This window comes from Aedes albopictus, chromosome 1, assembly GCF_035046485.1.
Source record: "Aedes albopictus strain Foshan chromosome 1, AalbF5, whole genome shotgun sequence".
Lineage (NCBI taxonomy): Eukaryota > Metazoa > Arthropoda > Insecta > Diptera > Culicidae > Aedes > Aedes albopictus.
In genome coordinates, this window is record NC_085136.1 from 187,881,669 (window position 1) to 188,154,053 (window position 272,385).

The window sequence follows — 272,385 nt, forward strand, 5'->3', positions numbered from 1 at the left end:
GATAGTGGTCGGAGTTGATGTTGGCGCCACGATACACAGTGGGATCATTCTGAAAAAAGACGATCAAAACCTCTAAGAGCCGTTAGATGACATTTTAGCATATAGGTGTCTTTGGAAGATGTGTTCAGAAATGTCGTCTCTATTTTTTTGCATATTCACTGTATGGTAAAACTGTAGGGTGAACCCGAGCAAAAAAATATTTTTTCAAAATATTTTTTTAGAGGGTAGATGTCTTCAGCAAAGTTGGAGAACAAGTAATTTCAAGTAACTTTGCTGAAGACACCATATAGTTTGGAGTTCATTTTTAGGGAGAAAATATGAAAGTTTAAAAAACAACCTTAAAATCAGTTTTTTGAACTTTTCCATGATTATATCGTAAAATTTCAACGTGATGTGTTCTACAAGTTTGTAGATACTACTGGAATACACTATCTTGCCGAAGATACCAACTCTGTAAAATTGAAAATTGCTCCAGTAAACCAATTTTTTTGATTTTTTTTCACTATTTTCACTATTGAATATTTTTTGAATAGGCACTTTTTGGCAACCGTGCTATCAAAATTTCAATGATTTATCATGTCCAGAATAGACCAAAAGTGACTTAACAATCGGGTCTGATAAGGCACTTTGATTTCTGATGCTATTTTAATAGTCATTTTTCGAAGAACATATTCACAAATTTCATACAAATTAATTAATACAAACTGAAAACTCACGAAAACTTTTCGACATTAATATTTGTTAATCCAAATAGTATTCTTGTTGAAATAGTCTACATTTCTAACACTGTGGTTGACTTTACATTGAATATACGACAAAAAATATCGCTTTTTATATTTTTAGATGAGTTTTTAATACCAATTAAAAACTGTGTTTTTTATCTATATTTTTATTATAATTCCCAATGCATTTGTTTATGTTAAAATACATACATTAATCAATCAACTAAAACAATGATAACATTTTTTTTTTTCATTTGCTATGTTGACATTATAACTTTGGTTAAAAAACTAAAAAGGCGAAAATATAATGAATGCCTCTACAAGTTTTGTGTTGAAAATATAAAAATAAAATAAAACGAGTGAAACATTGTTACATCACATTGAAATAGCCAGTATCTGTTAGAGATATTCTAGGTAAATCTTACGCCATGATGAAAATTCTTCACAGATATTTTATTGAAATTGGTTATGCTGTTTGATACTCTTAAAAATTATTTTTTTTTTCCAGTTTTCAAGAAATGCGTCCGTTAGGTCGATTCCTGTCCATGATTTTCAAAATTCCTTCGTCGTAGACATATTACCTTGGTTCATCCCTTGACAAATCCGCATCAAGATCACGGCTCGATTATGAATACTCTTCCGGAGGAGCCTTTAGTTTTAAGTTTATATTATAACGATTTTTTGAAAAGATAAAAACGTTTTGTGCCTTTTTGAGAAAGATTTCGTAGATGAGGAAATCACTCAAAGAGCCTTTTCCCTCTTTCAAAATTTGTAGTTCAAAATAAATGACACTAACAATTGAAATAGTCTGCGTTTATTTAACTTGTTTTTTTTTTATTCAGAATTACTACTTGGATGAGCTAAAAATAATATCGAAAGGTTGTATGAGATTTGTGAATATTTTCTTTGAAAATTACACTTAAAATAGCTTCAGATATCAAAGTGCCTTATCAGACCCGATTGTTAAGTCAATTTTGGTCTATTCTGGACATAATGTACCATAGAAATTTTGACAGCACGGCTGCCAAAAAGTGCCTACTCAAAAAATATTCAATAGTGAGTTTTTAACTCATCTAAACATTAAAAAAGCGATATTTTTTGTCGGGTATTCAATGTAAAGTCAACCACAGTGTTAGAAATGTTGACTATTTCAACAAGAATACTATTTTGATTAACAAATATTAATGCCGAAAAGTTTTCGTGAGTTTTCAGTTTGTATTAAATGATTTGTATGAAATTTGTGAATAATTTCTTTGAAAAATGACTATTGAAATAGCATCAGAAATCAAAGTGCCATATCAGACCCGATTGTTAAGTCACTTTTGGTCTATTCTGGACATGATAAATCATTGAAATTTTGATAGCACGGCTGCCAAAAAGTGCCTATTCGAAAAATATTCAATAGTGAAAATAGTGAAATTTTTTCCAAAAAATTGGTTTACTGGAGCAATTTTCAATTTTACAGAGTTGGTGTCTTCAGCAAGATAGTGTATTCCAGTAGTATCTACAAACTTGTAGAACATATCACGTTGAAATTTTACGATATAATCATGGAAAAGTTCAAAAAACTGATTTTAAGGTTGTTTTTTAAACTTTCATATTTTCTCCCTAAAAATGAAGTCCAAGCTATATGGTGTATTCAGCAAAGTTACTTGAAATTACTTGTTCTACAACTTTGCTGAAGACATCTACCCTCTAAAAAATTATTTTGAAAAAATATTTTTTTGCTCGGGTTCACCCTACAGTTTTACCATACAGTGAATATGCATAAAAATAGATAAGATTTTTCTGAACATATCTTCCAAAGACACCTATGTGCTAAAATGTCATCTAACGGCTCTTAGAGGTTTCGATCGTCTTTTTTAAGAATGATCCCACTGTGCGATAGGTCCTGACGTCGATAATGTCGGAGAAGTGCCGTCTGTCAATCAGAACGTGGTCGATTTGAGATTCCGTCTGCAGTGGTGATCTCCAGGTGTAACGATAAGGGAAGCTGTGTTGGGAAAAGGTGCTACGAATGGCCATATTTTTGGAGGCGGCGAAATCAATGAGTCGTAGGCCGGTTTTGTTCATTTGCTGATGGGCGCTGAACTTACCAATCGTCGGTCTGAATTCCTCCTCCTGGCCAACCTGAGCGTTTCAATCTCCTATGATGATCTTGACGTCGTGACTTGAGCAGCGATCGTACTCGCGTTCGAGCTGCGCGTAAAATGCGTCCTTGGCATCATCAGTGCTTCCGGAGTGTGGGCTGTGCACGTTTATTATGCTGAAGTTAAAGAATCGGCCCTTGATCCTCAACCTGCACATTCTTTCGTTAATCGGCCACCAACCGATCACGTGCCTCTGCATATCACCCATCACGATGAAGGCTGCTTGAGTAATTACTAATTGAATCTTTTGATACAAACCGTGAGGATTTTTTTTTAACTCGCCTAAGCGAATTTGTGCAGGACCTTCTGGAAGTATTTCTATGGAACCATTGGAAGAGTATTTGCAAGACACTTTTCCAATGGTTGATCGTTCTTTAATTATTTTTTAACAAATTTCTTGAAAGGAATGGTTGATAATACTTTTGGATAATAAGGTGGTTGAACCCATGAGGAGTTTCGCAGAAGCAGTTTTATATAATAGTTTAAATGTTTTTTTTAATATATTTTTTAAATATTGATTTATGGAACACTCTAAGCATATCTTGGAAGACATTTCTGTATAGACTTCGAATATTTTTTGGAATCAGACTTGCTAAGGTTTTTTTTTTCAAGAATGTCGTCAGTAAAAAAATGTATGCAGTTTCTAATGAAATATTGCAAAAAGTTCATTATTTCATTTTGTAATTTTTTGTGACATTTCCTGAGGAGAATAGGATCCTAAAGCACTATCTAGATGCTTGGTTTAAACCACAAAATATAAACCAAGAGTGCATATTTACTAATTTTTTGACATTTTTGTAGGCCGTGGTTAAAAATATATACTTTTTAATTTTCAAATCTTTTGTCCCGCCGCTTGCTTATAACACTTATTTTGAGTGATATTATTCCACCGTATATATCAGATAGGAACATATTTGAAACCCCAGTACAAAAAATGTCGAGTTCCATCACGTCCAGGTCTACCTCAAATATCAAGTTAGAACTATTTACCATTTTACTTATTTCGAATTTTCTAATCATTCCTTCATTTTTTGAGTATATACAAGTACAATTCCGATTAGAATACCGTGCTTGATCGTATCATTTCATGAAAGCGAGATTTCGTCTTTAATTTCAGGACCCTATTGATTACAAAATATGTTTCTACAATACATTATCATCTTATGCTATCATAAATTCATACAATTTATTTGTCGAAATTTCTTGAAGACTCTCACCTAGCTCTTAATGAATTAAACATAATCTAAAAAATTTCCCATTGATTGATAAATATTTCATTTAACTTTTGCATTAAATTTAAATTGAAATCCTATAATTACATGCCTCGAAAATCCGCTTAAAATTGTCTGAGCTGCTTCATTTCTGCCGGAAGTTCAACCAGAAATAAACCTGCTAATGTCGCCACAATTTTTTTTAACAAAATTCAGCAAATTCTATTCTGGTGGTTCGTTCGATTTACTTCTTTTAGTTTTTATTTCTGAACCTGGAATAATTTTCTCAGATCTGGAAAAACCTGAAAAAATCAGGGAAATTTATTATTGTAAACGAGTAGACACCCTGTTTTGTTTTCATGATATCTTTAATTAGATTCACTAGAGCTCATTTGGAATAAGGAAAGAACACATTTAGTATATTTTGTGTAGTGTTGTAAATATTCCTCTATATGGGTAAGAACGTTAAACCGGTATAATTCATTGTAAGAATATGTTATATTTTATAACGTCGTATCAAGTATCAATATAACAATATATAAATGCTCAAAATTTCATTAAATTAGATTAACTGGTTTCAGAGACATGACGGTTCAAAAATTGGTTGTCTAAAAACAGTGTCTTACGAGAACGGTTCTAGCTTCGCGAAATTTTAATCAATCGAGCTCAAATTTGTACCAATGATGCACATATAATTTGTTGAAAAATAGTCAAAATTCCAGAATTTTTGACGCAGTCTATTAAAAGTTACAGCTTGTTGAACTTATTTTTAACTGTTTTTTGAATGGCAGTAACACAACACCCATCAACTAATTTAAAAAAAGTATGTTTCTTTAGAAATATGGAATCATTTTTTGTTTTTATTTTCGTAAAATGAATTAAATAGCTTTATTTTTACAGATTTCGAAAATTTTGGATTTTGATAGGAATGGACATTGGCTGACGGCCTTGAAGAGGTGAAACTACCTGATAGTAAAAGAACAATGGAATTTTCTATTTGTTTTTTTTTGTTTGCGTTTATATCTCCATATTATCCGATATTATCCATATCTCAACGAAGGAACTATTCATAAGTTTTGGAGGGTTCATGTACTTTAGAAACTATCATAGAAACCAATGTGATTACTTTTTTGGATTGATGCTCAGATTCAGCGCTAGATACAGTATGTTATTTGTTATAGTTAAAAAAAAAATACATTTTTTTAAATATTTAACTCGATGTAATGCGAAATTTGCTATGTACATAAATCTATCTGGTAATTGCATACTTATAGGCGTTTCAGAGTGATAAAAGACATTAATTTAGTTAGTTTTGAGTAAAACATTACAATTGATTTAAGACCCTAGAAAAATCCATATCATTTATAATCTCTCCTATAAGTACATTGACAAACTTACAATGCAGCCTGATCAATCGTTTGCTGCCATGAACACAACGTTTTTCCATTCCTATTTCAAGCTGACCCTATGTAATGAATGAAAGCCCACCGCATGACAAAGTGCTGTCTGGACCGAGCTGTCGAATCCCACGCTTTTACTGCCACGGCCTTCCTATGTTCCTATATACAACCGAGTGACAATTACCAAGGTCGGCGAAATGATAATACGATTTGACGATAGTTTTTTTTCCTACACGAGAGAAGATGATACCATCGCCGTGCTTATCTGCTCTGTATGAGTGCGAATGCAATTTTACAATATTCGTTGTTGTGTGCAACGTCATCATCGGATCGGAATAGTCTCCGTCTTGAGGGGGGCTCCTGGGAAACGTGTGATATGTGCTGCTATGTTTGTACACACAGCCCGCTCGGTCACATGTACCCAAGTGAAACGAAGCTGCCCATGAGAAGATGGTCTTTGAATGCTCACTGTGACGGTGAGAGCGAAAAAAGGGGGAAGTGCTCTGCAAAGTGATGACGAAGATGATACCAGAGCGGTGGAACAGGTGGGTGGTTGGGAGGAAAAGTTTTTCTTTTTTGAATTTATCAGCACCGATAACAGAGCGACGGCAGAGGTGAAATCGAAGAAGCGACGGCACCGGCCACATGAGAGTTTGTGTTCACGCGCACTGATAGCGGCGGCCTGTGGGAGCGCTCAGTGCTCCAACGTTGTTCAACGGCGGCGTTATGTGATAGAATGTGGTGCGGGCCTACCGAACCGACGACCAAGAAAAACAGGAGAAGATACACAATCACAATAACCGCGAGAGGAGAGCCGGTGCCGTGAGCGCGTCCCCCAATGATTGCGGAGAGTAATCTTCCACATGACCGTGTGTATAACCGTGCAGCAACAGCTGAAAGGCACGACGACGACCGCCGTGGACGACGGAAAGCGACGAGATTTGGACACGACGACGAGCGTTGAGCGAAATTCGATTCGCATCCACCGTTTAGTAGTATGCCCACATCCGGCTCGTAAGCATCTGCTACGTTGGGGACTGTATCGCATGGTTTCCTATGATCGCCACGAGGTCGCGCCACATTTCTAGCCAGAAAAGTGTACAATTTTATTTTTGTGTGTTTATTGCGCGAGGATTTTGAGTTCGAAATCGTTTCTTTTGTGTTTTGGAAAATCCTGTCGTGATCGCGAAGGAATCGCATGAAAGCATGCAGATAGCGCCCCGAGCGTGTTACCGATCGTACCGTGCGTTAAAGTTCTTCTAGATGCTAATTGCTGAATTAGCTGACCATATTTGTGCGATAATTTTTTTTCTCTTCACTCGAAATATCAAATGCCAACCTGAAGGAGGAAAAAACGAAGTGGTATGATAGTACACATTCTCAGTGGCAGAAAATAATAGCAACAGAAAGAAGATAAACTAGTGCGATGATTCGCTGTTCGTGTGTTGGTGTTTTTGCCATTCGCGTGCGCCTGTGTGTTGTTTTTAAGTCATGTTACTTAAGCGCCGCGAATGCGAAAAATACAGTGTTTGCGTAAAGTTTTTACAGTGAGTCTTGGAGCTGTGTTTGGGTGGAAAAATACACGCAAACCAAACCCGTCTATGGTCGTTTTTTATGTGTGACGTTTCCCTACCGTCCTGAAAATAATTACTTTCTGAAGAGCAAAAGTGCCAACCGAGTGAATCCACAATACCGAAAAGAAGCCCGACGACCATCAGACAGCTTGATGATAATAAATGTGTCGATAAGCCTTTCGATTTCGGTGTGTTTGTTATCCACGGCGTTCGGTTATCAGCTTTCCATTCCAATGTTTGCGTTATGGAGGATTTTGATCGGGATATACCGGTTGTAGGCGAGCGCCTGCCGCACATACGCGAGAAATAATACGCAATTCGTTGCCGCAGAAGTTCCCCAGAATCACAATCTCGGCCACGATGACCCAGAGACCTCCCCTCTAGGGTCCCCATTCGTGACTATTCTGAGTAGACACCATCCTTGCGTCTCGCCACGACTTCCAGCTGGTGTTGTTGTTAAAAGAGATAACGGTGTGGAAATCTGTTACACTCTGCCTGGCCTGGCAATCAGTATTCGACGGTGTCGCCAGTAGTAGGTACGAGTTGGTCAATATTGCAGGGGAGCCTTTAAAGTGACGATCCGCCGAGCCAGAGATAGCGCGCAATCACCACCACATGAGCAAGTGAATTAATTTTCATCAGCTTCTGCTTCAACCCGCCGCATGTTCCGCTCCCGTCGAGGGAACCTGAGGCCGTAGAGAGCGCGCTAAGGTTCCCAAATGATTGATTGGCGTTCCATAGATCCGTAGGTTGGGTGATAGATATCGTGATTTCTGGTGAAATTGATCAGTGGGGTGAAATGATCGACGTGAGAGCAGTTTTATTTGTCAAATATTGTTTTAGTCTTCAAACAAAATGTGAAAAGTGATAGTCATTTGCCTCAATGGCTGTTGAATGATTAAAAAACAAATGTAATAAATTTCACTTACATGACAGTAAAAATTTAATTTGATTACCACTTTGAATTCAACATAATGCTGTATGAAGGTCCAAAGGGGGTGTGGCGGACCCGTAAGTAGAAACACTTACGCGAAACCCACTGGTTTAAGAGAATCTCCTTCTTAAAATTTACATATTTATCAAAAAAAATGAACTAAATGGTAACATTGACAAATAATATTTTGAGTAATTTTGGGAAATTCCGGGAATTTTGAAGGCTGTAATATAAGTCTATATCGGTATTTTAATACTGATGGATGGCCGGTGGGACATTTATTTTCGTTTACAACGCTGCTATATTGAACCGTGTTACCATGTGTTACAGTGGGCCATGTTATCGTTTTCACAAAATGTGAGAGCAATCTGTTGCGTCTACGTTTTGTGTATTGCAATTAAATTTTTATAAATCTGTGTATGATAGATTATGTTTTTGCCTTTTTTTAAATATTACGATTATTCTTAATCACTTAACCTTATTTACAGCTCTATTGTCCACTGGGGCACTACGTGAGAAATTTCAATTGACAGCTGCACTTACATTTTTGTACAGCGCCTAGATTCTATTCTACTTTATCGAACTGGTTGCCTTTCTGCTGCTTTTGCTTTTTCTACTTTATACCTAGTAGAATGATGAGCACAAGGATGATGATGGATGGCCGTTGTTCCTTTCCAGTCCGATTGGGGGTCCATTCTTCATTACACCAACGAACCTAACCTCAAAATGACTGACAAGTCTCAAGTCATTTTGACAGGTGAAACATGAGCATGAAAAAGATGGCAACATGATCGATAAAGTAGCTGATCCGATTTTTTCGTGCATGTGTATGGTCTGTCAAAATGACCTGAGAATTGTCAAACATTTTCATGGTTAGCTTTGTTGGTGTAATGAAGAATTATGAGTAGCAGTTCGCCGATGTCCAGGTATCCGGGTCCGTTTGAGCCATGGGGCTCAGAAGAGGGTTAGTGTCAGTTGCTCTCGGGCAAAAAGCAACTGACGAAAAATTGCAAGTGCAAGTGCCGGGGCTGGGAATCAAACCCATGACCATCCGCATATGAAGCGAACGTGTGACCAACTACGCCACGGGCCCCGGCACACTGTTTTTGCCCTTTTCTTGTTTGTAATTTATCTAAATCAACACTCAGCACAATAATTGTTAGGTATACATCAAAACGCATTGTGAAATTTAGCCATAACTTTCTAAATGTTCTCTTTTGATATCAAATAAAACCCTGAAACCATAATGTGGATTGATGAATTCATCTAAGCTTGATTATGATTTCATAATGTAGTTTTACCTTTCGTAAATTGTGCAGACCTCATTTTTGGATTCTGAAATAGTACAAAAAGCACATTCAGAATAACGGATTAACGAAGCATGAGAAAGTTAGATCAGATTGTTGAAAATTTACACGATCATTACGAAAATCATAATGGCCCTATGATTTCTTTATCATTTCTTTCGCAGTTTCATAATGTTTTAAATTCGTCTGTTCAGTTGTTATTTGAACCATATTCCATATAAAACTAAAAATAAAACACTTTTGGTTTTATCAGGCCCGGATTAAGGATTGTGGGGGCCCGGGGCCCGAGCGGCTGTGGGGGCCCCTCGGAGAGATGACCAAAAATGTTTTTCCTTATTTTCGAACAGTACTTGAGCAATATGCAAAATAAAGCTGATGTTAGCAACCAAAAAAGGTTTTTGTGGGGCCCCTAAAATGTGGGGGCCCGGGCCCCCCCCCGGCCCCCCCTTAGATCCGGCCCTGGGTTTTATATATCTCGGCTTTCAAAACCAAGTTTCTTGCATTGGACCGTATTTGATGAACCACAGTTGTACAGGGGATAGACAAAATGATCGGAACAGGTAAATTTTTCACTTTTCAAAAAATGTTCAAGTAGCTGTAACTTTTCGAAAAGTGCATCGAATATTCTCAAATTTTTACTGTAAGTTCATCAACTAGTTGTGCATCAGTAGTCCAAATTTGGAAAAGATCGGACCATTTTCCACGAAGTTATAGAGATTCTTGAAAAAGGTAAAATTATCCGAAAGCCAACTTTGAGCTGTTATATCTCCGGATTTAATAAACCGATTGCAATGAAATTTTGACCATTCACGACTTATTTAATGAACTCTGGAAAATATTTGACCTAAATTGAAATTTTTAACAAGAGAAAAAGTTATAGCGATTTTATTTTTTTTACGACTTTTTAGCAAATTGGACTATTTTTAATATGTATTCCATTAATTTTCCAACTTATTGGAGGCTATGTTGTTACTTTCCTTTAAAACACATTTATATATGAGTCAATAAGAGGGAAATTAAATGAACTATAATTTGCATCTTGAATATTGAAATGATGTTGAAGTGTTGGATAAATGGGTGTTTTATTAGAAAAAAAATATAATCGTTATAATTTTCTTCCGTGTTAAAAATTTCAAGTTCTGTCCACGGGTTTTCATAGCTTATTATATAAGTCACAAATGGTCCAAATTTCATTGCATTCGGTTTATTGAATCCGGAGATATAACAGCTCAAAGTTGGCAATCCATTAATTTTACCTTTTCCAAGAATCTTTATAACTTCGTGGAGAATGGCCCGATCTTTTCCAAATTAGGACCACTGATAAACAACTAGTTGATAAACTTACAGTAAAAATTTGAGAATATTTGATGCACTTTTCGAAAAGTTGCAGCTAGTAGAACAATTTTTGAAAAGTGAAAATTTTGCCTGTCCCGATCATTTTGTCTATCCCCCGTATATTGTAATGGTTGTCACTATCAACCAGTTAGCTGCGATCGGGACACTGTAGAAGGTAAAGTTCATTACATAGTGGGCGGTCCGTTTGGGAATCAGTGGTCGGTTCAGCGGTATACACACCCATACGATCAGATAGCACAAGGCGCACGGGCTCACCGCACCAGAAGTCGTTGGAGAGAACGGAGGGGATCAGAATAATATGAACATTCGAGACATTTATTTGATATTATAATTTGAACTATTCAAACCCCGAGGAAACTTACTTGGTCTCGACTTCTGGCTGCTTGAATATTCTGATCAGTGTGTGGCGAGGTATCTGTAAAAAAATGCGAATAGATAATTACTAAGCTAACAGCAGCGCTGTGGCGCTAGCTATGGCTATATCCCACAGCTGCTTCGAATGGTGATGATGATGATGCTGTTGGTGTTGTTGGTGTTCCCACTGAACTGACTGGTCGAACTGCCAAAGCTGAGTGAGTGCATTTAAATCGATCGCGTTTGGGTCGCTAATATGGTCACCGCTGCTCTGGGATGGGAACAGCACATGCATACCTATCTGGTCGGATTGATTGGAATCCGGCTCGAACCGATTCTAATCCCGATTTCTGGAATCAAGCTCTGCTTTGGTTTTTATTGCCTGAATGCTTGTTTTCTTTAAGGCAAACCCCATTGTTGACTTGTTGCCTTCGCAAATATCATCTGATCTGCATTGGAATCGAGAATGGAAACGTATAGCATGATGGAAATCTATGCTATGGAGGAGTGCTGTTTTGCTTTCGGCCTAACAACTAGCTACACAGACGTCAGAGAATTTGATAAGCCTCAATCTACACCCGTTTGTCGATTAGTAGTGAGTGTGTGCTTATCGCAAGGCCATTTCTACCGAAAGACAACAGAAGGTGAATCATGAGTTAGGGATGGTTGTTGCTAGTTTAGATGTGCGCTGCTCTTCGTACGGTGCTTTATCAGTTACATTTAAAATGCCAAGTTGTAATAAATGGGTGTTTCTATTGTCTCAACTTGATTAAGAGGGATGTTACAAAAGTCGTTGACAAATATGTTCAGACTACTGCAAACATCAAGTTCTGAGACCTCAGTTGTGTATTGTCAATCAATCAATCAAACGCGGTTAGATATTTTGTTCTTACAATTTGCCGTGTAGTAAACTTTTGAATGATTATACAATCAATTGTGAAGCAGACGTCCACAAAAACAAGTAACTCTACGATTTTTCAATAAATTGTCCGGAGTGAGCTGTATTGCAAAACATATGTCTTCATTTTTTGGATTTAAGATTTGATATTTCTCTCTTGGGATTAGACGTAGGAAGTTTTTTTGTTGTTGTTGTGAAAGTTTGAAAATTGTGGCTGTGCAATGAGTTGAATCATATTTGCAACGCCTTTAAATTCGAATCGATTCTCGGTAGGGTCATGGACTTTATGTAAAGGAAATGTCTTTGATTTACTTGGGCATAGGGAATCTTCGTGCCTGCTACCCGATATACAATCACATGCAAAATGTACATTGGCAGTTGGTAAGCTCTCAATCCCGAGAAGATGACAGATGGTTTTGTTAAAACGATCCGTTATCATTTGTGTTCATCCTCGTTGATTTTTTCGAGAATTACATCAAAAAATGTATTAGTTTTTCCAGTGTAGTTACTACATTTTTTTACTATTTTACCAGCTGTTTGTTTTTTTTTTCATAAAAAATCCTTCAAATTAGCATTTTGAAGAAAAAAACTTACTAGATCTTTCTAATTTGTAACCAAATTTTGTTTGGAAAATCAATTTGAATGTTTTTCAAAAACTTCCAAACTTTAAATTATTCGGCATTCAACAGCAGTTTCTTCAAGAAGAATCATTTTACGATTATGACCTATGGATAACAAAGGTATCCGTTTTTGTAAACTTTCTAAAATTCAATAAAATATTTATCGAATACCGATAAGAAAACTATTCTCATTTTTATTTGATTATCTTATTATCGTCCCTTGCGCTTTTTTGGAATTCACACTAAAAACAGCCCTCTACATTATACTTTATGTTGAACTAGCTGTACTGCACAGGGAGTATTAAAATATAGAAGATGCCTTGATGCTCTCTGTAAATTAAGATAAGTAATTAAAGAGCTCCTCCGAAGTATACGTACAACTTGAGCAAAAACTATTCATAGTCATTGAGCAAAACCAGTGTGAACTTTACTACTGTAGAGTTGACAATTCAAAATCAAAATGACAATATCTATTTGCTTCTTCACGTTCTCAATCGTTACTATAGTCAGTACCTACCTGAAACATTCAGAAAATAACCCACTCTGCTGTTCGCAAGTCCGAGAGTCATTTTTTTCTTCTTATGTGTACATACCCGGGTAGAGGCTAATGGCAAACAAAGGACAAAATAATAACTGGTTTTGCCATCATATCTCGTTTTCCCATCCTTCTGTTATTATGAAAAACTTAAAATGGCAAATCAATAGCAAAATATACAATCATAGCAAATCTTGCCATTGATATGTTATTCATGAATAATGCTAAATAACACATCAATAACAAAAATTACTATCATGGTAAAACTTGCAATTTAGCACCTTTCCCGGGTAGAGCTTAATGGCAAAAGAATGGCAAATTTTACCATTAAAACAGAATATTTGAATGGCAAAATGTGTTATTTGTTTGTTTGAAATAAGAGTTAAAATAACAAAAATAATAACAAAATTTTGGTAGCAGAAAAACTTAAAAATAACTTATTTTGCCATTATAATAACAAAGTAATGGTAAAGCATGCGAATTAAATTGAAGAACAAAATAAGTTATTATTGAGATATTGATAACAAAATAAGACCCAAATTAACTGTTATCGGTAAATAACAAAATATGACATTCTTGAGTTATTGATAACAGAATAAGAACAAATTTAGCTGTTTATGTGGCGATCAAAATAATGGTAGGTTTAGTTGTTCAAATTCAATTTCAAAATAATGGTAGATTCAGTTATTATTTCAAAATAGCAGAAGGAAGGTAAAATGAGCTATTTCTTTTTTTTTCTTCAATAAAATTTAAGTTCATCAATCAATTTAAAACAGTATTATTTTGTGTATACTCTTTAATTGTTTGAGTTCTAAATTAACATAAATTGATGTGCATCAAATAGAATCCATTGCGAATCAAACACACAGCGGATTTGTTTACTTTTGCGAGATACGTCGAATTGAAAAGTTATGCTTGAAACACGGAAAAACAGACGTAACTATTAACTTTTACAGTTTTTGCTAACGTAAGAACTTCACGACACACACGAGACGCGAAATGAGACAAGACATAACACTTATCGTTCTTACAATCGTCAAGAAAAGATTAAAATTACCTTTACGTCGACCGGTTTCGGGCGTGATCTAGCCCATCTACAGGACAATGTCCGACTGACTGCGTTGGTTTTCGTACGTTGTTCGTACACGTCCAAAAAACGAAGAGATGCTACTGTATTGTCAGGTCAGTTAGGCCGAAGAGGCACGATACGATTGGGGGATCATCCTCATTCATCAATGGCTCTTTGCTGTTTGTGATGATCATGGACTCCCACGCATTCAAATGTGAAATCTTTTGAACGCTTTTTATCAGTTTTGCTTCTTCCCAATTTATGTTGTGGTTGTTGTTTGAGGTATGAACCGCGACGCTGGATTCGTTGGGTTTGTTTGCGTCTACAGCATTCTTGTGTTCTTTTATTCTTGTTTTTATCTTCCGGCGCGTTTGACCTATGTAGACTGCGGAGCAGTCTCGGCATGGGATCTGATAAATCCCTGACTGCTCATCTGGGGGTACTTTATCCTTTAGATTGCAGAGTAGTTCACGTAACGTATTATCGCTTCTATGTACTACGTGCAATCCATGTTGTCGAAGTCTTGTTTTTATTTGGTTGGTCACTTTGGGGTAGAACGGTAAACTGATTCTTTTGGTTTCTTCGGCTCCTGGCTCCAACGTCGTTATGTTTTGGCGGTGCTTTTTTCGCTTATGTTTTTGCGGAATTTTCTCCACAAACGTTCTACCATACCCATTAACTTCGGCCGCAGCGTAAATTCGTTCTTGCTCTTCTTTGAATTCTACGCTTTCCATCGGCACATTATAAAGCCGGAGTGCCATCGAATGGAAGGCAGCCTGCTTCTGGGCACCAAAATGATTAGAGTCGGATGTAATGTAGCGATCTGTGCTCGTTGGCTTACGATAAATACCAAATTTCAAGGAGTTGTCCTCATTTTTGGTAATCAACAGATCGAGGAAAGGCAATTTTCCCTCTACTTCCTTCTCAACCGTGAATTTTATTGTTTCATGTTGCGAAACCAAAAGAATCAGTTTACCGTTCTACCCCAAAGTGACCAACCAAATAAAAACAAGACTTCGACAACATGGATTGCACGTAGTACATAGAAGCGATAATACGTTACGTGAACTACTCTGCAATCTAAAGGATAAAGTACCCCCAGATGAGCAGTCAGGGATTTATCAGATCCCATGCCGAGACTGCTCCGCAGTCTACATAGGTCAAACGCGCCGGAAGATAAAAACAAGAATAAAAGAACACAAGAATGCTGTAGACGCAAACAAACCCAACGAATCCAGCGTCGCAGTTCATACCTCAAACAACAACCACAACATAAATTGGGAAGAAGCAAAACTGATAAAAAGCGTTCAAAAGATTTCACATTTGAATGCGTGGGAGTCCATGATCATCACAAACAGCAAAGAGCCATTGATGAATGAGGATGATCCCCCAATCGTATCGTGCCTCTTCGGCCTAACTGACCTGACAATACAGTAGCATCTCTTCGTTTTTTGGACGTGTACGAACAACGTACGAAAACCAACGCAGTCAGTCGGACATTGTCCTGTAGATGGGCTAGATCACGCCCGAAACCGGTCGACGTAAAGATAATTTTAATCTTTTCTTGACGATTGTAAGAACGATAAGTGTTATGTCTTGTCTCATTTCGCGTCTCGTGTGTGTCGTGAAGTTCTTACGTTAGCAAAAACTGTAAAAGTTAATAGTTACGTCTGTTTTTCCGTGTTTCAAGCATAACTTTTCAATTCGACGTATCTCGCAAAAGTAAACAAATCCGCTGTGTGTTTGATTCGCAATGGATTCTATTTGATGCACATCAATTCATGTTAATTTAGAACTCAAACAATTAAAGAGTATACACAAAATAATACTGTTTTAAATTGATTGATGAACTTAAATTTTATTGAAGAAAAAAAAAAAGAAATAGCTCATTTTACCTTCCTTCTGCTACTTTGAAATAATAACTGAATCTACCATTATTTTGAAATTGAATTTGAACAACTAAACCTACCATTATTTCGATCGCCACATAAACAGCTAAATTTGTTCTTATTCTGTTATCAATAACTCAAGAATGTCATATTTTGTTATTTACCGATAACAGTTAATTTGGGTCTTATTTTGTTATCAATATCTCAATAATAACTTATTTTGTTCTTCAATTTAATTCGCATGCTTTACCATTACTTTGTTATTATAATGGCAAAATAAGTTATTTTTAAGTTTTTCTGCTACCAAAATTTTGTTATTATTTTTGTTATTTTAACTCTTATTTCAAACAAACAAATAACACATTTTGCCATTCAAACATTCTGTTTTAATGGTAAAATTTGCCATTCTTTTGCCATTAAGCTCTACCCGGGTAGTGCTAACACTGACTACTCAGATGCTGCATTCCCTTCTTTCAACAGTAGAAAGAAGTGAACATTGTATATTTTACCATTTTTAAGCAATTGCTACTAGTAATTTTGTACCAACGATTACGTGACATATACTAATAGGTGTCATTTACGAGCAGATAAATACCTTAACTGATCCTAAACTGAGCATCTACTCGTGTTTTTAATGTTTTTTTTTTAGAATTTCTCATCAACCACAACACTTATTTATCAGAAAATAGGCTCTGAACATTTCAGTTTCCACGATTCCATTGTTTCAATAACATATTTTTGCCTTTCTCGTACAGCAAAGTGTACTGAAAGGCTATATGTTCTCTATAAAAAAACAATTTTCGATAGAAGGCTAGGATGGTCAAGTCACATATACCATATGTGACATACCGTATGTGTGTATTGATGTATGTCTGTGTACACAAAAGGTCACTCACTTTTAAGGCACATCCCATTGGCCGATTTTTCGGATTATAGCTCTCAAATCGAATCGGATTTTTACCGCATTGTCCGGATCAGTCAAGGCGTTGCGGAGTTATGGCCATTTCAGTGATCTGAAACAGCATCGGTGAACTGGTCATATATAAAACTGGACCAAATTCTATCACGCGACACATCAAATTGCGCCGAATTTTGTAAACTGTAGTAATGACTGCCGAATTTAATGCGGAAATCATCAATGGAAACCACAAAACCACGATGTCGACCAAAAATTTAAAATGGCGATCTATAATCCAAGATGGCGGTACACAACTTGAAGAGGCGGCTGTTTTAAGGAGTTGTAAGGAGGCTCTAAAACCATGCAATATGGGTACATTTGGTATGGGGAAGACGTCCGGAGTTCAAAAATGGGAACCAGAATATTCAAGATGGCGGCCCAAAAATCCAAGAAGGAGGTAGTTTCAAGGAGTTTTAGGCTCTTAAGCCATACTATATAGGCATATTTAGTATGGAGATGCACGGAATCCAAAATGGCGACCAGAATATACCAGATGGCGGTCTAAAATCCAAGATGGCGGCCCAAACCTCAAGATGGCGGTTGTTTTAAGAAGTTTTAGGCCTTTAAGCCATGCAATAATTGTGGGCTTCGTGGACGAGAGGTTAACGGCGTCAGTCGTTTAGGTGTCTCATTAGCCTCGGAGTGTGGGTTCGATTCCCGCTCCATTCGGAGAAACCTTTCGTTCCCGCTCCATTTGGGGAAGACTTTCGTCAATTTTCCAACGGGCCACCGGGTATAATATGTGTTGTCCGTTGTTCAATGTTAGTAATGCTCAGTCTGTACGGCCTCTGGCCGAAGACGGTGCAATTTATTTTATTTTTAATATGAGTATATTTGGTTTAAAGAAGATGCCTGGAGTCCAAAAACGGCGACCAGAATATGCAAGATGGCGGCCAAAAAATAAAGATGGCGGCCCGAAATTTCAAATGGCAGCTGTTTTACAAAGTTTAAGGTACCAAAACCATGCAATATACAGTCGGTGACAATAGTTAGTAATCGAATGCTGTTTTTACATACAAAATCCTCAAGTTTGGATTCTTGTATGTCAGCTACAGTGATCCAATTCAGCTGAACTTTCGATCACGATCAACATATACCGTGAATTTTAGTTTTACGGGATTTCATTCCTTTCCGACGGGAACAAAAAAGTTTCAGAGGGTGGTACAAAGACAAAAATAAGTAACCTAACGAATTTTCGATTTTGTTAGGTTACTCACTGTCGGCTTTGAACCACCCGCTGAAAATTTTAAATCATAATCCGAAACGCATTGAAATTCCGTCAAAATAAAATTCACTTTCTTTGTAGATCGTGGGCAAAAATTCAACAAAATTGGACCACTCTACGCTGAGAAACAAAGTTCCAAACTAGATCATTTTGTATGAAAAAAAAAACAGCATTCGATTACTAGCTTTTGTTACCGACTGTAGATATATTTGGCATAGAGGAGATGTTCGGAGACCAAAAAGGGCGACCACAATATACAAGAATGTGGCCTAAAATTAAAAATGGTGGTTGTTTTAAACGGTTTCAGGCTCTTAGCTTCCACAAAAATAATACACATTGAAAAACCCTTAAAAAACAATACAAAACTAACTTTTTCTGAAAATTTATAAGTCCTCATATCTAAGCATATATGAAATAGTTTGATGCATATATGAAATAGTTTGATACAGTGTATCAAACAATTGTCCGCACGGCAATTTATTTGTCAAAATAATTTTTCATTCAAATGTTTAGAAAATTTTTTATACGTCAATCAAAAACGCTGAAATTTTGATCAATCATGAATCATATATTAGTTCTCCATTGGTGAAATTTTGAGCGAGATCGAATAAGTTTTGTGAAAGCTATAGAACTTTTAGTTAAACTTTTGTACATATTTTTAATACATTATATCTCAATATGTACTCAATGAAACGTTTTCATTTTTTTTGTGTTACAGCTTAAACCTAAGGCTTTCATATGCAGCTGCACTACAAAAAATATGAAAAATGTGCTTATGTAGGTGACGATATTTTTAAAAAATACCATATTTTGCAAATATAATCTGCCAAACGTTTTCCACCAATAAAAGTGCATTAACTGAACGAAAAATGCATAGGACCTACTCTTCATATGTAGTTTAGTAGGTCCTGTATAAAAATATTACATTAAGAGAGTTTAAAAAAGTTGAAAACACTTGGCACTTTTATTGATCAAAATATGATAAATTTCCAAATAATACTCTGAACATATACAGATTTTCCATATTTTTTGTAGTGAATATAAAATCTCAAACGAAGCTGCATATGAAAGCCTAAGGTATAAGCTGTAACACAAAAAAAAAATGAAAAAGTTTCATTCAGTACATATTGAGATATAATGTTTTAAAAATGTGTTCAAAAATCTTTTAAGTTTTACTAAAAGTTCTATAACTTTCAGAAAACTTATTCGATCTCGCTCAAAATTTTATCAATGGAGCTTCAATATATGGTTTATGACTGGTCAAAATTTCAGCGTTTTTGATCCATTTCTTTATACGAAATGGATTATTCTGGGGGGCAGGCCACCCCCTATTTACGCCAATGGTTGTTAGAAGTAATTGAAGCTTATCTATTGTTATTGTAGTTTGCAGGAAAAATATTAAATTTGCTGATTTTATTTTTTTTAGATGAACTATTGATCTGTATTCGTAATTAGTGCCAGTATTTTCTGCACAAATTGAGCCAAAATCAATCATTGTCACATTTAAGATTTGTGTAGGAATATATAATTGCCAAACCCACCAATTACGCATTATAGAATCATTATAGGTATTATGATTGTTGATTGAGGGAAGTAATATATTCCATGGGTTTTCTAAAATTTCCAATATAGCTATGGTAAGCCTTTGAAGGGTTTCATGGAAAATCAAAGGCTTGCATAGATATTTAAGGTAAAAAAACTGTTTTTCATAAACTTTAGTCCGGCAAATACGCATACGGGAAGGAGACTACACGAATAGTATCGGTATACAAGAAACCAATGATTTGACGTAGAACGATATGAATCTTGGCTCGAAAGCTGTATGGAAAATTGCTGACGAAATTCATTGAATGTGTTTTGATGGCCTGAAATAGGGTAGTGGAAGTATATTGGCAAGGGGCAGGCATTTTGACCCACCTTAGAAATTTCATTAGTTTTATCATATAGGTTATATCTACAAATTTTAGCAAATTATTGGAACTTCCAATAAACATTTGCCAAGATTTTGAAGAGATTTAGGCCGGAACAAATCTCATTTTCTTCTTTTGTCACTTTGCTCTCTGACTCATCGAGGGGGGGGATGATAAATAATAAATGTATTTGATGAAAAATTACCCAAACAATTAGGCAAAATCATCAAACTCATCGGATTTGTTAAGAAATTTCTCGATGAATCTAATTTCACTTTGAAATTTTTAAATTTCTTAAATAATTTATTTGTGTCCCCCCTCAAAATGTCGAATTCTGACAAAAAATTTCCGAGGGGGGGGTGACATTAGAGAAAATCGAAATTTGTGTCAGCCTTATATGATAAAATTACTAAAATTCCCAAGGTAGGCCTATATGTCTGCCCCGGGCTAAAATACGTCCACTACCCTATCTAACGATTTTTTTAAAATAAAACTGAATCTACTCAGAAGTTTTTTTTTTATTTGCGATCATATAGTTACATCTATAGTTTCGTAATCTATATGGCTTAAGTGTTTCATCCATGAAAACTATATAATTTTAGGCTTGTAAGGAGGAGTTAGCCATATGACTGTTAATTTCCGACTACTGTGAGGGAAAACTGCTAATAATCCATGTTTCGATATGAATTATATTTGGCCACTTGCGTTAGGGAATTTAGATTCAAACAATAATCCCAGGAAATATGTTTTCATAAAAAAAAATATTTCGAGTAAAATTATGCTTTGAATATAGCGTGAATGGACAATAAGGCTATACGTTTATTATGGTCTTGTGAACCATAGTTGTCAAGAGTTTAATATCGTAACTGGTTTGAGCATATATTTGATGAATATAATTTTGTTTCTTGTAATTGTAATGGTAGTTGTATTTATTGATCGAACGTAAACCAGTTTATAATTATCGGGTCAGCTTCTTGTGGAAATACTAACCCGTAAGTTGTGAAATTTGCAAATGTTGACGATCATTGGTTTGTGTAGAGTAAAATGGCCTGAACAATCAGATCAAAATTTTATCTTAAAAATTGCATTGTTCATGGCTTTCCTACAAACTACAATAAATAAGCTCTATTTGCTTCTTACAACATTTTTTTCTAGGTCAAATCGTTTTTGATTTGCAGCGGGTTGATAGTGCACCGATTCTAAAGTGCGCAGGCTTTACTCTGAAGTGGTCCATGTTGGTCAAATGACAGTATTGGATCACTTTCACTATCTCCTGAGATTTTTATCACGAAATGTAATATGCTCAATCTGCTCCCAAAAACAATATTGACAAACTAGTTTATCATTGATAAATGTTTTTATTTGACAATCAAACTGATATAAATGAAACTCGGCCAATTCAAAGTAGGTAATTGCGTGTTTTATTCTGATCCTGGATTGTAGTTGATAAACTTTTATTAATTCCTCTACTTCATCGGTCTATCCCAACACAGCTCTGCTCTGTATCGCACAAAGTCACGTTACTTAAGCTCTCCAAAACATCGCGTTCCTTCTCCTCTCTCTCTTGTTTTTACACACGAGAAGAAGAGCAAGTTTTATTCGAATGACCAAACGTCTGCCCCTCTGCACCGGTTGACTTAGCTGCCTGGCCTGGCCTGGCTTGACCAACTAGCCACCTCGATTACCCGTTCCCCCCAGCCGGTCCGCAGCCCCCGCCGCCAATACTAGGCGAGGGATCCAGGAACGATCTGTGTATTGGTACCATCGCCCGCCAGCTTATCTTATGGCGTGCGCGGTTGAGGGTAGTCGTCGTCAGTCAGCCAGTCAGCGATGTGGAGCCACTTTGGCGAATGTAAATAAAAACAGCTCTCTTTACCACGCTTGTTGTGGTCGCTGCCGCCGCCGCCGCGACGTAGGTATCATCCTGAGTGCTTGAACTTGTGCGCAACAGCTCTTCTCGTCTTTGTAGTGGTAGTTTGGCGAAAAAATGCCGTTCTCGCCGCGATGTTTTATTTACGAAAAATATATTTAGCTGTGATACACTTCGTGTAATTCGCGTTCATCTTCTGCTGAACGTTTTGTCGTCATCGAAACCATCGTCAACTGAAGAGCCAGCCATTCAGTCAGTGGTGCGGAAGGACTGAAGAAAATTGGCTCAGTTGGAGGTGATCTGAGAGGCTCATAAAATTCTAATGTGTGTCGTGCGCTTGAGCTGAACAATATTCTTTACGCTACGCAAGGATAGGATGAAAAAATTGCGCAACGCAATATTCGCTCGATCGATCATTTCACACGCCTATCTCGTCTGATTCTGCGAGTGAGTGAGTGGTTCGCGCAAAATGTGAATGAGGCATTCGCTTCACATCGGTCTTCCTTTTTCGGGGTGCTCGTCGTACATCGGTCTTCTATGACGCAGTGATGGATTGGAAACTGATGATAATCCTTCGACCGTGTTGCAATGAAGTTCTTTTGGTGTTTTCAGATTAGTAGGAAAGAAAACTTGTTTTGAATGGAAGTTGTGAAGAATCAATTGTTTACGTACAGCAGTGAAGCACGTTATCAGGTTGAAAATCAGTGAACGGTGGAAAAGTAAACAAAAGCAAAAAGTCCCTCGTACGTCAAGGCAGAAGTATAAAAATCATTGAAGAAATTATAACAAGTGTGTTTTTGCCCTCCTGGGGTTGCGCCGGCGAGTTTGTGGCAAGGAAGTGTGCGTATTTGCTGAAGAGACAACGTGAAGGTAGCATACCAAAATATTTTGCGACTAGAATATTAGCACAAGTGGATTGTGAGTAAACATATAAGTGGACGATACACGTTCCAACCGTTCTACGTGAGAGAATACACACATCTGATAGCAAGAAGAACACCGTCAACCAGATCGTGCAAAAGATCGTAAACAAAGCCAGTCTCTGGTACCCTGGTACGGTAGATCAGGCTCATCGTACGGAGATGGATTCGTTCGGATCGCCCTGGCCGGCTTCGCCACGAGGTGGCCTTGAAGGTCTGTCTAACGATGGCGTTCCAATGGATGCCCTCGCCGAGCTACAAGACGGTGCGTTCGAGCCGCAGACACGTGCCCGTTCCAATACCTGGCCCCTGCCACGACCGGAGAACTTTGTCGAACCGGAAGCAGAATCCGAAAGCAATAAGTGTAGTAATCAGCAGTTGGCAAGTGCAGGCAAGTGGTTTTTCAGCGTATTTTTTTTTTTTCATTTTTCATTCTCCCCTAGCTATTATGATTCGCCTTTGGTAACCCTTTCATTTTCATACGCTCATACCTCTTCCCCAATTTTATGTTTGCGATAGTGTTGAACTAGCGAAAATCTGGATGAAGTGAACACACCACAAAAAGCTGTTCACGAATAAATGAGGATTTATTTATACGATAGGATGCTTTTGCGATATTTTTTTTTTCTTTATTTTGTCTATTTATTTACCATCCAATTTTATTTCGTTATCTACTTACTTTTATGAAAATTATGCTTTTTATTGTTTTTATTTCCTATGCTATTCAGTTTTATCGTTGGCAATGTATCGTTTTCATTTTTATGCATAACATTCTCCCCACACGGTAAAAATTCTGCACGCTCGATGTAAGGGAAAAATCCCTTAACTATTCAACATCCCAATCAACATGATCAGAAATATATTTCCTTTGAAATCGCAATGCTGTCAGTGTTGATTTCAGAACCAACTCACCGGAGAAATCAACTGAAAATCACTTCGATTTGCACTACTGTATAAAGCAGTACGATCCAAAGTGAAAAGCTATTGGTTTGGTAATGACTGTTTTGGGCACGAAAGTAAATATAGATGACAGGTGGTAGAAAGTGTTTCGCTTCGATACGCACCTCTCTAACAGCTGTGAAGTAGTGTAGTGGGAAAACAGAAGATCGTGAATCTGAAGGTTCTGGTATCGAATCTTAGTGGGATGAACGCTTTTCTATTCAATTCTAGCTTTGAAATCAAAACATTGTCAACAACGAATTGAAGTGAAGTTCCATTAAAATTGAAGAGGCATTTAATGTTCTTTTTCGAATGATAACAAACTGATTGGATAGTAGTGCGAATTCAAGTGCCAATCAGTTCATATCAGAGTGCAGATTTTTCACCGTGCATCGTTTTGTCTTCAGGGGCCGTTCATAAACCACGTAGACTTTTTGGAGGAAGGGGGTCTGGCCAAAGTCTACGCTCCATACAAATTTTCAAATTTTTGTATGGATAAATGTCTACGAGGGGGGGGGGGGGGGTTTGAGATTGCCACATTCTGGTCTACGTGGTTTATGGACAGCCCCTCATTTGACTGAATCAAATTTATGTCATGTATTGTGGGAAACAATGTGCTTCGTGTATGATTGACAACAATACACATTTGCCATAGATTACCGAATTCTATGCAAAAGAACAATGAAAAAGATCTACAAACCAAAATTTTTGAAATCCTACCTGCACAAAAAATAGCAACAGAAATGGCTGAGTTTCAGCAACATTTTTGCTGAATTTTAGCACAAAGTTGCCGATCAACTGTTAAAATTGCTGGTAAACCATCCGTGTTGAAAAATAATTGATGATAATAATAATGTAAAGGCCAAACCTGTCTAAAGGTCCTATCTGCAGAGGAAAGGCTCTCTTTGGTTTCCTTCTCTTTCGTTAATATCTCAGCTGTTTATTTGTATCATGATTGTCTTCTTGCATTGAACGATGGTCATAACCAGTGATTCAAAATTCAACCATCGCGCAACAATAACGACAATGTCGCAACCTGAATTTGTTGCGACATTCTGGCTAATGCGACATAGGCTTGTCCCAACTTGAACAGAATGGGACAAAGATCGTGCACCACGAGTTTAGAGATTTTTAAGGCTTGCATTGTGATTTTCGAGCGGCAACTTCGAGTCAGTAAACACTGCAACGCTGCTGAAGATGTATCATCAAAAAGATTCAATGTTGGGTTGGTAAATGTTGATTATTCACGAGTTGAAAAGTACGCAACAAATTCAGCTTCCGTTTTGTCTGCAACAAAAATTTTCGAGATCATGTCATTATCTGTTACCAGTTGGGATAAAGAGTAATCGCCGCGTCTTCTTTGTTGCTTGTTTTGTGCCTCTTTTGTCTGACAATTCTCTTCACTGGTCATAACAATCGTCTTTTGATTTGTACTGCAAAAGTAGTTGAAAGTGTACCATCACATTGCAATAATTGAAAGAGAAAGTGAACAAAGAGAGCCTCACAAATGCAGATAGGACCTATTGAAATGTTTGGCCTGAATTGCTAAATGTAACCAGCAAAAAAAATCAGTAAAGTTTTATGAATACCAGCAAAAAATGCAGTGTTTAGTACGTGAAGGCTAAGATTTTTTATTAAATCAATGGAGGTAATGAACACATTGTACACAATTGCAAACTAATCGATTAGTTTCACAATAAATCTTTGGAATAGTTGGAAAGAGACTTTCGAATCAAACGTTGTAATTTCCACTTGGTTTTGTTAAGCAAAATCGAGAAATTGGCATTCATATTGTACTTGAACAAGTTATATGGTACATGTATATGTACCTCGATTTAGTGGACATTTAATTTTTCGAAACGTCTATAAAATCGCATTTACCATAAAATCGAAGCAAAACTTCTTAATTTATTTTTTTAAATTGCTTACCAAAATGTTGTGTGTCATCCGAACAATCTTTCTAAACTAGCAGTGCAGGTTTGTACCGTTATCTGCTCGGTCGCTTTTTCCTTCATTAAAACTTTTAACGATGCCTTCAAAAGCTATTCCAGATTTTTTCAGAAAATGTTTCAAAAGTTCCTTCAAAAATTTGTGCTGGGGTTACTTTGGAAAATCTCTCATGGATTTCACAAAGTTGCATATGGGTTTCTGTGGAAATCCCTCCAGGACATCTTTTTTTTTAGAAAATCCTAGATTTTTTTCCAAAAAATCCTATTGAAATTTCTTCAACCATTTTCTCAAACGATCTTCCAAGGATTTATTTCAAAACACTCTCTGGGATTTGCTTTAAAAACTGCTCCAGGGATTTTGTTTTGAAAATCTGAATTTCTGTTAAATCTTCCAGAGATTTTTTAGAAATTTTGCCTAGGACGGATTCTACCATGGCTTTTGTTATAAATTCGACTAATAAATTCTTCAGAAATACAATCAAATTTTCCTCCTTGCTGAAATCCATCATAGAATTAATTTATAAAACTTTTCACGAGTTCCTGAAAAAATCCCAGGAATTGTTGAAGAAATTCTTTCAGGGACTCTTCGTCGATTTACTTTAAAAAATCAACCAGGAAATCCTAAACAAATGTCTAGAATGCTTTTACAAAATCTTCTAGGGATTTCTTTAGACTTCTGAATGATCTCCAGAGATTTCTCTAAGAACTCCTTAAGGAAGTCTTGCTCGGATGGCTTCCAAAAATGTTAGTATTCTCTAGAAAATGTTTCAAGATTTCTTCAAAAAATTTTGTCTAGATTGTTTCAAAAATTCATCTACGAATTCCTTAAGAAGCAATTTTCAATGCATTCATCTAGCAAACCTTCCATTAGTTTTCTGAAAAATACTCCATGGATTTCTTTTTAGAAAATGATTCATGGATGCATTAAGAATCAGCAATTCAGAATTCCTTCAAAATTTTATCAGAATCCTTTAAAAAATTACAAATTACAAATTCTACAAGAGATTACACAGCGTAAGAAAAATTAACTTTTGGTCTATTGCAAAAGCAAACTTATGTGTCTTTGTTAGATTTTGGGCCGCTGAATCCAAGTCGGGGCTCAGATTTGCTCCAGCACGTCAGAATTTTGAGCTATACCTCAATTTATAGGGCAAAATATGCGATTTTGGGCGTTTTTGACTGCCAGCTGTTAAGCATGGAAATATTTTTTTAAGCAATCAAAAGGGTAAATTGGCCAATTAACATCACATCTAAATTAACGACTCATGCAAAATATTTCGTTTCACTAAATCAAATTTGATAGATTTAAGCATTTTATGTTAGGAAGTAAACTTGCATGCAACTTTTGGTGGGTGACTTGTATGGGAAATATCGTACCTAATATGAATTGCGTAAAACTATCAAATTCAATGTGGTAAACCGAAAAATTTTGCATGAGTCGTTAATTTAGATGTTGATTGACCAATTTACCCTTTGATTGCTTAAAAAAAATATTTCCATGCTTTATAGCTGGCAATCAAAAAAGCCCAAAATCGCATATTTTGCCTTATAAATTGAGGTATACCTCAAAATTCTGACGTGCTGGATCAAATCTGAGCCCGGATTCGGATTCAGCGGCTCAAAATCTACCAGAGACACATAAGTTTGCTTTTTTTTTAATTTTCAATTTTTTTTTTATTTTTTTTTTCAGGTTTTTCAGGAATTTATTTAGATTATTTTTCACATTTTTTTAATTCCATCTGAAATTTTTTCAGTGATACTTTAGGAAAAATCTTTAGACCTTTTTCAATATTTCTAGAATTACTTCAGAAATTTCAACAGGGATTTCTTCAAAATTTGTTGCATGGATTTTTTCATGAGTTATTCCAGCAGATCCTTCAGGAATCGCTCAAGCGGTTCCTTCAGAGATTTCTTCAGAAATTCATCCATGGAAATCCAGTGGTAGGGCGCTGAAATCGGGGCACCTTGACCAACTAGCTCTGATTTTACCATGACAGCACTGGACATAATTTATCGCACAAATTGTCAGTAATCTGCCGAAGCATTTCAATGACCTTTTTATGGATTTTGCTACTAATTTCCATCTACCGCAAATATCAGCAATATATTTCAATTCTCGGTGACGAATTGAAAGAAGTTTGGATCGGGTAACTTAACATTTGACTAACTAAAAACGTAAGACATCCTGAATGCATCTCTCCATTTGGCAACTAAACTATTTGAAAACTAAACATCTCAATAAACTTTGGAAAACTACAAACTTACAGTCGGCTGCATTATAAAATTTTGTAGATGAAAATTATTATCTATTTTATTCTGTTGAAGAAGTTGTAGTTTTCTTACATTTTATTTTATAGTTATCTTTATACCAGTATTTTGTAAGTTCAATAAATTTTTCACGTGCTTACTATAGTTTATCGTTAAGGGACTGCAGACGAGAGAGCGAAAAAGTGGATCATCCTTATTGTTTTTCTTCAAATGATTAATTGATTCTATTGACAGGAAGTATTGACACAATTGTAAAATACCTCTAAAAACCGCGTCCACAAGTTCAGTTTTATCATAATAATTATGGAAAATATCAACAACCTTCAACTATTGTCTCAGTTTTGTCGTTCACATCCAAATACTTCAAACTATCAGCCGAGCGCCGACTGTTGCTAGAGAGAGATTTGAGTGTATCAGCTATAAAACAAGCAGAAAAATACCGGTCCCACCAGTTTCGTTTTCGACCTTCACCATAGAATTTTTGCTCCGGTGGTAATTCATTAGAGCCACACGGTGGTATTTCATTTAGCACTCGGTGTGATCATCCACCACTACCGCAACCCGTCCGGTATTGATGAAGCTTACTGATTTCATCACCTGCTTAATGATACGAAGAGTATATAGGTAGAACAACTCAAAAACTGTTCCTAATATTTATCACGGAAAAGATTGCGATCAGGAACATAACAGGGTAGATTTAGAGAGGCTGATATTTCCTGGATTTTAACGCCTCTCTACTGTTCGTTTGTTTTCAATTTAGAATTTGAATTGCCAACGCTCAAAGAGTGCCTGTTGCCATACCAATCTCGCCAAATTATCTTTTTCTAGGATACATGCTACGGTGTTCAATATCATTTCAATTACTAGTGCAATGCTAATGATAAATGCTACATTGAACTCATAAAAGAAAAAAAAAAACTGCGATGTGCTGGGTGTATTTTACCAATTATTAGCATTACTTCATTGACGTCAATCAAAATAATGTGTATGTTAATTGTGGAATACGACAGTCCCTGCTACTGGAAGAAATTAACAGCACCGAAAACAAGCCTCCAAAACATGCTTGCGACATTATTTCGATGACAGATACCTATGCAAAACGTGCAAAAAGAAGCCTTGAAATTTCCATAGCAGACCATATGGGTTTCGAACGATAACAAAGTTTTTTTTTGTGCGATTTATGGCACAAACATTGATGAAGTCGCAGCTAGTGGTAGCGACCTGAAGCTCACAAAAATCAAACATCTGTCACATGAGGGGTTGAAACTCTTATTAGTTTACTTTTACTAGCTCCACGACATTATTTTTCTAGAATTTCCATCGATTTTGCCTTTTCATTCTCTCTATTGATTCGCGAGGTAATATTTATGTACAGTTTGTCTTATGGCATTGCAGGATCTATTTTTCAAGTGTACATTGTTGGGTATAACATCTGAATATGTTTTATCAATTGCTGCATGAAAAGTAAAAGTGTTCTAGAACAGCGAGGACTACAGTTATTCTGAAAACAAAAATTACCACTATTTATTTAAAAAAAAATCTTCGGCAGGATGATACAATGTGGTACCGTAATCCGGGGTAACATTGATCAGAATTTTCGATCTTTCTTGAATAATTCTCTTGTTAACACAAATGTTACATGTTTTATATTTTTAAAACAAGTTCTGGCCCTCTGATTATGTGTTAAGCTACTCGAAGAAGTATTGTAAAACTTTCAAACATGTTTAAATAGACTTTTTAAACTAATTTTTGATTTTGTTGATTTGGGGTAACATTGATCATGTCAGTGATCGATGTTCGTTTGTGTTGAAAATACCATTTCTTACTAAATTCTGGGTCGCTGATTTCGAATATGTTGATTAAATTCTTACAAGTTATGTACTTTTTGAGTTATTTTAAGAATAAAAATCTCTAAACCGCGAATAACGCCTAAATGTAGGCAATGGCATAAGGATTTGATAGGCTACTTTTAATAAAACGTATATTTCACTAAAAAAGAGCCTTTTCATAAAAGTTTCATTCATTAAATCCAACTCTAGGATGTCATATTGAAGTAATACAGTGATTTTGAACCTCATATTGTATCTACTATTCATGCCATGCATGAATGTTTGACCATGTATCTCATTGCGTTACGAAACAAAGTTACGGAAAAACCGAACTATTTCAATGTTTTTGAATTTGAATTTTCAAGAATTACATGTCATTTAATAGCTAAATAATATCAGATTGCGATATACCATTCGATAACAGAAACTGATTCAATGTAAAATGCTTGTTTGAACATTTCATCAGGTCGGTCAAACCGATCAATGTTACCCCGCTGATCAATGATACCCCGTTTTACGGTACTATTTTTCTCAATTTTTTTTTCTTTGCGGTGATTTTTGTATCAATAGGTTGTTTATGGTATCCAGTGAGCAACTATCTGGTGACAAAAAAGCACACTGTGGTAGATAGCTTATCTTTTCGGTGAATCTGGCTGATAAAAAAGTCGAAACTTTGTATATGTATAGGATTTGTGTGAGTATGTAAACAATCAGCAAATGAAGTGAATTTTGTTTGTTTGACAAAAAAAAAACATTTTTTCAACATCATACAATTTAGCACCTACACGTTAGTTTTGGTTAGCGTCACGGTTGTGATCAACAGCTGTTTTCAATATTGTTGTTGAGAAGAATTCCTTATGGAATATTTTGGGGTACATGTGTATTGGACTGGGTAAATATTGCCAAAGATTCATGAAAAAAATCTGGAAATAAAACAATCCTGGAAATGAACTTCTTCAGAGAGTATCCCCGGAAGTTCTTGTGAATGGATTCCTATCATATATTTTCGTGTTTTCTCAACCGAAAAAAAATCGAAATGTCCAACATTTTATTAAACTTCGGAGGAAATGTCAAAAGAAATTTCTGCAGCTCTGGCTGCAGAGAAACTGTTTTTCAGAGAGGTGGTTCACGTACAGTTTTACAAATTCGTTTAAATGCACAAACTTCTTATAAAATTATCTCTAAGTTGATGCATATTAAAACTTATGATAATAGTGCAGAGAGTATCAGTAATAATAGTATAGACAGAAATGCGTATTGATATTAATAATTGTACAATAATGTGCCAACGACAATTGCGGTGAAATAGAAAAAAATGCGTTTGAACAAATTTTCCTGCAATAATTCTCTGGAAATTTCTGCTAGGATTATTTTAAGAGTTCCTACAAGGGTTCCTCGAAAAATTTCTTCAAGCATTCTTCTAAGAATTTCTCCAAAAATTCTTTCAAACCTTTCTCCAGAAATGTTAGGCATAAATATATTTTTTTCTGAGAATACGTCAAAGGATTCCCCGATACATTCCTCTAAAACTTCCTACAGAAATGTCTGAATATGATCTTAGTAGGGTTCCTCCTTAAATTATTCTAGGAAATCTTCCCAAATTATTCTGGGAAATTCTTTAAAAGATAACACTTGAAAAACTTACAAGGTTATCTTTTAAAATTTCTGTGAGCATAGCATACATTTTTTGTCAGAATAACTTCAGAAATTTATAAAAAAAATCTTTCAAAATTTCTTCGAGGAAACTTTTATAAATACCCTCGAAAAGTTCTTCAGACATTTTTACGAGATATCCTTGAAAATTGTTTCTCCAGAAGTATATACGAAGATTCCTCAAATGACTCCTCTTAAGATACTCCCAAAACTGCAACGAATCCTACAAAATTTCCTTTTCTCCGGTCCCGGTTTTTTATGTATCCTCCAGAAGTTTCTCAGAGGATTTCTCCTGATATCCCGAAGAGCCCTTGGAGCCACTTGGAATTTGTGCTATGACTTTATTAGAAGTTCTTATGTCCCGAAGAAGGTCGATGACATTTACCTTCAATATTCAATATTCAATATCTATTTATAGAGCGGGGTTTACGTGACTTTCTTGTTCGACTGATCATGCCGCACAAGTTTGTCATACATCATATTTTCTGGTTCAGTTTCTGGAATGAATATAAGTGATTGGATCTGGATAAGTCAAAATGACTGATCAGCACTTCAAATCAATCAAAATATAGAGAGATGACGTTTTCAACAAAACCGTTCAAGTACATAAAAGACAATAATCAAAAATAATTAAGTTAAGTGCTACCACAGTAGATGCCACTGATGTTATTGAGGGGGTTAGAAGCAAAGGGATGTAAGCGACAAAACCCCACTTTCGAGTAAAAAAGGTTTCAAGTTTTTCACCAATTTCAAATTTTTCCCATACAAAATGTATGAAGCTTCAAAATCGACAAAATCTTTTATTTATTTATTTGTTTTATATAGATTTGCTTTTATATGCTCAGCTCAAAATTGTCACTTACACTTCTTTGCCCCTCAATTTACATCTAAGTATACAAAGTCTGTCGCTATTTTTACCGATGATTCTCCAAGAAGTTCTCCTTGGATTAGAACCAGGTTTCATCTTGTAATTCCTCTCTCATGTAGCGATTTGTCTCAGGATTTCTATTAAGATTCCTTCATTCATTTTTTTCATTTATTTAGTTAACATCAAATTCATGATAATACTGAATCAACAATTTGCCGCCATAATACTCGATTTGCAGCTGCAGCTCTCCAACGTCGCTCACGCCCAACACTCGCCAGATCACGCTCCACCTGGTCCGCCCATCGTGCTCTCTGCGCTCCACGCCTTCTTGTATCAACCGGATGGTTAGCAAACACCAACTTTGCAGGGTTGTTGTCCGGCATTCTTGCAACATGCCCTGCCCACCGTATCCTTCCGGTTTTGGCTACCTTCTGGATGCTGGGTTCGCCATAAAGTGCAGCGAGCTCGTGGTTCATCCTTCTCCGCCACACACCGTTCTCCTGCACGCCGCCGAAGATCGTCCTTAGCACCCGTCGCTCGAAAACTCCGAGTGCTTGCATGTCCTCCTCGAGCATCGTCCACGTCTCGTGCCCGTAGAGAACCACCGGTCTTATTAACGTCTTGTACATGGTACATTTGGTGCGGGGGTGAATCTTTTTTGACCGCAGTTTCTTCTGGAGCCCATAATAGGCACGACTTCCACTGATGATGCGCCTTCGTATTTCACGGCTCACGTTATTGTCAGCCGTTAGCAAGGAACCGAGGTAGACGAATTCTTCTACCACCTCGAAAGTATCCCCGTCTATCGTAACATTGCTGCCAAGGCTTGTCCTGTCTCGCTCAGTCCCACCTACCAGCATGTACTTTGTCTTAGCCGCATTCACCACCAGTCCGACCTTTGCTGCTTCACGTTTCAGGCGGGTGTACTGTCCTGCCACCGTTCCAAATGTCCTAGCAATAATTTCCATGTCATCCGCAAAACATACAAATTGGCTGGATTTCGTGAAGATCGTACCCCGGCTGTTGAGCCCGGCTCGTCGCATAACACCTTCCAGGGCGATGTTGAATAGTAGGCAGGAAAGTCCATCACCTTGTCGTAGTCCCCGTCGAGATTCAAATGAACTGGATAGTTCACCCGAAATCCTTACGCTGTTCTACACACCGTCCATCGTTGCTCTTATCAGTCTAGTCAGCTTCCCGGGAAAGCTGTTCTCGTCCATAATTTTCCATAGCTCTGTGCGGTCGATACTGTCGTATGCCGCTTTGAAGTCGATGAACAGGTGATGCGTTGGGACCTGGTATTCACGGCATTTCTGGAGGATTTGCCGTACGGTGAAGATCTGGTCCGTTGTCGACCGGCCGTCGATGAAACCGGCTTGATAACTTCCCACGAACTCATTTACTTTAGGTGAAAGACGACGGAAGATGATCTGGGATAGCACTTTGTAGGCGGCATTCAAAATGGTGATCGTTCGAAAGTTCTCACACATTAACTTGTCGCCTTTCTTGTGGATGGGACAGATTATCCCTTCCTTCCACTCCTCCGGTAGCTGTTCGGTTTCCCAGATCTTGACTACTAACTGGTGCAGGCAGGTGGCCAACTTTTCCGAGCCCATCTTGATGCGATACCGTCCTTACCAGCCGCTTTGTTGTTTTTGAGCTGGTGGATGGCATCCTTAACATCCCTCAGCGTGGGAGTTGGTTCGTTCCCGTCCTCTGCTGCACCAACATAGTCATTTCCTCCGCTGCCTTGGTCCTCCGTGCCTACATTCTCTTCGCCATTCAGGTGCTCGTCGAAGTGCTGCTTCCACCTTTCGATCACCTCACGTTTGTCCGTCAGGAGGCTCCCGTCCTTATCCCTGCAGATTTCGGCTTGCGGCACGTAGCCTTTGCGGGATGCGTTGAGCTTCTAGTAGAACTTGTGTGTTTCCTGTGAACGGCACAGCAGTTCCATTTCCTCGCACTCCGCTTCTTCCAGGCGGCGCTTTTTCTCCCGGAAGAGACGGGTCTGCTGCTTCCGCTTCTGTCTGTATCGCTCCACATTCTGTCGGGTTCCATGCTGCAGCATTACCGCCCGCGCTGCATCCTTCTCCTCCAGAACCGCTCTGCACTCCTCGTCGAACCAATCGTTTCGTCGACTCCGTTCTACGTACCCGATAGTGCTCTCAGCTGCGTTGTTGATGGCTGCTTTGATTGTACTCCAGCAGTCCTCTAGAGAGGCCACATCGAGCACACCCTCGTCCGGCAACGCTGCCTCGAGATTCTGCGCGTATGCGGTGGCGACATTCGGTTGCTTCAGTCGCTCTAGATCGTACCGGGGCGGCCGCCGGTAATGTACGTTGTTAATAACGGAGAGTTTTGGGCGCAGTTTAACCATCACCAGGTAGTGATCGGAGTCGATATTAGCGCCACGATAGGTCCTGACGTCGATAATGTCGGAGAAGTGCCGTCCATCAATCAGAACGTGGTCGATTTGCGATTCCGTTTGTTGTGGTGATCTCTAGGTGTAACGATACGGGAGGCTGTGCTGGAAGAAGGTGCTACGAATGGCCATGTTCTTGGAGGCGGCGAAATCGATGAGGCGTAGGCCATTTTCGTTCGTCAGCTGGTGGGCGCTGAACTTTCCAATCGTCGGTCTGAATTCCTCCTCCTGGCCTACCTGAGCGTTTAGATCCCCTATGATGATCTTGACGTCGTGGTTTGGGCAGCGGTCGTACTCGCGTTCGAGCTGCGCGTAAAATGCGTCTTTGTCATCATCAGTGCTTCCGGAGTGAGGGCTGTGCACGTTTATTATGCTAATGTTGAAGAATCGGCCCTTGATCCTCAAGCTGCACATTCTTTCGTCGATCGGCCACCAACCGATCACGCGCCTCTGCATGTCGCCCATCACTATAAAAGCTGTTCCCAGCTCACGTGTGTTGCCGCAACTCTGGTAGATGGTATGATTACCTCTAAACGTTCGCACCATAGATCCTGTCCAACACACCTCCTGCAGCGCTACGATTCCGAACCCGCGGTCCTTCAGTATATCGGCGAGTATGCGGGTGCTCCCGATGAAGTTGAGAGATCTGCAGTTCCACGTACCGAGCTTCCAATCGCAAGTCCCTTTTCGTCGCTGTGGTCGTCGCCATTGGTATCGGTTCGCATTCTTCTCTTGTTGATTTTCCGGTGCTAGTCTTTTTTACGGCTGGCTCGCAGGGCCTGACACCAACCCACTAACCCAGGGAGCTGGGCTTACCTTCCCGGAAGCTACGGGTTCTGCATTGGCATTTCCTCCAACTACAGTGCTAAATAGCTAGGCTCGAGCGCCAGTCTTCGCCGGGGGTGGTGTTTTTAATGGGCGCCCAGGAGATAATATTTTACCTGAGCTTCCACCCCCATTAAGATTCCTTCCAAAATTCCATTCTGAATTCTTCCAACGATCGCATCGTTTCAAATATTTTCCAAAGGATTTCTCCTGGTTTTCTTCCGTGATGCTTTCAGAAGTTAATCCCGGTATTCCAAAGGGAAATCCCCTCGAGATTTTTCAAAGATTTTTCATGAGATTACTTCCGGGATTTGCCACGAATTTCTTAATTTGTTTATTAATCCCCTACCTCCCACGACTTTTCTCAAAGCTTTGAATACTACTAAACGCTATGAATAAAAAGTGCTTGAACAAAATTTGTTAGAACTCGCTTTAATTTATCAAAATCGGTAAAAAAGCGTTTGATTGTAAATTAATAGGTATTGACCGTTTATCAATAGTTTCACTTTTGAAACAATAAGTCGATAATGTACTCTAATAAGCTTGTCACCTCTTTCCAATAACTCTTTCACAATATTAAAGTAAACTGGTTTAGATCAGATTCGCCAAAAAGTTATGGTGCTTTACTGATACCATGAGCGTTGAAGGGTTCACAGAATTTCTTGAAAAATACATTCTTTGTTTCCGTCAAGCATTTTTTCAGAGTTCTTACATGGATTTGTGCATTGATTGCCCGCGGGGTTTTTGCAAGAATTTCTTCCAGCATTTTCTTAGTATTCTTTCAGCATGTCCCCTGTTTCTTCCGGGAATCCTTCATTGCTCTTTCCCGGCATTTTCTACATGATTTTCTTTGTGAAATTCCGTTAGAAATTCATCCAGGGATTCTTTCATTGATTCTTCCAGGGATTTCTTTAAAGATTTTTCGGGGATTCTCTCAGAAATACTTTCTGACATTCTCCCGGGATTCCTGTATGGTTCTATCGCCGATTGTCCCGAGTTTCCATCAGGATTCTTCAAGGGTTTTCTTCCGGGATTTTTTCAGAATTTTTTTCGGGCTTCATGCAAGAATATTTTTTCAGAAATATTTCCCAGGATCCTTTCATTGTTTTTTTTACAGTTTTTCTTTAGGGTTTTCTCCCAAAATTGTAAAAAAAATCCTTTGATTTTTTCGTTAATTTTCCAGGGATTCCAGGGCAGGGGTTTTCAGATCGTTTACCTTGCGGTGCACTTTTTGGTAATAAATTGCTGCGTGGTGCACTACTTCAATATTATTATTATCATTATTAATACTTCATCATATAGATATGCAGCCTTCAGCGATTATACATCGCTTGCACGAACTCAGACATACCAAAAGATTCAACTTATTAGTCAACATTTTTTCAGATTCATTTACTCATTACTTTTATCTTTTCCGCCCCGATTTAATTTTTTTTTTATTATATTATTACTGCATGTCAATCTGCAAAACTCGTATGTTGGTGTCATTCTTCGGAATTTCAAAGAAGATTTGCAAACTAATTTGAGAATTCTGGGCAAATTTATGGTAAGTTCCTGTTTTGGCATCCTTTTGGAAACTTATTGACGTATTGATCTTTACATGGCTCATAGATGTTGCCAGTACATCATATCATGTTCGTGTCTGCTATTATAAATGCGGAAATTGACTCAGGAAATAACCGCGCAGAAGATATCGAAATTATTAGGAGCAACCACTCATATCAATAACCGTTTGCGCATTACTTTACGCGATAATTTTCCTTGCAACACATAGTAACATGTGCTCCATATTTCCTCAAGTTGATTACTGAATTTATAATTATATTTTTGAAAAGCTCCAAACAAACTCCTTAGTGCATTGTTTATAGAGCTCTGTGCAGAGAAGATTAGTGATGAATTCCTCTTAGGGTTCCTAGAATGATTTCTAACTAAAACATGTACAAATATATTTTAAAAACTTTGGTGAATTCATTGGAAAACCATAGAAAATATTTTTTTAGATCGTTGAATATACTAAAACATTCTTTTTAGCAGTTTTTCAGAAAATTTCCTGACGTTGCATTTTAAATTCCTTGTAAGCGCTTTGATGAGAAATCGAATAAATCCTTTGAATATTGTTCTACTTTTATAGTCAAATCCTTAATGGAATCATTCCTCAGCGTTCGCTAATTTACTGCAGGTGAGGTCTATTTCAGATTTTCCTTTTGATTCCTTTTGATAGAGCAAAGATTGTTCCACTGTAAATTAGTAGCCAGAAGTATTCCACGAGTATATTCTTGGGGCTGTTCATAAACCACGTAGACCAAAATTTGCCCATCTCAGACCACCCCCCCCCCTCGTAGACTTTTGTCCATACAAAAATTTCAAAATTTGTATGAAGCGTAGACTTTGGTCAGACCCCCCCCCCCTCCTCCCTAAAAGTCTATGCGGTTTATGAACGGCCCCTTAGATATGCTTTGTGTTTAAAAAAAAACTTGTTTCTGTATTCGATTGTTTAGAAACAATAATATTCGTTTAAGTTACGTTGTATTCAATTTATGTGTTTAAGTATGTTTCATATAAAAAATTCTGTTGGTTGAAAGCTAAACAAGTTAAAAAAAATTAAAGGCAAAGTAATCTAATGTTTTACGGTGCACTTGGCAGGGCTTCGAGATGCACGATCTGAAAATCCTTATTTTAGGGATTTCTCCAGGGACTCTCTCCTGCATTCTTTCCGGTACTCCCCATTTACTTTCCTTTGTGGATTCCTTCTGGATTTTTTGGAGTGATTCCATCAGAGATTGCTTCCGCGATTCATTTCATAATCTCACTCGGGATTCTTTAAGGATTCTTCACGTGATTTTTTTGGTATATTCTTGTGGGTTTTCGTAAAGGATTCAATCAGGGATTTCTGCCTTGATTTATTCCGAGATTTCTCCGGGATTTATTCATAGATTTCCTTCCTAACATCGGTTTTTTTTTACGGATTACTCCTAAGATTATATCAAGGATTCTTTTACTTAGGATGTAACCACAAATCACTTATAACTAACCCAGGATCTTCATTCAATCCTGAATGGAAGGATTTCTTGATTGATTTTTCCAGGTTTCTTTTAGAAATTCCTCTCGATATTAGTTTTTCCCAGTATGTCTTTAAGGATTTCTGCTTCTGATTTCAACGTTACGTAATTAGTGTGCCATGTCATATGTACGAAGAGTAAGCGCGATTTGCTTATTGTTGAAACTGTATGAATATTGTACAGGTTTCGTTTCCCAAACGACTGTGTTGAGCGCCTTATAGCAACTGAAATGGCTCGGTAGCTTAAATGGGAAAGCATTTGTCTAGCGTATAAAGATCGTAAGTTTAAATTTCACCTGAGCAGTGGATTTCTTCCTAATTTGTGTACATACTACATAGTTATTTTAATTGAAAATCGCATTTACCTGGTAATTGAACGACTGTAGGGTTAATTTAGAATTTTTCCGGCTATGCCGTCTTTAATAAGCTAACGACGTTTGTTGTTATCCCATCGTTTCGGCGCCCTGAGGAAGACGCCCACCAAGCGTCGAATCGTTGGGATAACAACAAACGTCGTTAGCTTATTAAAGACTGCGTAGCCGGAAAAATTCTAAAAAAATCGCATTTACCTGTTATTACAATTTGTAGTCGAAATACTCGTTTCTGCCAAAGGATAAGCATAACAGGGTGGAATTAAAAGGTACAAAACTAATTACACTAATTCGAAGAGGGTTCGAAAAGTCGGAACAAAGTTTATTTTTATAGTTTATCCGATATTCAATCAATTGTACAATCAGAGCGAAAGATTATTGGGATTCTGGTGATTGAGAAGAACTTCCCAAGTGACAATTTTGATTTTATCAAAGTTTTTTTTAGCGATTCAAAAACCCTAACCATAAAACCATTGATGGCGACTTGAAAGTTCTCTCGAGTTCTTATATGCCTCCTATGGTTCACGTTCTGGCCAATTCGCCCAGTCTTATTATGATCTACAAGACTTAGTATACAAACCGGCTTAGGATTTCGGGTTGTATCATAGTTTTATCGTATCCCCGTAAAACCATCTTCTGACTTGTCAAATATTTGTTTTGCTTTTTTTTTCACTATCAATGTTCGATCGTCAGGTTGTTAATCCAGCCATCAATTGGAAAGATGCCGATCTGGAATTCAGATTTGTTTTCCTATTTAATACGAGTTAGGAGACATGCACCGGGAAATTTGTGGTGAATGTGACTGTGATAATGACAAAAAATAAGTGCGTCACACAAACTGTGCATTATGGGATGTTAAATGTATTTAATTAACTCGGTGGAATTTGGTGCAAAAATGTTTTTTAAACATAGCGGAGTTTCGAAGACATAATGTGATTTTTCTGAAAATAAAACGACGGAAACGTGTTGAATCGTTAAGTTTGATCATAAGCTGTACGTGAAATCATAAAATTAAGTAAATTCTGTATTTTACATAAATTATCCCGGCTAGGCGACATATTTTTCTGATAAAACTCGGTTTTCCTGATGATTTCTCCAATAGGGCTTAGCCTCCTGAGGTGGTCATAGCTGAGCTCATGATAGAACTAACGGTTTTATCACAACATTTCATGGTCTATGTTACGACCACGATTTTTTTTTTGTTTTTAAGCATTGCCTCACTGTCTTGTATATTTGTATACAAAAAAATCTCTTCGCAAGTGCAAATCCAAGTTTCTTTTAAAAATGGTATGTTATAATATGTGATAAAACTAATTCATGACTACTTGCATGTCTTTAATTGAAGATGTTTATAGCAGAAGTTATATGATAGTTTTATGGAATGCCAAAGGTGCAAACTGCAAAATTGCCACATCAAACTAATAGCTTTTTCACATACTCGTATAAAACCAAGATAAAACATGAATAAACCTTCAAGGCATATTGATTGTTACTTGGGTTATCTCTGTTTTTTACGTACTAATATAAGTCACATAAGCTTGGCACACACGGACCAAAGGAAAAACAAAGGATTGAAGCGCTGTTTATTTATGATTTTTTTGTTAGAAGTGAGCACCCATGAAAACAGAAATAATGGAATCAATTGGTGCCGTAATCGCTTGTTTTCGAATAGGATGAATATGGGAGCGTGAGATTACTGATGGTACACATACCCTAACTGACGAAATTGACATAGGAGAACTTACCTATTGTCAACGGTTTTGTTCTCTTCGCAATTGATTTTTGGAACCTGTTGCATTCAAAGTTGACCACAGTAGTTACGGGATTTTGGGCCACTAGAAATGAACGTAACTTGCCCGGAGAGTATTGATGAAACTCTCAAATCGTTCAGCACAACACCGATCAGAAGATCACCGCGCAATATTGAAATTAGGGCGGGTTGCATTATATTGTGCAAATTTTTACACTTTCCTGATTTATTTTTCTGGGTAACCTTTCCACTGTTGGCCAGTATATTTATGAGTTGTTTATAGCAGCCCTGCCCCAAGACAAACATATGATATACAGACTTCTGCAGAGGAGTAACACAATCCGGTTCTTAATTATACACCCTGCAAAATTTTGTGCGCTCCGGCTGGCTATTACTTGAAGGGATTATAAAAATTGACACAGTTTTACAATCAGATTAACTCACTTCACTACCGGTTCCCGCCCATTGCTATGGCAGGTACCTGCATATTTATTAGCCGGTTGCCAATCAGGCAGCAGCAGCAGCAGGGTTCGTCCGTCGCATTTTTTTGCCACTTCTCGGCACGTTCGCCTTCGCTTCGTCCATTCTTCACCGTTCCTGAACCACCTGAAAAAAAAAAAAAAAGATTGGCCGTCTCCTGCCTGGTCCGTCGCACACTCACTTATTTAGTCAGAAATTGGATTGGAGCGGTTCGATTATACACACCGTGTGGATACTGTGTGGCATATAAATATAAATGACATTACCCTCGCTCAAATTTAATAAAGTCTCCTCGTCAGGCGGCATATGGTTCAGTAAATTTTTGCACCACTCAGCTCACATCATATTTTTTGAAGGTTTTCGTTCACAGTGGCCGTGCTTCTACGGGCAAGGCCACGTTCGACCCGTAGAAATAGCTTAAAATAAAGAACAAAAACCATCCGCTGGGGCATACGCCAAATGACGACAAATATTGGTTCTTTGTACATCATTTTTTCATGCGAAACTAGTATCGATAACCTATGTATTAAAGTTGACGCACTTTTATCAACCGTGAATTGCTACACACTCAGGTTTACATAATTCACTGATCAAATTACAAATTGCAAATTGTTTTGGTGAAAACATCATTTTTTTACGAATGCAATAAAAGTACCATCAGTAATCTCACACTCTCATATTCAACCTATTAGATAACAAGCGCTTACGGCACCGATTGATTCCGTTCTTTTTGTTTTCATGCGTGCTCACTTCAAACAAAAAAAAAATAAAAATAAGCAACAAAACAAACCACGCTTTAAATTCTATGTTTTTCGTAGGATGAAAATGGGAGCCACATGCTTAATAAGGGTACTATTACCCTATAGCAGTGATCTTCAGGCCTATTTTTTCAACTGCTGGCAATGCACCTCCTGGATCCTTTTGTGAAACGATGAGCACGTTATTCTAGATTATTTTGGGAGTAGAGCAACTTCCTTAAGAAACATTGCACGAAATTCTACGGCAACATAGAGAACTCGTCATCACGTGCGGCCCGCGGGCCGCACTTTGATGACCACTGCCCTATAGCATATAGCTTGTAAGTCTTGGACGGGATTGGACGTCTTATGGCTACCGCTGATAATTCATAAACTGACGTTCCTGGGTTCCTATCTCGTCTTTTTGTACGCACCATGTAGTATACAGCGAAACGCGTAATATCTTTCTGTCTACTTTCTCCATAACCAGAATTAGAACCATGCTGAAACAATTGTTTCCATTATTTCCACCTTAACCCTCTAATACATACATTTTAGATTTTGATCTAATTATCATATTTTGTTCGGTTGAATGAAACATGTTTTTGGAAGGTGATTCTTTTTAATTCGCGATTTTATAAATTTCGGTTTTTGATATTCCTAATTTTTATTTTTGAACATCCTTACGCTATTATATTTTTACTGTGAGACTATTTGGGTTACCAAATTTTCAAATCAGAAACATTTTGAGATTTTCTGATTATTGTTAAAATATTTTTGTTTTATTATTTTTTTTTCATAGAAAATTTTATTTTCTTCTCTTTAAGGGAAATAATTGAAGGGTTTCTTCTACCCTAAATTCTTTTACTATAACAGAATGAATGAAGTAAAATTTAAAATATGCTAGTTGTTGTGATTTTAAACTAGAGAAACAATGACATCTGGAAGATGACCAAAACATCAATTTTTCAATGTTTTTTTTTTAATGTAAATATGCTTTCACAGACACAAAAAAAAACATTCTCATATATAAAGAATAGTCCCAAATATTAGCCAAAAATAGAACAGTTTTGATCTACTTCGAGATTTGAAATACGAACAAAACAAAATTTTCAAATCGGTCAACCATAGTTTTAAGATATCGTGATCACCATAACGGCACTTTTTAAAAACATCATTTCGAGATAACAGCGTTCAAAATTTCGCCTTATCCCTAAGGAGGGGAGGAGCGCGCTACAATTGCCTTGGTTATTTTGGGTCTAGTACTCCCATCTTTATGGAATTTTGAATGTATTTTGTTTAGCTAGTATACTTCTAGATTATGCAATGAAAACCGTTCGTTTTTTTTTATCCCCGTAAGATATGAAGCCCCTAAAATGGCTTCAGTATTAACATCTTCAATATTAGAGGGATTCACCTAACAGCGTAAACTGATTAAACTGATTAAACGCCGCCATCACCAAGGCAATCTTTGGTTAAATCATTCGCAAAATCATTAAAAATTTCAAATAAGCAGAAAATCATGGCTAACGCAGCAATTAAATCTGTTTAGTGAGTACCCCTATTATTCTTCTGCACCCTATAATATGATTATTAAAGATGTGAAAACCATAGAATTAGATACAAAAAATGCAAAAAAAATCCCTTAAAAATTAGCTTCCATTAGTCTATTTTGACAAGGGTGCTTCTAATTTGGCCACTCCCATACGAAATACACGTGATTGGCCTTTTGAGTATTTTTACTCAAGAAACAGAACTAGCTGAATAAGAGTTTCTTAAGCTAAAGTTTTCTTAAGAGTGCATAGTGGTACCGTCATAGGCCAAAAATCGAAAAATTGATTTTTCAATTAATGAGTTTGTATAATTTTTACAAATCAATGATGTTCCAAAGAATGCAGAAAAGTCATTTTTAGATAAGTTTCTGTTGCATATTTTGCGTGAGTGAGTGGCGCGTGGGTACTGTCATGCAATTTGACATTCTCAAAATTTGTCCGAATATTACATTACTTCTGAGTTTTACACCGCGCTTTCGTATAACAAACCAAGTGGATTTTCAAATGGTTTTTAACGCAGAGAATCAGAATAGATGTTTATCTGTCAATTTCAAAGTACCAAGAAATGGAATTGGATGTTTTTGGACCAATGGGGATATGAGTAATAGCCACATAATTTTACCCATAGAATATATGCATAATAAAAATTCATGTAACATTTCAAACATGTTCTTAACCACTTTTAATCAATCATTAGCTATCAAATGATCAGATTTGTGTAGTAGAATCAATCTGCGAAGGTTGCAGCTGTAAATATCTGCATACACGTTTGCAGGATGTATTGGAAGTTACCCGTTATTTTCATAAAAATATGTATTATAATAACCACAAGATTATATATATGTACTAGTCATTCTGTAACTGAAATTCATACCAAAATTACTGAAAATTTTACAGGATATATTTCAATGTTTTTTACATAAATTGAGGGATATTTTGTTTGAAATCAAACTTTATAAATGCTTTTTTTTAATTATGAAAAAAAAATACAAATGTGGAGGTATGCCTTGAGGTATGAGTAATTGCTTAACATCCATTCTCATTTGACCTCGTCAAACTCTACCTTTGTGTTTGCCAAATTTGATAAGAAACTTTGCATTTACTGTTAACATTGACAAAATTTCCTCAAAATCCATCCAGTACCTAAAACTGTAGTGCAGGAAGAAGGAGCATATACGTTCTTTGAGTGATATTTACTGGACATAATTCTTCTTATTCCCTACCCAAATCTAAATATTTGATCAATTTATTTATTTTAAATCATACTATTCAAATTGATGTTTTTGATACTATTGCAGGCACTCTGTCGATTATACATATCGCAATGTGGTGGAGCGATATTTATATATATGCATTTCTTTTATTTCTATCTTTGATTAAAATTCCACGTGCTTTATTACTGGATAGCATTTCCAATGCAATTACTAGAAACAAAAGCGACTGGATATACTTTTTTTTTTAAACGCAGGCTCATGAATCGTATGACATGTAACTGTATAAAGCATTAAATTTAAGGTTTTGAAATTTCCATTTACGTACGTATTGTGAAATAATCCCGTATATTTATTTAAAATTTTGCAATTTAAGTAGTAATTGTTTCTGTAATTGCGCTATTGTTCTATTGTTTCAAAATTATTACTATTGGTTGTTTGATACTAATTCAATTTGTGATGATTTTTCTGCATAACAATGAAAACTACCTTATTTCTGTTTTATATATAATAGGGGTACTCACTAAACAAAATAAATTGCTGCGTAAGCCATGATTTTCTGCTTATTTGAAATGTTTCATGATTTTGCGAATGAAATAATCAAATATTGCCTTGGTGATCGCGACGTTTAATCAGTTAAATTAGTTTTCGTTGTTTAGTGAATCCCCCTAATGGGTTATTATAGCACAAATAAAACCTACTAATGTGGAGCGGACCTGGTCTGCCGTAATTCTGCAAAGTGACGTAAGCGCCATTCAAAATGTCGATATTTTTTGGTATATTATATATAATATCTGATGTAAAAATAACACTGTGGTATGCTTGCTGTATTAGAATGCAAGATCTAGTCGTAATCTATCATCTATGGAAAGAAACTTAGAGGATAAGCAAGAGATTTATGCATAATAACCAAAACCTGGTCCAAAACTAGCAATGTCGCTTGCGTCACTTTGCAGAATTACGGCAGTGGTGTGATGGTTAGAACACTTGACTATCACGCCGAGGACCTGGGATCGAATCCCACTCCCGACAAACTCGCAAAATGTGAGTTCTTCCTTCGGAAGGGAAGTAAACCGAGGGTCCCGAGATGAACTAGCCTATGGCTAGATAAAAAAAACCTACTAACTAAATCACAATAAGATACTAATACATATTGGTAATATTCACAAAAATCTGTTATGATACTGTCGTGTGGTACATGTTTAAGTTTGTTATACTTAGCAGAAACTAATATAATTCGACCCACTCTTCATAACTATTGGATTACTGATTTTTGTTCAAAATAAAGCTTTTTTAATTCATTATCATTGAAAAAAAAATGTCCAATGTTAATATTTTTCAAGTGGCGTTCATGAAAACGTACTGGAATATCCTTTTTTTAGTCATAACAAGCCATTTCTGGTTATTAAAAATGATTCTGACCTTCAAAAACCGAAGAAAATGATTTATGACCGCTTCCCTGAACAAATGGAACCACTGTGGCATCTTTACCTCAAGCACGTTGATACACTATGCCCAGGGAGTCGAGAAAATTTTCACGACTGGAACGGGCATCGAGCCCGTCGTCTCCGGATTACCGATCCATAGCCTTAACCACTAGGATAACTGAAAACTTCATTCGTTTATTAAGTCTAAATGTAAATATGTTAATAAATATTGAACGTTTGACGATGTGGAAGAAAATACTCATGACAGAGAATTGAACGACAAAGGAGAAAATTTCAGCCGACAATGAATTCAGCAAAACACGAATGAAAAGGAGAAAATGTCATTATTCACTTTGGGTCTTCGAATTTTTTACCCCCCGAATACTATAAACAATCGTCAACGTAATTTATCGCTGTTTTGGTCGAATCACTGCATCAAGTTTTTGTGCAATATTTATTTCGACAGTGATTTTTCATTTGTGCCTATCTGGCTAAAGACTGCGTTTTTTTTCGACACTCGTGATTGACAGCTTCGTAAAGTTTCCACATATCAGTTTGTCCCGAGCAGAGGGGAATATCAAATTAATAACTACGAAATCACAAAACCTGTTTTTATATCTTGTTTTGTTATTATTGAATTATCAAGGCATTACGTTTCCATAACATATTTTGTTGGACAATCTTATTTTGTTATGACCAAGCAATTGGTATGCAGCCCTTAAATAACATTTCAATATTACATTCTGTTGTGGAACAAGTTTGGTTATTATTGTATAATTGAGAGTGCACAAATACTTTATGGTATTGCTATCTAAACTAAAACAAATTTTGAAACAAAACCTACGTCATTCTACAACGTTATTTACAGCATTTGAGGGAAAGCAACTGCATATTCACTCATCAATTTGTCTTCCTCTTCCATTTATCATTACATCCAAACTGAGACAAAGTGCATACCCCATATCACTAACTAGTATTTCGTGGGAAAAAGTTTGCATAATGCACCAGAAAAACTGTTTAACGATTTTTTGAAAAGTGCGCAAAGTTAGGCCCTAGGTGCGCAAAGTATGGTACGCTTACGGTATCACATTTGATAAGAGGTGTGATATATTACGTGACATGGAGGTGCTGTAATGTGTACAGTCCCTGCTGGGCGGCGCGAGGTTTTGCTAAATTTCTGAAATTGACTGAGTTGTAGCTGAAAAGTACCCAAAATACCAGCCACTGCCCAAGTGGCGCAGTACCCTGCATACATCTAAACGAGAACATAGCAGAACATAGCAGAAGAAGAACGATGGTGTTTTGAAAAATCCTATCCCTATCACACAGGAGAAGATTTTAAAATGCCTCTATAAAATCTAAAACAAAATTTAATTAAAAACGGTTTCATGTACGGTGTAAGACTTTGGACGGACTACATATTCAACGTATAAATTTAAATTTTACATTTTTTTCTTGGTAAGGTACTTAATTTGTACCAATCACCAAATGGGTTTTTAAATTAAGAATAATATATTGATTTTTTTATTTTATTCGAAAGAGCACCTTTTTATAAGTCAGTATGATTTTTTTTCAGATTTTTAAAACTTTATTTTGATACCTAAATTCAATTACAAAAAGATTTTTTGAAATCACCTTTTGACAGCTGGGCAACTGCTTGACAGCTCCGCCCAGTACGAAATGCGACGAGGGGTGATTCGACAAATCGCTCCCATACAAACTTTAAATCGATTTTTAAATAGGTTCTCGGGTACCAAAGTTCATGAAAATTTGGATTTCGGCTCAGTTTGGCATGTAGATTGTGAATATGGAATTATCTCAACACCACTAAAGAAGCCAATTGCAGCTGGTTTATGGAAAATTCCACGTGTATGGCAATTCAGTAACAAATTTTGAAAACGACGTATAATCAATGCTACATTATTGATTATACGTCGTTTTCAAAATTTGTTACTGAATTCAGTTTTTTTCTTAACTCACGATGACCAGATCGGTTCAGTCGGATTTGTTTTTGATGGAAAAAATAAATCTGGATCAAATGAGATCAATATTGTCAAAATCGGAGAAAATTTATCGCAGATACATATAACCATTACATAGTTTACCTGCTTTATTTTATTGTCTGCTGTTTCATATTATGAAGTAAAAAATAAAGGCATTGCAATATCTAGAAATTTCATCGGACTCTTCCGTATTTTTTATTTTATTCATTGCTATAATTTGAGTTTTGGGTAAATATAGCATCATAGGTATTGATATGTTTATCTTTGTATTAATTTCCTTCTTTCAATATCCCAGTCCCGTTACGGTGCCAAATTCCTATCACTTTTCTACGATTCCCAATTCTTATAGGTTAAGTATAATTTTAGTTTCAAAAAGTGATACATCTGCAAATGAGTTTTTTTTTATCTCAAAATTGAGTAAACTTAGTTGAATTTATATGTCATTTTAACAGTACTGCTATTCTAACCTCTAATTATAACGTCAAAAAGTACCGAACAGACTATGTATTACGAAGTAATGAATGTTAGTGAGAGTGGAGATAGCAAATATGGTACCTACTAAATAATTCTAATCAATAAAAATGTCAACTATACAGACAATTCTGCTCAATTGGTGATTGCATTTGTCTATTATAACTTTTTCCTTTCGATCTATTATTATTCGATCATATATTGTTTGACATTATGTCATAAATATCTTTTTTCATTACTAAAAATAATCCTAAACAGAATAAAACTAAACAGCATCTGCAGAAGTAATCATATCGGCATATGATATAATTACCTTTTACCTTCGCTCACGTAGTATAATCGCCGTTCTCACAACGCGAACAAAACAAAAAATAAAATAAAAATCATCTCCGTCCGGAAAGAATCTTTGTCGCCGCCAAAATACACCCCATGACGAAGCTCAATCATAAATAGTCGACTACCTAGAACTTTTTCATCGTTCTCTTTAGGGGATTCTGGGGTAATACGCACCACTTAAGGAAGATGCGTCCAAATGCATATAAAAGGGCAATAATTTATTGGTTTAATGCATGCATTCATTGCATATACTTTCATTCTAAGAGAAACCAAACAAAATTTCAGCCTTAATTCAGTTCAGCTCTTGAAAATAACGTTTTTTGTAAAGACTAACATTACGGCTTCGTATGTTTATGCGGGGCAGTATGCACCCTTGCTCGGGGTAAAATGCACTACAACAATGGGGCAGGATGCACTCAAACAAAGGGGCAAGACGCACCACAACATTGAGGCAAGATGCACCGTCGAGTTTAGAAATCTTTTTACTTCTTAGACAAAATGCATGTTTTATAAGGTTTTAAGACAAACAATAGCTCAATTTTGTTTGCGATTACTTACAGAGCACTCATAGATATGATTACAGCTTGTTTTCTATAGGTGCGTTTTGCCCCAACCAATGGAGTGCATATTGCCCCAATCAATAGCAAAAAATAAAATAGTTTAAAACATATAATTTACGTAGATTACTGTTTAAGTTATTTTTCCTATGCTTAGCATTGCCCTCAATGAACTGAATAAACACAACAGCATTAGATGTTTGGTCGATTTTCACCATCAAATCATTCGACAAACGATCGGGAAAATTACATCAGAATCGTGCTTTTCAATTTTATTCATTTTTCTCACTAATTACGTAACGCAGATATGTAAAATTTTCCAGATGCTCATTTATTAAGATGTTCTATTAGACTGATAAGGTTTTAAAGCTCTAAAACCGATTATCCCTGAAAAACAAAGGGGGTGCGTTTTGCCTCGACAGTGCGTATTACCCCAGATGCCCCTACTCCTTGGAAATAGCCGACGACGGGCCATGCCACCACTGTTATTAGTGTTTCAGTGCGCATGTCTGCGCACCGCGATAGAGCTGTTGGTAAGAGAGAGAGGTTCATTGTTTGATCTTGCATTCAAATCTCTGTCTATTTTTGTCCTGCGACTGGCAAACATGAAATGGGGGAATGGGGAAACTGGCAATACGTAGAACCAGTAAAGCTTCTATCGTCCCTCACTGCAAGTGTTGTGATAGCCTCATTGGTAAAGGCGACTGAAAATTTACGATAGCAGGATTGGAGGTTCAAATCCCGCCCATGTTTGTAAGTTTTATAATGAAATCGAAATTTTTTTTATGTGACCTATTATTTTCTAAAAATAGAATAACACACTTAAAATCATTACCCAAAAATGAGTAAAAAAAGTTAGTTTTTACCCTAATTTTGCTTTCGGAATGTTATCAATAACTCTTTAATATCAAAATTTGTTATTGAAATATTTCCCAAATTAACTGTTATTAAGTTGTTATTGCCACTAACAAAACATGTTATTAAATTGATTTTTCAGGAACAATTTTTTGTTATGTGACTTGTTATTTTGCCGCTTATGACAGACAAGTTTATAACTCAATATGTGCATTCACGATTTTCAGCCAAATGCCGCACAAAGTGAATATTACTAACAATAGACAATGGACAACATACAGAACCCTCAGTGGGTAATTTTCGGTTTAACACTCCCAACTGGAGCGGCATTCGAACCCACACTCCGAGGCATACGACATGCACCTGAAGCCACATTCAATAGCGTTTCGTAGTTTATGAACAATCTCTGAAGGAGGAAAGAGTAATAGAACAGAGCGTGATTTAGAGCTAATAAGAATGCGAGAGTAAGAAAAAAAAAAGAAACAGAGAGAAATAGACTTTATCATGCTTTGAGATATCCGTAGTAAACCATGATGTCATCTGACAGTAATTTTTTATTATTTTTGAATAGTGTACCTATCTTTCATTGATTATGCATTGTATCTATTCAGACTAGGATACAAGGAGAGTACAAAAATTGTGCTGAAATAGAGCTTGCAAAAATGAACATATGTTGACACATTGAAGATTTGTTTGGATCTATGAACTTCCCATTTTTCATGAAATCATAAAAAGAAAATCGCGTTAAGTACTGTTCCTTTGAATTCCACTAAGAATTTGCATCCTTTGACACATACGTATTTCGACCTCAACTGTAAGGTCGTCTTCAGTGTCTTGTACTTGACTCGACTCAAGACAACTGTACTTGTCGAGTCAAGTACAAGACACTGAAGACGACCTTACAGTTGAGGTCGAAATACGTATCTGTCAAAGGATGCAAATTCTTAGTGGAATTCAAAGGAACAGTACTTAACGCGATTTCCTTTTTATTTACAGATATTCCCCTTACAAGCCCAGGTTAATCATCATCATGAAATCATGTTTATTTTATTGAAACTTGACTGTTGATAACAAATTTTAATGAAGATTTAAATTGTGGGACTAAGTGTCTCGCAGGTTAAGAATTGTGAAGAAACTTACATACATTTAATGCTTTTCTTGGGGGAATAATAAATCCTTAGAGTAAATTTTGGAAAACTTTTGAAGGGAATTTTTTACCGCAGCTTTGGAATTTTCTACAAAGTTCATTGGGTTGTCTATTAAAAAACGATGGAACTCATTGAGATTTCTGGTGGATCTTATGACATTTCTGAAGTAATCTCCGCATGATTTGTAAGTAGAATTCCAGTGTTAAATATATATCCAAAATACTTTTGAAGATAATGTTGTGGAAATTCTTCTTTCGCTAGCTGCTACTTTCTCGCCTTGAAGTTCTTCTTTTTCTTTGCCCGCTGCTCGTTTTTACCTTAAAATCCTGAAGGAATGCACGACACAATAATTCCCAATAGAATGCTTCTCCAGACAATTTCATAAAAAAAAAATCTAGAAATAATTGCAGGTTTATCTTAACTGAACTTGTAGAGATCTCCCAGATATCTTTCAAATATTTCTTAAGTACGTTACTGGCAAAGTCAGTATTACTAGAGGATTTCTTTTAAGAGTATCTTGCCCAATATCTGCAATTTGGAAGAGAATTCTGAGGAGATATTTTAGCAACGCCTCACGAAATTGAATTATAAAAAGTGTTGAGCTCTGTTGGGGTCTCCAGTTAGCCTAGTGGTTAAGGCTATGGATCGCCAATCCGGAGACGGCGGGTTCGATTCCCGTTCCGGTCGGGAAAATTTTCTCGACTCCCTGGGCATAGAGTATCATTGTACTTGCCTCACAATATACAAATTCATGCAATGGCAGGCAAAGAATGTTCTTCAATTAATAACTGTGGAAGTGCTCAAAGAACACTAAGTTGAAGCGAGGCAGGCCAAGTCCCAGTGCGGACGTCGAGCCATAAAGAAGAAGAAGAAGAAGCTCTGCCAGAAATGCAAATTCCATAATAAGGGACCCTGTGTAATTGAACCTTCAGTGGTTGTTCTGGCGGAAATGCAGTTTTCTTAACTAAACTGGGTTGAGAAATGTGAATAGTCGATTGGCAATAGGACCCTGAATTAGATCAATATTTTGAGAACTGTATTAATTTCTGGAGTAGGTATTTACAGTTTTAAATGTTTTCTAAAATTTATCAACATTTTGTGCAAACTATATACATAGAAATAAGTTTGAAGTCCCTTTGAGGCAACAAAACTCATGAACGGATGAACCGATCAGCATGTGTACGGTTCGATTTGTATTGACGGTGGCTGTATTAATATGTACTAAAAATGACAAGATAACAACTAAAATGTAGAAAGTATGTAAAAATACTGAAATTTTTATGAGCGGTGAATATATGACGAAGCCACATCTGGAATTTTCAAGAGCACTAATCTGAAGAACCCATTGCACAGTGGTCTACGAACCAGATTTACTAGGAAGGATGCATTCAACGCCTTTAAATGAGTTTTTAAGCAAATATGGTTTTCCACAAAGTTGTCTCTCATAATAAGGCCCTCTTTCCAATGTACATGAAAATTAGGGTGGTCAATGTTTTCAAAGAAATTGGAAACCATTTTTTTTTTTATTTGCAAGAATAACTGTATACATTCTTCGGGAAAATTTTAGATCTATCAATTTTGAGCAAGTTTGTTAAAGACAGTTTTTATGTAGCTTTAAAATGGACCGATCTAGAGATATTTTTCCGAATAAGCTTAGGGTGGTTCACGAAAAAACGGTTTTCTGGCGTTAACTTTTCAGTTTAAATTTTTCATCAAAGTCGTCCAAGAACCACTTATAGAGCATTTGAAGACGCGTCGTTTCGTGCGCTGAGAATGTTGCTACGTCATTCCGTTCAAAAGATATTGATGATTTTCTTGAAAAAATATGTACTTTTTAAGTATGTTTTACTTGAGTTACAAAAATAACACCCCTCCAATTTTTTTATATGTTTTAGAACAACATTTCTTCTTTTGAATGCGGGCAAAAGATATTTTTTTAATTTTGCCCCAATCGGTCATATCACCTTTTCAAAAAGTTAAGATTTTTTAGGGAAAACACCTGTAACTATTGAACCAAAAGAGATAAAGACCATTTCAGCGCACGAAACGACGCCTCTTCAAATGCTCTACATTTTTCTTCAAAGGGCGACTTTGAAGAAAAATCTAAACTAAAAAGTTAATGCCAGAAAACTGTTTTTTCTTGATCCTCCCTAAGCTTAGGGTAGGTAATCAAAAATTGAACCAAATTGCAGCTTTTCGAAGTAACGCAAATTTTGAGTGATTTTTTCTCCCACATGGAAATAATTTACTACGGCAAAATTTTATGTACCTACATGAAAGCCACGAGTATAAGCTTTCTGTTAAGTGGTAAAAAGTTTGTATTTGCACCGAATTTCATTGAAAAAATCGATTATTCGTCAATAAAGATTTTAATCTAAATTTGAACCATCGTAATCATAATTTGAACCAATTTTAATCTTAATTTGAACTACTGGCGGCAGCAGCTCGAGCATCTCCCACAACAGCCAATTTCGTGCTGAACAATAGAAAAACACATGGATCTGCTAATTCCCTTAACTATTTTTCATTAGGCAGTGGAATTTCAACTAAGAATGTTTTAAACTCTTCAGGAACTTGGAAACTAAATTTAGAATTTTTCATCCCCCAAGAGTAAACAAAACAACCACTAGCGCAGTCTGTTGGCCAACACTGGAAGCTCGCCCCCGTTTACTAGTTCAAATTTAGATTACAAATGGTTCAACTTAAGATAACATTCTCCAGGTAAGAATTACTGAAATTTTATAATTTTATGACAAATAATGCGGAATATTATTCAGTTGGTCGATTCTACGATAAATAAGCTTTCATTTGACGTGTTCACATATTGCGTGTGATGCAATGCATGAGCTGGGGGGGGTTAATGGGTGAAATCACAGTGATTTTTCAATTGCCTGTTTTCCATGACAAAAACGCTTTTTTCAATGCTTTTAAAGTCCATGTTATCAGGTTATATTACGGAAAGCTGTTTAACATCTTTTTCGGAACAATATTTGCCTAAAAAGTACGTCGTTTTAATGAATTTCGAAATGGTTCAAATTAAGATTACAATTTGACTAGTTCAAAGTTTGATTTCTTACCCTATTCAAAAAAATATCTGTAGATCGGTCAATTTTAAAGCTACATAAAAACTGTCTGCAGCAAACTTGCTCAAAATTGATTGATCTACAACTTTTCCGAAGAATGCATATAGTAATTCTTGCAAATAAAAAAGTTTGGTTCCCAATTTCTTTTACAATATGGACCACCCTAATTTTCATGTATATTGAAAGAGGGCTTTATTTTTAGAAACAACTTTGTAGAAGACCATATTAATATAAAAAATCATTTAAAGGCGCTGAATGCATCTTTCCTCGTAAATCTGTTTCGTGGACCTTTGTGCAATGTCGGTTCGCGTTGAAAAGTTGATCGATTGGTCACCACTAACGAATAACCAATTGATCAACTTTTCAGCACGAACCGATATTCAGTTCTTCCGATTTGTGCTCTTGAAACATCCAGGTGTGGCTTCGTCATATCTTCACCTGAAACACGATCGCAATAAAAGCAATCTAGAGTGCGTAAAGTTGTCAAACTACCAGAAGATTGGCAATACAAAGTTTTCCGAGACTGCTAGTTTGAAATATACAGGGGATGGCCAAAATGTTTGAGATAGGCAACTTTTTTTCTCCCACAAAAAAAAAAATCAACATGCTGTAACTTTTTATAGAGTGCATCGAAAAATCTCAAATTTAGACTGTTTGTCAACCTATTATATGTGCATCATTGGTACAAATTTGAGCTCGATTGATTAATATTTCGCAAAGTTAGAACCGTTCGGGTAAAACATAGGTACTTTTTAAGGTGAAACATCAAGAAATCCCATTGCAGTTTTTCATACAACCTTTGGAGGCACAAATCTGACGAACAAAGCATCAAACCAAGCCGCACTTGTTTATCCTGGCTTTGCTCACTTGCTAAAAGAGGCAGCTTTTGCAAATCGAGCGCATTTGTTTACGAATTTTTAAGGTTGGTGCTCTTGAAAACGTGAGTAGGGGTCCAAGTCGGCCATTGTGGCAGCCATATTTGTATTCTCTGAAGTTTCTCCTTAAACGTTGAAAAAAGTTATCATGGATTGACACTTTTTGGATTTTTCTCGAAAAAATGTATTGTTTTACATCAATGTCAATAAATTTTAGTGTTGATATCCAAAGATATTCCACTTCTGTTCTCAAGTTATCTCTAATCAGATATATTATAGCCTATTTAGATTGAAGGAAGAACACATTTAGTAATTTTTGTGTGGTATTGTAAATTTGACTTATTTTCCCCTATATGGGTAAAAAATTCAATCCGGTAAAACTTAATTTGCCATGAGAAAATATTACATTTTATAACGTCGTATTAAGTATCAATATATTGTTGATAAACGTTAAAAAATTCATTCAATTCGGTTCACTGGTTTTCGAGATATGACAGTTCAGAAATTAGTTGTCTGAATAATAGTGTTTTACCCGAACGGTTCTAACTTCGCGAAAAATTAATCAATCGAGCCCAAATTTGTACCAATGATGCACATATAGTGTGCGCTTCAAATTAGACAATCTTTTTAAATGTGGAAAATCATCGTTTTCCACGCTTTTCATTCGAATATTTTTTGCATTCTTGGGCTTGTTTGGCTCAGTTTTTCGTCTAGTTTTCTTGCATCGAAAGGAACTTCACTTATGTAATGAAATAGTGTGAGGGCGTTATGCCCCGGGGGTGCGTATTACCCCAGGTTACCCTATTTTGGATTATTGAAATCTTTAAGAATTGTTATCCTCATATGAAAATCATGTGCATATAAAGATGACCAAAACTCAGTATTTCTAAAGAAATTTCCAACCTTTCGTCCGCTCTTCGTATGGGGTTTTCCTATATCTGATACATTACTTGTCACACATTTGAGAACCACCCTCTCCTCTCTAAGCGTGACGTATTTTATGTATGCCTCCTTAGGCAAGCTTTCGAATCTATTTTTTCAATATCTTCAATACATTTTAATGTGTAACACAAATACTTGCACATTATTTACTTCTAAAATTGACTAAATGAATGTTGCCTAATTGCAAACAATTTCCTCATAAATAAATAAATACAAGCAGTAAACTGCATGTGACGTGAACACTGTTGAACAGTGTGGATGATTATTTTCAAAATTATGATCACCATTCTCAACGATTTATTTCGCAAAATTTCCACTTTCACCATATTCCATGTACGATCCAGGTTTCCACCAATACTGCCCCAATAAAACTTTTTTTATCTTCATTTTTTTTTATTCGCAGGTGTCAGTGCAAACCAACCGCAATCAGCGTCATCCGCCACCAAGAAAAACTCATCGCGTCGCAACGCTTGGGGTAACCTGTCGTACGCTGATTTAATTACACAAGCAATTAGTTCAGCAGGTGATAACCGACTAACGCTCAGCCAGATCTATGAATGGATGGTGCAGAATGTGCCATATTTTAAAGATAAGGGTGACTCCAACAGCAGCGCAGGATGGAAGGTTAGTGTCACAGGTTTTTTTTTGCGATATATGTATGTATTGCTTTTCTTATAAATCGAAGTGTATGGAAAGGTTATAATCTCACCAAAATCACAAACGTTCGGCTGCTGAGCGTTCCTGTCTGATACGAATAACGTGATTCCGTGCATGATAACGCACGCATTCAGATATTCACATAGGGTAGAAGCATTAGTTTTGGCCAAATGGTTGGCCAAAGTAAAAATCAAAGTTGAGAATATGGTCAAAACTGACGCCGGGCTTTTATTTTGGCCAGAGCAACGTGTTGTGCATAAATCAAGTATTTGCTTGATTTCTGATTTTTTCTTACAAAATATACATTGAAACCTTTTATTTAACACATTGGTAGTTTTCATAGAACTGGTAATTCTTTTTTTTTTTGAAAATAAATTCCCTTCGACTGGCTAGAACCAGCGCTCGCACCCTAATTAGGCTGGAAATTCCCGGAATTCTTCTGTGATGTTCCCAACGGCCTAAATGGATGCCATCTTTGGATTCCAGGATGTTAAGCCTAACGGAAGAAAAGCCGTCCCACCATTACGTGAATCGATCAGAGTTTTGAAGTTTGCGTTTGCGATGTCAGTACAGCTAAAAGTGAATAAAAAAGAAAGTTTACTTGGTCAACTAGCTGTCCTGATATGGGTATGAGTGGGGATATCATCGACGAGTGAAAATCATGCTTCATGGATGGGGGAGAGATGATGAAGACATGATGCGTTTACCTACATGCAAGCTTGGCTGCTGGACATTGAGCAGACGACGATGGCGATGGTTGATGCCAGCAGCCAATGTAATCGATATTTTTTTTTTCCATTCGGAAACCAGTTTCTTGATTGCATTTCACTGTAATCGTTCTGGTCCTTCTGGTGGTTGGCTGACTTGTTTTATTTTTAGCTCCAACACTCGGTAACGTTATAATCTTGTATGCAATTTGTGCTCATTTGCGGATCGGCTTTTTATCGGAGCTTTAAATATTTTTGGAAGAAGGGTATGCTGTGGCGATGATGTGGCATAGATCGCAGGCTGCCGGTTTTAGGCTTAATGTGATAGGTGAATTATATTTTGGTATGAAGTTGAGATAAAGGTAAATGGTATTTCTATAATTCTTTCATCCCCAATGAAGATTAAATATAGTGTTGATATGTTGATATGTTGATTGTATAGACATTCAACATATCAATCAACATATAAATAGGAATTGCGTATAAATTTGGGAGTAAGTACAGACATAGGAAAAAAATACAATTTACTGCTATGATGGGAGGACATCACTCGTGAAACAGCACAATGCAATGGAATATTTATAGACATACATTTCCATGAGCACAGTTCTTATAATCATTGTTATCGCAAGACCTGTACACGTAGGGATTTAAACTTCGGTACTGATTAGCTATTTCAAACAAAGGCACGACATATTTGTAACGCTTGGAGTACTAAATCTCAACAGGAAATTATTCTTAGAAACAGTCTCATTATACCAACGTCAAAGCATTCTGTGCAAAGCAAAATAGTCTCTCCTGACAAACGACATGACCGGTGTTCAGCGCTTCTGAGTTCTTGCCACGAGCAGTTCCAAACGATGCAGCAATCCACCCAGCTCATTGCTACTGCTGCTGTTGCGTATATTCATGATGGTGATGATGATGATGCTCAATCAACGTAAATCGTCATCTATCGGTCGGTCGGTCGGCCGGTCGGTCGGGGTTCAACCCATAGGGCTCACTATCACGAACCCGCGCTGATAATGGGCACACGTTCCGTTTCGCGTGATGGGAAGCTAGTTGATGAAATTTATTTTCGATACGTATTTTGCTGTCCGCAATTTACACTCAATTGTGCGCGCATTTTTTCTGCATTCAATTAAACGTGCTCACCTGTCAATGAGCTGCTACCAGCTAGTTGTTCGCGACTCGCCTCGTGTGAACCCGTCCGTACGGGGTTACATCGGAACAGCATGTAGTTTTTAGCTTTTTTGCCGCTGATTCTCATACTTGTTCGCATGGTTGTTATAAATATTATATTCTGATTTTTATAATAATCTGATTATTCGAAAATCAACTATTTTAATGTATTGATTCTGGGCGTTTCATGCGTTCTGCTAGACAGTGGTGTGCCTAGTGGAGAAACAGGGGCATTATCACAACTGTTTGTGATATTCTCTTATAATAGAATTATTTTATAAAGAAGATTCATTACATTTACATCGTAACTGTTCATTATATAAATGGACAATGGCTATACATCCAAGATGCGTTGTTCAATTTTATAAGTCTTGGTTTGTCTTTGGTTCAACATATAAACAGAGAGGCAGCATAATGGTGAGTCGACAACCTGGAGCATCTAACATAGCTCTGGTCCTCACAAGTTCATACCTTATGCTTCCACGGGTAAAACGATGACAAAGACAAAGTATAGCCTGGGCACTTTTTTTTTTAATTTTTATTAACGTGTATTTAAACATAAAGCTAAATCTACACTCAGCCTGGGCACTGTTGTTCTCTGACTTCAGCTAGGTTGAGGAGGTGCGTGCCGAGCGTCTGTTCACCAAGGATGTGCGGCTCAGACTGCATTTGTCTCGGCTGTATAAGAAGCACTGTATCGCGTCAGCTATACCTGAGGTGGCAACCCCACTAACATGATGTAGGCAGTGCGATCTCGGTGAGGTAGCCTGCAGAAGTAACGAAAAATGAAGATAAGAAAAAAAAATGCGATCTATACTCTCGGGAACCGACCTAGCATCGAAATAAGGACTAGATACTCGATCGTGGAACGTCAGGACCAGTGCTAAAAATGTCATTTCGACATATCTAAATTCAACCACATCCAGCTCATTCTTGAAGCTCAACCTGAGAATATGGTATATTAAAAACTTGTGCGGCTAGACCAGCTCTGCAAGATAGTCTCAAAAAAACCGAGCTTATTTCGAATATTTGAAATAAATGTCACTGACTACCTTAGAAAAAATGCCAATGATATTCATGGTGAATATCAATTGGCATTTTTCGAAGATGTTCCGTGACATTTACCTTGAACATTAAAAGAAAGAGCGGACTTTCTTGTAGAGCTGGTCCAGTCGCACAAGTTTTTCATATACCATATTCTCAGGTTGAGCTTCTAAAATGAGCTGGTTGTGGCCGAATTTAGATATGTCGATATGACATTTTCAGCACTGGACAGAACTCCTATCGTATTAGAACGAGTGAGGCTTTTGGCTCATGGAATGCAGAAGTTGGTATGTGTGTGGCTGCTATCCCGAGCAAAGTCTGACAGCAAATTGAAAACAAATTTTGATGTTGTGATCTTACAAATTATGATAACTCAGGTTGTTGTCGTTTTGGTCGTTTTAACGGTTAAAACATCAAAAATGAGAGCAGAAAAATGTTCCCGTAACAGCAAGCTGAAAACAATTCCTGCTATCAGTGATAGCAAATTGATAACTGTTTTTGCTATCAGTACGAAAAAATGGAAAAATCGTTAAATATAGGGATTTTTCGATTGATATCAAATCCTAAATGCCATAAGATAACTACACTAATGGTATATTCCTGAAGTTATTATACAAGATTGCCTAAAAGTTATGAAATAACTTAAAAACTTAATTTTAAAAATAGTTTGAAGTGACAGCAAAACGAAATCTAAGTTTGAAATCAAATTTAGTCAAGACCAACTGATATCAAAATGTGATATCAATTTGCCATTGAATACAAATCGAGTTTTCGATTTGCTATCATTTTGTTGTCAGACTCTGCTCGGGATTCGAGGAGCACGGTGGCCCACATCTGGTGTACGTGAATTCATAGCGTCACCAAAACATCATTCAAATATAATATTTACCATAGCGGCAGCGACGAGGCAGTGTTTGGAATTTAATCGCGAATTACTAAATGGTCTCCCAAGCAGCACCTGCAACATCATCCAAAATTGACTTTCTATTCTTCGGTCTAATTGACTTGCACTGAAAACACATGCAACTTCCATCTTGTCAACTAAGTTGCATTTAAACTCCGAATTACGTAAAGTTTCAGCTTTGTTTCATAGAAATCACCAAATGCCTCGTGTTTGACATCGATTCGTGGAGGTGGAGCTTGCATATTTCTCACAAGTGATAAAACAGTCAGCTTGCATTTAATGTGCTATGTTACAGTCATGCAACATCTAACTCTGGTTTGTTTGTTCAGATTATGTTCCAAATGCGTTGCGAAAAACTTGCGCGTCTTTTCATTTTGACAGTTCTCCAACTTGTGACAAAGAAGGTGCAATGAAGTAACAAGTCACTTTAGTAGCTTTTATGGTGTGTTGAGCAGCATTTGGTGTAGCATGTAAGGTGAGTAGTTAATACTCCTGGTGTCCATGGTTCGAGTCTGGACAAAATCTTTTTTCCATTTTTTATCATTTCCTCTAACTCAAGTTGCATAACGATTCAGAATCTGCGCTTTTTGGGTTTCAAAGAAGAAGCAATTGTGTTCTATCGTCTATAATACGGACAGTCAATAAATTGCACTAAGGTTGCTGTTACTGGCTTTGAAACAAGTCGTGTTGCTTGGGCTAGAGTCAGCTTATTCTACACTCGGTGAATGAAGTGAAGCGACGTTGTCGGAAACGCTGCCCGAAATCGGGAACTCTGTTATTTTCCCATACTAGCGGCAAGCGTCACCAACGGCACCGCGGCCTGTTGAGCAAAGGTGGTTCCTACCTTTGTATAAAAGTGTAAGAATGTATTGGTGTGAGTATGAAGGTTTACCACCTTCATCCGTAGTGGCGCTGCTAACAGTGACTCCCGATTTTCAGTAGTGCTGCAAGTCTTCTTGATAAAGTGGTCTTCGCCGAAATGCTACACATTCTTTTCCCAGGTTTGATACGAGAGCGCAATCAAGAGAGGCTCGGCGACACTAATGAAAGCGAAGCATACCGCTGAAATACTTTGCCGTTGGCTGCTCGTTAGATGGACTGTCTCGATGGTTGGATGTTCACTGGTTGGGGCAAAACCTAACTAAAAAGCACTGTCAATCAGGGATGGAAAATGATGAAAGATTGCAGCTGAGCAGACACAAACCACAAAAAACATACTCGCGAACAACAGGGGCCCGAGAATACTCGCACTTCTTTATTCGTGAGTAAACGAAGCTACAAGCACTAGCATGTGATTCGCGAAGCTTCGTGAGTTTTTTTGCATTTTGACGAAAAACGCATTTTAACGACTGGCAGTGCTGCTTTTCAGGAACAATGAAGCTTAAAGCATTAGTTTATGTTGGATAATCACTAGATTTGCTATTATAACCACAATAAAATGAACTTCCCGCACGTCCACTATTTCTTCACGAATAAAAACTCATGAGTGTTTCTGTTTTTGTTTTGCTTCTTACTCACGAAGCAGGCGGGTGCGAATAAACTCACACACTGTTTACTCTCGGAATCGTGAGTAAACCTTGTGTTGGCTTTACCCTCGCAAATTGCTTCATGATGAGAGTAATTCCACCACTGCTGTCAATGTCAAAATGAGTTTGACGTCTGACCGCCGTTGCATCGCATCTCTTATATACAGGACGCTTGTGCAAGTCTGCGAGTGTTTCGTGACGTAGGTATTTCTCGTCACTTGCGTGTGTCTAGAGCATTTTGATCAGTTGTCAGTTGCCGCAACGAACGAACACAATTCGTTAATCGGGGCGCAGTCGTGATTCAACCAGCGAATCCAGGCTGTATTGCCATAACTCTTTATTTTTATGGCATTGCGATCTGCAATACAATTGAATTAAAATGTACGTAACGTTTTTAGAGCGAAAATGCGCTAAATAATGATAAAAATAACGTATATTCTCAGATGTTCCAAGACAACGATGAGAGATTATCAGAAAGTGTTGGCCGCTAATTGCTGCAGCGTATGTATATCGGAGTATTTTCTTCGCTTTCCTGCGTGAACCATGCGACTCGACGAGAGAAAATAGGCGCGCCTGGTAATGGGGCACGTTCGGTGTAGTACTAGATTTGTAGTAATGAGCTGAATTTTTGTATGGTGAGAAGGTCAATTCTCCGTTTCTGCAATGAAATGGTGCAAAAAGCGTGGGTATTATGATTCCTTGTCTAATTTGATGCTGCTTGAGCAAAACTTTGGATATCTATGTTGTTTATGTTGCAAGAAATGGAGAAAACATCAACACTGTTGCCCAAAGTTTTGCTCAAACAGCATCAAATTAGGCAAGTAATCATAATACCCACGCTTTTTGCATCATTTCATTGCAGAAATTGAGAATTGACCTTCTCACCATACTAAAATTCAGCTCATTACTACAAATCTAGTACTTCACCGATCTGTCCTATTGAAACAGAACCAACAGATGAACGAAAAACGGTTGAGTTGTTCATTTATCACTTCGGCTTCCAAATAGGGTCTGGGACCATTTGGGCAGGAGCACCTATTTTGGACACTTGCTGCTGTAGCTCAGTCAATTTTCAGCCAATAGAGCTAATTTTTGGAATACGAAAAGAAACGCACAGTATCTAATCATGTACAAAATTTCATATCAATTGGTTTGAAATTGACTGAGTAATAACAGCAAGTGCCCAAAATAGGTGCTCCTGCCCAAATGGTCCCAGACCCTACTATTAACAAATTACCAAATCACAAAAACTATTACCAAATACTAAATCGAGTGATCGGGAAAAAAAATTAAACGAGTAATCAGGTAGAAGTCGATTATCGAGCGGATCTGCGTATTGTGGATTCGAGGCAAATTCTTTAACTACAGCTTGATTATTGTATTTGCGCCGACCAACGACAAAACCGATGACGCGCTTTAAGAATGTCTTGACATTTTCTGTCTATTTGCACGCAAGGATATCGGCAAGCACACCTGGAGACACCTAAACGGCGATTTTCGGTTACCACAGCTTGTAACCAAATCGACCATGTTCTGGTGATGGCCGACACTTCTCGGACGTCATTGATGTTAGAACTTTTAGAGGTCCCAACTTCGATTCAGGTCAAAATATCGTAGTTACCCAAGCAACACACATGGTTACAAAACAGACATGGCAGCGCATGTGACTTCTGTGCAACCCTTACATGCGCTGCCGTGATTGTTTTGTAACCATGTGTGTTGTTTGGGTAGTAAGATTCAGATTCGAGTCCTGTTATCGATGCCAGATATGTTATGATACCTGAAAAACAATGGATGTTGGTTGAAACGCATCGACTGTCGGTTCTAGAATCCAACGCGGTTGATATGTATCAGGACTCGAATCTTATTAACTATGAGGTTTTGACCTTAATCGATGTTGGAACCTCTAAAAGTTCAGTGATAAGTGAGATCAACGAGCACGATGATCTCAACACTTTGTTGGAGTTTATCCGCGGAGCAATTAGTACGGTAGCGAGGGAGGAGGTGCTCAAAAATGATCTAGGATCGGATAGTTCGACGAGGAGTTCTAGACGGTAACGGATGAATGCTGCCAAAAGCCGGATGATGATGTCGAGGACCTGGCAGAACAGAGATCAATGTAGGGAAGCAAGAGTATGTAGCTGAGAACCCGAATCCTTGTCCCGACAGATAAAATGGTGGCTGGCAGGTGGAGAGAGTACTTCGAGGTATTGTTTAACGGTGGGAATAGAAGAGCGACAGTCAGAATTTTGAGATTTTTTTAGATGTTTTGGGATAAATTAGTGACGATTTGATGAAAAATTGGCAGTTTTCGAGCCCTTTGACAAGCGAGGGGTTCATCAGTTTAACCCAACTGAAATGATTTCCATCCTTTTTCAACTCTAGCGAATGAGCACGAAAAATTAAATATCCCAGACCCAATGCAAATGGCGGCCTGGTTTCAGTGAAAATTATCCATTTCTAGAACACTAAATGAATTCTAAACTTACACCATTCAAGAAATCGTCGTTGGGAGTGAGGATGGGCCAAAAAATGATACATAACAAAGGCAATACAATTCGGAAAACTGCTTTATTGGTAGATATAATCTTCTATGTGGTAATGGCAGTTTAGCAAGAAAGTACCACATATGTTTTTTTACTAAGCTACAAATGTTTGAAAATTGACCCAATCTTGCCCCTTATAGGGTGTGAGAATGGGCAAAAGTATTCGAAGTCGCTTATCTAAGAAGATGTGCAATTTCTATTGATCATAGCCAATAAACTTAGGGTGCCTGTATCGATCATGGCACTACCGATCAAAAACGATCGACGATTTTGACTATTCTTGGTTGCTCCTCCGTGATTGATTTGAACTGGTATGAATTGCACTGAGATCCAACTGAATAAGGGGCTGGGACACTCCACTTATTCTCGAAGTGCAATTTAAGCAGCTCTTACATTTTTGGATCAATACCGGCGCCTGCCAAGTCCTTATAGTCAGCTGGGGAGGGAAAGGTATTTTAGAGTACTGGTTGTTGCTACTAGAGGCCGAGAGCACCACGCGTCCCCACAACTCGCACGGACTGGGAAAGGATGAGAAATCTGGGAGTCACCATTGGTTCAGTGATGCGATCCATGGATAGTCTTCGTATAGTGATAGATTGTGTGGAGAATACTATGAAGGTCAAGCGGCTCAGTCCGCTTTGGTTGCATAACTTGTAGGCGTTATATACACTGCAACGATTATGGCACTACCTAAGAAAAACTTTTTCTTCAAAAATATGAAGAAGACCAATATGTCAAATAATAGTTTAGTTTCCATACTTCCCAGGAAAAATGTAGAAACGAAGTCAAAATTACTATAAGTAGGGTAGAAGCATCAGTTTTGGCCAGTCGGGTGTTTTGGCCATAGTGCATTATTCAGCTTTTTGCGCTCTAAATTAGAATAAATTTATATTTTACTACTAGATACTAATAGGGTATTGGTTCCCTTATTAAGTATGTGGCTTCCATTTTCATCCTACAAAAAAAAAAACAAAGGATTGAAGCGCTGTTTGTTTCGTTTCTTATTTTTGTATTTTTGTTAGAAGTGAGCACGCGTGAAACCAAAAAGAACGGAATCAATCGGTGCCGTAACCGCTTGTTTTCGAATAGGATGAATTTGGGAACGTGAGATTACTTATGGCACTCATACTTTTTAATAAAGCTGTGAAAACCATAGAATATGATAAAAAAAAATGCAAAAAAAATCCGTAAAATTAGCTCTCATTTGTCTATTTTGACAAGGGTGCTTCTAATTTGGCAACTCCCATACGAAATACACGTGATTGGCCTTTTGGGTATTTTTACCCAAGAAACAGAACTAGCTGAATAAGAGTTTCTTAAGCTAAAGTTCGCTTAAGAGTGGTATGTTCCTCTCTTGTACAGCCAAAATGTTTGTTGGGTTAAAAATAAAAGTTGAGAATATGGCCAAAACTTACGCAGTGTCACTTTTAATGGAAAAATCTTTTATGTTGTTTTTTGTATTTTTCCTACAAAATATGGATTTAAAACTTTCATTTGACGTAACGGTAACTTTCAAAGGATTATTGGTTATTTTTATAAAAAAAATGATTTCTCTTAGACTGGCATCGCTGCACGTACACTATTTATTACAGCGTGTGGCAATGATGCGAACCCTGTACCAGTTATAGACTTATTTGTTTGATTTTGGTTCCACTTATCACTATTTGCATGTATTCCTTATGGGAACAGTCATAGAGAAATAAGGTGTAAGGGAGTCGAAGTTTTAAGGAATATAATTTATCTTGTACCGGCTTTTCGAACTCTCTAAGCAGAATACCCTCTTCCTTACCTTTTAATTCCGCCCTAATATTATTGTACGTTGTATTACCATTTATAGCCACCATTAGTGATCCAGAATTAAAGTTTCTACCTCCGTAAGAGAGAGAGGAAGTGTAAATTTTTTATAAAAGGGGGAGGGATGGAATACTTTTGTATAAAAACATGATATTTTTAGTGTAATGCATAAGAAATTTTGGACTAAACCCTCCGGTATAAATTCTTACATAAATGATGGTTGACATCTATATTGGCATAGTCAATATGTAGCATTTAAAAGACTGTAGTCTTAAGCTATCGGAGAATAAATAAATAAATAAATAAATAAAAATCAATTCATCTTGAGATCGAGGATTGTTCAAATACTATGGAACACAGGATTTTTCATTTTTAAACCTTCTCACAAAAATGTTTTTAAAAGAACTTTTTTGAAAATTTTGTGTGAACCGTAGTTCTGCGGTTTTTCTCCTTTAGTGATATGTATTTTATGAATGACTCCTTTATGGAACTTTTAATTAAGACAAGTCGAGATCAATTCTCAGTAAGTAATCTTGTATGTCTTCCTATTTTTAATTTCACATGCAATCGCTTTCCGACGTAGTGCCAAGTTGCCAGCTATATCCCGGTATTTTCTGGATCCTACTTCTCTCCTTTTTTTGCGTCATATTTGTTTTATTTAAAAAAAATGCGAGAAAATGGACTGAAATTACGCAATTTAACTTATTTTGTGAGCCTACGATATTACAGTGCACTAAAAATCATTTGATGATTAGAGGAGCTGTCCAAACGCATGAGTTTGTTGTTACGAATGCTCTCGTGTACGGAATGCATGAACACACTCGCTTGATACATGAGTGAAACATTATTTAAAAACTCGTCTCTATGGTACGGTAAACATTGTACAACACAAACGATAACAAGTGATATGCTTCATTATCAAAAACAAAAATAAATTGACAGCCAGCAATTTTTGTTGTATAAACTACGTTATACCTTTAGCTTTGCGGTAAGGTACTTGTGTCAATCATTACAAAGGAGATTTTTTAGAGTGATTCACTAGTCGCTTCATCATCCAAGTTTAACCACATATTTTACAAAAAAACTGTTTATTAGCTAAAAATCTCATTCTGCAATATGTCGTGTAAAAATAAATCATCTTTGAAATAATATAACATTTTCAATAGCAATTTACGGAATTTGATGATACATGTTTAATTTTGTTTTTCACCGTTTTACCCAACCTCCTCTGTCTGGGAAATCGACGGAACATCCTTTTTCTTAAATAAATTAGTTTTGTTTATGTAATCTGGTATCTGGTATGCATTTTTTAGAAATGACGAATGTATGTTTATTTGAAGATCAAAAAGTCTTGAAAAACTAATAATAGACAGATGATAAGATCAAAAACTCTCGAAAAAGTAAGATGCAGATGATTATAGATAACGTTTGGCGAACTATTCTTCATCCCTTCTTGGCAGAACCACTCACGCCTATTAGTGTCCAGTGAACACGTGCTGCCCACCAAGCGAGCAATATACGGAAGGGAACCCATTTGATTGGGATGCATATTTCGTGCACAATTGCAATCTCCTACTCGTGCGGAGCACAGCCTATAAACAGCCGGGAGTACATCTGCTTATACCGCTCAGTGCGTGTGTGTCATGATACGGCCTTCAGAGGGCGTCAAAAATGCATATGCATATGGAACACATTTTACCGCACGTCCAGAATTGAACTGCTGCTCTCTGCCGGACAACCGAGTTCGGGGTGATCAAATTTATGAAAATAACGAATCGCATATTGTGCATACAAATACACTTATTTGAATAAAATCTATTTCTCGGATGGAGGTGAAAATTATTTTATTAAAATTTAAATTATGCCAATACAATCTAAAATGGATCCTTATTAGGTTCCGTGATGGATGAAGCCCCGGTTTAGGAATTGATTCCTGAAGTTGTGGTTCGAAGCATCATCAGCTGGTCGACGTTGTCGTGCAGCAAGTGGGTAGAAGTGATGATTGTTAGCGATGGTTTTTGCATACGTAGATTTGCTAAACTGGTGCATTCGATTTGTGAGGCACTTTTACGCGCTTGTGCTTTATGGACGACAATTCTTATCGGCCACAAACGATGAGTCTGGATAATGGTATAAAACATCTTTTCAACAAGGTCCGGATTGGACAGAATGCGACTCAAAGGGCAGCCACACCGCAGTTGAATTGCGCTATTAGTTTGCCTTATTAAATGAATGCGTACGTTTGATTTGAAGCACATTAATAGCTTATAGTCTAGGCCGTATAGGTAGTTTAGTGACTTGACCCGAGAAAGCAGATTCATACGATGGACAACGGCTTAGGATTCGTAGACCGGAAGTTCTGGGTCCAGTAACTAGTTTTATATATTCTTTTTTTATATTTATGTTTACACCTAGAGCAACAATCACAAACGGTTGAATAGCTCGTTTCTTTTCAAACTTCATAGGACACATAAGACGTAATACTGCATATGTATAAACATACACAATCACATACACGCCCAACAATCGCCATCCTGCGAATCTGTGGGGTAATAACCTTATCTTCACAATAATATTATTACATCTATCTTTCAAACTAAATTGCATGAAGTTCTCATTTTTCTCCCCTGTAAAATATATGGAAAAGTTTTCGCCAATAGAATGTTTTGCAATATTTTGCAAATAAATGTAGAGCATAAAACCCTACTGAGTTTGCATCTTATAACACATACGTATTTCGACCTCAACTGTAAGGCCGTTCCAAGTGTCTTTTACTTCATTCGGTCGGGAATTTAAATGTCTTCCCTCCTCTCCTCTTCTTGGCGTAACGTCCTCACTGGGACAAAGCCTGCTTCTCAGCTTAGTGTTCTATGAGCACTTCCACAGTTTTTAACTGAGAGCTTCCTCTGCCAATGACCATTTTGCATGTGTATATCGTGTGGCAGGCACGAAGATACTCTATGCCCAAGGAAGTCAAGGAAATTTCCTTTACGATAAGATCCTGGACCGACCGGGAATCGAACCCGTCACCCTCAGCATGGTCATGCTGAATACCCCCTCGCCTATATGGGCCCTTCCCGTCTTCCCGTCAACATAAAAAAAAATAAAATAAAATAAAGGACCTATTGTTGAATGTTATAAAACACAATGGACTTTAACTCTCAATTTTCAAACTTTTTCCCAATACGCTACAAACATTTTACACCATCAAATCCTGTAAACCTATAATTATCAATCACGTAGTCGGACTTTCATTTTGCCAAAAAATCTTTTAGAATACAACGGATCGCATCCATGAAGAAGAAAAACTGCTCCAAAAACGGCCATCAATTCATTTGAACGACCGTTTTCGGGTTTCGACACACGTAACCATTACTTTTTTTTCGTACCATCGTACCTGCCCCCAACCAGCCCACGTGGTTCAGCCGATGCTGTCCGAATACGTTGGCGCAAAGCCATCCGTCGAACGGCGAGGAAATTGTCCGAGCCGGTCGATTTTCTCGGTTCGCTGCTGACCACATGGAACACAGAGGAAGCTTTTCCACGAACTGCCCACACGATAGTTTGTCCGTCTCGGTACGGGATTGTAGGTATATTCCTCGTGAACGTCACCATCGGCCACGGTACGACGATGGCAGCGAATACGATGACGACGACGCTGGTGCGGCCTTCGCTTTCGATGTCGGTGGTGACCAAACGTCTATCTATGCTGCGCTTAATACGCGTTCCAGCAACAACGGAAGGGAAGACCGATCGAAAAAACCTACGAGCGTTTTACATGCGACCCAGTCGGGTGTCTATTAATTAAAATAAATTTATTTCAATCAAGTTTCGTACTCATCAATTTATCTCAATCACGCTGTAGAGAGTCTAATTGTTGTCTTAGCTGTCCCACTCTTTCGACTATCAGGGGCGAGAAAAGTGGGATGCAATGGCAAAATTCAAGGAACACTGCTCGAAACGGTCGTTTGACAGATTGCCACCGCTGCAAATAGGGATTAGGCGTTAAATATGATATCATTCTTTCCCTCAAAGTACCCAATTCGTACTTCCGTTGTAGCATAGGTAGGGACATTGCCATCTCCTCATCCCACGTGTACCGGGAAAGAATAACATTATCGAAAATAATACATTTCCCTCTTCACCAAGCGGAAACAATCCGTGTTATCTTCTCTATTTCCGATGTCATGATCCTTACTCCAAGTCTACTTGCTCCGCCAATTCACGCCGCCCTGGGGGAAACCAATGGCAACAGATTCTTTTGACTCAATTTAATTAGCCCATTATAGCGTCGTTAGATTACCAATCATTCAACGTTCCAATTCAATGCCATCTTGCAACCTTTACCTTTTGCCATCGGCACATTGTCGACCGTTGCATCTCCTTCCACGTATACGCTCTCAGTGTCTCGCCGGTAGCTCCCTCCGGAGAAGCTACCGATTCGGATCGGGATTTATCTCCCCCATCCCCAAGCGTGCGTCACCCCCCGTGTACTGCGACGACGACGACGGATCAACCGCATGTAGAGGACGAGAGCTGACGGGGAGCACTGGGATGGAGGAAAATAAAACAAACGAAGATTCCCGCATTTTCCTTAGGTGTTAATGGGACAGGGTGGAATTGAGGGTGCGAAGTCTTATCTAGCTTCGTTCAGTTCCGCCTACCAGCCTACATTGTATTTTCTGTATGCATTCCAGTCAGACATATATAGCTTTGCGTTTTTGAAGTGTACACAGATCTGTCACCGTTCCAAATGTTCTGCCGACGCTCTGCACGAAAGAAACATATTGGCCAGATCAGTTAATAATCGACTGTCACAACCCCGATAGCTTCCGTGTCACCTTTTTCCGCCTGCTGCCTACTGTTGCTGTAATCGATACAGCAGCGAACCGCCAGGTGATCGCTGTGACCGTTTGCCCTCCAGATCGAACTACTTGTTAGGCCAAGACTACAGAATGTAACGTCGATGACCGACTCCGGTCCGTTCCAGTTAAAGGTACCTTTTTGTATCGACGTTATAGTCGAATCGACATAGAGCATGGTCAGTGCTTCTGGCGGTCCATGAAACGGCTTCCCCATTCATTGGTCAATGCATTGAAGTCAACCACCTTTACCACCGGCCATCGCCCTGTCAGCTTTGCCATCATACAGTTCAGCATCTGCTGAAACTACTCTTTCAATCCGATTTCGGCCGATTCTTTATTCCTCCTACCCCCTGCTCATACTGTATCCCTTGTTCGTCATACGATCCAAGACTCCCCCATCCCCCTTAAATGCTTCATGGACGTTCCCTAACAGCTACAGAAATATACCTGTACACCTGAAACAAGACTCCGGCGACTACGGAATGCTCAACGAGCACACCGTTCAGCTCACCTCGAGTGCGAGCACGTATGATACTGCGTATGTCGACTCCAACTTTGCATCGTATCTCCTTGCATTGCGAGTGTCAAAGTTTTCTCTCCCGATGGTTGATTTTCATGCTTTTGTGACAGCTTCTACCAACGAACAACGATGACTCGCTTTGGAGAGTCCACCAAGATAGCATGCTGGCGCTTTGTCAGTTTCCCGAGTGGCAGTGCTTGAATTTGAGTGAATATGAATGATACGATCAGTCATCAGCGCCAACCATCACTACGAACGAACACGCACAGCGAGCAAAGAGAAACCGAACCAACCGCGATCACTATTCCTCATCGGTCGGTTGCCTGGTGAAGTATACTGACTGGCAACGATTATTTCTCGCTTGCTACGGTGAGGCTGAGGCACTGTAATAACGAGATAAAAATCAAGTATATTCATTGCCGTATACACCGGCGAAGAGAGAGATTCAGAGAGCCGCACGGCGCTGAATCGTCGTTCTTCACTCTCACTTATATTTTTTATTGCTCCCGCTCCCACTTGCTTCAGAAGTATTTTAGCTAATGAAGGCATATTGCTACCGCTTTGGGTTGAAAAGCACCGGTCAGCCACTACGTCCGCGCCCAACTGTTTTGCAAGCATCAAAAATTGATGCCTACGCGCAACACGATCTGACCTGCTGAAGACAAGGGCATCACTACCCTTCAGGCCCTATCAGCTGCACCATAAAGTTGCTCACAATAGGGCATCCTCCTGCTTCGACCCTTTCCGGAGACCTCTTTCCTATCGCGAGCTCGGATCCAACCCAGTAGATCACGGGTTCCCAACCCGTGTTAGTGTCAAATAAAAAAAACGTATCATTGATCCTGAAACGTATTGAAAATCCCTCCCACAGTAAATTTCTGGCTACGTCACTGTACCCAAAAAATTCGGATTCGTTCATCTGATTCATATTTTTACCTTAAAAATTTCATTGGGCCCCAGATGTTTTGACTGTTCTTAAAGGGGGTCGCCACTTCAAACATGTTGGGAACCCCTGCAGTAGACCGATGCCACGACAGCTATGCTACCAGGATGTTCTCTCTGCGGCCACGTAATCGCTGTAAGGGTCGATTTCGATCGCAGGGCACCGGTATGACCTACACATCCTCTGGACAAGATTATCCGAAGTTTTGTGCTCCCCGCATGTGGCAAGCATGCGATCACGCATTGTGCGCAAACGTGGGCACACGAACAAAACTTGTTCCGTCGTTTCCTCTAAACCTGCACAAATCGGACATTCTGGAGAACCCGCATGTCCGGAACGATGTTGTTACTGTCGGAAGCAGCCATGATCTGAAAGGAACTGAGTCAGGTGGAATGTTACATCCCAATGGCGCCTGTTAATCCAACTATCTACCCTCGGGATCAACCTATGGGTCCACCTTCCTTTGGTGGAACGGTCCCACGCGGGCGGCTATTTGACCATGGAGGCCATCCTGGCAGTCCTGCGTATGCCTTTTGTGTCTCACAATTCGTAGAACTCTATGTCCTCCCTGATAAGAAGGCCTATACCAGTGATGACGCAGAATGCATTGTGTGATACGGTACAGTACGCGCTCGCAACCCTCGGGCACATCAGCCTATAAGTACTTTCTAGCATACCATGGTAATTTTCGGTACTTAGCGCCATGCCCCACGCCGGGCCGCTATACCTTTGTATGGACGTAGCGACCCAGCCAGAAGCTTTCGCTTACTTTCATACATCGCAGAGCTATTTGACATCATCCGGGATCACACGCAAGTGTTTGACGGAGCCCTTCGTAGTGAATGGAATCGCCTACACTGATCACCGCTTGCTGCTCCTACTTTCGGTTTTTCCACGCCTTCACAACCTTGATCGAGCGGCTAATAAATAATCAACTACATTTATTCGATCGATTCACCGTAGATTTACACGCTTAATTGACGATCGAGCGTCTTTTAAACACCCTAGACCATTTATCTCTCGGCATGGGTCGCATGGTATCTTGATTTGGGTTTGAGTTGGCAACTATACAACAAACAACTGCCGAAGCTTTCTGAACATGTCTTCTGAACCTTTGGAAGATAGTATGAGAGTCGAATTGTTCGTTTCACTAATGCCGGAAGTTCTAAAGTCCAGAAGTTCCGGTCTGGACGCTAACAGTTCCAGACGCTGTAGGTTTCGAACGTCGAATACGCTTCGATTTGTACTTCTGCTCACTCGTTCTCCTATTTTTCCCTCTCACGTTGGAGGGTTGGTGAACCATGTTATGACGCATTGTGCGAAAACGCGGGCACACGAACAAAACGTGTTCCGCCGTTTCCTCTTAACCATTGCACACTGGGCATTCGGGAGAATCCGCATGCCCGAAACGGTGTAGATACTGTCAGAAGCAACCATGACCTGTAAGGACCTGTATCAGGTGGAAAGTAACCTCCCCATGGCGCCTATTAATCCAACTATCTACCCTCAGTATCAACCTATGGGTCCACCTTCCTATGGTGGAACTCTCCCACGCGTGGTGTCATTTGACCATAGAGGCCATCCTGGCAGTCCTGCGTATGCCTCTTGTGCCGCGCATTTCGAAGCACTTCATGTTCTCACTGATAAGAATGCTGATAGGCACCATACCAGTAATGCCGCAGAGAGCGTCGTGTGACACGGTACGTTACGCGCTCGCAACCCTCAGGCACATAAGCCTGTAAGTACTTTCCAGCTTCCGTCGGTAGCATTCAGTACTTAGCGCGGTGCCCCATGCCGGGCCGCCATACCTAAGTATGGACGTAGCAACACTAGCCAGAAGCTTGCGCTTGCTGGCGTACACCGCAGAGCTATTGGACATCATCCGGGCATAATCGACGTGGCTACCGAAGGTAAGCTTATCGTCGATCATCACGCCCAAGTGTTTGACGGAACGCTTTGACAGGATAGTGCACTCTCCTACACTGACCTCTGTCTGCTGCTCCGACTTCAGGTTGTTAACAACTGTCACATGTCGGGGCCCGTGGCGCAGTGGTCTACACGTTCGCTTCATAAGCGGATTGTCATGGGTTCGAACCCAGCCCCGGCACTTGCAATTTTTCGTCAGTTGCTCTTCCCCCCGAGAGCAGCTGGCACCTGACCCTCTTCGGAGCATATAGCTCTAACGGACCCGGAATTTGGATATCGGCGAACCGCAACTCATAATGGACAACCCCCAATTAGACTGGAAAAGGAACAGCAGCCAACCACCAGCATCGTCGTGCTCATCATTCTACCTTGGACAGGGTAGAAAAGTTGAAGCAGCACAAGGCACCAGTTCGACATAGTTGAATTAGAATAGAATACATGTAGGCGCTGTACAAAAAGTGTAAGTGCAGCGTCCAATTAGAATCGCTCACGTAGTGCCCAAGTGGACAAAAGAGCTGTAAATTAGGTTAAGTGATTAAGAATAAAAACAACTGTCACCTCTGTCTTGTGGTGAGCCAGCTCCAGTTTCCTGGACCGCATCCACGCCTCCACAACCTTGATCGAGTGGTTGGTAGTCAATTTTACCTCCTCGATCGTTTCACCGTAGACTTCAAGCGTAATGTCTTCGGCAAATCCGACAATCACCACTCCCACTGGGTACTCTAACCTCAACACCTCGTCGTACATGACATTCCTTAACACCGGACCCAGGATGGAACCTTGCGGGACTCCTGAGGTTATGTGAAAGCACTTCCGACCCACCTCCGTGTCGTAAACTAGTACACGATTCTGAAAGTAACTTCCGAGAATCTTGTACCGGTACTCCGGTATCCCCAGACGCAAGAGCGCATCGGCAATAGCAGACCAGCTGGCGCTATTAAACGCATTCCTTACATCCAGAGTCACTACCGCGCAAAAGCGAATTCCCCTCCTCTTAGGCTCGAGTGGTTTCTGGGCGACAAGATAGCGTCTACGGTGGACCTCCCCTTCCGGAAGCCGTACTGGTTGCTCGAACGACCATTTTCGCCCTCGGTGAACCTCAACATTCTATTGAGGATGATCTTTTCGAGCACCTTCCTCGCCGTGTCAATCAAGCATATTGGTCTATATGCCGACGGGTCTCCGGGTGGTTTCCCCGCCTTTGGCAATAGTACCAGGCTCTGCCTCTTCCAAGCTTCTGGGAAAACTCCCTCGGTCAGGCATTTCTGCATAGCAGACCTGAACATCTCGGGAGCCTTTGCAATAGCTCCGGTACTCCGTCCGGACCAGGGGCCTTACATACGCTAAGGGACTTAGCTATCCCCGCAAGCTCCTCATCGCCAGCCCCAGTCCCCGGCTGTCCTACGAAAGGAGGCCAAGGACTAGGATCATGACGCGGAAAAAGTCCTCCAATGATCCCCTCCAACATCTCTGGAGATTGCTTTGTAGGAGCCATCACACCTCTCGTCTTGGCCATAACGATCCTGTAGGAGACAACCACTTGTGGTGATCTGTCTGCATCTCCACTTTATTCCTTCCATAAGAAACATAATGTTCACGGCTCCTGGAAGAATAACTCAATCCGATTCGGTTGAATCGCGTTTTGTCGTATTTCGTACTTTAAAACACACTTTTCCGCTGCAATCCTGATTGCACCCCTGCAGAAGTAACAAGTGCTGCCGGCAGTAAAAGAAACATCATACCAGAAGCCGATGCGGAGCGCTCTTCTTGAACAGTACACGTCCTGTATCTCAATCGGTAGAAAGCAGCTCCTCCCGACCCCACTTCTTTAATCGAGAAGGTTGTAGGTAACACCGGGCGGCCGCCTTGCTGCGTTGTATTGTTGGTAGGTACGTGTGGTAAGGTGCCTTGCTGCAACACGCTCGCACAAGGATGAAGTTGTCGGGTGGGACTTGTTCCCGACCGTATCTAAGTACACAATTTACACGGATATAAAACCTTGATTGAGCAACGGGGAACGATATGGTTTGTACTCGCGAAACGAGCTTCAGCCGGTTATGTGGGTGGGTTTCCGTACAACATGAATGATTCATGTAAGACGATAATTCCGACACGAGTCATTAAAAGAAATGCTCCCACAGCTACCTAATTGTGAGAAATCCAGTTTATGCACTGAAAGGCCATCCAAGGTGGAGGATTAACGCGAATTATATTTGTCCATAATTATTCCATCGTTGAGCAGACGAGCTTAATTGAAATCTCTTCTGTTAGGTGAACGGAGTACGTCATCTTTAACCAAAAGTGCACTATATTTGAATTCATGCTTCCTTAAGATAGTGAGGTATGCTCATTCGCCTTGCCGGCATATGCTTTGCCAATTATATCGAGCTGATTTGATTGGCTGTAATCGTTTAAGCCTCTCCACCCTAATTATGCACTAATCCCCGTGCCAACAGCTTGCCGCAATCATTTGCCAACCTGCCAAATAATGCTTCGCTGAACTTGGTTACACAGTTGAACTCTAATTAACGTTATCTGATTAGCGTGAAAAATTATTGCTACGGATCCTGCCAGGAGACTTGAAGATTTGTCCCGGGTAGCTACAGTGAGAAATATTCTTGTCTTGACGATTCAGCCATGCAAGCGGCTGGGATTAAATTTGTGGCTAGGTATTCAAAGTCTTACATATTCAATCGTATTTCGAAGTTAATGAACTCAATGTTCAGACCTTTTGTTGGTTTAAATCAATTGCTTTGGTAATAATTCAATAGTTTTGAAAAAAAATCGGAAAAAAGAAATGCAATTTAATTTAAAATTATTAATTAGTCTGCATAGTAATGCACTTCGTTAGTAAAGAATGTGGAGTTTGAGAAACGTAGATAAATTTCTAAAAAAAAACATTGTTTAAAACTGATCGTTATTGGAGCCTCGTGGTCGTGCAATTAGCGTCACCAAGCGTATGACGGTACCATGCCATTTGTGAGGGCTCGATTCTAAGTGAGGAAACTTTTCGTAAGAAATGTTTCTTCCTCGTGTATACTGGAGCTCGTAATGTGTGTCGTGTCCGTTATCTAGTATTAGGTTCAGTCTGTACAGCCTCTGGCTGAAGACGGTGTCCGTATATTTTAAATTATACGATTTCTGATCCAATTTATATCCCTTGACTGTATGCAAACAGCCCTGTAAAGTACTGTAAAATTACGTTGTTGCGTTAAATCAGCTATACTTTGAAATTTCAAGCATTATAGATTATTCTTATGTACTTGTGTTTCCATTTGCAGTCATGAGTTTTTCTACCAACGCCTCTTCATATTAGTACCCTCATGCTTCATACTTATTCCAGCTTCAACGCATTGCAACCACTCGTTCCGTCAAATAAACATAATCAGCTCGAAAGGATCCACAGCTTTTTTTTTTTGCTAAAGTCTGCCTGTTGATGTTGTAAGACAGGCAGTAGGAAAAGACGCCGAGACGAGCTACATTGTAACGCAACAACAGAGTAACTTTCAAGTGCACTTCAAAAGAATTTCTCGTAAGGTGCCATTACCAGTTCCGCTGAGTACCACCGCACCGCGTATTCACTTGGCATTAAAAGAGGAGAAAGTCGTAAGGAAAAAGTATAACGTGGCAAAGTTGAGCCAACATCCTAATTGATACTGATACACCCGAGAGATAGAGAAAGAGGAAAGGACTAAGCATTGTGAAAGTAGGTACGATGTTTGGTTTTAACTTGGATCCACCTGTTGGCAGTACTTGGCTAACAGTTGGTAGCACGCTCCGCGAAGGAAATCATCCTGGGGTCTTGAACGTTTATGTCGTTTATAGCTACTTATCAGCTCGATTTTCTTAGTAGGTTTGCTTGGAGTGTTTTTTTTTACTGGGAAGGTAATGTTTGTCCCCAATCAACGTAGGAGACGGGAAAATATAGAACTGTTTTGAACCGGTAGCTCACGATCATTTCAATGTTTACGTTTCCCGGTCTAGTTGGTCTGTATACGGGACAACCTAGACTAGACCTCACTGGTGTGCTACCCTTCAGTCGACCAATTCGTGATTTGAACGACGCGTAAAGGTAAATGCTGGACGTCGGTGAACGGTTAGCCTTGTAGACAGTGTTGGTAAACTCACACTCAAAGCTCACTCATGAACCGCTCCTGCGTGAGCAAACTCGTGCGCGATTCTGAATCATTTTCTCACGCGCGAGATTTTCATGCAAAATCTCGCTCTCACGAGTCAAGCGCCTAAATCTCATTTGCTTGTAAAACGAATCCAAATCAATTTGTAACGAATGCTCCAGGTACGTGACCACAGCAGCTTATGCGCCACTCACCGAAGGTGAGACTGCTGAGGCTGTTAATGGCCCGGCAGAGGCTCTTTTCTAGGGCAGGTTGAATTTATCCCTCAAACACGCAACTACACCTAGCAAACCACAAAGCAGACTCAAAGAATACCAATCTAAACTAATCCAATTCAAAAAAAATCTATATAAGTGCCAAAAGGCCAATTCAAAATTATCAACAGAAGGCTCAATGAGACATTTTCATTAAGTATTTCCTGTAAATCAAATCGTATATCCGTCAACCTTCACTGTGGTGTCGGCCTATTGGTTTTCAAGTCCTGTTTATTGAAATTCAAATTCATTACAGAGGCCTATTTATCTGAAGGTGACGTCACCAATTGGTTTTTCAACTCTTACTCCTAATCTTGTATCTTAATTGCTAATAAAAAAAGAAAACTATATACAAATATACAAAAAGATCTGACCTGGTACAGGTTCCCAACCTGCTCGTTGACCGGTGATCGTGTCCTGCTCCGTCGGAATTCCGGAATCCTTGAAAAACTCCCACGCAGATTACTCCTACTCGCGTGGTCTAGGCTTCATGCGCATGCGAATTGTCGAGCCGCACATACGCTTCACTTGCAGGTGGCGTATTGACGTTGAGCTACCGACGACCACACGCAAACGGCGATACTGGAAATAATCGCCCACTCCGTCGGCGATGTTTGCGGATTCAGCCACTCGTCGACAGATGGCGGGCACGGAGCTTTAGGAATTCGTGCGTTATGCGTCGTGCGATGAATTGACAACCGCCGAGCGACGAAACGGAGGAGCTTCTATGATGCGGGTCGTGTTGCGTAGCTTGGCGATGCAAGGAAGCTTTATGGCACGGTGTGCAAGGAGGCACTAGGGTGGGTCGACCAGATGGGAGAAATTCAACACGTGCTGATCGAATTCCGTCGAGTTGAAAATTCACCCCACACAAACACCCGCGATGACCAGCGGGATTCACCTGGTCAAGCGATTCAATGAAATACTAAATTTGTCACAAATTATCGCACAAAGTATCTTCTTACCTTCTAATCACAGGGATGTCTATTCTCACCTGTCAAGGTGATTTTTTCTTAAAACCCAAATTTTTCTTCTAGGGTCTAATTTCTGGAAAAACTATTAATTTTATGTTATAATCGTGGCACTTTAGAATAACAAAGTTTATCACCTGCACTATTTGCAACAAATTAAACGGTATTATACTTGGAATAATTGTTTGTTCAACTTAATAGGTCACTTTTTTAATATAACTTTTTGGTTCTAATTTGAAACACCGAGCTATAAAAGTTGACGAATCGCACGAGAATAATAGCCCCCTAACAGGAAAATCGCTTTTATCAACTCTACAAAATTTCGTATCTATTTTGATACGAACGCAATTTAAGGCCACCCCATCTCATTCTGCCTTCCGCTAAACAGATAAAGCGATCTCATTTTGGCCAATTCTTTGATGATGGAGAAAGATCGCAGCAAAGCGGATTGAAAATACTACCAGCGGATTACATTTAAAAAGGCACTTGATCTGCATTGCGATCTAATAAATGAGATCCGTGGAGGTGCTCACGAGTATTTTCGGAGACATTTGAAATTAAACTTTATCGAAAAAGCATCAGATGTCCCAACTCATTCTGCGAGATGGCGTGTCGGTCACTGAAAGGGTCTTATGTACCAGCTTTTTATACACTGTTAATTTTAATTAACGGTGATAGATTTTGGAGCTTATTATTGGTCGTTACAAATTTAAACGACAATCTTTGTTGTTGTATGCAAGGTTTGATCTTGTTCTGTCATACAATCCTAAAAACTTCGTTATAAATAATAAGACTACCAAGAAATTAAGGAATGAGTAAAATCACGAGTCAACTCATGCATGATTTTTTCGGCGGTGAGTTTGGCGGGTCAAGAATCGCGGGTGAATCAACTCAACCATGAGATTTGAGAATTTGAGTTTTTACCAACACTGCTTGTAGATGCGCGTATTTCCTCACCACGTTCGCAATAGCTACTGTGAACTGCGAAAGCTTCAAGCCTTTTACATTTTGCGAACTTTTTTTTGGAAACTTTGAGTGGAGCCTGTTGCTGAAATGAAAAGACTTGCACGCTGTGAATCTGTCTCGATCCGGGTACCTCCGACAGTCCACGCCTCCAACCCCTAGCCGATTCACTACCCGAGTAGAGGAAAAGAGCTCAATAATAGCATATATTGATATGAAGATAAAAAAGTGATATGGGTTTGATTGACATAAGAGATAAAAGATCTAAAAATAAAATCAAAAATTTACTCCTGGAACAGCATCATCAAATCATATTTAGATTTTGTAAGATCTAACCAATAGCAGCGAGCTATTCGTATGATCTTGAAATATCAAATTTTGATATTGTTCAGATGTTCCAGGAACATTTTTCAAATATTATTTTCATATCTTTTATCTCTTATATCAATCAAACCAATATCATGTTTTGATCGTCAGTATTTTACCTCTACCCGGGTAGAGCTCTTTCGGCCAGCGTATACGACGATCTTTCATCCAGAAATGCGATAGTGTTCACCGAATACTTGTTGCAGTGCAAATTGATGGGCATAATTCGGAAAATCATGAATGGCTTTGACTGCGTGGTGTGAACGTTGCAGCTCAACCCTGTGCTTGGTCCGACGAAAAGGAGCAACGAGTTGTTGCTTTCCTTCAACTTTCGACGTTGCAACGGAAGCTTAGCTTAGCACTTGCGCAACGCTTCCTTCCCACCACTCTCCAAGCTAGACCCACCGAAAGTTCTTGCAGTTACGTATCCAGTGATCCACTCTGCCGCAAATTCGAAGCTCCTCCTCCGCTATCATAGAAAGCTCTTCCTGCGATACCGTACCTGTTCCAGCGCGGTGCCAGTCGGCAGCTTCTCTGACAGCTCATGGATCAGCTGGGGTGATCAAGTGCATAGTTAGCGTGGTTGCTGCTCAAAAATCACGAGCTGATGACCTACCACTCCAAAGCTAATATAACTCGCCAGCCGATCCACTTTTAGTGGCGCTGCGTTGCGAACCTGCTTCAACAGCATGATGTGAAGTCACTCTGGTCTGCCGCACAGCATGCACAGTGTCTTCCTGACTTTTGGGACGGTGTTCGATAGAAATCTTCAGTAGCCGTGCCAAATTCTCCACGTCGGATAAACCGCATGCCTTCGTTGAAGTCTCGTTGAAGTGCTGATGAGCATCGGCCATTCTTATAACGTACCAGTAAACTTAAACAATTTTCTGGACAAAAAAGGCCGCACGGAAATCTGAGCCTTCGTTGGTTCTCGTTGCCGATTGATCTATCATTGCCGTTTTTATTTTTCCAACGAGATTTATCTTGCTTCTACGCTTTTTCGGATCTCTCTGAACTTTCTTCCTTCTCTGTGGAGTTCTCCTCTTCGTCGCAGAGAATCTTTTCTTCTTCGTCAGCCTTTCCAGTGGACTCGTCTTCTTTCTTCTTCTTCTTCTTCTTCTTCTTCTTCTTCTTCTTCTTCTTCAGAATTCGCGCTATCCCATTTTTTAATGCACGAGGAATTCGGACAAGAAACGAGAGTAGCATTAGCATTAAGCGAGTCGCACAAATTCGTAGGTGGTACAGTCCTAGACCACTGTTATGAGGGTTGCCTCCTTCCCGTCTGAACCAAAGCACAAAGATTTGGGACTAATCTCTGACTCTTAGACAAGACTGACGCAATCCTCCAATGGTCGAGCACTGTCCTGACCACGTCCTTGCGACTGCTGAGGAATGGGAAAGGATGGTTAGTTTTGGACACCTATGAAAAATGTAGACAACTCTACGATCTCTCAGGCCTAGGTGTCACGGGAATTTGGGTGTTGTTAGTGGAAGGGTAAACTCCAAAGGATACGCTTGGGTAACGTTCAGGCACACCATTGTTAGACTGCTTCGAATCAGTTGTCTACCCAATTCATCCTGGTTTCCTCGTCATCTTGTTGGAATTTGGTTGAATTACTAGATTTTTTGGTTGATAATCTGAAATATAAAATAATATTAACATCGTACGTCAAATAAGATACATATTAGTGATACGCTCGCCACGGTAACATTTTTTTTAAATTTTATTTATATCGTACGATACATTTACCTGAATCCTGCTGAAATAAAATGTTAAGTAGCAGTACATTGAAACACAAATACTACAAAACACAAGGAAAAGAGCGTCAAACTTTGATCTTGGAATATTAAAAAATACGGTAAATATCAAGATCAAAATTTGATTTGGTAAATCTTACACCGCAACGCACCATTCTAAGGTGATCTACCCACGTTACGGGGTATTCGGACAAGAAACGAGAGTACACTACAAATTCTATCCCATTCAATAACTTCCACCACTTTCTTTACTTTCTTGATTAAAGGTTTACCTTCTCGGGTTTGGAAACCCCTGGTCGTTGCCCCCGATCAGAAAAGTCTCCGCCTCCGGTATTCTCGATGAACACACTTTGGTCCAAGCTTCCAAGGCTCTTTTGGATTTGGAATTGAATGCTTGTGATAGGCTCACTCCGATCGTTGATGTTCCCTGCCGTTGCATTGCTTTTCCAGGCTTTTCATTCCTCGACTTTAAGTAATCGATTTCTATCTCCGGTTTCGCATGCTCCGATTCCATCAACTTCTTTGATCAGTTTTTCGAGCTGTCCACTATGTCGCCTCCGACAGCTTCTTCCAGCTCCTTTTCTTCAACGACCGCTTGCGTATTCCGCTTCAGCTTCAACTGCTTGATCTTCTCTTTCATTCACATTCGCATTACCTTGAAGGTTGAAGCTCCATGCATTAGCTGCCGTGTACTACGCTGGATAACCAGCTAACTACCACGGCAACGGAGATGAACCAACACCCACGCTGAGGGAAGTTAAGGATGCCATTCACCAGCTCAAAACCAACAAAGCAGCTGGTAAGGATGGTATCGCAGCTGAACTCATCAAAATGGGCCCAGAAAAGTTGGCCACCGCTCTGCATCGGCTCATCTGGGAAACCGAACAGCTACCGGAGGAGTGGAAGGAAGGAGTAATCTGCCTCATTCACAAGAAAGACGACCATTTGGAATGTGAGAATTTCAGCCATCACTTTTTTGAATGTTGCCTACAAAGTGCTATCCCAGCTAATCGTCCGTCGTCTGTCACCTAAAACGAATGAGTTCGTAGGCAGTTAGCAAGCCGGCTTCATCGACGGCCGGTCGACTACGGACCAGATCTTCACCCTACGGCAAATCCTCCAGAAATGCCGTGAATACCAGGTCCCAACGCATCACCGGTTCATCGACTTCAAAGAGGCATACGACAGTATCGACCGCGCAGAGCAATGGAGAATCATGGACGAAAACGGCTTTCCCGGAAAGCTGACTACTTAGACTGATTAAAGCAACGATGGACGGTGTGCAAAACTGCGTAAGGGGTTCGGGTGAACTATCCAGTTCATTCGAATCTCGCCGGGGACTGATACAAGGTGATGGACTCTCATGACTACTCTTCAACATCGCTTTGGAAGATGTTATGCGACGAGCCGGGTTCAACAGCAGGAGAACGATTTTTACAAAATCCGGTCAATTTGTGTGCTTTGCGGACGACATGGGCATTATCGCTAGAACATTTGAAACGCTGACAGAGCTGTACAACCGCCTGAAACGCGAAGCAACAAAGGTTCGACTGGTGATGAATGCCTTAAAAACAAAGTACATGCTGGTAAGCGGAACTGAACACGACCGGATCCGTCTGCGCAGTAATGTTACGATAGACGGAGATATTTTCGAGGTGGTGGAGAAATTCGTCTCCCTCGGATCCTTACTGACGGCTGACAACAACGTGAGTCGTGTCATTCGGAGGCGCCTCATCAGCGGAAGTCGGACCTACTACGGGCTCCAGAAGAAGCTGCGATCTGAAAAGATTCACCCACGCACCAAATGCACCATGTAAAAACGCTAATAAGACCGGTGCTCCTCTAGGGACACGAGACATGGACCACGCTCGAGGAGGCCCTGCAAGCACTCGGAGTTTTCGAGCAACGCGTGCTAAGGACGATCTTCGGCGATGTGTGGCGGAGAAGGATGAACCACGAGCTCGCTGCACTTTACGGCGAACTCAGCATCCAGAAAGTGGCCAAAGCCGGAAGGATACAAGACGCAAGAAAGCCGGACAACAACCCTGCAAAGCGCAGAGAGCATGATGAGCGGACCAGGACCAGGATCTGGTGAGCATTGGGCGCGACCAAGGATGGAGACCGGCAGCCACAAACCGAGTATTGTGGCGTACTACTGTTGATTATGTCTCGTCTCAAATGTGATGTTGAACAAATAAATGTATGGAAGTACTACGCTGGCTTAGAATACGCTCAGCCTTCCAGTCTGGGTCATAATTCACGACTAGGGTTAATGGGTGATCATTATTTTCCATTTGCGCTTTTTTAAATTTAAGATTCATTGTTCGCTTCTTTTGTGCCATTTGCTTGCACATTTTGAAAAGTTCCTATTGTATCTTCTCCTCTTGACGCTACCGGTGCATAATCTTCTACTTCTCCATTTGCTTCTCCTTCGCTTTTTTCGCTTGGAACTCTTTCAGACCTTCTTGTAGCGTTGCAGATGTAGGTGTTCTTCCTTCCGCTTTCAATGTACTTCTGACAGCCTCAAGAACGTTCTTTACATCTGTTGTGATCCAACACAATTAAAGTTCTTGCAGTCAGTTGTCACAAAACACCATTTGTTACTTCTTGTCATCAGGATGGTCGCAAGCCATGCAGCTAAACTAGTCTCATCAGAACTTAGCATTTTTGGAATTAATCGGTATGTACTTCGTTGTAGACCCCGTTACATGGGGGTGTTTGGCCTTGCAGTCTTCGGTGCGCATTCAAATACACTAACGTTTCTCTTCTAGAATATTCTATGCTATATTATTACTTCATTATTACTATTATTATTCAAAATGATCTACGCTATTCAAATATGTAACAGTCATGGTCAATAAGTGGAGTTATATATATATATTTTTTTCTTCTCATTGCAGGTAAATTCTTAATCTCTCCTATTGCCAATGGAAAGGTACAGTAATGTGCTGCAGTAACCTGCAGGTTAGTCAGTTTGTTTGCTGATACGCGATCTCTCTTACTAAAATTTTGCCATATCTCTTGTATCAATTGTATGACTTGGACTGACTAGCTTGGTGTTTAACTGCTACCTATTTTTATTCGTATGAAGATCCTGGGTTTATTTTTCACCAGTACGTTTCTCCTACATTATTTTTTTTGCTTTTGATTCAGTGGATATACAGTCTGCAGTGGGTAAGCAGTTGCATTGACAGTCCTTTTCCTTCGCATTTTGATTATCTTTTTGACGTGACAGGAATCCTTCTGCTCTAAATTAGAACATCAACACTTGCACACTGCAAATGCCTCTAGTGAAATCGATATTTGTGTAAGCATAATTGAACCTCGGGCATAATTTTGCAGCTTAATAAATCAACCTTCAACCATCGGAATAATACTTTTGATACATTCCATAAATAAATGTATTATCATTCATTCTATGGAAAAATATATTTATACATCATAACTACGACAACAGCCATTTATTGATTTCCTTAATTCTGTTGCGACAGTTGTTTCCAGGAAAGCTTTCTGCTGGTGTAACATCCTTCCTGTCGTAGGTGCAAAAGGGCCACCTTGAGTATCATATCAAACAGATATCCAAGGTGTTGCTGCTACCCACTGGAATAACGACGACGACGACGACAACGATGACGGATATAATTATCGCCCTACGAACGACTTAAGCACAAGTGGCAGAAAAATAGGTAACTCGAGCGGAAAAAAGGGAAGAAATTCCGTTCGTTGCCCTTGCAACTGAGTGAAATTCTCCTGTTGGCAACCGTTTGCTACCGAAAATTGATGATCATCTGAATGCACGGGTCGATGATGATAAAATGCTTATTAAAAACGAAATAGGAATCACTTTGCATGAATTATCGATAAATTACAACCAGCTTCGTTTTGTTTCTACGGTTGAGCTTTAACACATGCGGTGTGTGGTAGGTACGAAAGATCGTCCAAGAGAAAAATGATAATTGTTGCTATCCGATACATGGGGCTAAATGCAGCTTGTCCGCCACAACGTCGAGCTCTCCAGCGTACCACCGTAGGACGAGCAAGTGAAAATCATCGCAAAATGCAACCGTGTACGCCTTGCATCTCCATTCAACATTTCTGGAGAAACATGAAGACATACACGAATGCGCTGCGCGCCAAAGATGATAGCCTTCCATTTGCATTTTATTAAAGGAACAATCTTCACACTTTGAAATTGTTCGCAGACGATAATTGTCCAACGGATATGACGGATGGCGCTGGATGGAAAATTACTATGGTAGTAGGATAACGTGCTACTTTAAATGTCAGACAGTCAGTGTGTCTTTGAAGAGGACATGCTCTTAAAGGACTTTTCGGGCAATTTTTGTTGCAACTTTCAATTTGTAGATAGTGTGGGGGTTACCCGGTGTCACGTTCTAAATGATCCACAAATCTTAGTCGTTGCTCTTCACGACATCTGGTTATAGTCCACGATTTTAACAACCGTGAGCGATCGAAAGCATGCCGTCTTGTAGTTGATGAACAATTGTTGCGTTCGGACCTGGTTTTCAAGTAATTTCGAGTGGATTTTCCATACGCTGCAAACCAGGTTCGTTATCGACCGGTCGTCGACGAAGCTGGCTTGACAACTTCTCACAAATTCATTCGATTATGGTTACAAACGTCGGAAGATGAGCTGGGATAGTACATTGTGTAGGCTGCATTCAAAATCGTGATCGCTCGAAGGTTCTTACATGGTCGCTTTGCAGGCAGGTGGCCTTTTTTATTCCCATCTTGATGGCCTATCGCGTTCTTCTCCTCGTCGAATGCCGTTCGTTACGTCAACTCCTTTCCACGTTACCGATGGTGCTCTTGGCTACGTCGTTGATGGCTGTTTTTACTGTACTCCAGCAACTCTCTAGAGTGGCTTCATGGAACATGCTTACAAGTTGGAGGCAGCGAAACCGATGAGTCGTAGGCCGTTTTCTTTTGTCAGCTGGTGGGCGCTGCTCTTCCCAATCGTAGTTCTGAATTCCTCCTCCTGGGCTGCCTGAGTGTTTAGGTCTTCCATGATAATCTTTACGTCGTGGTTCGGGCCATAGTGCATACATTTACATGCATGTATTTGCTCCAGAGGCACGTTCTCCTCCGGTTGGGAAATTTATGCTGCCACACACCGTTCTCCTATACGCCGCCGAAGATCGTCCTTCTCATGCATCACTCGAAAACTCCGGGTGCTTGCAGGTCCTTCTCGAGCATGGTTTATGTCTCATGTCCGTAGAGGATCACCGGTCTTATTAGCTTTTTGTACATGGTGCACTTGGTACGTGGGTGAATCTTGTTAAGACCGCAACTTCTTCTGGAGCTCATAGTAGACACGACTTCCACTGATGATGCGCCTTCGTATAGCCTTCGGCTAGCACTTTGTAGGCAACATTCAAAATGGTGATCGCTCGGAAATTCTCACATTCCAAACGGTCTCCTTTCATGTGAATAGGCCAGATTACCCCTTCCTTCCACTCCTCCGGTAGCTGTTCGGTTTCCCAGATCCTGACTATCAACCGGTGCAGACAGGTGGCCAACTTTTCTGGGCCCATCTTGATGAGTTCAGCTGCGATGCCATCCTTACCAGCTGCTTTGTTGGTTTTGAGCTGGTGAATGGCATCCTTCACTTAGCGTGGGAGTTGGCTTATTTCCGTCCTCTGCTGCATATTTCGGCTTGCAGCACGAAGCCGTTGCGGGATGCGTTGAGCTTCTCGTAGAACTTCCGTATTTCATGGGAACGACACAGCAGCTCCATTTCCTCTTACTTCGCTTCTTCCAGGCGGGTCTACTATTTCCGCGCTCCACGTTTTGCCGGGTTCCTTACAGCAGCATTACTGCTCGTGCTGCATTCTTCTTCTCCAAAATCGCTCAGCATTCCTCCATTCGTTTCGTCGACTCCTTTCCACGTATAATGCTTTAGTCTGCGTCGTTGATGGCTGCTTTTACTGGTCTCTAGCAGTCCTCTAGAGGGACCACATCGACCTCGCCCTCGTCTGGCAACGCTGCCTCGAGATTCTGCGCGTATGCTGAGATGATATCCGGTTGCTACAGTCGCTCAAGGTTGTACCGTGGCGGTCGCCGCTACCGTACATTATTGATTACGGTTTGACCATCACCAGATAGTGGTCAGAGTCGATGTTTGCGCCACGATAGGTCCATGGTGCATAGTTGAGGTTAGAGTCCTTCACTGGCTCTCGGACGATGATCAGCCGCCGCTAATATGAAGAACAAAGGCTGTTGTGAGCCGCTCCTCCTGGTGAACATACGCTCTGGCGTGTAGAATGAATTCACCCCCGCCCCCTCTTCCTTGTCAGTCTACGACCAATGTTCCTATTGGGGTTAGTTACCTAATCTTCCCTGAGCTGCCGTGAGCAGCATAGTTGTTTGTACGGTTGAGCTAATGGGAAACATGGGACAAGTATGCTGCACACGGCAGTGAGGTTGTTTGCAGCCCGGCCGGTGCCACGGGTAGTTTGGGATAGGAGTTACTTGGAAGAGGCTAATGACCTCAATGTGGCCTGCATTTTACGTTATCAAGCCTTGACCGTGTGTTTATTGATTGCATAATACCATACAATTTTTCAGTATTTATTTGTTAAACTCGTGGAATTAACCGATAGTGTCCAGCGGTTTTTTTTAACATGCCATTGCAAATAAATGTATGTTATTGAATAGATTATATTGGGAAAAGAAAAATTCCTAGTGGCCTGTGGTGATTATCTTTAAAATAAACCTAAGACTCTAGTTATCAGTAATTGTTGTAGTGAATGCTGAATATACACATAGTTTATCACTTTTACTTTTCTAAATGTACTAGTAAAATCGAGCAGTCTTGCTTCAACGTGCTTGCTTAACCGTTCTTGTGCATTAGGGTCCTTTTTGACCCAAACAGTACTCTACGTCAGCGAGCTGTTCCCAACGTTATGCATTAGGAAGGTTAAGACAACATTTTGAAAGAATTATATTTGTGAAACATACACAGGAGCGACCCTTTTAATTTTCTTAAGTGGCTCTCCTGAAAAATCTAAATATTGCAATTTGATCCGAACATGAACCCTTGTGCCTTGCCTCTTTCGAAAGGAAAACATTTTTCTCCCAATTCTTAAATGACGATATCGGACAAGGATGACAAAGGCTTGAATTCACGAATCAACGAAATGAAGACGATAGCATTAAATTTAAATAAATAGCAAAACACTGCAACCGTGCGCCTAGGGTTATTCTTTTCCGACTTGTCGTCTTTTTTCCACAAAGTTTGCACACTTCGACACGGTTGCCCGCTGTGCACGGTACAATATGTATGTGATTTGATAGCACCATGTGAGTTCGCCAAACTGTCGGTCGTCATCCGTCTTCCCCGTCTTGTGCTCCTATTATATTACACACGTGAGCTCCACGATGACGTTTGGCCTGATGGCGGTGTGGCACGTGTGCGTGTGTGGATATGTCGCCACCTGCGAGGGGCCAACAAGAGCAAATATGTACACTTTGCCACCGCCGTCGTACTTTGAGGATGTGTACACTACACTCTTCCTCGGAAAGAGTCTTCAATCATATCAAAAAGGTGCATCGGGGAGTCACTTGTAGAGTTCGCATTATTGGGAGCAATTTCTGCGACTTCCTTCCGACGACAACCACGACGACGACGTTTGCGGGAAACCACAAAACGGGCAGGGTCGGCTCTGTTTAGAAAAAAGGGAGTAGAGTTCTTATTCATACTTCATATAGGTATTAGGTATATTCATTTATGAAGATTTTTTTTATCTTCTTTAGAACCTCAGATTACGAGATAGAAATTCCACATTCTGAAGCAAAAATTCCAGATTCCGAGACAGAAACCCTATACGCTGAGATGGGATAGGAATTCCAAAATTAAACAGGAGTCCCAAAATTCTACAGGAATCCCAGTTTCCTCGAGAAGAATTCCAGATGCTGGTATAGGATTCCCAGATTCCAAGCCAGAAATCCCAGATTCTGAGACAGGAATCTCAGATTCCGAGACGGGAATCCCAGATTCTGAAACAGGCATTCCAGATTCCGAGATGAGAATCCTGATATAGAGATACTGAGGAGGAATATATGTTCCAAAGTTCGACAGGCATTCCAGATTCCTATATAAAAATCCCAGATTCTGACATAGGATTCCCAGATTCTAGGCCAGCAATACCAGATTCTGAGACAGGAATCTCAGATCCCGAGACAGGAATTCCAGATGCCGAGAGAGAAATACCAGATTCTGAGACAGGAATCTCAGATGCTGAGACAGGATTCGACCGGGATTTCAAAATTCTACAGGAATCTCAGATTCCGAGACAGGAATCCCAGATTCTGAGACGGTATATGAACTCCAAAATTCTACAGGAATCCGAGTTATACAGGCTTTCCATATTCCCAGATTCCTAGAAAAGAATCTCAGATTCCGAGACAGAAATCTCAAATTCCGAGATAGGAATCTCAGATTCCGAGACAAGAATCCCCGACTTCAAAACCGGAATCCCAGATTTTGAGACAGGAATCACTGGTTACGAGATAGAAATTCCAGATTCTGAGACAGAAAGCGAATCCCAAAATTCTACAGGAATTCCAGATTCCGAGCCGGGAATCCCAGATTCTGAGACAGGAATTCCAGATTCCGATATAAGTATCCCGAAATGCTATAAAAAAATCAGATTGCCAGATTCTAAGATTGGAATTCCAGATTCCGAGACAGGAATCTCAGAATCCTAGACAGGGATCCCAGATGCAGAGAGAGAGAAATACCAGACTCTGAGACTGGAATCCCAAGTTTGCACAATTTCTACAGGAATTCCAGATTCCGAGACAGAAACACAAGATTCCGAGACTGGAAATTCAGATTCCGAAACAGGAATTCCAGCTTCTGACAGGACTGTCTATATTGCCTTCTGCGTTTTTTAAAGAACAAATGCGTCGTGTTTGATCCAACCCTGGTCATGTGGGTATATTCTTGTGCGTGTATCCGCGAACATTCCCAATCATGGTGGTAACGTGAAGCGATGAGTTGATCTAATAAATATATATCCCGGTTTGCAGTCTTCTTCATAGAGACAGCTTTCACGTGAATTAAATGCGCCTCGAGCACGCTGCCGCTCTGTAGCTGTCACTAGTTGATTGAAGGTGTATGCGGCGGTGATATCTTTTTCTGTATTATTGGATTCTCGCCGGGTCGTCGTCATCGAAGTCGTAGCAAGTGGGTTATCTTTCTTCTCCATGACGATTCGCGCGATGTTTCACCTAGGGTTCGTCGGTGTCATATCATATGGTTGATTGCAAGCTGGATTTGGACTAGGGTGGGTCTATAGTGGATATGTAATGTAACCACGAATGACCATTTTCTGTCTTGTAAAAAGTATGTGTGGTACTCACATGAAAAGCATAATGATAAAAAATATGAAAATTAGAAGAAAAATCTGAATTTTGTCACACCCCCCATACACTCTTCAGGATTTCCATCCATCCATACATGTCGTGCCAAAAGCCCTGCAGAGAGTAAGGGCATGTCGTCGTTTCTAACGTGTGTTCAGTAGCACTAGGCCGGAGCAAATTGGAAAGATTTATCTGGCTTGCCTCGTTATAACAAGATGTATCAACGATCCGAATAAAGAAAGCCGAATCAATCTTGTTTTTCTCCACGGATATGTGCCATATAGAATCACCCAGCCATCACTGCATCCGTCGCGCCGTTCCGTCGTCGCCGGTTGCCTATTTGTGTTACTCGGCTGCAGGTATCCCGATACTACCTACAACTCACCCATATCACCCATATCACCTATCTACTGCTAGCAACGAGCTCACCTTTTCCGGAACAAACGATATCATTTAGGTACGTGCATCATCGTTGGCGTTTCGTGAGGAATGAGATTCTTGTGCCACTTTATTTGGTTTTGCGGTGATTGAATGTGTGATTCCGATGCTACGATCTGTATAAATCTTTTGAACTTATTGATATTTATTGAACTACGTTACTAGTGCTGATTTTCTCTGAATTGCGGAGTATTGGTGCTCAATAATCTAAATGAAACAGACTTAATATTGGGAGAAAATGCAACTTTGTTTCAGTTAGGTTCACTACTTCAATCAGTATTATATAAGGACTGTATCGGAAATTAACTATAAACGTTCACAACTGCCTAAAAAATAATCTATTCGAAATAAACATAACTTTATTTTTGAAGATACTATAGAAATCTTTTAAATAAAAAATGGCATTTCTGATTTTCAAAAAATAATCATTCAACTTGGATTTTCATTTCTTTTTAAAATTTTGGACACCTCCTCAAAATTTTAAATTGTGAAAATTTTGGGAAAATATTCAATTTTTTCTCTTATTTTTGTACAAACATATTCTTTTTCAGAATGTGCATGATATAGGGAAATTATTTTTATCAAAAAAAAAGTTCCTCCGCAGTTTAGCGCAATTCTTAAATATAAGAAAGGCCATTTTTTGAGGAACTCTTTTTTATGCGTCTTCAAAGAACGATTACGCAAATTAAAAATAGTTTAAGTTGAAAATTCACATTTTTTCCTATTGGGCATGCATTTAAATTTATTGAAGAAGTAGTTTTACCAGTGAACGGAATTTTATAACCTCTGAAGATATTCAAAACAAAGCGTCAAAGTTCGACCAAAAAGTAGGTGTTTTTTTGGATAGACCATTATTTACATGTTGGAGGGTTTTCTATCCAAAATATGAATTTTAAAAGTCGGTAACTACAGTACTGTACTGTAGTGTGCATAACTATTAGTAATAATTAGTAATAATCATTATTTTGCAGATTTTTCACCGTACACATTCCTTTCGCTACAAATTTTTTAAACGTCAAAAAAAAAATTGCATTATGTACAGATTGTTTTTTGTGTGGTGTACATAGAACCATATTTTCAATAATGTTAAACTTTTTCCATATTTCTTCAAGCTGTTGAAGATTTCATAGAAGAACCGGAATAAAAAGACCAACCGTGCTTCGAGATAGAGCATTTTGAACGTTTATAGTTAATTTCCGAAACAGTCCTTAGTTGGTCTGGCCGCTTTAATGCTTGTAATGCATTTCCAATGTACTGCAAACATTAAAAATGACAAGAAAAATGGTAGAATTGGTCGATTCTATCATTTTCCAGAATTCTTTCAATGAATGGCTGTGTATGTGTAGACTAGACTAGACTAGACTAGACTAGAAACAGTCCTTAGTTGGATTTTGAGAGGCTCTCTCAACACAAAACATCAAAGAAATGAAAAATATGGTGCTCCTTTGAATCTATTAATAATTCTTAAAGTAGGTTCATGATGCGTAAAATTTTGCGTGACCTAGCATAGCTTTAACACTTGCACAATTTGACGATGTAGTTGAAAAGATCCATTACCATACTCAGATAACACGCATGTCACAGAAGAGTCACGGCGGCGCAGGTTTTTGTTGCGCAGAAGTCACTGTGACTTACTTGCTGGAAGTACACTGTGGTGCATAATTAATCGGAAAAACGCCTGTGCTGTGACTATGGTTTGCTTTGATGGATTGAGTTCAATATTTGACACAGATGTACTACACGTATGCTGAATATTACGTGTACGAAGTAATGTTTTTGTTCACAGGTCTGGGTGAAGCAAGGTGTTGAAAATATTGCAAAAGTGATCGGACAGCGGCATGCGTGTAAAGCAAAGGTTTACCGCTGTCCTATCACTTTTGCAATATTTTCAACACCTTTCCACACCCAAATCTGTTAACGAAAACATTGAAGCTTACAAGAATCAAGAATAATAAGCCGCGTTGATTTACGAATTAAAAGTTCTTTAGCGAATGTCTAAATTCGGGACGCTTTGCAATGAGGGATGACTAGCTTGAATCCGGGACAGTCCCGCACAATCAGGGACGTCTGATCACTTTAGTTTACGTTGTACAACAAAATTCTGGCAAAAAATCTTACGAATCCAACCGTACACATGCCTACTGTTTGGTTTCAAGTTTCTTAAATTTGGATCGTTTGTCAATTATATAATTACATGTATGTACATCATTGGTACAAATTTGGGCACGATTGGTTAATATTTTGCGAAGCTACAACCGTTCTCGTTAAACACTATTTTTTAGACATCTAATTTTTGAAATGTCATGTCTTCGATACCAATGAACCGAATCAAATAAAATTTTGAACGTTTTTCAACAATATATGAATGCTTCGAAAGTTTTTAACAAAATAGGCACTTTTTGGACGTTGTAAAAAGCTATGAAGGATTGACACTTTTTGAGTCTTTCTCGTGAATATGTTATTTTTTACATCAATGCCATTACATTTTAGATTTGAAGTGCAAAGATTTTCTACTTCTGTTCTCAAGATAATTTCAATAGAATATATTACAGCATATTTGAATTATAGGAAGAACACATTTAGTATTTTTTGTGAGGTGTTGTAATTTAACTTATTTTCCTCTATGTAGACAAAAACATATTGTCTGAATAGATTACATATAATAACGTCATATCAAGTATCCATATATTGTTAACAAATATTCAAAATTTCATTAAATTATATTCACTGGTTTCGGAGGTTTCAGAAATGTGAAAATCAAAAAAATAGCTGTCTATAAAATATTGTTTTATGAGAACGGTTTCAGCTTTGCGAAAGATTAATGAATCGAGCCCAAATTTGTACCAATTATGCACAGATAATAGGTTGACAGTCAAAATTTGAGAATTTTTGATGCACTCTAAAGCCTATATCCGCAATAATCGGGACACAGATATACAGCTATTACTCTGCAATAGACGCATGGAAATCTTTCAAATTTGGCTTAATAACATCTTCAGATGTGTTCATTTCACCTACAAAATTTCATGTGAATTGATGCATCGCTTTTTGTTGTAGCAATGAAAGAGTAGAATGTGCGCCATTGAATTTTGTACAGCCCCTAGTTTTGCTTTTCAGCGCTGTAACTTTTGAATTTGGAAAAGAATATGGCTAAAATTTTGAACACAAACCTCTCAAACTACATTTGTTGTATGCGCAAAATTTCAAAAAAATCGATGCACTATCAACAATTTCATAGTCGAAACATGTATTGGGACTGAACGTAATTTTGGCCCCTCAGACAGCAATTAGTCAGCACCCTTTGTTGTTTCGATTATACTATTGAAAGTACTATAACAATAATCATAAAATTTTACAGGCATAATATACACGTAATCAACTAGCTTCTGTGAAAATTTCATGAAAATTGGCAGAGACATTCAAAAGTATTGAATACCATCGTTGGGGGTGAGAATGGGTCAAAAAACGATACTCAAAGATTGTTTGTTAAATAACAAATGCAATTGAAGTCGGAGTAACTTTTTATTTGGTATGTATACTCTCCTATGTGGTAATGATAGTTTAGCAAGAAAGTATCACGTTATATGAATTGCTTAGTAAACTACAAATGATTAAAAATTTACCGAATCTCACCCCTTAGAGGGGGTGAGGATGGGTCAAAGTATTCGAAATCACCTATCTAAGAATATAAATTAATTTTATTGATCATATATAGTAAACCTACTTAAAACACAATAGGGGGACTCACTAAACACTGTTTAGTGAATCCCCTTAATGTTATCATGACAAATAAAAGCTTAGGTAATTTTAAAAGATGATTAATCCACTTAAAAGGGCTAATACAACGGAAAAAATGGTCGAAATTTGATAAAATAACTTTTGTATTCTGTATCATCATTTTTAGCCATCATAATCATCCTCATTAAGAGTTTCAACCTCCATGAGAGGAGGAGAAATGACAATGAGGGAGGGGCGATGAAAGAATGAAAGATTGATTGTAAAAAAAAAAACATGGTAGTTTTTGTATACTGCATAAGAAATGTCTAACCAAACCCTCCGTTATAAACTCTTATGTACATGATCATTGGCCTCTATATTGCTAAAGCAAATCACCTTACTCAAGATAGAGGGTCGTTCAAATATTATGTTAAGTCTATTTTGTGAGCTTCCGATATTGCAGTGCACTAAAGATTAGCTGATGATTAGATGAGCTGTCCACACGCATGGGTGTATTGTTACAAATGATTTTAGGCACTAAACGTATTAACACACTCGTTTGACGCTTCTCGACATATTTTTGAAAGAAAGCGTGCTTTAGTGAAAATACGGTAAACATGGCACCACTCTAACGTCAAATGGGGACTGGATAACAAGTTGAATTTTTAGTTAAGGTTATGTGCACTCGATAACTTGCTTGACCCAATCCCACTCCCATTCTTAATATTTAGACATAGGGTCGAAAATATTAAGTTTTTAAATAAAAAGAGCAATGACAGCCCGCTTTTTTTATTACATCAACCAGGTAATACCCACAGCTAACCACTTATAAGAAAATTTATGGTTAGGTAGAGTAAGGTGGGGCAAAAGTTCGACCCTAGTTGAAAATTCATCCTATTTCAAAAAATCGAAGCAGATAAAAATAAATAAATACCGTGTGGTGATTCTACCATCCATGAGCTAAAATTTTGCTGAACAAAGTTATGCCAAATGTCTTTTCAATTTTGAGTTACAACACTTTTTGCATGTGTGTGTTTTATTCGAACTCTTGCCCCACCACTGGGGCAAAAGTTCGAATCTAGTGCTTGTGGAATTTCGCTAACCTTAGCACACTATTTTGACACTTCGGTAATAGGAATACCTGAAACCACTTAATATTTGATGTTAGAACTGGAATACACTCTTAAATTCGATCTAGATTTTACCCAAATCAAGGTTAAACTTACTACACCAAAAATTAGTAGTTTTCCGCCAAATTCAGACAAAACAACATTTTTTTACAACTTTGATCGAATTTTCTCACTAATTCCATCACGCTTAGAGATAATATGTACATTTTGCAGAATTTTAGGTTTATACCTAAAGTTGCCACATGACTCGAACTTTTGCCCCACAATTCGAACTTTTGCCCCACTATGTGTAAAATATGATTTCCAAATCTTTTTTGCAAAAAGTTATACATGCAAAAGCATCTCCAAAATATACCTAGTTACGCCCCAAAATAAAATATCGAATTCGATTTCATTACAATTCCATTCCATGCATTGGAAGGACCATCGCATGTTACAATTTTTTGATCAAAAACCAACATTTTGTCATAACTTTTCTAAATATTGCTCAATTTTCATAATTTTTGGAGTGAAAGACTCTTTTTCAAAAAGGGTTCGAACAACCTCGACACCCGAAAGAAATTATTTGAATTGACAACAAAAACTCCAAAAGAAACTCTTGCCCCACTCGAACTTTTGCCTCACTTTACTCTACTTGTATTAAACATTACGAAGGAGAATTTTTTTCAGAGTGATTTACTAGTAGTTTCATCATATAAGTTTAGCCACAAATATAACAAAAAACGATTATTGCAAAACATCTTATTCTGCATCATGACGTGTAAAAACATCTCCCCTTTGAAATAATATAAAGTTTTCAATATAAATTATCGATAGTTATTGAGCTATTTCAAATTTTGTTTCTCTGTTTTGACCCAATCTCACCCCCAGACCCATTGTCACCCCCATCGACGGTAGGCAAACATCGCACATGAAAAAACGCAAAAATTTTTCACCAACACTCACCCCTATCAACACCTGTTACTTTCAAACTAGTTGATCAAAGTTGATGAAATTTTGCAAGAAAGTGTCTCTGTAAGTATCATAACTGCTAACGAAATTTCATAATTATCTTCACAGTACTTTGCACTGTAGCGCAAAAGAACTGTCTATTATGCGAATGAAAATTGGTCAAGATTGTACAAAATGCTTAAAACTACGTCTGTTTATTTTTCATCCACAGTTAAAAGTAATGCATCGATTTTAATGAAATTTGGCACAAATAACCCGGGAGCGGTCGCGTCGTGTACTGAGTACACGCACCATGAAAAAAGCTCGCTTGTGATACACCGCGTGTGCGCGGTGTCGCTGAAGGTGGCCGAAGACGCGACGAGGGTTAATAAACATACACCAAAGAGTTCTCAGTCAAATATTTGGCCAATTTTACCGATTCATTACAGAGCTACAGCCGTACTTCTGTGTCCCGATTATTGCGGATACAGGCTTTATTTAAAGTTACAGCTTGTTGAACTTTTTCCAGAGAGAAAAAAAAATTACCTGCCCCAAATATTTTGGCCACCCACTGAAAATCTAGCATAACATGTAGGAAAAAGATTTATTTGCATTTTATTTTGAATTTCAAAACAAATATACAGTTTGTTATGGTGTCCGGCCATATATGTCTTTTGATCGAGCGCCATTAGGCTAAAGGTCATCGGGCCGGGTGATTTCTTCCGATATATACAGGGGATACTCAAAATAACTGGGACAGGTAAAATTTTCACTTTTCAAAAAAAGTTCAACTCGCTGTAACTTTTTGAATAGGGCATCAAATATGCTCAAATTTTTACTGTAAGTTCATCAACTAGTTGTGTATCAATGGTCAAAATTTGGAGAAGATCGAGCCATTCTACAGGAAGTTATAAAGGTTCTAGAAAAAGGTATAATTATCCGATAGCCAACTTTGAGCTGTTATATCTCCGGATTCAATGAACTGAATGCAATGAAATTTTGATCATTTATGACTTATATAATGAACTTTGAAAAATAGTTTACTTAATTTGAAATTATTAATAAGAAAAAAAGTTATGGCGGATAGAATAAATGTATGTTTTTTAGTAAATTTATCTATTTTTCATATGCATCCCATTACTTTTTCAGTTTAATGCCGGTTATTTTGTTACTTCCTTTCAAAACATATTCATATTGGAGTCAATTAGAGGGAATTTAAATGAACTATAATTACTATCTCGAATTTTGAAACGATGATGAAGTTTTGGATAAATTGGTGGTATATTAGAAAAATAATCCAATCGTAATAATTTTCTTTCGTGTGAAGAATTTTTAGTTTAGTCAAAAGTTCTTATTAGGTCATTATATAAGTCATAAATGATCAAAATTTCATTGCATTCGGTTCATTGAATCCGGAGATATAATAACTCAAAGTTGGCTATCGGATAATTATACCTTTTTCTAGAACCTTAATAACTTCGTGTAGAATGGCTCGATCTTCTCCAAATTTTGACCACTGATACACAACTAGTTGATGAACTTACAGTAAAAATTTGAGAATATTTGATGCCCTTTTTGAAAAGTTACAGCGAGTTGAACATTTTTTAAAAAGTGAAAACTTTACCTATCCCAGTTATTTTGAGTAACCCCTGTATATGTATTGAGAATGCAGTGGAAATGTTGTTATAATGTTGTAATACTTGAAATAGAACGAGAGAAGAGAGTATCATGTCATACCTGAATAGGTCTTATCAAGTAGTTGAACGAGAATTCGCACCCACGAAAAGGTTCAGTTGAGTGCTTTGCCTAATTAATTGGTGTTAAGGACACTATATCACTTTTATTGAAAAATCGCAAGGCACAACCCTCTCACTGCATAAGGGCAGGGCATCATGACACCGAACAATCATTCCAGTCTCTTAAAAGGATTACATCACAAACAAATCCTTTCTCCGCCAATCGTTTTTTTATGGGGCCACTTTCACCCACTCTGTTCGCTTGTGTGCGGAACGACCCCACCCGACAACCCAAACACTGACTGCTGCACGGTCGTGTCGTGGCCTTGGCGGGAATGAAAAACGATGCGGAATTAAGATCGACACTTTTTGTATCGTCGTCGTCCTCGTCCTCGTCGAAGAGTCGTGCTGCTTGGGATTTCCTCTTTTTCACAGCAGTCAGTGATGTTTGGGCGTGACTGAGAACCTGAGGTGGTCCCTACTGCTTGCTTCGGTATATTGCCATACCGAGGAACTGCCACTGGCTGATGCTGATTCCTCTGTATAATAGAATTAATCTATTTTACATGCTGGTGGCGTTTGTCTTCTGTGAAAAGGGCTTCCATCTGGGCGTGAAATATACAAGATGTTATGTCTTTTTGCGCAAAGGAATGAATGGATACTGGATCTGTTGCTTGCGACACTTGTTGCTTCGTCACATTTGAGGTTTTATGAAGTTGTCATCTTTTTCAACAGCGAAACCCAACTTAGCACCAACATATTCAAACCAGAGGAATTTAAGGGAATTTAAAGGGCAACACGGATAGAAGTTTATAAAGAAAACTATCATTCAAACTTGACATTTGCCAGATATTTCTTGGGAACGCCATAGTAGTTCCATTCTTGCGCTTAGTATCATCCGGGCGTATCCACAGTGTCGTATCCACAAGGCGTCCAAAGTCCTTTATTCTTTCAAGAACTCTTTTGGCCCTACTGAAACCCACAACCCGCCCCCACCCGCTGAATCCGGCACTGGTTAGAACGCACACACAGAGCGTACCACCAGTACCACGCACTGCGCCCTGTTTACAACAAACGCTCTCATTTTGCCCATAATGCATCATTGCTCAGAGAGACTGATTCTCGCGCAACCCGTCTAAAGCACACACCAATATTAAGGCATCACTACAAAGAGGTGAACTAGGGAAGGGTAATTCCAAAAAAAAAAACGGTTCTAATGATTGTCTCGTGATGGTCGCGATAATTCGCATGACACATCAAACACATCACCATCAATCACTGCCTCATCACTAACATAACTAGACTGGCCTAGACATGAACACTTAAGGCGAAACTGGAAGCATTTCCTCATATTTTTGGTTTTTGATTTTTTTTAATAAAATAACGAAGCAATATTTTTATAAATCGGTTGTCGTGCACATGTAGAGTATGGATCAAGATATCTCCTGAATTTTTCCAGGTGGAAAATGGTTTAAATTTTTGCAGAAACCATTTTTTTTGTGAAATTTTGTTTAAACATGATTTCTGCAAAAACTAAAAACATTTTCCATCTCGAAAAAAAAATCAGGAAATACATTGATCCATACTCTACATGTGCACGAAAACCGATTTTGAAAATATTGCTTCGTTATTTTATAAAAAATCAAAAACCAAAAAGTGGGGAAATGGATCCAGTTTCGCCTTAATTTAACAAAGCGTTAACCTTCTTCAATTAATTCAAGGCCACAAACAATTTGGGCATTTCGTCTTCAGGACGAATACGGATTCCCGGACAACTGATACGATTGATCAAGGCGACGATGGATCGAGTGATGTGCGTAGTTCGAGTATCAGGCACACTCTCGAGTCCCTTCGAATCTCGTAGAGGGTTAAGGTGAAGGTCTTTCGTGCTTGCTGTTCAACATCGCTTTAGAGGGTGGGTGTAATCAGGAGAGCGGGGATAAACACGAGTGGAACGATTTTCACGAAGTCCGTTCAGCTGCTTGGTTTCGCTGCAATATCATATTCTCTCTCTCTTCTTGGCGTAACGTCCTCATTGGGACAAAGCCTGCTTCTCAGCTTAGTGTTCTATGAGCACTTCCACAGTTATTAACTGAGAGCTTCCTCTGCCAATGACCATTTTGCATGCGTATATCGTGTGGCAGGCACGAAGATACTCTATGCCCAAGGAAGTCAAGGAAATTTTCTTTACGAAAAGATCCTGGACCGACCGGGAATCGAACCCGTCACCCTCAGCATGGTCATGCTGAATACCCGTGCGTTTACCGCCTCGGCTATATGGGCCCTTCGCATATAGTTGCAATATCATATTATAGCTCGTAAATTTGAGAGGATGGCGGAAACGTACATCCGACTAAAGAGTGAAGCCAGGCATTAATGAATCGGATTAGTAATTTATGTGTCTTACAGGGTGTCTACTCTATTATGAAAATGAAATTCCCTGATAATTCCAGGATTTTTCTAGGTTTTGGAAAATAATTCCAGGTTTCTTTAACTTTACCAAATCGACTAAACTTAACATGATTTCAGATTTCTAGAAATGCAACTTTTTGGGAAATTTTTAGTTCTAACTATAATAGGAGGATTCACTAAACAATTGTAATTGTTGTGTAACCCATGATTTTCTGCTATTTGAAATGTTTCTTGAAATTGCGATTGAAATAATCAAAGATTGCCTTGGCGATAGCCATGTATAATCAGGATAACATTGAAACAACGGTTTACGCTGTTAAGTGAATCCCCCTTATGATATTTAAGGACAATATTCGACCAGCATTTAGGACGCAAGCACGAGATAATTGTCTGTTGGAATTCTTAAAACAACCCTGGCGATACTTTAGGAGAATTTTCTGCATAATTTGATGGAAATTTTGTTTATGAATTTCTGAAGAATTCCAGCAGAAAATCTTCCGAGTAGTTCCTGAGCAAACTTTCTTAAATATTGTCGGAAATTTAAAAAAAAAATGCAGCTAACGCTTTTAAACAAATCCTCCAAGGAACCCTTCAGTTATTGCGCACCAAGACTTTCGTTGGTTTCGCAAAAGAATTACTCAAGCATGTATTTTTCTGAAATTTCGCTAGAATCTTCTTTCCAGTGATTTCTCGTCTTATAGAAATTGTTAGCAAAAATGTTAGATATGCTTATAGGACTTCAGTCAGAAAATCCTTTCAGAGTTTCAAAATAATTGACTTCAAATAATACTGTCAGTAACATTTGAAAATTTTAAAAATGTCCACATAAATTCAATTAGAGGAATTCTGAATTCCTTCAGAATATTTTAATTCTTTTCTTCACAACAAATTTGAACGATTATTTTACGTCAAAACAGCGTTTTTACCAAAAGTGTATAAATATTGTTACAGATTGACTATTTTCAAAACTAATAGAAAAAATGTTGTAAATCAATAGTTTTGGTCGTCAATAGTTTTACTCTTGAAACAAGTAGTTAACAATAAGAATATACTAATAGATACTAATAAGTTGGTAACCATGTTCTAAAACATGGAGCTCAGAAACAACTATGGGAAAGAGAGGTGAAAATTCTTAAAAACATTGTTTAGAATCATTTATGAGTTTTTCTAAAAACGTTTCAGAAATGGTCAGAAACAATATTTAAAAATTCTTCCAGAAGTCATCTAGTTAATTTCGCTAGAAATACTAACACCAAATCCACCAGGAGTTCCAATTGATCAATAGTATGCTGCAGGAGATTCAAGAACTACGCTTAAAATATATATTTTTGTTCGTTCATGTATTTTTCAACATCTACAGGCGATTGCGAATTTGTTATGCAAACCTCAATAAATTCTGCAAGAAAGTATATTTACATGAAAAGGAAGAAAAATAGCTCATACAATTTAAGTCATCAAGCCAATATTTAACACTGCAATAAATTGAAAGATTTGTGAACTCAATATCCAAAATTGCTGTGGAAAAAGTACTAGTTTCAACGTCAAGGGTAATGGTAAATAATATTCAACGAGCGGGTAATTAGTAGCGGCGCAGCCGAAATTTTTATTCGCTTTGAAGCATTTCTAACTGAAAATTTCTATTGAAATGATTATCACTGAAATTCCTTGATTGTCACCAGAATCCCCTGAGAATTTTTCCAGGTCGAGTAAAATTTCCTGATAATTCCAGGTTTTCCAGGTTTTTCCAGGTAGTAGACACCCTGTCTTAGCTTAGCTTAGACTGACTGCACATATCTATGGTTGCTACTCCGTGATTGACCCGAACCAATGACAGTTGCACAATGAATCAACTGAATAATTGACTGGGGTTGGTCAACCTTCTCACTGTGCACGCTTCAGAGGCTCTCTTTAACAGTACAATAACGGCGCCAGCCACTTCCTCGCAGTCAGGTTGGAAGAGTGAAGGAATGTTAATAGCATCCTTTGTTATGTGAAAGTTGGCGTTTACCGCACGTCTCCACCAAAGGCTGCAGGAAGGAGTGATTGTTAGTTGGGCAGGTATCGTTGGGTCAGGATTCACTTTGATAAGTAATATGACCTTTTGAAGTTGCAGTATACCGTGCAGACTGCAGTGATGTTGTTCGCTTCACGCGGAAAACAAACAACCAACCACCCTCATCAGGTGGTTGCTCAATATTTACTACAAATGAAGCAACAAAATATGCAGACGGAAGTGCTATTGTTCGCATCACGCGGAAAGCAAACAGTCGACCACCCACGTCAGGTGATCGCTTGATATTTACTATTAAAGACGCGACAACATATACAAACTTAAGCGCTATTGATCACTCCGCGCGGAAAGCAAACAATCAGTCACCCGCGTCAGGTGGACACTTAAGATTTCGGATTAGTCATTAATGTGTCGAAGACAAAGTACATGATGGCAAAGGGCTCCAGAGAGGAATTACCGCGCCCGCCACCCCGAATTCATATCGCCGGTGATGAAATCGAGGCGGTTGAAGAATTCGTGTACTTGGGCTCACTGGTGACCGCCGAAAACGACACCAGCAGAGAAATTCAGAGGCGCATTGTGGCAGGAAATCGTGCTTACTTTGGACTCCGCAAAACTCTACGATCGAATAAAGTTCGCCGTAACACGAAGTTAACTATCTACAAAACGCTGATTAGACCGGTCGTCCTCTATGGGCACGAAACATGGACCCTACGTGCAGAGGACCAACGAACGTGCCCTTGGAGTTTTCGAGCGGAAGGTGTTGCGTACCATCTACGGCGGAGTGCAGATGGAAGACGGGACTTGGAGAAGGCGAATGAATCACGAGCTGCATCAGCTGCTAAGAGAACCAACCATCGTCCATACCGCGAAAACCGGGAGGCTACGGTGGACGGGTCACGTCATCAGGATGTCGGATAGCAACCCGACTAAAATGGTTCTCGAGAGCCATCCGACCGGTACAAGAAGACGTGGAGCGCAGCGAGCTAGGTGGGTCGACCAAGTGGAGAACGATCTGCAGACCCTACGCAGAGTGCGAAACTGGAGACAAGCAGCCATGGACCGAGTGGAATGGAGACGGCTACTATGTACAGCAGAGGTCACCCCGCCCTTAGCCTGATCGGTAAGGTAAGTATGTCTGCGATCCAAACAGTTGATTATGATCTATTCAATGTAGCGCTTATCAACCACATTAGCTTCACCATAAAACCATGTCCTGACATCTACTTAGGGGCTGTCCATGAACCACGTGGTCATGAGGGGGGGGGATGGGTTCGGCCTATGAGCATTTTGTATGGACGAATAAAAAAATTTTTATGGACAAATGACCACGAGGGGGGGTTTGAGAAGTCCCAAAAAATGACCACTTGGTTTATGGACAGCCCCTTAAATTGGTTTCTCTCAACGCTGCTTCAAAATCACTAAACAAATAGTGAGTCTGCAATATATATTCCCAAAATTCGGGTATGATCATCCGCAAGTTTAACATCTGATCCGTCATTCATTGGCCCTCGCAAACACCAGTGGTCTTAGTACATTATACAGGGCGGGGTAATCCCTCTGAGATTAGCACACACTAGCATGTACCCATACTTTTAGCATGTTGGATACACCAGGCCTCATACGTAGAACTGTGAAGAACGACATTACCATAGTAACATTATTTTTTCTTGTCCAATATCACTCTTGTTTCACCAAAGGACAGCTTATAACACGACGAAGCTTCGGTGATTCCCCCCGAACAGCTTGATCCCGCTGAATTGATGCGCAATTAAAATGCAATTTGCATTCCGTCACAGTTTCTCAACCGGCCGAGCTCTTCTCTTTCATTGATGCGTAGGTTTATTTGCATAATTAATGCACCATACTCTCGAGCCAGCAGGCGTGAAGCAAGATCGCAGTGCGTATTCCTTCAGACTGCCTTATAATTGCTCACTGGTTACTGTCTGGAAGTTTTGTGAAAGATGATAATTTATTTATAACGGACAATTCTGCCGAAAAGACATACCACTTGAAAGCCGGTGCACGGGCACCACACCCGGAATGTTAGCGGAGCCGATGCACGCGCACATCAAAAAGTGTGAACAAATCCCTTGTAACAGTTTATCACTCATTAATTTTTGACAGGGCATTATCTCGTCCTCGACGTCCTAGAGAATGAGGGGTGAAATTCGACTCAAGATTAGACGTAGCCCTGACGATGATAAAAGATTTTGGTGAACGTCATACAAGTACAGCCTAGTGCTTTTAGCTTTTCGCAAAGCAGTCCTATATTTTACGTATTTGCCACCATGTAGGTCCTTTTTGTGATTAATGACGTCAGCTGCTACGAGACACTTGGCAGAGAGATGAGGAAGCAAAGAAACCCCGAAGTGTAGGCGTCAGTCAGGAGTGAGATAAAAAGAATGAATAGCGGAATCTTAAAGCCTATTACATGTCACAACATATCATTATTTCATCTGTCAATATGTGACAACAAAAGAAGTTTCACGAAGAGCAGAGGAGTCTGCCATTGACGTGCGGTTGAATAGGCCGTTGATTTATTGATGAGAAATATTATACTTTAATGATGATTTTCGTGGAAAACCTACTAAGAGTAATTTCTTGAATCATATTTGATTAGGGTAATGTGATTGATGCTGTTAGCACTATCTGTAAATCTAGATAGCTAAGCTTTTGAAATCTAGGTTTGAGTCATAGTAAATTGAAGCTGCAAGATATGACCAAAATTATCCAAATTTTATAAATCCAAATAGTTATTAACACTACGACACATAACATCAAAGTAATGCGTTGTTCTTAGAAAAATGACTCAAAATCACTCGTTCATCGAAAGCGATTTTTTCATTCCAGCCCGCGGCTCCAAATCAATACCTACCAATCTGTTCTTCTATTTTCGAATTGATCTTTCGCGGTCGACAGCGAAGGTGGTATGGTTACAATCACATTCACCCCGAAAGCCACTCAAAATCTCATTCCAGCGCGGGATTCCCGTCAATCATTCGTTTATCGTCAGATTTGTGGAAAGAATAAGCAAGAAAGCGTAACGACATTACACAATAAATTTAATGTGTTAAACTTGAGCATGAAATCGAAATAAAATTGTGATTTATTTCGATTGTGTACGCGTACATAGGCGATCCGTGGAGTTCTGGCAGAGGAATGGCTTCCCATCGTGTCGTTTGGGGTTAGGGATTCTCCCTCTTCTCCATCATCGTATCATCGGAATAATGCCCTGCGGATCTTCCAGCCTTGCCGCTAGGGGGCGAAATTTTGGACGGCTTCCGCAGAAAGTGGAAAACTTTCCTATGTGTGTAATCTAATTCAATTTTGTGTTTATTTATTTTCTCCACTTTTCTTCAGCTTTTCGCCGCTTTATCGCTTCGAGGACAGAAATGCTGGCAATCTGATATATGTAAACGCTTCCCATACACGACGGATAAGCGAAAGTGACTTCTAAACCAAAGACTGCCTTGTGCCTCTCGGTTAGGTATGAAAACGAAATCCACTCACGATCCAAGTGATGACGATGTGCAAATGTATGTAGAATCTCAATCCCCTCACTCGCGGCTCTGATTTGAATCTTTTGAAATATGTATACTGTTTATGTCTTCTTCGACTGACTTGCTTCCGGCATTCCTCGTATATTACGTCGGAAAATGGAAGGAAAGTTTCTTTTAAATTGATAACATTTTTCATACTATCAAGTTATGCAAATTGTTATTATATTGAAAGTGCACTACTCCTGACTACTCCTGCACACAGGTCTTGCAGTTCGTTTGCGAATTGAAACGGGTTTTCATTGCAAGCAAGAAATGTGAGCTGCGATGTAACTTCACTTCAAAGCCGCTCTTCCATATTCGTTAGTCTTAAGCGGCCGTTTTACGTCTACATTACCGTTTCTGACGTCACGTCCTATAACCACGCTTTACTTTCAGTCCTTTATTCCCATGAGGGTGCAAAGGATCGCCTTAACCTTCCTAATGCATCTCGCTGACGTAGTGTACGGTTTAGGACAAAAATTGACCCTAATGTACAGGGAGGGTTGAGAAATCGGCATCCTGCGTGAGTTCTAGCTGTTACCAGGTCGAATTTCCAACGACTCCTTTAATTTCTTTATTGAACTGCGCCTCCATGAGTCCTTAGGCTAGCTTCTGTTGCGACGTTACTTTCGCTCCCGAATGTCTATCGCTATTAGCTTCCGTTAACATCTACCATGGAACTCAGCATTTCTGGTGTGAGGTCACCATGTGCGGTATAGCATCTGTTGATGACGACTATTTAAATGTTTGGTGTTTAGAGACCAGCCGCCAAGAAGCGAAAAACAAGATCATCGTACTTACTCGGCATATCATAGACCAGTTGAGCTAAGAGAGCAGTGCAGTGTTGCTAACTTGTTCCGAGTAATTTAGATGATCCATGATAATGGGCTGCCACAGCAACTCTGTATAGTGTGAGGTTGGCGGAAAATCGACCTACTAAAATATCATCCTATCTCTTCCTGTCCTTCACTGGTACACCCGTTAGGTATGATTTCGAGAAAGCATGCATTAGCTTAGCACGCTCTTTAGTAAGCGTTCCATCAGCTACACCGCTTATTTGTGTTCTTTTCCCTTAGATGATTGAGTCCTGAGAGACTAAGACTAGAGAGTCCCCAGAGGTCTCTAGCTTTTGAACAGGAAGGGGATATTCTCCACAGACATCTGGATAGTCTGAGTGACCGGTATTATGGATCGCGACGTATGACGGTGTTCCCGTCTTCACGTAAGACCGCCTTCTACAAAAAAAAGTGAAAGCCAAAACTACTCTTTCCTCGGCCCACTAAACAACATTCACATGATCGCCAAACCCTTCGTCTCTCCGGAACCACCAAGAAAGCATTTCTTTTGAGAGGGGCTAAAGTACATCGCACCCTCAACGTTAGCTGTGTAGCCTGCAGCAACGAACATCGATGACGCGCTTTATGGAGTCCACCAAGATAGAATGCTGGCACTTAGCCAGTGGTTCTTATCACTCCCTTTGTCCTCGGAAGGCATGCAGGGTCGACACCACGCCTGCTTCCAGTTGCACAGTAAGTATCAATAACTGATACCGTGTGCACTGTGACCTTCCCGCAAGTAAGGCTCTATCAGCCAGCACTCAGACGGACATGCCGACATGGGGCCTCCAGCTGCCCTGACCTTGCCGAGGACCCCTTTCCAACCGTCGCACAGTGGGAAAAAAACAGTGCAAACCTACACTAAATTCTGTATCTCACGAACGCATCCAGTTTTTCTAATGAACAAAACGGTTTGAGGCGAATAAAAGTGGTTAAACAGACCGCACGGATCGTTATCCTGCTCATTTTGCCCTGATTCCCCAGTTTTTATTTACTTTTATATGAAACTAACTCTATAAAACTTATGAAACATGAATGCGGTTTGCTTTGAAGGACTTTTCTAAAGGATTAAAATGTAGAGAATCGATTGGAAGTGATTGCAGTGACCGCATGAATGTATTTATGCTTATTTTACCCTTATTCCCCACATATATTAGGTTTTGTATGAAATTAGCTGTATAACTCACAAGAAACTTATGCGTGGTATGTCAAGAAGCGTCTATTTGGAGGATTATGATACAAGGAATCAATTAGAAGTGGTTGCAGTGACCACGCGAATGTAATTATGCTCATTTTACCCCAATTCCTCACATATATTGAGTTTTGTATGCAATTAGCTATATAACTCACAAGAAACTTAATGGGGTATGTTATAAAGGGTTTCTTTAATGGATTATATAATACAAGGAATCGAATAGAAGTGATTGCAGAATGTAGTTATGCTCATTTTACCCTAATTCTCCACATATATTGAGTTTTGTATGAAATTAGCTATAAAACTCACAAGAAACATATGAAAGGTATGTTAGGACGCATTTATTTGGAGGACTATTATACAAGGAATCGATTGGAAGTGATTGCAGTGACCGCGCGAAAGTAATTATGCTCGTTTTGCCCTCATTCCCCACATATATTGAGTTATGTATAAAATTAGCTATATAGCTCACAAGGAACTTAAGAGTCGTATGCTATGAAGGGTTTCTTTAGTGGATTATGATACAAGGAATCGATTGGAAGTGATTGCAGTGACCACGCGAATGTAATTATGCTCATTTTACCCTTATTCCCCACATATATTGAGTTTTGTATGAAATTAGCTATATAACTCACAAGAAACTTAATGGGGAATGTATAAAGGGTTTCTTTAGTGGATTATATGATACAAGGAATCGATTAGAAGTGATGGCAGTGTCCACATGAATGTAGTTATGCTCATTTTACCCTTATTTCCCACATTTGTTGAGATTTGTATGAAATTAACTCCATAACTCTCAAGGAAATTATCAATGGTTTGGTAAGAAGGGTTTCCTTAGCGAGTTATGATACATGGAATCGATTAAAAATGATTGCAGTCACCGCGCGACCCAAGCAACACACATGGTTACAGTGACGGCAGCATATGCACGGGTTGCGCAGTAAGTCACAGTGACTTCTGTTCGTACAATACTCAATATATGTAGGAAATTAGGGTAAAAGACGCATAATAACATTCGTGCGGTCACTGCAATCACTTCTAATCGATTCCTTGTATCATAGATTCCACTAAAGAAACTTTTTATAACATACCCCATTATGTTTCTTGCAGAGATGGTCGGGTTTCAGATTTTTCAGACCCGAACCCGACCCGTACCCGAAAAAATTCAAATTTCAAAACCCGTACCCGACCCGAACCCGAGAAAAAAAGTTTCGTCAAACCCGGACCCGACCCGAACCCGAAAAATTTTCAGCGGTGAAACCCGAACCCGACCCGAACCCGAAAATAATATTTCTCAAAAAACCCGACCGAAACCCGAGTTCAAAAATAATTATTAAATGTAACGTGCATGACAAATAGAGCATTTCTTAAGTACCACATTATCTATACTGGTACCCAAACCCGACTTGAACCCGACGTTATTCAAACCCGACCCGACCCGTACCCGAAAGTTTTGGATTTTTTTAAACCCGGACCCGACCCGAACCCGATTTTTTTTTAATTTTCAAACCCGCACCCGACCCGTACCCGTCGGGTCTGAAAACCCGACAATCTCTAGTTTCTTGTAAGTTATATAGCTAATTTCATACATAACTCAATATATGTGGGGAATGAGGACAAAAAGAGCATAATTACTTTCGCTCGGTCACTGCAATTACTTCCAATCGATTCCTTGTATAATGATCCTCCAAATAAATGCTTTCTATCATACCACTCATATGTTTCTTGCGAGTTATAGAGCTAATTTCAAACAAAATTTAATATATGTGAGGAATTAGGGTAAAATGAGCATAATTACATTCGCGCGGTCACTGCAACCACTTCTAATTGATTCCTAGTATCATAATCCTCCAAATAGACGCTTCTTGACATACCACTCATAAGTTTCTTGTAAGTTATACAGCTAATTTCATACAAAACTTAATATATGTGGGGAATAAGGGTAAAATAAGCATAAATACATTCATGCGGTCACTGCAATCGATTCTCTACATCTTAATCCTTTAGAAAAGTCCTTCAAAGCAAACCACATTCATGTTTCATAAGTTTTATAGAGCTGGTTTCATATAAAAGTCAATAAAAACAGGGGAATCAGGGCAAAATGAGCAGGATAACGATCCGTGCGGTCTGTTTAACCACTTTTATTCGATTCTCCAGACAATTTTACGTCTAAAACCGTTTTGTTCATTAGAAAAACTGGATGCGTTCGTGAGATACAGATTTTAGTGTAGGTTTGCACTGTTTTTTTCCCACTGTGCGTCGGCTCGGATCCAATGACCATGATTTTCTCCACGCGGTTACTTAATCGCTGTAAGGGTCGATTTCGACCACAGGGCACCGGGATGACGTACGCAGCCGACTCCGAACTTCTGGATCGTCTCCTGTATAGCGTTTGCATTAGCCATTCTCCGAGTCCACGGGCCACCTCCTTTGTAGCTTCAACACGATGTGGGTGATAGCCGTTGAAACGGCATTCCAGCTAAACTCATCCCTATACAACCTCTGGACAAGATTGTCCAGAGTTGTGTCCTCACCTCATGTGGCAAGCATGTGTTCACACATTGTGCGAAAACGTGGGCACACGAACAAACGTGTTCCTGAACGGCTTTTTTGAAAACCGGGCACCTTGGACCACCCGTTGAGTGCCTGTTGTTCACGGATTTCGCGGAACAAATATAACACGTGGGTGGTCTCGTGTAGCCTTGTGCGTCATCTCCTGCCAGGGCCTTTACAGTCCCATGACTTGTGTCGTGGTTCCAGACTCCTGAAGCAAACTTCCGGTGGCTCATGCAAGGTCAGTTAGCATATTGACCAACCCACCTTCAGCGGACTTATTTGCGTCCGCCACAAGAACCTGTACCAAGGCTACCTGTGTACTACCGGGTCCTTCCGTAGCCGAAGTGCCGTGCCGATCTGAAGGTTCTTCACCTTCAGAATTGCCTTCAGAATTGAATGTAAGAGTTCTCACCTCGACCCCTTTGTCAAGGACCTCAGGCAGACTTCCGGAATTCCTAAGTGGCAATGACAATCCTGTAGGCATCAGCCCAGGGGTTCGAGTTGGTTATGTAGCAGTGACTATCGAAGTGCGTTGTACGGAAGTCTAGAGCTATGTTTGACGCTCCTTCTAGTTTGTCAATACACCTATTGCCCATGAAATTCTTCTATAGTTGAAATACCATAACTAGGTCACAGACTGACCATACCGTAATATTGATTTCTCGTATTTCTGGCTATGAATACTACGACATGCCAAAAGTTTCCTATAAAGCATATTTATGTTCTATTTATGATAATCACCCTCTTTGCTTCCGGTCAAAATTCGAAGAACTATCCAGTACTAAATTCATCATGCGAGCGGAAGCAAGAAAAATGTGCATTTCAAGCACTTATCGAACAGAGCAAGTTCTGGTTTCCTCCGCACCACACAATATGGAAGTCTAATTACGGGGAATATGATTACTCTGTATTGAATTTTGTGTCCATTTGACCGTTCATGCTTTATGTGACACAGAAGTCATGCTACTTTCTAGGATTTGGCTTTATCTATCCACCGATTGCGGCCTGTAATTATGCCACTCCAAGACTTTGGCAGCCAGGGATGCTGTACCATTCTTAACGAGTCTCTTTTCTACGCACTTCGCCGGGGAGAGGGTAACGAGAAAAAGTTCAACAATCTAGCCGGATTGAATTAGCTAGTTGTCTGTCGGGGGCTTCTTTCGTTGGTCTTGTGTAAGATGATGAACTGAACGTTCCGAAGGAGGAAAATTCCAGGATGTGTCTTAAACCATGGAATCATGATTTCGCTCCCCTCAATAGAGGCACATCGCAGAAGGGTACAGTAAGTAGAACCAATGTCTTGCTCCATCGCGGAAACTAGAAAGGAATACTTGAAGTGCTTCAATGAAAGGGTGTGGAATCATTTGGGCAGTCTGTCCTGTTTTAGACAGTTTGCGCTAAAACTTCCAACTTATTGCAATTGTTATTTTATTTCAATTGCTGAAATTGGTGAAATTAACAAAGGTTTCAATTTGAATTACACTATCGATCAAAAGTTTATCGTCACCTTCTAAAAACGTGATATAATTAGCCTTAGAGATCCCATTTAAAATTAAGTGCTTTGGAATTTTAAACATGCTTTAGGGTAACTGTTCCCTTCATTGTGGTAGTACCTAATGTTGCGGTAATGGCAATTGAGCACTTTTTCGACTGACATGTTACCAAAAGGGATTTTTAATAGATGTATTATGCTTAAATTCTGAGATTGCACCATTTGTATGCTTAAGATTTTCCCAAACACCTATTTTAAAAAATATTTTCCTCAATATTTTTGCTGCTGTGTTCCTATTGTTGCGGTAGTGTTCCTAAACATTGAGAACCAAAATTGAATTTTACCTCCATAATAGGCACAGTGTGCCTAATGTTATGGCAAGCGATTTATGATCGAAAACAGAAAGAAACGATAGTTTTCATATTTTTCCAAGCAAATTTGGATAGAAAACTACCGATTAACGTTTTAAAACTCTTCATTAGATGGTACGATCATTTTTTTTTTATTGAATTTACCTTTAAGAGGCGAATGAATTTTTATTTAAAGCCTCGATAATAAAAAAATAAATGATTTAACCTTATTACCACAACGATGGGCGCACTTACCCTACCTGAACATTCTCTATAAATTTATGTCCTCTCCTCTTCTTCTTGGCGTAACGTCTTCACTGGGACAAAGCCTGCTTCTCAGCTTAGTGTTCTATGAGCACTTCCACAGTTATCAACTGAGAGCTTCCTCTGCCAATGACCATTTTGCATGTGTATATCGTGTGGCAGGCACGAAGATACTCTATGCCCAAGGAAGTCAAGGAAGTTTCCTTTACGAAAAGATCCTGGACCGACCGGGAATCGAACCCGTCACCCTCAGCATGGTCATGCTGAATACCCGTGCGTTTACCGCATGAGTCGTTAATTTAGATGTTAATTGACCAATTAACCTTTTGATTGCTTAAAAAAATATTTCCTTGCTTAATGGCTTGCAGTCAAAAAAGCCCAAAATCGCATATTTTGCCCTATAAATTGAGGTATAGCTCAGAATTGTGACGTGTGAGAGCAAATCTGAGCCCGGATTCGGATTCAGCGGCCCAAAATCCTTCGGAGACACATAAGTTTGCTTTTGAGACAAAAAAATGTTGCGCTGTGTAATTCTTCGTATACATGTAGATAAGATAACAATTCACTTGTCCACTATTAAGGACACACTCCAAAACTCGTAATACCTTATTTGCTGTTGCTTCGAAATTATAAGAATTTTACTATATGAAAAACATATTTCAATTTCAATGATATTTTGGTTATTTTGGACCAATGTAAATGGTAGTTTTGAAAAATAGAACCATGATTTGTTCCTTTACACTTATGCATTAAAAGTTTAACTTAAAATTCAACGGTTTCAACAAAATTAGGGGTGTCCATTTCGCCCCGAGTGTCCATTATGCCCCTAATCCCACTATCGGTAAAAGTACTAGGGTGTTGACCACCGTTTTGTGGTATGCTCTAACTTTCCAAGAATTACCAAAATCATTTTCGATAGTAGCAATTATGCATTCGGATTCATCGCAGCCAGCGGCTGTGCTTCATTTCAGCTGCGTATGGCAATCCTTTCAACTGGTGGCATCAAACAGTATGACCTCATCCGTCTCTGTTCGGGAATGTTTGCATATTTGCAACCGGTCCATTTGAGTGACCAACCGAAGTCCACAAGTAAAGTTTTTCGTTTACCTTCGTTCCCCACTTGAATGTGGATAACCGTTTCGAATCAAATCCTCAGTGGATCTGCCAATGCGTTTTCACTGGAACCATTTTGTGTAAACACGTAGATTCTGAAACTTTAAAGGTAAATATTCTTTCTGGGAGCACATATCACCGGTGACCAAACAGACATCATCAGTCAGTGTGTTCCTAGGTTAGTTTTATGACGAACGAGAATCCCCTTCTCTGTCTCGGTCGATGTCGGTATGATGGTAAAACTAATGTACCGAGAAAGCATACACATAGATTTGGCAAATGCGTGTGGTAGATGTCATGTGTGCACATTGTGGATATTTTGACGGACTTTGGAGAGTAATGAGTTTGAGTTCAGTGATGATAGCCAACAGGTTGACTGGTTGTTTAAACACTCTTCAATGAAGGGGCAATGGCTTTGGTTTGGTTTGGGTAGTCAAAGGTTGTCTTGCTCACATATTAAAAAAGAACAAACTGAAGCTTTGTAGACATTTATATATTTACAAATACAGTTTGTATCAATGAGATTGAACGTTTGTGCAGCATCACATGGATTACACGTTTCTATTCAATTAAATTATACCCATCGTTGGGCACCCCGAGTACTCCAACTTGGGTGGTAAGTCCCACTCGGGACCTGTATCATCTTTCTGGCCATCCACTTCGGTAGGCTCGACACCGACCTTCCTGCTGTTGGAGTACGTCTCCATGGGTCTGTGACCATATCCATAGTAAACATCTATCTTCCATGTGGTACTTTACCGAATTTGCAAGAAAGGCTCAACAACCTCCTCGAAAGCATCCACTTATGCTGGCTGGTGACATGAACGCTCATCACCCTTTATTGGGGTTGGTAACCGTACAGATGCCAGAGGAACTTCTTTACTGCATTTTTTCGAAGAACACGACCTCATCGATCTCAACGATGGATCGAACACCTTCTTCAACAAGCACTCTTCATCGGCCATATATGTGACAGCGGTGAGTCGGTCGCACGTTAACCGTTAAAGCTAGACGGAAAGCGTGCCGTTAAGCGCATCCCTTCGGGACACCCGAACAGAGATTAAGCTCTGCGTGTATACCGACTTTCGCATCTTGAATGCAAGAAAATAATTGCAGACGCAAAATATAATAGTTGGGAGATGTTTCTTGAAAGTATGAACGCTTCACAGACCTCAGCTGATCTCTGGAGGCGAATAAACTCTTTTAGTGGGAAACGGCAGACAAAACCCCTGACCCTTTGTCTTCAAAACACGCCAATCTCTTTTTTTTTTTTTTTTTTTTTTTTTCCAATTCGTTTATTTTTAGGCTCAAATGTTTACTGAAAAACTCTACAGAGCCAACAGTCTAATGAAATTATAATTTCTAAAATTAACATCACCAAGACTAATAAAAAGTTTTTCTGGCACATAACTTCTTCGGTCGAGAATGTTCTTTTGATCCCGATGCCGCAAATTGAGCCCGCCGTTGACTTGCTTGCTGCTTGCTCACTGCTTCGGTGATCGCCTTAGCCACTTCGTGTAACGTTGCAATGCCTTCTTTTCTCCGTTTTTCTTTTTCTTGATCGGCGCTCTTCGATTCGTCTCTTAGTTCTTCCACTTCCGACACATCCGTTTCCTGCTCGACAATTTCCTCCTCCAGTACTTCGATGATATCCTCCTCTGACAACACGTTCGATACCTGCTCCGCCGCTGACACCACTTGTCCGGAAACAGCTGCAGCGTAAGATGCAGGCTGTGATTTTTGCTGCTTCTTCATTTCCAGGTAGCTCCTTGGTTGACGTTGACGTTGGGGACACGAATCCTTCTTATGACCTACAGCTTTGCATAAAAAGCACGTATCTTGAAGTCCGTCGTGATAGATTCGTCCTTTACGACCTCTGATGGTGATTTCCGAAGGAATATCTTTTTCAACGTCCATATATACACCTCTCACACCGGTGTACATATGGGGTAGGCCGAGGTGAGCAGAAAATTTTTCCCGCACCATTTGTTTCACCTTTCCATACTCCCCGAGCGCAAGCGATATTGCTTCGTCCGTCAATTCCGGTGGTAGGTCAAACAAACGTATATATTGTACGTTGTTACCCGCCACTACCATCCGCACCGCTACCGTTTTTCCGCTGCTGTATTGAAACACTCTTGGTTCCGTGTTGTTCTTCATCGACTCCCTCATGGCCTCGAGCGAGGTGAACTTTATAAAGATCGAACGATCATGCGCCGTTCGATATGCAGTTTCCATGGTTTGCAGATCGGTGTCCAGTTGTTTTACAAAATTTGCGATCTCCGTCCATGTGGGTCGCGGATTACCCACTGGAAATCTGAACTGAACAGTGTTCACAATATCATCCATTCCGCAGTTGGCTTTAATTCCGAGTTTCGTCGCAAACAATACACGCTAGCGAGCGACCGAGCCACAAAGCAACCAGTAAAACTAGCTACACAATACAAGCTGGTGGAATCGAAATCGCCGCGGTGCAAGAGCACATTTGCGTTCGTCTGGTCTTGACAAAGGCAGAAGCAAAACTGAACACGCCAATCTCAGACCCTCCCGCAGTAGCCAAGGCCCTTGGAGAATACTTCGCCAGTCTGTCAAGCATCAGCAACTACAACGAATCTTTCAAGCGCAGGACACAACCTACTATCAACTCTGTAACATCCTATATCGTTCCCGAAGCTCCAGGCAATACGCGGATAAATCAACCTTTCTCTCTTGGGGAGCTCCTTTTCGCGCTGAAGTGTTCCACTGGAAAATCCGCTGGCCCGGACAGCATTGGTTATCCCCTGCTTAAAAATCTCCCCCCTTCGGGAAAGTTACATCTACTCGAACTTATTAACAAATCATGGACTGCCGACACCCTCCCCTCGAAATGGAGTGAGAGCCTTGTCGTTCCTATTCCCAAGGGAAATACGAATACTCGTGACCCTTCCAAATACCGGCCAATCGCCCTTACCTGCTGCTTTTCCAAGGTGATGGAGAGAATGGTTAACAGAAGGTTGAAGCAGTTTCTGGAATCCCATGACCTACTGGATCATCGACAGCATGCATTCCGTGCTGGCCATGGAACAAGCACCCATTTCACTCAACTCGGAGAAGTGCTTCACTCAGCACAATTGAACGGCTTACACACTGAAATCGTTTCACTGGACTTGTCCAAAGCTTTCAACAGAAATTGGACCCCGCTAGTTTTACGCCAACTAGTTGAATGGAAGCTATGTGGTCTTATAGTTCGATTCGTTCAGAACTTCCTGTCTGGACGCTCCTTCCGAATTGAAGTTGAAGATAAGTCATCCGAATCCTTTCCCGAAGAAACCGGCGTACCGCAGGGATCAGTGATAGCTGTTACACTTTTCCTAGTTGCCATGAACAGTATCTTTAACAACCTGCCAAAAGGAATTTACGTGTTCATTTACGCACATGACATACTTATCGTAGGATCTGGAAAAACACCAACTCGGGTACGGATCAAAGCACAAGCGGCTGTTAACGCAGTTTTCAAATGGACATCCACAGTAGGATTTGAGCTTTCTGCTTCGAAAAGTATACGATGTCACGTATGCCCCTCAAACCATCGCGTTTCCGTGCCTATCACCGTTGACGGCCAGCGTATTCCCACTAGAAAAACGGTGACAGTGATTGGAGTTATCATCGATCGTGGGCTCACCTTCCGGCAGCACTTGGATTCGGTCAAGCAGAACTGCCGGACTCGGCTCAGTTTAATACGTACTATCTCCCGTCCCCATCGGTCTAACAACTGAAATATCCGGTTTCGCGTTGCGCATGCGATTATCGATAGTCGGTTAACATATGGCTTTGAACTCACGAGTCCTGCTAAGGACCGCCTAATAACCACCCTTGCACCCGTGTACCACAGGTATATCCGCAACATATCTGGACTCCTTCCTTCCACGCCTGCCGACTCTGCTTGTGCGGAGGCTGGTCTCCTTCCGTTCCGCTTCTTTACATCCGCAGCAATATGCCAAAAAAGCTGCAGCTATCATCAAAAAAAAACATCCGGAGATGAAAGAATCTGTCTTCTCAATGAGGGGAACAGTATCCTCCGTATGGTCGCCAATGTAGATCTCCCCGCAGTGGCCAGGATCCACTGGAACGGAGATTGTTGTTGGCTTTCATCCAAACCGAACACAGACAACACGATCGCGAACCAGTTCCATGCAGGGGACAACACGGTAGCCCTTCGAGCAACCGTTCTAGATAGGCTGCGGTCCAAATATCTTTCCCATGATCACCGCTACACCGACGGATCGCTGTCAGTCGCTGGCGTCGGCCTCGGGTCTGTGGTCCCAATATGTCCATTATGCCATTATGTCCCATATGCTCCATCACTGGAGCACTGAATGGGCCCAACAGAGATCACCATACCTGCGGAAGATTAAGTCGTCAACCGATCGCCGGGAAGACCTTCCCTTGCTAAAGGAGGAAAAAATAGTATCACGCTTAAGGACCGGGCATTCCCGTTTCTCATATAGTATGAGTGGTGATGGCCCCTTCCGACGAATATGTACGTATTGTGATATACGCAACACCGTGGAGCACGTAATCTGCGTTTGCCCGCTGTACGAGTTTTCCCGGAATAGCCATGTAATCTCCGGAAGTATCTGTGAAGCATTAGCAAATGATAAAGCTACTTTGACATCACTAATATGCTTCTTGAAAAATGCTGGTCTATATGACCAGATTTAAATCAAAAGTGCAACATTGTAGATTCAAGAGTAGCTTCATCCACCACCTCACGGACCAGCGCATCCTTACTTGCCTTCTTAGAATCTTGGAGATTTTAGAATTATTATTTTTAACTCACCTTTTTCTAGACGGGATGAACAAGTGCCATGTCATTACCGTTAACTGTGTATAGAATAACATATTGATAAATGTCCTAGTCCTAAATGTTATCGGCGAGACCTCTTAGTTGGGTTCGGAAGGTCTCCCTTAAAGATCACCTTTAACTTGTTGGGCACCCTTCTGGTGGCCCACAACTTGACAAAGTGTTGAACTAGCGTAAGTTGTACTGTCCGGACTTCTTACAAACAATAGTTTTGCAGGGTTGTTGTTGCCGACTCTGGCAGCACTGACGATACAGGTATACCGCCTCGCAAAACACACCGAATGGATTCTGTAGGTAACGACACTGACACTACACAGTGACGTTTTTCGCTATAGGCCAAACGAATGACAAGCGGAGTAATATAGCTTACTTTTTTGCAAGTCACTCCAAAGCATAGTAGAATTACAAACATTCCCGAATTTAGAAAGCGATAATATTACAACCGTGAATTATTTTGGATCCCTGATTTGGATTAGTTGATCGCAGTTAGTTGTAAGTTTATAATAATATATGAGTTACAGTTGACTGTTATACTATTGTATTTTTAAATCGTTAGGTTGACACGGTTGAGTTGTAGGCGACGCCGAATTGTGACACTGACACTACACAGTGACGTTTTTCGCTATAGGCCAAACGAATGACAAGCGGAGTAATATAGCTTACTTTTTTGCAAGTCACTCCAAAGCATAGTAGAATTACAAACATTCCCGAATTTAGAAAGCGATAATATTACAACCGTGAATTATTTTGGATCCCTGATTTGGATTAGTTGATCGCAGTTAGTTGTAAGTTTATAATAATATATGAGTTACAGTTGACTGTTATACTATTGTATTTTTAAATCGTTAGGTTGACACGGTTGAGTTGTAGGCGACGCCGAATTGTGACACTGACACTACACAGTGACGTTTTTCGCTATAGGCCAAACGAATGACAAGCGGAGTAATATAGCTTACTTTTTTGCAAGTCACTCCAAAGCATAGTAGAATTACAAACATTCCCGAATTTAGAAAGCGATAATATTACAACCGTGAATTATTTTGGATCCCTGATTTGGATTAGTTGATCGCAGTTAGTTGTAAGTTTATAATAATATATGAGTTACAGTTGACTGTTATACTATTGTATTTTTAAATCGTTAGGTTGACACGGTTGAGTTGTAGGCGACGCCGATTTGTGCGAGACGTCAGATTTGCTCATTCAGACCCACCACACTAATTGTAAGTCCCCTGTAACTTGCATCGATAAAACAATGAATTAAACGCAATTGAACTTGTTATTAGGGCCGTATTATAGTCCACAATCAGGCACGATTGTAATCGCGACTTGTTGGATCGTTCTTACTTTAGAGAAGACGAATTTGTAAGTACATATCATTATTAAAATTTTGAGATAATTGTTAATAATCAAATAAATATAGCTTCAAGAATCACGTCAACGAACACCTGGCGTTTCTCTGGAGAGGTCATCGAGAAGGAAAGATCCAACAGTTGTTGTCTGGCATTCTCACAACATGACCGGCACACCGTATCCTCCCAGATCTTGCCACCTTCCGGATACTAAATTCGCCGTAGAGTGCAGAGAGCTCGTAATAGCTCCGTCCTTCAACGGATCGTTCTGTTTTGAACCAGATAGTAGGGGCGTCGTGCAGCGGAAGCCTACGCGTTGGTGTTAAAGCGGGAATTTGTGTTGCTCACGTAGCAGGTATTGTGTTCATCCTTCTGGGCGAAGTAGTTGATCCCCTAATCAATAATTCCACTTGGGACCGAAGGTTCCTCATCAAATCGGGTCAATATTGACAATTTGAGGTTATACATATCCTTATTTCGTTACAAAGTTACCAAAAATGCTAAATATACTAACGGTATTTTTCACAAAAAACTTGAATTAAGTTTCCATAGCAGACATCTCTCTCGCAACAAAAAGACGAAATTTCTTCATTCAACCGAAATGCATTTTCATGATTTCATCGCAACTTGCCCCACACATTTATGTAAATAATGCATGTCAATTATAACGTATCGTGCCACAAACTATAACCATCACGACGTTACAAATGTCTGCCTTGTCCTCCGACGAACCATAGATGTCTGGTTTCCTCTACCTCTGGGAGACGGGATACCGGTTTTTTAATGTTTGAATAAATTTCCAAATTTTAGGATGCCCCTCGAATGCAAATACCTTCCCGCCTAGTTGTCGTGTCAGCTGACTGTCCCACAAAGGAATACAAAATCATCCCAGCCATGCATTAGAACCATTTTCCACTTTCTTACATTCGATGCTTCTCGTATGTATATTCAGTCCACATTGGAAATTCGGTGGGTGCGTTTGGCGTTTTTATTTTTGTATGCGATCATTGTATACTGAGAAGCTACTTTCCACCACTGACTGTGGTTGTAGCCGGTAGCCGAAATTCCATTGACAATGTGGTGGAAAAGGGTCGAATTCGTTGAAATAAGTTTGCAGAAGTCGAAGGCCAGCCAGTCAGCCGGAAAGCTAGCAAAAGTGTGTAACCATACATGACGCAAATGTGATAGAAACAGAACGCGACACTACTGAATGTACATTTCCATTGATTGTCGCTGCTGCGAGGAAAAACGAGGGACGGGAATGTGTAGAATGCGCCAGAGACGTCCTGAGGACGTTTCGGTTGCTAAAAATTACTTAATAGGGGATTTTTTTGCACCCTCAAACTTTGCCGAGTATTCTATTTGCCTTTTTCGCATTGCATTTTACATACTGAGCTGTACTGGAAATTCCTGTGCCAGTGTTGCCAGTTACCTATTTTATTTTGAGTAATAGAGTAACATTAAGATTTATAAGCGTCAATTGGGTTAATTTGCTAAAAACAGTAAATTACCTTTTTTATAGTTATTGCATTATGATTAAAGGACGTCGAATTGTACTTGAACAATGTTACCATCAGCTACCATCTAACGACAAAAAATATCGAAAAGAAGTGTTAGTGCAGATATCAATCAAATAGAAGAGACTGTAGTTAAACTGGGTAGTACAGACATTTTTATTAAAATAAAAATATTAATGTGAAAACTTGCATCAAAGCGATATCAGGTTTCCAATGCAAATGCTGCAACCCTAAGCACACCCATGCTCTGCCGTTCAATGAATGAGTTCACTTCGTACGGAGGGAGGATACCTTTTCCGATCCGCTGGCATCCAACGCATCTCGAACCACGCGCCACCGCGCTCTCCGAGATGGAATCGGCAGCCGACTCGTAGTTTTCCTGGCGAAGATTTCAGGCGCCACCTAGACGTTGAGTTTCAGATTAATGGATCATTTTTCTTCCCCTTCGATTTTCCACGATTTTCCCGTGTACCACACTCTCGTTCTCACAACCGCCGCCGCCGCCGCAGTCTCGCCGACTTTCCCCAGAGTGTGCTATCTATGTCATCCCACGGTAAAACCACGGTAGATTCCGTCGTCATCTCTGTCGTCGTCGTCATAGAATCATGTGGATGTGTATGAGAAAGTTGTACTTCGCCTTGCCGCACTATTCGGCAAAGTGGTGCGATTCCCGATAGAGATTACCTCAGGCCCTCCCAGAGCCGTCACGACCCTTCTTGCGCCACCGGAGACACTCACATGCGTTTTTGGGAAAGTATGAATATTTTATAGATGGTCGTGTATGTATTAAACCTATAACCGAAAATCTCTTTAGCATACATAAGTTGCGAGCAGAAATAAAATACTAGTTGACTCTTGCTGGCGTTGCTTCTTCTTATGCACTTAGCTCCAGCTCGTCCTCCCCACACCAGGACTTTCTTTGAGCGGGACAATTTCTCTATCCCATCAAAGTTTGTGAAACTTTTTCGGATAAAAGTGTTGTAATATAATACCCTGGTGGTTTCGTGGCTCCAGGATGTGCAATGCAGGCATAGCATTCGCTGCTCGCTGGTCGTGAAATCATGTGAGTTATGCTTCATTTTCATAATATATGTCTTTCGTTATGAGCTGGCCAATCTTGTTACCCTACAGGGTCAGGGGAGATCTACTTTGTGGAAAAAAGGGATTGAAGTTAGGTGATAGGTTATGAAACTTGTGCTGTAAAAACGGGAGAAGCGTATTGGAACTTTGTCGATCAATCGTCAATCAAAACATTGCACTCTACGTTCAGGGAATACGTTCAAACCTGATTAGAAGAAATTGAGCCAAGGCTAAACGCCTCCTACGTATATTGCAATTAAAACTCCGTTTAGTCCAGGTTGTATCAGCTTTCTTAATAGTGAACGTAGTATGTTCATTCCTAAAGTTTTCCAATAAGTTTTTACATGTTGAATAATGTATCGACACAGTTAGAAATTACATATTGATTGTTTCTGAATCGGTCTGAAAATGCAACCCACCGTTCACTGCGCATAACTAAGCTACAGGTTATATTTTCATATCATTTGGTATGATCGATCTCCAGATTTTTTTTCTTCAATCACTTAACCTAGTTTACAGCTCTTTTGTACACTAGGGCACTGCGTGAGCGATTGCAATTGGCACTTACTCTTTGTACAGCACCTAAATGTATTCTATTCTTATTCTACTATAACAAACTGGTTGCGGAGCGGACCTGGTGTGATGGTTAGAACACTTGACTATCACGCCGAGGACCTGGGATCGAATCCCACTCCCGCCAAACTCGCAAAAATGCGAGTTCTTCCTTCGGAAGGGAAGTAAAGCGTGGGTCCCGAGATGAACTAGCCTAGGGCTAAAAATCTCGTTAATACAGATAAAAAAAAAACTGGTTGCCTTTGCGCTGCTGTCACTTTTCTACCCTGTCCATGGCCATGGTAGAATGATGACCTCGGGGATGTTGATGTGTTGCTCTTGTTCCTTTTCCAGTCCATTATGAGTTGCCGTTTGTCGATATCCAGGTTTCCGGGTCCGTTGGAGCTTATGCTCTAAAGAGGGTCAGGTGCCAGCCGCTCTCGGAGGGAAGAGCAACTAACGAAAAATTGCAAGTGCCGGGGCTGGGATCGAACCCATGACCATCCACTTATGAAGTGAACGTGACATCATTGTACGCTTGCAACCGTGTATGGACCGTAACACTCGACCGTACTCCCCCACTCTCCACAGTTCTTAACGTTATTTGTGGATGGTGAAAGAGCAGCTGCGACTCCTCTTGTCGATATTTTGAATGATCCTTTACATCCTGTTCAGCAACTCGAAATCCTACTTCCTCGCGGTTCTGGCCAGGATTCAAGTAGTCCTTGGAAAGATCCCCATTCTGAATACCGCCTACAAACAGCTATTCCATCGTCTATCATATGAAGCGAATGAGTCTATTGTATCATTGTGCTTGTTCCATGGTTTACAAAACCATGCAATAGCAGGCAGATAAATCCCTTCAATTAATAACAGTGGAAGTGCCGAGAAAATACAACTTGAAAATAATCAGACCAAGTTCCAGTGGGAACGTAGAGCCACAAAGAATAAGAAACTGTCAATACCGTAAACCGAGGTCAAATTGATCTCCGGGTTGAAATTGATCAGTCGCTCTTCATGTAGACAAAGCATTTATTTTAAAGTTTCCTTACAAATAGAAATAAGTATCAGATTCCAACAGCACGATACTTAAAAGGAAACTATTAGAGATATGCTTTTTCTAACGCAAAAACGTCCGATTAATTTCGACCCGAAGATCAATTTTACCCCGGTTTACGGTACCAGTTTTTAACGTATAACTTAACTGTTTACTGCTTAAAATGAAATAAACATGTCATACATTCATATAAAAAAGAGTTTTCTGCTTGAGGTTTGTGTAAAGATTTGCTTGAAAATCTATCCAATATTTGTTCAATACTATGTGCCTTTGGAGCCGACCTACTGATCTCGTGCGTGTCTTTGATTGCGGATAAAAGTAGACGCCAAAGTAGATATTATTTTGATTCGTATGATACTAATTTTATAAGACACTTCTCGTGATTTCTCCCAGAGTTCCTCTGTTGATTTACCTTGAAGATTTTTCAAGAGATTTGTGGGATTTTTTTTGGTACTTCTTCATGAGTTTTTCCCAAGAATCGATCCAGAGATTTATCCGGATGAGATTTTTTCTAGGTTTCTTTTTGGGGTTGCTGAGAGTTGGTCGTGAGATTTCCATAAGAACTCGTTCCAGAATTAATGCAGGAGCACCCGCCAGGATTTCTCCCAGAGGGTTTTTGGGGATTTCTCTAGAAGTGCACAGCTGTATTTCTTCAGTAGTCCTCCTCCCGAGATTACTCCCTGAATATTGTTCATAATGCTTCAATTTTTTCTCAAGATCTCTTCAATAGTTCTTCCGCGAGAATACACTTTTTCCTGAAATTATTTACTATAGATTTAGTGGGTTATTCCAGGAAGTATTTCGAGAAAACCTCCTGCGGAAATCCCGCCAAGAACTCCGGGAATAACAGTTAAAGAAATTTCAATTCCCGGTAAAACTCCCGGTAAAAACTTCGGGAACAGCTTTTGGGGCAATCCTGGCAATATTGAAAAAAAAACTTACATATGGATCAGTGTAAGAAATTCAGAAAACAACTTCAAGGTAAAGCCTAGAAAAACTTGAAAGAAATCATGAGAAGAACTTAATGAGACATATCAGCGCTAGCTTGTGTAGTAACCTCAGAAGAAATTCTGAAAGGAATCCCAGAAAAAAAAGTCTTGGGATAAAGTTCAAGATAAGTCCTGGAAAATTCTGAAGGCATAGCAACAACAGGATCACTGGACAAATCACTGGAGAAACTCCTGGATAAATCTCCTGATGAAATACCTAATGGAATTCCTGAAGAAATCCTGAAGGAATCTCTGGAAGAATCCCAGGAGGAATTCCTGGAGAAATCCTGGGAAGCATTCCTGGAGGTATTTCTGGAGGATTCGCTGGAGGAATTCCCAGAGGAATCTCTGGAGATATACATGGAGATATCCCTGAAGGAAACTCTGATAAAATCTCTGAGGAAATCCTGGAGAAATCCCTGAAGGATTTCATGGAGGAATCTTCAGTGGAATTCCTGTAGGACTCCCTGGAGGAATTCCTGAAGAAATTCCTGGAGGGATTCCTGCATCTCTGGAGCAACTCGTGGAGAAATCCATTTTGTAATTCTTGAGATAATTCCTTGAGAAATTCGTGGAGTGGTCCCTTAAGGATTTTTTGGTGAAATCTCTGGAGAAAGCCCTGGAGGAGTTCTTATAGAAATCTGTGGAGGAATTCCTAGAGAAATCCCTAAAGGAATTCTCAAAGAAATCCATGAATTCCTGTAGAAATTCCTGAAGGAATTCCGGAAGAAACTCCCGGAGGAACCCCTGCAGAAATCCCTGGAGGTCCTTTGACCAAAGCGGAAATGCTTACATTTCATGTAGGTTCAAAACTAACGTATTCATTGCATCTGCGTAAAACACAATTCATTGACTTTCGATTTCACTTCAACCTTGTTAATTAGAGGGTGCCAAGTTCGTTTGTAGGTATATATGTTATTAGCAACATGAGTCTAAATCCATAACTACGAGTGACACTTTGAATGCAACTGGTCAAAACCACATCACATACAATCAGTGTACGGGGCAATGTTAGCGCCACGTGATCCGGCAGATAAATGGAAAGGTGCTTTTTAATTTGTGAGAATTTCTCCAGCTGATGTTCGGTATAAATCAACTCGAACCCCTGATTCAGAGGCGAGATAAAACAGAAAATGCCGTAAATTACAAGTTTTCTACTGTTGGGCGCGCTTTTCTTCGTGTGTATACCACCTATACCCTCCCACGTTGTTGCCTGGTGATGTTCGCGAACCGATAAGAGTGGCATTTTTTGCCTCTGCTCTTCATTACATTCGATGGTGTACCTACAACATAGAGAAGTTGGATTATTACAAGTTTGTGTATTGTGTATTTATATAGATAGTAGATAATGCTATATTTATAGTCCTGGGCGGCACTAACACTGAAAATGCGCGTTCACCATTGATTCGTAAACTGTTCGTGAATCAGTTGGTTAAGAAGCCGACTCGTTTCAACAAAAGAATATTAAGCCAAAATGTTTGTCAGATTCCTTGCTCCGCTCAAATACATTACCAATCGGCGATATCAGTAAGTGCAATCGATCCATGACAGACTACACGGCGTGTATGGCTCTGAACCAGTTAAATTCAAGCTGTTTCAGCAGTTTTGCCGGATTATTAAATGTGAAACTTGATACAGGGGTAGTCATAACAAAAAACAGAACCTTTATCAACTTTCGCAGCGTGCTTCTGTAATTTCCGTGGCCCATCTCCGACAGTGAGCTCAATTCGAAGAAAGAACTATAAACAGACGCCGATTTGCTCAAATGGCAATCATATCAACGATTGAATGATATTGCAAAACTTTTTCCTCGATTCAACAACAAATTTGGACAAGATATGCGTTTAGTGATAAAATTCACTTTCATTTCCTGTCATAAAGAAAGTATCCGGTAGGGAGCAGGGTTGAATTGATTAAATTTCTTAAAACGTTTTCGTTTCCATTATACTAGCTGAATAAGACACCAATCATAAATAGTACGCAATGATAACAACTATTTCTTTTTCCTTTCAGGTAAACTCCAGTGGTTAAAACAGCATAACTAGCAGTAAGTTCAAAATCGTATCGAATTTTAATCATCAATTTTTTTTCGGGGCCTGGATAACTTGTCCAGAATATTTTATAATATATATTTTTTAATAATTTCACAATCCCCTTTTATTGAACAATGAACAATGAACATGTTTAAGTTTTCGTTCATTCCATACAAATTAAGTCACTAGAAACCGGTTCATTTTCCCATATCAAACACTTCTTCATTTTAAGAATCACTAATCCAGCAAAGCAACAGCTTCCAGATCTCCTTCCCGATAAAGTAGCCAGCATTGTCCTCCTGTTAGTTACCCTGACAACGTATTTTCAATCTTCCTGTCCCGGCTGCATCTTGCTATTGTGTTGTAATCGCTAAAGTATGTCTGTCCGTCCGACAATCCATCTTTGAACGACCAGCATTGTCCACTCTGTTTACCCTTCTAATCGCCGTTTCCGAGAGGAAAATTCATTATATAAACTGCGGCGAGTAAAGTGGATTATAGCACACTGACTGCACGCTAGCCTGCCCTATGCTTCAGAGGCGCCCTTTTCCTTTACTGTTCGCCCTGTTTTCAAATAGAACCTTTTTGCACCGACGACGACGACCGGAGGAAACAGCCGAGATTTGTTGAGCTATGGCAGTGATGGTAAGGTCTTCATCGGTCCGTCCAACTTTTCTTTTTCATAAATCCTCTTTATTGTCGAGAGCGTTTAAAGTGTGCTTGGCAAACACTCACTCACTCACCGAGTCGCATCAAAGGATTTCCTCAGCAGGGTCTTATGAAGCTTGTAGGTAGCCCAGGAAAGATTTGAGATGGTTGCAGCAGTCCTAGTCAATGGCGTGCTTCCTCTAGCTTGGTGGTGGTGGCAATGGATCCAAACAGGGATGATGGACGTGGGAAAATGTTGACACCACTGCTGTTGGCTGTGGAACGTTTAACCTTTTGTGGTGAACCGGAAGGTGGTTAAGTGGAGCTTTATGGTTGGTTGTTTGCTTTTCATGTTCTTGTCAAGTCGTTAGCAGGGCGTGTCATATGACTTTTCCTTTGATATGCCTGGATTAAACAATTAGAAAACTTTCGTAATACATTCCAGATTTTAGGGACAATTTCGGTGTTATGGCTGTTATTTGAAATTGTTGTGCTTCTACTAATTTTCAATGACGTAACGTACCAGTTGGAAGAAAGCCAGCTTCTCAGGTTAGTTTTCTATGAATCATTATCACAGATAATGACGTAAAACGTTTGTTCAACTATCGTTTTTGCATTCTTACATATCATTGGTTTCCTGCAATGATAAGGGCACAACACCAAAAATGTGAATTTACAGAATAAGGGCTTGAAAATTGGGAATCTCATAGCACATCCTGAATGTTCACGTACATAACTCATCATTTGACAAAAGTAAACGAACTTTCATTGTTGTATTATTGAGAGGGCTTGTTTCTTAAATTTTGGATTACTATTTTTTGGCGGCCTTCGAAAAAGTTGACTTATTTTGAGTTGTGAGTTACACGAAATTGACGAAAAATAAAGCCATTCCACCCAAAACAGAGCAGCCAGCAGTATAATTTCCAATATGGCAGATGGCAATTTGGCAAATTGAATTATCACCTTTCAACTTGCCTTGCCTCTGAGGCCATATGGGTCCTTGTTGTGCTCTCTTTTGTAGATTACTTGAATTCCCAGTGTTTTCAGAGGAATCTTAGCAGATTTTCAAAGGGATTCCATCAGATTCCCACAGAAATTTCTAAGATTCTCAGAAAATTAATGATTCTTTATTATAGGGATTTTTAGCCCGAGGAAGGTTCATCCCCATAGATTTTCAAAAAAATTCCAGCTGATTCGTAGCTCAGCGTCTGCGGGTTTCCATTGAATTCCCAGCAGAATTCCAGCAGAATTAACAAATACTTAGGATCTGTTCCAATTGGCGAATCAAAATGAATTTTCACTTAAATTTGACAGTTCAACACTTAAAATAGAACAGCTATGGCAGATTATGCACGAATACGGATTCCCGGATAAACTGATACGGTTGATCAAGGCGACGATGGATCGAGTGATGTGCGTAGTTCGAGTATCAGGGACACTCTCGAGTCCCTTCGAATCTCGCAGAGGGTTACGGCAAGGTGATGGTCTTTCGTGCTTGCTGTTTAACATTGCTTTAGAGGGTGTAATTAGGAGAGCGGGGATAAACACGAGTGGAACGATTTTCACGAAGTCCGTTCAGCTGCTTGATTTAGCTGATGATATTGATATTATAGCTAGTGAATTTGAGACGATGGCGGAAACGTACATCCGACTAAAGAGTGAAGCCAGGCATTAATGAATCGGACTAGTCATTAATGTGTCGAAGACAAAGTACATGATGGCAAAGGGCTCCAGGGAGGAATCTCCGCGCCCGCCACACCGAATTTATATCGACGGTGATGAAATCGAGGCAGTTGAAGAATTCGTGTACTTGGGCTCACTGGTAACCGCCGACAACGACACCAGCGGAGAAATTCAGAGGCGCATTATGGCAGGAAATCGTGCTTACTTTGGACTCCGCAGAACTCTACGATCAAATAAAGCTCGCCGTAACACGAAGTTAACTATCTACAAATCGCTGATTAGACCGGTCGTCCTCTATGGGCACGAAACATGGACCCTACGTGCAGAGGACCAACGCACCCTTGGAGTTTTCGAACGAAAGGTGTTGCGTGCCATCTACAGGAAGAAGGCGAATGAACCACGAGCTGCATCAGCTGCTGAGAGAACCAACCATCGTCCATACCGCGAAAATCGGGAGGCTACGGTGGGCGGGTCACGTCATCAGGATGTTGGATAGCAACCCGACTAAAATGGTTCTCGATAGTCATCCGACCGGTACAAGAAGACATGGAGCGCAGCGAGCCGGGGGGCCCGGGTCTACACATTTTAGAGGCCAAAAGACCTTTTCTGATTATTACACATCAACTTTTTGTTTCATATTGCTCAAATACTGTTTGAAAACAAAGACATTTTTGTAATGCACATCGCCAAGGAGCCTCCGCATCCACTCGGGCCCCGGGCCTTGGGCCCCCACAATCCTTAATCCGGGCCTGTTTAGAGGAGTTTGATGGTCGCCTGCGGAATTCCAATTGATTTCTGGAAGAGTTTCAGCGGGTTTCTAGCGGAATCTCAACAGATTCTCAACGAAATCTGAGTGAATCTCCAGCGTAGTTTCAGTGGGCTCACAGCAGCGTACTCATTGTGGAATTCCGGTAGATTCCAACTAGAATTCAACAGAATTTTGAATAAAATCCCTGCTGATTTCCTGTGGAATATGGGCGGATTTCCAACAGATTCTCAGTGGAATCTCTATGACGAATAGCTTAATTCTAATTCAGAATCCCTGAGGAAGTTCAGCAGATTATCAGTGAAATCTCAGTGCAATTTTCTTCTTTTAAGCGTTATTCCATCGGATTCCAAAACAACGTTCTAGAAGATTTCCAGCGAACAGTGAATCAAAATTCAACCATCGCGCAACAATAATGACAATGTCACAACCTGTATTTGTTGCGACAAACAAACCCATGCGACATAAGTTTGTCCCAACTTGAAAATAACACTAGTTTACAGCATTATTGAACTCGGTAAGCTGATGATCATTTTTGGTGTAGAATCATGCCCTGAGTTCGAAAACGCGAAGGAAAAAAATTACAGTAGAGCGGAAATTTTTTCGACTTTCCATACAAGGTTGATGATTTGAAATCGATTTTTGTTCTATTTTTAAGCAACGTCGCTCACTTCACACATCTCATTCTCCGTAATCAATGCTCCGATTGAGCTGAATTTTTTACTGTAACTCGCCTACATATGATATGTCAAATAAACGTTGAGAATGAATTTTTAGATTGTTTTTTTCTTATTGAAAAAAATACATTTCTTCATATATTTTTGGAAATTTGGCTAAAATTTAAGGAGATCGTCCCTAAAGCTCGCCAATATCTTGAATTTCATCAATCTGATGCAAAACCTGCATTCAGATGATCGAATGGTATTGTATTCAGCTTTTAATTTATGGAAAAAGATATAAAATTGGTTGAACAAAACGCAAGATATTTGAATTTTGATAAATTTCATATTTTTAAAAGTTGTAAAACTCAATATTGAACTAAATCTCAAAAACTGCTCTACTTAAAATTTTTTGAAGCACGGTTTCGAAATCAGTGCTAAATTATACTTCAAAAATTTTGGTCGATGACAGAAGTTCACGACTTTCGTTTTATTTTGTAAACTTGTGTAATGGGATTAACATCGTACACCACGAGTTTATAGATTTTTAAGCCTTGCATTGCGATTTTCGAACGGTAACTTCGAGTTGGTAAACACTGCAACTCTGGGGAAGCTCTATCATCAAACAGTTTCGACTTTGGGTTGGCAATAATTGATTATTCACGAGTTGAAAAGTACGCAACAAATTCAGCTTCCGTTTTGTCTGCAACAAAAAAAATCGAGATCATGTCATTATCTGTTACCAGTAGGGATAAAGAGTAATCGTCGCACCTTCTTTGTTGCTTGTTTTGTGCCTCTTTTGTCTGACAATTCTCTTCACTGCCAGCGAAGCATTATTTAATTCGTGATGGAGTTTCAGTGGATTTCCAGTAAAATCTCAGTGGATATCTGACGATTCAGTGGATTCCCAGCTGATACCCAGTGGGTTCCCAGAGCATCTCCAACAGATTTGCAGTGGAATCCCATGAGATTTAACGGAATTTCAGTGGATTGCAAACAAAATCCTAACAGCAAAAACAAATCTATGGTATCACATGATTTTCGCTGCACATCAGTCGCGTCATAAACGTGATGTACAAATTACATACTTTCAACGCGGCAAATTAGCCGTCGCAGCTTGAAAATGGGTCTAGCAATCGCTAGAACCGGATCGATAGATGAATCGTAAATCCTGTATCCGCAATAATCGGGACGCAGAAGTACGGCTGTAACTCTGCAATGAATCGGTAAAAATGGTCGAAAAGTTGACTGAGAACTGTTTGGTGTATGTTTATTATGTGTGCCAAATTTCATAAAAATCGATTCATTACTCTTGACTCTGACTAAAACACAAAAAGACGTGCTGTTAAGAATTTTGTACAATCATGCCCAATTTTCATTCGCAAATATATGGTTCTTTTGCGCTACAGTTCAAAGTTCTGTAAGAATAATTATGAAACTTCTTGGGCAGTTATTATACTTATGAAAACATGGGGTGACGATGGGTATTATCGGCAGGTTTGTTCTCTTCGTCATGGGGGGTTTTTGTGGGCCGAATTGTCTGAAATTGGGGCATATAGCTCAGCTAGGTTGGGGAGGATTTGAGGCCAACTATGAGACGTACAGGTTAGAAAACCCCCTCATGACGAAGAAAACAAAACTGCCGAGAATACGTAAGTTCCCCTATGTATTCTTGCAAAATTTCATTAACTTTGATTAACTGGTTTGAAAGCTACCGGTGTTGATAGGGGTGAGTGTTAGTGAAAATGTTTCGTGTTTTTCATGCGCGCTGTTTGTCTATTCATAACTTTTGAATGTCACTGCTAATAGGACGCAATCAGTGAAGTATTAGATTGAAAGTAGTGAGCTGGATTTTTGTATGGTGAGATGATCAATTCTCCATTTCTGCAATACGGTATAACTTTTCTCACAGGCGTCGGATCACTTTGCGGTCTTTGCACAAGCAATAGAAGGCTAGTTTCCCGAGCAGAAGAAAATAACAAGTGAATAACATATCAAGGTATTTATCTTAAATACTACCATACCTTGATATGCCCTTTATTAGGTGGTAATAGGAGGCAAAATAAAAATTGTGTATAAATAACACCTAGAAAATAACAAGTCTTGTTATTTCAATAAAGAATGCATACCTAAAATTTCAATTGCTGTATTTGTTATTCCAAAGTTATTGAATAACAAACTAATAACATTTTTTGTTATTAAATGTTTCATATGGTCGATGACTTCATGATGTAATAGCAAATCTTGTTCCTCGGTTATTTTCACTGCTAAACTAACAAATACTACATCAATACCAAACTCTGCTCAAATACCTCCAACTGTTATTGTGATGTTCTCATATCATTTTGTACAATAACGCAGCAATAACAATTTTAGGTATTAGAGCACATGTTGCTCTTCGCATGGTATTTGTAAGGTATGCCCTTCTGCTCGGGTTGAATGGTCGGGAAGTAGCTTGTGCTGACGGATTAACAACAGCAGATCGCAGTTTCGAATGATTTGGTGGTTCACATATATAAGCAAACGCTTTTTTTATAAAAAAGTATTGAAGCTCTTGGTATATGTCATGGTATCATAAACATTATTTTTCTATTTTTTTAACTTATTTAACCGTAGTGTGACCAGCGAAAAATACACCCGTAGAACGCCGGCCGGGTATCCGGATACCCAAGAAATTTAAAAGAACGTCTCTCTTGCATTTTTTTTTGCCGATTTCAGAAATTTTGGGCTCATTCAAATCAGACACTCATTATGTATCGGAAAATCCATATTGTAGAAAATCCAGCAATGCGGATACCAGTATAGTATAAGGACATGTTCCCGGAAATCGTCCAACCAATTATTCTCGCGATAGATATTAAGATTCTGATGTGAATGAGTCCAAAATTTCTAAATCTAATAGGAAATTGACGAAGATATATTAAATACAATATTCCAGATTTTTTTTTTCTAAATTAATGCCTGGTTACTTTAGATAGGAAAATATCCAAACCATAATTTGATGTGGTGGTGTCTTACACCGTAACGCACAATTCTCATAGGCTTTCTTCTACTAACGTTACGCGAAATGAAATAGCTATACTTACACATTCCTCTACACATCGTTCCTAGACTTCATGTAACTTGTGAATGTTTGAAAATTGTGTTTCATTACAATACGAACCTCTTTTAAGGAATATCACTTTATTCATATCTCTGTGAAGTGTAGTTAATATTCATCTCTATCTCTTTGAGAAATCAATCCATAGCAGATTACGAAATACCATCCTTTAGCCGATCAGTGTTACTCCGCTGTCCTGTTATTTATTCGTTCAATAATATCAATTTGCGTTGACCTTGAGGACTATCAATGTCCAGACAACATATAACTGCATGCAACAAATCACAGGCCGACAATTTCGACTCTTTTAAAAATTTGTTAATTTAATTATGGAGAAACACTCGTCCGCTGTCAGTCGGACAAACATTCGTAGCCCTCGTAAATGCCCATTTCAATTAACGTCACACGCAGGAGCAACAACGTGTAGCAAAAGAAGGCTTCTTTCCCCACGCAGACTTACTTTCCCATGGAATGACAAGCGTGGTGTGATCTACACATATATCGCGTAAAGTTAGATAACAAGGCGGGCAAAGCATCACAAAAACACTCGATATACTTCTATATCAACACTGGCAATGGCCTTTGCAGATTGTTAAAACATAAAAGAAAAAAAAAAACAAACACACACGGTCTAAATACCTCGGCACAGCAGAAACCCAGCGTGAAGTTGCCCTAGGTTAGTGACACTTGTAAGACACCCGTAAACTTGTGAATACAATGAAAAGAAAGACAGACAGTGAAAGAAACGAACAGAAACAAAACAAATTGGCCGGTCGTATGGCGTTTGGTACGATTTTCGAAGGAAAACCAACACATTATGTGCAACAGGAGAGGGGGTTACCATTGGAATAGAGAAGACACTCAAATACCACATCAGGATACCGTACTAGGGCGGGTTGATTGTGTATTCTGCTTATACTGTGCTGGTCCTTTCCACACTATACACGGCGATGAGTGGGGGGTTCCTCTTCCCTTCATGTAGTGTGTGACGACGCGAGTAAATCATTATCGTTGCATGGTGTTGGGGTTTATTTTCGCGCGTGCACAAATGAGGAACTAAGTACCGGAAGCGTTAAAATTTTATCACGAGGTCGAATTGTACTAGGGTATGTGATTTCGATTGAGATATATGTGAATGCTTGATTTGTACTGCTTGCGAGACGCTGTCATGATGATTGTGTACTACACTGTTACAGTTAGAATCTTTTTTTCAATTTCGGTTCATGTTTCACCTGGTTTTACCTGGTGTTTACAAGTACCTAAAAAGCCAACCATAGAGCCATGATCTGATCCGTTTCAGAGGGCCGTTGACTTAACTAACCATCTATGCATTCACAAACTCATTATTTTAAATGAGCTTATCTATGATAAGAATCGCAGTATTCCTAAATGATAAATGGAAGGTGCCACTTAATCATTCTTGTCCTCTGATAGACCTCAGGTGGTCATCAATGCGTTCGATGGTGCTGGTTGCACAGTGGTGGCCGTTCTTATTGTACATTATCGATGTTGGAAAGCATTTTGGATAGTTTTACGAACAGCTTTTAGTGATCCATGTCGCATCATAGTAAATTCTACCGTCAAGTTCTGTCCATGAACAAAAACGTAGTAGACTTTCCATTTCATTTGATGTGATTTTTGTCAGCGCTAAACTTTCCAATGCTAAACTATTCCAATGCTCATTGTTAACATAAATCAGCTTCCTGATGAGTGATAACAATGATTCGGATCTCATTGATAATGTAGGATCGAGCTACTTATAAATGCGTCCATGCCAATTTCTGTGTTTCCAGAATGGGTGCTTAATACATGGCTATATTTAGTTGCAATCATAAAGATAATTTACTACAACGCCGAATAGTGTTACAAAACACCTATTCATGATTTGTTTCGTTAATGAACATTGATATGAATTTTTAAATCAAAATAGTTCACGTGGCAAAGCCGAGCAGCTTTACGCCCGGTGGAAGTTTGATCCTCAATACTCCATCATACGCCGCGTTCCATAGTACTGGGCCCAGGGTGGAGCCCTGAGGTGTCCCCGTGGACCGCTCCTCCTTGCTCGCATCAGTCGCGCTCCGCTCATCGACCAGGAAATCATACTCCTTCTTGCTAGAGCCAGCGATTTGCGGAGCTTTTGCAGACCCTGTTTCAGGTTCTTGCTGATTGTAGTCCACCCGCTCGTGAAGCCGATCACCTCGTCGAGCTGTTCGGCAACTACCAACATCTTTGGTAGTCCGCTCCTGTTGCAATTTAGCGTCCGCGTGAGGTCCGCGCCTGTCATCTGCACTCCCTCGGCCGGTGCTGCGCCGCCTTGTGCTCCTTCTGTTCCTACCATCTGCTGGATGGTGGGTACACCAACCTCTCGTAGTGGCGATCTCGTCCGTCTTCCTCGTGCGAACAGTTTTAACGCCGTTCCCTCTGCTTCTCCACTCTCGATCACATTGTTGTTGTTGTTGTTCATGGATTTAGTAGTCATTTTTGCTGGGTCGTCCTTAGAGCCGCTATTCCTCACTGCAAATAAAGTAGTCGCCAATGATCCTGGTGGTTATCTATGCAAGCAGTGCAGCCACCCGAGGGTTGGCCCAGAGCCTTTTTGGAAGTGGGCTCAGAGCCGGATCAGCATTAATCAGGAGTGTTCATCTGAACCTATAATACTTCCTCCCAGTTAGTTGCCTAAGCTGGGTACAGGTTAGAAACATACTTTAAGGCCACGCCATGGGACGGAACACAGCGCCGACATTAGCCCATCCATCGTTCCAAGTCAGTGTCATCCGACGTTGCTAAGACGGTAGAATGCCGTCGCTACCAGCTCAATTGTGCATAATAACCTAAGCGTGTACCATCTCAGTAACCAATTACAAGGCATGACCACACGTAAAAAAATCCGTTCCAGTATTCGTGAACAAAAAGTTATATTAGGGAACACGCGGCTCCTCTAACATCGTGATTTAGTTCACGCAAACGAGAGTCAGGTTTACCACTCTTCAACGACTAGTCTTAAATATGAGAACACATTTCACGTCTGCTGCAATCTCCATGCTAGTTTGGTAACGCATGCAATAATGCGAACTCAAATCACGGAACTAAGAACGCTCAAAACTATTTTCGTGATTTTGGTCACAAAACCTAGAACTCGGTTCATGCGACCTGTCAGCCGCATAAACAAACATCCACACGGGTAGTCACACGAGTGCCGCGTAATGGAGTATAGTAGCTTTTTTCAGCGTTCTGGTGTCCGATTTTCAGCTCAAAGTACTGTTTTTATTTTAGAAAGCAAATGAAAATTGATTGTTAATTATGTAAGTAAGTGATTGTGGTGGTTTTCTGGTGATTTATAGTGCAAGTGCGTCTGGGATTCCCAGGAATGCCGACAAAAGTAGAGGACAAGATTCTCGCTGTTGCGCCCTACTTAGGATGCTGTTTATTTTTATTCAGGTTCGGAAATGCCATGTAAGTACAGTGTGAACGAAATATTAATATACGATAAAGTCTAAAATTCGTCTGATGCAGCATGCATACTTTAAAGTGCATATTTCTTTGCTTTCAATTACAAATATCGGATCGTGAACAACGATCCACTTGCCATGATTATTGCAGACCATGAGCTAGTTCTAATTCCCGTGATTTGTCTTCCCACGCGTGTGAACTAAACTCCATGTACCATGAACTAGGTTTCTGCCAATGCGAACAAAAGTCTTAGATATCCGAACACAATTCACGATAATATGATTTTTAATCTTGAGCTGGTCCGTTACTCAGGCGTTACATCTATGTGGCGGAACAGGGTTCACGAGAACGCGACTTTTATTCATGGTGTATTTTCGTAAATGAAAATCGTGCTTGTTCCGAATAACGTGACTGATTGTGGACGACTTTCGGAACGGATTTTTATGCGTGCAGTATACCATAATCAGGAACTTACTGACGTCTTTCTTGATGTGCCCGAAGCACTCCTAGCTGGGCTGTGACACTTTGGAAGCGATGCCATGTCGCTTGTACAGAGTTGCTTCCAGATGTGTGTAATTTCTGAAGAGGCCCAGCAAAGCCCACTGCTGGCCCCCCACCACGTCTAGGGTAACTCCACTTGAGCAATTCGTATGCCCCGGTGCTCGGTGACCTCCCGGTGCCAAAGGTGGGTAGTTCATACTGATGTGTGGATATGGTACGCTTAGAAAACAATCATAAGGTCCTACCTTACTCGCAAAAGGAGGGGAGGGGGGGTTTCGTCAAGCCCTGGATTCCTGTCCATGTTACTCCGTGTCTTCTGTATATCTACGCATTTGCATCTGCGATAACCTTGCTGCCCCGTGCTTATCTGTTGATATGCGCATTTGCATATGCGATAACTATTTTGGCATCATGTTTTGTAAACTCTCCGTAGGCCGTCTAAAGGCTCTCGTAGAACTCATCGTTCTGTTTATCGAACTTTTCGTTTTTTGGCGCATTGATGCTGATTAGGCTGCACTTGACGAATCTGCCCCTCATTTTAACATTAGAATCGACCGCTCTTTGGCTTCTATTGAATAACTCGCTTCATCTGTTTTCCTATCACTTTGAGTTTAGAGCCACGTTCTGTTTTAGTGGTCCTTGAGTTATGCAACAGTGGAAATCAGAAAAAAATGAACTTTTCATTCTGATAGTTTTGGATGCCGTATAGAGATTACCAGAGGATTTTTGTCATCAGTGCATTTAAAAAAAGACAATTGCACTATTTTGTACATTAACATTACATTCTTTGTGCAATTTCACTGGCCCCGTTCAATCGTGGTGTTTCTGCAAGCACGTAGGTACATGTACAACATAAATACTGTAACTGAGATAACCTTCCAGAAACCATTTGATCCTTTCAGCAGCAGCAGTAGATTCTTTCTTCCATTACATAATGCTTTCGATAATTCTTCACCCAACATCAAGCAAAGTGCTCATCAGGAGGGGCAGGAAAATTTTCCCACTTCTCATTGGCACTCTCTTGTTTCAACTGGGTTGTAGAGTTCTGCTGCAAGGAGCAGAAAATTTACGAAGACTTTATAAGTGGTAGGGAAAAAAAGGCGCGGACAACCATAATCGGCGAGGAAGAAAAAGGAAAATTATTAGAAAACTTTCAGTCTTTCAGCAGTCTTCAACTCTTTCCATCTTCTTCTCCGGTGGATGAGGCTGAACTTGCAGAAAGCTTTCAAACAATTCTTTTCAATTATCATGGAATGCATTAATCAGACCATATTAAAAAGTTGGAAAACTTTATTAAATTTCACTTCACTTTTAGAGTTACTGCATTCACCACATACCATCGCGGTGCGACGATGGTGCCGATGATCTTTGTAAAGTTATTTGGTTGGAGAATCCTTTTCGCTGCAGGCTGCAACAAGGGTTCGATTTACCGTTGTTCACATGATGAGTACGCAAGAAACCATTCGTCCGAGGATCATCAGATTCTGTGTGGTTGAACACAAAAAAGTCCAATAATAGCTGCATGCTTTCGATGTGGCTGCTGCCCGAACGGTAGGGGACCTGTGCCAATAATGAGAATGTATCTGATTTGACAGTTTTTTCACTTTCTTCTCTGTTCCCAAGTATTGGGAACTTACATCATGAAAAGTTATTAGGTCAACCTGGAATAAAACCCAGACACCCTGGGCAGGTTTTTGTTGAATAAAGTCGTGAATCTTATAAGATCACTGCCCGACAGCTCAAGACTCAAGCGCGTACACTACATCGGGTATGGAAAGTGATCTCACGATTGACAACTGCCCACATTATATGGTTCATTTGCGGGAGTAACCCGCTGCTATGCATGTAACACGCTGCTAATGAACTGACGGTTGGTTTGTGGCAAGTGACAGTGTAGATGCCAACAAGGTGTATTTATAGCATTTGCTATTATTACATGATAGGTGTGTTCGAATATTTTTGCCAAGAATATCTACGCAACTCACAGCAATGTCTGCGTTTGTCGTGGATCTGGTGCTGATAGTATTACAATGCAACAGACAAAATTTCGGTCATTGACTATTAGCAGTTGAACAAAATAAGTGCAGTTTTCAGGTATTAAAGGGATTCCAATAATGAAGATAAACACACACGAGTCAATAAGTAAAACCTTGCCTGTAATTGCTAGCATTTGCCCTACGTTGTACACCTCAAGACGAATATACTTAAGTGGTGTGATTGATCAGCTGGGTGCTCCAATTTGCATCGTTTACAAAACAAAGGATTTAAGCTGTGTTTTTTTGTTTCCAATTTTTGTTTTTTTTTATAAAACATTAAATTTATCTGCTAATTACCTCTTTTTCTTTGTGACCCTACGCTCCCACTGGAACTTGGAATTCTTTGAACTATTTCAACTTGGTGTTCTTTGAGCAATTTCACAATTTATAATTGAAGGTCTTCGTCTGCCAATGTATGAACATGTTTAGTTGAGAAAAAGAGAAAAGGATCTGAAAATTCTTCTCCCGTACTGCTGGGAATACTTTCAAAGATTCCTACTGGGAATTCCTCTTCTTAGATTCCAGTAGATTCCAGTGGGTTCCAGCTGGAAAGTTCTCTAAGAAGTCATTCTGGAGATTCCTCCACTAATCCCTTCTGTGTATTTCCCATATTATTATATGCATTCTTTCTGGAAAAGTTCTTTTAAAGATTTTCACCATAGTTTAGTCTAAAACTCTACTGAGAATTCATTCTGGTGACAAATCCAGGAATTCAATTTTGAGGAACTCCTGGCAGATTTTCAAATGAACTATTCAAAGAACTTCTGTAGGATCCCTAGAAAAAAAAAACTCCTGGAGGGTTCCTAAAATGTACTTATGAGAAATACTTATAAAGAACTCCCGAAAGATTTATGAAAGAAACTTCTGGAGGATTCCCAGAAAGAATTTGCGCAAGATTTTCAGAACAAATCTACAGGGCTCCAAAGAGGTCCTCCTGGAAGATTTCCAGAAGGAAGTCCTGGAGGATTCCATAAGAACTCTTTGAAGGATTCTCAGGTGGAAGTGCTTGATAATTCACCGGAAGAAGTCCTGAACCGTATAAAAATGTATTAAAAGCAGCTTGATGGCTTTTAAACAGTAATGAGCAATTGTATTTGTTTGAAAATAGCGGCGCAGCCGAATTTTTTTTTGTCACGAAGCACTTTATACTGAAAATTTGTTCCACGAATTTTGGCTCTGGGGGGGTTTAAACCCTAAACCCATCCCCCCGTGGCTACGCCAGTGCTCCAAACAATCGTACACCCGCATGAACATGCACGGATTCTGAGGTTTATACGGTGTGTCGTGGGCTAACGATTGTATTTCCTCCACATCAACCTGTAATCTGACGTATCAAGTGCTATTATTGCCTTAAATAGAAGCCTAACATCTTGCTATTTCCCGTATCTTTCATAACATATGTAGTATTGTATTAAATATTCAGTACAAAGTAATCAAATGGAATGAGCTCACCAATCTAAGCATATACTATAAATTGATCACAACTCAGAAGATTAGTAGTTATCAGGTTCACCTTAAGCTTTGAATCTGACAAATTTTGCATACAAGGAAGCGATACTGACTCATAAAACGTGTAAAAATCCCAACCAGCAGGGAAAATCCCCGTGTCGTCGAAGACTCCATTCGAGCGGCATATGCAACGGTATGACGCGTGTCGCCATGGCATCGGCAGACGAAAATTTCACCAACCAAGCGGAAGTGGGAAAGGGTTAAACCAGCCGGCGCCTACTTGGCGGAAAGTCGTATCTAAGAAAAATTTTCCTCGTTCAATTCTCCGCTTCAGTTGAAAAGTTTTTAAACAAACTGTGAAGCAAATTCGTCGCACTGACACACTGATTGCGGCGACGACAATTAAAGTGAAAGCATGGCAAAATGAAACGGATAATGGCAGTGAGTGAGAAGGAATATACAGATGCACATGTAAAGCAGGAAAATGGTACTCTAGCGAAAGATTGAGAATACATTTCCCATATATGTGTATACCGGGTGAGGACAAAACTTTTTCTGCAATAAATGCTTCCGTGGAAAATCCATGCATGATACGGGATTCTTCTTTTCAACCCTGCAAATGCTTGCCTTCAATTTGTCCGATAATATATATTGCATGGCAGCCAGAACGATTGTTCCGCAACACTTCTGCCGAATAAAAGGAGCTCTGAATTATAGTGGGAAACCCGCCGTAAGGAGGAAAAAGTGCGACTAGGAAATCGCCACAGGAAATACGTTCACTTAATCTTTCTCGAAAGGACAGCAGCAACTATGCTGGGCGCATGTGTGTGTGTATGTATGTGTCAATGCGTGTAGGTTTTATTGCAGGGCGATATATTTATTGACCATCGTAAATGGAGCATCGGGAGCTGCTGAATACGCGTTTTGTCGTGTTCCGTTTCGACCGATTGGACACACACACTCCATAGGAGGAGAACTCTTATGAAGATAGTTTCCGTAGTTACTTTTGCGAGAATATCGAAAAAAGGACGGCGATGGCGACTAAAATCTATCAAAAAGTACTATAAATCTCAATTTATATGGCTTTACCTTTGCTTTATTCCTTTTCAACAGAGAACGCAATCTTGGGAGGATAATTACCGAACGTCTTGGCGTCGTTTTGGATACATTGAACTGACTCACAGGCGATTGAGCAGAAAGGCAATATTTTATCCTGGGCTCTTGATTAGATATAAATCAATTCAGGATCTTAAATTGAACGGATTTCAGAAAATATTACCTGCGATAAGTTCGCCTAGGATGATGGTTCCACTTGAAATTGAGCAATATCATTTTCTTTCTATAAATATATTCTTTTTCAACAGATGATGAAATCTCGACTTAAGTAAATAGATTCTTTTTGTTAACGTAAGTGATGGATATAACGATCCGTAAAAATATCAAAGCTCATCGGTTATAAACCAATGATTGGTTTGCTGTCGGAACCACATTGAGGAAATCAACATCTAAATTGAGCACCTCTTAGGGTCTGTCCATAAACTACGTAGACTCTTAGGGGGGATGGGGGGTCTGGCCAAAGTCTACGCTCCATACAAATTTCGAAAATTTTGTATGAACAAAAGTCTACGAGGGGGGAGGGGGGGTCTGAGATGGCCGAAAAAAAGTCTACGTAGTTTATGGACAGCGGCTTATTAGTACTGCTAGCGGTGGTGGCTCTTTTCTCGTGTATTCAATCACGATCGTCTTAGAACTTCAGAGGAGGTGATGCGAGGACTCGAGGTTTGGCTAGGCCAGTCACAACCAAAAGGTAGTTCCGACACACAATGTTTCAGGACCGCTGTTCCGTTCGCCTCCAATTCTCGAGTAAAGTTCATCCGGGTGTGAATGTGTTTTGACCTTCGTGACTGACGTTCCTCTTCCACAAAGTTGATGTAGCTAATATTGTCTTCAAACATCACTATCGATCCTTCTTGCTTGAAGCCTATATCCAGAAGACGGTAAATCCAAATTAACTCCTTGTAAGCTTCAGAAGACTCATACTTTTGTTGAGGCACCATACAGCAGTGACTCATAAAATTTAGAGCACATACTATTCATGCGCTAATTTGCCTGCGTAATCGGGTATTGGTTGCATATACTTTGGATGTGGTTTGGCACATGGATATTTGCCATTTAGTATGAGGCAATTTTCCTGAGTGTACAAGACTAGCCAGCTAACTTCATGGATGCGAGCAGTACTAGTTCCTCTTCGAAGCATTCTCAGTTTAGACATGGATAATGCGCATCTAATTAAAACTGTGATAAAGGCAAGGTGCATGCTGCAGGGTTAGATTCCCAGTAAGGCCCGGATCTTTTCGTAGTATAATTCCTCAAATAAATCACAAAACAAAAGTCAGTTCTGATCACTAAACAGAATTTTATTGCATCTTCAGTCGTTTGACCGTCGAACAATGCAATGCATTCCTCCAGCAGAAAAAAAATCGTCGAAATTACTTCATTCGACCAAAGGAAACTTATTGGCAAAGTTACCGAAATGGAGCGCATTACGTTTATCGCCGATGATGAGGATGATGGTCAATGCTGGTGGTGTCGCCTGGAAAGTTTACTGGGACGAATCGAATCATCCATTTCGGCGAGAATGTTTCGCATGCTACCCACTCGCTAATCCATTCAGTCCATCGTCGTCAGATCGGATCAGTGGCAGTTTTCTGATAGAATGTTTAGCGACGAACTTTATGCACCCATATGGACAATAAATGACATTATTTAATTTAGCTAAGTAACCAATAATTGCCAAAGTTTTCGGAATTTTACATTGATTGTCTTTGGGTGGCCAGCTATTCGTCGTGATACGTTCTTAGAAATTGTCTTTGTTCGGCATTAACTCGATTAGGTCGGATTCATTTTTATGATTGAACTTGCTTCGCATTGTAGCGACTACGTTCATCGATTTTTTCTCACGTTCAATTAGATCGTATCGGTTTTATTTTCATGCCGCCCCATTTTGCCCAGTCAAATCATCACGGATCGTAAAACGCGAGAGTTTAGCACAGATGATTTGCTGGTTTTTTTTTTGTTTCTTTTTCTCCTGTCAGAGGACCACCGGTCGGAGGCGCATGTATAATAAAGGAAAATAAAAGTAGTATTAATGGCCTGGCATTAAACATACGTTCGGGCTTTTCCAAGCGATTTGCTCGGAAAATTAAAATTTAAAGGGATTTCTTCCCACTTCATCAATGCTTGGTGTAAGGAGTAGGAGATGGTACAAAAAAGAGAGTGGGCAAACGTTCAACTTTTTTTGTGTAAGGTTCTGATAAAATTGGATAGCATTAGGGAACCGGCGCTTGGTTTTGTGCTAACGAGAAAAATGGATGAATTACATTCTACGAAAATCATATGGCTTATAAATCGCTTGATTGAAAAATGCCTATTTTGTACTAGCAAGTGATATAGAATATAGATAGTAAAATGAATATCCTTTTTGTGATGAACAACTGTGCTGTTGAGAAATAACAATTTTATATTTATATGTTCGTAGTTTTTTCTACAACTACAGTATCGGACAATAAAAATGCACCAAAGCTGTTTTCCCATACAAACTAGTCAACTTTGGATTGCCATATCTCAGTTATGTCTCAACCGATTGTTTTCATTTTTCTGTGACGAACTACAAAACATTTCAATTTTTAAAAACTATTGAAAAAGTTCAGTGATAACTATTGATACAAAAGTTACAGATCGGTTGAATTTTGACAATAAAAATGCACCAAGGCAAAAAATTGTGTAGCCAAAAATGCTGAAGTCAGATAGCTATAGTGTCTTCAGCAAATTTATTGGTCATCACACAAGAAACATATTTGCCGAAGACACCATAGTGATTTGACTTCAGCATTTTTGGCTACACAATTTTTTGTCTTGGTGCATTTTTATTGTCAAAATTCAGCCTATCTGTAACTTTTGTATCAATAGTTATCACTGAACTTTTTCAATGGTTTTTAAAAATTGTTTTGTAGTTCGTCACAGAAAAATGAAAACAATCGGCTTAGCAATTCCTTTGTAACCTTTGGTCGGTACAAGCTTCTGATCTTCACGTTCTCGCAGTCAAAGATTATGGCGTAAATACAGCAGAGTCCCGATTTAACGTTACACTTTTCAGACGGCCAAACTCCTTCTCAAAGAGCCAGTATTGGCTTATCGCCTTTGTCACTGAATGCTTGGAATGCATCGATGGGTTCACCAATGTTCCAGATCCGTCTACCATTGGTTTGTGACGGTCATACCATTGGCCATGTAATTGAATTATGTGCAACAACGTGAAGTAAATGCTCATCCTGAGCGGTCTTCCCGTGTCTCGGGTTTTCTGCAATGGAGTCTTAACGATCTTCACTGGACGGCATGAAGTGCTCCGCTGCTGCATGCGAACGTTGATTCCATGACGGATATCACAGCGTGAAGAGGATTTCTCACACAGTATAAATCGGAGCGCATGCTCAATGCACACTCTGGTCACTGTCACGGTCTCACAATAAGCCAAAGCTGCTTAAAACTGGTCGGCTAGGATTGCTTTCTCTTTGCAGATTCCGGATGGCAAACGTATGTGGTAGAATAGAACGGAATACGATTCCACACCTGGCTTTTGGAGGATTTTCCTGAGCTGGCTCCGAGCGGTTATCCACATATCGCAATAAAATGTGATTATCCACATTTCCTTTTTGGGTTGCCTGGATGGGTAACGCTTCTTGTTCTTCTTCTTGGCTTAACGTCCCACTGTAAAAAGCCTGCTTCACAGCTAGTATTTTATCAGCACTTCCACAATTACTGTGCCGTTACTCGAGTGCTGGATAGATTTGCGTTATTCTTCTTGACCCAGTTGACCGTTGATCACTGCAGTGTTTGGCGGCAGATTTATGCTGAACGAGTCCAATGGCTTCTCTGAAATGGACTTCACTTAATGCCGTCTACAGAGGATTCCAGAAACTCGGCACTCTCTCGGTTGCGATTTGGCTGGTAGCTGGGTAGAATGGTAGTATGATGTTTCTTCTGATATCTCCTTGATCAGCGGAAGGTACCGAATTGGTATCGTTGTGGACCAGCAAAAGGCTTCGGGAATAAAGAACGTTTATCAGTTTAAATTCGTCTGCTTGATGAACTTGCCGGCGACAAGATTGATAATGTCGGTGCTGATCGTCCACTGCTTGGCAAGATTTCTACATTTGGTTGCCCATTAACGAGAGCTGTTTTTTTATTCTGATGAGTGCCATTACCGCCCGCACTGCATTCTTCTTCTTCAAAATCGCTGTACACTCTTCGTCGAGGTTTCAGCTTGACGGGGTTTTGTGTAACGATCCGCACGAGTCGTTCCCACGTGCCACCTATGTGTGGTGAAGCCGGTGGTATGAATGTCCAAGACGTATGGGAAGTTGTGAACTCCGCTTGAAATCGCTCTTCATCCAAGTTCTCCATAGCTTCTTCCAATTCCTTGCTAGCCCCTTGAAAGTCCATGGTCACTGTATATAACACAAGGTACCCCTGTTCTGGCCATAACGTTTCTAAGGGCCATTATGCACGAATCCATAGTCATGGTGTGAACTATTTGTAAGTGGATAGCGCGTGTAGTAAGGCAAGTGGCCAGCAGAACCCATCGCTTTTCGAGACGTCGTCCGAAGTTGATTAGATAGGGACCGAAATAGTCAACCCCCATATACGTGAAAGGACGAGCGTAGGCAGCTAGATGGGATAAGGGCAAGTCCCCCATGGCTGGTGGTTGTGGTTGTGCACGGTCGTTCTTGACGAATCTTATTGTACAACGCTTTCAATTGGGGAATGCTGTATTTTTGCCTCAATTCGTTGATAGTGACGTTGTGGTTTTGATGATGGTATTTGTTATGATAGTAGGAGAAAACCAGAGCAGTAACATGGTGCGCTTTCGGAAGGATGATAGGATTGATAGCTTCCTGGGTGATAAACGGACAAGCTCTAGTCCTGCCCCTCACGCGAAGCACGTCATCGTTACCGAGGTACGGACAAAGATGGTAGATTGAACTGCTTTTAGAGATCGCAAGCTTAGATGTTGCCGTCGTCCTGCTGTTAAGTAGAACTGCTACTTGGTCCGCGTACGTACTTCGTTGGGCAAGTCGATATACACTACCCGCCATAAATATGGAATCGCATCGCCTAGTATTGCAACACCCCAGTTGAATATTGCAGCACCCCCAGAAAGTTTGGCATCACCTGAAGACTTCATCACTTTCTGAACTGTATCTCAAAAACCTTATCCCCTGCATAGTTTAGACCTTCAGCAAAGTTGATCAGAAGACCTATGGCTATCAAATGGTAGTAAGTTTAGTGCGTAATTCCGCCGCTATGTGGCGCCAGTGTGCATTTAAAACGAAGTACTTTGGCATGGTTTATCTTATGATTCTGACCACCCAGAATGTTTTTGTCTTCGGCAATGTTGATCAGAAGGTCTATGGCTATCAAATGGTGGTAAATATAGTGCGTAATTCCGCCGTTATGTGGCGCTAGTGTGCATTTAAAACAAAGTACTTTGACATGGTTTATCTTATGATTCTGACCACCTAGAATGTTCTTGTCTTCAGCAATGTTGATCAGAAGGTCTATGGCTATCAAATGATAGTAAGTTTAGTGCGTAATTCCGCCGCTATGTGGCGCTAGTATGCATTTACAACGAAGTACTTTGACATGGTTTATCTCATGATTCTGACCACCTAGAATGTTCATGTCTTCATCAATGTTGATCAGAAGGGTTATGGCTATCAAATGGTGGTAAGTTTAGTGCGTAATTCCGCCGCTATGTGGCGCTAGTGTGCGTTTAAAACAAAGTACTTTGACATGGTTTATCTCATGATTCTGACCAGCTAGAATGTTCGTGTCTTCAGCAATGTTGATCAGATGGTCTATGGCTATTAAATGGTGGTAATTCCGCCGCTATGTGGCGCTAGTGTGCATTTACAATGAAATACTTTGACATGGTTTATCTCATGATTCTGATCACCTAGGCCATACGCCGCAGTTTGTCACGCCGCCGGTTTTTATTTTTCGCGCCGGTGATCAGTGCACAAACAAAATTAATGTTGCATTCCTTCAAGGATTCTTCTTGAAATTCTTTCGGGGATTTCTCCTGATACGCTGACGTGGATTTCTCTTAAAAATCCTTCGGGGTTTCCTCCTGGAATTTCTTTGATGATTTCTTTCAGAATTCTTACGGGGATTCCTCCTTGATTTCCTCCAGGAGTCCGGGAATTTCTTCGGGGATTTCTCCTAGAGCTTCTTCGGAGATTTCTTCTGAACCTCCTATGTGGTTTCCTCTTCCCCCTGTGATTTCTGCAGGGATTTCTCCTGTAATTTCTTCAGAGATTCTCTTGAAATTTCTTCAGGATATCCTCCTGGAATTCCGTCGAAGTATTCATTCTGGGCTTCCTTCAGGGATTCCTTTGGAGATTTCTCCTTGAATTCTTTCGGAGATTTCTTTTGGAATTCCTTAGGGGTCTCCTAGAGTTCTTTTGGGGATTTCTCCTGGAATTATTTCGGGGATTGATCCTCGAGTTCTTTCGGAAATTCCTGCTGAACTTCCTTCAAGGATTCCTCTTGAAATTTCTTCGGGAACTCCTCCAGCAATTACTTCGGAGGTCCTTCCTGGATTTCCTTTGGAGTTCGTGGAATTTCTGTTGTGATTCCTCTTCGATTTTCTTCGGAGATTGCTCCAGAAATTTCTCATTGAATTCCTCCGGGGATTCCACCTAGAATTCCTTCGGGGTTTCCTACTGGAATTCCTTGGGAAATTTCTTCTGGAATTCATTCGGGGATTCTTCTTGGAATTCCTTCGGTGATTCCTCCTAGAATTCCCTCACGAATTTCTCTTGGAACTCTTTCAGAGGACATTTTTCGTTGATCCGTTATTGAAATCCTTTGGAGATTCTTACCCGAATTCCCTTGGAAGTTCCCACTGGAGTCCTGCTGGATTTTTTTTGTGGATAATTGCTGGAATCCCTTTGGGATTCACGCAGGATTATTTTCGGAATTTGCTTTTGAAATTCCTGCGGGGATTCCTCATGAAATGCCTTTGGGGATTCCCCCTAAAATTCCTTCGAAGATTTATTTTCAATATTATCCACTGGTTCCTCATGAAATTTCTTCGAGGATACCTCTAATTTTTTTTTCGATGGTTCCTCCTAGAAGTCTTTTGAGGATTCCTTCACGAATTACTTTGTGACAAATAACGCTTATATCTACTAAAGTGCTTAGAATGGTACAACTATAAAAGTGCACCCGCGGGCTTATTGCGACCGCTTCTTGGTTGCCCCGGCTAGCTATAGACAATAGCACCGAGTGCCCTCCGGAATAGTGGTCGGGAGGGTTTGATACTCAAACTAGACTCAAACGATACTCAAACAAAATACTCAAGAAGGTAGTGTATGCTGCATATACATATATAATGCTGGATTTGATCTTATTCCTAGTGTACCTGCATATCTATTACAATAGATTCTTCATCGTTGGGGGCCCCGTATAACCGCTGCAGAAACCTAACGTTCGTTGATGTCGCACCATGCACTCGTAGAAGAACTGGTAATACGCAAATGTTGCGTTGATGCACCACTGAGTGTAGCGCCAATGCCTCGAACCATCTGCGCTACCGCCGGACGGACGTTGTCACAGCAGTGTCTCACGAATGCACCGACGATGTCGCACGATTGAGTGTTGTTGCACGTTGTAATGTCGCACGCTGTGGAGTTGTCACGCCTTGCACACACTTGTTGCAGATCACACTTGTTCCCCCGTTCTGCGTAGCATGGGAAAGTGCATGCGGCTACTGCATTGCTTCCTCGCACTCGGAATGTAGCTGTGTTGGACGTGCATTAAAAAAAGGCCCTCTGTTGAGGTAGATACATTTTAGCTTAAGCTGAAAATCATCAGTCCATGTCATTACCTGAAGTAGAAGGCCTTCCCGTAGATTCTTAGGCGTCAAACAAGCTGGGATTGCATGCAGCTATCGGAGAGCTGAAAATCAAGCCACCATGTTGAATCTGGAGCTATCATGTCAAGAGTTTAGTTACCTATCCGAGCCTTGGGCGAGTTCTTACAACCTTGGATCGGGCTCTAACGGCGAGTATATTGACTGTAGTCAGCGGCTTGCACATGCAATGAGAGCTAAATCTGTCTATTAGTTCTATGACATGAAACGACTAAGCACTGTATTACCTTTGGAGGCAGTAAGCCTTGCTTGGATTTTTAATCCACGTGGCCCACGACTGGGTGGCCAGAATAGAGTGCCTAATGGGTGAAGAATTAATATCAGTGCCAATTTTAGAAAGCTATGCTTGGAGATATCACCTTTTCATGCAATGACCGATTTCAACGCGAAATTCACTGGCTTGGACATCGATTTTTCGGCATGCACTTTGTCGTTTTTTAACACCTCACTGTGAGCACAGATCGACCCGCACGCTAGCGACTTTGTGGCACATTTGATCATGCTATTGTTCATGATCTGCTGGAGATCGTACCGTGTGTGCGAATTTGTGAGTCAAGGGTCATCTCTTTCCTTCTATAGATAGGTCCCACAGCGGCGACGGTCAGAGGCAGGTACAATCAGGATTTTACAATGTGTTCGTTTATTGCTCAATTTGGATGGATACGGAAAAATTGTTGCATTTTTATCGGCATAATCTCATTTAGTGTAACAACTTTGAAAAATTCTTTCTGGAATTTCTTTGGGGATTCCTCCTGGACTTCCTTCATGGATTCCTCCTGAAATTCTTTCGGCGATTCCTCTTCCCGGTGGATTTCACCGATAATTCCTTCGGGGTATCCTCTTAGAGTTCCTTCGGGGATTTGTCTTGGAATTCCTTCGTGGATTCCTGCTGGACTTCCTTCAAAGTTTCCTCCTGGTTTATCTTCGGGTATTCCTCCTGATATTCCGTCGGGGATTCCTCCTAAAATTAATACGGAAACTCCTCCTGGAATAACTTTGAAGTTTCCTCTTGGAATTCCTGTGGTGATTCCTCTTTTATTTTTTTTCGGAAATTCCTCCTTGAATTCCTTAAATTCTCCATGGGATTCCTCTTGGAATTCCCCCAGGGTTTCCTTCTTGAATTTATTCGGCGATTTCTCCAAGAATTCCTTCGGACATTCTTTCTAGAATTCGTGGATTCTTCCTAGAGTTCCTTCGAGGATTCCTTCTTGAATTTCTTCGGGGATTCCTTCTGACTTCTTATGGATTTCTCCTGGAATTCTTCCAGAAATACCTCTAAGGTAATTTTCGTTGATTCCTCTTAGAATTCCTTTGGGGACTCTTTTTCTATTTTTTTCTAAACTCCCACTTGAATTCTTTTGAGGTTTCCTGCTGAAAAATCTTTCGGAATTTCTCCTGGCCATTTTTCGTTGATTCCTCCTAGAAATCCATGCTTAAAGGATTCCTTCTCGAATTCCCTTAGAAATTCCCGCTGGAATTCCTTCGAGGGTTTCTACTGTAAATCCTGTAGGATTTCTTCTTGAATTCATTTATGGAACCCTCCTGGATTTCCTTCTGAAATTCCTCGAAAATTTCAATCATCCTTTAGAAGTTTCTGCAGGAATCTCTCTAAGACAGACTCTTGAACCACCAGAGTTTTCTGCAGTAGTTCCTTCAGGATTTCATACAGCAGTTCCTGCAGAGATAAGCCCAGAATTTTCTTCATGGATTTCTCTAGTTTCTTTCAAGGTTCCTCCTAGTATTCCTTCTGAGATTCCTCCCTGAAGAAACGAGATTCCTTTCCACTAAATAAATGAAACAAAAATTGTAGCAAAATCTTTATTGTATTGCCTTTAATTGCAATGCAGTATTGCAACATGAACTACACTAAGCATGCGGGTATTGTCACAATAGGTCTTATCACTGGTCGCAGCAACGGATCTGAACAGGATTTACAAAAAGTATTCATTCAATCAATAGTTTATGTCATCAATGGTTATGAAATAGCTCAGACTACAAATTCTAGAGCGTACTGATAACTTGTTTGCTTTGTCAATGTAACATTATGGTCAAATTTTGGTCACGCCGATTCACGCCGCCGAAAGCTGCTACCGGCGTGTCACCGCCGCCGGCCAAAAATGGCCATCACGCTGCCGCCGAGCAAAATATAGTCGGCGCACAGGTAGGTCTAGGTGGTCAGAACCATGAGATAAACCATTTCGAAGTACTTTGTTGTAAATGCACACTGGCTCCACATAGTGGCGGAATTACGCACTAAACTTATCACCATTTGATAGCCATAGACCACCTGACAAACTTGGCGGAAGACACGAACTTTCTACGTGGTCAAAATCATGAGATAAACCATGTTAAAGTACTTCATTGTAAATGCGCACTGGCGCCACCTAGCGGCGAAATAACGCACCAAACTTACCACCATTTGATAGCTATAGAAGACCTTCTGATCAACATTGAACTTTCTAGATGGTCAGAATCTTGAAATAAACCATGTCAAAGTACTTCGTTTTAAATGCACCCTGACGCCACATAGCGGCGGAAATAAGCACTAAACTATCCACCATTTGATTGCCATAGACCTTCTGATCAACATTGCTGAAGACACGAAATTTCTTGGTGATCAGAATCTTGAGATAAACCTAGTCAAAGTATTTCATTTTAAATGCACACTGGCGACACATAGCGGCGGAATTACGCACTAAACTTACTATCATTTGATAGCCATAGACCTTGTGATCAACATTGCTGAAGACACGAACATTCTAGCTGGTCAGAATCATGAGATAAACCATGTCAAAGTACTTTGTTTTAAATGCACACTAGCGTCACATAGCGGCGGAATTACGCACTTAACTTACTACCATTTGATAGCCTTAGACCTTCTGATCAACATTGCTGAAAACAAGAGCATTCTAGGTGGTCAGAATCATGAGATAAACCATGTCAAAGTACTTCGTTGTAATTGCACACTAGCGCCACATAGCGGCGGAATTACCACCATTTAATAGCCATAGACCTTCTGTTCAACATTGCTGAAGACACGAACATTCTAGCTGGTCAGAATCATGAGATAAACCATGTCAAAGTTCTTTGTTTTAAATGCACACTAGCGCCACATAGCGGCGGAATTACGCACTAAACTTACCACCATTTGATAGCCATAACCCTTCTGATCAACATTGCTGAAGACATGAACATTCTAGGTGGTCAGAATCATAAGATAAACCATGTCAAAGTACTTTGTTTTAAATGCACACTATCGCCACATAGCGGCGGAATTACGCACTAAACTTACTATCATTTGATAGCCATAGACCTTGTGATCAACATTGCTGAAGACACGAACATTCTAGCTGGTCAGAATCATGAGATAAACCATGTCAAAGTACTTTGTTTTAAATGCACACTAGCGTCACATAGCGGCGGAATTACGCACTAAACTTACTACCATTTGATAGCTATAACCAAGGCCATAACTCTTCTGATCAACATTGCTGAAGACACGAACATTCTAGGTGGTTAGAATCTTGAGATAAACCATGTCAAAGTACTTCATTGTAAATGCACACTAGCGCCACATAGCGGCGGAATTACGTACCAAACATTTTACCATTTGAAGGTCATTAACCTGCTGAATAACTTTGCCGAAGGTCTAAACTTTGCAGAAGATACGGTTTTTGAGATATAGTTGAGTAAATCATAAGGTTTTCAGGTGATGCCAAACTTTTTGGGGTGCTGCAATATTCAATTGGGGTGTTGCAATACAAGAAGATGCGATTCCATATTTATGGCGGGTAGTGTAAGTAATTTTCAGCCAAGCTCAACTCTGCAGTTGTTAACGGCCCAAAGCATCTGTCTTGTTTAGAAATCCTTGCATTCCGAGTAAAACTGTTCCACGTACCCGACGATGCTCTCGGTTGGCTGTGCCGTGATCTCTAGTGTAGCTTGGACGCTTTTTTTTGATAATGTTATTTCAAGATTTATTCAATATATTTTAGAACTTGCATGACTCGAGCAGTGCATTCCCAGTTCGCGTATGTAGCCGCAGCTCTGGTAGATGATATGGTTACCTCTAACCATGCGCGAAAACAGAAAACCAAATCGACCACGTTCTAATCGACGGTAAATTCTTCTCAGATATAACTAACGTCCGCACATACCGCAGTGCGAATATAGATTCGGATCACTACTTAGTCGCTGTATGCATGCGCTCAAAACTTTCGACAGTTATCACCACGCGTCGAAGTCGAACGCCGCGGCTCAACATCGAGCAACTTCGTAACGTAGAAGTGGTTCAAGACTACGCGCAGCAGTTTGCAGTGGCCCTACCAACGGAAGAGCAGCTTGGCGCAGCTACACTTGAAGATGGCTGGAGGGACATCCGATCCGCCATAGATAGTACCTCGGCTACAGCACTAGGCTTCGCGACTCCGAACCACAGAAACGACTGGTACGACGGCGAATGTGAACAGTTGAAAAACGAGAAGAATGCAGCATGAGCGAGAATGCTGCAACACCGTACGAGAGCGAATGAGGCACGTTAAAAACAGGCGCGGAACAGGCAGAACTCAGTCTTCCGTATGAAGAAGCGCCAGCAGGAAGAACGAGATCGCGAAGCGATGAAAGAGCTGTACCGCGCTAAGGACACACGAAAGTTCTACGAGAAGCTGAACCACTCGTGCAAAGGCTTTGTGCCACAAGCCGACATGTGCCGAGATAATCACGGGAATATTCTCACGAGCGAGCGTGAGGTGGTCGAGAGGTGGCGGCAGCATTACGATGAGCACCTCAATGGCGACGTTGCAAGTACCGAAGGTGGCGTGGTAACAGATCTAGGGGTATGTGCACAGGACGAAAGACTTCCGGCCCCTGACCTTCAAGAGATTGAGGAGGAGGTTGGCCGGTTGAAAAACAACAAAGCCGCTGGAGCAGATCAACTACCAAGCGAGCTTCTAAAATACGGTGGAGAAGCACTGGTGAGAGCACTACACTGGGTCATTACCAAGATTTGGGAGGAGGATGTATTACCGGAGGAATGGATGGAAGGTATCGTGTGTCCCATCTACAAAAAGGGCGACAAGTTGGATTGCGGGAACTACCGCGCGATCACACTACTGAGCGCTGCCTACAAGATACTCTCTCAAATTTTATGCCGCCGTTTATCACCGATTGCAAGAGAGTTCGTGGGGCAATATCAGGCTGGATTTATGGGTGAACGCGCTACAACGGACCAGATGTTCGCCATCCGCCAGGTGTTGCAGAAATGCCGCGAATACAACGTGCCCACACATCACTTGTTCATCGATTTCAAATCGGCGTATGATACAATCGATCGAGAACAGCTATGGCAGATTATGCACGAATACGGATTCCCGGATAAACTGATACGGTTGATCAAGGCGACGATGGATCGAGTGATGTGCGTAGTTCGAGTATCAGGGACACTCTCGAGTCCCTTCGAATCTCGCAGAGGGTTACGGCAAGGGTATGGTTTTTCGTGCTTGCTGTTCAACGTTGCTTTGGAGGGTGTAATAAGAAGAGCGGGGATAAACACGAGTGGGACGATTTTCACGAAGTCCGTTCAGCTGCTTGGTTTCGCCGATGATATTGATATTATTGCTCGTAAATTTGAGACGATGGCGGAAACGTACATCCGACTAAAGAGTGAAGCCAGGCGAATCGGATTAGTCATTAATGTGTCGAAGACAAAGTACTTGATGGCAAAGGGCTCCAGAGAGGAGTCACCGCGCCCGCCACCCCGAATTCATATCGACGGTGATGAAATCGAGGCGGTTGAAGAATTCGTGTACTTGGGCTCACTGGTGACCGCCGACAACGACACCAGCAGAGAAATTCAGAGGCGCATTGTGGCAGGAAATCGTGCTTACTTTGGACTCCGCAGAACTCTACGATCGAATAAAGTTCGCCGTAACACGAAGTTAACCATCTACAAAACGCTGATTAGACCGGTCGTCCTCTATGGGCACGAAACATGGACCCTACGTGCAGAGGACCAACGCGCCCTTGGAGTTTTCGAACGGAAGGTGCTGCGTACCATCTACGGCGGAGTGCAGATGGAACCATCGTCCATACCGCGAAAATCGGGAGGCTACGGTGGGCGGGTCACGTCATCAGGATGTCGGATAGCAACCCGACTAAAATGGTTCTCGAGAGTCATCCGACCGGTACAAGAAGACGTGGAGCGCAGCGAGCTAGGTGGGTCGACCAAGTGGAGGACGATCTGCGGACCCTACGCAGAGTGCGGAACTGGAGACAAACAGCCATGGACCGAGTGGAATGGAGGCGGCTATATGTACAGCAGAGGCCACCCCGGCCTTAGCCTGACCGGTAAGGTAAGTAACCATTCGCGCTATGGATCAAATATAAGACTCTTCCTGCAGTGCTATTTCGAACCTGTGGATTTTCAGTAGTTTTACGAGTATGCGAGTATTTACGAAGAAATTGAGAGTCCGAAAGTTCCACGTCTCCAGCAATTGTTTTTGCACAGTTAAGCATATAGTTCTTCACCGGCACTCGGACGTCAATCAGCCACACCTAACATGCGGAACAGATGCTCAGGCTTGCAGAAGAAACCCTGCTCCCGTTTCCAGGCAGCCAACTGCCAAAGTCCCAACCGTGGTTACCCGAGTAGTTGCTGGGAAGAGGCCACTTTTCCGTGCCAGACATACCAATACACCCTTATAATTACAGCCAAATAAAACTCCTGTGTGTGCATTGTTTTCATTGCACTTTTGGTAGACCATTTTTGTTTAAATAAGACTTTGTGTTGGGGTAAAGAATTATGCATATCATAGAAAAATGTTTCTAGTCACCTTTCAGCAATATTTCTTCCAAATCTCCCAATAGAACATACCCACACCCAGCCATCGAAAGTCCTTATCATTACAGAATCGAATTTTACGGGTAATGGCCCACTTTCGATGATTTGACATTGATCTGAATAGTAATGAGAAGCACCATCCATTACAAGGAATTGAGAAAATTGATTTCATGAGCTTAACCACAATTGCTGGGACAATTTTCATAATTTGAAAGAAATGAAACCGCCTCAACTTGACTGGAGGGTGGGGCTTGCGGCAGTCGGATGGACGACGACGGTGCATGGACATTGATTTGCAAGGAACGTGATTATTTCACATCGTTAAACGGTGCAACTACACCCCGCTCTTTAAGTAGATGATGTTATCAGTAAGTGCACTATATAATAATATACGAGCGTGAATCCGCCGCTAGACGGTAGGTATCGGCAGCGGTAAAAGATTCCCATAATCATCATTATCGTGAGCAATCGCCAAAGTTCGATGGATGCATGCATATTAGTGGTGAGTGAGTGAAGTCATGTGGCTGTGCCAGTGGCTGTTCAACGCGATGAGAGAGCTACGATTACTGTCAATCAATCAAAATTTACGATTACGTGCGCCGGTAGGAGTTGACTGAACATGCAACCCGTAGCCAAGACAGTGTACGTTTAATAGCTTAATTCTACATGTTATCAAGAGCATTATTGTAGCTATATTCTTGCTATGGGTATAAAAATGCACTGAATTTCGGCTGACTTATAGACTGGCAAGTCACAAAAACACCGACTTCGATTTGTTTTGTAAATTAGGAAAAATAATTTAAATTTTACATTAGTTGTTCATAAACTACCTGCTATGCTAAAATTAGTGCTTGTAACTGCAAGAGAATTTCAAACTATCCTTTCATCATTAAAAAAATCATTTTATATTTTCATTAAAAAAATGTGTTCTAATCATTGTATAACAAAATTTGGAAACAAATAACTAAAACTTATAGTCGTTTAAAAGGTGAATAAAGAATTTGCAAGAATTTTATCTTAGCATTTTCATTAACATTTAACATTTATGGCACAAAAACTATAGATATATCTTACGATCTACCCCAGTGTTTCAATAAACATAAAATCAATATTGTCAACAGAAAAACATAAATCAGGTGGTCGGCTAGGTCACATAAATAAATTTGGCACTAGGGAGGCAAAGTGAAACGACAAAAATCTTTTTCTCAGCCATGAATCTAATGGCGGCTTGGGAGCGTTCTGCAGAGGGAAAGCCATCGCTCCTTCAACAAACAGGGAAAGTTCGATTCTGGTAGGACATCGCGCCGCTCATAGAGAGTGATGAAGATAAAATCTTATACGAGCGACCAACTAGAAACCACTTCGTCCACTAACAAGAAATAGGCACTATAAAAAATGCCTTGGACAATCACTTTTAGTATGACTGTGCTGTTCTTAAGCAAAGCCGTTGTTGCAAAAAAAAAATCTCATGTTTTGTTCATAGAGCCTTATTCAATGCAGTCTTGTTTACCATCCAGCACATAAATTTTCAAGCACATAAGTTTAGTATAATACTTGTTTAATTTTTCAACATATTATTACAAATGGAGTTCCTTTTCCATTTTTTCAGAATTTAATAATCCTGTAACAACCTTTAGAGTTCCAAAATCCTTAATTTTGAGTTTTAATTCAGTAAACTTTTAATTAGCAAAAAAGTAGTGGTACTCAAATGATTCTTCTCGATCAACGGAGTTCTGTCAGAATATAGAGCAGTGAAAGTTCATCATGGTGACTAACCGAAGCTTATTAGCTCCTTAAGGCTCTTCTTAGTATCATCTAGTGTTGGTAGTTCCACTGCTTAGCCGCCATTATCTATGGTTATCCTGCTCCTGGGTTATCATTCAACAAATATTCGAAGTGCTCTTTTCACCTGGTTGTCACCATTGTTTTGTATGTAAACAAATTTTCTGACGTAGTCTTATGCCACGCACCATCAACAGTTGCATGAAACCTCCGCATATCGTTCCGATCTATGCGTTGAATTGTAGAACCGTCAGTTTAGCGACCTACTGGTACGTTTTCTGCGCTACAACAATCGTACTCTCGATTCTTGCGTTTTTTTTTCTGATGTTGTCACCCTTGCATATACCGGCCTTTTGTATTCGACTCTTTGTAATATTCTACTCGTTCGTCACTCTTTGGCACTCTTCGTCGAGCCAATCATTGCTTTGGCGTCGCTGAGCGATACCATTCACCACTGGCGCTGTTGGCATCACTAGACCTGATATCTTCTATTCTCTCGTCTAGCTTTGAAGTACTGTGCTGCAAACCTTTTATCTGACAAGCGTTCTTAACCTCGTAACGCTGGAACTACAAGATATTAACACTAGTCAACGTTTGGAACTTTGTAGGAACCGGGGCAACGTTGCCCCCGTCGCGCTGAAGGATATTCTATTCAACATCATATGTGATTGTGTGTTGGCTGGGGAGATATCTCCGATTTTGTACAGCATTTCATTCGCAGCCGCTGGATGCCAGAACATTAAACGTTGTTTGAACCGAATCAAACGCTCAACAAACAAACGCTCGGGATGTACCTTCGCAATCTGGCTGAAGTCTGACACTGTCCAGGTTGCACTAACTGACACGTAGAAGGAGTTTGTTTAGAAACCATCCTAGTATAGCAGGTTGTATGATCACTACATGTCTTTTTAAAATTTGGAAAATAAATTCACAGAAAAAAAATCTTCTCTAGTCAAACACTCGTGATCCCAAATCATGTCTTAAAATCTTCACATTAAGGTACCATTGGAACTTGCTGAAATCTATGAGAATGCAATACTTTATGCTTAATGTAAGGAAAGTTCACAACGTTCGATATTCGCTTCGTGTTCAATTCCCGCAATAATTCGAAATTAGACACTCCACCAACACCCGCTCGTCACTTCCCAGCCTGCGGTGGTATAGTGGTCCGATTCTCGTTGGCCGATTATTTATTTGTAATTTATTCATTTTTCCTTCTTTCCCCGTCGGAAAGCCATAAATTTTCATCTTTGCCTCTTTTTCTTTGGTGTCTCTCATTGCAGAATTCAATCAGGCACAATCTATCACTGCACAACCGCTTCATGCGAGTGCAAAACGAAGGAACCGGCAAATCGTCCTGGTGGATGCTGAATCCGGATGCGAAACCCGGAAAATCGGTTCGTCGGAGGGCCGCCTCGATGGAGACCTCCAAGTACGAGAAGCGAAGGGGTCGAGTGAGGAAGCGGGTCGAAGCGATACGACAACAGGCGGCCTTGGGACTAGCAAGTGAGTGTTTTGCGGTCGTACTTACAAGGAAACTGTTCTCTTATCAAACGTTAAAATGTTCCATCAATTTGCAGCAACCAGTCTAAATGATGCCACTCCGTCACCTAGCAGTAGTGTTAGCGAAAACCTAGATTCATTTCCTGAGAGTCCGTTGCATAGGTAAGTATCTAAGCGAACTTATGTGAAGCATTATTCTTCGCACTCCAGTTAGTTCTTCAAATTTGATCTGCTTTCAATGTGTTCCCGTAGATACTTTTTCTAGAGCATTGAATGAGTCGTTTATCAATTATTTGCAGCTCAAAGTTATGGGTTTCAAGTTTTTTGGTTCATTGTTTTTATTATTTATGTGTTTATCCTCCATTTTACAATTATTAGTGGTAACTTTCAACTGTCCCCCGACTTTCGGCAACGTGCATCATCGAATGCGAGTTCTTGCGGTCGGTTGAGCCCTATTCAGTCGATAGTAGGCATCGAAAACACGTGGACCTATCCACCGGATCTAGCAGAGCTGGCCGACAATCCCGACGGAGGTCAAACGGTAGAAACGGAACTCAACGCACAAGGACAGGCTCAACTAGATCAACTGGCTGGATCGCTTGCAGATGACCTTACCCTGCATCAGACTGATTTTTTCAAAGGGTCAGTATCAAGCAAAAAAGCAACAGTTGTGGTTCACTCATACCATCACCCGTATCGCTTAATGTAATCGCGAGAGTAATCATACTAAATACAAATTTCAAATTGAATCGCCCGGTGATGGGACTATCCGTACTAACCGAAGGTCGTATCAGTCGGTAAAACAGATAACTTCTTGACTTCGTTTGCTTTCAAGGATAAGTCTAGTTGTTGGATGCATGCGGCTTCTTGAGATATTAGTCTAATAGTGAAACTTTTAAATTCAGGTAGTAGCATGTCTGTGTTAGATCCTTTAAGATTTGTTCGTTCAGCATGATCTCCATTGGAAATCTAGCAGTTGCACTGGGCAGCATTTCGTAATCCAGAATATGAGATATAGAAGACATAATTTACATTTGCATGGAATATCATTATAAGATACTAATACAATCATAGTGGGGGCCAATCAGAATTGTTATTATCAAAGTCTATTTTCTCTCCACTGAACATACTACTGGAACAGGTTCAGCCAAACCACGAGTATGCATAACCAACCTCCACCACCATATCAGCCACCGCAGCCGTACTCCCTGCATGCGACGGTAGCGCAACCTTTCGGTTTCCCGCAGCAGCAGAACCAGTGTCCCATCCATCGCCTGCAACAGTGCACCTGTATGCTACAAAACAACACCCGTGAGGTAGGAAGTTTGCTCTCGCTAAGATTCGGTTCCCAGCATCCCCCAAACTGTGAATATCGATTCTGTCTGCTTTCTACTTACTTCTCTAGAGCATGTCCCCCGCATCTGGAACCGGAATGTCGCCGTCATATCCGCACAGTGAACCATCGCCGGACTACGCCATGCTGGTGGGGGCGCGTGTGATACAGCGAACACCTTCTGCCAGTCCTCCGCTGACACCCAGTACCGTTTGCAATATGGTGACAACGACACCCCAAAGTGGTAAGCTAACTATGCAATTAAGTACATGTGTAGTTTTTAACATATTAATTGAGATAATTAGAGTTGCCAGATACATTTAGCTTCAACTTTGAACAAAGGCTTGATGTGTTAACACTACCCAGGTAACCAATAAGCATTTGAATAAGCAGTATTTCTGTTTCATATCTGCATTCGACCTGCGTACTACCGTATCATAGCAATTCGTCGGCTAAACTGCCCTATAATAACAATTTAAATGCTACCTCAAATCTGACAGCAGTTGCATAGCATTTCAAATGCATGGTAAGTTTTGGTTACCAGGCATCATAACTGCTACTTTATTGCCATAAAACTGCTAAAAGAGATGGGTGATGCTAAAACTACAACATATTTCAATTTTTTAATGTACCTGCCACGGCTGTAGAATCCACTATCACTAGCATGTACTGCCATTCATAGGTAACAACGAAGGAAATCAATGGGAATAACATGCTTTGGCAAATTAATTCCATTGTTGGTTTCCTATGATTGATTTTAATATCAACACCTGCTGAGCCCATAGCAAAACGAAGCAACTGCTGGTGTATTTTTTATTCCTTGTTGGGTACATATATAAGTTACTGCGACCAGTTTTTATATCTATTGTGAATAATGCCCCACGGGTATTCAGCATGACCATGCTGAGGGTGACGGGTTCGATTCCCGGTCGGTCCAGGATCTTTTCGTAAAGGAAATTTCCTTGACTTCCTTGGGCATAGAGTATCTTCGTGCCTGCCACGCGATATACACATGCAAAATGGTCATTGGCAGAGGAAGCTCTCAGTTAATAACTGTGGAAGTGCTCATAGAACACTAAGCTGAGAAGCAGGCTTTGTCCCAGTGAGGACGTTACGCCAAGAAGAAGAAGAAGAAGAAGAATGCCCCAGTTTTATTTAGCTGTGTCAAGTTGACGTATCGCCATTTGCATTATTAATAATCAAACCTTGACCGTTAGCGTGATCCCAACACGGTGCTGGTGTAAGCCTTAAATAGATCAAAAATCCAGCGCACATGAACTAATCAAATCCAGCGCACATTATCTTATCAATGGCGCTGTGCAGCACCATCGTCGACCCGAGGATCGATGGATCGAATCCTAATTTGGCCGAAATCACCAAAAAAGAATAGCAACAACTGGGGGATAGGAGGGATAAGCTATTAATCAGTCGTATATCGGGCCAAAACCTGCATTTAAGACGAAACTGGTAGCATTTCCTCACTTTTTGGTTTTTGATTTTTTTTTATTAAATAACGAAGTAATATTTTCAAAATCGGTTTTCGTACACATGTAGAGTATGGATCAAGGTATCTTCTGATGTTTTTTTGTGGTGGAAAATGTTTTTCGTTTTTGCGGAAACCATTTTTGATTAAAATTAAAAAAAAAATTGTTTCTGAAAAAATGGAAAATATTTTCCACCACAAAAAAAAATCAGATGATACTTTGATCCATACCTCCATACCCTACATGTGTACGAAAACTGATTTTGAAAATATTGCTTCGTTATTTAATAAAAAAACAAAAACCAAAAAATGAGGAAATGCTTCCAGTTTCGCCTTAATTAGCACTTATGGCACATATACGGCTGATTAGCATTTAATGACCTGCTATAAAGGCGCATATAGTGCCGAAATAATGACATTTTTACTGCTTATTGGTTACCTGGGTAAGGCCATTACAAATACCTATTAATTTTACTTTTTGTCCCACCACTCATTGGCTGGTCGAAATCGAATGTCAAAAATCGATTCGATGTTGCGTACATCGATTCAAAATTGCCCAACGCTAGTCCATACACAACTTTCAATATTTGAATGTACCTAGGACTTCAGAGCCCGTAACCCCTCTTAGAGCCCACGTATTTTTGTGTACGAATTCTTGACAACAGGCAACACATAAAACGCCCAGTGGCCCTGTGATGACTATTTTTTTTCCGAAGTTCCCGCATGATTTCTGAAAAAAAAAAATTCCTCCCGGGATTTCATCCAGACATTTTTTTCGGCTCCCAGATTTACCAATGGGATATTAAAAAAAAAAAAGACGCGGACACCGTCTTCAGCCAGAGGCTGCACAGACTGAATGAAACTTAAACACTAGACAAGGGACACACGGAGCATGCACCAGTGGATACGGAGAAGAAACTATTCTCACGAAAAGTTTCATCGCCCGGAGCGGGAATCGAACCCTCACCCCATAGCATCGTGCGATTAGAAGCTTGGTGACCCTAACCGCACGGCTACGAGGCCCCACTATATTTATCCTAGGGCTCATTCCGGGCTTGTTCCGTAGGTCTTTCAAGGAAATGCGTTTTTCGGTATTCCGTCTAGTATACCCCAAGAATTTTATTAGAGCTTGCCCCTGGATTTCTACAGGAATTCTTTGGGTTTTGTTTCAAATGAATACCTGGCATTTTTTTGCGAGTTCCTTGCAGGATTTCTTCTGAAGTTCATCTGCAAGTTTTCTTTGAAAAAAAGTTTTTGGTTCTTCACGGAATTTCTGAAATATTACCTTTTGAGATTTCTCTACACTTGTTTCCATATTTTTTGCCGGTATTTTCGCCAATTGGTTCCGATTGTTCTTGTAGTATTTTAGGAATTTTTCTGGCTTTTCAGTACGACTGTGAGATCAAAAACCATCTTATATTCTCTTACTCCGACAAATACGGACAGAAACGCCGGAGTTAGAGAACATAATTGCTGTTTTTGACCTCGCAATTAGACTGAAAAAAAAACAGAAAAATCCTTTAAAAAATGGTCCGGTGTGTTCCAGAGTTTTCTCTAGATTTCTCTAGGACAGGAGTGTTCACACCATGTGGCTGACGGTGCACTTATTGACAATGAATTGCTTCACGGTAAACATGTAGAAAAAGAATACAAAAAAGAAAACGTCGATGAAATATGTGGCGATGGCATTTCCCTTTTTGGTTTTTCTTGGTGTCCTCAGAGTTTCTCTTAGTTTCTTGCTTTCCTGGACACAATTTTTCCATGATCGAATGATAGGAGGATCAACGAGGGGGGAAGATAAATAACAAATGTATTTATTGAAAAAAATACCTAAACAAATAGGCAAAATCGTTAAACTAATCGGACTCGTTAAGAAATTTTCTGGGCAACGCAAATTTCAAACTCTGAAGGAAAATCCGGAACGCACTCCACTAGACATCCCTCGAAAAACTCATATAGATAATTTGGGAAGAGCACCAGCAAAAAAATCAACATTTTTAAAGAGGCATTATAAATGTCATATAGGAGTTTCAGAAAACATCTTGTGTTATTATCGAGCTGTAATTATGTTTTTCAATAACAAACAACAAGAATATTTGATTTTTGCTTATCTGCTTCATTATGTATAAAATATGATTATTATACTAATAAATAACATTATTCGAGCATCAAAACACAAAGTAATCGTGTTACCGATCAATTTTTGCATTCATTCAACAGACTCACTCAGCCTTCTGTCCTGAACGGCAGCAGTTAGAACCATTAGAACACAATTGGCGATTGACCCGCATCAACTAGAGATCTGCTCAATAGAGCAAACATTTTAGTTTTATTTGCCACAAACAGGATTACAATGAAACCAACTAATTTTTAGCGAGACCTACTCACATCTACCATGGATTCCTCAGCTTCCTGATGTGGCAATTTTTTTTCACTTCAGCATTTGGTTGCCCCAACTAACAGTGCTGATTGCAGATGGTTTGCCAGCAGATGTGAACTGCAATGAATTCCTATCACATACATCCTAAGCGTTCTTGTGCTGCAAGTCAATTTCCTTACCATTCATTCTGTTGCATTTATAAGTTGGAGCACTCGTGGATTACTGCGTACGAGTTGATCAGATAAATAGTCAATAAATATGTACGCATTGCATTGGAAATCTCGAGAAATCTGTAATAACTGGCGAGGATTTTGACTATCAAAAAAGTAAACATTGCAATTCTTGACAATGTTACTTTGACATTTGACAGATCTAGTCTTATTATAGAAGAAGTTGTAATTATGTTATTTTAATGTTGTTATGATTGTCTTAAAACAAAGCTATTATTTTTTATATGAGTATGTTTTAGAAATGTTATCGAGACACAATATAAACTTTAATGATACACAACTATCATTCTGTTAGATTGTTGTCATAATGATGCATTTTCAATGTTATTCCAATAGGTTCTAATCAAAGTTTGTAGAAATGCATGAATTCTTCAGCAGTACTTTTAACATTACTGTACCGTTCATAAATATAAATACATATACTTTATACTAATAAAAATGTAAGAGAGGTTGACATTATTTTTGATAACGGAATTTCAAGTATACCTCAAAGGCACTGTTCATAATTTGGATAACGCTCCAGGGGGAGAGGAAAAGTACGGCCGAGCGTTACGGACCATACAAAAATATTAGAATTTTTATAGATAAAAGTGTCACGGAGGAAGAAGGGTTTAAAAATCACGGTTTAGCGTCACGTATTAAACGGATGCTCCATTATCAGTAATAATTATTGTAACTCAAATCGTTGGTTTAATTCAAATTATAATTGGACTAGTTTAAGACACTTTGAACAGCACTGTAAGTCAGCCATATTGCAACTTCACATGGATTAATAAATAATTTTCACAAAGCAATATTATTTGGATAATTCGTGTAACATTTTCAATTCAATTTAATGGCGCTTGATTTGCAGGCGAGTAAAATCAGTGGTTTCTCGATAAATCTTGAACCGCACGTAAAAGATCACTACACCACTGAGTGAAATCCATTTCAGAACTTGTTATCTGAATAAATTCGAAAAGCCATCGAATTCATCAGCTGGAAATTATTTTTCGGGCTGAAAGAATTGAGCATATTTATATATACAATTTGTTATGTTTTTTTTTTTTTCTGAAGAAACATTCAAACATGAACAAAATCGAAAACATTAAGTTTATTAAACGATCTTTGAAAAATGACCAAATGATAGCTTTTCAATATTCTATAGAAGCAAACCTGAAATCCATAAAGTTGTCATTTAGATCCATGAAAAAATATCGAATGGTCCCTTCTTTTCGTAAAATATAGCAATAAAAAATACCAGAATTTCATGAGCTGTTCCATGAAATAGCTGAATCGACCACTAATAAATTGGAAACTGATTCATAGAAAATAGTAAAACGATTCATAACAAATATGAAAACGATCCATAAAATATGAAAAATGATTCAAAGAAAATAGGAGAACGACCCATAAAACATTGGCGATAATCCATGAAATTTTTGAAGTGACCCATAAAATTTTAAAAATGATCCATACAATTTAGGAAATGATACATAAACCTATAGTGTACACACTTAATTCAGATTGCCGGGATATCAGCATTTTTCCATTCTTTTGCCGAGATTTGCACAGCCGAGTAATCAGCAAACAACAATTTTGCTGAGATCTCAGCAATTTTGACAGTTCATTGCTGAGCTTCGGCAATCGTTTTGCTGAGAGTCAGCTAACAAATGTCACTTTTTGCTGGGATATTAGCTGATAGTTTTACTGAGAAGACGGCTGTGCGCGTTTTTGCCGAGCCCGCAAATCTGTTTTGAGTGTGTAATTTTTACGAAACTGCCATGATTTTATTGAATTCATATTTATATGGATCATTTTCCAAACTTTATGTATCATTGGATGGATCGTTTCCAAAAAATTATGGAGCATTTTTCATATTTTATGGATCATTTTTCAATTATGTATGGATCCGTTTTTGTATTTTTCGGATCGTTTCCAAATTTTCTATGGATCGTTTTCCTATTTTGCATGAAACATTTTCTATTTTTTAGGTTCGTTTCCTATTTTTTTTATTGATCATTCTATGAATCAATTGAGTCATCTAAAGGCGCGATTTATGATTTTTTTAATTGTCAAATTTGACGAAAAGAAGTGATTATTTGATAATTTTTCATGGATCCACATGACTGCTTTATAGTTTCTCCGTTTCACACAGTGATTCTCTTCATGGTTTGTTATGAAACATATACAATAGTATAACTTAAAACTAGCCTAAGTAGCCATTTAGTATGATATATAAGTGCATTCCCTAGGTTATATCACTTGAAAGGAGCTTAGTGTCAACTAATAAATATGATTGCAATAAGAACGAATTTTCAAAGTTTTTATTTTAGGCGAATAACTTATATATAGCTAGTAATTATTCAAGGGTTGAATTGCACGTGCTGCGAACGTAAATTTTAGTACTATAAGTGTATTTGAATGCATGTTATATGACTTGTAAGATGTTTTATAAGCCGCCATTTTTTGCGCTGTTTTAATTATATAGGTTTTTGATTTTAAGTGAATATAACCAGAAAAATACATTTGAATAAGTATTAAAAGTAAATTATTAACTCTTATGCAACAAGTTGTGTTACTTGGGCAAGTGAGACCTACAGCTAGGGTGCGAGCACCGGTTTTGACCAGTCTAAGAGAAATCATTTTTATAAAAATAACCAATAATCCAATGAAAACAACCAATGTGTCAAATGAAAGGTTTCAATCTATATTTTGAAGGAAAAATGCAGAAATCAAGCCAATATTTGATTTTTGTATTAAAAGTGGCACTGGCCAAAATAGAAGCACTGCCGCAGTTTTGGCCATATTCTTAAGTTTGGTTTCTATTGCGGCCAATCACGTGTATTTCTTATGGCAGTTGCCAAATTAGAAGCACCCTGGCCAAAATAGATATATGAGAGCTGATTTTTAAGCAAATATTTTTTTTTCTTACAGTTTTAAATCAAAATGTGTGGTTTTCACAGCTGTAATCATCATATTGTATTAGGATCTACTAGTGAAAAATAAATTTACGCTGATTTAGATCGCAACAGGCTCAATACCGCACTATGGCCAAAACTCCGGACTGGCCAAAATTGAAGGTTCTGCCCTATATATTTTTTATTATTTATTTTTATGACTAGCATTCTTCATGGAATACATAGCTATCACACCTACGGATACTTCGAATACAAAAATTACTATTGTTTCAACCATAAAAGGGCCATGTATGTTGTTGTTGTTCATATGTAATTTTCAATTCACAAGGTGAGATTGACGTGCTTTACTTCATTCATCGTTTAAAAATATATTGGTTGTTCTACAAATACTTTTTCGGTTTCAGGATAGTATTTTAAGTTTTTGCAAATGATTTTAAGTGAAAAAGCTGTATTTGATTTTAATTTATTACCTGGAGTCCTTTAAACTCTCCCATTTAGATATTTTTACTAATAGGGGAATTAGGGACATAATGGACACCCTAAGCAAATGAGTACGTTAGACTTGGGCAACGAAGAAAAACTTAATATATTATTTCAATCATTTATAGCTGGTAGGATGTCTTTATGGTAAAGGAATAACGAATTTTAAATCGTGTGTTTTTCGAATCGACTACAACAATAAAATTGCTATTTTGAGTAAATTCTGATCAAAATAAAATACTTCATCCATTGCTAAATCTCCGTATACATGTAGATAAGGTAACAAATCACTTGTTGTTATGGTGGACACACCCCAACACTCGTAATACCTTATTTGATGCTGCTTCGAAATTATAAGAATTTCACCATATGAAAAACATATTTCAATTTCAATGATATTTTGGTTATTTTGTAGAAATATTTATGGTACTTTTGAAAAACAGAACCATGACTTGTTCCTTTACACTTACGCATTAAAAGTTTAACATAAAAGTCAACGGTTTCGACTAAATTAGGGGTGCTCATTTCGCCCCGGGTGTCCATTATGCCCCCTAAATGGCCACAAAAGATAAAAAACCCTGGCTTTGCAATAAAATTAACTGTTGACAAAATATTGAAAAAAATAGCTTGGTTTTTTATATAACTCCTCTTATGGAGCCACCATTCCTTGTATTGATTCCAATATTTCAAAAATGTGTAATTGTTTTGTAATCGCCCCTCCAAAAGTGTGGATACACGCAAAAAAAGTATATTCTTTGGTGCGGTGCTGACATAGGTCGTATATTTAGATATATTACCTTTACTTGTTAAACACTCTAAATCTGTGAATATGTGTAATCAGTTTTGTAGGTACCCGCTTTTCAATTCTTATTCGGTAGAATTAAAAGGTACAAAATTGATTCATTCGAAGAAGGTATTCAACTCAGAGGGTTCGAAAAAGTTGGTACAAGACCACTGAATCAAATTTCAACCATCGCACAACAAAAATGACAATGTCGTAACCTGTATTTGTTGCGACAATCCACCCGATGCGACATAAGTTTGTCCTTACTTGATCAGAATAGGATAAAGATCGTTCACCACTAGTTTAGAGATTTAAAAGCCTTCCATTGCAATTCTCGAACACTGCATAGCTGTTGAAGATCTACCATCAAACAGTTTCGATGTTGGGCTAGCAATGATCGATTGTTCACTAATTGAAAAGTACACAACAAAAATAGCCTTTGTTTTGTCGCCAACTTAAATTTTGCAGATCATGTCATTATCTGTTACCAGTTGGGAAAAAGGATAATCGCCGCACCTTTACAATCAACAGTTTTGTGACTTTTTTGTCCGCTAATTCTCTTCTCTGTACAAGAGAAAAGTATTCTGCTGATTCAGGTTGAACTCGATTTATGCGGAATCGGGTTCTGCTGCTCCACAAAGATATATCTGGTGAATGGAATGTTCTGTGAAGCGGATTTTTCACATTTTGTTAAACCAACTTGTTCAGTAATCGCCAGAATTTTTGCTCCGTACAGCATTCCGTTTGCCAGATACTGGCAATGAAGAGTTTCAGAACTCCGGATAATTGACTCCGACTTGTATTCAAGTTATAATTTCAGTAAAGGTTTTAGAAACCAGGTCTGAATATTACAATTCGACAATAATTCTAATGATTTATATTTCAGATAATACGCCACAGACGTTGATGGGCCAGTTTATGGAGGCGTTAAACAACCAAACCAACATAGACGATATTAATATCAACCTGGAATCTTTTCCTGGTGGACTAGAGTGCAATGTCGACGAAGTAAGTTAATTAATACCGTTTACCATTACACCAAACCTGACAACCAACTAACGATAATTTTACCGTTCAAGGTGATAAAACACGAGCTTAGTATGGAAGGATCTCTGGATTTCAATTTCCCAATGTCAAACCACAGCACCTACACGCCAACGAATAGTTCCAACTCGCAGGACTCGACAATCAGTGCAATAGCCGCAACGCCAAACCAGGCAACGGCACCGCATAGCCACGGCCAGTACACGGCAAGAACAAGCGTCACACCACCGTCCTGGGTTCACTGAGGGTGGCTGTGAATTGGAGCGTACTTGATGGTAAGTCAATTAGATGATCCCCTAATCGATTTAAAATGTGCATAACTCAAGAACTGTGCGGAAAATTTGTTTAAATTCCATGACAATATTTGGAGTGAAATAAAGTTTGTGGAAAGAACAGAAGAAAGATATGTTGATAGAAGAATGAAGAAGTGGATGCTAAAAATCACACTTCATTTAATGAAAAATGTTATAATGAATTAACTTATTTAAAGGTGTGCTCTTGTCCGCAAATACAAATCAAAAATAATCAAAAATCTTCCATATCGTTTTTTTACATTCAATGATTTAATATTCGATCGATGCGAAAACCTCCAAATTTCGTACACTTAACACCAGCTCAGGTCGTCAATGTTTCACTGCAGTGCTGTTGTGCCGGTGGTGACTGACTGACGCCAAGAAGTCAATCAGCAAATTATTCCAAACTTAAACTTTTTTTTTTCGTTCCCCTACCAACAACGGACTGGCCAAAATCTCAGCTTTTCTTCGCGTTGTAGCTAGGGTCATTTTTCTTCCGCCCGCGCACCTTTCCCATCGTCCCGAGAGCCACTTTCGTCATGCTGGCTGCTGGAATGCTGCCTTTTGACAGCTCATCTCGAGCGTAAGATTCAAGGAATGTAGTGTTGGTATGCGGTGGTGGGAGAACCTGAAAGTGGTTGATTTTTTCGCCTGCTTGCAGTAGGTACGAGGAAAAACTTTTATCCTCCAGCCAAGCGAGAAACTTTTTTTTGTGTGCATTTTTCATATCCCGTGCCTTGCTGACTGCCATGTTTCACGACACTAAGGCTAAGATGAGCGAACATTCATCTGAATGGTATGGAGAAAAAAAAATCTGCCTTTTACGGTTTGGTGTAGGGGAGCTGAAAATGCTAGGCAGAAGAATTCTTAAACAAGATTTCATCAATGTTCCACGTCACGACTGGGGACCATTAGAACCCTCCCTGTTGTTTCGTGAGTACATTGGCTCTGATTAATCAAGACCGGTTACTCCTTTGAGGAATCTGCCTTAATCTTTTTCGTGAAATATTCAACACTTTATTGATGGATGACGCGGTTGTAGGCGAGTTGACTGGCGTTGGAAGACAGATTTGTCCTGTCTCGATGGGGAAGGATGAAGGTTGGTGTTTTTTTTTCGATGGACGCGGGAAAAGTTTTACTGTTATGCTGGTGATCAATGCTAGGGTAACCTGTCCTGTAAAAAACTAAGTAAGCAAGGTGCTCAAATATGCCTTTAGTTCGTTAGATATTTACACGCATGGAAAAACTTGGATGTGACCATCTTTTAAACTCGCCAGGAATCGGCGAAAACGAGATGTTGATCTGAAAAATTACTTTTAGTAAGTTTTTTTTTAATATTAATCAAAATAATGTTCGAAGATTTAAACTATGATTACACTAGTTTCCAAAATAAAATGAAAGCCATGAACTTCTATCAACGATTAAAATGTTTCATCCATAATTACGTGCTGATTTCAGAAACGTGCTTATGTCCTAATCAAAGCATTGGTTACGCAAAAATAAATGCATAAAGTGAGCAACTTTACTTAAAAAATAGAACAAACATCAATTTCAAACCACCCCACCAGTATTGCATAGGAAGTCGTAACAATTTCCACTCTACCTACTGTACACAGTTCAAAATTGTTTCACCGACTTCGCTGTAACAAAATAACCTCCATCGTTTTCATTCAAAACAATTCTCCATCGGATTGTAAAACCACATGTGGTCGATATTATGGAGCTTACTCACAATTTTGCGTGAAAGATACTGTTTTATGTACAATCGAATGAAATAAAATGTTTTTTAAGGTTCTAATATTTACATACTACAGTAGTTTTCCGAATTTATTTCTGTGTAGTTTTTTCTTTCACGCTTTCGAGCTCAGGACATAATTTTACCCTATGAATGATCATCAGCTTACTGAGTTCATAAGTGATGAAAATTAGTGTTTGTATATATTTTATCAGATATCAGTCATCTTATCAGATTACTCATGTTGTTGGGTATTGACCATTTAAACATTCAAACATGAGCTTGTATGAACAAACATTCAAACATGAACAAAATCGAAAACATTAACGACAGCCCATTGTTAAGTTTATTAAAGATCTTTGAAAAATGGCTAAATGATAACTTTTCAATATTCCATAGAAGCAAACCTGAAATCCATAAAGTTGTCATTTGGATCCATGAAAAAATATCGAATGGTCCCTTCTTTTCGAAAAAAATAGCAATAAAAATACCAGAATTTCATGAGCTGTTCCATGAAATGGCTAAATCGACCACTAATAAATTGGAAAATGATTCATAGAAAATAGTAAAACGATCCATTACAAATATGAAAACGATCCATAAAATATGAAAAATGATTCTGAGAAAATAGGAGAACGGCCCATAAAACATTGACGTTAATCCATGAAGTTTTTGGAACATTTATGAAAAATTTAGGAAATGATACATAAACCTACAGTGTAATTTTTAGTCTATGATTTTGTTGAATCCATATTTATATGGATCATTTTCCAAACTTTATGTATGATTGGATGAATTGTTTCCAAAAGTTTGTGGAGCATTTCTCATATTTTATGGATCATTCTTCAATTATGTATCCCTTTTTATATTTTTCGGATCGTTTCCAAATTTTATATGGATCGTTTTCCTATTTTGCATGAAACATTTTCTATTTTTTAGGGTCGTTTCCTATTTTTATTGACCATTCTATAAATCAATTGAGTCATCTAAAGGAGCGATTTATGATTTTTTTTATTGTCAAATTTGACGAAAAGAAGTGATTATTTGATAATTTTTCATGGACCCACATGACTGCTTTATAGTTTTCTGGTATGCTTCTATGGATTATTGAAAGGTTATCAAAAGAATATTTTCCCAATATTGACTATTATCAATACAAGACCATGGTCTTCTACATTATAATAGTTACACAAAGTATTTAACGGTGTCAGACAGCATCCTTTTATTACGTGGCGATATATCTTCTTTTTTATAGCGCTTTTTTGTATAAATACCTAAAACTTTTTTTGTATGGGCCTATTCTTTCACTCCCTGAGACGTTACTTAGTTTAAGAGATGGCACCTTATTTTACTAGCTAACATTGTATGCTAGTAAGCTATCAAAGTTTGATATTGATTGTAGGGTATCGATCTCCTTCGGGTGGGACACTTGGTGTGTTTTCTGTGTTTTGTTCCTTTTTCGTCTGTTTGTATATAGGGTATTGGTTCCCTTATTAAGCATATGGCTCCTATTTTCATCCTACGAAAAACAATGGATTGAATCTCTGTTTGTTTTTATTTTTGTATTTTTTGCATCCATGAAAACAAAAAGAACCGAATCAATCGGTGCCGTTATCGCTTGTTTTCGAATAGGATGAATATGGCAGCATGGGATTACTGATGGCACACGTAACATAGCATATCAGCATACTGCGAAGATGAATGGTCAATATCTAATCGCTTGGGTGTTCGGCCACTTGGTGAGATGCCGTTTGGTCAAATGCTGTTTTGACGAATGCCAGTTAGTCCTAATTGCCAATATTAATTTATATTCGTGATGATTTCATATTAGTGTTTTTTTTTAAAGAATGAGAAAGTCTCCTGATCAGATACCAAAACGTGGTTCCTCGGGTTATGTGGGTTTCGTTCCACTAAAAACTCATTTTCTTTCTTCGAGAAGGGGGGGGGGGCGTACATGAGTAAACTTTATTGGTTAGCGTTCCACCCAGCTACCCGCCTTAACTTAGACTAAGACTACCCGTTGGACTTTAGCTTCCGGATGGGGAGAATGCGTTACTTAACTTGCTGTTGGGCAGCCCGCCATTTTATCTGTAATTCAAATATGATTTGGAAGACCGTGGAAGTGACAGAATCCCATTTTCCGCCCCGTACACATCCTATCAACAATGTTGTCCGGAGTGATATTTCTACCGCATATTTCCTGCATATTCGACCTTTGCTCCACGAACCGCGGGCATTCAAAAAGCGGAAAGCGGAAAAGCGGACATGCGGAGGAGCCTGCATGCCCGAATCTGTGCAGATACCACCTAAAGCACCCATTGCCTGGACAGAAATTATGTCAAGTCACGCTCGGTATGAGCCTGTTTGTCCATCTACCCTTGCTGGAGGAATCCCATTCCTTCTGCCACCTGTTCTGGCAATCCGTCTCGCGCCTGTTATGCCGATTCGCTCAAAGCACGTTTCGTCCTCTGCTACCACTAGTGCTATGGGCACCATGCCTGCTAATACACATACCGCGTCCTTTGAGACCGTCCGGTATGTGCTGACCACCCTAAGGCACATCAGCCTGTGAGTGCTTCACGATTCGATTGACCACTGCACATACGACCATGCAGCGGTGCTATACCGTAGTATGAAGACCGCTACTATTGCGAGCAGCTTACGCTATTTGACATTATCTTCGACAATGCTTACCCTTTTGCAGGCATATTCCACATTGCTTCTGAATTTTAGCTTTTTGTTGATGCTCTCATTTTTTTTTCAGTGAGCGCTTAGAGTTGATCGTGCACCCGCCTGTGGTGACCTGACCCCTGCCTGTTGTTCAGACTTCCGGTTGTTTACCACCACCACCTCTGTTTTGTGGTACGCGAGTGCCATTTGACCTCATCCAGTCTTCCACTATGGCAAATGCGTGCGTTGCTGTCTGTACCACTTCCTCTATCAACTCGCCGTATATCAGGAGGGTAATAACCTATTTTGGAAGTAGCTCTCCAGTATCCGGCAAAGGCTAACCGGGACTCCTAGGTGGTGTAGGGCGCACTCAGCTGACGCTGTTGATCGCTTTCTTTAAGTCCAGCGTGACGACCGCGCATTTACGGATTCCCGTTCGCTTCTAGCGTTATCCCGGCCGTTTTGATTACAGCCCTAATAGCGTCCATCGTCTATCGACCGTTCCGAAAGCCGGACTGGTTATCCAAGAGGCCAGAGTCTTCGGGTTTCTCGGTATAGGCTATCAGCTTCAACAGAATGATCCGTTCCAACAATTTCCCGGCGCTGTCCAGAAGGCAGATAAGTCTGTATGTCGACGGCTTGCCAGGTGGCTTCCCGGGTTTGGGCAGTAGAACCAATTTTTGCCTTTTACACCTCTTCGGAAACTCGCCTCCGTCTGCACATCTGCAAAGCCATTCTGAACATGTCAGGGCTTGGCTCGAAGGCCGCCTTGATGGCTACTATCGCGATACCGTCCGGAATCGGATCCTTGTTCAACCTAAGCGACTTCGCTATTGCGATGAGCTCGTCGTTCGTCACCGGGGCGACCTCACTTTGGCCGATTTGGCCATAGGGGACGGGGGCCTATGATCTTGTATCGTGGTGCGGGAACAATGTTTCAACGGTCTTTTGCAGCATCTCGGGGGAGCATTCTGGGGGTACTGGCGCGCCCTTCGTATTGGCCATGACAACGCTGTAGACATCACCCCAAAGGGTCGTGTTGATTGCCTCTCAGCCCGAGCAGAAGGGAATAGCAACAGCATAATAGAATGTGTTATTTTGGAAAAATAACTGAGTAACGGAAAGAGTTATTTTCATGTTATTTACATAACATATCTTATTCTAAACTTGTCTGTCATAAGCGGCAAAATAACAAAAAAATGTTCCTGGAAGACCTGTTTAATAACATGTTTTGTTAGTTTCAATAACAACTTAATAACAGGGATTTTTTTTAAATATTTCAATAACAAATTTTGATATGGATAAGTTATTGGTAACAATCTGAAAACAAAATTTGCTACGTAATGTCAGAAAGAAGAGGAACTGATGACAAAATAATATTTTCTCTTACAGTTCCTCACGGAATGATGTGAACAACGAAAATCTCGAATGGTGTAGTTTTGATTGCAAAGCTAGTTATGTTGTAATATTAATGATCAAATGTTTGTACAGTCTCAACGACACAATAATAACTGAACTTGTGCTACAACAAAACATGTTATTGATATGTAATTTAAAGAAAATATACCAAGAGCACGATCATAACAAAATAAGATTGCCCAACAGAACATGTTATGGAACGGTGATGACTTAATAAGTTAATAATAACAAACCGAGATATAAAAACGGGTTTGTGATTCCGTTGTTATTATTTTGATATTTTCCTCTGCTCGGGAGAGATTTTAAAAAGACACGGACACCGTCTTCAGACAGAGGCTGTACAGACTGAACGAAACTTAACACTACACTACGGACAAATCCAAAACACCAGAGGATACGAGGAAGAAACATTTCATCACTCGGAGCGGGAATCGAACCCTCACCCCATGGCATGGTACGGTTAAACGCTTGGTGACACTAGCCATGCCTTAATCTTTGTTCAGTGTCAGTTTAGCGCCCTGTAGGCCTCTCTTTGTTCCATTCTACCCTCATCTGTGCAAGGTCTTTGCATCCTCCTCCTAGCTCTTAGGAAAGCTGTGTGGAGTTCTGCGAATTCTGGACACCACAAGTATACCGGCTTGCGTCCATTTCTGGGTCCATAGCTTTGAGTAGAACCCAGTCTTTTGCGTTAGTCGAGCGGCTAACCTACTCATACGAAGAAGGCCAGTTTCAGCCGCGCTCGGGGAGAGGAGCACCTGACGAAAAATTGCAAGTGCCGGGGCTGGGAATCAAACCCATGACCATCCGCATAATGTGAAACGAACGTGTGACCAACTACATCACAGACCCAGGCACATTAGTATAGGTTTTGTCAGTCCAAAACAACGTTCTGACCCAGTGTCCGCCTTCATATCACTCGTCAACCAAAGTAGACGCATCCCTCCAAGTAGTAAGTACTTCCTAGACGAATCCTGTCCTGCTCGGTTCCGCCTTCAAGGATTACATTGCATTGTTGTTGACACATTCCCCACCAGTCCGACTTTTGCCACTTCGCTTTTTAGCCATTTTTAATGTTCTGACGATAATGCCCATGTTTTCCGCAAAGCACACACATTGACCGGGTTTCGTGAAAATCGTACCCCGGCTGTTGAGCCTGGCTCGTTGCATTACAGCTTCCAGAACGACGTTGAAGAGTAGACATTAGAGTCTGTCACCTTGTCGCAGCCCAAGGCGAGATCCGAAAAAACTGGATAGCTCACCCAGAAACCCTTACGCAGTTGTGCACACTGCTCATTGTTCGTTTGATGAGCAACCATAAAGTATTATTAATTTGGAAATTAGAGAAGTTTTTCTAAAGAATCGAAGTTCTATGTTTCAATGTAATGACAAATAAGCAAGCATATGGTGAGAATTCTAGGAAGTGTTGCTATTAAGATGGTCACTTTCATTGACAGCTTAACTGTTTGGCTTCTGTGGTTTGTAGTTACGCAAACCACTCTTAAAGATTTGCCAACCAACGACGTGGCAAGATTTCCATCATTGATGCTGAAAGTTGCCACAGACCATCACCAAGTCTTCTCTCTTCGATGTGCCCTCAATTCGCACTTCAAGATTACTGCCCGATAGGCAAGACTCTGGTGGTGGCGGTGCACCAGCAAGACTGATGCTTGTTTTTGGCTGCTAGCTCGGTCAGTCAGCCGGAGCAGCCAGGTCTTCACGCAGCAGCTTGGAACCACAGAAGACTCCGACGACGACGACGTCGAAGACACGGGGTGGCAAGAAAATCAAATTCACCCCTGCTGAGTTGATTGATCTATCTTGGGATGCATGCAAGCGAAGGCAACCGACTGGAAGGATACAGATCAGGCGATTAGTATAAATTATGCAAGAAATTATGCTTCAGTAAATGAGTGAGTAGTACCACCGGAACCCTAAGATGGAAAACACCCTCAGACCGGAGAGGGCGGTTAAAAGCTGCTTGCTCTCAACGCCTCATCAACTCCAGTGCAATCAAGTGTCGGATTTTTTCTCCTTTGTTTTTAGCGCTTTTTGCTGCCGACCGACAGCGATGTATAGCTAGGAAGGTGTATGCGGTTTCGGTTAAATGACTAAAGTTAGAGTGGAATGGGTTGTTGGGTAAAAAGCATGAGACTCCGTCGAAGGATGAATGTTTCTAGCACTTGACTTGGATGTAAAAAGGTTCAAGGATATTTTTCAGCAAATAGTGCACCCTGCAGATTCTACATCCAGTAAATTTGTGGATGCTAGACAGGTAGTAATCTTTTTTAGTGTGGTGTTTTGTTGTTTATATACAGAAAAAAATCATGGACGGGAATCGAACCTAACTCCTTGCCCATGGTTTTGCTGAATAAGGGTGCGACGTCAGTTGTTCAACCATACATTTATATGAGGTGTTCCTTGAGACACCCTGTCCTGTCCTCGTTTTTCACGATGCTAGTTTTGTTGGTAAATTCATCAAGAGCCTTAGATGAGTGATGTTGAAGAGTTACGCTGTCAGTTATTGTTGCGCATGAATAATTTGAGTGTTACATGGTTGTATTAATTATGTCATCGAGCAACGAACTCAAGTTCCGTAACCAGTCGTTTGAGGACGTTGCGAACCGTGTTGGGTTGGAAGCTTTCCGCTCACCACGCGATCATTTCGACACAGTCGTCGATGAGAGGTGTGTGGATTTCCAACACACTAAAAACGATGTGCTCTCGCCGAGGCTTCACAATAGATGCGTATTGTGGATGGACATCTAATTCATCCGAAAGAAATGTGATCTCCAATTTGTCCATTTCTCATTCTCGCCAGTATTTGTAAACTCTAGATTTTGGAGTTAACTAAAACTTCCACTAGGCTGGTTAAGTCGCAAATATCGATTATTACATAATTAATTAAGTATTGAAAATTGGTTGACCGCAACGCAAGATATTCATATTTTGGTAAATTCTATATTTTTAAAATTTGTAGAGCTCTATTTTCAGGAAAAACTCAAAAACGGCTCTATTTTATTTTTTTTAAATCACGATCTTGATATCAGCACATATGTAATTATGCATCAAAACTGTTGGTCGTTGATAGAAGTTCACGACTTTCGTTTTGTAAACTGTTTAGTGTTATCGAGTTCTCAGCAACTGCACTGGCTCGGTAAGCTCGATAGTCGATCACCACCGTACAATTTACAGTTATGTATTGAATGCAGAGAAAAGAACAAACCATTTTTCTGAATATTTCTCCTGAAAATTAGCAGGGAAATCGCTCAGAGAGTTCAGACAGGTAATATGTTATGTGATTTTCTGGGATTTTATGAAGAATTTATTCATTTATAAGTTGTTATGTTACAGTTATATTCAAACTTAATTTACAGCATTTTTGATGGATTCGTTGCACTGTGAAGATGTTGTCCGTTGTCGAGCGGCCGTCGATAAAGCCGGCTTGATAATTTCCCACAAATTCATTAACTTTGGGTAAAATACGACGGAAGATGATCTGGGATATCACTTGTTAAGCGGAATTCAGAATTGTGATCGATCAGAAGTTCTCACACGCTAACCTTTCTTGTAGATGGGGCAAATTATCGCTTCCTTACACTCCTCCAGTAGCTGCTCGGTCTCCTAGATCCGGACTGTTAGCCGTTACAGGCAGGTGGACAACTTTTCCGAGTTCATCTTGAGCTGGTGAATAGCATCCTTCACTTCCCTGAACGTGGGGGTTGGCTCTTTGTTGCTCCCTACTGACGTTATCATTTCTTTCGCTGCCTTGATCATCCATGTCAGCGTTCCCTGCACCTTTCAGGTACTCGTCCTAGTATTGATTCAACCTTTCGATCACCTTACGTCCGTCTCGGCTGTGTAAGCATGCTACTGACTCGCGACACGAGGCCTTTGCGGGATGCATTGAGCTTCTGGTAGAACTGGTGAACGGTATGTACACCAGTTCCATTTGCTCGCGCTCCGCTTCTTCCTTGCGACGCTTTTTCTCTCGGGAGAGGCGGGTCTGCTGTTTTCTTTTATATCATTCCACGTTGTGCCGAGTCTCGTCTTGCATCATTATCGCTTTCAATGCGTTCTTCTCTTCCAAAGTCTCTCTGTACACATCGTTGAACCAATAGTTCCTTTGGCTCCTTTCCACATACTCAACGTTGGTCTCAGCTGCGTTGTCGATGGCTGCTTTTACCGTACTCCAGGAGTCATCGAGAACCCAGCCAACCAGTTATCGTATAAAATGTGGCATAACATGATAAAGTGGATGCGATATGCGTACATTTTACATGCGCCTAAATGGAGGCATGCACGCATATGGCCTCCACTTTATAATCTTATGCAACATCTTTTACGATTACTGGTTGTCTGGGAAGGGCTACACTGAGCTCGCCCAAGTCCGGCAACGCTGCCTTGAGACTCTGCGCGTTTCCGTTCACGATATCCGGTTGCTTCATCACTCCCGTTTATACCTTGGTGGTCGTCGGTACTGTCGTGTGCGTGTGTGGTAGTGGTCAGAGTCGATGTTAGCGCCACGATAGATCATGACGTCGATAATGTCGGGGAAGTGTCTTCTGTCGTCGATTTAAAATTGCGTCTGCTGTAGTGATCTCCAGTGTAACGATGAGGGTGTCTGTGCTGGAAGTATGTTCTACGTAAGCCCATGTTCTTAGAGGCGTGAAGTCCTTCTGGCCTCCTGACTAACCTGAGCATTTAAGTTTCCTCTAATGATCTGACGTTATGTTTTAGGCAGCTATCGTACATGCATTCGGGCTGCGCATAGAATCCGTCCTTGTCACCATGATTGCTTCCGGAGTGTGGGCTGTGCGCCTTTTTTATGCTGAAGTTGTAGAACCAACCCTTGAACCTCAACTTGCACATTCTTGCGTTGATCGGGAATCAATCGATCATGCGTTCCTGCATATCGCTCATCACTGTATAAGCTGTTCCCAGCTCGTTGGTATTGCCTGGTAGGTGGTATGACTGTCTCTCCCAGTAAGTCTGCCGAAGCAGATTTCCCGTCCCTGGCATACGACCGAAGCTCCCATCGGGGTTGATTACCCAATTTTCTGCTAGTGTCCGGTATGATGTATTTTTCTGCAGGATTCCTTGCAAAAATACATCAGGAGCTGTGCATGAAATTATTGCGAGATTTTTTATCCAAAAAGTTACACAGATTCCCCTAAGGTTTTCAAAATAAGGCAAAATAAATTCTAGGAGATATATGTAAATATACAGCTTTACATATATCCCTTAGGACCATATATAAAGACCCCAGGGGCACGGACCTATTTAAATCTCACAACTTTTGTGAAAAAAGTCAGCATATAGTAATCGCATTTTGTTCAGTTTGTCCAAAACACACATTACATAAAATCAGAACTCGTGAGAACTATCCTGGTTCTATTTATTATTATTATTATTTTTTTCATTATATCCATCAAATAGTTTCCTAGTAAGAGAACATATTTCCTCACGGTTTCCGCAGAAATACCAGGTTAATGTAATGTTAGAATTATTGTGCAAGAATTATCTTGGCATGAAACGTCTGAAAAAAAAAATGTTGGGTGAATTTAAGTGAAAAAAAAACACAATTTTAGTAAAGGAGAATGTCATGCAAATATTTACTAAAAGGGTGTTCTGCTGTTTGAAACATATAACGGTGAAAACCATGAAAATATATGATTAAATACTTAAAATTTCGTAGTTCTCCTCGCATTTTTAGAAAGTTTGCTGCGAAAATATATACAGAACTTCCGAGAAGAATTAGAAAAATATTCTTCAAAAAAATTAAATAATTAAAAATAAAGCTTTGTTTTTGAAATTACTATTTAAAGATTCATAGAAAAATGCTGAAATTTATCAGGATTGATGGTTGAATTTATTGCAACTTATCTACTTATGTATTTATTCACGGTTTTCGTGCCGCCGGATTTATATATGAATCATAGTTTTATAGAAAACCAAAATCAATAACTCCGATCACTTCAGTGTCTGTCTAGTTAACTGGTGTTTCCCGCACACGTTGCTCGCTCAATGAACTGTTCTTGATGCTTGTTAACAAGCGTACTCATACTGAACGTATCAAGTTGAAACGAATGCTTCGTCTCGAAGGAATCAAGCTCGCCTTTTCCAGAAGCAACGAAGCATTTGCTTCCGATGGTTTCCCCTAGTGATGTTCCCCTTCACCATCGTTTTACTGCAAGGGCTTTTTTTTATTTGTCCAACATAGGACTAGAAAATACAAGCAGCAGCGGGACGAAGAGTAGCCTTGTTGCTTGCATTTGCTCGCTGTTGGTACCAACTCTGTTGAATGCCGACATCAACAAGTGAAACATAATAAAACTCTACTTCTGCCTTGGCACTTTGGCCGCTTTCACCAGAAGCTATTTACAAATTTGCTCGTTTTAGTATCGCAGCCCTCGTTCTAAGTGACTGCAATATCCTGACCAGGACCAAAGCGAGCCACAAAAGAGCTGCTAAACGATGAAAAGAAGCTTTTTGATTTTACTTCTTACTTTTATTACCGTATTATCATTGCCAATTCATACATAAAACGGTTTTTGTGGGGAGCGAATGTCAAACTTCAGAGGAATCTCCCTAGGAGACGATGGTGACAAAGTGAACAGGTCATATTGAAACATTACTGGTAGCTTTATTATTCACAGTTTCAATTGCCCCCCTGCCAGAAAAATGGGCTTGATGGGATCAGCTGTTCAATTATGCTTGGAATTGTAGGCCACAAGCCTCCACATCAAACATAGAACGGTGCTAAATTAAATCTTTGAAGTTGAAATGGAGAAGACTTTCTTTTCTAAATGGTAGCTACGTACCTGGATACCTGGAAGCATTTTTTAAGATTTCTTTGAAGTTTGCTTTGAGTTAATTTCACATTCAATTTGCTACACACCGGTCGGATGTTCATCGAATTATTCTTTTCGTATCACATGGTGTGGTGCTCGATGACACATGAGCACTTTTCATTAAAATTTCAAAGCAATTTACATACCTACTTTTTAAAAACTGAACTCGGTCTGGCATCATTAACGAAAACTCAGCAGTAGCAAATGAAGATGCAGACACCTGTGTGTGTCAGTTGGAGCGCAGATAATTAATTGTCTATTTTTAAAATCCTCCCCATTTCTCCAGGGCTTTACGTTTCTTAGAAACGCAGCCATGTGATGGTGTGGGTGTCGAGCGGTATGTATAAATTTGAAGTGAACTTCAAAGATATTTTGATTCTCTGTATGATTATCTACGAGATCTACATTACATTGCAATAATGAGGAATAATAATTAACATGTAAAATTAGGTTCTAACTTTTTAAGATTTGTTGGATCTTGAACTATTTAACATTAAAAGCAATGTGGCCTTCGTTTCGAAAACATTGTAAAAAAACAATTAAAACAAAAAATGGGCTTCGTGGTCGAGCGGTTAGCGGCGTCAGCCGTTTAGGTGTCTCGCAAGCCTCGGAGTGTGGGTTCGATTCCCACTCCAGTCGGGGAAAACTTTTCGTCAAAACGAAAAATTCTCCACTGGGCCACTGGGTGTTATATGTGTTGTCCGTTGTCAAATGTTAGTAATGTTCAGTCTGTAGAGGCCGCAAGGTCGAAGACGGTGTATTGTATTTTTTTTTATAGGAAAACATGTGCAGTGAACAAGATCTGTTATTGCTTGTGCAGAGATTCACTGAAGTTTCTGAATAATGTATATTAATCACCACAGTTGCTAATTATTCTTGTGGTGTTTAAACAAACTCTTGGTGTTTTTTCTTTAAGAATTACTGTTGTAGTACTACCGCGATGCTACCTTGAAGCTCTTTATGTAATTTGCTCATATTATTGCTAGTAAATTCGAATCCCATGCTAGTGACCTGTTTTGAATACTCGCTTCAAAGTAAAAAAGTATTAAAATTTAAGAGCAATTTCCGGAATTATTTCTCTCCAATAAAAAGCAAACAATAAGACAGCAAGACGTAAATCTTAGCTCTAATAAGTAAGATAATCGCTCTCAACACCCCCTTTCAAGGTGATGACAGCATTAAAAGCCCTCCTTGACACCACCAACCCCTACTCGTTTGCAACCCACACGGAAGCATGTTGCGAAAATCCACTTTTCCTCAACTCGGAAACACTTGTTGATTCACTACTGCCACATATTTGAGCAATGATACACTTCGTCTAGAAAACGTAATACAGCTCCGGCTGCACTACTCCGTTCGTCTATCCGTCTCTCTGTTTCCTGAGAACCTACCTCCCTCCCTATAGGAACAAGTGTTTATTTACCCAAGTTACGGTTGGTTCGTACTCCCAACTTTATAAATTCGTTCCGGAGTGTGGTGAAGGAAATAAATCTAACCATGTTGCTTGTATTGCACACCGACCTGCGGAAGATGAGAATTTCCCGTCGGGAACCGACTGCGAAACACTCTTGTTAAAAAGTTCCTCGGTGCTAACGATTCAGTACAAATGCCGCTTTATCAGATGATTTACTTAGTCTATTTGTCAGATTGATGTGGATAAGATTGAAATATCCTTTGAAAATTTCTTTAAAGGTCTTCAACGAAGAAAGTGCTTGATGATTTCTATTGGAAAATGAAATGTAAGGCTGTTTAACCCGTATCGGCCTGAGTCAGCGCATATGAACTAAAAATGTCGCCGTTCAGCGAATACACAACGGATTTGAATAATTTTATGACAGTGCACTCGTACATATGTCTAGTTTGTAAAAGTGGACAGAGAACGTCGGAATGGTCCCTATGGCCGGAGTTATTCCGGTGGGTCACTGGGTCAGATTCTTATAAAAAGGGCTGTTTTTCGGTACACAGAGTGTTTTCCATTATGATTCGCTATTAAATTCACTCTATTTTAACTAAAACTTATACCTCTGCAACCAAACATTGTTTCCACACAGTTTTTGACCGTTTTGGAACTACCGGATGTAGCCACCGGACATAATCTCCGGAGGAACCTGCCACATACTGTATACTGGGGTACACAACCATAACCCATTTTTTGCAGCTCTATGTATTGACTTTAGCGGTATAGTGTCTTAGAAGAATTTGTTCTATATACTGAACTCTGAATTTTGGGATTTTCTCTTTTGTGATTAATCCACCTAAAAGTGCGACAAAAATTCACTTTTTCCAAAAATGAAGATAGAGTGTTGGAGTCTTCTGCAAAGTTGTAGAAAAATGTATTGTTGGAAAGCTTGCCGAACAAACTATTACCATATTTGCTTAATTATAAGAGATATGTGTCGTTTTTTGTGAACGACCCCTCAAAATAGTTTTTTCGTTATATCTTTTTCTGGGGATTTTTGGTAATTTTCGTGTGTTCTACAAAGTTGTTCTTTGTTATGAAATACACCTCCTTCTGCTTTTTTATCATTGGAATAACGCTCCAGGTGGAACAGAGCCTGCATCTCAACTTACGTAAATAGATTTTCTTAATGAATCCTTGGAGAAATCCATGGTGGAATCATTTAATGAATATTATAGAAATACCTGGAATGATAATAGGTCTCCTCCAGAATTTATTGAAGGAATTCCCCTTGCAATAACAACCACTAGCGTAGGCAGCCTTTTCTATTTTTCAATTATTCTTTTTGATAAATATTAAGAAAAGCGGGATGAAGGAGAGGGCTAATCCCCCTCTTCCATCTGTCTCTGTCTTGTGCTTATTTAGGAAAGTGAGAAGCATGCCAACGCTAGTATTTACAGCTGAGATTCCTTCGAAATTTACTGCTTCATGGATTTCTATGAAAATTACTACAAAAATGTTCTTAGAATGTTCCCAGTAATTCCTATTGGAAATCACCTTGTCATTCTTTTAGAAATTCTTACTGGTATTACTTCAGGAATATTGCTGGGATTTATTTATTAATTTCTCGTAGACACTATCAGGAACTTTTGCTGGGATTATGAAGGTATCTCTCGCTACAGATCATCCTAGAGTTCTTTCAGCTGAAAATGCTTGAAAAATCCCAACAGTAATTTCTGGAGAAGTCCTAGTAGTAATATCTGTTGCTATTCTAAGACATAGTCCTGAAAAAATTCTTGAAGAAATCTCTGGAGACATTGCAAGAGCATTTTCTACAGGACCCTTAGACAAATCTCTGGAGGAAGCTTTGTAAGGATATGTAAAGGATTTATTGCAGACACCTTTGAAGCAATCCCAAGAAGAATATTTTAAATAATCCCATCAGGCATTTGTTGAAGAATTCCAAGATAATGTTTTCATAAATTTCTCTTGGATTGTCTCCGGAATGCCTGTTGGGTTCCTCTAGGAATTGCCACTGGGATTACTGATACCATCCAGGGTTCTTCCAGGGAGTCCACTTGAAGTTCATCCAGGATTTTTTCCTGTGATTTGTCAAGTGATTTCTCCAAGTATTTTTTCATGAATTCCTCCACGGTTTTTTTCTGCAATAGTTCTTCCAGTGATTTCTTTATAGATACTTTCAGAAATTACTCTCGAAATTCCTTCATAAATTCCGCCTGTAGTTCCAATGATTCCTTTATAATTTATTCTTCAGATTGCTCCTGCAGATTTTGAAAAGATACTTCCAAAAACTCTTCTGGCATTTTCACTAAAAAATCTTGCTGGGATTCCTCCAGCGATACCAGTATGGATTACTATAGAAACTAAGTACTCCTACTAGGAATCCTCCTCAGATTATTTAGGGAACTACTGCTGGGATTGCTACTGGACTGCTGCTGGGATTCTTCTATAAATTTTAGACTGGAATCCTCCAGGATTTTTTAAGTTTCCCACCTGCAGGAAATCATCCAGGAATTCCTGGAAGATTCTGGACAGTAATAATTGGAGATGCTGAAAATGCATGGAATTTATCAAGAATTCGAAAAAAATCAGTAGGAGTTCCTGAAGGAATCTCAGCAGAAATGACTGGAATACAATAAGAAATTCCTAGAGTTATCTTTCAATAATTCTCTGAAGGATTCATAGCAGAAATTTCTGGAAGAATTACCAGAGATTCCCTTGAGGAATCCCAGGAAGAGTTTTCAGAGACATCCCAGCAGGCTTCCCAAAATTATTTGAGAAATCCTCTAGAAATGTCTGATGGGTTCTGCTGGAAATTTCTGGAATTTCTCCATGGATTTCTCCTAGCATTCCTCCGCTAATTGCTCCGGTCATCCTTTTAGGGATTTTCCCAAGGATTGCTCCAATAATTTCTCTCGGAATAACCTTAGAAATTCCTGCACGGATTCATTCATGAACTTCTACCAGGATTCCTCCAAGTATTCTTGCTGAGAATTCTCAAGCACTTCTAGATGATATTTCTGCAGTTTTTGCTCTTGGGAATCCTCCTGAAGTATTTCAAGCAGGAATTGCTTGAAGAATTCCAGCAACACTTCTTGTAGGATTGCCACCACGAAATCCTGGAAAAACCACAGTACCTACCATTTCAAAAACGCTTTCGACTGCAACTAAAAAGACAGATTCCGGTTCTCTAAACGACGTTTATTTGGCCTAACTTTCTCGACACGCCGTTAAAAAACTCCTGCCGAATAGTCCATTGAAATAGTAGCATAAATTGATGTGGTACATAGTTGAATTTGTAGTTTTTGTATATACTATTTGTAGATTAAGGCAATATTAAAGTAGATTTAAGAAACTTACGTTTAGTGTCCTTTTCAACTTGTTACAATTCAATCGGTGGTGGGAATACTGTCCTGGGAATCTTGAGATTTCTGCTGCTGGCTGGTGTTTGTAAGCTTCGCATTTAGTGGTAATAATCTGCGCTAATTCATGTAATAAGTAGGTGTATAACTACACTATGAGTAATAAATTCATGTACTCACTAATCCTTAGATTTAATGACGATAGTTTTAAGCAAATACTAATTTATAATTCGGTATATTTAAGCAGAAAATTAGTTTTTAACGAAAACAAAATGCATCGTATGCTGACTTGCACGTTTTCTACTCTGCTGACGTTTTTTTGACGTTTTACCCTACGGAGCAATCGTCCGTCAAACGGACAAGAGTAGCCAATAAAGGTCTGCATGAATAGGACAGTTGGATGTGTGGTGCGATGCATCGCAAAGTTTGCGACAACAGGAATTCTCAAAGAAATTTGAAGAGGACTTCCAGAATACGAAGAGAAATTCAGAGAAAAATCACTAGATGAATTCGCAAAAAAAACCTTGGATGAGTTTGTGAAGAAATTATTTGATAATTTCGAAAGAAATTCTTGTAGGAATCATATGAAGTAATCTTGGCGGAAACTCAGCACGCATTCTTGAGTAATCTCCATGGTGAATTTTTGGAGGTACCTTTTAAACATCCCTGTAGCAATCACAGAAGGAACTTCTGCAGGAATCACTCACTCACTCATGTATCCTGAGCACCTCTAGGGGTACATCGGGCCAACGTAAAAGATCTCCATCCTGGGCTGCTGCTGGCTTCAGCCTTGACCTGGACCCAGGTCAGGTTCGCCTTCTTTGATTTCCTTGTTGAGGTTTCGTCGCCACGGGCCCCTGAGTTTGTCTCTGCTGCGATGTCCTGCCGGTTTCCAATCCAACGCTTCTTTGCAGATTTCGTCTCCGTTCTTTCGTGGTGTGTGGTCGACTTCCTCCATTTACGTTCTCGAATTTCTGTTGATATCGGTTCCCAACGACATCGTCGATGGAGCTCAGTACTCGAAATCCAGTTGTGAGGCCACCAGGCCCGAATTATAAACCGCAGACATCGGTTGATGAAAATCTGTAGCTTTTGTATGGTCTCTGCTGACACGCACCACGTTTCGCTGGCGTACAACAACATAGATTTCACGTTGGAATTGAAAATTCGAGTTTTGATGCGTTGACTGATCTGATTGGATGTCCATATATTTCGTGGATTCGGAAAAGCAGTCGTTGCCGTTTTGATCCGTGTTGATAGCCAACGATTTGGTCTTGCTGACGTTGATGGTAGACCCGCCGTACAGGAGCGTTCGGTCTGGTCGTCGAGCTTATTCTGAATGTTACAGCGTCGTTGAGTATGCTCCATTGCAATGGACTGCCAAGCTTGCCTACGATTTGGTACACGGTCAATCGCCCCCACCATGATCTCGCCGATTACGATGAGAAACAGTAGCGGTGCTAGTACCAAACTACCCGGATGGGGTCCGACAAAGCTCCGTTATGCAGGACTCTGCACGTAAAAGCCTCGTACTGCGCTTCCATGAGGTTGACGATTTTATTCGAAACTCGTTTGCGGCTCAAGGCGCCCCACAGATATTCGTGGCTCAGAAGATCGAAAGCTTTTTTGTACTCAATGAACACCAAAAAACGGGACTCTTGGAATTCGTCAACCTGCTCCAGTATAATACGGAGCGTGACAATATAGTTAACACAAGATCTTCCGGCACGGAATCCTCTTGCTGCCGCCGGAGAGCCGCGTCTATTTTCTCCTGTATCCGATTCAGGATAACTTTGGCACAGAACTTTGAGAACAATACACAATGGATCAATGCAGAAACCACGGTAGGTATCCTAGAAGATTTCCTAGAGAAATCCGCTGAAAATATCAAGAGGAACTCTTGGGAAAATGAAGAAATCTTAGGAAAACGGCTCAAGGAATTCCTGCTTAAATGCTGAAATTCTTGCTGAGATTGCTCCAGAAGTATGTCCACGTTATCATATACAAATCCATTCTGTGATGTCTCCAAGGATTTCTATAGATATTTCCTATGATTTTTCCAGATTTCTCTCTTTAGTAATTTCGCTTGAAATACTACTGGAAATCTCTGAAGGAATCACAGCAAGAATTATCTGGAGGATTCACAGCAGCACTTTTGTAGGAATCTCAATTGTAAATATACAAGGCAAGGGAATTGCCCTCTCCTTCATCCCGCTTTTCTTAGTATTTATCAAAAAGAATAATTAAAAAAAAAAAGAAAAAGCTGCCTACGCTAGTGGTTGTTATTGCAAGGGGAATTCCTTCAATAAATTCTGGAGGAGACCTATTATCATTCCAGGTATTTCTATAATATTCATTAAATGATTCCATCATGGATTTCTCCAAGGATTCATTAAGAAAATCTATTTACGTAAGTTGAGATGCAGGCTCTGTTCCACCTGGAGCGTTATTCCAATGATAAAAAAGCAGAAGGAGGTGTATTTCATAACAAAGAACAACTTTGCAGAACACACGAAAATTACCAAAAATCCCCAGAAAAAGATATAACGAAAAAACTATTTTGAGGGGTCGTTCACAAAAAACGACACATACCTCTTATAATTAAGCAAATATGGTAATAGTTTGTTCGGCAAACTTTCCAACAATACATTTTTCTACAACTTTGCAGAAGACTCCAACACTCTATCTTCATTTTTGGAAAAAGTGAATTTTTGTCGCACTTTTAGGTGGATTAACCACAAAAGAGAAAATCCCAAAATTCAGAGTTCAGTATATAGAACAAATTCTTCTAAGACACTATACCGCTAAAGTCAATACATAGAGCTGCAAAAAATGGGTTATGGTTGTGTACCCCAGTATACAGTATGTGGCAGGTTCCTCCGGAGATTATGTCCGGTGGCTACATCCGGTAGTTCCAAAACGGTCAAAAACTGTGTGGAAGCAATGTTTGGTTGCAGAGGTATAAGTTTTAGTTAAAATAGAGTGAGTTTAATAGCGAATCATAATGGAAAACACTCTGTGTACCGAAAAACAGCCCTTTTTATAAGAATCTGACCCAGTGACCCACCGGAATAACTCCGGCCATAGGGACCATTCCGACGTTCTCTGTCCACTTTTACAAACTAGACATATGTACGAGTGCACTGTCAAAAAATTATTCAAATCCATTGTGTATTCGCTGAACGGCGACATTTTTAGTTCATATGCGCTGACTCAGGCCGATACGGGTTAAGAGTAACTTTTTCACAGGATTACATTTTTTTTTCTACCATGAAACTCCATGATAAGGGATGCCGACTAATAATGTGCTGTACTTTTAACAAACTACAAAATTACTTTCCAAACTCAGTAATTATAATCCGCAAAAGGGCTTGACAAGGAGGTAACAAAAGCGACCCCTTCTTTGAATCCGTGAAATTTTCTGCCGCACCATTTTGACAATCATCTATCTATATAAACTTAAACGTAACCCGTTAACCGGTTGGGTGTTAATAGCATTATTTATTTGGAGTTTGTCATTGCTTTTCGATAATGATCCTAGTAACAACTCGTGTTTATGCAGAAATTTTATCGTTTTGCTAATCATCATCAGTTTTCACTGATCCTTGGCATGCAATGTATCACTACTCATCATAGCCTATTACAGTTTTTATCTCAGAAGTATTCTCAGAAGGCCTCTGAAGTATTCCGAAGTTTGTATCACAAATCCAGCATACTAAACCAAATTTTATACACGATGAATGATCACAGAACATAGTCTATGGGACTCAAGAAGCCTTAATCCTTTTTTGAATCCTCTAAGCGGAATGCCCTCTTCGAATGAGTGTAATCAGTTATGTACCTTTTAATTACGCCCTCTTTTGCTTATCCTTTGACAGATACGCGTATTTCGACTACCACTTGTAATTCACAGATTACAAGTGGTAGTCGAAATACACGTATCTGTTAAGTGCATCGAAAGGGTCCGGCAGCCATGCAGATCGCCAGGATCAAGCTCCCCGTAGGGGAAGTGAACAACGTGTCTGCAACCGGCAAGATCAAGGTAGCCTGCCCACTCAGCATATACGAGACGCCAGTGACGTGCTTAAATGTGCTTTGAGCAAGGACATAAGCCGTGGGCGTACGCGCGTGTAAAGGCCCCTACTGGAGTAAACTCTGCAGAAAGTGTGGAGTGGAGGTCCATATCGCCATGGAGTGCAACTCGGCACCAAAGTGCTTGATTTGCATAACGACGTTCAAGGGTCACACTACGGGCGGACCTAAATATCCAGGCGTGCGTGGTGGTCGAACTAATGGACGATAATGCAGGTTACACTACTAAACCTGAACCACGCACAACAGTTGCTGTGGCAGACAGTCTCGGAGTCAAGTACTTACCCCAAGCAACACACATGGTCACAAAACAGTCACGGCAGCCTAGTAAGGGTTCAGTGTTGGTAAATACTCAAATTCTCAAATCTCATGCTTGAGTTGTTTCACGCGCGATTCTTGACTTGCCAAACTCACCGCTGAAAAAATCATGCGTGAGTTGACTCGCGATTTCACTCATTGCTTTATTTCTTGGTATTCTTATTACTTACTTCGATGTTTTTAGGATTATATAATAGAACAAAAGCAAACTTATCGTACAACAACATGGGATGCCGTTCAAATTTATTTGGGGTCCTTTTACAAGCGAACGAGATTTCGGCGCTTGACTCGTGAGAGCGAGATTTTGCATGAAAATCTCGCGCGTGAGAAAATGATTCAGAATCGCGTGCGAGTTTGCTCACGCAGGAGCGGTTCATGAGTGTGCTTTGAGTGTGATTTTACCAACACTGTAAGGGTTACGCAGTAACTCACAGTGACTTTTGTGCAACCCTTACATACGCTGCCGTGACTGTTTTGTAACCATGTGTGTTGCTTCGGCCATCGCCCTATCGAACCCATACCGCATCCCTCCCGATAACGGGAACTGGTTAGCGGATAAGGTCAAGCTAGCGGCGATATGTACAACCGGTTGTATTCCGATCCAGGAAGTAATTTTCATGTCGCCCGAGGGCTTCACAATAGCGAATATCAACGAAGTGTACTACTGCAGTTGTTATGCTCCTCCCAGGTGGTCGATAGACCAGCTCTCGTCTATGCTGGATTCGCTATCAAGCGCACTAGTGAGATTGAGTTCCGTGGTGATCCGTGGAGACTTCAACGCCTAGGCGGTTGAGTGGGGTAACCGCTAGGCTAACGTGAGAGGCTAGGATCTACTCAAAGCTTTGGATAGACTGAACGTGGATGTCGCGAACGTAGACGACAGAAAAACCCAACAGTAGGAATGGTGCAGAGTCCATCATTGACGTGACCTTCTGGAGCCCAGGTCTAAATCCTAGCTCGGACTGGAGGGTTGACGATGGATACACGTATAGTAACCATCTGGCGATTCGATACAGAATGGAACACGGAGGAAGACAGCCACAGTAGAAGGTTTTTGATCATCACCGGGGATGACTGACCTCTCGATTCGATAAGCCGGCTTTTGTGGAGCAATCACTTATGGAGGGTAACACCAACTTTCTATCCAGCGATGATCTAGTCGGAATCTAATGCCAATGCGATCCCTACCCAGAAATGGACGCAAACCGCACCCCCAGAACGTTCCACCGAGATGCTGCAGAAAATTGTGGAAACGTTGTTCCCGCGCCACGATACAAGACCATGTGCCGCCATCCCCAATGACCAAACAGGCTAAAGCGAGGTCGCCCCGATAACGAACGCCGAGCTCATCGCAATAGCGAAGTTACTTCAGTCGAATAAGGCTCCGGGTCCGGATGGTATCCCGACAGTAGCCATCAAGGCAAGCCCTGACATGTTCAGAATGGCTATGCAGATGTGCCTGGACAGAGGCAAATTTCCGGAGGCAAAGATCAGTTCTTTTGCCCAAACCCGGGAAGCCACCTGGCGACCCGTCGGCATACAGACCTATCTGCCTTCTGGACACCACCGGGAAACTATTGGAAATGATCATTCTGTCGAGGCTTATGCACTAGGTAGAAAACTTTACAGAAGTTCCACTTTTATACATATTTAACGCGTTCTGTAACAATAATCTGTACAAATCACCTACTACAAATGTTGAATATGGCCATCAATTCCCTGAATACTAAGAGAACACTCTAGTATAATATAGTTTCAAATAAGACCTAAGATACCGTACTCTAATATTCTGCCTGTTGGTTTATTTTTATAATAATTGTAATGTAACGCCAAATAAATGAAAAATAAAATGAATATTCTGCCAAAAAAAAAATAATGGTATAATTACAAGAACTTTCATCAAAAGCTTGATTTTCGTAGAAAAATAAACTAGACCTGCCAGACAGCGATAAATGGGATGGAAAAATGACAACATTGATAAACTGAAAAGTTATGTTTTAGTAGAACACATTATTGTCATTTTCTAGTTTTCGGGAAATCCCGGAAATTTCGGAAAAATATCCCGGCATTCGGGATTTTTCAGATCCCGGGATATCCCGGGATTTTTGTCCCAGGAAATGCCGGGCAAGACCATCTATGCCCATTGAATGTTCACGTTTCGGGGAGCAAAGCTTGGGTATGCTTGAGATATACGGTAGAGATATCAAGCCTGACAATATTGTAGAAAGGATGTGTAGGGGGCGGACAGATGGGATTCCGTTTCTTCCACGGTTTCTCGAATCGTACTTGAACTGCAGAGAGAATGACGAGCTGAACAACAACTAGTTAAGTTGCACTAACTCCCCTCCCCGTCCAGTAAACATTTTGGTCTGTATAATTTGTGTTATACACTACTATATAAGATTTTTTTCAATCGTATAAACTGCACAAAACTGCTATAAACGTACCAAAGTAGAGGCCATATACATACTTCTGACGATATTTCGCGATTTCATATGATCATCATTACGATGTCTCAAATAATCGATCGAAAGTATAATATACGACTTCGGGTGATATGTAATACGATGTCCGAAATAACCTATAAAAAAGTTGACACCTAGCCTAGAACACGGTACCTCAAGATTGTGAGTCTAAGCCCATACCATTGTACTATCTGATCTGCCTTGAAAGGTGCGCAAATTTTGGCCTATATAAACTTTCTCAACCATTCATGAAACATGCCTTTACCAGTCTTCCTACATAAATGCTGATATGAGGATTCGGCTGCATTTTTTCTAAGTCATTGCGATTCCATTTATTACAATGCTGTACTGATATACAGGGTGTTAGGTTCCTGAGTGCAAACTTTTTAAAGGGTGATAGAGGACCATAAATGGAGAAAAAAATTGTTCTACGCATATGGTCAAATCTCACTCGTTACGTAGTTATTGAACTTCCCATGTTTATGACTCTTATTGCCTTAACTGGCAATAACTTGAAAATGGTCAAACTTATCGAAGTTTTTTTACCCTTATTCGAAAGATTATTGAATTTTCTAACAAATGGCATCTTTGAATCGATTGGTTTAGTTAAACAACTAAGTTTTCTAGAGCAAAATAGCTAAAAATAGTGATTTTTTATTGGTTTTTGTCAATTATCTTTGAAACATGCGTAATAAATTAAAATTCTTTCTTTGGCAAAGTTGTGGCTCCTGTTACACTCTACAATTCGTTTTTTGACACCAAACTTCTAGCTCTTATCGTTTTGTTGCAATTTCGATTTTAACATCGCATTTCAGATCATAAATTTGCAACTGTCATGGAAAGCACTGTTTTGCGCATTGTGCCGCACATTTAAATCCTAATTGCAAGAAAACGATAAGAGCTAGAAGTTTGGTGTCAAAAAACGAATTGTAGAGTGTAACAGGAGCCACAACTTTGCCAAAGAAAGAATTTTAATTTATTACGCATGTTTCAAAGATAATTGACAAAAACCAATAAAAATTCACTATTTTTAGCTATTTTGTTCTAGAAAACTTAGTTATTTAACTAAACCAATGGATTCAAAGATGCCATTTGTTAGAAAATTCAATAATCTTTCGAATAAGGGTAAAAAAACTTCGATAAGTTTGACCATTTTCAAGTTATTGTCAGTTAAGGCAAAAAGAGTCATAAACATGGGAAGTTCAATAACTACGTAACGGTTGAGATTTGACCATATGCGTAGAACAATTTTTTTCTCCATTTATGGTCCTCTATCACCCTTTAAAAAGTTTGCACTCAGGAACCTAACACCCTGTATATCATACCTTATGATGAGTTGTCAATTTATATACAACTCGTAGCGAGGTGGATTTGCACTTATTACATCATGTTTTGTTTACCACATTAGCCCCGCATCGAGTGCACGTTTCGACGACGTCGTCGTCGTCTTCGTCGCGGGAAAATTTTACTGCACATGTAGGAATAGTTCTGAGACAAATGTCTTCATTCGGTAACTATGAAAACACCCAAAAATTGCCCGAATATCATTATTGGTAGATAGAATGTTTCCAGCTCCAAAACATAATCAGTGGCCAGGCGGTGATGAGCAAGGCAAGTGGGTTGCTTTTTTCGTTTTGCATCGTCGTGGTGCCGAAAATCAGTAAATCATTACGATTCCCAACCAAACTTTACTTACATTAAATATGACTTGTAAGCGTATGCAAATAGTGAAGACTTCAATTAGCGCGATTTATGACTTGCTTTATACACAACAAACTTACTCCAAAAGAAATCGTAGCAACGATTTATATACAATTGGATCTGACATTTTTTTCACAACATTCAACGGTATTTACGATTTTGATTTCTGACAGAGTGATATACGATTTTGAATGCATTTCCCATTACGATCTGTGGTTTACTGGGCGCCCCATCCAGGAGCTTGAGTTCAACGGGTAGTCTAGCTAAAAGCCAGCACCCAGCCTGGTGTAACGCTTACTATTAGAGTGTACTCATGTACAACACCACCCCCCCTCCCTTCTGGAAGTCATCCCTAACGGACGTACCGCAAAAGTAAGGAAAAGAGAGAATCGACATAACCCAAGGAACCACCTCTTGGGTATCTGATCAGCAGATTTTCTCATTCTGTAAAAAAGCCTTGTGGCATAGCTTCCGGTAGAGAAGAATTTCATATTATGTCGCTGCATATCAGAATTTAAAATTTAGAGCATGCAACTCTTAGCTAGCAGTTACTATATCGTCAAGCACGAAGTTGGCAGGTCATTTCATTTATTTAGTTAACATCAAATTCATGATAATACTGAATCAACAATTTGCCGCCATAATACTCGATTTGCAGCTGCAGCTCTCCAACGTCGGTCACGCCCAACACTCGCCAGATCACGCTCCACCTGGTCCGCCCATCGTGCTCTCTGCGCTCCACGCCTTCTTGTACCAACCGGATGGTTAGCAAACACCAACTTTGCAGGGTTGTTGTCCGGCATTCTTGCAACATGCCCTGCCCACCGTATCCTTCCGGCTTTGGCTACCTTCTGGATGCTGGGTTCGCCATAAAGTGCAGCGAGCTCGTGGTTCATCCTTCTCCGCCACACACCGTTCTCCTGCACGCCGCCGAAGATCGTCCTTAGCACCCGTCGCTCGAAAACTCCGAGTGCTTGCATGTCCTCCTCGAGCATCGTCCACGTCTCGTGCCCGTAGAGAACCACCGGTCTTATTAACGTCTTGTACATGGTACATTTGGTGCGGGGGTGAATCTTTTTTGACCGCAGTTTCTTCTGGAGCCCATAATAGGCACGACTTCCACTGATGATGCGCCTTCGTATTTCACGGCTCACGTTATTGTCAGCCGTTAGCAAGGAACCGAGGTAGACGAATTCTTCTACTACCTCGAAAGTATCCCCGTCTATCGTAACATTGCTGCCAAGGCTTGTCCTGTCTCGCTCAGTCCCACCTACCAGCATGTACTTTGTCTTAGCCGCATTCACCACCAGTCCGACCTTTGCTGCTTCACGTTTCAGGCGGGTGTACTGTTCTGCCACCGTTCCAAATGTCCTAGCAATAATATCCATGTCATCCGCAAAACATACAAATTGGCTGGATTTCGTGAAGATCGTACCCCGGCTGTTGAGCCCGGCTCGTCGCATAACACCTTCCAGGGCGATGTTGAATAGTAGGCAGGAAAGTCCATCACCTTGTCGTAGTCCCCGTCGAGATTCAAATGAACTGGATAGTTCACCCGAAATCCTTACGCTGTTCTGCACACCGTCCATCGTTGCTCTTATCAGTCTAGTCAGCTTCCCGGGAAAGCTGTTCTCGTCCATAATTTTCCATAGCTCTGTGCGGTCGATACTGTCGTATGCCGCTTTGAAGTCGATGAACAGGTGATGCGTTGGGACCTGGTATTCACGGCATTTCTGGAGGATTTGCCGTACGGTGAAGATCTGGTCCGTTGTCGACCGGCCGTCGATGAAACCGGCTTGGTAACTTCCCACGAACTCATTTACTTTAGGTGAAAGACGACGGAAGATGATCTGGGATAGCACTTTGTAGGCGGCATTCAAAATGGTGATCGCTCGAAAGTTCTCACACATTAACTTGTCGCCTTTCTTGTGGATGGGACAGATTATCCCTTCCTTCCACTCCTCCGGTAGCTGTTCGGTTTCCCAGATCTTGACTACTAACTGGTGCAGACAGGTGGCCAACTTTTCCGGGCCCATCTTGATGAGTTCCGCTGCGATACCGTCCTTACCAGCCGCTTTGTTGTTTTTGAGCTGGTGGATGGCATCCTTAACTTCCCTCAGCGTGGGAGTTGGTTCGTTCCCGTCCTCTGCTGCACCAACATAGTCATTTCCTCCGCTGCCTTGGTTATCCGTGCCTACATTCTCTTCGCCATTCAGGTGCTCGTCGAAGTGCTGCTTCCACCTTTCGATCACCTCACGTTTGTCCGTCAGGAGGCTCCCGTCCTTATCCCTGCAGATTTCGGCTTGCGGCACGTAGCCTTTGCGGGATGCGTTGAGCTTCTGGTAGAACTTGCGTGTTTCCTGTGAACGGCACAGCAGTTCCATTTCCTCGCACTCCGCTTCTTCCAGGCGGCGCTTTTTCTCCCGGAAGAGACGGGTCTGCTGCTTCCGCTTCTGTCTGTATCGCTCCACATTCTGTCGGGTCCCATGCTGCAGCATTACCGCCCGCGCTGCATCCTTCTCCTCCAGAACCGCTCTGCACTCCTCGTCGAACCAATCGTTTCGTCGACTCCGTTCTACGTACCCGATAGTGCTCTCAGCTGCGTTGTTGATGGCTGCTTTGATTGTACTCCAGCAGTCCTCTAGAGGGGCCACATCGAACACACCCTCGTCCGGCAACGCTGCCTCGAGATTCTGCGCGTATGCGGTGGCGACATTCGGTTGCTTCAGTCGCTCTAGATCGTACCGGGGCGGCCGCCGGTAATGTACGTTGTTAATAACGGAGAGTTTTGGGCGCAGTTTAACCATCACCAGGTAGTGATCGGAGTCGATATTAGCGCCACGATAGGTCCTGACGTCGATAATGTCGGAGAAGTGCCGTCCATCAATCAGAACGTGGTCGATTTGCGATTCCGTTTGTTGTGGTGATCTCCAGGTGTAACGATACGGAAGGCTGTGCTGGAAGAAGGTGCTACGAATGGCCATGTTCTTGGAGGCGGCGAAATCGATGAGGCGTAGGCCATTTTCGTTCGTCAGCTGGTGGGCGCTGAACTTTCCAATCGTCGGTCTGAATTCCTCCTCCTGGCCTACCTGAGCGTTTAGATCCCCTATGATGATCTTGACGTCGTGGTTTGGGCAGCGGTCGTACTCGCGTTCGAGCTGCGCGTAAAATGCGTCTTTGTCATCATCAGTGCTTCCGGAGTGAGGGCTGTGCACGTTTATTATGCTAATGTTGAAGAATCGGCCCTTGATCCTCAACCTGCACATTCTTTCGTCGATCGGCCACCAACCGATCACGCGCCTCTGCATGTCGCCCATCACTATAAAAGCTGTTCCCAGCTCACGTGTGTTGCCGCAACTCTGGTAGATGGTATGATTACCTCTAAACGTTCGCACCATAGATCCTGTCCAACACACCTCCTGCAGCGCTACGATTCCGAACCCGCGGTCCTTCAGTATATCGGCGAGTATGCGGGTGCTCCCGATGAAGTTGAGAGATCTGCAGTTCCACGTACCGAGCTTCCAATCGCAAGTCCCTTTTCGTCGCTGTGGTCGTCGCCATTGGTATCGGTTCGCATTCTTCTCTTGTTGATTTTCCGGTGCTAGTCTTTTTTACGGCTGGCTCGCAGGGCCTGACAGGTTGGCAGGAAGTTGGCAGGTATGAGCATCAGATATCGCGTCTTACACACCATTTTGTGGATGTATATATTTTTTCGTGAATGAGATTTTGGACCATTGTGCACTGATTAAGAATCTATTTGTCTCAGGTGAATGTTGAACTCATTTTTTTTTTATCGATCTTTTGATCTTTGACCGTTTTGTCCTGGACCTTTTGCCTCATAACCGGTTTTAACATATACTGATTGCAGTTCATAAAAATAACATTATATTACTAACGCTTACTTGAGAAACAATGGCCAATTTGGCACTATATTTATCATATCTACTTCTGTGCCATTTTGTATAACCTCACGACCTACTAAGTGAAGCTGAAATGCCAATAAATGCGTTATAATGGGCCAATCGAACATATTTCTATTTATGGGACATGACAGCGTATAAAAACAGCATTCCAACAAGCGTCTTGGTAAAGCAAACCTGATGACCATCTTTCGCAATGCATGGGGAAAAATCATAACGGAAAGAGCAGACAGAAATCCTCTTGAGCTATCATCGCATAAAAATACAGCATATTTTTTTCCTTTCAATGATCCCAATTTTTATGATATTATCTGTGTTCTTAGCTTTCTCCCCTTTTGTGCTAAGAGAAAAAGAAAACTGTATTGATTGTATAGTTTGCGCTGTGATTTCCTGGCTTCGTTTTTCCTGTTTCCTACACCCATTTTTCCGGATTGGACGACATGAACTGAATGGCATCCCATAATAAGCATCCTGATGATACTTTGCTGCCCAATTGTCCAGCTCCAAAGCCAGTCATTCTCGAGTAGTGAGTTCCTTCCTTTTGCACTAGCCGGAGCCATCCATACTGTTTCTCTCGGGTGAGCCCGGTAGCAGCGAACCGGACGAGAAAACCGGAACAAAAAATGCGGAAAATGACACAGCACAAATCAGACTGGTGGCCGCAAACCGACCGACCGACCGACAATCGACAAACGATAGGAATCAATTGAAGCTAATGTAAATGTTTGCAGTTAAAGTGTGGACTGTTTGTAGCAGTTTACTGAGCGGGGGCGATAAAACCAGCTATTAGTAATTGCACACATGCATATCACATTTATACGTACGAAATTTGAAATTTCAAGTTTGAATAATACAAGGGCTAAAAACGCTAGATAGTTCCTTGTATTTGCAGAAATATGATGAATAATCTTATTCTAGCTAGCAGTACTGTATTCTACGACGAATTGTCACCCATACCAGATACCATAAAACTAAATTATCCTTGTATCATAAGCATATCCATGCAAATGTGTAACTCGAAGAGGAACCATAGCTAAAAAGAAATGAATTTTCATTGCCTAGCAAATCCAGCATCCAACCATCTCGCAGCAACTGAATTCATGTGAATCCCAATGCAAATTCAAGTGAAAGTTCGCGGGCTCGTATATAACTTCCAGCTACTTTATTCCGGAACCACACTTTGTAGGCACAGTTACACAGGAACAGAAATGAACTGTAAAAGTAATAAAATACTTTTATGAAAAATAAAATTTTACATTCGCTCACTCATTTTACAATTCAATATATATTTTTATTGTACAGATATATTTCAACTTTTTACCCATGGACCTGGTGGACAGTTTTTCCCACCCTCACTTGCCATGAGTAGTATATCAAACAGCAAACAACAAAATGTCTCGATTTTATTACTTTAGCACTTTTGCTCAACTGCAGAGGAGTTTTTGTGGACATCCTTCCACTCGAGCTTTGGTTCTTCACTTTTTTTCTGCATTTTATTTCACTTTCATCTTGCTCTCGATTCATCCACCCGAGAGCGCAAGAACAAGTGGATACTCCGCTTCGGTGGGGCTACTAAAGAAAAAAGAAATGTTTTATCTCCTTGGCAATGTTTGATAGCTGTTGTATACAAGCTTCTTATCTTGGCTTTTCCTTCCTGCTTTTTGGCACACGGACCACTTGGCTGCTCCCTGTCTTGGGCGCTGTTGTTTTTTTATCGCATCATCAGTCTCCATCATGAAGACATAACCATCATTTCACTTTACGACCAAAGTTGCCATAGATTACCAGAGCAGACCGTTTCGCTTTATTAATATGATGATCCACTGCGATGGCGACGAAGAAACGATGACGACCAGTTGAAGGCAGTTGTCCAATGGAATAAGGAGCGCGAGGAGGCTCTCTGCCGCTGGGAATTCAAATAGCGATTTAATTTTATGTAAATGAGCTATTAAAATAATGAACCGAAGAATGTTGCAGTGTTAATTGGATGATTTGTTTATGGGATAAATGTTGCTAACCGTTCGTCACAAGGCTGGGCAGGAACTTGAAGTGGGAATTGCTGAAGAAGTTGGTGTTTTTTTTTTGCATGATTTTTCGGCTATATTTGAAAGACTAGGGGAATAGATTAAGAAAAAAATCGTTGTTGAAATTGTTTATAGGCATATTAAGGCCAAAGGTCTACAGACCGACGAAAGCCATTGAAGCGAATGAGCATTATGCCAAAAAAGTTTGATTATAGAAATGCCTAATATATTCCTGTTCATCTTAGCTACACTGTTCTAACGATAGGTTACTGGCGACGAAACTGCTGAGTCAACCTAAGATTTTTCATTCTTCTTATAATAGGCTGCTCCAGTTGTGGGCGCAATATCCCTTCTATCTGATGATCTCCGGCTCAATGACCCAAATTCAATAAATTTATATAGATTTCAAACGGTTTTCAAAACACACATATATTCATTTGTAAAACATCACAATCACAATATTATATTCCATAATCTTCGGTTTGCGGTTAACATACTCCACCCTTTGTAACGGTCTCTAGACGACGCTCCACATGGTCCACCCATTTTGCATGCTGCGCTTCAAGTCTTCATAGGGTACACGAATCTGTGGCGAACAACAACCTTGAGGGGTTGTTATTCGGTATTCCTGCAACATGCTCTGTCCGGGCAATTGCGAGTCCTCCTCGATCTTAAGCCATTGTTCCATGCCTCGAGTCCGTAAAATAACATCGATCTTTGCGCACATTTGAAGATATGCTTTGACCGCGCTTCTTCTGGAGCCCATACTAGGCCCGACTCCCATTGATGATGCGCCTTCCTATTTCACAACTCACACTGTTGTTAACCGTCATTGAGGATCCGAAGTAGACGAATTCCTGCAGTATGCCTTGAAAGTATCCCCGTCTATCGTGACATTACTTCCTAAACGAATCATGTCGTGTCGTGTACTTTGTTTTTGACGCATTTATAACCAGTCCGATCTTTGTGCTCCGAGTTTCAGGCGAATGTACAATTTTTACACCGTTCCAAATGTTGCGGAAACACAAGGAGCCAAGGCCGCAGCCCGTCAGCGCTATTCGGCTCTCGTGAAGAAAGTGAAATGCTCCTGTAGATGAGACAAACAACCGTATGCGGACACCGTAGCCGACGAAGACGAGAAAGCCGCAAATATTGGTGACATTCGTTTCCTCTGCAATGTTTCACGTCGCCTTGAGTGAATGTCACGATACCCGTGAAAGACACGTCTGGACAGCTATCGACCAACCCGTCTAACCAGCTGAAAGGCTGGTTCGACCACTTTGGAGGCCTTTTTCAAGTGTCGCTCACGCCATTCGCATCTCCGCAGGGTCCGCCAATAATTCGACACATCACCCGTGTCAACGCCGAAGTTGAGGCGACCTGGTGGCATACAGACCTATCTACCTTCTGAATATCGCTGAGAAACAGTTGGAACGGACCATTCTGTAAAGCTAGTCGGCTTTGATGTTACTCTCGTGGTATACGGCGAGTCGATAGAGGAAATCGAACTGGCAGTGCACGCAATTGGCATAGTGGAGGACTAGGTGAGGTCTAGACAGATGGCAGTCGCGCACCACAAAACAGAGTTGGTGGTGTTAAACAACCGCAAGTCTGATCAACAGGCAGTGGTCACCATAGGTGGGTTCACGATCAACTCTAAGAGCTCACTAAAGCAATTGGAGATCATGATCGACGATTAACTGAAATTGTGATACCACATGGAAAATGCTTAAAGGGCAAGATTCAGACACGCAGGCTCCCCCGCATGTCCGGAGCGTGCAGACCGCTTTTTGAATGCCTATGTTTCGTGGAGTATGGAGGAGGTATGCGGTAGAGATATCACCAGGGATTGGCGGCATGCACCGTGCGAAAAAAGCGTGTGCTTCACACAATCTCAAGTGCTTGTCTCCTGTTTTGCCGAGAGACAGAGACGTATGAGTGAGAGCTTTCGTAATTGTGCGAGAGACAATCGCAGCACTAGCTCTACGGCGCAGGGAGTAATGCACGGTGCTTGGGACTGTGCTTGTCTCCAAACAGAAAAAACACTTAATAAATTAATTGAAGAGTTTATGTTTTCGGCAAAGTTGTTAAGCTTGTCAAGGGTTGACAAGTGATGGCTCGTTTGATTCGATTTTTTTCCAACCATGCGTAGTATCAAGCCAAGGGCAAAACACGGAGACAAGCACCGAGAGAGTGCATACGACAGAGCGTGAGCTCCAGCGCGCGGCAAAGTAAGCGAGCAACACACAACCGATTGCGCGTACTCGTCTCCTTCTAGTTTGTTGTGCTGTCTCGTAGCAGCGTGTGCGGCACGCAAAGAGTTTTGAGTCGCACCCTATCCCTGGATATCACATTGTTGAAAGTATGTGTACGGGGCGGAAAGGACCTGCATGGCCGTGACTCTTCTGTGACAAGTGTGTTACTTGCAACGGCTCTCCCTCTCCTCTCAAAGTCATCCCTAACGGGCGTACCGCAAAGGTAAGAAAGAAAGAAAGAGAATGAGTTTCCAGTGGGTTGAAACCCACATATCCCGAGAAACCACCTCTTGGGTATCTGATCAGCAGAAAAAAAAACAACGAAGCTTCATCATTGCTGCAGTAGGAGAACCCCATCCGATGCATGAAATCGAGCAGAGCCCCGGAGATCTATCACACATCAACCGAGATGCTGAACCCGCAGTATCTGAACATCAATTATTCTGCAATTATTCTGGTGGGAAGCCGTGTTAGTTTTGGTTAACTGGAGGCATAGCGTCTTAGTAGGGCCCATATAGCCGAGGCGGTAAACGCACGGGCATTCAGCATGACCATGCTGAGGGTGACGGGTTCGATTCCCAGTCGGTCCAGGATCTTTTCGTAAAAGGAAATTTCCTTGACTTCCTTGGGCATAGAATATCTTCGTGCTTGCCACACGATATACACATGCAAAATGGTTTGGCAGAGGAAGCTCTCAGTTAAAAACTGTGGAAGGAAGTGCTCATTGAACACTAAGCTGAGAAGCAGGCTTTGTCCCAGTGAGGACGTTACGCCAAGAAGAGGAGAGAGGAGGAGCGTCTTAGTAAAAGTACCCAAAAAAGGTGTCCTGACAGTATGTGATTATTGGCGCGGCATCATGTTACTGTGCAACGTTCTCAGTATTCTCTGTAAAGTGATCTTTAATTTGATACAGGATGAAATTGACGCAACTCTCAGACGACAGCAAGCCGGCTTCCTTTCCGGACGATCTTGGTTCCGAAAAAGCTTTCCCGCGTTTTATTCACACAAATATGTGGCGCAAGAGTTTTCCTGAGAAAATCATCGGCCTCATTGAAGCAAAATACGGCACATCCCATCCGGGTCGTCGCCAAACGTAACCGTTCAAGCATATTCACGAGGTTTTTGAAACCAAGTGGCTTAAGCGCCACTCCCAAAACTCGAAAGACAACCAGTCGTTTTAACTTTGCCCGACTTTAAAGACTTTTCCCTCAAGGGACTCGTGAACACAAATTCATTGAATCGTGGCTGCACTGTTATCCAACGAACCTGGAAATTCGCCTCTTAACTCTACCCGCTTAACGATGGAGAAAACCCCGACTTAGGCTTTTTGGATTCGTACGCTTTGAATGCAAAGTGGAAGTTCAGAGAGTCCATTCAAAGCGTACGATTTCAAAACGGATTCTAAGTTTCTGGCTCTTGTAACCTAGACTTCTAGAACTATATTCAACAAACCAGTTCGGGTTGGATTTCTATATTATTGACGTTTACGGGTTGGGAAAATGGAAACAATCATGACAATGAAATAAGGTTTGCACGTACCTGCGCAGGTTTTTTTTTACCCTGAAGCGTTGTCTCGATGTCCTCGGACGACGAACGTTTCCGACCTTTGCTGACGCTGGACGCTGCGGTCGATCCCTGTAGCAATGGCGATGACGATGCTTGACCGCTGACGATGCAGTGATGGCGGCAGCGATAGACGCTAGAGCTCGGGAGTATGGCCGAAATATCGGTGCAGAGGAGGTGGAGATGAGACGCAAGGCTTCCGATTTGTTGATCCTCGAGAGCTAATTGAAATCCCTTGCCTTCGGATAAGGTCCGAACCGTGCTCTCGGTACTCTGTTCACCAGGGGTTTGTAGCGTGGGTGAACTTGGACTTGAACGACGGCTATTGGCGACCGCCGGAAAACTTCGTTCGCTGTCTAACGACCTTCACCTCGCTCCGTTTCACTACCTCAAAAGGCGAGCCTCAAGGATGTCCGTCCGAGTACCCTGGAAGAGAATGGCGCCTGGGACGCCTTGGGAAACCCCTGTTTGACTCCGCTTGTCACTCACTAATTCCAGCTCGTACAATAAAACGGCAAGGATGTATACTATCACCGCTTCTGTTCCTCATCGTAATCGACGAGATTCTGGTAGGGCGATTGATCGTCAACCAAGTCGTGGGTTGTTGTGGCAGCCCCATAGAGCACCTAAAAGACTGGCTGGGGACGTTTCTCTCCTAGCTCAACGGTGCTCTGATATGCAGAGTAAGCTCGTTGATCTTGCCGAACGCTCTTCGGTGGCATGGCCTACCAACATCGTCAACAAAACCAAATCGTTGGATGGAAACACGATCAATCCTTCCGGTAACTGGAGAATATTGATTTTCTATAGAATTACATACTCTTTGGCAATAAATCTAAAAAATCATTTGGCCACTCATTTGAGAAATTTTCGGGCAATTATGTAAGGTATTTATTTGAAATTTTCTCTGTGAATATCGGATGAATTTTGTTGGATATTTCACAGACAATTCTGTTAAAAATTCAGATATTCCAAATTAATATTGCTGAATGAATTTGAATTTGTTTCGGTTCCTGCACATTTATTTTGGAGACACTTGTTCGGTTGTTATAGTTTCGGTAAAAGTTTAGCATAGTTTTACCGTTGTTCGATTAATGTTTACCGAACGTTCGGTAAGCATTTATACCATGGCATGATAGTGGGAGTTGCAATACAATAAGTAAATTGAATGATGATCACTTGATAGAACACTAAACTACTGATCGAAAACTAATCAGTAACCAAGTATACTATTCTATGAGCCCGATATGTATCCAAGCACCCCATACCAAGCCATTATCCGGGACCATTGAGGGGTGAAAAGTGCTCTAGAGAAATGACATAATAAGACTCGACATAGAAAAGAGACAGATTGCCGATGTGAAAAGTGATGCCGAAGAATGTCAGCGGCACCGTTAACAACCTTGTGGCATTTCAGTTTGTCAATCGCTTCTCCTATTCACCAACACGTCGTCGTCCGTCTTATGGTGGTTTTCAATTGAAGCACCCCCACATCCTCTTACCGGCTCCGCTTTCCCGTCATGTTCAAGCGAGGGTGCAAACATTTTTCAAGACTCGCTCTCCCCTCCATCCACCCACGTCAATCCAAGTCAAGGCTCAAGTAGACGTCGTCGTCGACGTCCTCGTCGTCACTTGCGTTTCAAGTGTCGATAAAGAGCGCAGAAAATCGGAAGCTATCAATAAGAGCTCCTGTTTCGATAATGTATCACTGTTCCTATTTATCAAAATAGGCTACAACCGATGCGATGCTAGGAAACGGTACTAATGGAGCAGCATTCACCAGCGCGGTTTCCTTCATCACCATCGTTCGGGTTTCTATTGATTGAGGGAAGAACTTTAAACCGCACCCGCCGAGCACGGTTGTGCAATGAGATGAAAAAGAACGAAAAAAAAACTGTCACGCTACAGTCAATTTCCCAGCCAGGCAGCTAATCCTCATTTCCTTTATGCTCGCGGAAAATTAAATTTTCAAAAGCCTCCATCACCGCCGTCCTGATGGCATATTGGAAGTCATTCCGTCGATTGTAGTCAATGACTAGGACTTCCGCGTGGAAGCTGCGTTACCTTATCAGATGAAAAGTCGAGAAAAAGATGCCGTACTTTTTTAAATTAAATAATATCCAGTTGTCGGTGAGGATCCGACGTTGGAGCGAGCTTGCGGTAGATGAAAACTTATCACATTTTTATTAATATTTGATTAGATTGTGACAAGGAGCCTTGGTAATCCAGTGAAAGGTGATTGCCGTTGAAGCGATGAGAAACAGCAGAATGAAATGTGTTATCTACAAAAGAAGTCTTCATTGGATTAATAATATTACAGATAACAAAGGGCCCATATAGCCGAGGCGGTAAACGCACGGGTATTCAGCATGACCATGCTGAGGGTGACGGGTTCGATTCCCGGTCGGTCCAGGATCTTTTCGTAAAGGAAATTTCCTTGACTTCCTTGGGCATAGAGTATCTTCGTGCCTGCCACACGATATACAAATGCAAAATGGTCATTGGCAGAGGAAGCTCTCAGTTAATAACTGTGGAAGTGCTCATAGAACACTAAGCTGAGAAGCAGGCTTTGTCCCAATGAGGACGTTACGCCAAGAAGAGAGAGATAACAAAGGAAAGCCAGCCGAGTATGATTCCAAAAATATGTGGTATACACTCCCGATCAAAAGTTTGGGATCACCCACCACCTCAAAAACATGTCATTTGTTTAGGCCCATATCGCCGTCAATTTGCGACCGATTTCAAATCCTCAGGTTTCATTCAAAATATAATTTTTATATTGGAATTTAACCTAAAGTTGCAATATTTACTAAAAAATCATTCTGTAACGTGGGTAGATCACCTTAGAATAGTGCGTTGCGGTGTAAGATCTACCAAATCAAATTTTAATCTTGATATTTATCGTATTTTTAAATATTCCAAGATCAAAGTTTAATGCGCTTTTCCTTGTGTTTTTTAGTGTTTGTGTTTGTACTGCTAATTATCATTTTATTTCAGCAGGATTCAGGTAAATGTATCGTATTTTAAAAATATGTAACTGTGGCGAGCGTATCACTAATATGTAGCTTATTTGACGTACGATGTTAATATTATTTTATATTTCAGATTATCAACCGATGAATCTAGTAATTCAACCAAATACCAAAAAGATGACGAGAAAATAAGGATGAATTGGGCAGATAACTGATTCGAAGCCGTCTAACAATGGTGTGCCTGAACGTTAACCAAGCGTATCCTTTGGAGTTTACCCTTCCACTAACAACACCCAAATTTCCGTGACACCTAGGCCTGAGAGATCGTAGAGTTGTCTACATTTTTCATAGGTGTCCAAAACTAACCATCCTTTCCCATTCCTCAGCAGTCGCAAGGACGTGGCCAGGACAGTGCTCGACCATTGGAGGATTGCGTCAGTCTTGTCTAAGAGTCAGAGATTAGTCCCAAATCTTTGTGTTTTGGTTCGGACGGGAAGGAGGCAACCCTCATAACAGCGGTCTAGGACTGTACCACCTACGAATTTGTGCGACTCGCTTAAGGACAAACGTCTTGAAATCCCGGTTCAACAGTGCATCAAAACTTCAGAAGCACAAATCTCAAGAAGCAAGCTTCAAACAACAATGCATTTTATTATTCTGTTCTTGCTCACTTGTAATAAGCTTAAAATAAGAAGGTCAGGTGCGCTGGTTTTGTTTACGAAGAGATTTGTGCCCTCAAAATCGTGAGTAGGTGTCAAAGTCGGCCATTGTGGCGGCCATATTGGGATTCTAACAAGTCTGTCCTTAATGCTAATGCTAATGCTAAAGTTGCAATATTTACTAAAAAAAACCCTAATTAATCCACCTAGCGGTGATGGTGCCTTTCTCGTGCTTTAAAATATCCTTTCAACAAAACTCAAGCGACATGTAGATGACATTGACATAAATACAAAATGAAAATTGCTTGCTAAATCTACTCAATATGGATACATTTTATATTAGCATAACATTTAATATTCAGAAAATATAAGACAACGATCCAAAACTCAAACCAAACAAGTGTCATGAAGCCGCAAAATTTTGAAACGTAATTTTAGATTTTCCGGTCATCATTTTATGACTCCGGATATCTACCCCAACTAAACTAACCGCCATCTTGAACATTGAGACAACATCTTGGATATTCTGGTATTCATTTTTGGACTCTGCACCTAAAATTACATAAAATAGTCGCCGTATTGAATTTTGGCATGTCGTTTATGATTTTCTGGTTACCAGTTTTGGACGAAGACCGGCATTCTTCCCCATTCAAACTATAGTCATATTGCAGACCTTGTGAAACAGCGCACAGCTTGGGTTTTCTAATTACAAATTTTGAATTCTGGACATATTTTCATACAAAATATGCCCATAATGCAAGAATTAAAAATCCTATAAAATAGGCACTAACTTGAATACTGGGCCATTATCTTGGACTTTGGACCGCTATTTTGGATACTCTGGTGGACTCCAAACAAATTTCCCATACTAAATACACTTATTTTACATAGTTTTAGAGCTCAAAATTCCTTAAAACAGCCACCATCTTCTGTTTACGCGATCAAATTCTTATTTTTCCATTCAACGTTTACCAATCCTGCTATAACTTTACACCTTAGGAATCTAAAATGGTACGATTTGATGAAATCGCTTTAGTTTTGTCTATATTTTGTTCTCATACATGAGAACTTAGACCTATTCGTCACTGTTGTTCATACCTAATGTTTATCAGGCCATTAAACAAAGCCACGATTTAATTTTTCACATGAACGTTGGTTCTGCTACACAACAGCTAGTCTCTAATGTGATCTAAGGCTATTTTCTTGCTAACCGTTCATTAGATTATCAAAAAATATGCTGATGTGTCGTATGTATGGGTTTGGTTCATTTTTATACTTGGTAATTTCCGGTGGGATAGCCGGATCTGATTCCATGAGTCATGGACCATGACACTACCGGTTGTCCCAATTATGGTCTGAGAATATTTTATTGCGGGGTCTCCAGTTAGCCTAGTGGTTAAGGCTATGGATCGCCAAACCGGAGACGGCGGGTTCGATTCCTGTTCCGGTCGGGAAAATTTTCTCGATTCCCTGGGCATAGTGTATCATTGTACTTGCCTCACAATATATAAATTCATGCAATGGCAGGCAAAGAAAGCCCTTCAATTAATAACTGTGGAAGTGCTCAAAGAACACTAAGTTGAAGCGAGGCAGGCCAAGTCCCAGTGGGGACGTCGTGCCATAAAGAAGAAGAAGAATATTTTATTGCTATTTATTCACCTTTACCTAATCACCGCGATTTGATATATCGCATGCATGGGTTTGCTTCACTTTTACTTCTAACCACTTTCGAAGCCACAGCCAGCTGAACCCGCAACACTACCGGGAATCTAATGTGGTCTGACACTATTTTTCCATCAGGTTGTCGATAAGTCGTGATAAGTCTTCGTTCTATTCGTTCTACTACTCGTGTTGTGTGTAGGTAAGAGGTAACGATAGCGCACGAATGTAACAAAGCCGACTGACACCCGACTGCGGCAACGAAATGAAGGTAGTAAAAAGTGTCGAATGTTTACAAGAATGGTCGTGATTTGATGTACCGCATCCATGGGTTTGGTTAAATTTTACATTTTACTACCCGGATCTGATTCCGGGTAACTACCGGCTGAACCAAATATGGTCTAACATTATTGTCTTGTTAACTGCTCATCGGTTAACCAAAAACGCTGCAAATTGAAGGTTCACATGCAGGGTTTGACAATTTCGACGGGACTCTCTGAACCAATTCCGGACCACTACCAGTGACGTAAGGCTTCTAGCTAACTGTTCATCAGGTTATCGCAAAAGTCACAATTTGATGTGTCACATGCCTGGATTTGGTTCACTTTTACATTTGGCCTCTTCCAGCCACTCAAAACCGATTCCGAAACACTTGCTGACCGTTCATTAGGTAATCTAAAAAGCCGCTATTTGATGTGACGCATGTACGGGTTTGTTTCTCTTTCAGATTTAACCACTTCGGCGGGAACCCCGGAACGGGTTCCGGAACACTACTGGTTCAGATATGATCTGAGATGGTTTTCCTGCTCATTGTCCATCAGGTCATTGAAAATGCCGTGGTTTGATGTGTCGCATGTATGGATTTGGTTCAATTGTATATTTGGCCACTTCCAGCGGGACGCCTAGAACCGGTTTCGGAACACTACCGGTTCAGATATGATCTGAGACTATTTTTCTGCTTACCGCTCATCAGGTTATCGAAAATGCCGTGGTTTGATGTGTCGCATGCATGGGTTTGGTTCAATTGTATATTTGGCCACATCCAGCGGGACGACTAGAACCGGTTCCGGAACACTACCGGTTCAGATATGGTCTGAGACTATTTTCCTGCTTACCGCTCATCAGGTTATCAAAAATGCCGTGGTTTGATGTGTCTCATGCATGGGTTTGGTTCACTTTGATATTTGCCACTTCCGGCGGGACACCCGGAACCGGTTCCGGAACATTACCGGTTCAGATATGGTCTTAGACTATTTTTCTGCTTACCGCTCATCAGGTTATCGAAAATGCCGTGGTTTGATGTGTCGCATGCATAGGTTTGATGCATTTTAATATCTGATCCCTTCCTGGGGTACCGTTCCGGAACACCTAAATGGCCATATCTCCGGAACGGCTGAACCGATCCGAACCATTTTCAATAGGAAACAATGGGACCAGATTCCGCGTCGAATGAACCGTCGGTCATTGAAATCGGATGAGGTTTACTGCCAAAAAGTGATGTGAGTTTTTTTGTACACACACATACACACACACACACATACACACACACACACATACACACACACAGACATCACCTCAATTCGTCGAGCTGAGTCGATTGGTATATAAGACTTGACCCCTCCGGAGGCTCTATCAAATTTTCGTTTTTGGAGTGAACATATAGCCTTTCGGTACACCTTGGTGTACGAGAAAGGCAAAAAATTAAAATTACGGCAGTGTCGCAGGAAATTGGGCCGACCAAAATTTAAAATGAGAACGGTAATATAACGTAATTTCTCTTAACTCTCAACTGCATTTCGCCACATTTAGCTAAAACAACGTGTTAATTACATTTCAGTACATTTACCTACTCTTGATGTTATCGGCCAAAAGTTTGGGGTGACTTTAGTGAAATATGGAAAAATAATTCGTTGATATCTTTGTTATCTTCCATTCAATTTTTATTCTTCTTGGCTAATTCTAAACATAATGAATGGTACTTATTGCATAGACATCGAACCACACATATTTGTTAAAACTTATTATATACTAAAACTTGACATTAAGTTGCCTTATTAAGGAAAGGTGGTGAAATAGGTTAATTTTACATAACATTTTAATACTTGCCTTAGTTTTTGGCTAGACTAAGGCTTGAGTGTCCTGTGCTGTACGTAGGAGCCGTCTCTATTCTACTCGATCCATGGCTGTGTGTCTCGATTGTCGCACTCTGCGAAGTGTCCGCAGATCGTCCTCCACTTGATTGATCCACCTAGCTCGTTGTGCATCACGTCTTTTTGTACCGGTCGGTTGACTCTCGACCTCGAGAACCATTCTGCCGTCCCCAGCAGAGTTGTCCCATGTTAATAGGAATTCCCATAGAACTTGGGACAACTATGCTGCACACGACAGCATTTTAGTCGGGTTGCTATTCGACATCCTGATGACGTGATCCGCCCACCGTAGCCTCCCGATTTTCGCGGTGTAGGCGATGGTTGGTTCTCTCAGCAGCTGATGCAGTTCGTGGTTCATTTGCCTTCTGCAAGTCCCGTCTTCCATCTGCACTCCGCCGTAGATGGTACACAACACCTTCCGTTCGAAAATTCCAAGGGCATGTTGTTCCTCTGCAAGTAGAATCCATGCTTCGTGCCCATACAGAACTACCGGTCAATTGTACGGCGAGCATCCGGTCCGTTGTAGCGCGTTCACCCATGAATCCAGCCCGACACAGACCGGAAACATTTTTTGGTGCAAGTTAAGCACTACCAGCCTATTCAATTGATAAAACCATTCATCATAGATATTACTGCATAGATATTCACCTGCATCAATGATGGTGATGAAGTGAGAAGCATTCTTTAATACCTACCGTTGATTGTGAAGATCTGTTTGCCATCAAATATAGCACCTTCCTCTCTGGATACAGTCATCTTTCTTCAGCATCACAATAGACATACACCCTCACAGAAAAGCATATTTTTTCCTATGTTTGAATACCATCCCAAACAATTCCTCCTGTTCCTGTTGGTAGTATTTATGCTTTGCCGTGTGTGGAGCATTTTTATTGAATGAAAAACGATTTAAACTTTTCGCCTCTCTGGCAGTTGACTGGGCTACCACCGACCGGGAGGTTATCATCGTTTTCATCCCCATCGATATCATCCTGGCCAAAGTAGAGCGATTGCCACCCGCCCCCTCTGTATTGTCTGTGGTTGCATCACTTTTTTTCTTCTTTGTGCCCTGTCAGTCTACCAGCCCTCACCATCACCCTCCTCCACTAACGATGAGTCAGAAGTCTTGGAAACATCTTTCCTCCGTGTGCGGTTGTCCTGTGGCAGCAGTGGCACGTAATTTTTCTTCTTCGGTTTTTCGCTTTGACTAATTCGATAAATTTAAAATTTATGGCGACAGATTGTTGTTATAATAATTTAATTATGTTGGCCACTCAAAGGTGACAGGGCGATCTGTATCTTTCGGAAGGCAGGCAGAAGAGAAAGTTCTGCTAAGCCACCCCCAAAGACTGACTTAAATTGACTGACTGATGATGGCTCGGAGAGATTTTTTGCTTTTTTGAATTTGGTATTAGGTAGGTATTTAATTCAATCTACATTTAATTTAAAATGTGTGGCGGTACTTCCCGCATTTGCTGTTAATGTTGAAATGATGCATATCATCTGAATAGCTCTTTTCTTAATATTTTGATATATCTTACAGTTCAGGACGGTGCTACTTTTCCCATCCTACTCCAAACAAGTATTGAAGCGCTGTTAGTATTGTTTGTATGTATTCTTATCATTTTTAAAGTTTTATTAGAAAAATCTACGATTGAAGCACCCTTCTCCACTGGACTGGGTACTGTGCCAATCACTTCCAGCCCCCTGGTCGTTGAGTGCTCTTAAACCATTTTCAACCGCAGAAAGCCATCACAGCGCGGACTGTCATGGAGTCACTGGCCTCTTCCTAGTGCTGTGCTTCTTCTTCTTGGTCTGCCTCGCTTCACCTTTTTTTTTTTTAATTATCTTTATTAGTATCTCAATCAATTTTTACATTCTTCACACACTATCATCCTAATTTGGTGAAATAAATTTAAGCTATTATCAATACTAATTAATAACATATTACATTTCATTTGCTGTAGCAGTTAAGATTTTTTGCAGGCTTTATTTTTCACCTGCGTGTCAGAAATACATGTTTGCAACTTATGCTAACCCTAACCTAACTTAAACTAATTATACAAAGAACTAATCGTAGCAATAGGAGACTGCAACGATTTTTGACGAAAGTTGGCAATGATTTTAGTTGACATCTGTTCCAATGTTTCAATATTAGAAATTTGATGCAACTCATTGGTGCTATACCAGGGAGGCAATTTCAGAATCATTTTCAAAATTTTATTTTGAATCCTCTGAAGTTGCTTCTTTCTGGCATTGCAACAGCTCGACCATATTGGGACAGCGTAGAACATGGCCGGTCTGAAAATTTGTTTATAAATCAAAAATTTGTTTTTGCGACAAAGTTTTGATTTTCTATTAATAAGTGGGTATAAACACTTAATATATTTATTGCACTTAGTTTGAATACTTTCTATGTGGTTTTTATAAGTTAAGTTGTTATCTAGTAAGAGCCCTAGATACTTAACTTCTTCCGACCAATTTATTGTAGTTCCCCTCATAGTGACAACATGTCTACTTGAGGGTTTCAAATAAAGAGCTCGTGGCTTATGTGGGAATATGATTAGTTCAGTTTTGGAAGCATTTGGAGAAATCTTCCATTTTTGCAAATAAGAAGAAAAATTATCTAAACTTTTTTGCAATCTACTACAAATGACACGCAAACTTCGCCCCTTGGCTGAGATACCTGTGTCATCTGCAAATAACGATTTTTGACATCCCTGTGGCGTTCGATCCGATAAATAGTTTTGAATAATTTTAATAATATATAGTGGAAAATTAAAATGTTTCAATTTTACGATCAAGCCTTCGTGCCAAACACTATCGTGCCAAACACTATCGAATTTCTATGTCAAGAAGTGCTACACCAGTGGAGTAACCTTCAGATTTATTGGAACGAATGAAATTCGTTACCCGTAAAAGTTGATGAGTAGTCGAATGACCATGGCGGAATCCGAACTGCTCATTGGCAAAAATAGAATTCTCATTAATATGAATCATCATTCTATTTCAAATAAGCTTTTCAAAAAGTTTACTGATAGATGACAGTAAGCTAATTGGACGATACCTAGAAGCTTCGGCAGGATTTTTGTCAGGCTTCAAGATTGGAACAACTTTAGCATTTTTCCATTTTTCAGGAAAATATGCTAACTGAAAACATTTGTTAAATATATTAACCAAAAATGATAAGCAACTTTCTGGAAGTTTTTTGATGAGAATATAGAAAATTCCGTCATCACCCGGAGCTTTCATATTCTAAAACTTCTTTATAATAGATCTCACTTCGTCCAAATCAGTGCCCAATGAATTGTCGAAAATGTTCTCATGATTGAGAATGTCTTCGAATTCGCGGGCAACCTGATGTTCTATTGGACTAGCGAGACCTATACTGAAATTATGCGCACTTTCAAACTGTTTGGCAAGTTTTTGTGCTTTTTCAGAATTAGTTAATAATATTTTGTTATCCTCTTTCAACGCAAGAATAGGCTTCTGAGGTTTTTTCAAAATTTTTGTCAATTTCCAAAACGGCTTAGAGCCGGGGTTTAATTGAGAAACTTTATTTGCAAAATGTTTGTTTCTCAATTCGGTGAAACGTTTTTTAATTTCCTTCTGAAGATCTTGCCAGATTACTTTCAAAGCAGGATCTCGAGTTCGTTGGAATTGTCTTCTTCTCACGTTTTTAAGACGGATCAGAAGTTTCAGATCGTCGTCAATAATAACTGAGTCGAATTTGACTTCACACTTTGGTATTGATGCGCTTCTAGCTTCGACTATAGTACTAGTCAAAGTTTCGAGGGCATTGTCAATATCAAAATGTGTTTCCAATGAAACATTAACATCTAAATGGCTATCGATGTATGTTTTATATGTATCCCAGTCAGCTCTGTGATAATAGAAAGTAGAGCTGATGGGATTAAGAATCGCAACATGGGAAATTTGAAATGTTACAGGAAGATGGTCAGAATCAAAATCAGCATGAGTAATCAATTGGCTACAATGCTGACTTGAGTCAGTTAAGACCAAATCAATTGTTGAGGGATTTCTAGCAGAAGAAAAACAAGTGGGGCTATCGGGAATAGAATATAAGAATATCCTGAAGAGCACTGATCAAATAAAATCTTGCCGTTTGAATTGGACTGAAGATTATTCCACGAACGGTGTTTCGCATTAAAATCACCGATTATGAAAAATTTGGTCCTGTTGCGAGTTTATTTTTGCAAAAGAGATTTAAGAAAATCTATTTGCTGGCCAGTGCATTGAAAAGGCAAGTAGGCCGCAATGAAAGTATGTTTACCAAAGTTTGTTTCAACAGAAACACCCAAAGTTTCAAAAACTTTGGTTTCGGATGATGAAAAAATTTGGTGCTTGATGCGCCTGTCAACGATGATAGCAACTCCACCACATGCTCCATCTAGGCGATCATTTCTATAAATAAAATAGTTTGGGTTTCGTTTGATTGAAGACCCAGGTTTTAGATAAGTTTCAGTAATAACTGCAATATGCACATTATTAACTGTTAAAAAATGGAATAGCTCATCCTCTTTGCCATTTAGAGAACGAGCATTCCAATTTAAAATGTTCAAAAATTTATTTGGATGCATTACCAAAACGTAATCCAATTACTATTTTATTTGTAAATTTAACTCCAACCTGGACTGTTTCAGCCATAGTTTGAGTTTTGAACATTGCATCAATCATTTGTTGCAATTGTTCAGATAAAAAGTCAAAATCGGAAGCAGACATGCCTGAATCACGTGCATTTTCCGAATTTGATGTTTGGTGATAGGAATTATTTGAATTTTGCTTACCCGCAGCCACATGGGCATAGGTAGCTCGATTCGTTTGAACAAAATTAGAAATATTACTCACTCCACTGCTGGAGGGTAGATAATTCGCTCGAAGGTTTGTTTGGTGGTTAACTACCTCCGGCGAATAGGTACGAGCGGTATGAAAATTATTCAACCGATCGTTGATGGAAGAATTTGTGTTGTTAGAAATTCTACCTGCAGAGTTTCGGGTACGACTAGCGTTCCCATTCATCTGCCGGGCACGTGATTCGACAACTTTTTTGCGGATAGGGCAATCCCAAAAGTTTGACTTATGGTCGCCACCGCAATTCGTACATTTAAACTTTCTGGTATCTTTCCTTACCGGACAGTCGTCCTTGGCGTGAGAAGAACCTCCACAAATCATGCATTTAGCATCCATGTGGCAATGTTTCGTTCCGTGCCCCCAACCTTGGCACTGACGGCACTGAGTTGGGTTCTGGAAATTTCCCCCAGGCTTACGAAAATGTTCCCATGTCACTTGGACAAGAAACATTTTCTTCGCCTTTTCCAAATATTTCAAGTTATTTAGATCACTTTTGTTGAAGTGAACTAAATAAAATTCTTGAGAGATACCCTGCCGAGGATTCTCAGAGCGGGTTCTCTTTTTCATTTTTATTACTTGGACTGGAGTGAATCCAAGTAATAAGTTGAGTTCAGTTTTGATCTCATCAGGTGATTTGTCATCACTAGAGAGACCTTTTAATACGACTTTGAACAAGCGTGCAGACCTGTCATCGTATGTGAAAAAATTATGCTTCTTCTCAGTAAGGTACTTGAGAAGAAGATCCCGATCTTTCAGGGTTTCCGGCAATACGCGGCAGTCTCCTTTCCTGGCAATTTGGAAGGAAACCTTGATTCCCCTTATGGAATTCAAGATCTTCTGCCTAAAACCAGCAAATTCACAGACCACGATTGGCGGCACCCGTTGTTTTTTAGCAGAAATTGAAGTACCTGGGCTAGAGGCATCCTCAATGTGCTGTTCCGAAAAATTGTTCAGCGTTTCATAAGGATTACTCATTTCAACGAAATTTTCATCCGAAACAAATGTTTTAGTAGAAGGAAGCGGAGAAGCTGAAAGTTCTCCTTTCCTTCTAACTTTGCCGCGTTTAGCGACAGTTTTGAAACCGACTTTTTTGGAAGGAAGCGGTGAATTCAAGGATTCACCCTTCCTTTTGTTCGATGATGCAACCATGATTTAATTAGAAGCGACCTTCCAGGAGGTTTTTTTTCCCTAATCGGTGTCCAAGTAGGATTAAACGGGTCCAACGAATAATCGAAGGCACGGGTCCAGGCAAGGATCGAAAAGGAATCAGTAGGTATAAATTTAGCGCTGAAAAGTGCTATTGTGGGTAGTACTGAGAAGTACTGTTGAATTGCTTTAGGTAGTAAAACTTCCTGCAGCAGAGAGAGCTTACGTCCGCACAGCACAAGAGTACGATGCGAACGCTCCAACTAAGTGTTCTTTAAGCACTTCCACAGCTATTAATTGAAGGGCTTTCTTTGCTTGCCATTGCATGAATTTGTATATTGTGAGCCAAGTACAATGATAACTTCGAGTAGAGAAAATTTTCCCCTGTTACGGGAATCGAACCCGCAGTCTCCGAATTGGTGCGCCATAGCCCTAACCACTAGGCTAATTGGAGATCCCGAGTTCTCTGCTGAGTGCAGTGTTATCTTCGCCTGTCATTCTCCCGGCATTATTGCGATTCTTTATTTTTATATACTTGGTGTAACTCGTGATCCATGTGACGCCGCCAGCTACCGTTTTCTTCTTTACTACCGTGTATTGTATATCAGGCTATGATAGTAAACGATCTTTTGCCTGGTCTGGCGTGGGTCTGCAAAACCTAAATAGGACCATATGCGACCGTTTGACGAAGGTTTCGTTTTTATTTTTACGCCAGCTGTCCAAATGCCTCTTTCAAACAGCGCACACACTTTGCACTGAAGAGTCACGGCGGCGCAAGTTTGTGTTGCGCAGTAGTCACTGTGACTTACTTCTAGCAAGAAAGTATTTATTTGTTAGAGGTAAGTCACAGTGACTAATGCGTAATAAAAACCTATGCTGCCTTGACTTTTCTGTGACAAGTGTGTTACTTGGGCGCTCTGCGCATCTTATAAGCAAACCGTACACTTGATTTCAATCCATCAAATGTTGCATGAATCAGTCTAATCTCGTGAGAAAACCGCAATCCATCATAATCTGCCATAACTCGTTTCTTTGAACTGCTCTCTATTCTGCCGGGTACTACACACTGACATCCGGGCTATGGTAACGGTCTTCTTATCCGTCCCTTCGGATATTCCTCATCCAACTAACTGTTTCTGGGTCGTCTTTGAGGCAGTACCCCTTACTTCCCTTGGATAGATTCCCATTGATTGTTATCTCCCCTTATCCGCTCATGCAGCTATTGGCGAACTCAAGAATACAGCGACTGTCGCGTTGCAATATCCAGCGCTCCTCAACAGAAGGTATTGAGGAGAGTCATCTGGCCTCTCGCCTCTCGGTATAGACCGATAGCCTCGACAGAATGATCTACAGTTTCACGGTGGCGTCCAGTAGACACATTGGTACGTACGCCCACGGTTCACCGAGTAGCTTCTTGTCTTTGAGCAGTAGAATTAATCTTTAAAGGGGACGTCCGTAAATTATGTCACGCAAACATTGCTCATTTTCAACCCCCCTCCCCGTATGACACACTTTTTTGTATATGACCTCTGAAATTTTGGTATGGGTTGTCACACTTTGCTGAACCGCCCCCCCCCCCCTCCCCCTTAAAAGCGTAACGTAATTTATGAACGTTCCCTAATGTCCACGTCTCCGGTTATTCTTCTCTATTCGTTGCCACAAGCTGTCAGCCGTTGTGTGTAGGACAAGCTGCGTTGGCTATATGCCGGAAATTCGCTTCTGTTCAGGCACAGCTGCACAGCCCTTCTAAATATATCAGGGTCAGCCTCCCCAGCCAACACAAAGTCGTATTTGATGTAGAATAGGATGCTAAAGTGGAGGTTATATGCATACATGCTTCCATTTAACCGCGTAAGTGTACGCATATCGCCTCCACTTTTGCATCCTATTCAACAGCATATGCGATCGTGTGTTGGTTGGGTCGATGGCCTCCTTAATAGCTACTATCGGAATACCGTCTGATCCCGGTGCCTTGTTTACCTTGAGCAATTGCGCTAGTGCGAGTCCTTATTTGTAACCGGGTACATAACTAAGTGGAGCTATAGCCAGAGCAAGGCAAAAAGTTGCACCCTTTTTATAGCACACGCACACAGTACACGGAAAAAAATCTGCACTCTTATATAAACTGGTTGGCACATGAATTCGCACTACTGTCTAATCAGTTTGTTATCAGTTGAATATCATCAACATTCAATGCCTCTTCCATTTTAATGGAACTTCACTTCAATTCGATGTTGACAATGTTTTGACTTCAAAACTAGAATTATTAAAAAAAAGTTCACCGCATCCAGATCCCATACCAAGACCTTGAGATTCACGATCATGTGTTTTCCCACTAGGTACACTACTTTTCATCTGTGCTAGAGATGCGTATCGAAGCGAAATATTTTCTACAACCTGTCATCTATTTTTACTTTCATGCCCAAAACAGTCATTGTCAAGTGGTGAATTAAATGAGTATGGGAAATTAACCGATTGCAGCGCCACGCTATTGCCACTTGTGTTGCCGATTTCAAATGGCCGGTAAATTCTTTACACAGTTTCGGAACCGGACTTGGATGTCTGTTCTCTGTGTTATATTCTTAATTTCCACGTGCTGCCAGTCTAGATCAGTAAAGTCTTTGTTTTACTTCACTCAAAGAAAACTGGTATACACTCAGAAATATATTTATTTGGAGAAGGTTTAAAATTTAATCAATTTTGTCATTCTCGAAGTTTACACATATCATAGTATAAGATGTATACTGAGTTGGTATACGAACTTATACTGATTCAGTATTACATTGGATTATTTTTACCGACGTATTCGTGCAGTCCACAACGGTTTCAGTAAAATCAAAAGGAATATTTATAAGATAATAATAAAATTTAATTTTCGCAGTCATCGTTGCTAAAAGGTAAGAAATTATTAAACTTTTTCCCCGACAACTCAGCGATCGTTATTCCGTAGGAATCCGTGACAGAAAGTAGCCGTTCCTGCATCGGGCCGCACGGTTCATCTTGGATGGAGTTGGTGGTGGAGAAGATCGGCAAGTTGGGCGAAATAGTGGCGGCGGCGGCCGAAAGGATTCCCCTGCGGTTCCGAACGGAAAACAATCAGGTGGTGCTGCATTTCTACCTCCGGAATCAAGACGCCAAACATGATCGGTAAGAGCACATCGTCGAGTGTAGCCGGAAGATCACCATCGGATGCGTAGAGAAACTCACATTTTCAGAGCACGTCTGAAGTAAAATGTTCAGTCGGAGGATTCCAAGTAACCGACAGGAAAAGTGGAAGGGAAGACACCTTCAGACGAAGAAGCGGACAGTGCGCCGGAAAAAAATCTGCTGATGGAGTTCGTTACTGGTGGTCAACTTGCTTGGTTTCGATGACGGGGACAACTAACATCTGTGATACTGACCTCCGGAGACAACTAATCAATTATTAATTGTATTGTATGTAGTGAATAAAATCTTGATCTAAATTGTAAGTTTATTATTCGTCGTTTTCATTTTTCTTCCAAAAATAAACAATTTCCAAGCATTCTAAACTAAATCCTGACTAATCTAGCTTAAATATATTGAAGTTATACTCGCCAACGTATATGTGAAAGTTATACTTTGGGCGTATAACCTGCATATATACAAAGCCTGGGGTCAACCAGGCGAAATGGAATTAGAGTGGGATTTATACTATTTAGTTTTGATTTTCTTCTGAGTGTAGGTACATGTTGAAAAAACGGAAGGGGATAATGGTATAACGCATTTGACATTTCGATGCCTTCTTTACCATCATACGCAATCGAAAAGGCTTCTACTTTTTGAGCCAGAGTTCCACTTATGTTATGCGAACCGGAGCTACCGGGTTTTGTTGTTTTGGTCTTAAGGGACGGTAGCCTATGGTCGCCTGTTGTTGCCCGGAAATAACATTTCCATGATTTTCTGCAGCATAGCAAATAACGTTTGAAATATCATTAAAATACGACAATATATCGATCATACTAAAATATATTAAATTATTTCTTACAGGATACCTCTACGTAAAACATAGGGTTACAACAACATGAGGAAGTACGCTTCAATTATCTACACCTGAAGTCACACATATAAAAGAAAATCCTAGTGTAGTTCTCTGGTGCACCAAGAATCATCACACCTATTGATGCACGGAAGTTCATCGATTTTGGCATAAATGGATACTTACAACCCAGGACGATATCACAATATATACCACAGTGCAAAAGGACGTCATCTTCACTCTCGTACATGGTCATAAACATATTAATGGGCAATAGTTTTCATCGATCTAAACATAAAAGTAATATTGCATGCAAGCATTATGTTTTAGCATAAATAACGATCACCTGACAGCAAATTTTACAGTAAGGACTCATTGATAAGACAGAAGAAAAACTAGTAAGCAAAGCTGTTACATTTAAGTTTAAATCGAGCCGAGCAGGTCTGTACAGTAAATGTTAAGTTTATTACTATTATCTTCAATAGTTTTGTTTGACGATCAAGCCTAACCGATACAATAATAATCAGTTTGTTATTTTTTGTTGTTAGGAGAAAAATTAAACTGTAAGCATAGAATTAATAGCAACAGCAAAAAGGTAGTGATATTATGGCTAATGCTCGGTAAAAATTGGTGCTTATTTCTTCCATCATACATACCACCAGCATCAACCCGAACACCGTATGCAACAGGTGGTCAACTAACTTTGGTACAGCCTTCTCTCCGGCACTCAGTAGGCGGCGGAAATTCATGCTGGCACTAGCAACTGCACAAACCCGATTTTCACCGCCTACTTTTCCGGCAAAGGAGTCCATGTGCCAGCATGCTATAAGCTTTTTTGCTCAATTTAGTACGCCATCTGTAAAACGTGCGTAAAGTTTTCGTATAGTTTCCAGGGAAAAGCACAATTTGCAACTTGAGTAAGGATTATCTAACTGAAATATTTAGTTTGGGGTTCTGCTTTACGTTCTAGGATAACCAGTGCCATTTAAAGAATCTTGTATGAATTTCATTGTATGCTATAACTTTTTTTTCAGGCAGTAATATTGACCTTTTAACTAGGTCCACACGCAAATCAAACTAATCGGCAAGCGTTTGCAGCAATTTGTTGTAAATAGGTAATATATCATAAACAATTGTAAATATAGTTACCAAAATGGAACAAGGTAAGCAAACTTCTCTTTTTAGCAAAGGAGACAGTTGAACAATAGAGTTGTTATAGAAGATCGTTTTTTGAAAGCGTCACTAGAGGGTTCTTCGATTTTGCAAGAATGAAATTACTAGGTTAAACCTTTAAGGCGAAAACATTGTTTTAATCACATTTTGTACATACAACTAAAATAAATGAATAAATTAAAGTAACATGTAACACTAAGCTATCTAATCAGTAGAGAACGAATGGTTAGTAGAGAAAAATCAAGAATAAATTATATATTGGAACTAGCAGCTTGCTATCTTTGATACAAAACACACATTTAAAGAGAAATAAGCGAATGACAACTAATTGAAAATGATAAATTGAACGTAGAAGAAACGCAAACAAATAACCTTAATCAATATTGTCGAAATTAGTAGAATAAATTGATCTTCAATGACCAATGAATATCGTGAAAAAGAATGTGTTCGTTAAATTAATTTTATTTCCATGTTCAACTACATTTTTGTATTCCTTTTCCGAGATTTATTTCTGTTTTCTTAAAAAAAGGAATCCAACAACAGGAAAGTAATGAACAAAGCAAATTGTTAAAACACATTGAAAACCCACGACCGACCGAAAGATGTTATTGATTACATGAATGCAAGTAATTTGTGGTGAAATCGTTGCTTCGTACAAATTAATTTAAACTGCTGAAATCTGACAGTGTGAAGAATGCGCATAATATTGATTTTGGGTTGTTGAATAAAATTGGATCAATTACTATGGATGTCCTCTGTTGAATCCGAAAAGACCTTTGCATTGTCATATCAAGAATTGGGTTTACCGTCGTATCGTTCTATCGTTCTATGTGGACGTAATGTGCAAGGGCGTAGTCAGCCTTTTGATCAGAGAGGGTGGGGTTGTGTGCACTATTAGCAAATTAGTACTGACTAGCTTCTAAACACAATAAAGTGAATTACAATAACATTATATGCTGGGTCTTCAGTTAACCATGTGAATACGGCTTTGGATCGCCAATCCAGAAACGGCGCACAGTGGGAAAAAATAGGTATAAAACGCGAATACATTCAATATCTCTGCTCGGAGTGGATGGATTCGAATTAATTTTTGACACAAACAGCAAACAACTCTATAGTTTCAGAAAAGGAGGGTGTCATTCGCCGCACGATGCTGGAAATCAGTGTTTTGAGCTCGTTTTACCCCGCGCTCTCTTTTTCACATCTTTTTGAGAAAATCCTCATCTATTCCCGACTGGCGTGCAAAATAAATGACTCATTTATCTCGTATTTGTGTAGAAACTTCCATAGTATCGGAAATTTGAAATAAGATTGCTCCTTCTCTGGTGGATTGCATCCCACTCCAGGCGGAGATGCATGTAAAGTTTTAAAGAAATAGGGGATATCGGGATTTTTTGAAGATATTTCAATTTTAAAGGTCGTGCGGTGAGCAAAACCAGCTCCATTCGATACTACAGAAGTTTTGACACAAACACGAATCAAATAAATCATTTATTTTGTGCACTCCAGGATTTTCCCAAAAAGGTGAAAAAAGAGAGAGAGTGGGGTAAAACGGGTCCGATACACTGAATTCCAGCATCGTGCGGCGAATGACTCCCTCCTTATCTGAAACTGTAGAGTTTTTTGCAGTTTGTGTCAAAATTTCATTCAAATCCATCCACTTCGAGCAGAGATATTGAATTTATTCGCTTTTTAAACCTATTTTTTTCCATTGTGCGGCGGGTTCGATTCCCATTCCAGTTGGGAACTTTTCCCGACTTCCCTGGGCATAGTGGGCATATTTACAAATTCATGAAATGGCATTCCCGGAAGGATCCTGGGAAGAATGACTTGAAGGTATTTTCGTAAAAGTCTTAAAACTAATCCTCGATATATATCTGTATGAATTCCTGAATGGCACACGTAGAGGAATTCCTGGAGGAATCACTAGAGGAATCCTGGAGAAATTTCTGAAGAAGTCTCTTGAGAAATTCGTGGAAGTATTCCTGAAAGAATCTTACGAGGAATTTCTGGTAGAATTTCTGGAGAAATCCCTGGAGGATTTCTTGGCGAAATCACTGAAACAAATTCCTAAAGGAATCGATTCCTTCCAGAGATCTCTGGAAGAAATCCTGGAAGCACTGGCGAAGCCACGGGGGGGGGGGGTGTTTAGGGTTAAACACCCCCCCCCCCCCAGGGTCAAAATTTGTGGAACACTCCGGGAGGAATTCCTGGCAAGAATGCCTGGAGAAATTCCAGGAGGAGTGCCTGTAGGAATTCCTGACTTCTTGGAGGATTTCCTGTAAGAGTTTCTAAAGTACTATCTGCATTAAAGCCTGGAGGAATTCTTTAAATAATAAATTACAGTTCAGTCCTGAGCACCCATGGTGGTGCAGAGGACCGAATTGAAAGATCTCTATCCTAGGCGATTGCCCGCCATCGGCTTGACCTGTCGTCAGGTCAAATTTCTGTAGACTTTTTTAATTCTTTATTGAGGCTGCGCTGCCATGAGCCTCTGGGTCTGCCTCTGATGGGATGTCCTGCTGGTTTCCAATCTAACGCTTGCTTGCAGATTTCGTTCCTACCCCTGTGTAGTTTGTGGCGTAGCCCAACCAGCTCTACTTTTGCTTCCGAAATTCTGTCGCTATCGGCTTTTGATGACATCGACGAAGTAGCTCCACGTTGGAGATCCAATTGTGAGGCCACCATACACGAAATATATACCGCAGTCATCTATTGATGAAGATCTGCAATCGCTGAGTGTTCTACATACACTGATACACACCAAGTTTTACTGGTGTACAGCAGCACAGATATCACGTTTGAGTTGAAAATTTGGATTTTGCCCGAGCAGAGGAAAATATCAAAATAATAACAACGGAATCACAAAACCTGTTTTTATATCTCGGTTTGTTATTATTAACTTATTAAGTCATCACCGTTCCATAACATGTTCTGTTGGGCAATCTTATTTTGTTATGATCGTGCTCTTGGTATATTTTCTTTAAATTACATTTCAATAACATGTTTTGTTGTAGCACAAGTTCAGTTATTATTGTGTCATTGAGACTGTACAAATATTTGATCATTAATATTACAACATGACCAGCTTTGCAATCAAAACTACACCATTCGAGATTTTCGTTGTTCACAGCATTCCGTGAGGAACTGTAAGAGAAAATATTATTTTGTCATCAGTTCCTCTTCTTACTGACATTACGTTTTAACTGTGGCAGTGCCAACTTATCAGCCTTTTGTTTTATAAGCACTAAGTATACCTGTTTTTTTGTTCCAGTTTCAGTTAGGTATGAATACGAAAATAAAGAGTGTAACAGAGTGTTAGCCATTTTATGAAACATTTTTAATCAACTGGTGGAATTCAACGACGAACAGCACATTTTCGACAAACATGTAAAATAATAAGTCATCAAGAACTCCATTGATTATTTTTAGACATTTTTTTTTTATTGATTTCACTGCATCGAGCCCACTTAGATTTACTTGGATAAATGTCTCAATCAATGAGGTAATAATGTAAATTAATCTTATAAGCAATGAACCACCTGATAATGGGTTTCAAAACGACGGTAGTTTTTCATCGTAAGTTGTTTGGAAAATAAACGAAAACTCTGGAGCAACATTTGAAAAGGACATACAAGCATTGGTAAACAATGACTTCACACGTCGCTCTTGAGCCCCCCTCAGCTTATTCACAAAAACTAAGACCGTTATCAGATAGAGCAAACATCGATCTTTCGGATAACGGTGTTCATTTGCGTGGGCGGGCTGCTGTTATGCCCTACGGAGCATTTTAGAAAAAAGACACAAGACCTCTTGGGCCCTTTTCAAATGTTGCTCCAGAACTATTGTTTCTCTCTGTTAGATAATAAATCGCTTGCGACAACAATAGTGTCCCAATTATGAATGAAACATTTAACAATAGATCCTATTGTTGCGTATCCCATTGAATGCATATGGGACTTTGGAGGAGTTCCTATCCGCAACAGAAAAAAAAGCAAATTTTGTTTTCAGATTGTTATCAATAACGTATTCATATCAAAATTTGTTATTGAAATATTTTAAAAATTCGCTGTTATTAAGTTGTTATTGAAACTAACAAAACATGTTATTAAACAGGTCTTCCAGGAACATTTTTTTGTTATATTTTTTGTTATTTTGCCGCTTATGACAGACAAGTTTATAAAAGGATATGTTATCCAAATAACATGAAAATAACTCTTTCCGCTACTCAGTTATTTTTTCCAAAATAACACATTTTATTATGCTGTTGCTATTCCCTTCTGCTCGGGTGGTGCGTCGACTAATCTGTTTTTCATGAATTCCTAATCTCTCAAAGGCAGCCCTCGCCTTCTTCCCCCGTGCATCTTTGTCGATCTTTTCACCATCGGCCGCCATTTGGCTATCAAGATAATTGGAAGCTTTCAACATTCCACCTACCCTACCGTGAAGCTGGAAGGGTTGACCGTGTTTACATCCAACGATTAGGGCTTGTTGACGTTGATGGTAAGACCTGCCGCCGAGGAGCGATTGGTAAAATAATCGAGCTTACGCTGCATATCAGAACGCCGTTAATCTAAGAGAGCAACGTCATCAGCCAGTTCGAAGTCATTTAGGTGCTCCATGGTAACCCGAGCAGAGGAAAATATCAAAATAATAACAACGGAATCACAAAACCTGTTTTTATATCTCGGTTTGTTATTATTAACTTATTAAGTCATCACCGTTCCATAACATGTTCTGTTGTGCAATCTTATTTTGTTATGATCGTGCTCTTGGTATATTTTCTTTAAATTACATTTCAATAACATGTTTTGTTGTAGCACAAGTTCAGTCATTATAGTGTCATTGAGACTAGTACAAATATTTGATCATTAATATTACAACATACACTGAAATAAATTTTGTTGTTGTTTCCACCGAATCCATGGTAAAATTAAGAACTGTACCAACAATTTTCAACCGAATGCAAAATTCTGTTAATTGTACTGAAACATTGTCAATATTACCATGCGTGAAGTACCATTGACTAAAAACATTCTAGATGTTACTATTTTGACATTGTATTTTTGAACATGTTTATCTAAGACGCGCAACATTCAAGTCTACATGGACGAAATTACAATGCCCAAATAGTAGAACCAAGAATGTTTTTAGTCAACAGTAATACGCGCATGGTAATATTGACAATGTTTCAGTACAATTAACAGAATTTTGCATTCGGTTGAAAATTGTTGGTACAGTTCTTAATTCTACCATGGATACGGTGGAAACGACAACAAAATTTATTTCAGTGTAACTAGCTTTGCAATCAAAACTACACCATTCGAGATTTTCGTTGTTCACAGCATTCTGTGAGGAACTGTAAGAAAAAATATTATTTTGTCATCAGTTCCTCTTCTTACTGACATTACGTTACAGTGCCAACTTATCAGCCTTTTGTTTTATAAGCACTTTGAAAAATATACCTGTTTTTTGTCCCAGTTTCAGTTAGGTATGAATACGAAAATAGAGAGTGTAATAGAGTGTTATTAATTTTATGAAACATTTTGGATCAACTGGTGGAATTCAATGACAAACAACACATTGTCGACAAAAATGTAAAAAATAAGTCATCAAGAACTCCATTGATTATTTTAAGACATTTTATTTTTATTGATTTCACTGTGTCAATCAATGAGATAATAATGTAAATTAATCTTATAAACAATGAACCACCTAATAAAGGGTTTCAAAACGACGGTAGTTTTTCATCGTAAGTTGTTTGGAAAATAAACAAGAACTATTGTTTCTCTCTGTTTTCGATAAGAAATCGCTTGCGACAACAATAGCGTCCCAATTATGAATGAAACATTTAACAATATTTTAACAATATTGTCACGTATCCCATTGAATGCATATGGGACTTTGGAGGAGTTTCTATTCGCAACAGAAAAAAAGCAAATTTTGTTTTCAGATTGTTATCAATAACGTATTCATATCAAAATTTGTTATTGAAATATTTTCAAAATTCGCTGTTATTAAGTTGTTATTGAAACTAACAAAACATGTTATTAAACAGGTCTTCCAGGAACATTTTTTTGTTATAATATTTGTTATTTTGCCGCTTATGACAGACAAATTTATAACAGGATATGTTATGTAAATAACATGAAAATAACTCTTTCCGCTACTCAGTTATTTTTCCAAAATAACACATTTTATTATGCTGTTGCTATTCCCTTCTGCTCGGGAATTGACTGCCAGCGACGAACGATTTGGTTCACGATCAATAGCACCTACCAGGATCTTGTCGATTACGATGAGAAACAGTAGCGATGATAGTATACATCCAGTGCGTCCCAAATACAATCAGATAAGATACCGTTGCGCAGTACTCGGCACTAAAATGCCCTGTACTGTGCTTCAATGAGGCCGATGATTTTCTCATGAACACCCTTGCGCTTGAGTGCTTCTCACATATTTTTGTGATTGAGACGGTCGAAGGCTTTTTTGTAATCAATGAACACCAGGTAGAGAGATTTTTGTAATTCATTGATTTGCTCCAATATGGTCCACAGGATCGCCTGGCACGGAATCCTGCTTGCTGCCGCCGGAGAATTGCGTCAATTTTCTCCTGTATCCAGTTAAGGATCACTTTGCAGATGCCTTTCACAACGATGCACAGCAACATGAGACCCCAATTATTGCATACAGTCTAATACAGTCGCACACTCTTTTTGGCATCTTTACTAAAGCGTCTTGCGCATCCAGTCGACCGAAAATGTCGCGGTTTTCCATATGTTACAGAATAACTGATGCAGCAATTGTGCAGATACTATGGGGTCAGCTCGGCTGATTTCACAGTCAACACACGATCGCATATGATGTTGAATAGGATGCAAAAGTGGAGGCGATATACACACACTTTATACACGGTTAAATGGAAGCATGTACGCATATGGTCTCCACTTTAGAATCTTATTCAACATCATATAAGACTTTGTGCTAGCTGGGATGCGATCGACCCCCCGGGGCTCTGTTCGACTTCATGCTACGGATGGCTGTTCTTATAATGTGTCGAACTCTTGGCGGATCATGCTGAGATGCTGGTGGCGTAGCTGGCACTTGAAAAAAGTTTGCAAAAGGCTCGAATCAGCGTTTCAACTGATCACCCAGGCCGGTCAATAACTCTCCAGACGTGTTGGCATATAACTCAGCTTGTTTGGGAAGGATTTGAGGCCAACTCTAAGACCAACAGATTTAAAAAAAAACCTTATGACGAAGAGAACAAAACTGCCGAGAATACTTACGTTCCCCTATGTCACTTACATAATTTGGTCTTATGCATAGTATAGAACCATGATAAATTTCTTCCGCAACATTTCTGTTCGATCTCCTGTGATAGTAATTTTTAGGTTAGAAAAAGATTCTTCAATAACTTTCAACAACTTACTGTGACAACTTCTGTGTTAATTAGGATAATTCAATTTTTACGTGCTTGCAAACTATTCTTCATTAGCTATGAGTAGATAAGACTATTATTATAAATTAATTCAATTATTTAGCAACAAATTAGAAATAACAAGTGACACTTGCATGCTTTACCTCGTCACTGATTATGACTCTCAATAATATATAAAACTTATCGTCTGCCATTCTGCATGACCTTTGTATTGTGTTTTTTCGGTTGCGTGGCATCACGGGCAGTGTTGGCAGCTACAATGATGGTCAAACGCGCTATCGGTCTATGTCTCCATTTTCGGCTGATACAGATGTTGTCGATTTGATTTTCCGTGGTGCCATCACGGGAAACCCATGTCACTTTGTGCACTGGTCGATGGGGAAAGAGCGATCCACTAATCACCATAACATTGTTGCCACAATACTCTGCTTACAGCTCTTTCTTCTTATTTATTTCTCCGAGACCATTGCGTCCAAGAACGTGCTTATAGTCCAAGTTGTTGGGATCAAACTTCGCGTTGAACTTGTCCATGAGGATGTTGATATCACCTTTTGGAATTTTTTCCACTACAGCATTCAGTTGGCTGTTAAAGTCGGTCGGCGCGTAACATTGGATCATGGTAAGGTTTCGTGTTCTGCATATGGCTGAATTATCCTCTCATCAATAGGTTCCCGCTTCATTAGCGTAGCGTGGACGTGAGCACTGAGCAGAAAACCATCTCTAGGGAGATGAGTAGCGTGTTCACCTCGTTGGCCAGCGTATGGCAGAATTTGACCCAATGCCAACCTGTGTTCTTCAAAGTTCGGACAACGGACTTTGCCCAGTTTTAGGGTCTCCAGCGCCATACGACATGCCTCATTGACTAGTTGTACCGATTTACCCTACTGGGCTAGGATAAACACATTCTATTGTTGTCCGTTATTTTGCGCTAAAAGTTGCGCTAAGAGACAACATTCCATTGTTGTCCGTTATTTTGCGCTAAAAGTTAAATCGTTTCTGTAACTTTTATTGAAATTTCGGAAAATGTTGGTTGTTGGCCTGTAGCCCCATATCCACCGCGGTGGGGCTGCCATCTTGGGTGTAACTTTCGGTGGAACAGTTTTCCATACTTAGCTTTCTTTGGCAGAGAATATCATCACACAATTTCAAAGATAGGGTATTTTAACCAATAGTGGACCCCTTAGTAGCTGAAAATTGTTCTGATCGTTAAAACAGTATGATATTCCAATTAAATTGCCCCTGTCAACGTTTGCACAGCAAGTTCTATGTCTTTCCTGCACATTGCACACAAAAACCGTACCAAACCACCCTATATTTCCCATAAAATAATCATTTCAAATCTGGCTCAAATTATCCTATAGTGGTCCCCCCGGGGTCCACTATAGGATTGTTGGGGTCCACTATAGGATAAATCGTATTCTCTTACCATGTTAAAACGGAGACAATAGTGGACCCCCTTGGATTTAACCAATAGTGGTCCCCCAGATTTGTTTACATTTACAAATTTGTTCAAAAAATCAAATTATTGCTTTCCAGCATAGCTCCACCACTTGTAACTACTGGCTAGGAACATGATCCATCGTCTCCCGGTGGAAGTTCACCGGTAAAACAAATTTAAGCAGGAAAATTAGGAAAAATATAAGGGGGTCCACTATAGGTAAGGGGTCCACTATTGGCTAAAACACCCTACACGAAAGCAAAATTGTCAATTGGTAAACAGTTGAAAGTAAATAATTATGGGGTGTGTAGGTGCTCATTGAATACCATGCTGAGAAATAGGGTTTGCCCCATTTGGGACGGAATGCCAGAAAAAAAGAAGAAGTTTGATATAAATTCCTGGTCGCTATGAGTACCGTTGTGATGAGCAAATGACCATTTTGTTTGTACAGTCAACCAACGAATTCGATTCGCTAGTTGGGTGAAGTGACAGCAGCAAAAGGGGCGTGCGCATTGTTTTTTTTTTCAAATCAAGTTCAGTTTGGAAGTAAAAAGTTTTTTTTTTTCAATTTTTTTTACATTTAGAGCAAAACTGATACGTTTTGCAAGATACATATATGGCCAATGCGAGAAATAATTATTTTCACCCATTTTTAGTCGGTGAAGTGAAAATATAGATGTTTATGAAACCACCCGGACCAAAGTGCAAGCACAAAACGCTTTCATTGATCGACAAAATAAAGATTGCCGATGTTTTGCATTTGTTTCGAAGTAATTGTACATATTGTTTATTTTTTTGAGAAATATGAAATATAAATTCTTCTCTATCATCAGTAAAGTTTAAGAAACTAAAAACTCATTAGCTCGCCCCTCGGAATCACAGATTGGTTGTCATTTTCAGTTTGACATTGAATTATGACATCCAGGTGCTTTTTAGTTGGCTGACAGCTCAACTAACGGAGCCCCAACTAAAAAGCCACCCAACTATTAAACCCCCAACCAGCGGGTCATGACTGTACAACTATTTGTCTTGTGTAGTGGTGAAGACCCCGTTATAAAATAACGTTTAAAATGTGTTGACGTTCCCTAATCTATAAAAGCTTTAAATCAGTAAGTTGAAATTATTATTCACCACTTTCATTCCAGTTTCAAGTTCAGTCGGTGAGATATAGATAGACAGTAAGTTTCTTTTTGAAGCTTCATCATGCCTTCCAAAGTTGCGATATTTGGTTATGAAATGCGCATGCGCTTGACTTCCAGTGAATGTAGTAGGTACACATGAATATGAGACAAGCGTTGTGAATTTTGACATACTAGACATCTGATGGGTACAGCTGATTTCTATGAATATTGGGCATTAGACCTGTTCACTATGAAACTTTTTTCTCCGATTCTCCGTGACACATCAAATTATCAATCCACATGCAAAAACAAGTCTTCAGTCCAAAATTGAGCCAAATTGATAAAGATTTAAAGGTGTATCAAATCGATTTTGTGTTTTTTAACCGTTTTCACAGAAATTTACTCATAAATCCAGAAAATTGCTCCAAGAGGGTGCCGAAAATACCGTTAGTATATAGTTAGTACAATACTCTACAACTTTGCCGAAGATACTACGGTGTTTAAATAGCTTATTTCAAAGCTATTCAATAATAATGGTTGAAAAATCACGAAAAAACACGATATTTTTACGATTTTACATATAAAAGTCATGTAATTTTACATTATTTTACGTGACTAAATTAGTTAGCTATTTCTCCTTCGTGTAACGAACATTTCGTCCATACATCGTTTTTGTGTAGGAATTCGTTTTCAATGACTAATTATCAAAAGTACGTCACGTTGATACTAAAAATCGCGTAGAGTTGCCAGCACGAATTAAAACAAAGTTACCCATGATTAAGACGTCATGCCATTGTATTCCAATGTCTTTTGATTCAAGTATCAGAAATGGCGCAGATGACAGGGCTCGAGCCTGCGGATCAGAAGGTCCCAGGTTCAAGCTCAAATACAAAATAAACTTTTTTTCTTTCTTTGTAGCAGTTAGGATGATGAATCTGCCATGACTTACACGTAATCTCCCAAATAATGATGATCGGGACCTGCCAATTAAGCCCATTCCAGGACTAGCTAGATATTTAATTTCTTTGTGGACAAGAAATCGTGTCGACGAGATCAGCTGGACGAAATATTGGACATCTGTTCGATACCGATTAATTTAGCTAAAACAATACAATACGATGATGGAACTGCTTCTGGATGCAAAATTTATCATACAACTGTGGAGATTACTTGCATCTATCTAGCCACAAGCAACACAATTACACGATAAAGGGAACTTCATTCTTACTATGCACTCTACGATTTTGAAACAAGGATATGATGCCAAATTACAATGAGATGCAAAGCGTAGTCTCATTAACTTATAGCTGGATCGAGACGCAAAAAATCCTATTCCAGGGCTCGAACCTTGAATCTTTGAATCGGCAGACTCATGCTCAACCATCTACACCAAATTGAAAATGATGCAGATGCGACAAAGATATGTAATGACGTTTTAATCATGGGTAACTTTGTTTAATTTTGTGCTGGCAACTCTATGCGATTTTTAGTATCAACGTGACATACTTTTGATAATTAGTCAATGAAAACGAATTCCTACACTAAAATGATGTATCGACGAAATGTTCGTAACACATAGGAGAAATAGCTCATTAAATAAGTCACTTAAAACAATGTAAATTTACATGACTTTTACATGAAAACCCGTAAAAATATTGTATTTTATCGCGATTTTTTAACGAAAATTGTTGAATAACTTTTAAATAAGCAATTTAAACACCGTAGTGTCTTCGGCAAAGTTGTAGAGTATTGTTCCAACTATATTTTAACGGTGTTTTCGGTACCTTTTCTGTGCAATTTTCTGGATATTGGAGTACATTTTCGTGAAAATGCTCGAAAAAACACAAAATTGATTTGATACACCTCTAAACCTATACCAATTTGGCTCACTTTGGACTGAAGACTTGTTTTTGCATGTGGATTGATAATTTGACGTGACACGGGTAGGTCAAAAAAAGTGAACAGGTCTATTGGGCATACAGCCCAATTTAAGGCCAATCCAAAACTTTTTGAGTTGTATGATGTAGCGGTAAAAGCGAGGGTATTCAGCAAGACTAAGAAAAATGTGCTGCTGGGCTGCAAAACGGTGAGTCGATAAGGAGAGCGTCCAATATAGCTCTGGTCCTCACAAGTTCCTACATCATGCTTCCACGGGTCAAGCGATGACAAAGACCGCCAGTTAAGAGTTGTGTGCTTAGCTGGTAGTGCAGCCTGGGCACTGTTGTCCTTCTGACTTCAGCTAGATTGAGGAGGTACGATCCGAGTGTCTGTTCACCAAGAAGGTGCGGCTCAAACAGCGTCTGTTCTGGCATCCAGCGGCTGAGTAAGAAACGCTGCACCACGCCCAGCTAGATCCAAGGTGGTAGCCCCATCAGCGTGGTCGTCCCAGTGTTGGTTGGGACGTTAAACAGAACTGGCACGATGGCCCTCCGGCGAGACAGGAGTGTTGGCGTAGGCCCAATAAGCCACCCGTAAAAATCCCCATTGCGAATAACATAGGAGAAAATACGACTCGATACAATCGGCAAAGACCCACGCGACGAAATAAGGACTACGATTGGAAACTTGGAACATGGAATTGCAAGTTACTAGGTTTCGCAGGATGTGACAGGATAATCTACGACGAACTACATCCCCGCAACTTCGACATCGTGGCGTTGCAGGAACTTTGTTGGACTGGACAGAAAGTGTGGAAAAGCGGGCATCGAGCGGCTACCTTCTACCAAAGCTGTGGCACCACCAATGAACTGGGAACAGGATTTATAGTGTTGGGCAAGATGCGACAACGTGTGATCGGGTGGCAGCCGATCAACGCAAGGATGTGCATGTTAAGAGTTAAGGGCCGTTTCTTCAAATACAGCATCATCAACGTCCACTGCCCACACGAAGGGAGACCCGATGACGAGAAAGAAGCGTTCTACGCGCAGTTAGAGCAAACATACGATGGTTGCTCGCCTCGTGACGTGAAAATCGTTGTCGGCGACAAGAACGCGCAGGTAGGAAGGGAGGAAATGTACAGACCGGTAATCGGGCGAAACAGCCTGCACGCCGTATCGAATGATAACGGCCAGCGATGCGTAAACTTTGCAGCCTCCCGTGGTATGGTAGTCCGAAGCACCTTCTTCCCCCGCAAAGATATCCACAAAGCCACCTGGAGATCACCCGACCAACAAACAGAAAACCAAATCGACCACGTTCTAATCGACGGTAAATTCTTCTCGGATATAACCAATGTCCGCACATACCGCAGTGCGAATATAGATTCGGATCACTACTTAGTCGCTGTATGCATGCGCTCAAAACTTTCGACAGTTATCACTACGCGTCGAAGTCGAACGCCGCGACTCAACATCGAGCAGCTGCGTAACGTAGAAGTGGCTCAAGACTACGCGCAGCAGTTAGCAGTGGCCCTACCAACGGAAGAGCAGCTTGGCGCAGCTACACTTGAAGATACACTGGAGGGACATCCGATACGCCATAGGTAGTACCTCGGCTACAGCACTAGGATTCGCGACTCCGAATCACAGAAACGACTGGTACGACGGCGAATGTGAACAGTAGAAAAACGAGAAGAATGCAGCATGGGCGAGAATGCTGCAACACTGTACGAGAGCGAATGAGGCACGTTACAAACAGGCGCGAAACAGGCAGAACTCAGTCTTCCGGATGAAGAAGCGCCAGCAGAAAGAACGAGATCGCGAAGCGATGAAGGAGTTATGCCGCGCTAAGGACACACGGAAGGTCTACGAGAAGCTGAACCGCTCGCGTAGAGGCTTTGTGCCACAAGCCGATATGTGCCGAGATAATCACGGGAATATTCTCACGAGCGAGCGTGAGGTGGTCGAGAGGTGGCGGCAGCATTACGATGAGCACCTCAATGGCGACGTTGCAAGTACCGAAGGTGGCATGGTAACAGATCTAGGAGTATGTGCACAGGACGAAAGACTTCCGGCCCCTGACCTTCAAGAGATTGAGGAGGAGGTTGGCCGGTTGAAAAACAACAAAGCCGCTGGAGCAGATCAACTACCAAGCGAGCTTCTAAAATACGGTGGAGAAGCACTGGTGAGAGCACTACACTGGGTCATTACCAAGATTTGGGAGGAGGAAGTATTACCGGAGGAATGGATGGAAGGTATCGTGTGTCCCATCTACAAAAAGGGCGACAAGTTGGATTGCGGGAACTACCGCGCGATCACACTACTGAGCGCTGCCTACAAGATACTCTCTCAAATTTTATGCCGCCGACTATCACCGATTGCAAGAGAGTTCGTGGGGCAATATCAGGCTGAATTTGTGATTGAACGCGCTACAACGGACCAGATGTTCGCCATCCGCCAGGTGTTGCAGAAATGCCGCGAATACAACGTGCCCACACATCACTTGTTCATCGATTTCAAATCGGCGTATGATACAAACGATCGAGAACAGCTATGGCAGATTATGCACGAATACGGATTCCCGGATAAACTGACACGGTTGGTTAAGGCGACGATGGATCGAGTGATGTGCGTAGTTCGAGTATCAGGGACACTCTCGAGTCCCTTCGAATCTCGCAGAGGGTTACGGCAAGGTGATGGTCTTTCGTACTTGCTGTTCAACATTGCGTTAGAGGGTGTAATAAGGAGAGCGGGGATTAACACGAGTGGTACGATTTTTATGAAGTCCGTTCAGCTGCTTGGTTTCGCCGATGATATTGATATTATTGCTCGTAAATTTGAGACGATGGCGGAAACGTACATCCGACTAAAGAGTGAAGCCAGACGAATCGGATTAGTAATTAATGTGTCGAAGACAAAGTACATGATGGCAAAGGGCTCCAGGGAGGAATCAGCGCGCCCGTCACCCCGAATTTATATCGACGGTGATGAAATCGAGGCGGTTGAAGAATTCGTGTACTTGGGCTCACTGGTGACCGCCGACAACGACACCAGCAGAGAAATTCAGAGGCGCATTGTGGCAGAAATCGTGCTTACTTTGGACTCCGCAGAACTCTACGATCGAATAAAGTTCGCCGTAACACGAAGTTAACCATCTACAAAACGTTGATTAGACCGGTCGTCCTCTATGGGCACGAAACATGGACCCTACGTGCAGAGGACCAACGCGTCCTTGGAGTTTTCGAACGGAAGGTGTTGCGTACCATCTACGGCGGAGTGCAGATGGAAGACGGGACTTGGAGAAGGCGAATGAATCACGAGCTGCATCAGCTGCTGAGAGAACCAACCATCGTCCACACCGCGAAAATCGGGAGGCTACGGTGGGCGGGTCACGTCATCAGGATGTCGGATAGAAACCCGACTAAAATGGTTCTCGAGAGTCATCCGACCGGTACAAGAAGACGTGGAGCGCAGCGAGCTAGGTGGGTCGACCAAGTGGAGGACGATCTGCGGACCCTACGCAGAGTGCGGAACTGGAGACAAACAGCCATGTACCGAGTGGAATGGAGGCGGTTACTATGTACAGCAGAGGCCACCCCGGCCTTAGCCTGATCGGTAAGGTAAGTAATAGTATATGGAATACAAACTAATTTGAAAGGCATCTAAGGTATTCAAACAGTCTGAGATGAACCAGCCTCGGGCTGAAAATCTCATAAATAAAGACATAAAAAATACAAACAGTCAAAGTATTATGGGGTGTTTATGTTCAGGCCTCGTCGGGGTAATTTGGCCAACAATTTAATATTTTATTTATCTAATTTACTATGGGTTTAATTTACTTCGTTAAGCCTTTAGAACACGCTTTGACAAGTGTGCAAATTTTTCCGCACGCATAACCCAGCTTTATTGGCTAATGCATGAGGAGAATATACTTCAACGTAAATTATGATATTTCGTTAGATATTCTTAGTTTTTTTTATCATTTGCCTCTCATTATTGTGCTTGTTACTTTTGTAAGGTTTTTTGTTAATGATTCCAAAATGTAAGTAGCATTTCTTTTTATTGCTGTTTAATTATAATTGTCAGATATAAAGTATTAAAAAAACAAAAGTAAACTAAATACAATAAAATGTGCGATATTTTCATGACAACGAAAGTTTGAAGGTATTTTTCTCAAGATCGCTAGACAGACAGATTAGGAAAATGTTTAAATGTTTAAAGCATAAATTAGCTCTAAAACTTGTTAACTTATCATTCAGTGAACCTTGAGCGAAATGATGCTCATATTTTTCATCTTGTTTTAAGTTGAAAGCGTTGCTATTGGCATTGACATACGAAAATTTATCGCAAGTCGATCAGCTTCCCCCGAAATCACGGCGAAGGCTTTTCACTTAGTAAGCACTCGCGACAAAAGAGCATTTCACATAGAGTGTTAGGATTTACATTCTATCATTTCTTTCATTGTAGTCAATGAACGGCACATGTAATTCAAATATAATACACGCCATGGATCACCAAAGCCATTTGGTAAGTAGCAGAAAAGTGGCCTCGAGCCGCAAGCCACATTGCCGGTATAATCGAAAAATGGGAAAGCCATGTAAATTGGCGAAAAGATTAATACTTTTATCTCCTCAAAGCACTCGATATCCTTCGGCGATATGTGCCACATTTCCCTCGTCAGTTGAGTGGAAGTAAGAAATGTACTGAAAAAGTGAAAATACTGAACTGATTCACGTTTGGTGTTATTCTACCATTCCACAGTGTTTTATTTCGCCGATTTCGCGATCAAAATTGAATATCTTCAAAACTAATGATTTTAGGTACATGTTGTCTTCGGAGAAGTTTTTTGATAAAAAAGGGCGCATATTTTGCCAAAATCAGTTTGATGATTAATCCACCTAAAAGTGAGTTAGAAAATTTATTTTTTCTAAACTCACTTTTAGAGCCAAGGTGTCTTCGGCAAAGTTGTAGAAAATCAAAATACAAAAAACTTTGCCAAAGACACCAATGTCCTATGTCTTCAAAATTTTGAGATACAAAGAATTTAGTATAAAAACCCCTTAAAACCTATTTTTTCAGTATAACTCTTGACTGGTATTTTATTAATTTTCCAAACCTTCTACAAAGTTATCACAAATGACAAAATACATGTTTTTGTAGAAGGAATCAAGATTCTATCTCTTATAGGAAAAAAGTTATTACAGATTTTCTCCTTATTTTAGGTCAACTTTAACCTTAAAAATCTCCATTCTACGCAAAATTACGCAGCTGAAATTTTGACAGCTGATTCTTCTATGTTTTTACTATCACGTAACGGTAATAACTTTTGTACACTTCAGGAAATATGGCCTTTTTTACTGAACAAACGTCTGATATTTCTCATTTTTCAGCTTAAATCTTTTTGCATTTCCCTCAACCTTTGTCAAATAATAGTCAATGATATTCTATCTTATAATTGAGTGTTGAAGAGTTGTTGAAGAAGATAGCTCAAAACTGTCTTCGCCGAAATAATCTACACACAATTTGCTATAAAATAAGGGAATTGCGAATCGCAAAAAAAAATTCAAAATCCTTATAAATTGAGCCTTTTTGAAAAAAATGGTGAAAATAATCGCGATTTTTTCATATTTTTACCTTTGCCAAATATATAAAATTAGCTTTGATGACCTTAACTCCCTCCAAACTTTGTTTGCGGGACCCAGAACTATGATTTACATTGATTGATGACTTTTATTTCTTTTATTTTTCAACTCATATTAGCATTTTTTTGGTAAAAATACCAAAAATCGCCCATTTTTCATAAAACCGAAGCGTGCAACCTCTAAATATTTTTTGATTGAGTTTTCATGTATGGAACTATTACTGTTAGGACCTTAATCTATCATTCTAAGGGTGAGCAAGTTAACTTTTCGACACTTTTTATATTTTGGGACACCCTAATAGTTAATCAATAATATTGTAGTGGTTTTGCCGCTCATTGATGTTGCATGCACAGATTTGATGAAAATCACAGTGGGAGAAGAAAAAACAAGGTTCTTTAGTTGAAAAAATGAAAAATGTCAAACATTGGTTTAGTTTAAAAAGGCTGTGTTTCCTGAAGTGTAGGGTAAGAAATCAAACTTTGAACTAGTCAAATTGTAATCTTAATTTGAACCATTTCAAAATTCATTAAAACGAAGTACTTTTCAGGCAAATATTGTCCCGAGAAAGATGTTAAACAGCTTTCCGTAATATAACCTGATAACATGGACTTTAAAAGCATTGAAAAAAGCGTTTTTGTCATGGAAAACAGGCAAATGAAAAATCAATGTGATTTGACCCATTTCCCCCCAGAGAAAGCACATTTTCGGTGCACTCAAACAGCTCATGCATTGTATCACACGCAATATGTGAACACGTCAAATGAAAGCCTATTTATCGTAGAATCGACCAACCGAATAATATTCCGCATTATTTGTCATAAAACTATCAAATTTAAATGATTCTTACTTGGAGAATGTTATCTTAAGTTGAACCATTTGTAATCTAAATTTGAACTAGTAAACGGGGGTGAGCTTCTAGTGTCGGCCTGTAGATTGCGCTAGTGGTTGCTTTGTTTACTCTTGGGGGATGAAAAATTCCAAATTTAGTTTCCAAATTCCTAAAGAATTTCGAACATTCTGAGTTGGGATTTCACTGCCTAATGAAAAATAGGTATGAGAATTAGCAGATTCATGTGATTTTTCATTGTTTAGCATGGGATTGGCTGTTTTGTGAGTTGCTCGAGCTGCTGCCGCCAGTAGTTCAAATTAAGATTAAAATTGGTTCAAATTATGATTACGATGGTTCAAATTAAGATTAAAATCATTGTTGATGGAACATCAAATATTTCAATGAAATTCGGTGCAAATACAAACTTTTCACCATTTAACAGAAAGCTTATACCCGTGGCTTTCATGTACATATGATTTTGCCGTAGTAAATTATTTCCATGTGGGAGAAAAAATCACTTAAAATTTGCACTGCTTCAGAAAGCCGCAATTTGGTTCAAATTTTGATTACCTACCCTACAAAAGTTATTACCGTTACGTGATAGTAAAAACATAGAAGAATCAGCTGTCAAAATTTCAGCTGCGTAATTTTGCGTAGAATGGAGATTTTAAAGGTTAAAGTTGACCTAAAATAAGGAGAAAATCTGTAATAACTTTTTTCCTATAAGAGATAGAATCTTGATTCCTTCTACAAAAACATGTATTTTGTCATTTGTGATAACTTTGTAGAAGGTTTGGAAAATTAATAAAATACCAGTCAAGAGTTATACTGAAAAAATAGGTTTTAAGAGGTTTTTATACTAAATTCTTTGTATCTCAAAATTTTGAAGACATAGGACATTGGTGTCTTTGGCAAAGTTTTTTGTATTTTGATTTTCTACAACTTTGCCGAAGACACCTTGGCTCTAAAAGTGAGTTTAGAAAAAATAAATTTTCTAACTCACTTTTAGGTGGATTAATCATCAAACTGATTTTGGCAAAATATGCGCCCTTTTTTATCAAAAAACTTCTCCGAAGACAACATGTACCTAAAATCATTAGTTTTGAAGATATTCAATTTTGATCGCGAAATCGGCGAAATAAAACACTGTGCATTCGTACAAGATATAAAGCCGAGGTTGAGTACGTTATAATTAAGGGGATCCACTAGTGTCATCGATTTAACATGGTTAGATAATACGATCTGCTCAATAGTGAGCTCCAACAACCGAATAGTAAGGGTATGCGGTATACCGAAGTATTTCGCCAAATACACCTCGAAACGAAATTCCGCGGAATTTCAAGGAATTCAACTAGGCGAAATTTATGATTTTGAATTTCGTTTCGTTTCGTCAAATTCTAAAAATTTCGCCTACAAAAAATATAATTTGACGAAATTAAACGGAATTCCGCGAAATGTCTAATAAATTTCGAAAACAAGTTCATAGTGTAAATGTCCATATCATCTATTGCAGATCTTGCTAATCTCAAGTTACTGAAAAGAGTTAGGTATAAATTCATTTCATTTCGAATATCGAGAAATAAACCAGTGCCAGGCTGAAAGTCTCTATAATAAAAACAAAACAAATCTCGAATCTAGGACCTACCATAAAGACATTTTTAAAAAGCTCAAGTAACACACTTGTCACAAAAGAGTCACGGTAGCGCAGGTTATTGTTGCGCGTAAGTCACTGTGACTTAACACTTCCGTGCAACAAAAACCTGTGCCACCGTGACTTTTCTGTAGCAAAGCAAGTGGTTACTTAGGATGGTGCTTTCAACGCGGGACCATGCATAATATTTTGGTCAAATTCCCTTATGGAACCAAATATAAAAAACCCTAATTAATCCACCTAGCGGTGATGGTGCCTTTCTCGTGCTTTAAAATATCCTTTCAACAAAACTCAAGCGACATGTAGATGACATTGACATAAATACAAAATGAAAATTGCTTGCTAAATCTACTCAATATGGATACATTTTATATTAGCATAACATTTAATATTCAGAAAATATAAGACAACGATCCAAAACTCAAACCAAACAAGTGTCATGAAGCCGCAAAATTTTGAAACGTAATTTTAGATTTTCCGGTCATCATTTTATGACTCCGGATATCTACCCCAACTAAACTAACCGCCATCTTGAACATTGAGACAACATCTTGGATATTCTGGTATTCATTTTTGGACTCTGCACCTAAAATTACATAAAATAGTCGCCGTATTGAATTTTGGCATGTCGTTTATGATTTTCTGGTTACCAGTTTTGGACGAAGACCGGCATTCTTCCCCATTCAAACTATAGTCATATTGCAGACCTTGTGAAACAGCGCACAGCTTGGGTTTTCTAATTACAAATTTTGAATTCTGGACATATTTTCATACAAAATATGCCCATAATGCAAGAATTAAAAATCCTATAAAATAGGCACTAACTTGAATACTGGGCCATTATCTTGGACTTTGGACCGCTATTTTGGATACTCTGGTGGACTCCAAACAAATTTCCCATACTAAATACACTTATTTTACATAGTTTTAGAGCTCAAAATTCCTTAAAACAGCCACCATCTTCTGTTTACGCGATCAAATTCTTATTTTTCCATTCAACGTTTACCAATCCTGCTATAACTTTACACCTTAGGAATCTAAAATGGTACGATTTGATGAAATCGCTTTAGTTTTGTCTATATTTTGTTCTCATACATGAGAACTTAGACCTATTCGTCACTGTTGTTCATACCTAATGTTTATCAGGCCATTAAACAAAGCCACGATTTAATTTTTCACATGAACGTTGGTTCTGCTACACAACAGCTAGTCTCTAATGTGATCTAAGGCTATTTTCTTGCTAACCGTTCATTAGATTATCAAAAAATATGCTGATGTGTCGTATGTATGGGTTTGGTTCATTTTTATACTTGGTAATTTCCGGTGGGATAGCCGGATCTGATTCCATGAGTCATGGACCATGACACTACCGGTTGTCCCAATTATGGTCTGAGAATATTTTATTGCGGGGTCTCCAGTTAGCCTAGTGGTTAAGGCTATGGATCGCCAAACCGGAGACGGCGGGTTCGATTCCTGTTCCGGTCGGGAAAATTTTCTCGATTCCCTGGGCATAGTGTATCATTGTACTTGCCTCACAATATATAAATTCATGCAATGGCAGGCAAAGAAAGCCCTTCAATTAATAACTGTGGAAGTGCTCAAAGAACACTAAGTTGAAGCGAGGCAGGCCAAGTCCCAGTGGGGACGTCGTGCCATAAAGAAGAAGAAGAATATTTTATTGCTATTTATTCACCTTTACCTAATCACCGCGATTTGATATATCGCATGCATGGGTTTGCTTCACTTTTACTTCTAACCACTTTCGAAGCCACAGCCAGCTGAACCCGCAACACTACCGGGAATCTAATGTGGTCTGACACTATTTTTCCATCAGGTTGTCGATAAGTCGTGATAAGTCTTCGTTCTATTCGTTCTACTACTCGTGTTGTGTGTAGGTAAGAGGTAACGATAGCGCACGAATGTAACAAAGCCGACTGACACCCGACTGCGGCAACGAAATGAAGGTAGTAAAAAGTGTCGAATGTTTACAAGAATGGTCGTGATTTGATGTACCGCATCCATGGGTTTGGTTAAATTTTACATTTTACTACCCGGATCTGATTCCGGGTAACTACCGGCTGAACCAAATATGGTCTAACATTATTGTCTTGTTAACTGCTCATCGGTTAACCAAAAACGCTGCAAATTGAAGGTTCACATGCAGGGTTTGACAATTTCGACGGGACTCTCTGAACCAATTCCGGACCACTACCAGTGACGTAAGGCTTCTAGCTAACTGTTCATCAGGTTATCGCAAAAGTCACAATTTGATGTGTCACATGCCTGGATTTGGTTCACTTTTACATTTGGCCTCTTCCAGCCACTCAAAACCGATTCCGAAACACTTGCTGACCGTTCATTAGGTAATCTAAAAAGCCGCTATTTGATGTGACGCATGTACGGGTTTGTTTCTCTTTCAGATTTAACCACTTCGGCGGGAACCCCGGAACGGGTTCCGGAACACTACTGGTTCAGATATGATCTGAGATGGTTTTCCTGCTCATTGTCCATCAGGTCATTGAAAATGCCGTGGTTTGATGTGTCGCATGTATGGATTTGGTTCAATTGTATATTTGGCCACTTCCAGCGGGACGCCTAGAACCGGTTTCGGAACACTACCGGTTCAGATATGATCTGAGACTATTTTTCTGCTTACCGCTCATCAGGTTATCGAAAATGCCGTGGTTTGATGTGTCGCATGCATGGGTTTGGTTTAATTGTATATTTGGCCACATCCAGCGGGACGACTAGAACCGGTTCCGGAACACTACCGGTTCAGATATGGTCTGAGACTATTTTCCTGCTTACCGCTCATCAGGTTATCAAAAATGCCGTGGTTTGATGTGTCTCATGCATGGGTTTGGTTCACTTTGATATTTGCCACTTCCGGCGGGACACCCGGAACCGGTTCCGGAACATTACCGGTTCAGATATGGTCTTAGACTATTTTTCTGCTTACCGCTCATCAGGTTATCGAAAATGCCGTGGTTTGATGTGTCGCATGCATAGGTTTGATGCATTTTAATATCTGATCCCTTCCTGGGGTACCGTTCCGGAACACCTAAATGGCCATATCTCCGGAACGGCTGAACCGATCCGAACCATTTTCAATAGGAAACAATGGGACCAGATTCCGCGTCGAATGAACCGTCGGTCATTGAAATCGGATGAGGTTTACTGCCAAAAAGTGATGTGAGTTTTTTTGTACACACACATACACACACACACACATACACACACACACACATACACACACACAGACATCACCTCAATTCGTCGAGCTGAGTCGATTGGTATATAAGACTTGACCCCTCCGGAGGCTCTATCAAATTTTCGTTTTTGGAGTGAACATATAGCCTTTCGGTACACCTTGGTGTACGAGAAAGGCAAAAAAATGTATTATCCCGGGAGTGGTCGCATCGTGTACTGAGTACACGCTTCATGAAAACTCACGCTTGTGATACACGGCGTAATCGTAGTGCCGTTGCAGGTAGTCGAAAACGCGACTGCTCGAGGGTTAAAAAAAAACTTCATTTTAGGTTCCCGGTAAGATTTTTTAGCAGAGTAATGGAGAATAACAGGATTAGATGATATAGCCCACATCTTATATACAAGTATTCTTCGATATAACGTACCCTTGATATAGCGTACCCTCGATATAGCGAATTCGATAAAACGTACATTTTGCTTCGATATAACGAACAACATTAAAAATAGTTATTTATGTGACGAGTTGCAAAAAATTGATTTTTTTTCAGCACGAGTCGTACATTTATCCAACGAGGCTTGCCGAGTTGGATAAATACGAAGAGTGCTGAAAAAATCGAGTTTTGCAACGAGTTCCATACAAAATTTTATGCAATGATTTTTTCATAATGCAACCCATTTGAGTTGCATAATGTTCATAATGCAACTCAAATGAGTTGCATTATGAACATTATACAACTATTTTTCATTATGCAACTCATTTCAGTTGCATAATGAGCCAGTTCGGAAAAAATGGCCATTATGATATCAAAATGAGTTATATAAAATGTAAATTATGATACTGAATTGCATAAAATATATTTTCCCCACGAATAACCCTTAGATAAACTACGAAATCACTCAAATCAGTGTTTTGTTGCAGCATTAGCCTTGTTACCCAGAATTAGCGCAATTTGGAGAAAAAAATTAGTGTACGTTATATCGAAGCAAAATGTACGTTATATCGAAGCACAAAAAACGAAATGACTTTTTCGTCGAAACTCAAGTTTTTCATTATTGCTTTTGTGAATTTCATCGAAATCATTATTTTGGATTAGTTTCACGTCGAATACATCAATACCAGCATAAAAATATTAAATTCTTCTCTGCTTCGATATAACGTACACTTCGATGTAACGTTCAAAGAGAAAACTTTTTTGTACGTCATATCGAAGAGTACCTGCACTAGCAAAAGTTTTAGGAAAACATGGACGCTCTTGCAGGAGATATCTCTATAATAAATATGGAAAATCCCAGGAGAAATCGATTAAGACACATTCGGTAGAAGCCTTGTTCCATGGAAAAGTTTCTGATTAAACCCTTTGAAAAAGCTTAATTTGCCACTGGAACTCTTGAAAGAGGCGAGGAATGGACCTCAATAGGAACCAGCCAAGTAATTTCAGCTCAGTACATTTTTTTCCCTTTATTCCCCTAAATCTTTATATTTTTTAAGTTAATTTCCAAAACATGTTCGGGTTCTAAAGACACGAAGCGGTATTCTTAAAGTTTTTCAAGTGCATCTGCAGGGGTTCATACCGATATTTTTTGACGAATTTCTTTAAAGACTTCCAGGTACAATTTGAAAATGCCGAGCACGACAAATGATAACTCCGCTATGTACCCAGCTAGCTTTTACGCTAAAGGAACTCACTATGCAATTTAAGTTGCTGCGTAGGGTCCAATTTCGTGTTTAGGATTCGAGAAAGTTTTTGAGCGATTCCTGGCAGAAACATTCTACAGAGACTGTCTTTTAAATTGTCATTCCTTCAGAACTGCGTACTGCGATCGAAGAAAAAGGATTTCTTGGGCGATTTAGGCAAGGAATTTCATATGCATCAAGATAGGCCGAGAAATTCTTTCTGATTTACAAACAATCCCTAAAGCCCAGTTTCGAGATCAACAGGAAAATAGTTCAAGAAAGTTCCACACCAATTCCTGGCAGAAAGTTTCTACAGTGACTGCCATTTGAACCGTCATTTCTTCGCAACTGCGTGCTGCGATCAAAGAAAAAAAAAAACGATTTCTTGAGCAATTCAAGCAAGGAATTTCCCATGCATCAAGATAATCTGAGAAATTCCTTCTGATCTGCAAACAGCCCTTAAACCATAACTTTTTGCTATTTGAAACATTTCATGAAATAATTATAAATACTTTGTTTTTTTTTTCCATTTATTTCATCTTTTGTAGAAAAATAACTCCTGGGCTAGTTTAAATTCCCGATTCGAAAGACTTGAAGGTTGAACACACACTGGTTTTACCGGGTTTAGTTCGAGCATGTTATAACATCATCGCAATGGTGCAACGTATTTATTAAGTCATTATTGGAACAATCTTGTAAGGTTATTAATGTATTTGTTGAAAATTCCAATACCTGTAATTAAAATTTGTAGAAAATTGGGATCTGGAACAATTTTGGCAGGAGGACCTATTAAGGATACTTCGCGCGCTAACACAGTCAACTTTGTACCAATTCGTATGCAGTGAGATGTGTACAATATCTAGCCACGTGCAAAATTTCAAGTAAACTGGTCCAAAACCCAACTGTGGCAAATGATATCTGAGTCTTAAGGGAAACACAATTCATGTTACCGGTAGGTAAAAAAATGCAAACACGCAGCATCAATTTGCACAAAATTCATATAACTGCAAAATTCCGCGGAATTTTTACGAAAATTTCGTTTCGTTTCGAAAAATACCGACTGAATTCTGATTTCGTATCGATCTCACGAAACATTTTTGAGTTTCGTTTCGTTTCGTACCGCATCGCATTAAAAATTTCACATACCGTTTCGTTTCGTATCGCTTTGAAAAAAATCTCATACCGCATACCCTTACCGAATAGTGGACTTCTGCGGCCAGATTTGAATTATTTACGTTATGAGAAATGTAATATGTTTATGTACGTTTATTTTTGCATATGTAGGAATGATAGAACCTGTTGCGCTATCGCTAATACAGACAATTCATTTAGGATAGCATACTTTCTTTACGCCGAGGACCTGGGATCGAATCCCAGTCCCGACAAACTCAACAAATGTGAGTTCTTCTTTCAGAAAGAAAGTACAAAAGTGGGGGTCCCGAGATGAACTAGTACTAGGTTAAAAAATTTCGTTAATGAAGATACCAAATTTGTATTACTGTTTTTACAATCAGAGCAATTGTCAGCTACTCAGGGGTCAACTATTGGTTAAAATATACTAAGAAATTGGAAACAGAAAATCGGTTCTGTGAGATATTAACATCCTTTCAGAGAAAAGAGTAAAACCACGAAGCATCTGACTGTGTTACATCATCACGCTGCATCAAAGAAAAGGGAAACATGAGAAAATGCACAATACAGATACTTATCCATGTACACAGTCTGGCAGAAATCTCAGACGATACTACGAATAGAACGAAGCTGATTGCCTTTTCTAGAGACATTCAATGACAAAAAATAATTTCGGTATTTTCCTCTTGCTTCCTGTTGTTGAATATACAGCCGTAAAGAAAATAAAGGACACCAAAAGGCAAACCTCGACCAGTAAGCGATAATGTTGATGCTGCTTTGCATTTCAAACCGAACCCTAAATGGAGCATCGTAGCAGTTTTCCACCAGACGAGATTTCCCTCGCCCGCAGCTTCAGTCCTCGTTGACACTCATTCTCTTCCGCCACTTGTGACAGTGTACAGCGAGTGGAAGTTTCCACGGTAGACCGCTCTCCGTTTAGAGCGAAACTCTTCACAACTGTTGATAAGGGTGGTTCATCCGTCTCCCAACTCAGCCTAATTGCTTCGCTGACCTACATATATGATAGTTGTATGCTTGTAACAGACAGAGTAAATGGTAGCCTATGGCAATATGTACCTACAGAACAGAGGCGAAATTATATTTCATACAAGTTCAAAAACCGGAGACAACAGTCGTCATGATGCTAGAAGTTACTGCATAGTGCAACTTGCGTTGCTTTTATAAGTGACTTAATAAGAAAGTCACGATAGGCATATGGAATCTATACAAAAGTTTGCTTACATAAGAGCGTCAAAGTTGTTCAAAAGACCCCGTTTATTGTTGTAGTACTTGACATTACGCTTCATCGATCATCGATAATCCGATTACCAAGGAAAAAGCATAAAGCGTTGCACGTTGGATACGACTGTATGACTGATGTTGGACAGCGTAAGGTTGCGCATCTTTTTAGATTTATTTATTTATTTATTTATTTATTTATTTAGCCAAGGGCTGAAAGTCTCTCTAATAAAGACAAATCAATCAATCAATTTATTTATTTATTTATTACAAGTGGTAGTCGAAATACGCGTATCGGCTTTTCGGGCCCGTATGAAGTTGATCACCAATATTAACTTCTTTTCCCGATCAGCCTAGATAGCTGTGTAGTGTCGGTAGCGGTTAGTTCAACTGGCTAAGAATAGCACTACGGACCGCCTGTTCCAGTGGTAGGAATCCACTAATCAGGTGACCCCTAATTCATGGTGTTATGCGGCTTTACGCTTACCGTGCCTAGGAATGAATGGTTAGGGGGGTCTTATAAAAACCTAATCGCAAACGGAGCCTGTGGAGTACCAGGGCACCCTCCACAGTATTTGCCCTTACTGTGCTAACCGGAGCAATAGCGCGGTGGACCTTGTGTTTCTCCGAGACAATCAGCTGCCCTTCTTCAATCTCATACTTGAGGCTGAATAAGGGCGGGATTATGAAGATGTTATTAATTAGTTTAGATTTTCACCTATATGGTTTCGCATTATGCGTTTTACACAGTGTATTCTGTGCATCCTCGCCTTTGGCGCACTCAAATCGATACCGATCTGGCTTTATTGTTGCTGTTCTTTTTTGTGCTGTGATTGTTAAGAGTTTAATCTTGCCTAGTTTGGGTAGTGGCTACGGTTAGGATAGCTCAGATCAATCTTCAGCACAAAAGAACAGCAACGATCAATCTTTGTAGACTTATGCAAAATGGTACAGCCCAAGTGGCGTTAGTCCAAGAACCTTACTTTCGTAAGGGGAATTTCTATTTAGGAAACCTTGTGAATCCGGTGTTTGCTACTTTCAGTAAAAATGAAATGACAAACTCACGTGTCATGCCTCGAGCATGTGTGCTTGTCAACAACGCAATCTTTGCTACACTCATCTCTGAACTAACTACCAGAGATGTATGTGCTATCACAATAGATGTATCTGTTGGAAACCTCAACAGGAAATACGTTTATTGTTCGGTTTATTTACCGCATGATGAACCATCCCCTACGGATGCTTTCAAGCAAGTCATTGCATACTGCACTTCAAAAGGCCTTCCGCTAATTGTTGGTAGTGATGCTAATGCTCACCATATAATCTGGGGCAGCTCAGACATCAATTTGAGAGGCTCCAGTTTGATGGAATACTTGAGTAGTACAGATCTTGGATTACTTAACATAGGCAACCGCCCAACCTTCATGGTATCTGGTAGAGAGGAAGTGTTAGACATAACGCTTTGCTCTAGCAGAATTAGTCATGAGCTGACCAATTGGCATGTGTCAGATGAAGAATCTTTATCTGACCATCGTTACATCTTGTTTGAACATGTGAATGTTACTTCGCAAATTTTGCGTTTCAGGAATCCCCGGTCAACCAAATGGGATCTCTTTACCGATTTGGTTGCAGCCAAATTTCATGGATACTCACCATCAATTGACACTCCAAGTGATTTAGATGATGCCGTTGATACTACAACGGCCTTCATCATGGAAGCTTTTGAAGAAGCCTGCCCTCTGCGGTCTGTGAAGACCACAAGAGGAACCCCTTGGTGGAACTCCGATCTGGCGAAGCTCAGGAAACAATGTAGAAAGAGTTGGAACAGACGACGTTCGGCTGGATCGGAGGCTTTCAGGTCGGCTCGCAAGGCCTACCAGAAAGCTCTTCGGTCTGCTGAACGATCTGGCTGGAAAAACCTTTGTACAAATGTTTCCAGTCTGAGTGAAGCCAGTCGATTGAACAAAATCCTTGCAAAATCTAAGGATTTTCAAGTGAACGAACTTCGTTTGCCAAATGGTGATTTCACTTCCTCTGATGAGGAAGTTTTAGAATGTTTATTCAGTACACACTTCCCCGGATGTGTGGATATTACATCTTCGGATGAACCTGATGTCTTTTCTTGTAGTTATGATTCTTTAGCTTCGGCTCGGAGTATCATAACTTTAGAATCGATTGAATGGGCACTTAATAGCTTTGCTCCTTTCAAATCTCCTGGGGTAGATGGGATTTATCCTATTTTGCTTCAGAAGGGATTTGATCATTTCAAACATGTTTTGAAACAACTACTTGTTTGCAGTTTTGCTGCAGGGTATATTCCCAAATCCTGGCGGGATATTACTGTGAAGTTTATTCCGAAAGTGGGTCGCGCGTCGTATGAAGAAGCAAAGAGCTTCAGACCTATCAGTTTGACCTCTTTTCTTCTGAAATGCTTAGAACGCATAGTCGATCATCACATCCGTGATGTTCATCTGGCCAATGTGCCTCTTCATGTGAACCAACATGCTTACCAATCTGGAAAGTCCACTGTGACTCTTTTACACAAAGTTGTTTACGATATCGAGAAGGCATTCGCTCAAAAGCAATCCTGCTTGGGTGTTTTCTTAGATATCGAGGGTGCCTTTGACAACGTGCCTTTCGATGCCATATTGGAAGCCGCACGGGGTCATGGTATATCTCCAATGATTTCCAATTGGATTCACCAAATGCTCAAAAACCGACATCTCTTCTCGACAATGCGTCAAGCGGCGATTAGGAAATTGAGTGTTTGTGGATGCCCCCAAGGGGGAGTCTTATCACCACTTTTATGGAATCTCGTAGCAGATACGCTATTGAGGCAACTCAATAATAGCGGTTTTCCTACTTATGGTTTTGCCGACGACTACCTAACATTGTTAGTCGGTATGTGCATCAGCACCCTTTTCGACCTGATGCAAAACGCTCTTCAGGTAGTTGAGGGTTGGTGTCGCCAATATGGCCTTTCGGTAAATCCGAGTAAAACATCTATTGTTCTTTTCACGGAAAAGCGAAACCGTAATGGTGTTCGATCTTTACGTCTCTTTGATTCTGAAATCAATGTGACTGAACAGGTAAAGTACGTTGGAGTCATTCTTGATTCCAAGCTTTCCTGGACACCTCATGTTGAGTTCAGAATCAAGAAAGCTTGTATGGCCTTCGGGCAATGCCGGCGAACCTTTGGTACAACTTGGGGTCTAAAACCCAAGTATATTAAATGGATCTACACAACTGTTGTTCGGCCAATATTGGCCTATGGATGTCTTGTGTGGTGGCAAAAGGGCGAAGTGAGAACGGTCCAATCAAAGTTAGGCCATCTCCAAAGGATGTGCTTAATGGCGATGTCTGGAGCGTTCTCTTCAACTCCCACGGCAGCGCTCGAAGTTCTCTTTGACGTTGCCCCACTACACATTCATCTCAAACAAGAAGCAGTTTCTTGCACTTACCGCCTATGGGTACTCGGTTTACTAGAGGAAACACCTGTGAACCGCAGTTCAACACACACCTCGTTGTTTCCACTTTTGGTGAATTGGGACAAAGTTGTCCTTGCTCCAAGTGATCTTACAATTGCTTGTAATTTTCCATATAGGACATTTTCCACGAAATTCCCTTCCCGGGAAGAGTGGACATCTGGTTATCTGGAGAGAAGTATTTCAGACGGCATCGTATGCTACACTGATGGCTCCCTTCTCGAAGGTCGAGCAGGTGCTGGTGTCTATTCTCGTGAGCTAAGGCTGTATCAGTCTTATTCACTTGGCAGACACTGCACCGTTTTTCAGGCCGAAATCTTTGCTCTTATGTGCGGAGTGCAATCAGCACTTCAGCAGCACGTAATGGGCAAAGTAATATACTTCTGTTCAGATAGCCAGGCTGCTATTAAAGCACTTGCTTCGGCCAACTCCAGGTCGAAGATAGTTATCGCTTGTCGAACTCAAATTGAGGAGCTGAATTCAGCAAACGCTGTTCACCTTGTATGGGTACCTGGCCATTCTTCCATCGCTGAAAATGAATTGGCTGATAAGTTAGCTCGCACTGGAGCATCACATGACTTCATTGGCCCTGAGCCAGCTATTCCGGTATCCAAGTGTTGGGTGAAGCTTCAGATTGACACCTGGGCTGCCACTCAGCACAAACAATACTGGAATAGTTTGGAGTCATGTCGTCAAACAAAATTGTATTGTACTGAGCCATCTCTAGAGGTGGCAAAGTATCTAACAAATCTGTCAAAGCAGAATTGCAGCATGCTGGTCAAAGCATTGACTGGCCACTGCCGACTCAGTTATCACATGGCGAACATTCAGCAAGCTGATTCATTTGCATGTGATAACTGTGAATCCGATTATGGAACTTCGTATCATTTAATATGTAACTGTCCAGTTTTTGCGCAATTGCGTTTCCGAGTACTCGGGAAACACTTATTAAGTGAAACTGACTTCAGAAACCTGAATCTTCAGGACGTTCTGTTGTTCTTGACCCGCTGTGGTAAAGAGCTATAGGCTCTCTTTACGCTTTATGCATTATCACAGTGCCCTTCTCAGGGCGCTGTTCGAACCCATTGTGGCACGCTTATGCGTTATTACAGTGTCCTTTTCAGGACGCTATGTGAACCCATTGTGGTACGCTTTTGCGAGTATGACGATCCTATTCCCTTACCTGTCCTTTCCCATGTCCTATCCTTTTTCCTTCCCTTCTCCGTCAGGTAAATGATGAATAGGCTCGTGTTCATGGCGATGGCACAAATTTCCCGAATGGAGGAGAACGTGCCTCTAGAGCCGACCTACTGATAGCCAAGGGCTGAAAGTCTCTCTAATAAAGACAAATCAATCAATCAATTTATTTATTTATTTATTACAAGTGGTAGTCGAAATACGCGTATCTGTCAAAGGATAAGCAAAATAGGGTGGAATTAAAAGGTACGAAACTGATTACACTCATTCGAAGAGGGTATTCTGCTTAGAGGGTTCGAAAAGTCGGTACAAGAAAATAATGTTTGCAATATAATTAAATCTCATTAGAATACACCAATGTATCTATCATACTAAATTGAATTATCGTTATCTTTCTGGATACCTGTACGTAAAACATTGGATTACAACCACGTGAGGAAGTGGTGGCTTATGGCAATATGTACATACAGAACAGAGACGAAATTATATTTCATAGGGTATTAGTTCCCTTATTAAGCATGTGGCTCCCATTTTCATCGGATTGAAGCGTCGTTTGTTTTGATTCATATTTTTTTGTTAGAAGTGAGCACGTATGAAAACAAAAAGAACGGAATCAATCGGTGCCGTAACCGCTTGTTTTTTAATAAGATGAATATGGGAGCGTTAGATTACTGAACATACCCTACAAGTTCAAAAACCGGAGACAACAGTCGTCATGAGGTGCTAAAGTTACTGCATAGTGCACGTATAAGTGACCTAATAAGAAAGTCACGATAGGCATATGGAATCTATACAAAAGTTTGCTTTCATAAGAGCGGCAAAGTTGTTCAAAAGACCCCGTTTATTGATGTAGTACTCAGAGATGCCAGATATACAGATTTTTCTGTATTACACAGATATTTGGGGGTCGATACGGACAGGATACAGAGTACAGAAAAAATACAGATTTCAAAAATATGATACAGATTTTTGCTCCACATATTTGTTCCGCATATAATCATCCGCCCAAGATGCAAAATAAAGTGACAGAAATTATTCAAAGTATAAAATCATTTATTTATCCGTATTTTTAACATTTCAAACAACTTTGAATCTTTTGGAATAACTTTCTGCCAAATTAAGCATCTAGCAAATTTACTAAACACCAAACATCCCAAATATGCAATGAGCATGCATTAAGAGATTTTTTTCACTTTTTTAACGTTATAACTTCACTTATTCACGTGTTCAGTGACTAACTTTTCAATCGCTCATCGAATTTTCAGTATTAGTAGTGGGAGGCGGGGCAGTATGGACACCCTAAGGTTTTTGCCAACTTTACCTGGCAAGATGTCATAAAAGTTTAATTTTTTGATACATGTATCCTTTTTAAGTCTATTTAGCAGCTATTGCACACGAGTGTAAACGAAAAAAACACGATTTTTACACTTCAAAAAATGTTTGTAAAAATGTTACTATTTCATGGCCGTCTTGAAACATACGGGGCAGAATGGGCACCCCCATGGGGCAGTTTGGACACCATGAGATTTTTACGAATTGCGTACATTATTTACACCTATACAGTTATTTCATTACAAACCAACTACTATGGATGAATAATACGCCAAAGTAGTTCATTTTTGTTCAGTTAATTTATATTCAGGCTGTTTTGGATAAAGCTTTGTTTTTGTTGGCATGTACAGCTGTGCCTTGAACAACTATTTTTCACTGTTGTCGTTTTTTGGCCAATTTGTTTCACCCTATGCTTACTATAGTGAACTTTTACTCGAAAATAAACTGAAATCGACGAATGTGGTTGGTTTGTGATTTAGGTCATACTTTTCCCTCGCCGTTTCTCTCACATAGATGAGTATCCATTTTGCCCCTTTAGGAGTCAATCTTTTCAAACTAGATTTTTGATATAAAAAAGAAGAAAATATTAACATGTTAAGCATGTCAATATAGAAAAACTAATTGCATGTGTTCTAGGCATATTAGTTTGTAATCGACCCGCAATTAATTACTCACTAAACCTTATTTTAGATGGTGTGAAAATTATAATTTCCATGCACAAAAAACGGAGGACGCAACTTTTCTTGTAGAGTCAAATATAATTTTAATTTTGAATGTTTCTGTGCTGAATCTACGTTTTTGATAAATGGACTATATTCTCCATTCATTAAAAGTGCAAAAAAGTTCGCATATTTGAAAATATTGAGGATGTCCATACTGCCCCGCCTACCCCTATTTAATCATATTTAAAAAAAAACATTGTTTTCAAAAACAAAATCGAACAAACTGTATTTTATCTATATTTTTTTGCAAAAAATTGTCAAAAATCTTGAATTTTCAGAAAAATATTAGGTTGTAAGGAAAATTTTATTATGGTTAAACGTAAAAACTTCAAGTAGTAAATAGCTATGCAAAGATAACCATACACATCGTAGTTGCTCCTCTGTGATTGACCAGAACAATCGAAGTTACACTGAGAATTAATGAATGGTGCTTGGGACTAGTTACACACTTTCAATGTGCACAATTCGATAGTTCACGGCCACGTCCTTATGGTCATCGGGAAAGGGAAGGAATGTTAATTCGACAACTGTTGTTTTTAGAAACCATGGAATCCACAGCATCCCCACAATTGTCTCGGGAAGGAGTTTTTGTTAGTAGGGCAGGGTAAGGTGTGTAGAGCCTCCTTTGGTAGGTGATATGATCAACAAGTTATATAAAAACACACGTGGTGCTCCTCATCAAGATTATGATTAACAGGGCTATTATATAATATGGTCGCGATAACCACCCCACACAATAGTAAGGATAATGCACATACACTCCCGTTCAAAAGTTTGGGGTCACCCCCTCAAAAACATGTCATTTTTTAGGCCCATATCTCCGCCAATTTGCGTCCCATTTCAAAACCCTAGGTTTCATTCAAAAGATAATAAGTCAAAGAAACTTTGAACATGATTTAAAAGAAACTTTTTCAAAAATTTTGTATGTAAACTTAACCCAAAGTTGCGAAATTTTCTAAAAAATGAATATAAACTTACGGCAGTGTCGCTGGAAGTTGGGTCGACCAAATTTTAAGATGTGAGCGGTAATATGACCCATTTTCTATTAGCTTTCAACTGCTTTTTACAGAACTTAGCTAAAAAATCTAGAAAAAAAGTTATTAAGTAAATTAATCCTTGATGTCATCGACCAAAAGTTTGGGGTCACCCCTCAAAATGCTGTATCGGCCAAAAGTTTGGGGTCACTATCGTAAAACATGGAAAAGTGATTTGTTGATATCTTTGTCATCTTTCATTCAATTTTAATTCTTCTTGGCTTATTTGAAACAAAATGAATGATGCTTACTGCATAGACATTGAACCACACATATTTGTTGAAATTTACATACGAAAACTTAACGTAAAGTTGCCACATTTTTTGAAGCGTGGTAAAATGTGCTAACTTTACATAACATTTTTATATACAAAAATCGTTAAATACGTTAAGTTGAAGACATCAAACGTAAATTTAGTTAATTATCTTTGAAATGAGTCAAAAATAATTAAAATTGAAATACAGATGACGAAGATATCACCAAATCACTTTTCCATGTTTTACGAAAGTGACCACAAACTTTTGGCCGATACATCATATTGAGGGGTGACCCCAAACTTTTGGTCGATGACATCAAGGATTAATTTACTTAATAACTTTTTTTCTAGATTTTTTTAGCTAAGTTCTGTAAAAAGCAGTTGAAAGCTTATAGAAAATGGGTCATATTACCGCTCTCATCTTAAAAATTGGTCGACCCAACTTCCAGCGACACTGCCGTAAGTTTATATTCATTTTTTAGAAAATTTGGCAACTTTGGGTTAAGTTTACATACAAAATTTTTTGAAAAAGTTTCTTTTAAATCATGTTCAAAGTTTCTTTGACTTATTATCTTTTGAATGAAACCTAGGGTTTTGAAATCGGACGCAAATTGGTGGAGATATGGGCCTAAAAAAATGACATGTTTTTGAGGGGGTGACCCCAAACTTTTGAACGGGAGTGTACGTTAACGGTGGCTCAATATCAAACGCGTCAGCGCATTGATCGTTTACTTAACCGCGAAAACCGACTGATGCACGAAAATAATTGCAGGCTTCTCGTTTAAACTTAAAGTAGTAACAAGCATAAAATTTGAATTGTTTTTAACAAGAATATCGAACCAAACTTTTAATACTGTTTCTGCGATAATTAGAAAAATAACAATAAATCGGAGAAAATTGGGCCAATTTTGTATGGGATGACAAATTGATCAAAAATTTAAACCTCATTTTCTCGAAAGTGAGTTTTTGTCACTTACGCCCCTTTGCTTCTAACCTCCTCAAATGTTAATAAATAACATCGAAATGCTACACTCAAAAAATGGTTGTCAGTTAACCAGCAAATGTTGCCAATATTAGTCATACTGATTGCATTCTGCAATACAGCTAGAATTCAGCACAATTTTCAATAACATCCAGCAATTTTTGCTAGACTTCAGTAAAATACCGCTGAAAATTGTTAAAATTTGATGGATTTCAGTAAAATATCGCTGAAAATTCACTGGTGTTTGCTTTACTGTTGCAAATATTTTGCCAAAATTTTAACACTATCAATATTTATACTGAACAAATGGTCGGGGTTCTGCTAAACCGAACTAAAGACCATTTTTTGAAAAATTTAGTTTTCTTAACCATTGGATGAAGAATAAGATGATCTTCCTTCCGTATAAAAATCCCGTAATTCTGACAGCTCTTCGTGGAGAAAATTCAAAATTTCTGTTCGGCAGAACATATAAAAAATAAAATTGCATCCAACCAGAGTGAACTATACACAGATAAAAATAATGAAGTTTACACGTCATGTAAACTTCATTTAAGTCATGTAAACTTCCAGTTATGATGGTTTACATGATATATCATGTAAATTTGTGTTATATGTTATGTAAAAACTCTAAGTCATGCTGAATTACATGACACATAATGGAAGTTTACATGACTTTTCATGAGATTTACATGACATATCATGTAAAATTCTGTGAAATCCCACGCTCCAATCATGTGCATTATACAGGGGATGGCCAAAATGTTTGGGATAGGCAACTTTTTTTTTCTCTCACAAAAAGTACAACATGCTATAACTTTTCATAGAGTGCATCAAAAAATCTCAAATTTTAACTGTTTGTCAACCTATTATATGTGCATCATTGGTACAAAGTTGGGCTCGATTGCTTAATCTTTCGCAAAGTTAGAACCGTTAGGGTAAAACACTATTTTTTAGACAACTCATTTTTGAGCTGTCATATCTCGGAAACCAGTGAACCGAATTGAATGAAATTTTGAACGAACACTAACAATATACAAATGCTTCACAAACTATTAAAACATAGATACTTTTTGAACGTTGAAAAAAGTTATCATGGATTGACACTTTTTGCATTTTTCTCGAAAAAATATATTTTGTTTACGTCAATGCACAGTGATGCGGCTCCATACAAAAGGTGGCAAAAAGTCTTAACATGCATGATAGTCGTTCAAAGCTTATAAAAACTTTATTATTTATTAGAATAAGTTAACTAGAAGTCATGTTGACTTCCTATGGGCCACATTGGCCACTTTCAGGACCGTTCCGGAATCCTGGTTCCCCTGGGGAAGTGGGAAATTTGGAGTTTTTTTTTAAACCCATCTTGCGACACATCGTTTGTCATAATTTTGCAAAATAGGTCCACTAGAAGTCAATTCAGAACTTTTAGACCAGGTTTGCCACTTTCAGGACCGTTCCGGAATCCTGATTCCCCTGGGAAAGTGGACAATTCGGGAATGTTTTTTACCCTCCAACGCCCAAAAGGAAACCTGCGCAGATAACAGATAACAGATTTTTTTGAGTGAGAAGCGAATAGTACAATAGAAATATTCATTTCGCCGAACCGGTTCATTTTTGAACCAGTTCATTTTACCGGTTCATTTTTGAACCGGTAAAAAATATTTTATAATTCCGATTAGGAATCGTTATATTTTATAATTTATTTTCATGGGAAATTAAACATGAATAAAATGTATTATTGTGTGAACCGGTTTGCTCAACCGATTCACTTTTAAACCGGTAAAATCAAGGATTTCGTCTAACTGGTATTATGCTTATGTTCTATACATTATGATGATAAACAAGTGGAGAATACATTATTTGTTGAACCGTTTTGTCTAACCGATCTATTTTTTAACCGGTTAAATAATTACATTATATCTCTTAAGGATAGTTCTTTTATAATTACTTATTATGGCTAACCTTCCACATAGGGCCAAAATAAGTGATCCACTGTGTGTCAGTGGATAACTGACACTGAGGAAGATTACAAGTGGTACACAGCTAATCGCGTTCGGTAACTTTTACCGAAATCTCAACCACTGAGCGTTCAGTAATGGATTTTTACCGAAATTCTGTATAAAAATAACAAATTTCGGTAAAATGTTATCGTTTATCTGTCAAACTCTAACGAACTTCGGTGAAAGTTACTACCTTTACCGATTTTTTCCTGTAAAACTAACTTAACGGTTGAGATTTCGGTAAAACATTACCGAAGTCGGTGATATTTTCTAACTGTGTAGTCGAAATACGCGTATCTGTCAAAGGATAAGCAACATAGGGCGGAATTAAAAGGTACGAAACTGATTACACTCATTCAAAATTTCTGTTTGGCAGAACATACAAAAAATAAAATTGCATCCGACCAGAGTGAACTGTAAACCAATTCCATAGAATCAGCGAAATGTTTTAGTGTTGGCCCAGATGGAGAACATTTCATAATGACTAAGTGGCAACCTAGCTCGTGATTTGTCCACGCGCAAATGTCGAAAAGTATCCGTGGTAGTGTCAAAGTCAAGATTAACAATTTTTGAATTTATTTTTTTATTTTGACATTGCATAATGGTGTAGACATTGGCACACAAACAAAAGTTATAATAACTATTGATTCTGGAATTTGGTACGGATCGATAGTTTTTCGGAAATCGAAAAAAACGGAGGTTGCGTTCGGGCAAATTCAAGACTTTCTTATATGGCGCTACTCGTAGCTCCTGGATGCCATTGGTAATAATGTAAGTTTTTTTTCTATGGTCGAAGGATCATAAAGGCCACCGTAATTTTCCTTTTCGATATGCCATGCCGTTAAGTCGCTGATTTCGCGTTTCTTTGCCATTTTTCTCATTGAACGCATATAATTCACCCAAATCTTATTTTTGGTGGCAGCGATAGCTTTCTTAATCCATGTTAACCTTGGACGACCAGTGGACACCTTCGGGAATAGTTGCCCTTGCTTTTTTCGGTCTAAGACTGTTTTACGGTTCTCCTGAACACTCCTGAAATGTCTTTTTTAACATTTGCGCGTGGACAAGTCCCGACTACCGCTGCTATCCCTTCATGGTGCAAATTTTAAACTTAAGAAATCGGATTTTTTTACCCGCAACCTACTGTGATATGAGTTAGAGCTTACGTACATGCAATAAAAACCAAGACATTGTGTGTACAGGTGACATGGGTACCTTATTTGTACGATGGTGCAAACATTATCACGCATACGGTAGAAACAATCTGTGAGAGAATTGAACATGTAATTATAAATACGGATGTTGGAGGATACAATTATGTTTCGATGGTGCTGATTGCCATTTTCCCAAATCACATTCAGCCGGACCGAACCAAATCCATTGCATTTTAGGGTCTATTTATTCTCAACAATACAAAAATCAACTGGTTTTAAATACCTGCATTATGTCGACACTCCTAATACTGATCATTTAACACAGGAGCCGTCATTAAACAACAAGGCTAATAAGAATAATAAAGTTTGAAAAAAAATCAAACACTTGGTTCGCTTTGACGAAAAATGGCGTTTTCATGAAAACCATGCTAGAGAAGAATGTTTAGAACTTGATTCAGACTTAACGACTGACTTTCAGCTAAGTAAAATGACCTGGAGGTAACGTGCTTGGTTATCACTTAAAGGACCCAAGTTCGAATCTCTTTAATATTTTCGAATTTATTTTTGTCTTAGTTCACTTTGGCAGATCATTTTCATGGTTTTCTTCGACCAGTATAAATTTGAAGTACACAAATTGCTCCATTTTCACATCTCAGGACCTCAGGACATGCAAGGACATCATTTGACATAATCACTCTTGCTCTGCGCCTGCACATGCACCGCCTATAAAAAAAACATAGGTGGGAAGGGCTGAGCTGGGAGGGCTTCCGTCATTCATATTTCAAACTTTTTTGAGACCTCCATAATAAACGCGTCCTCTCTGATTCATGTAAAGAATTGTGAGTGATATCGATTTCAACTTCATGGACGATGAAAAATCGAGTTTTTTTTCACAATCCGACTGGTTTTCTCTGAAACAAAGAAACACAGTCAGCCACACTGAACTATAAACCATATTCCAATGTTTTTGTTCAGCCAGAGTGAACTGAGTGCGAAGTACTCAAAAATTAAATGTAGTTATATCAATGATTTCAAATAATTTACATGTATTCTTCATCTCTGATGGTTAATAAAGGCTTGTAAGTTACATAGGAAAAGTTTCAAATAACCTTAGCTGTTGTTTATTTGTGAATGGTTGAACTTTAAGCCTAATTATCTCGGAATAAAGTTTTTGGCGCTTAGTTCGGTTTAGCAGAACCCCGGCCAAATCACCCTTGAGGATAGCTTTAAACATAACATTTTCATCAAACTGCACACTGATGTTCATAGCCTAAGCAAATCTGATCATAACAGGTTATACTGTGCAGTAATGTGCATGTAATTACTCATTTAGGACAAAAAAAAAAAAGTTTACCAGAAGTGTGTAATGCAAACAATTAAAAAACCTAATATATTTAACATGGGTTAATAAGTTCAAGTATGTTGTCTCTTTTTCATTTTAGATATGTGGGTTTACAATTTCGATAAAAAAACAACTTCCTTCTATTTATTGGCGTAACGTCCCTGCTTCAACAAAATCTGCTCATCAGCTTCAGGTAATGTTCTTTAAAGACTTCCGTAGTTATTTACTGAAAATTGTCTATGCCAATTTACCTTTTTTTGGCGTTTGACACATTCCACGCGTTACGTTTTGCGCGAATATCAAACTTTTGCTTCCAATAACAGTTATGCTGATAAATTCATGCCAACCAACTTATCAAAAGATTAGATTTGAATATTACGGTTATTTCATGCTTTCTAATTAAAATTGGTCCTTTTTACTTCGAGAAAATCAAGAAACAGGGCACAAATCAGGGACACCATCGCAATTGAAATTTTAAATACGAAAATATTCTGGAACGGTCATAAATCGAACGCAGACATCATCAACGTACTCTTGCTAAATACCTGCGCGCATATTAGCTATTTTTGTCTTGTCTTAAAACACTTTTCCCACATAAAAATGTTAACATTCTACGACAAACATCGGCTCTGTTATGCGCTATGGTAGCTGAGCCGATACAAATGAATAGAAACTTCTTCAATGTAGAGTTTGAGAAATTGTTGGAAATAATTTAGATATAAAGATGTTTTCCCATTGATCTCTCGTTTATGTATGAGTTGCTTGCATGGCTCCGTAAAGCTCCATGACGTCTGAGCCTTGAAAATAAAAAGTTGAATGATAAAAAGATAAGAAATGGAAGCAATACAATCGTAACAATTTGAATATATACATATATCACCTTTTATTCGCAAAATAAGTAAAGCAATATGCTTACTATAAGCAGGAGGTCAAATGTCATTCAACATAAGGGGAAGTTTGTTTTTGTTTTTCCATACATTTTATATGGGAGCTTAAATTTCAAGTATGATTTACATCCACTTTAAAGTTCTGGAAAAAAATTCAATATTTGTTCAATCTGCACCAAATTTTGAAAATAGATTATTCAAATGTCGAGAAAAAATGAAAAAATACATTTGAATCAAAATACGTAAGTTGATTTTTCGCCTTTTTTCCTCCCTCGCATCACTGTGCAATGTCAATAAATTTTAGTGTTGATGTCCAAAAGTTTTCCACTTCTTCTTCTTCTTCTTGGCGTAACGTCCTCACTGGGACAAAGCCTGCTTCTCAGCTTAGTGTTCTATGAGCGCTTCCACAGTTTTTAACTGAGAGCTTCCTCTGCCAATGACCATTTTGCATGTGTATATCGTGTGGCAGGCAGGCCCAAGGAAGTCAAGGAAATTTCCTTTACGAAAAGATCTTGGACTGACCGGGAATCGAACCCGTCATCCTCAGCATGGTCATGCTGAATACCCGTGCGTTTACCGCCTCGGCTATATGGGCCCAACTCTTTTCCACTTCTGTTCTCAAGTTTTCTTTGATCAGATATATGAGAGCCTATTTAGATTAAAGGAAGAACACATTTAGTAATTTTTGTGTGGTATTGTAAATTTGACTTATTTTCCTCTAAATGGGTAAAAATTTCAATCCGGTATAACTAAGTTCGCCGTGAGAAAATATTACATTTTATAACGTTGTATTAAGTATCAATATATTGTTGATAAACGTTAAAAAAATCATTCAATTCGGTTCACTGGTTTCTGAGATATGACAGCTCAAAAATGAGTTGTCTAAAAATAGTGTTTTATGAGAACGGTTCTAACTTCGCGAAACATTATTCAATCGATCCCAAATTTGTACCAGTGATGCACATATAACAGGTTGATAAACAGTCAAAATTTGAGATTTTTTTATGCTCTCTATAAAAAGTTACAGCATGTTGAATTTTTTGTAAGAAAAAAAAGTTGCCTATCCCAAACATTTTGGCCACCCCCTGTATGTCACAGAAATTAACACTTTCTTTCCGATCTGTGTAAACCATTCCATGGAATCAGCGAAATATTTTAATTTTGGTCCATATGATGACAATGCAAGTTCTCCTCATCGCCGTAAGATTTCTAACTTCTAACCGACTCATAGTAACAATCTGTGATAGAATTGGACACGTAATTAGAAATGTGGGTGTTGGAGGATCCACTTATGTTACGATGGCGCTGATCGCCATTTTTCCAAATCACATTCAGCCAAACCGAACCAAATCCACTGCATTTTAAAATCAATTTATTCTCAACAATGATAAAATCAACTGGTTTTGAATACCTGCTTTATTTCGACACTCCTCATACTGATAATTTAACACCGTCACACAGCCGTCATTAAACAACAAGGCTAATTAGAATAATAGAGCTTGAATAAAAAATCAAACACTTGGTTCGCTTTGGCTGATCGAAAAATTGCGTTGTCATAAAAACCATCCTTGTGAAGATCGTTTAGAACTTGATTCAGACTTAACGACTGACCTTCAGCTAGGTAAAATGACCTAGAGGTAACGTGCTTGATTATCACTTAAATAATCCAAGTTCGACTCTTTTTCTTATTCTTGAATTTTTGATTGTCTTAGTTCACTTTGGCAGAACATTTTCATGGTTTTCTTCGACCAGCATAAATTTGAAGTACACAAACTGCTCCACTTTCACATCTCAGGACCTCAGGACATGCAAGGACATCATTTGACATAATCACTTTTACTCTGTGCCTGGCACTGCATATGAAAAAAAAACATGGGTGGGAA

General features: G+C 39.8%; 1 protein-coding gene and 2 long non-coding RNA genes across 10 annotated transcripts; 1 reads left to right on the plus strand and 2 right to left on the minus strand.

Moving 5' to 3' along the window:
• The first annotated feature begins 6,399 nt into the window (after positions 1-6,399).
• Positions 6,400-229,603, plus strand: LOC109419224 (forkhead box protein O). Of its 7 annotated transcripts, none has more exons than XM_062846016.1 (11): positions 6,400-7,245; positions 22,595-23,293; positions 56,916-57,136; positions 163,294-163,516; positions 163,591-163,675; positions 163,892-164,155; positions 164,655-164,829; positions 164,919-165,090; positions 173,990-174,111; positions 174,183-174,422; positions 227,699-229,603. In XM_062846016.1, the coding sequence occupies exons 2-10, from the start codon at positions 23,065-23,067 to the stop codon at positions 174,390-174,392; spliced, it is 1,701 nt and encodes a 566-aa protein (XP_062702000.1). In that variant the 5' UTR covers positions 6,400-7,245; positions 22,595-23,064; the 3' UTR covers positions 174,393-174,422; positions 227,699-229,603. The 7 variants fall into 7 exon arrangements, with proteins under 7 accessions (XP_062702000.1, XP_062702001.1, XP_062702002.1 ...); XM_062846017.1 differs by having other exon boundaries at positions 6,400-7,030; XM_062846018.1 differs by having other exon boundaries at positions 6,400-6,845.
• On the minus strand, positions 35,601-48,150 carry LOC134285388 (uncharacterized). Its single transcript, XR_009996336.1, has 2 exons — positions 39,283-48,150; positions 35,601-39,078 (listed from the first exon to the last, which is right to left on the minus strand). It is a non-coding gene; the product is annotated as an uncharacterized LOC134285388 (long non-coding RNA).
• Positions 71,143-86,439, minus strand: LOC134285387 (uncharacterized). 2 transcript variants are annotated; one of them, XR_009996335.1, is made up of 3 exons: positions 80,625-86,430; positions 80,482-80,572; positions 71,143-80,417 (listed from the first exon to the last, which is right to left on the minus strand). It is a non-coding gene; the product is annotated as an uncharacterized LOC134285387 (long non-coding RNA). The 2 variants fall into 2 exon arrangements; XR_009996334.1 differs by having other exon boundaries at positions 71,143-80,572; positions 80,625-86,439.
• Positions 229,604-272,385: the final 42,782 nt, after the last annotated feature.

Excerpts from the sequence above, each read along its gene's own strand:
- LOC109419224 (XM_062846016.1), top strand. The coding sequence starts at position 23,065 with ATGGATTCGTTCGGATCGCCCTGGCCGGCTTCGCCACGAGGTGGCCTT. Across the intron at positions 23,294-56,915 it reads TCAGCAGTTGGCAAGTGCAG|GTGTCAGTGCAAACCAACCG; the intron begins GCAAGTGGTTTT and ends TTTTATTCGCAG. Across the intron at positions 57,137-163,293 it reads ACAGCAGCGCAGGATGGAAG|AATTCAATCAGGCACAATCT; the intron begins GTTAGTGTCACA and ends CTCTCATTGCAG.